Source organism: Ascidiella aspersa, chromosome 2 (genome assembly GCF_963924565.1).
Source record: "Ascidiella aspersa chromosome 2, kaAscAspe10.2, whole genome shotgun sequence".
NCBI classification, from domain to species: domain Eukaryota; kingdom Metazoa; phylum Chordata; class Ascidiacea; order Phlebobranchia; family Ascidiidae; genus Ascidiella; species Ascidiella aspersa.
The window spans coordinates 33340935-33577506 of record NC_139448.1 but is presented as its reverse complement, the minus strand read 5'-3'; the positions used below and the strand labels follow the sequence as shown (position 1 = coordinate 33577506).

At 36.0% G+C, this 236572-nt stretch overlaps 14 protein-coding genes and 1 long non-coding RNA gene across 17 annotated transcripts; 11 read left to right on the top strand and 4 right to left on the bottom strand.

Annotated features, from left to right (window-relative positions):
- The first annotated feature begins 21381 nt into the window (after window positions 1-21381).
- Window positions 21382-23359, top strand: LOC146165051 (TLC domain-containing protein 4-A-like). Its single transcript, XM_083380919.1, has 4 exons — window positions 21382-21465; window positions 21721-21794; window positions 22443-22595; window positions 23212-23359. Exons 2-4 carry the CDS (start codon window positions 21790-21792, stop codon window positions 23357-23359), a joined length of 306 nt encoding a protein of 101 aa, XP_083237045.1. The 5' UTR covers window positions 21382-21465; window positions 21721-21789.
- Window positions 23360-26315: 2956 nt separating this feature from the next.
- Window positions 26316-29905, top strand: LOC146165050 (dnaJ homolog subfamily C member 25-like). Its single transcript, XM_083382113.1, has 4 exons — window positions 26316-26936; window positions 27624-27797; window positions 27867-28053; window positions 28721-29905. Exons 1-4 carry the CDS (start codon window positions 26395-26397, stop codon window positions 28841-28843), a joined length of 1026 nt encoding a protein of 341 aa, XP_083238239.1. The 5' UTR covers window positions 26316-26394; the 3' UTR covers window positions 28844-29905.
- A 3120-nt stretch (window positions 29906-33025) lies between these two features.
- On the top strand, window positions 33026-46487 carry LOC146165049 (FAS-associated factor 1-like). Its single transcript, XM_083381891.1, is given in 14 exon segments — window positions 33026-33279; window positions 33802-33914; window positions 33990-34087; window positions 34286-34526; window positions 34903-35131; window positions 36031-36292; window positions 36644-36799; window positions 38767-38908; window positions 40152-40288; window positions 40943-41031; window positions 41700-41780; window positions 42732-42872; window positions 44835-44987; window positions 45561-46487. Coding segments are annotated over 14 exon segments (1971 nt in total). The 5' UTR covers window positions 33026-33246; the 3' UTR covers window positions 45657-46487.
- A 1614-nt stretch (window positions 46488-48101) lies between these two features.
- On the top strand, window positions 48102-69019 carry LOC146165047 (uncharacterized). The gene is made up of 30 exons (XM_083381844.1): window positions 48102-48278; window positions 48447-48615; window positions 48776-48963; window positions 49265-49417; window positions 49756-49902; window positions 50255-50432; window positions 51188-51311; window positions 51681-51870; window positions 52343-52594; window positions 53108-53282; window positions 53612-53750; window positions 54152-54263; window positions 54866-55074; window positions 55319-55479; window positions 55843-55984; window positions 56389-56507; window positions 56676-56839; window positions 57212-57338; window positions 57533-57667; window positions 61027-61147; window positions 62414-62527; window positions 62632-62702; window positions 63254-63414; window positions 63541-63612; window positions 63901-63957; window positions 64590-64698; window positions 65380-65502; window positions 66205-66503; window positions 67373-67594; window positions 68499-69019. The coding sequence occupies exons 1-30, from the start codon at window positions 48172-48174 to the stop codon at window positions 68911-68913; spliced, it is 4755 nt and encodes a 1584-aa protein (XP_083237970.1). The 5' UTR covers window positions 48102-48171; the 3' UTR covers window positions 68914-69019.
- On the bottom strand, window positions 58336-60133 carry LOC146165048 (free fatty acid receptor 4-like). The gene is made up of 6 exons (XM_083382716.1): window positions 59902-60133; window positions 59520-59691; window positions 59359-59443; window positions 58934-59114; window positions 58752-58870; window positions 58336-58578 (listed from the first exon to the last, which is right to left on the bottom strand). Exons 1-6 carry the CDS (start codon window positions 60131-60133, stop codon window positions 58336-58338), a joined length of 1032 nt encoding a protein of 343 aa, XP_083238842.1.
- A 2203-nt stretch (window positions 69020-71222) lies between the features above and the next one.
- Window positions 71223-84611, top strand: LOC146165046 (coatomer subunit gamma-2-like). 2 transcript variants are annotated; one of them, XM_083382582.1, is made up of 19 exons: window positions 71223-71342; window positions 72009-72211; window positions 72508-72587; window positions 72662-72791; window positions 73825-73950; window positions 74360-74517; window positions 75103-75236; window positions 75951-76018; window positions 76408-76518; window positions 77331-77504; window positions 78111-78218; window positions 78715-78850; window positions 79725-79904; window positions 80499-80630; window positions 80927-80983; window positions 81381-81644; window positions 82351-82496; window positions 83315-83453; window positions 84110-84611. In XM_083382582.1, exons 1-19 carry the CDS (start codon window positions 71312-71314, stop codon window positions 84337-84339), a joined length of 2607 nt encoding a protein of 868 aa, XP_083238708.1. In that variant the 5' UTR covers window positions 71223-71311; the 3' UTR covers window positions 84340-84611. The 2 variants fall into 2 exon arrangements, with proteins under 2 accessions (XP_083238708.1, XP_083238709.1); XM_083382583.1 differs by lacking the exon at window positions 75951-76018 and adding an exon at window positions 75630-75697.
- A 328-nt stretch (window positions 84612-84939) lies between these two features.
- LOC146165045 (proline-, glutamic acid- and leucine-rich protein 1-like) lies at window positions 84940-93881 on the top strand (the record flags this gene model as incomplete). Its single annotated transcript, XM_083380918.1, has 15 exons — window positions 84940-85020; window positions 85427-85585; window positions 85997-86146; window positions 86213-86355; window positions 87342-87481; window positions 88048-88138; window positions 88217-88343; window positions 88418-88503; window positions 88588-88744; window positions 89070-89174; window positions 89331-89469; window positions 89888-90014; window positions 90936-91145; window positions 92389-92537; window positions 93754-93881. Coding segments are annotated over exons 1-15 (1983 nt in total), but the record flags the coding sequence as incomplete, so codon positions are not given.
- Window positions 93859-99550, top strand: LOC146165044 (uncharacterized). Its single transcript, XR_014494560.1, has 3 exons — window positions 93859-93969; window positions 96932-97038; window positions 98418-99550. It is a non-coding gene; the product is annotated as an uncharacterized LOC146165044 (long non-coding RNA).
- Window positions 99551-103752: 4202 nt separating this feature from the next.
- Window positions 103753-124596, top strand: LOC146165043 (uncharacterized). The gene is made up of 14 exons (XM_083381939.1): window positions 103753-103836; window positions 104348-104378; window positions 106104-106190; window positions 106271-106306; window positions 106646-106722; window positions 107376-107485; window positions 107566-107579; window positions 108757-108945; window positions 109412-109529; window positions 112077-112150; window positions 113015-113317; window positions 114777-114904; window positions 120795-120929; window positions 122300-124596. Exons 3-14 carry the CDS (start codon window positions 106127-106129, stop codon window positions 122408-122410), a joined length of 1359 nt encoding a protein of 452 aa, XP_083238065.1. The 5' UTR covers window positions 103753-103836; window positions 104348-104378; window positions 106104-106126; the 3' UTR covers window positions 122411-124596.
- Window positions 124597-125857: 1261 nt separating this feature from the next.
- LOC146165042 (serine/threonine-protein phosphatase 2A 55 kDa regulatory subunit B delta isoform-like) lies at window positions 125858-138467 on the top strand. 2 transcript variants are annotated; one of them, XM_083382709.1, is made up of 10 exons: window positions 125858-126008; window positions 127959-128045; window positions 129480-129577; window positions 130469-130634; window positions 132269-132556; window positions 133905-134069; window positions 134967-135136; window positions 135686-135777; window positions 135870-135993; window positions 137079-138467. In XM_083382709.1, the coding sequence occupies exons 1-10, from the start codon at window positions 126002-126004 to the stop codon at window positions 137247-137249; spliced, it is 1368 nt and encodes a 455-aa protein (XP_083238835.1). In that variant the 5' UTR covers window positions 125858-126001; the 3' UTR covers window positions 137250-138467. The 2 variants fall into 2 exon arrangements, with proteins under 2 accessions (XP_083238835.1, XP_083238834.1); XM_083382708.1 differs by having other exon boundaries at window positions 126002-126116.
- Window positions 138468-139181: 714 nt separating this feature from the next.
- LOC146165041 (wolframin-like) lies at window positions 139182-145198 on the bottom strand. The gene is made up of 7 exons (XM_083381714.1): window positions 144523-145198; window positions 144367-144436; window positions 143459-143666; window positions 142711-142951; window positions 141311-142344; window positions 140379-140627; window positions 139182-139915 (listed from the first exon to the last, which is right to left on the bottom strand). The coding sequence occupies exons 1-7, from the start codon at window positions 144611-144613 to the stop codon at window positions 139709-139711; spliced, it is 2100 nt and encodes a 699-aa protein (XP_083237840.1). The 5' UTR covers window positions 144614-145198; the 3' UTR covers window positions 139182-139708.
- A 1842-nt stretch (window positions 145199-147040) lies between these two features.
- On the top strand, window positions 147041-153651 carry LOC146165040 (uncharacterized). The gene is made up of 6 exons (XM_083381989.1): window positions 147041-147257; window positions 147537-147656; window positions 147752-147944; window positions 148297-148479; window positions 149128-149238; window positions 151453-153651. The coding sequence occupies exons 1-6, from the start codon at window positions 147109-147111 to the stop codon at window positions 151678-151680; spliced, it is 984 nt and encodes a 327-aa protein (XP_083238115.1). The 5' UTR covers window positions 147041-147108; the 3' UTR covers window positions 151681-153651.
- A 3787-nt stretch (window positions 153652-157438) lies between these two features.
- On the bottom strand, window positions 157439-166311 carry LOC146165039 (uncharacterized). Its single transcript, XM_083380917.1, has 6 exons — window positions 166163-166311; window positions 164105-164227; window positions 162433-162622; window positions 159479-159661; window positions 158985-159095; window positions 157439-157684 (listed from the first exon to the last, which is right to left on the bottom strand). The coding sequence occupies exons 1-6, from the start codon at window positions 166309-166311 to the stop codon at window positions 157439-157441; spliced, it is 1002 nt and encodes a 333-aa protein (XP_083237043.1).
- A 5983-nt stretch (window positions 166312-172294) lies between these two features.
- Window positions 172295-217737, top strand: LOC146165038 (mediator of RNA polymerase II transcription subunit 12-like protein). Its single transcript, XM_083382982.1, has 46 exons — window positions 172295-172462; window positions 173230-173349; window positions 173938-174042; window positions 174482-174595; window positions 175011-175134; window positions 175546-175554; window positions 176364-176581; window positions 177799-177915; window positions 179186-179307; window positions 179827-179959; window positions 181017-181180; window positions 181990-182218; window positions 182722-182838; window positions 183622-183720; window positions 183835-183943; window positions 184684-184818; window positions 185745-185852; window positions 186691-186811; window positions 187685-187844; window positions 188374-188524; window positions 189926-190136; window positions 191345-191587; window positions 192347-192454; window positions 193317-193457; window positions 194085-194249; window positions 195380-195518; window positions 196188-196347; window positions 197303-197479; window positions 197740-197858; window positions 198330-198426; window positions 198886-198989; window positions 199912-200069; window positions 201136-201280; window positions 201993-202169; window positions 203048-203215; window positions 204648-204749; window positions 205449-205580; window positions 206204-206368; window positions 207372-207535; window positions 208461-208650; window positions 210287-210578; window positions 211119-211279; window positions 211909-212095; window positions 212453-212723; window positions 213649-213793; window positions 216425-217737. Exons 1-46 carry the CDS (start codon window positions 172388-172390, stop codon window positions 216515-216517), a joined length of 6744 nt encoding a protein of 2247 aa, XP_083239108.1. The 5' UTR covers window positions 172295-172387; the 3' UTR covers window positions 216518-217737.
- On the bottom strand, window positions 217226-234041 carry LOC146165037 (uncharacterized). Its single transcript, XM_083382984.1, has 18 exons — window positions 233903-234041; window positions 232986-233156; window positions 232476-232570; window positions 231972-232174; window positions 231287-231512; window positions 230740-230937; window positions 229876-230116; window positions 229093-229227; window positions 227610-227790; window positions 227112-227179; window positions 224638-224860; window positions 223314-223422; window positions 221926-222078; window positions 221099-221221; window positions 219465-219645; window positions 218600-218695; window positions 218443-218510; window positions 217226-217713 (listed from the first exon to the last, which is right to left on the bottom strand). The coding sequence occupies exons 1-18, from the start codon at window positions 233955-233957 to the stop codon at window positions 217591-217593; spliced, it is 2649 nt and encodes an 882-aa protein (XP_083239110.1). The 5' UTR covers window positions 233958-234041; the 3' UTR covers window positions 217226-217590.
- Between the last annotated feature and the right edge of the window lie 2531 nt (window positions 234042-236572).

Here is a 236572-nt window from a genome sequence, read left to right as displayed (position 1 = left end):
TATCGTCTAGTGTCGGTAACGTTATGCTTCGCTAATTGATACTTTTTATCTATTAGTTACTTCATTGTTACGTCATGTATGAGCACCATTTTGTTTATTGGGTGTAAATATGATGTTCATCGTTGCTAAAATGGTAAAACATACAAAAAAGGAACCCCCGCGTTAGAACAAGAAAATACAAAGCTATGATGGTCAAATCTATGTGACTGTAAGGACTATGTTACTAACTTTCAGCGCTGCGTTAAAAGCCAACCTCATTTCTAGCCCTGCAAAGCGAACGAATTATACTAAAAAAGGAGTTGCAGCACGAGTAGCGTGTTTACACTGTTCGGCAAGCGCCAGTGAGTCAGCCGCATGCCACTTAAAGTTTTAACACAGAACTTTACAGGATGTTTGACTTAGGCAGGCTGTTGGCAACGGTTGCTGCATGTGTAGTTTGGTTTCAGTTAACCGTGCATCTGGGAGATCGCATTTGTAACCAGCTGACGCCACGGTTTCGCACGTACTCAACAAATTATCAGTTTGTCGTAAAATGCCGGTAAGCTTTGCTTGTTCTCGTAATAAACGTAAACACGTGGGTCATGAGAAAACGTGGACAACTAGACATATATGGGCGCTAAGTGAGTAAACGCTAATCAGTTTTATAAAGGAGCTTTATATTATTGATTAAAACTTATTATATCTAGCCGTGCACTTAATTATTACCGATCATTAAAAGTGAATTTCACAATGCGGTATAGGACAGGTATGTATAGATTTGTACGGCTTATCTATTGTGTTGCTAGTAACAAGACATGCTGCAGTGAACGACCTAACAAAGCGCATCGGTTTTTTCCCGCAATTCCAACTTGAAAACTCGGGTACACGCTAGCCCCTTATTAGTTAGGTTTACGATCGGGGTGCATTAGATGATGTATTACTTAAACATTTACAAAATACATAAAATCAATTTTCGGGTGCACATTATATAATATTTCCGTAAATAACGTGAACGAATTGGTCACACTATATGTGTGCCTTATGATACTACGCCGACTCTTACTAATATTCCTATATGACAGTTTAAACACGTTTATCTACGCTATTTACGGAAGCCTATTGGCTATCAGCACCTTCTTATGGGACGAATCAATCCATAAAGACCACATAAGGTAAATATAAAGGCTTAATGGTAAACAATCTACTAGCCTTCTATTTGGGAGCCTCTAAATTTGTATTCATTTCTGTACAACTTACAGTAAATTAAACAACGATCAGCATCTCACGGTAAGTCAAATATGCGCTTGCTGTTGTTTTGTGTGGATCAATGCTTTCGTATAGGCTGAACACAGCACGCTAAATTCAGTCTATTCAATAAAAAAGCTGCTGTCCCGGTGTGCAATTATTGTACCCAGAATGCTGTTTATTAACACAGACGGAGGTACACACTTTTTAAAACATGGGGTTTATTCGACTTTTTCACGAACCCCCTAATTAAGCTGTAACTGATTTAAACGAGATATTTTTCCAGGGGTTACTCCACGATGTGTGAGCTAAATATGCTTGGTGTGCTGGTACAAACGGCCACAGGTAAGAAATTGGTCAAACATCACAAAAGGTCGAACTCCTTACGTACGTATATGGCTGCCAAGGTTTCAATAAATTACTGATGAAAAACTATTTTCGTCGTTCTAAAAAATCAACGAAAGCGAGAAATATTTTGCGCAACTATCAACTAGTTTTTTATTTTACGTTCCGAAAATCTATTAAAAATTTGTCATCTTGTAATTAAAGGTGGTAAATAAAAATATTAACGATAAAACAATAAAAAAGATATATATTATAACCTCGTGTTTTTATAGATTCGTATTGCATGCCTTACTTTGCTGTCAAGCCACGTTTGATGAAACAACATCACTTTTTAGTGATGGCAACTGTGTTAGCAAGCATAGTAAGCAACAAACCTTTGCGAGGCACATTAGCTTAAACTATTTAATTTTAACGAGCTAAACTGCTAAAATTTAGAGTCACGGACAGGACCATGTTACAACCACTGTAACAAAGCCGATGTGATAAGTATATTATGTGGGGAATAATGAGTATACTCTTATTATGCGCAGAGATACGAGGTTTGCGCGTATTTTGTGATTTTCCGGGTTCTTGCTGAAATTTCAACACCATTCTTGACATTGCTGTAAGCATATTAGTACCAAGTATGCTAATGGACATGCTATATTATATCAATTGCATATATCTTATTGTATTTACGTATGATATATTTACTTGCTTTTTTTCACTTTAAAAAAATATCTACGTTATGTTAATAGAAAGTAATGTTGGGCCAAATAACATAAAAAAAAAACAAGTTTGAATTTTATTAGTTTTACCTATTTGGCCATATAGTAATGATCCGTTTAATATCACATCGGACAGGTGTAATTTTGGCCGAAAATATCGTTTATCTGTATTCTAATAAACATAAAGTGTATCAGATCTTCAATTAAATCCCGTAACTGTTTTATCTGTGTTACGTAGCCTCTATAAAATACCATTAAACCAATGGCATTTCCACGCCAATCACACAAAAATTGTTTTTGAGGCGACATTTAAGTTTGCAAATTTTTATGAGTTGCATCTGTCCATCAACAGTCACCGTTGCTCTGATAAAAAAATACATAAAAACACACAACACAATATTAAAGGAAAATACAAGAATAATCCTCTTTCTTTTAATTTGAAAACTAAAATTTAAACTTGCACTTTCCCTTACATTGGTAGGGCTACGTAACACAGATAAAAATTTGGTTCACTTGCAATCCCAACGTTTTTTTAACAAATGCACAGACTTCAGAAAAATTTTCGACAGCGATTGACGAGCCAAATGTTAACTTCTAAATGGTATTCAGGCCCTTAATTAAAGATTTGGATTTGGGCGGCGCGAGAGTTCGACTGGCTAACGGTTTGATCTCTGTGGTGACCTTCTTTTTGTGCCGTGTCGCAACAATTCCGTTTTATTACTCGGAAATGTTTAAAGAATTCAGAAAAGGTGAAATGCAAAGGTACGTATGATTTAGAACAATTCTAATTGTTATCCGTGAAAACATTATTTAAGGGATACCCTTATACACATTTTATTAAGATACCAATACTAAAAATTTGGTACAAATTATTGCGATCCAACCTGATGCGATGACATTATTATTAAGTTCAAACAAGTTAAACAGATGAAATTTAAACGTTCAGCGGATTTTTTTTTTCGGATGATTAGGCCCAAATTTCCCTCAGGGTTAATAAGTCAGTTGTGATTGCTCAGCAATTGTATTTCATTTTTTGATAACACATATAAATACAAAAATAAAAAAAAGTGAAATTCCTATCGCTTGGTGCTTCGCAAGTTCAACAGACTTTTGCCAAATGTAAAACGTTTGCGAACATTGCTATAAATATTTTATTTCGACCTTTTGTGATAGGTTTAAGGGTCCTTAGCACTTCAACATTTTCACCTAATTAAAAATGTAAAAATGAAATGTTTTTTATAAGGCTAATAAAATCAGTAAAAATGTGGTATTTAGTCTGGACACTTGTATCTTCAGGAGGTTCTGTAGCAATAAAAGAACTAGATGTAATTCCCTTAACACTCATTAACAGGTTATTTTTAAAGTTTAACTTAAGCAACCACTGAGAATAAAAAAACACCAATAATTTTTAAACCAACAGCCTAGCCACGCCTATATAGTAGGGCGTATAAGTATAGATTACAGTCTACAGGACTCCCTTAAACAAACGCTTAACTCTCTTTGTATGCTGTAAACACAAATATGCGCTTCATTTGTCAAAGTCAGTTGGAGAAATTGAAGAGACAGTTTCGTTCCCTAATAACTTTCAAAATCACTTTTAATTTAAAATATGTACTTGTTCTTTTAAACTAAATTTATATCTTTGAACATAACATATGGGTTTGTACATTAATTTACAGTTTAAACTCCGGTTTGATCGCAACTTGGCTTTTGGGGGGAGCGTTACTTGACCTTATCAACCTGGTGTGGTTTTACGAAATCATTCGAGGAGCTGTGAAAGTGCTAACAAAGAAGGACACGTTGACTGACATTCAGTTGTAAACACTGTTGTTACACGACAAAAGACAGCTATGATAGTCAACTCTATGGTTAGCGCCTTTTAAGCTTCAAAGCAGTTATTTTCGAACGTTTTTGGTCGCCTAGTGTTATCTTCTGTCGCTGGGTACCACCATGTTTTAATCAAAACATTGTCTAAAATTTACAAGTCGATTAAAACATAACATGAATCAAAGTAATTTCCTCTAAAGGTCGTTTTGAGCCTATGGGCCGGGAACCGAAATCTGGTGGCCGTTTAATTCGGTTGCATCGCCGACTACAGTATGTAGTTTATATGGCTAAATAAATAATTAAATATGTTGAGATTGGTTCTGAGCAAAAATTTGAGTAAAATACGAAGACATGACTCACAATAATTAAAATCTCTTATGAGAATGATGTCTTAAGATTTGTTCACTTACAAAAATTTCAATGGGCTTTGTTGTTATACTTGTACGGTTGGGATTCCGATCGCCGCGAAAAAAAGATTGAGGAACACTGCTCTAAGCGCTAACGATAGATTGTAGATAGGCAAATAGAGACTACACCTTAACAATAAAACTCAAAGTTTAAAAAAACGAGTTAAACCAGGATCACACATTTTTAAGGGATATATATTTCGCCTATACTGGAATCGTTTGTTATACACGTCAGCGGAAAAGTGACCGACAAGCAGAAACCCTGCTGCCAATGGTTTTAACTTCCATAAAGATACGCCCTTTTATAGAAAACAACTTACACTGTTTATCGTTTTAACTTATACATAAGACCTGTTCCACTATTGGTGCTATCAGAGCCTCAGATTCAAAGACTCCGTAGTATTTTTATGTCACAAACACCTAGATTTATAAAACGACCCAGGGAAAATGTTATGCAACTTACCGAAATAGTCCAAGTATTTTTTTCGCTAAAAAATAATGTAAAGAAATACTTCAATGCATTTGCAGTCGATATCATGCTTTCCAAACGCGTCAAAATGTGTTTATTTGAGTGATTCGTAAAAAAATGTTGATCGTAATTCGGAAACCAAATTTGGTGTTTCAGCCCATCGCAAAAATTGCTAAATTCCTCACGACTTTCTTGAGCATCTTCAACACAGGTTTATAAACCAAAAACGAAAACAACTTAATCGCCTACAATTTCAAATATACATTTTTAATATATACGCATTTTCTATTATCAAGTCCCATGCGCCCAATTTCAATTAAATCTCAGACTTGTGTAAATGAACTAAAACCGTTAAAAGCTTAACTTTTCGATGGTGAATTTTATCAGTGAAAGTACAAACGTTTGTTTTAAATCATGAACAAAACTAAAGCATGAAAAATGCATATAAGGTTAACTTTTGTTCATGTTGCAGCAGATGTTATTTTCTTTTTATTAACGTTTGTAACACCTACATCAAAAGCATGGTTTGGTATAGTAAAAAGATGCCTTATTTTTAATTTTGCCCTGAAACAATTCCAACAGATCACCCAATTTAAAAAATAACCTAATCCATACAAAACAAATCACCAAACTAAAAATTATAATTTTGGCAAAATATTTAAAATCTTAGTCACACAAAAACTTTTTCAAGAGTTTACGATTAATGACGAATTCCATTTTTACAAAAATAGTTCATTTTTGGCTTTTCTCTGACTCCCATCACATACTTTTCTAATTTGTGTATTCTTGTTTGTGTACTTGTTTATTTTTTCGTGGAAACTCGTAGCAAATAAATAAATGAAATCTAATGCTCAATTATAAATTTAAAAAGGAGGATATATTATACGATAGAGTCGATTTCAAATATGTTTTTCCTGTGTTTACGAAGCCAAATCAAGTGACAGCAAGTTATTTAAAACGCAAACAAGCCGAAAAAGCGCTTACCAATCGCTGATTAACTTTCATAAGCGTTTAATATTTTTCGAGTTAAACTAGCCCGCGTTTCGCATGACTCACGTCAAAAATGCGTTTTTCTTAAACCATAGAATCAGAATTTTCTTTCGAATTACGGAAATCTGTCCGAATTCAGTTCACGGCGCGTTTTTATCTTTGTTATCAGTTGTTACGTCATTTTAATTGACTCGTCCTTTAATGGCGGCTTGTGTAGTGCACCACTTGCCAAGAACAGCTGGTTTGCTTTTTATTAGCGTACATCTTGATTTATATTGTGTTTTTAGATACTGATGATGTTTTTAGTGGAGAAATATATTTGTCATATAACATCCAAACAAACTATTTTTCGGTTTACTAAGTTCTGTACTTAGTTTAATCTTACTTATACCAAATAGCAAGAGCTTAATGGGGTCACTAGTTAACAAAACACTTAGAATTTGTTTGCGCGGCTTATGAAGCCTCAAATAAACAACAACAATACACTTAAGTCGGAATACGTCAATTACGAAGGACAGTCAACAGAGCGTGCTGGTTTAGTTGCATGTGGCAAATCTGATGTTATCATGTGAAGGTCGCAGCACAAACAATGCTGACAAAACAGGCTGCACGTATTTGATGACTCGGGGAATCGAAAAAATTGCACTGCAGTTTTCACTCGGTCATTCAAGGCGGCCAACTGGTAACGAATACACAGCTGAAAACTTTTACAATCTTTGCGATATCACAGGTAAACGGTGGGTAATCCCACAACCAACCCAGCCCCTTTGTTCTGTGAACAATAAACTGTCTGTATTACCAGGTGCATTTTAACCGTACTTTTACGCGTGAGCTTATGTTATGTTCGCGAATATGTTTTTTTTGGTACACTATGCACGGATCTGTAATGTAGCTTGATAATAAATTGCAAAGCCAAAAAGGTCGAGTAGATCGACATCATCTTGATTATTAAGACGTTTCGATACGAGCTTGTATCATCTTCAGTTTTTTTGTTCGTTTTTGAAACGATAAGAAATCTACACGACCTTTCACCTAAATTGAACAAATAAAAATGTCCTTATCTAATTGAGGGGTCACGTTGCGATAATTGTCTTCGCGTCCACTCTAGGCCTTTTTTAGTGCCCCAGGCTATGAGTGGTATAAAGCAGGGAAAAGCTTTCAAGTTGTCTAAAACAAGGCTGCGTTTTCGCTCTTAGTATTACTGTGGCAATACGGCTGATTAGACTATAGGACAATGTTGAACTACGCCATTGTGTTGCGCATGTTTTGCATGGCAATCGGATTTCTCGTGTTTAATTTTAAGCTGGCCCCTCTCATATGCAATTTCTTTGCACCTGTTTACGCCAAGATGGAAAAGAAAAAGCAAGATCGACAGAACACAAGGTAAATTCGGGAATTTTACTTAACGATTGCACTTTACATTATTGTGTACACCGAAATCCATCGCAAACTCACCGAATCTGTTAATCAATGATGCAACATGGCAGCATTAATCGACAGATTCGGTGAGTCTGCGATGGCTTTCGGTGCACTAATGATACGTAAGCCGGAATCGTTCAAAAAGCAGCTCCAGAAGGGCTAGATCACAGTGGTTAACACACATATGTGTGTGCATGTTTCATTACATTGATGTGATCCCAATTTTAAGAGCCTCAAATGCAGACATGTAGCTGTATATGTCAAATGTTTTGGTTTTATAGTGGGGTTAGTACACAATACCTTATTTAGCTAAACCTTACTGTATATTGAATAGATTGAAACAAAAAAATCTCGAACAATCTTTCGCGCCCTTTGCAAACCCCTGTCGCCCCCTCAGTTTAAGAATCCCTGTTTTAGTAGAACGCTTTATAATTTGTTATGCAGCTTTAAATTGCCAATTTTCTGCAACTAATAACCATCGCCTTACATCTACAGAATAACCGCAATCGTTTTTTCCGCTTCGTGTTCTTTGACTGCTATTTACCTGATCTGTACGGACGTCAATTTACAAAACGACTTTGTAAGGTAAGAAAATGCGCAAACGTTAAGATCACATTTCTTGTAGTTGTGGGTGGTTGATTAGAATAAAAGCAATTGATGTTCCCTAACGCGAAACGCTTAAGGTTGCTTTTTCATTATCGGTACTTTTATAAAAATAGGTGTGCTATCATGCCTGTGGTATCAGAAGTCGTTTTTAAGTAAAAATATATTACCTTTTTGCAGGGGCTATTCTTGGCAAGCGGAGGCATTCATTTCCGTGTGTTTAGCCTTTTTTATAGCAGGTCAGCCAATGTGTGGTTTGTTATAGTAGACTAAAACATATTCAATAGTAAATGGATATAGTCGTAACCGAGCAGTGTAACTTTAGTTAAGCTTCCTGGTTGTAACTTTTTCAATTTGTATTTTATTTTAGATCTCTACCTGCTACGGTTTTCCGTATTTGATCCATTTCTTACCTATGTTCATCATATTTTGGGATTATTTATTTATTCCCTTGTTATGGTAAGTTTTAATTGCTAATATAAGACTTTGACATAAAAGTCAATAAGTCCGTACGAGTTTTAGTTAGTTATAAGGGAGCGATTAGTACCGTACATATAATTACGTAGTTTAATTTTAAGGCTGTGTAGTCGGCTTAAAACAACCCGAGTGGGACTCCGATCGAATAAATCAAAAATAAAGTCACCCCGTACTTTTGAGCCGCGAGATTTTTTAGTCTAGAGCCGAATTAACCGATTCCGTCGAGTCCTGTGACTTGCGTGGACTTCATAGCCCTGTATTCCACCCATTTCGGTAGCAAAAATAGCGTGGTATAAAGCAATGCAGATATACGGCTGTCATACAGCTCACCCATCTACAATAGGTGTGTGCGATTAACAATGTGTATACGATTTACAGCATGAATGCGGCTTACCGGTTCCAAATTTGCACTTGCATGCGCTTATCAGACGCGGGACGTGGGTAGTCTCAACTTCTCAAGTATAGTCTTTTTTGAGTCCGAAGCTATCCAAATAAACGTACTCCTTCGACTCCCGTGTTCGGCTACGACCCCACAGCCCTGGTTAATTTCCAGTACATTGCCCCTATTTAGATTTACGTTAAAAAAATAATCCCGATGACATATTGGATTTTCTACTGATATTTTAGTAATGCTTATTTTACGCAGTATTTTTATGAATAGATGAACGAGGCGTGCGCTTTTTTTGGAATCTTTCGCTTCATGTCAGAGATTTCAACACCTTTTTTGCTTATCAGGTAAGATGTTGGCTATATTGGGTTGTTCTTAAGGAATTTCCTATAATATCGATCGGAGTGGATACATGAAGTCAGGTCCTTATATGGGTATCAGAGTTGGATCAATCGTAATTTGTAATTGTAAGTCATGCAATTAATTACAGGTTTCAATGTAATTGTAATGCAATTTGCTAAAATTTTGGCTCAATACATTGATATTGAGAAAATCGAAGTTTCAATGCCGAAAATTGTAATTGATGTAATTAATTACAGTTATTAATGTAATGAAACATTTAATAAAGTAGTTGTAATTGAACCGAATTCGTGTAAAATATAAATGATCCAACTCTCGTCCGATTATAAAGGTTTTCCCAAAATGACAGATATCGGCGTCGGAATGAAACAGAGCCACACGAAATGATTGGCAAATCGCATTTTGCCAACCACTCGCCTAACATACATAACGTTACAAAAAAACAAACAAAGAACATTGGTTTTACTCAGGGGTGTATGGAAAGACTTCGACTTATGCAGCAAACGGACTCGTCAGATAAGCGATATCATTGGGGTGGTGTTATTTACCATAACGAGGATTCTGGCTATCCCTTATTACAACTACCACGTATATCAAATGGTTTACACGGAATCATTCCAAAGGTATATTCGTGATTTAACGAAAATTTAATAATATTTAAGGTTACAACCAGCAGAAAACAAACTAATCAAATTTCGTACATGCGTGTAGCAATATAATAAAAACGGCGCTGGTCTAGAATCCTAACACTTATACGAAACCAAACGAGTTGTCAAAATTGAAATTGCAATAAATAAATAAATATGGGAAAATAAATACCTGACACATCAAACCCAAACATTTACTCGCACCCTAACCTAAACCCAAATCATGTTAGCAATATAAACCTCCGGACGAAAATCTGGTAGCATTCTAGACCAGCGCCCAAAAATATTATCAAAAATAGTGTTGGATTGTATTTTGTTAACAATTTCCTATAACGAACAGATTAAACTTTCTCATGAAAAGTGGATTTCTTGGCTGTGGATTTGTAGTCGATGCCATGAACTTGTTTTGGTTTTACAAGATACTTCAAGTTATACTAGGTTCGTCAAAACCAAAGAACACAAAAAGCTAATAGCGGCATTTGAAGCGGAACACTTTAAATCGTTTTACTACGATCTCTATTTTTATGTAATGATGTAATTTATTTATGTACCTCATCGTTAACATTTCATTGTAGAAAATAATTTTAGTTATACCATTCGAATACTGTGTAGCGAAGTTACATACCAGTAGATTACCTAAGTTTATTTTCCATATCGTTTTGTTTTTCCCGATTTCGTTGACCTAGCACCTCTTATACACAACAACAATGCACCTAGTTTGAACCTAATAGCAACACAACCTAATGTCAGAAAGTGTTATAAAGCAGTTCTTCCAAACATGTGGGTCGCGAAGCATTTCTAAATGTTGTAGTTTCCCATCAGACCAGGCAATTATTGCACTATCACGTAACATTCACACAACAATGTAACAAATACGTAACAACCCAATATGCAAGCTCAAGTTTAGCATGAATAGTAAATTGCATTGTTTCGTTTCTCATTGACTTGTTTTTTATTCGTTTGATCATGTGGGTCGCACAATAAAACCTGCATTGAAAGTGCGTCGCAAACTGAAAAAGGTTGGGAAGCACTGTTATAAAGTAACATCCCTGTGCCGTCAATTATGAAGGGCGCACATCAGTCAACAATGCGTGTTATCACTATTACCTGTATGTGTTATAATGTGACCACCGTACAAACAAAGCTGGGAAAATATGTGCTTTGCTTTATCAGTGCTGTTTAAAAACCAAATTATTCTCAGCAAAGCTAAAAAAATGGCGTTTTTTTTTGTTGTCAGTTGTTACGTTATTTTACTGACTATATGCTAGTATACATCGTAATTTAGTTTCATTTAGTTGTTTGGGTTTTTATTAGCGTCATGGGCGCCAGCACGGGGGGCAAGGGGGGGGGGCACTTTAGTCTTCTTTATGCCATAGCTATAGGCTATAGCACCATCAGTTTACAAAACACTTAGAATTTGTTTGCACGGCTTAAGCCTCAAATAAACAACAATACACTTAAGTCGAAAGACGTCAATTGCGAAGGACAGTCAACAGAGCGTGCTGGTTTAGTTGCATGTGGCAAATCTGCTGTATCATGTGAAGGTCGTAGCACAAACAAATCTGACAAAACAGGCTGCACGTATTTGATGAATGCAGTTTTCACTCGGTCATTCAAGGCGGTCAAATGGTAACAAATACACAGTTATCAAACCTTGAAAATCGATGCGACATTACAGGTAAAAGGTGGTTTATTCAAAACCAACCGATCCTCTTTATTCTGTGAACAATGAACCCTTTTTTGTGTGAGCTTTCGTTATATACGTGAATATGTTTTTGTTTTGAAACGACAAGAAACCAACACAACCTTTCACCTAAATTAAACAAAAAAATGTCCTCAGCTAGTCCCTGTGTTGTCTCATCACGAGAATTGTCTTTCGCGACCAATCTAGCGCCTTAGGGCCCGAGGCTATAGGCTATTAGTTATATAACCCATAGGAGAGCTTTCAGTTGTCAGAAACCAAGATTGCGTTTCCGCCTTTAAGTACGTATTACTGTGACAATACGGCTGGCCAGACTATAAGATTAAATAATGTTGCACTACGCCATAGTGTTGCGCATGTGTTGCATGGCAATCGGATTTCTCGTGTTTAATTTTAAGCTGGCCCCTCTCATATGCACTTTCTTCGCACCTGTTTACGCCAAGATGGAAAAGAAAAAGCAAGATCTACAGAACACAAGGTAGATTCGGGAATTTCATTTGGCTAGACTCATAAGAACCCCAAATGCGGACATGCAGCTGTTTTTTTTGGTTCATAGTGTGATAAGCATAAGATAAAGTTAACTTTTTCACTGTGTTGCGGCGAAATTTACAACAAAGCAAATGGTAATTGGCTCTTCCTAACAATATTTTTAAAAGACTAAACTATTGATATACTATAAATGTCCTATACGTTTAGCATATTGGTGACAAATTGGAAATTTTACAAAGGTCTGGGAAAGTTTTTATTTAACCATTTAAGTCAGTGGTTTCCCAAATTTTTGGCCCGGGGCAAACTTTTAACAGAACAACAATATGAGTCAGTTCATTTGCCCTTAACGCACGACAAACTATATGTAAATGTTCTCAATTTGATTAATTTGTAATGGGTGGTGCTTATCTATGTCTAAAATGCTTGCGTGTATGCCTATTTCTGATACAAATAACTTATTTTTCAAAATTACAAAAAGTTATGCGGCACACAATCACTCGAGGCCCAAAGTTACCCTATAGAATGTCAAGACCCTGTATAATATAACGCTTTTTAATATGCACCACTTTTAAATTGCCAATTTTCTGCAACTAATAACCATCGCCTTACATCTACAGAATAACCGCAATCGTTTTTTCCGCTTCGTGTTCTTTGACTGCTATTTACCTGATCTGTACGGACGTCAATTTACAAAACGACTTTGTAAGGTAAGAAAATGCGCAAACGTTAAGATTACATTTCTTGTAGTTGTGGGTGGTTGATAAGAAAAAAAAATTGATGTACTTTACTGTCAAACGCCCTTAAGTTTAAATTTTTCTTAATCTGTGTTTTTTTTTTATAAAAATAGGTGTGCTATCATGCCTGTGGTCTAAGGTGAAGTTGTTTAAAAGTTAAAATATATTACCTTTTTGCAGAGGCTTTTCTTGGCAAGGTGAAGCACTAGTTTCCATGTGTATAGCATTTTTTATAGCAGGTCAGCTAATTTGTGCTTTGTTATCCAGATATGCAATTATGACTTTCTTATTGTAATGTCTGAATGTTAATAGAATAAAGCAAATACACGGTAATTTGTAGACTAAAACATTGATAGATTTAATGATAAATGTAAATAGTCTTAACTGAGCAGTGTAACTTTAGTTAAGCATCTGTGTTGTACCTTTTTTAATTTTAATTTTAGATCTCTACCTGTTACGATTTTCCGTATTTGATCCATTTCTAACCTACGTTCATCACATTTTGGGAATATATATTTATTCCCTTGTTTTGGTAAGTTTGAGCTGCTAATAACTATAAGCCTTTGACATAAAAGTTAATGTGGCCGTACGAGTTTTAGGTCCTTATTTAAGGGAGCGACGAGGGTATGTAATTCCGTTGGTTAATTTCAAGGCTGAGGAGTCGGCCTAAAACAGGGGTCGGCAACCTACGGCCCCGGCCCGCCGAACGTAATTGCGAAAAATTTTCGCGCTTCGCGCGAACATCCGGTTTGTTTACGTTTTGATGCTGCCTTTTCAACTAAATCAGCGTTTCTTTACTGTTGCGCTGTAGAAGGTTGCCAAGTGCGTCGCGCAAAAACGGAAAACATAATAATAAATATTGGACATATATTTTTTAACATTGTTTTATTTTTTATTTTTGGCAATGTAATAAATGCTTGCAAGAAATTAAAAGAAATACCGGTATAGCCCCAAAAAAATCGCACTCGCTTCGCTCGCCAGGTGCGCTTTCACTTATAACGATTAACAAACACTGAGCTAGATTAACTTTAAGTGTTATCGCGTTCCTTCGATGTAGTTTTATTACACTATTCATCAGTAGTATGGATGACGAACGTGCCAACTCGAATTTTTAACCAAGCAAACGTTTTTTTTGCGCTTTGCGTCAACACTTTACTGTCTCGGTAAATGTAATTAAATACGTATCTAAGCAGGGAGTCGAACCGGAACCGAACCGGAACTTTATAACCGGTTTTTGGTCAGTTTTTTCCGAACCGTAACCGAACCTGAACCGGATTTTATAAGATTTTAAGGAGCCGAACCGGAACTGAACCGAATATTTTGAAAGTACCTGAACCTTAACCGAACCCGAACCTGTAAACAAAAGCGGTTCGCTCCAGCGTGACGTCGCAACTTCTATTTTACAGAGTCAAATTACGTCATGTTCGAAATTTAATGAAAAAAATGTGAATATTGAATGAAAAAATCGTTGATTTTTTATTTTTTAGATATTTTAATAATGAGTTGCTGTTTTAAGTCACGTAACTTAGATTAAATGACTTACAATTCAAAGATTATTCTCTACATTTATCGACCCACATTTTGAGATTTAACGCAAATTATATTGTATCTAAACAAGAACTTTATGAACCGGTTTTGAAATAACGATAGTTGAACCGGAGCTGAACCGGAACTTTTAAATTCCTCCGAACCGAAACCGGAACTGAACCGGATTTCGAAAACATCCTTGAACCCGAACCGAACCTGAACCGGAAAAGTCAAACGGTTCGACTCCCTGTATCTAAGTCCAAAAAATATCCGATGCCCGCCTGATTCATAGTTGTTCTAACATTTCAATAACACATTTCTTAGTTATAATTTTGTGCGGCCCGCAGATACCTTTCTCAGTTTGGTTTTGGCCCGCGACTAGAAAAGGTTGCCGACCCCTGGCCTAAAACAACCCGAATCCGACTCCGCTTAACGAAATAGAACATAAAATAACCCCAACCTTTTGGGTCGCGAGATTTTTGAGTGTACAGTCAACTTAATCATTTCCGTCGAGTCATGCTTGTACTCCATAACCCTGTATTCCACCCATTCTCGTAACCAAAATAGCGTGGTATAAAGCAATGCAGATATACGGCTGTCAAACAACTTCACAATTTGACAGCTTGTACACGATTTACAGCATTCGGCTTTCCGAACTTGCAAGTGCGCATGCGCCTGTGGGACGCGGTACCTGGGTAGTTTTGAGTAGAGTAGGGTCCAACGCCCGGGGTCCAAATGCCCCTATTTTAAGTTACGTTAAAAATAAATCCCGTTAAAATGGTACAAATTTTTGTTACTGATATTTTGTAATGCTGATATATTACCCACTATTTTTTGTTACGTAGATGAACGAGGAGTGCGCTTTTTTCGGAATCTTTCGCTTCATGTCAGAGATTTCAACACCTTTTTTGCTGATCAAGTAAGATCTATCATATAGGTTTTATAGGGTATGCTTGAGGGATTTACTAAAAAATGCATAAATCCAGGTCCTGGTATCGGAACTCGTCAGCAATTTTAATAATGTTTGAGATCCAACTCAGCCATTTTACTCCCAAAAATATATTTTATTAGAAATTTGACATCACCTTTGGAAGATAAATGAGTTTCACAGCACGAAAGTCATTTGGCAGAGGAACCCTGAATGTAATGGCCTTAAAAAATTGACATTGGTCGATAGGACCGTTTATTTGGCATAGTAATGACATCATTTGGTACCGGATCGTGTCTACTATGTTTGCCATAATGTCAAATATTGGTGTCGTAATGAAATAGAGCCACATAAAAGCGAGCTGCATTTTGCTACACCACTTGCCTAACACAAAGCTCAAAACACCTAAGAAATATTGTTTTTACCCAGAGGTGTATGGAAAGACTTCGACCTATGCAGCAAACGGACTCGTCAGATAAGCGATATCATTGGGATGGTGTTATTTACCATAACGAGGATTCTGGCTATCCCTTATTACAACTACCACGTATATCACGTAATGTACACGGAATCATTCAACAGGTATATTCGTGATTTAAAGAAAATTGATTAACGTTAAAGGTTACAAACTGCATAAAACAAACTAAACAAATTTTGTACAAGCCCTTATCTAAATAATAAAAAAGACGCTGGTCTAGAATCCTACCACTTTGTTGTCACAGTAACGAAACCAGTTGTCAAAATGGAAATGGCAAGGAATAAATGAATTTTGAGGAAAACATTTAACAATATTACTTGACCCACCCAAACCCTAACTTGTAGTAGTGTTGGATTGTAATAATATATAACAACTGTGCTTATTGTTTTTGGCATAATCTAAAAATTCCGTATGCCGAACAGATTAAACTTTCTCATGAAAAGTGGATTTCTTGGCTGTGGATTTGTAGTCGATGCCATGAACTTGTTTTGGTTTAACAAGATACTTCAAGTTATCCTAGGTTCCTCGAAACCAAAGAACAAAAAAAGTTAATAGCGGCTTTATTGCCATCTCTATTTTTCATGCTCAATTGATTCATGTACCTCGTCGTTATAATTCTATTGCAGACAATATTTTCCTTATACCATTCGAATACTATGTAACCACGTTACTAACTAGCCAATTACGTAAGTTTATTTTCTATATCGTTTTGTTTGTTTTGATTCCGTTCACCTAACACAGGGATGTCCAACCCGTGGCCCGCGGGCCGCATTGCGGCCCATCTGATGTTTACGTGCGTCCCACTACTTATCCTCAGTTACAGTAGCCTTTTTTTAAAACAATTGTTTCGACTATCACCAAAACGTGTAGAACGCGCAGTATTTGATGTCGGCCTCTTATATTTTTTCTGAAACTAGAATCGAGTCTCTTATTTTCAACATCCATCAAACGCTTGTGCACACATCATTGTTAAGCAAGATGTGTGTTTTTCTCATTGTGCGATTTTGCGGACCGTTTTAAGGAAATTTATCCGCCCAAAGGTGCGTACCATGGCATGATACGGCACGTAAACTTAATTTTTCGCGCTTCGCCAAAACAAATGGGGCCGAGATTTAGGCTACTCGCATATAAGGCCGAGATTAACTTGCATATTTGCGCGCGAGTGAAGTCTCGAAGAGCGGGTGTTCGTAAGTTAAGTTGTTTTATGGCGTAAATTATGGCGTCACCCCTTTAATTCGACAGGTTTTGCGCCCATCGACATTTTTAAAGTGGCAATGCGGCCCATTCTGCTGAAAGGTTGGACATCCCTGACTTAACACATCTTATACACAACAACAATGCACTTAGTTTGAACCCAATACCAACACAACATAATGTTAGAAGTGTTAAAAAGTAACATCATTGTGACGTCAATTATGAAGGACGCACATCGGTCAACAAAGCTTGCTATCACTATTACCTGAATATGATATCGCGTGGTCGCCAAACAAACAAAGCTGTGAAAATACGCACTTTCTTTATCAGTGCTGTTCAAAAAACAGATTATCCTCAGGAAAGCTTATGTAACTTGTTTAACAGCCTGTTTAAGCAAAATTGTACTATGCTTTTCGCTAGTAAATACAACCTTATCTTCCAGTGCTACACCTTTCTATTTTGCGGTTATTTTGCGTCCTATAACTTGCGTGATTTTCTTAGGAATTTTATTGGAAAAGAATACTAAGACGGTTTTACACTTTCAGGATGGCAAATCACAAAATGTTCTACCGCAGCCTATCTAAGTTAAAAATGCAATAAGCTGCTCTACTTTTAGTTGTTTTAATTTATATTTAATGTGAGTGTGATGTTACTATGACATATCAACATGGCGGACAAACTAAACAGAAAAGACAAACTAAACAGAAAATATACTGTTCTAAGAATTAAACTGGTTACAATCAGGATATTCCGATTTTATAGCGCGTATAAACTAAGTTTTTTTGCTGCACATATACTGACTCTTTGCTAAATAATGCTGCAACACATACTGCCCCTTGATAAATTTACAACATAAATACTAACCTTCTATATAACTGGACAGCATTTTTGTTTCTGTAGCGTATTGTTTAAAGTTTAAACCTTATATCGATCGAGATAGCAATTGAAAGTATTGGCTTCGCGTTTTTAACATACACAAATCCCTTAATAACTCGCACGTCTAAAAACTGGTTTTCACATGACAGTTACAAGCTTTTACATTTCTCTCAGTCTGAGACGTTTTTCAGTAACTAAACATTTGAATGACTTCCAATTTGAAAGATAGCAAGATAATACACAGTAGCATTGTTACGTCATAAACAATGATCGGTACAAAAAATAAAAACATAGAAAACGAAATATATTTGGTCGAATAAACGCTCTTCTGCAGTTCTTTGGGAAATGCTATTTCTTGCCTTGTTTAAAATACAATTTTTGCGATTTGAAAATAAATAAAAAAGAATTGTGTTTGTCGCAAGATCCTTCAATTTTACGTGTCGGCTGTTTTTTTTTAACTTGTACTAAGATTTCTAGATTATTACTTTGAAGTAAACATCAATTCCCTTTAACCACAGCAGACTAAGTTTCTTGAAAAACTTTAAAAGGTAGGATTTTTTAGTGCAAAATAAAGGTAATGTGTCGATAAACTTTTTTTGCAAAACACGAGCAATCTTGGGTGCACTATGCACGGATCTGTAATGTAGCTTGATAATAAATTTCAAACCCAAAAAGGTCGAGTCACACTAGCTGAAGATGATATAAGTTCGTATCGAAACGTCTTAATCAAGATGCTCTCGATCTACTTGACCTTTTTGGCTTTGAAATTGATTATCAACCGAGGAATCTTATTACACTAAAACAGTTATCTAAAATCCCGCTTATGATATGCTGGTGGTCTGACCAACAGGTTGTGAAAATTAAGTCAAGTTTCTAAAAGGGGTGGGAAATACCTAAAAATTTCATCTGCAAAATCCCAAACGCGAATAACAAATACAGGAATTTGTTGAAGCTTATTGCACTGTGGTTTTTATTTAACTAGCAACGCCGTTTTTATTCTAGGCCTTTATTCTGACAACAAACAATATGGCAAATGACATCCCAACGTGAACTATATGTATTATAATATTGTGCAAACTAGATTTGTAGTGTGATTACAGTTGTTATGGAAGCAGATTAATAAACAATAAACGTACCATGCAAGAAGTGCCAAAGGTCGCAAACAAAAAACATTATGCTTTGCGACAGGTAGTGCAAAAACATTTGCTGATCCAATTCTACTAATACTTAAGCAACTTTTTCTGGGCCGAAATTTACTCATTCCGTAAAAGAAGACATTTAACCATGACAATCGTTGGGTTAAAAAGCAGAATGTAACGACTTATCTTATTAAAAAAAAAACGTTTATTAACCCGTTTATTATAGCACTATAGTAAAGAGTCGAAATTACATTCAAGAAAGTTTTTATTTTTTAAAAGGGTATTGCCTTCCAAACAAAGGAGATACAGCCCTAAGCCACTTGAACAAGGCGGTTTATTTATTCCGCGTTAATCGAGGTAAATTGAGTTTGAGGACACAACATTTCAATCAGAGTGCTTAACCTATCACTGCATACGGTTGACAGGCAAAAATTTAAGACCAACCGCCAGTACTGCAGTAGTTCCGTTAGCTATTGCTGAAAGTAGTAATTCAGTCAAGCGTTCTTATAATGATTGACATTGTGACATCACTGTGCATGTGCCTTTTGTCTTTTGGGGTACTGGTGTTCACATACACAGTGTCGCCAACAATTAGCTGCTTTTTGGCACCTTCTAATTATGCTGCTTCGGATAAGAAAAAGAAAGTTGTACAGAACACCAGGTAAAGAGCTGCTGATTTTGTATTGTTTTGTGAGTGGACAGTTGGTGTAGATAAATGTTATGCATCAGTCTTTTAATGTTAGCCTTTGCTGACCACTATATTTTAATACACCGAACCGATTTTGTTAAAGTATTTAAAAATAAATCTAGCTCTATAGTTACTTATGTAGGCAAAATGTTAATAGGCTGTTAAAGAAATATAGCAAACCAATTTGGTTCCGCAAACAACATTAAAAACACTGGACACAAGCAATAAGCATGTACAGTTAAGTCTCTGCTGTTTTTTGTTTGTTTTTACTTGAAAATAATGTTATTTGAAGAATTTAATAATGTCGCTCCCTCAAAATACTTTTCACTTCAGTCAAAGTGTTATTTTTGTGTTTTACATGTTGTGGTTTGGTAACTCTAAAAACACTTCGCAACAATGCTCTGCTGAATACACCGCCCCGGGCCACAGACACAACAACGTTTAACTGCGGTCCTCGATGTTATGGATTTTTGCGTTTATTTCTTTTTCAACATTTTTGCGGACCTGTTTACGTATTGCCTGATGTGAACAATAACACGTTCCTTTAGAGGTGCAGTTTAAAACTTTAAGGGCTTCAGGCAAGTTGTTTTTTTTTATCATATTTCGGCAAAATATGTCCTATTAGACCAGTGATTCCTAAACATTTTCCTTACTGCACCTCGTTCAAATCACGAACCAATTTTCCCACCCCTTTCAGAATTGCTTAAATAGGAAAACCATTCTAATTTTATTTTCATGCAAGTACTGTAACTGATAACACCGTATTACAATACCAAAATTCGAGTTTTGCATTTAACTAAGCAAATAAATAAATTACAGTAATACATTTTCTGTGTCTGATTTAGCATCCCAACACATGTACACCTTCACATCAGCGTTATAATACGGCCTGCAAATAATATTTTTTCTTTGGTTGCAGCGCTTTTGGGTAGTGGGAGTGCCTAGTATACTTTCTGGTTATGCTGTATGTGCTTCGTCACACAAGCAAACTTAAGCGGGAATAAACAAGACCTATATAACCCTATGGATGGAGCATTAGACGGTTTAACGCGGCCATTTTGGCGCCTTTCATTTTGGCCTCGTGCCGTGTTTTAGCCACTTGACTAATATTTTTACGGGCTTAATTTTTGCCTTGTTTTGACTTAGTTCTTACTTGTTGGTCTGATTTTGATATTGGATCGATTCAAGTTTTATTCCACTTACATTTTATTTCCATTTTGGTCTTACTGCTGAACACCAATTAAAACCATAGATGGTGGAAACAATCACTAGGTTTCGTAGCAAATTAAAAAAATATATATCAACCAAACCATTAAAAAAAATCCTAAAAAAATGATGATTTTAGCGATCGTTCTAGCTTTATATTTTTATTGCAATACAGACTATTATACGAAATACTTTTTTAAGTGTACTTAATAAAACATAAATAGCGATATGAATTGCTTTCGACCGTCGTTTACAGAGTCACTGGAATCATTTTTTCGGCATGCTGCTCATTGGCTGCGCTGTATCAAATTTCCACGGACGCCAAATTACAAAGCGACCATTTATGGTAAGGAAGTGAAATCTTCACGAGAAATTCCTTAAATACTAACCGATGTATCAATTTTATCGACAGGGGCTACTCCTGGCAATCTGGTGCACTCATTTCCGCATGCGTAGCGTTCTTTGTAGCTGGTAAGCTGTAATAAAATAGGCTGCAGATCTCCTGTCGTTGCTGAAATACTTGCAAGTGTAGCTTTTTGTTTGTTTTTTTAGACCTGTTTCTGCTGCAGTATGCTGATTTCCCACCATTATTAACTTACGTCCACCATAGCGTGGCTACTTACGTCTACCTACTGCAAGTGGTAAGACTAATAACTGTAAAATTTAGTATTTCTGGAACATGAAACACAACGTATTTAATATCAATAAAATGCTTTGGATGACATTTTCAAACCAGAATACTGTTTCCAGCTTTTTGTGAGTTGTGTATTGTTAAATATTAATGATCTGTTTCACGAAACTTTTTTGGTTGCTTCATAAGCGTGAAATGAAGGTTAAACGTAAAAAGCCTGTTTTATGAAACGTAGAGGTTTTTAATTGACTCTTTTTGCACACAGGTGTACCAGGCTTGTACCTTCTTTGCAGTCCTAAGGCTGGTGACGGAACTTTCAACGCCCTTCGTACTGATGAGGTGAGCAAATATTGCGTTAAATCTTATTTACAATGAATGCTTTTACTTGCACGACTCGCAAATTTGCAAAAACACAACAAAGAACAAATAGCGACAAAAGTTGAGGTCAATTTCCAGTGTTGTAATGACTTAAGTCGACGACTTTTTTTATACAATTAGGGAAATTATCTTATTTTTTGCGTTTAAATAGCTTGGTATGGTGTTTTTCGTTATTTTTTGGTTGAGTTTTTCCTCATAATCGGTAAAGTTTACCGATTGTAATAGTTAAGCCTTTTATTTTTACATCGATGATTTCACTTGGAGTTAACTTGTCTTTACTTGAGCAACTAATGACTTTGACTGGAACTCATTGTTTAAAAGACTTTACTATGCCTTTAGTTATTTTACAAATGACTTGACTGGGACCTAAGTCAATTCATAAGGATTTATTTACAACACTGACAATTTATGATATTATATAATGATGCATTCAGTTTACCGTATTGGATAATGTGTTTTCTTATATCGGCCAATACGGCTACAGATGTCGTTCGTTTTAAACCATTTCCGGTTTTATTGTATTCCATAAGGGAGTTAAGTTGTTAAGGGCGATCGCCAAAGATAATTTGCTTTAACTTGTCATTTTACACTGGTCTTCTCTTTTCGCAGAGGCGTTTACAAGGAAATGGATATATTTAGCCAAAGAATGCGGCTCATAAACGATGTCGTCGGTACATTGCTCTTCACCATCACACGAGTCCTTTTCCTTCCTTTCTATTACTACTTCGTTTACCAAGATTTGGGCACCGAAGGATTTCACAGGTAATTTGTATTAGGGTTGTCCGGTACGTTGCAGTAAGTTCTGCTGTGTTTTGTTCTAAACCTATTTTACAGTTATTTCTTCCATAAATATTTATTGGGCCACAGACTTTTTTTGCAACGTAAATGGGCCACGAAAGCAAAAAGGTTGAGAAGCACTGTACTAACAGATACGACACTAACACTTTCATTGTTTTTAACAGTTTTTGTTTTGTTTTTGATATGGCCATCACAAAGCATAACTTCTAGTTTTACAAAGCACAACTACAAACTTAATTGATATTAGTAAAACTCTAAAAAATGTTTTTGTTTCCTAAAAAAACGCGAAACTTTAACATAACCTTGGAGCATAATGGTTGGAGGTTGTAGTAAGACGTAATAAGAATATCAAAGCCCATACAGAAGTAGGTTTCACCATCGTGTTGAACATAAATAAAGAGATATTCGAAACGTTCAAAATGACACCTACTTCTGTATGGGCTTTGATATTCTTATTACGTTTTAACATAACCGTGGCGAACTTTTGGCAATAGTCGAGATAATAAGAAAAGTATACAGAAAGTGTATCTTAGTTAAACTAAAACTAAAACAAAACGATTACTTTTTTCATTTTCGAAAGGCTCAACTTCGCTGTGGTTAGTGGATTCCTCGGTGGTGGAGTTATTATCGACGCAATTAACGTCTACTGGTTCTGGAGGATTCTGCAAGCAATGATGATCGTGTCTAGCGCCAAAACCGAAAAGCATTGTCAAGTGGACGAGGCGTAAATACTGTTATTTTTTATTTCCAATCATGCATATTGCGTCTTATGTCATAAATGGTATCGCTCTAGTAAATACAAAAAGTTTGCATCGTAACGTTTTATTATTTTTTAGATTATTGTTGTTGTTTGCATATGGGTTAAGATCTGTTGTTTAGAGCAGTGGTTCTCAACCGCCGGTGCCGGTCCGCGACAACTTTTCTGTCGACCGCCAAATACATTACAATTTTATATCTGAATTGCAAAATGCAAGATGTTAAAGGCTTGTCCATCAAATTTAGAACTTCGCCAGTTCCCTAATTTGTGGTGACGTAACATAGAATGGTCTACTTTGGACTTTATTTACGTCACAATGCTGCAAGTGTTGTGCCCAACTGTTTACAAGTAGGCTACAACTCGTAGTCTTTAACTTTAAGACCAGTTGTATGTAAAAAAAACTTTACTAGAAGCACGTATAGCACGTATGATATCAAAACGACAGCAGCAAATTGCTCATTAAATTAAGGTTTTAATTATTTGATTTAAGCAAGCACACTTTTATTAGTAAATTAGCGCTAATTCCTGTACAAAGGTTGCGTCGTTGCCGCCTGTGAAAGATTCATCCATTCACAAACACAGCAAACAGTGATTCCTAAACCTGTTTGGTCGTCATATATTTGTCAAAGTGGCGCCGGACTGTTGCAGAACGTAAAAAAATATCGCCAATTTGCGAGTCAAAGTCCAATTACCTATTTAGCGGCCTTAAGTCACGCGGGTTCGGGACAAGGGTCATTTGTAAGTGTTTTGACGCAATTTCTCGCTTGCGTCATTTGCCGTACTGCGTAGTGAAATCCCTTGCTGATGTTTTTATCCTCTTTCTATGTCAAGCACAGGGGTTCTTAAACTGGATCTATGACCCTTGGGAGTACATATACAAGTTGTAGGCGATCCATTAAGGCCTAATTCAAATATTAGTGTTTATTTGAAAACTAATCATTTTTTCAAAGAAAAGAGTTAATTGAAAATGAAATGTTTTTACGTTGAATGTATGCAAGTAAACGGCCATTCTTATTGTTAATTCTCTTCTTTAAAAATGTTAAAGTGTGGTAGGAAAATTTTTCTTCGTTCCGGTGAGAAAATTATATCTCTTACAACCCAGAATGATAGGCATTGTATAACAGGATGGCGTCGGTGCCGATACGATTCAGAACATTTTTATTTTTCGGCTGTACTTCACTATTTTGCTGAAAATCCCTATTTCAAGGTAAAATACGATGCGTTACATCGCACAACATGGCTAAAATGCACAGTTAATGTAGTATCGGATAAGCACCGATACTAGCCTAGTATCGGACGAGTACCACTGCAAACAATATGTCAGGCTGTCAGCGTAAGCGGGAGGTTTTGCGGCTATTATTAATTTACGTGCGAAATACATAAAGTTGTACGGTAAAGCGACAAGCAAACAAAAGTGGTCCGATTTCAACGGGGTCGCATATTTACCGAGGTTCCAGTAGGTCAATGAGCCTAGACCCGCTGTTGTTTGTGCCCAACTAAAATCCAGTCCAAAGGAATTGAAATAAGTAAAATGCTCTCTTTTCATGGATATGTGAACTTGGGTAACAAGTCAATTGGCATAAATCGCCCATCTGGTGTAAACAAGGATAAGGAGTGTTTATAAGGATTAAAAAATCAGTTAATTAAGTCCCTTTTTTGGTACTGAAAATTGTGTGTCAAACAAAAGCTCAATGCTGCTTAAAGTGCAGGCTACTCAAGAAGCTGTTAATCTGATATTTTGCCTAAATTAATTTCCGTGAAACATTTATAAAAAGTTTATTTTGAGTTCAGAAAATAAAGTGAAAATCTGCGAACTCTTTTTTTCGTAGGCTCATTAGCCGTACGTTAAGGTGCTCAACACACTTTTAACACTTGTCGCCTAGTAACCCAAGCATATTGTAAATAAATAATTTACCACTTAGCGGATAACAATTTTGTTCTTTACGGCCGCTAGATGCCAATCGAGCACAAACACAGTTACTTTTGCTAAGTTCGAGAAAATTTGTCATTAATTTTGCATTTTAATCGGTTTTATTGTTTTGTTAACATGGTTTCAACTAGTCGTATTAAGTTTTCACGTTTTTTAGGCTAACCTGTTAAAGAAATTAACATGAAATACGTCCAGTCGTCCAGTTATTTAGTTAAAATAATTTGCCATGTCGAATCATACTTGAATAAATAAGGTAAATCAATTAATTTAAGCCCTTCTACCAAGTGAGCTAATTACATCACTCGTTTATATCACAACAGCACGAGTTAATTATCTATTTATTAAGCAGTTACAAGAAATCAAATTTCAAATGTTTATCCAAAACAAGTTGCAGCCAATAAAGTGGGAAACTACAAACAATGAAATAACGTGGTTGGGTGAAGCTTTTAACGTCTAAGAAATACCTAGAAAATATATGAAAATTAATCAGAAGGTTGTGCGTCAGATTGCGATTTATCCAGCAATGCCATAAATTGTCATACCGTTATTCTTATTCATGTGGTTAGAAATAGCGTTTTTACTTAAAATGTGGTAAACTCTTTCGTGTGTGATCAATATCTTAACTTAAAAATAACAAAAAAGCAATGTATAGAAGCAAATTGTTTTACGCGCAAAAATTGGTGAAAATATTTGTCAAAAAGAAATTAATCAATTCAAGTTATTTTGCTCAAAAGACTTGAGTCTAGTAATGTGAAAACAGTCATTAAGTGAACTTAAGTAAAGTTCTTGACCTATGTCATTACAAAAATGATAGTCTTTAAAAATATATTTTACTGGAAAACTATTAAGCATTGGAGCAATTTTAATTCGCTCTGGACTGTGTCATACCTTTTAATACAGAAATGGTAAACGGTATTAAAAAATCCAAAAAAATCCCCAAAACACATTTTTGCCGACAATGATGTCTGTGACGTTTTACCAGCTGGTCATTATTACCATGCCTGCGTGTTCGCTGTACTTCAAGTTATAGCGCTTTTCCCGTATTAAAGGTTCTAGGCCTAGCGCGGGCGATAAAAATGGCTCCGATTTATTTATGGCTGCTCAGCTTTGGACTTTGCCTGGGAATTAGCAACGGCCAATTGGTACCGGGCATGTATTGCGGTGAAGAAAACTGCTACAACGTTCTCGGCGTGCAATGGGATGCTAGTCGTTCTGATATCGCCAAAGCGTACAGAAAACTGGCAAGAGAATCTCACCCCGACTATATGACCAAGAAAGGCGCCAGTGAGCAAGAAGTCGAAGAAGGTGTCAACAAATTCCATTCAATCGCGACAGCGTACGAAACCCTAAAGGACCAGTCGCTTAGAGATGAATACGATTACTACCTAGCGCATCCAGAAGAATACTACTACAATTACTATCGTTATTACAAGAGGCAGTTGCCAAATGTCGATGTACGCGTTGTGATATGCGGAACTATCACCGCAATTTCGATATTCCAGTACATCAGCTGGATGACTTCTTACAACACTGCCATAACCTACATGGCTCAGAACTCAAAATACAGGAACGCAGCCAAAGAAGAGGCGAAGTCCAGAGGGCTGTGGCTGGAAAAAAGGTATTAAAATTGCTCACTGTATTCTTACCCGGATGCAAGTTAAATTTTGTGGCCTTTTATTTTCTATGGTGTGCATTTATGGTTTCATGCAAACTAAAGGCTTGTTTACACTATAGCTGCACTGAGCTGAGCAAAGCGTAATTTGCATTTAAATTCTATTGTGGCGAGCGTTTCAAGCTCAAGCCCCGTGCAGCAGCTGCAGCTAGCTTAAAAATACGCTTTGGAGCGATTTTCATGCTTTGCTAAACTCAAGCCCAGGGCAGCTATAGAAACACGTTACGTTTGGAGCGATTTTTACGCCCAGCGCAACTCAGAGCAGCTGTAGTGTAAACGGGCCTTAAAGGTTCAGCATTCTACCGAAACTTTAGTTTTTTTCAAAATTTTAGTAAAATTTAGTGATTCAGGTGCGCACATAAGTGCTTTAAGAAATTCCAGAGTGTAAATCTGTCTCAAAATGTAGACTGACCTCAACAGAAGTCAAAATTACATTCTATAAATTGTGACCGCCAGAATGTTTGCCAAAGTTTTTTTGCCTGAAAGTTCTACCCAAACTTAAGAGCCTCTTTTTTTGGTAAATAAATTTGTGCTAAATAAAATCAAACTCAAAAAGAAGTTTATAATGAAAAAGAAGCTTCAAACATGTGTCAAATTTTTTTGCATGTTTGTATTTCCATGTTTATTTTACAGTGAACAACGCAGACAAATGAAGTCCAAGTCAAGGGAAGAAATTAAACAGGATGAAGAAGACCTAATTCGAAAAATAATTGAAGAAAAAATGGACATCAGGGGTGGTTATCAAAAACCTGCAATAACTGATGTTTTATGGGCACAAATGTTTCTAATGCCATACTATCTTTTCCGGTAAAGTTGGTCTGCATGGTTGATATTTGTAAGACAGTATTTGTGATGTAAAAACTATATTTTTTGTAGGTTTTTCTATTTCCATGCCCAGTGGTTCTACAACTATTCTATTCAAAAGAAGGAATATACCGATGAAGATAAAATATATCTTATTTGCAAAAACTTAAAGATTAAAAGTGTGCAATGGGACTTGTATACTGACAAAAATAAACATGAGTTTATGACGAATGAACTATGGAATAAAGACAAAGCAAAGGTAGTATATATGTTATAATTCTAACAGACATTTTGTTTATATCTTCTTTAAATAGTTAGAGACCTAAAAAAAACTCTTTTTTTAAAGAAACTGTAAAATTATTTGGCCTGTCCTAGACTGCTGCTGGGGTGGCGACTTATCAAATGAGTCCACAGGGTTTTGTTATCCAATGTTTTTGTTTGCAAAGCAATGTAAAGTTCAAGTAAAATGTATAAACAGTTCCTATCCACGTTTTTGCTTGTCAATTAGAGCATTGGGCAGTTAGTAAACATTCCTTTTTTTGAAGTCCAAATAGTTCTAAAAATGTTTTTTTTTTGTTAGTTATCTGCTGTTGGTTCACATGTTACCTATAAAGTTATTCTATAAAGGAAAACAAGTTTTAAAGCCCTTAAGACAAACATAAGTTGCAGCAGTGTTAAGTGTTCAAATAACATATGTTGAACTTAAATGACATTTTTTCTCAGGTATATGAGTGTTAAAACAACACAATAATGGCAGGTGTTTAACTTTGACCATGTTTGCTCAGGTATATAATAATTGACTTCTGTCATTGCAAACAAAAGCATTGGTTCAAATGTCAAACTAAAAACTCATTTTTTCTCAGGTGTTTAAGTGTTAAAACAACACTCTAATGGCAAAAGTTTAACTTTAAAACAATTTTGCTTAGGTCTATATGGCAGAAAAGGCTGAAGAGGCCAAGATAAAGATGGCCGAAGACCCCAAAATGAAAAGATACCGAAGATGGATGAACAAGGGTGGTCCGGGAAGAATGACTTTCGACGACAGCTGAAAAGTCACAGTTGCCATTTGGTGGTGCAATATCCAAGTCACAGTAGCTTTTCACATCTAACATGTAGCGTGGGGTGTTTCTCGTAGGAGGAAAACTTTGTGGTGAAATATGACGTTTTTTGTCATTTTTTCTTGATGTTTTAAAAATTTTTGCTTAGCAGTCTCGAGTAGAACGGGTTTAGGCAATAAGTCATACTACCATATCACCCTCCTATAGACGCATTCTGGCAGTGTTATTTTTGCCCGAATGTGTTGTCCGATTTTAAATAGGAAATTTCGTTGACACTATATTTATGCATGCAAATAGTGGTATTGTTTATATGTTTTTCATCGTCTAGATACGTATGGGTGAATCGAACAAATATTGTGAGCTAAATGTTGTTTTGCTCTTCAAACTTTTTGCCAAGATTTTTATGTTACATACACTAGATAATCCATGTACATTTGCCGTGTAAATAAGCCCGCAACGAAGGGTTAATTTTACGTAATGGCCCCATGTTTATTGTTTAGACACGTAGGTGACGTTTGTTGTAAAGTAACCCAGAAATAGAATCCCAATTACACCCGAATAAAAGACGATTGGTGAACATTGGCAAACCGTCGTCCAGGATTTACGCATAACTTACCTCAATGTATAAATGTTCAACAAAAACGATTTGCTATTCGAAGCATATTTGTCGTTAAAATCCGCTCTCGTTATTTATGTGTAAAAGTAAAACAAACCTAACAGCCTTTAGTATGTGGTATTTTTCTACATGTACAAAACGTTGATTAAAGTCCAACCAAATATCATGGTTTGTGAATGTTGCGTCAACCGGTGGCAACGGATTTGAACGTTTTGCCTGGGGGCATTTACTAGTGGTCGATCGTGAGTTATTTTGCTTGATTCTGACGTGTCCATTGCCATTAAACATGTTAATGCCCGTAATTTAGTTTCAATGAAACAAACGTGGCAGGATGAACATTTTTGATTGTATGAATTTTTGTACCAGCTAAACTTTGTGTATACTGAATATCAGGATAAAAGTACCGAAATGTGAACAGAAAAGTTTTCCAAACACGTATCTCGTCGGAGTTACTTGTTGATAATAAATTTTCAACATTACGCAAAAGTCGTGACTGAGTTTCGTTATTGCAACACGCATCCGCATTGATTGAAGATAAAAAAATCTTACAAAAAAATATCGTTTTGCACTAATAAAATATATCCAATTTTCAGCGTTAAAAAAAGGAAATTATTTTTTAAAAGTGAGAGGCTACATTCTTGTGGGCTTCTATTGTTTAATTTAAATACAAAATTGTAAGGTTAAAAATGTGATAAAATTAAAAAAAGAATCAGTTCAGTATGGTACCACATCTACGTGGTTGTAAATGTAACATAAGGAATGTCATTTCTAGCAGCTAATAAAGGTTTTAACCAGATAATTTACACATGGTGCCCGACACAAACCAAGGACATTTTCCTTGTTGCTTTTAAAGGAAGCACATTCAACTATCAGGAGTGTTCAAATACTTTACGCAGGCCTATATATATTTTAACTGCTTGTCTTTTTTCGAGACTACAACTTAACGACGACAATATTGTTAACTTAAAAATTGCTATAATCCCAAAATATGCGCTTTTTGGTTTTACAGCAGGAAAATTTACACCCGGCGGCCAGCATAAATGAACTTAACCAAATAATTGAGTAAGCTACGTTACCCTTTGCTTTCACTTGCCTTATAGGTAAATTGCCAACTTGACTTTACTTCTACAATTTATACAGCCTATACGTCAGTGAAAAGTTTTTTAGTTTTGCCGAACACACACACTGAAAGTTGTCTTGATGTAAGTTGACATGACTTAGCTAAAGTGCCGTTATATATTACGGTGCTTTTGTGTTCAAAACAGGAAGTCGAACCGGAACCGAACCGAAACTTTATAAACCGGTTTTGGTCCAAATTTTCCCGAACCTGAACCGTTTTATGTAAGATTGTAAGGAGCCGAACCGGAACTGAACCGAATATTTTGAAAGAACCGGAAGCATATTCGAACCCGAACCTGTCAACAAAAGCGGTTCACTCCAGAATGACGTCACAACCTTTATTTCACAGAGTTACGCCATGTTCGAAATTTTGTGAAAAAAATGAATAGGCCTACTGATTAAATAAAACATTGATTTTTTATTTTTGAGATATTTTAACAACGAGCTGCTTGTTTACTTCACGTAATTCAACATTTATTGACCCACATTTTTATCTCATATTGCATCCGAACCGGAACTTTATAAACCGATTTTGAAAATAAATTTAGTCGAACCGGAGCTGAACCAGGAACTTTTGAAATGCTTGAAACCGGAACTGAACCGAATTCCGAAAAAATTCTTGAACACGAACCGAACCTGAACCGGAAAAGTCAAACGGTTCGACTCCCTGGTTTAAAAGACTCTTTTAAAGTGGCTTAACTTACAAAAAACAAATGAAAGCTGGTCTAAAACCTTAAAATATAGTCACACTTTCCACGTAATTCAGTAAATTTATGTTTCTTTAATATCAAGAATAGCAGTAGTAACAAAATATTTCGTGAACTTTGTTTTGATTAATATATTCACATTCAAAGGCTGCTAAAAACATTCGAATCGTGACAAACATGGGGCCTTTGTCTTCACCTAGCGGATAAATAAACCGCTATGTGTAAATCTACAAAGATTGCTGCTATACGTATAACTGGAGCACATTAGACACTTTCCTTAACGTTTACTTGGCAAAAACACATGTAAATAAATTACGTTTAACGCGAATTTTTCGGCTGCTTTTTCCAATCCTTGAAAAAAAATAAATTTAGAACATTATACAAAATTATATGTTGGTTCGACTCTATTGCAAAGAATGCAACAAAAACGATCAAGGATACTGTTATTCAGCAGGAACATTAGGAATTCTAAAGAAGTTAAAACACACAAGCCATATAAAGCCTATGGTTGTGTAAACATAGTACCGTTTTAAGGGTTAAGGATTTTTAGTATGTTAAGTTGCGATAAATGCAATACAATGATTTTCACGTAGCAAGAGAGTTAATGTATAACATTTTTAAACGAAAATTGAAAAATTACCTCGACCTTACATTGCGCGATGAGTTTTTTGTTCAGGCATTTGACCTTTTTCGTCTGTTTCATGCATTTGACGTTTTTCGTCAGCATTATTGAAGCGGTCTGAATATTTTTTTATCCTGTTTATCAAGGTTTAAAAAAAAAATTGGGCATATTTCCAGATTACTATAGCAACATTAGCCTGTGTTTGCGGGTATTAGGCCTAGTTCATGCGAATATATACTTTCGTACTTTCGGAAAATAACAAGTTTTACAGGAAACGCGAACAATATAACAACGAGAAATTACGTCATAAAATAAACGAAAAAATGCATATTTACAAAATTGCATATAAAATGGCATAATTCACATCTTTTACGCATGAAGAGTATAAACTCTACCATGAAATTGATACGAGCGTCGCTAATTAATAAAAGTTAAGTTCAAATTCGGATAAATAATGTTTGGTTTTAAATAGATTTTCAGCCATAATTTTATCGTTGTTGCCAATGAATTATTCTGGGTCGTTATTCTTTAGGAGTTTAGGGGTTTTGTTCTTGCCATTGTTGTTTGTCTATAGCTAGTTTCGGTGATTAACCTCGGTTGTTTTTTATTGGGATTATATTTCTGGGGGCTGCGGGTGGGGAATTTTCGGGGGAAAGTCTTTTCTCGTGCACTCTTTCGGTGTTTAGTTCCTCATTTTGCAGTTTTTCAGTTTGAACGAACAAAAGTAAGGTAATACTAGTAATAATATACGCGCGGCCGCAGTATATCGAAGGACTAGTTGAACACAAGATGTGCACTGTTGCATAAATATTAGGATTTTTTGTTTTGTTGAACAAAGGGGAAGAACGCGATGCGAAACTTCCCCTTTTTCGCGACAGCGATTGTTCCGTTATTACGTCATAAATGTGTTATAAAAGAAAAGTGATTAATTTACTTTCACGTAGCAACAAAGGATTTATCGTCAAGCTTTCATTTGTTGAATGTTAACGTGATTTTGTCCAACTGAGATAGGGTTTCAGTTCTTCTTTACGATATTCTTTATTTTGTTTCTTGTCTCATCCAGTGCGTTCAATTCCCCCTTATCATCTGCGGTTGTTTTGTTCGTTCATTGGAGACAGACAAAGCGTTATATTGCCTGCGTTATAAACCACAGCAAATACGTAAACAGCTGTTCAGTTCGTTACACAAAACTCAGGTGTGAATTTCTTCAGTTATCCGAGTTCCTATTTTCAGAAGAAAAACTTGCAGAATAATACGAAGCGGTTTAAAACAGACAAGCATAGGCCTATAGTGTCAAAGCACTAGCTGAAGTCCTCCTCTAAACTAGGAGATGGATAGAAACGAGATTTTGGCCAATTTTCAGGTACCGTATTAATTTAGTTTTTGTTCTTTGGCAGTTGTTGATACATTTGTTTTTTTCATGTAGTTACATACCTGTATGTCTGTATTTTTACTGGTAATTATTATATAACACTATTTTTTGGATTAATGTTATCCTTCCTTTAAATTATAGTGTCAACTAATTTAACTGTATACATAAAAAAACATGGGGTAAATACATAAAAAGAGTTAGTATAGCTGCCCTCAGAAAGGCTTTAACCAACTTAACTTGGCATAAGCAGGATTGCAGGCGAAACATTATTTGGGTTAGGGTGCCGGTTAGCGTTTGGGTTTGGGTGAGTCCAGTAATAGTGTTAAACAATATTACTTGACCTACCCACACCCAAACACTAACCGACACCCTAACCCACATATTATGCATTGCTTAATAATCATTTCAACGTTGTGGTAGGATTCTAGACCAGCGCCGGATTGTAGTGCAAGCAAATATGAGTTAGCAAATTTACCCAAAAGTTTTAATTGTTTTTTATGCTTATGCATGCAGGCTTGTTCTGGAAATGATGACATTGGAGAATGTATGGCAATATTGGAACAATGTGAGTGGGATTTACAAAGAGCTGTTTCAGCAGCTTTAGAAGACCACCCAACCGCAAACAGGTTTTTTAATGTTTTATTTGGTATTTAAAAATTTGAAATTTGTTGATTAATTTAAAAAAAATATGTTCTGTGTAGCTTTCAAAATGCAATGAGTGAGAGAAAGATGATAACGTTTTCCTGTAGACTTGGTGAAACCACAAAAGATGTTATGATTGATGACAGTAGTACTGTTGGTACGATCAACTTTTATTTCTTTTGTATTGATGCTTTTATATAAATAAATGTATTTTGATTTGCTAAATTTTTTGAAATTTCTTGCCTAATGAACTTTGTTGTTTTCTTCTTGTAAATATATAAAAACTTTTTCTTTGGGAGTGTTTAGCTTTGTTTGGTAATTTGAGTTAACATTCTTTTAACTTTTTCTTGTTCAGGTGATTTAAAACAAATAGCTTCTATTGAACTTGGAATTTCAACCGGCGAAACTAACTTTGAAAGCTGGCCAAAAGAGTCAGCGGTTCGCCACCCAAACGATAACACAGTTCTGTCAACGATGGCATTACCACACTTTAATCAACTGACTGTCAAAATGCAAAGCCCCATTTCTGGTGTTTCTATTGGCCTCGATACCAACGATGATGCACCTTTGTATGTACCCTGTGCTGCTTATTCTGGGTAAGTTGTTTATTACAAATATATTATTAGGTTGTTTTTTTCTTTTGTACTTAAATTTAGTAGGACATAAAATGTAAAAGAAAGGTTCTTGCTTTAAGCCAAATTACACTTCAGTATGTTTTATAAAACAGGTTGAAAACATCAAATATTGCTGACGATTTTTTTTAATACAGAAATTATATGTATTTGTTTGGAAAATGTTTAGAAATGTTTTTTACCTGTTTTATAGTAGTTTAGTAATTAATAGTGTTTTATTTTAGGAATTGCTTTAAAAGTGTGTAAGTGTAACCTATTATAGTTATGCCTACTGTTTCAAATATTTTTTATTAACATTTCTTATTAATATTAGGACTGAATGCCTTGAGTTATTCATAAGCTAAACATCTCCTTTTAATTTCAGGCACAACTCCAGTGGCATAATTGACTTCACAAAAACCTACAGAATCCAAGTCAGGGACGAAGAGCCAGGAAGGCAGCATTTTCTGTCGTGCGAGGGCTCGAAAACCGTCCTGGAATTAAAAATGGACATTTTCCAGTTGACGAAAATCCACACCAAAGAACAGATTTGGGAAGGCTTTCCAGGCGGCACAACCCCCTCAGATGATGTGAGTAAATTTTGTGAATCACCAAGCAGTGGCGTCACAATGGCCTTTGTGTTCATTGTTACATCACTTATAAACTGGCATAACATTTACAATATTTATAAATGCATGTGTTTGGTTTGTTTGTCTACACAACCGATAAAAAATAAAAATGAAGCCTAAAATGAAAAAGGAAAGTGCACCGAAAAGTGGCAGTTCTGGTCAACTAGTTGGGGACTTCCATAGATTAGATCAAATGGGAAAAAGAGGCAACCAGAAAAGAAATAATAATGACTTAATTGAGCCAAAGACAGATAAGAGGAGAAGAAAAAGCTTCAGATTAGAACTTAAAGAGAGGAATGGTTTTAGTAAGTTTAGTTTAATTTTTCATAAATATATTATTGATTTGGAATACACAGGGTTGCCATTGTCTCTTTAAATTTTTTGAATTGTCTTTGAATTGATTTGCCCATTGAAAAGTCTTTAAAAAACCCTATGTTTTTTCAAAGGTCTTTAAAATAGGCATGGAGTTTATTTTATATGCAGCTAAGTTATGTGTTTCAAAAGTAGTAAAACAAAATATTAAACCATTTGTTATGGTTTGCCCGTGGCAATTATACTTTTTTTTTTCAAAATATTCAAATTAGGTCAAGTGATCCAAATATAGGTTTTGAAAAACCTATAAATTTTTAATAAAAAGTCTTTGAATTGTCGAATTTATTTCATCAAAATGTGTGGCAAACCTGAATACACATGTTAAAAGTTAAGAAAGGTGAACTTTCCTTTTTTAGAATTTGCATTGGCTGTGCACACAATATGTGTATTTTACTATATTTGTTAAATTTCTTGAAAGGTTTATTGTCACTGTATTGCATAACTTAACCAATTTTTATTGTTTTTTTGTCTCACCCTATCAAACCCAGTCCACCATAGCCAGTCTCAGGCTTACAGAACCCCTTCACAACCTTTCGGTAAGGCGTGCGAGGCCTATTCCCGCCCACCTAAACCCCTTTTCAATCCTACCCCATCCCAACTCAAACACAACCAGTAATGGCTCTCATTCTGTTGAGAGAGGCGTCACTACGGTTTTATCGAGTAGCGACGAAGAAGACATTGCTGATAGTTTTGACGACGATTCATTTTTTGCCGATCAAACTACTAGTGCTTCAAAAACCATAAGCCTGAGTAAGTTTTGGGTAGCTTTTTGACATTTTTTTGACTTAAAAAAGACACATGTTGATCTTTGCTGCTAAAATCATTTTATTAGTCCTTCCAATTTGGGTAAGGTTGTTTGTTAAATCTGATTACTTTGTAATATATGGATTTAGCTCATATTATCTAATCTAACATGAAGGAAACACTTTGATAATTTTTCCCTGTTTTTGTATTTACTTGGGGTGTCAGAAGATTAATGTAATTCATGTCATGTAACCTTTTAAGTTAAAAGTTTTTCCACTGATCTATTTGGATGTTTTGTTGGAACAAACTTCTTCTAGCTTCCCATTTTCCTTTAATCTATTTTTTTCTCTGAATTAGTGCCAGAAAAGGTTGAAGACGACGTCCTGGCACAGCAACAGTTTAAATCTGAGTTCTTATCGCGGTACGTTGAAGGACCAGAATTTCACCTGGACACCCTTGTATCGGCTGTTCAAAAGGCATTCGGCTGTGAAGCTAGAAGACGCAAGCTTTTAGGTCAGTGATGTTTTTGCCTATTTGAAATAGAAAAAAAAATCTTATTTTTATGTTAAACATGTTTTAATATCTTTGAATAGCTGTTTAGTAGAACCAGTAGACTTTTCAGTTATTTACTTCTGCTGTTATATGGTATTGTCTTTTACAGCAGTTATTTGAGCTAATTTTTATATTTACCTTGAAACAAAACTTGCCAAAACTTGTCCGACCTTTTTTTTGCTTATAACAAAGCAATATTGCAATTGTTAATGTGCAGCTAAATCCAGTGTCTCTCCTTATGTTTGAGTGCTTCATCCATGGCATATAATTTGAAGACAATAACTAAATAAATGTGATAAATTGTATTTTCAAATCCCTTGTAAAGCGTGGAGCTGCTTTATTTGTGTCACTCTTTGTTTACTGAAAAGGTCGCCCAGTTTCCTGTAGTATATAAATGGCAAGCGGCAACATAGTGTTGTGTGTTTTGTTGAGTTGGTTTACTTCTCATAAAGACAATGTATTATTAATGAACAACATGGTTCTTATGTTTCATTTAGTTGGACCAGTTGTTCTCACTCTGGTCCTAGGGTCCTGTGTAGGGATGCTCAAAGTAGAATATCGAATCCTTGGATTCGAATCCAGATGAGATTTGAATCCAATTCTGCCGTTTATTTAGGGTAATTGGAACCGATATAATTTAATGTTTTACCGCCGATTGTCGCGCCTAATTGTACAAACTCGTGCGGTAAGTTGGCATGTCGCTGCGGCGACCATTTTATGGTGCTTGTTTTAAATGTAACCTGGTAGTGCAGTGTCAGCGTTTTTTCAGGCGACCAATTACTTCGCGTCAGACGATAACGTTCGTCTAATAATTAAGTGTCAATCAAGCGTTATTGGGCGAGCGACTAACGTGTAATGTCAGGAGCGGAGTTCGCAATTTCCCTAAATGCGTTAAGTTGCAAAAGTAACACGTGCTGGCCATCGAGAAAATGCGCTATAGGGTTACTTAAGGTCAACTTTAGGCCAATATTCAGCGAGGTTATGCAGTTATGCACAGCGTAAATTGTCATGTATTTGTTATGTCAATAGTAACTTTGTATTATTTGCAGTACATTATTTGACTGCATAACAGATCAATTAGTCAAAAAAAAAATCACTAAGACCCAACAATGCTTTTAAAAACTGTACCGAATTGCTAAAGAGTTCTGTGTGCAGTGTTGCATTGTACTCACTATTGGCAAAAATATAAGTTTTGGCAACAACCTGGAAAGTGGACATGTATTACAGTTTACACAACTGCTTCAAATGACAGTTGTTAAGAATGTAAAACATTTTTTTATTATAATGTACACATGTTAGCAAATTGTTTGGGCGATTTATTGCTGTGAATGTGGGCCCTGTAGGGTAGAAAAAGATTAATCCATTCCCTAAACAACAAAATCGAGGTTAAATAATTTAATAAAAATATACTAGGATTCGCTATTCTGGATTCGTTATTCTAGATTCGAAACCTATTATTCTAGAATACCTTGGGATTCTACTTTGAACATCCCTGGTCCTGTGAGATAGGTTAAGGCGTCCAGAGAACATTTTGTAAATAATTTGATTTTAAAATTATTTTAGCGAAAGCACATCATTTGGATTGATTTTTATTGTTACATAGGCATTTGATAGCTTACATGCATGAGTAGTGCGTATGAGTACTGAATTTTAAAGTAATGATTGTCAGTTGGTTTAAAAATATTGCTCGTTTTAAACAATTAGTTGGGTTCTCTATTATTTTTAAAAAAGCAAAAAAAGCAGCAAAGTAAATAAGTTTGGAAAATATACTTTTGATTCTAGACCAGCGCCTAGATTTTGAACCGCATAATTTTTCCTAGCTTGAATATATTTTGCTATTTTGTCTAGACTCTAGACATATTTAAACTCGGGTAATATCAGAAAAAAATTGTTTTATTGAATAAAAAAATCTGTTTTGTGCTCTACAGCTGTCTACTTGCACCACGATGGTAGCATTCAAAGCAACGTGTTTTGTAGTCAGCTGCTGGCAAACCACTCCATCATTAATTACCTTAATGCACACTTTGTCACATGGGGGTGGGACGTTACGACTCCATACAACAAGGAAAGGTAAATGTTCTATCAAGTTTGTAGCTAAATATTGCACCGTATCAATTGTAAAATGATTGCACAAATATTTTTTTTTTTTTTTTTTTATTACCTGCTAATTTAACTTAGGGTACAATGAACATACTGTTGCTATCAGGCATTGTATCAATTGTAAAACTGTTCTTTCAGCAAGTATTTTTATATTGAATGTATCAACGTTTCGATAACCTACACAGAAAATCAGGCAAAAGATACTCCATCTGGCTGGGAAAATATATATATAGCAATCAAACAATAAAGTTTTTTTTTTTTTTTCGCCCAGTTGCAAAATGATTTACCTGATATTTTGTATATGGGGCTGAAATGTCGGTACATTTAATATAAAAAAATATTTTCTGAAATAATAATTTTACAATTGTTACAAAGCCTGACAGCAGTAGTATGTTCATTGTACCCTATGTTACAAAACTGCAATTTAAATTACCAGGTAATCTACTCCTAACTAAAACCTTTTTTTATAAATCAGTGCTTGTAACTTAGATAGTTTTGGCTGTCACCTCCATAGCAGTATGTTTAGGGGTAAACTAATTGTTTTAATTATTATAAAACCGATATTTACAAACAGAAAAGTACCCGGATATAGGAATGCCTAATTTTCAGCATCATAAAAAGCTATATGTGTATGCCTAGATTTACTGATCCATGTAGTTGATTACACTTTTGTATTAAAAGACAGAATGAAGACTGTCTCACACCCACATATGCCACTAATTTCACCTAATGGTTTTAAAATTCATATTCTGCCGCAACTGCTGCTGCCTTTCTGAGGGTAACAAACCATATTTTTGACTTAAACTAATAATATCTTTCCAACACTTTATGTCAGCCTTTGTTAACCTATTGCAACTAAAAATTGGTGAGAAACAAAGACAGGCTCATATTAATTCAATTGGCACAAGAATCTCTTAAGTTTTGTTCACTTGACAAAAGTTTGATGAATTGAACATTATTGGGTCGTCAAAGCTTCACCGTTATAATTAAACAATACAACTCGAAAGTTTAAAAATCCGTTGATCACTGTTGTCAGCGAAACAGTGATTGTCAAGCAGAAACCTGCTTCCAATGGTTTTGTATTCAATGAAGGCACTACGTTCTTTTATACCTATGTTTTGTATTTCGGTCACCATCAAAATGGTTGAGAAACGCTGCTTTAAGACCTAAACCTCAGCTCTATAACCCTGCAACTTTGTCTCATTTCATGCAGGTTCCTACAAATGAGCACACAACAAATGGGCTCCGGTGTGGCCGACAATGTGCGAAGGATGAGGAAAGACCACTTTCCCATGCTCATACTCGCCCAAGGCAAGGGTCGATCATGTGATGTCACCGCAATTATTCAAGGTATTTTTAATTAAAACCCAAGTTTGTATTGTAGGCAGTTAAATGATATTGTTTACTTTGTTAAAAGTACTGGCTTATGCTAAACTGAACGTTCCTGTACAAACTATGATTTCAGATATCACCAAGTAAAAAAGATTTTACTTGTTGATCTCTGAAATCCGAAGTAATGTTGTTCTTGATAAATAGTCAAAGTTTATTATTTTAAATATTTTAACACACAAAAATCTTGTCATATTATGAATCATAGTTGCCACAAAGTCATTGAATCTTTAAAGTCTTTAATTTGATTTATATATTGAAAAGTTGTTGAAAATCCCTGTGTTTTTCCAAAACTCTTTTAATTTATTTTATATGTAGCCGTAAGTTATGTGTTAACAAAGACCAGTGTGTTTTTTTAACTATTTGTTATTGTGTTGACCATGTCATTTATGCTGTTTTGTTTTTGAATTATTTAAAACCATGTGAAGCAATCTCATTTTAGGCTTTAAAATGTTCTTCAAAAAGTCTTTAAATGTCTTCGATTTTTTTCTTAAAACTGTCCTCAAAAAACTAAACTCCAAAAGTTGTCCGATTTATATTTGAAATCCCTAACCCGCTGGGCGTGGATAAGGTTTTTCTTTAATAACCTTTATTTTGCAAAATTTATTCAAACAGGAAACTCTGACTTGAACGAGCTGATGGCAAGGTTAATTAAAGCTTATGAAGACTCTGAGGCACAAAAGCTTGTGGATATTCAGGAAGAGGTGCGTTGTTAAAAATAATTATTTGCATTCACCTTTCAGTTTCATGCAGCACCATGCTGATTTGCATACAAGTAATATGGCCCTTTCCTTTTGACTAGGATTAAGGTTCATAATTTTTACCACATTAACTATATCACAGTACTCTGCTTATCATTGTTTGTCAAAACTTTATCCTTTTTATAATATTACATATTTTTGAACGATTTGCCGACTTCAATAGTTCATTTCTTTACAATTAATATAATTTAATGATAAACCTGCAAAGCCCAAAATGCCCTTCATTGTTTTTTTGTAGCATGAAATGCCGTTTTTTTAAACATGCCATTTTTAGTTTTTCTGGTATATATTGGTTTATCCAAAATTTCAAATTTTATCTCCTTTTTTTCTTTGTGTCATTTTACTTTGCGTCCTGTTGGCCATGTGTGTCATTCCCTGATGAAGACTTTCAGGATAAACAAATATAGACAAGAAGAACTTATTTTTAGTATTCTATGCCTGGTAGAAACAGCATAATATTTATGCTCTTTTTAGGGCTAAAAGTGCTTGCCTGTTTCAAGGAGTCTAAGAAAAATAATTTTTGTTAATGTTACTAACCAGGCTAAAAAGTTTTGTGCTAGAATATTTTTTTGTCCCAAAAACCTTACTTCTGATATATTCTACATTCCCAGGATGCGCGCAAGGCCCGGGAAAACATAAAACGTGAACAGGAGGAAGCGTACAGGCAATCTCTGGAAGCTGACAGGGCCAAGGTTTGAGCGATTGTTTACTCTCGTGTCCTGCTTTTAAGCGATATGACGTCAGTTTTATTGGTATTTTTCTCTTTTTCGCACACATAATAGCAAATTTTCGGCGCTTAATCCTTTTTGATTGTCGAGACTGTTATCCCGTTCGAAGAAATCTCTGATTATCCAAAAGGCCCTATTCTTTCAACGTATCTCCGTAGTCAAAGTTGGCAAACTTAGCTAATTCATTTTTGGTGCATAGAATGTTCTGGCCTAAAAAAAATGAGAACAAAATAAACGGCCCTGCTCAATTTACTATTTTTGGCCAACCTATACCTAGATGTAAAAAATATTATATGGCTCGTGGAAATACAACCAAGAATATTTGGCTTAGATATATGAGTCCTTAGGCTAAAAAGGTTCCCGTCCCCTGCGCTAAATTAACTGCTCCTAACCTTGATCGGGGATCGAAACCCAGACCCGAGAAAACTGTTCGGCGACCCAAACTTTTAGCCGTGCGCATTTTGCTGCTGTAGTTCCTTTATGGCTTATTTAATTGATGTAAGCGTTGTTTTAGTTGCGGTCTAACGGTCGAATGCCACTAAGCACTTGGCGCCTTGACATTGTAGTTGTTATAAATCTTGTCGTGGTAGGCGCTCGCCTTGTTCGTTATTGTGTTTGGCATGATTTTTTAATCCTACTGATGCTGTTTCTACTTTGATAACATTGTTTTGCATTCATTCCAATTTTTTCATTTCCAGTTTTTGTGATATAAGTTTATTTAACTATAACAGATAATGACTTCTGTTTGCTTATAGATTAAACTGGATTAACATTACCTTTTTAATAAAATTGTTGTGTATTCATTTGCATTAAGTTGCACCAGTTGCTGTGGTATAACTTTATATAATTATAACAGATAACGACTTCCCTTTGTTCATGATGGATCAACATTAACTCGTCTTTCTTCCGTCGCAGCTTTTAGCCGAGGAAGAGCAGGTTCGTCTCCTGGAATATGAAGAGAAGAAGAGGCAAGATGAGGAGCAACAGAGGCAGGAGAAGGTCGACCGACTCAAATCAATCGTTCCTCCCGAACCGGAGACCGGTTGCGGCGAAAAGGTATGGATTAAGTTGCAAATTGCCCTGAAGAAGATTGCCCGAATAGGTAGTCGAAACATTGGCACTTTAATAGAATTTTGACGGAAGAACAGTTGTAAATGGAAACAATGCCTTGCAACAACAGCATATTTATTAGTAAAGCAGTAGTTCTTTAGAGTTTAGAGCAACATACAAACAATAAAACTCAAAGTTTAAAAACACGAGTAAAACCGGGTTCATACATTTTTTAAAGAACATATATTTCGCCTAATACTGGCGTCGTCAGTTCCTCATTCAAGTAAAACGTTCAAAAAATGTCTGATTTTGGTTGTACTCGGGTTTTTAAACTTTGAGTTTTATTGTTTATGTACGTGTCAGCGGAACAGTGACCGACAAGCAGAAACCTGCTCCCAATGATTTTCAATTCCATCAAGATTTCAAAATGCTACCTACTTCTGTATGGGCTTTTATATATATATTTCTACTCTTAGTAGTTCGTCAGTTTTTCGTGCGAATATTTTTTGAGTGGTGATGTTTTTTCATTGATCTGGCTTCCAGGCCAGGGGTCACCAAACTACGGCCTGCAAAACTAATTCTATTGGCCCGCGGCATATTCGCCTACTGAAAATAAAGTACAGTTGAAAATAACGTCGCACGTAATTGGAAACTTCATTTTGATAAAATTAAACGACAATTTATTGCTCTATTTTTTATTACAGAATTATTTATATTTTCTTTGTTTAACGATCAAGTTAATAAAGTTCGACACAAAACTTTATATTTTTGCCGTAATGACAAGGCTCTACACCAGGAGTCGGCAATCGCTGGTCCGCGGACCGGTACCGCACGTTACCTTTCGTTTAAATATAGGCTACTCCATGGTTGATTGGTATGATAAAAAGTCACAGTTAGTATCAAGCTCTCGTGAGGTTCAAAACAACTAGTGTCGTCATATGAGTTACATTACACGTTCACACCATCCAAAAATGCTCATTTTTATTACAAAATCTAACTTCTAGTACACAATATATCGAAAAATGGGATTAAATGTCATGTTTTTATTATGTCTAAGCGTGCTCACACATAAAGTGCAATAAAAATATATTCATGCAAACACAGTTTATAAACAATGACCCATATTGAAATGATTTATTATTTTAATATTTAAGCAAAAAAGGTTTCGAAAAAACGTATGCATAACAGTTTTGGCAAGTTTTAGCATTAAAAGCCTAATGATTTTCCTGACATCAACCACTTTGAAAAAAGGCCAGCTTTGTGAAATTGGTTGTCAAAAAAGCCAATCTGGCAAACCTTGTACGTATGTTTATTATGTACTTTTCAAGTATCGGTATGTGGCTCGTACTTTTTCATACTGCCATTATTTCATTTTTTCCGTTTTTATATTACGTTACTATAAAAAGTGTCGTGTAGGGCCTGCTGGTCAAAAATGGGATCTGAAATACATTATTATTTGTTATATAATGTGTGACTTCTTTTGAAAAGAATGCTTTAAATATCTTTATTTTGACAAGCTGATAAGAGTAGGAATTGGTAATAATGGTATACAGGTGTAATTCAATGGACAATATAATTTAAGAAAAAACCTGAAGGCATTAAAGTTTTATTAAAATAAGCCGCGGGCTGGGCTAAATTAAGTTGCTAGTTATTGTTTTTAATTAGTACTCACATTCGAATGATATTTTTTTTCTTGAATGATCACGCGTCTACTGTGTCGCAATGTTTACGGTTTAACACATTTTTATGATAGCGTTCATACGACATATGTCGTAGCACCCACGCTGCGTTGATTTGCCAATCATGGCTGAAATTTTTTGGTAAATTGGTATAAATTGGTAGATCAGTACCGATGCCACCCTAGTATCGGACGAGTAATGATACTACAATTTGGCATCGGGTATCGTCACCAGCCGGCGTTTTATACCTTTTTTGTTTTTTTAAACGTTGTTTACCCTATTTAACCAGGTGAGCCGCGTCCGGTTCCGCTGCCCAGACGGTAAGACCCTGATGCGGTCCTTCCTGGCCACAAATACCCTCCAGGACTTGGTCAACTACGTTGGATCCATGGGATTCCCCGAGGGACAGTACCGCATCCTCAAATCGTGGCCTAAAGTGAACGTGAGTTGTGGGAATGACGTTAGACTGTTGGCTATTCGTAATCGCTTAGTGTAGGACTGTAGGTATAGTCGGGCAGGTAGAAACCTGTCTTGTAAACAAGTAAATTTTAAATGACCGAAGTCCCAGTCATGTCATTTGTAAAACAGGTCAATTCAGTCAAGACATTGGCATTAAAATAAATCGTTGAGCCAATTGGTAAATTTAGAACAACATCAACACAATATTATGCAGTTATCAATTTGTTTTAGCGCAAATTGAAATAAATACTCAAATTTTGTAAAAAAATGTTTTATGAAAAACATTTTCATTCATCACATACATTTTTTTAACCAAGTGCGGGGCAAAAGAATAGACAGAAACAACAAAAATCGAACTCAATCCTTACAACCAGTCGGCACAGTATCTCTAATTAATAAAAAGGTGACTTATTTCAAGACCAAAACACAACTTTAACCATATGTTAATCCATGTTGTAGCTTCTATTTTTCCTAAGCAAACTTTAAATTAGGTAAATGTGCATATAACCTACTTTTAAAAGCAGATAGCTAAACCCTAGAAAAAAATTCAACGCAGGTATCGTCGCTGGACCTCAGCACGAGCCTCGAAGCAAACAAAATCTACCCACAGGACTCGCTCATTATCGAGGAGCACCCAGACTACGACGCATAAAGCTCCCCTTAAACCACCTCTTCTCGCGTCAAGTGCAAATCCCTGTGCGTCTAGTTTTACTTTTTCTCGTCGTTTTTGCGTATTCTTTCTTCCTCGCTCCTTTTTCCTTCAGTAAACCACCGCTTCTCCTTGTTTTTCGGCTCGCGTCATTGTCACCTTTTTCTCCCCCGGCGCCCTTTTGCGCGCTCATTGTTATCACGACTGTATAGGGATGTCCGGTACTACCTATTTGCTTCGATAGCTTGTTGGCAAAAGTCCGTCTCCCTACCCGATGTTAACGTCCGATGCTGAGTATTTTTTGTTTCGATACTGTATTGGTCAGAAATACGGTCTTCCTACCCTATTTTAAATGCCTCATTTGCACAGTTAATATTAACAAACTTTTGTTTATCCATCATACACCAATGATTTTATAAAAATTATCTAGTTGTTTTTTAAAACAACATACTATGAAAAGTTTTACCAATGGTTTTATTACAAAATGTGACATATTTATAATTGTAAAAATAGGCAAAATTGCAATACGCCAATGCGATGTTATCAATTCTAATTAGCAATCTTCAAAACCTTTAAGTGTAATTTTTTTCTAAAAATAAATATTTTACAATTTAAAAAATGTTGGTTTTAATTGCGAAACGACTTCAAAATTGGCGGCAATACTACCTAAGGATAAGGCGAGCACCAATACTTTAACAAAATATAATGTCTCGGCTATCGAAATACTATCGGATAATAGAAGTAGTATCAGACATTCCTATTTACAGCGTCGCGTGTTCACAACTTGTCCCGTTTGGGGTGTTGGTGGGTATCGATTGGTGTTTCCCCGCAGGGCCCAAAGTGTCTGTTGTTAAAGTAAGACTGACGCAAATAAAAAAGTTTCCTGTCACTTGCGATTTTACATGTTTTTATCTAAGAAATTTCTCGCAATGTAGTCCCATTTTGGATTTTCGCCGACGTGTAGATTTGTAAAGCGTCGCTTGGTAAACAAGAAAAAAAATCTTTAAACTGCAACACAGAGAAATTTTCCATATTTTTTTAAGGTAATTTTTTTGCTAAAGTAACAAACGCGTCGCTAATCTTCCGGTATATCTAATTAAAAATTACATCCAAAATTTTTCGTACTTAAGCTTGTGCTAAGATCTCTATATGTGTGTATCATTCATCAACCTTTTACCAGTTATTTAAAAAAAAATACGTCTTGTACAATTAACTTATAGGTCAAGCATTCGGGCCCTGTTCGCGCATGTGTCGCTATGTGTTCGTGATTTTAGGCAATTTACCTCCGTGTAAGGCGGCTGTTTATATTATCACCCCGCCGCCTTGGCCTTTCTTGGCAACACCTTGCTCGTCTGTGTCGTAATTCTGTTCAAGCCCTTCTTGTAGAAACAAAACGCTGTGAATGCGTGAAATATAAAAGCAAAGAAACCGACCTTTCTCGTTTTGCCTGATTTCCGTTGCCTCTTCTTCAAAGCGCTTTCGCTGGCATCGATTTATAACAAGCGTGTACTCTAGACTGGATCCAGGGGCGTAACTAGGGCGTGGCAGTTAGGATGTGTAAGGGTTTATTCTGTCTCCTAAATGTGCTTTATGTATTGAAATGCTAATTAAACCTCCAGTTGATGCACATATTTATGACATCATTCTTGGCAGTTTTGTATTTTACTATATTCCATTTGTCAAAAAGGTTAGGAGTAGTCCAAATATTTCTCTATAATCATTTTTTTAAACACACCCGTCCAAGAAGAAAAAAAGTCAAAGTTGTTTTATCAAATGGTGTGGTGATAATTAATTACAATTATATCGATTTTTTATCATTTAAAAGATTTTATCTGTCGTTCATAAACATGTCAGATACATTCACAGCAGTTTCGATATCCACATATAGCGGCGCTAATGATGTACTAAGGGAGCATATTTAACAGTTCTTTATTTCATTGTAACCAAACAACCTTTTCTTATTTCGCCACAAAGCTGGATTTGTCAAAAAAAGTGTATATTAACTCACGGATGCAAAGTGTAACGCGGAAATTCCTGTCATGTCCTGGCAAATTCTTAACTAAATCAACTATGGCAAACATTTTATTAATAATTATATTTGTGACTTAACTGTAAATGAGAGCCTTTTAGCAACAACATTTCCAATTTTTTTAGGTTACTCCGTAAAATGTTTGTGGTTGAAAGGTTGAAAACGTAATGTTGATATTTCAAAAGTGTTGCTTTAATTAAATATTCCTTATTATCTGTCAGCATAAAATCAAGGCATATGTGTGTTATATCGGTATTGATAGAATCATTGCATTGATTTTGAAAATAAACATTCAAAATTACATAACAGTTGCGTTAACCATGAAAAATTTACGGATGATCAGTCAAGCGTAGCTTAGTGAATGCGCGTTTATAGAAACGAACAACATGCCGTTTGTGATAAAACAACAGATTGTAAAAATAGATTTCCAAGTCGTTTGTTTGTTTATTTGACTAACAAAACAAGTAAACACCGTGACACAGCTATAAAATGAGGAATGAAATTACAGCATTTGGTTTTCAAACCTTAGGTCAACATACTCAAAGCTCTAGGCAAACAGATATTATCTGTGTAACATTTAATTCACTCCTAAAAAAGTAAGTTAATTATAATATACTTTAATTTTATATATTGTAACCTTACCAATTTTTGTCCATTGCATGGAACAAAGAAATCTTTCCATTTAGTAAAAACAGATTTTATTGCAATACATATAATTTCATTTACCATTCATGTCTAAATTATAGTATTTTTTTCTTTTGTAGATTTATAATTGTTGATGGCCGTGGTATTTCATCATGGTCTCCGGAAAAGTCTCTCAATTTTACACAAGAGCTTACATTTCCAAAATACCAGAACCGGCTTTTGCGCAATATAGTGTTTTGTGAAAAACATAATGTGTATTTTGCAATTTGCAGTGATTTTACACTGCAGGTGAGTGTTACTTGAACATAAATTATTGCTAAATTATCACTTAAAACTTGGTGTAGTTTTTTGTCTGTAATTTAGCATATTTAAAAAGTCAGTCCATATTCATTTTTGTAGGTTATACTAAATGAGTGTTACAACGCGTTTTAGAAAATAAAATTTTTAGGTTTACAACAAAAACTTTGAGGTGATTTGCAAAGCAGAAAGTCCGAATATTCGATCCATTTTGCACATGGTGTTCAATTCTAAGAGAAATGAGCTTATAACAACCGGCCTTCGCGGAACAAATGTTTGGGAATATAAACAAGTGGTTACATCTAAATTCAATAAAATAAAACCAATGGCTAATTACAGGTATAAATTTAGCATTATAGCAAATTATGTATAAAATGAACGATAATATAGTTAAATTGTCTTGCTATTAACACCACTCATATTTTATGCAATCTTAATTTTTTTTTATAAATTTTGCCTTTCTTGTGTTGTTAGCCACATCACTTATTGTTTTTGCTATCTTAAATTTTTTTAACTCTTTTCTGATTTGTTACCTACACCACTTAACGCTTTTGTTATTTTACTTAATAAACTATTTTATTTACATCACTTATAGTTTTCGTAATACTTCATTTTTAAAAACAAATATTTTATTGTTTAGCCTTATTCTAAGCGGTCATCACACTACAGTTGGTGGATCTTGGTGCACTAACATTTACTTAATGGAGGAAATTCAGCAGGTGTTTTTTTGTTCCGAAGTTGGATTTCATGTACATGACTGTGAAAACATGAAACTGCTTTGGCAACTTAATAGGTATATATATTAAATTTAAACTGGGTCTTATTACACCTTTAATATGAAAAGTAAGGCCTAAGTAAATAACTAAAATGCAAGTTTTATTATGTGACCCTTGTTATGATTATTTATGTTTTAAACTGGACAGTTTAAATAGAGGAGCCACAGGTAAAGCATCCAACATAACTTGAACATAGTTAGAAAGATATCTCACATTTATGAATCTTTTGAAAAGAATGACTTTTGGCACAGCTTTGCAAGAAATACTCCTTTTAATAAATTCACTGAAAACTTTTGAACAATGAGTTTTGAACTCATAGTTTTATCCTAACACCTAATCACCTCAATGATGGTAGGGCTCATGATGGACCTGTGTCTTGCATTGCTTACTGGCTTAAGGGACGTCTGATAATAACTGGTAGTATGGATTCAGAGATTAAAGTTTGGAGCAGCACTGGCGGTCACATTTGCACATTTAGAGGACATTCAAGGCCAGTGACTAGGTAATATTTACCTTGTAAAAATAAAATATTTAAAAAAATATATTTTTTTTATAATCCTTGCTAGACTTTGTTGCTGTTAATAATAAACATATGATTTTAAGAATCGGTCTGGTCTACAAATTTCTATAAATGTAGAGATTTAGATGAAATCAGTTTTCTTTAGAGTTTTTCTTGAATAAATAATGACTAACTGCTAATTCTCTGCTGTAATTAAAGAAGTAGCCTAATTATGACAAACAGCTAAAAATCTTTGAGCAACTGTTTCAGTTCCTAAAAACGAGGATAAAAACAGTGCATCAATCTCCCAAATTAATTCACAATAAATACTAATTTCTTGCTTATCTGTTCTCAGTGTTGTGGTCCACCCACATTCCAGCGGTTTTGTTATGTCATCTTCACTGGACGGAACAGTAAAAGTTTGGTCTCTGACAGTGCTGGAGCAATTGTACAACTATAATGTGTTCAGTGATGGCATTGACTGGATGGGAATCACACCAAGCGGTAATCTGTGGTGTGCAACTGTTCGAGAGGTGAAATACGCTAACACTAGTTTTACGGTTAAAGCATTTTATACCATCTTTAATAATGGGATCCACTGTGGGGCACGAGATTAGTAGTTGAAGTTTCTGACTCTCGTTTTAAGGTTGCTTGAAGGTTGCGTGCGTATAACTCGTAAGCCAACCACAATACCTCTGGTGATTATTAATTGTATTATCTGATAAGCGAAACACCCAGTTGAAACTATAGAAGGCGGACAATCAACACTGTTAACAACACAGCGCTGTGAACAGCACAGCGCTGTCAACCGCACAACACGTTAACTGAGAAGTGGTTCCTTCATACAAGCGGAAAGCGGTCGTAAGAAGTACACAAATCCCTGAGTTGACAGCACAGAGATAATGCAAGCCAGTAACTACTAGTACTTAGCACTTTGGAGCGAGTAGGCAATAAATCTGTGGCATAAGCAAATACATCACAAAAGTTACTAGAACACAATCTCTTAGTCGGTAAATTATAGCCGTGCGCTACACCACCATATTTAATAATGGAAATGGGATACAAAATCTTAAAAATTCCAAGATGTCTTTTTTGTTTTTTTCCCTTAAACTTAATGTTCTTCCATACCACTATGAAACACGTCTCATTTCCATACTATACAAAGGCATAGTCTTTTGGACTCTATGTTATACCAAAGGCACAAATTGATTACATAAATGGAAACTTAAATTTTTTTCATGGAAAAGTTAAATTTGCTTTCTCATTTAACTCCAGATCTTTGATTTAGATTGCTATTTATAAGTTCAACCCGATTGCTGACTTCTGGGGACAGATGAGATGTAGCGTGGCAAATCTGCAATCTGTTTCAGATTACAACAAATCAAGCAGGATATTGTCCACTGGATATGATGGTAATTATTAAACTTTTTATTGAGTTTGGTTAGAGCTTAAAACTAAATCAGCACAACATGTTATTGAATTCTTGATAAACAAAGGATTTTAATATTTTGTTATTTGACTTTCTCACATCAAATTGTGTCCTATTATTATGTTACATATTCCTTTAAAGATGAACTTCACATTATAGTTTTTAGTTGTTAAATCCAGTGCATTCGCAGTAAAACGCCGAAAACCGATAAGGCTGCCAACTGTAAATTGTAAGCAATGAATAGCATAGCGTGTATCTTTTAAATTGTTTTTTTTTAATTATTTTACCCACCTACAACCACAATCCCAAGTAGTGTTTTGTATTATATTTTGTTTTTTACCTTGAAAAACAGGAAGCATACGACTATTCAGACAGACGACATCGGAATCCAACGTGCTCTGCACCGTTTTGCCTCCACCGGTTGTATCTTTAGAAGATGTTGTGTTTTCGGTCACATACAGCAGACACAATAACTTGTTTTTTGTACTGATAAATCCCTGCAAGATATGGGTTTACACAGCCAAAACCGATCCAGCATGCAGGTACAAAGTGTAATTTTACCTATAAAGAAAGAACACCAACTGAAATAAAGTAAAACTATGAATAGTTAAAAACAACTTCCCTTTTGAAGTCATTTTATTTTTATAATTAGGTTAAGTCTAACAAATGAGTAAACATATGTTGTTCATATGTTGACCTGCTAGTCCAGTGGTTCTTAACCTTTTTGTTTTCGCGACCCCTTTTAAAGTTTTTGAAAACCTATGTGATCCCCCATTTTTTGTATGTTACACATTACCATATCACAATCATATGCAATTCGGAAAAATGTTTACATTTCTTGACAGATTGTTTTTGTTTATATTGATCATTTTTGTCAATTACGCACTTAGCAAATAGCACAAGGCGACCCTCCAAACAACCTCTCGTGATCCCCTGGATTAGAACCATTGTGCTAGTCAATTATGTAACCCTACCTTTAAGATTTCCTAATAGTTAATTTTTCATTTCTTTTAGAATTGCTGAGTGGGACGTTGAAAAGATACAAAGCCTCAATGACAGCAGCCAAATCAATCAGGAAAATACAAATACTGTAACAAAATCCAAATCTCCAATTAGAATGAAGCTAGGTAAGCAGGTTATGAACAGGCCACAGCACGCAGAATACTCGGATGGACAAGCCAGTGAATGCAGATCATTGCTTTGTGTTTCTTCATCCAAGGGTTTTGCATTTCATGGAGAGTCTGGAAAATGTACGGCAAGGTCTAGGTTGGTAAATTTTTATTGCTACCTCAGTTATCAACTCTTCTGTTTGGCAACAGAGTGCCTGCCATTTTAGAAATTTCCTTAGAAATTTTCCTTAGAAATTTTAGAAAAAGTTTTAAACCTCTTTATTATGTCATTTATTTTGAATGTAGTTTATTAAATTTAGTGTATAACAAGAAAAGTTTGAGCCAAACATGTATATTTTTTTAATTGAATAATCTATTTATTGTATAAATGTACATTATAATTTGTAAAATATGCAATAAATTAGGAAAATATTTATAAAAATTTGTTTTATCTTACTTTAATTTTTGTAAAAATAGTTCTATGGAATCTTTATGTAAAAATAGTTCTAAAATCTATAGGATCTTCTGAAAGTACATATTGAAAATTTCTATATCACCAAATTAGTTGACAGCTGTGACCCTAAAAATATTTCTGACCATGTATAACTTTTCTGCCAGTTATTTAACCTACCTTTTTATATTTGTTTTTAATATTTTGATTTGCCAACAGGAACTTGTTAGCACTTGGTCTTGCCAATGGCAAGTTGTTATTTATGGATGAGAAAACAAGAGGTTTCAAATACTTCGAGATGAACATAAGTGTCGGAGAGGTGGAGGACATAAAGCAACAACATGGCTCCGACAAAATCCTCACACTATGCTCACATCTTGAAAAGATTATTCAGGTTAAATTCCGTAAAAAATTAAGCCGTGTTACAGAACACTGACTCTTTCATTGTCCTTTTTTAAAACACATATAATTGCAAAATACCGAAGTATATTATATTCAACAAATTCTATTATAATAAATAAATATTCGATATGTGTTTCATAAATTGTATAATAACAGTAAATGTTTTTCAACAAAACAAAAATTGTTGATAAATAATTATTAATCGCTTCTAAAATATATGTTAATACAAACAGCTTTGTTAAAAACAAAATTAAAAAATTGTATGTTTTTTTGCAGTTTATTTTATATATATTATTTTGATGCAGTAAATGTTTTTTGCAGATATGGGGTCTACCCGATTGGTGTCAGCTTTTCAAATTCACCCTTGAAGCCGACTTTACGTGCTACTCATTCTTTATGGACTTGTTTGTCTTGGGACATCATAGTGGCAAGTTAACAGTGAAGAAACTAAATTCCAGGAGTAAGTAAGGCCTTCTAACCAGATCGTTAAATCTTTACTATATAGATATGTAATGGGATGCTTTTAGCTTTTGTTATTGAATTTTATGAAGAGAGGCTTATGTTTTCGATTACAATTGTTTTTATAGTCAGATGACAACCAGACAACCCTAATCAATGAACAAGTTTACTTTATGTTATGGCATTTATTTTTATTTTTGCCAATAGTTTTTACAGGATTTTTTGCCAATAGCTTTTTTACAGGAGCAAAATACATCATGTCAATGTTTAATAGTGACACACAGTACCATTGAGAGCTATGTTTGTTACCTTATGTTTTTTCATATTTTCCAGATAGCCAGATGGAAAGCCAAAGTGAAATAGGAAACAGCCCTGGCCAAGTTATAAATATACAGCCTTCAGGCATGACACTCGAAAACGGATCTTTTAATAAGGACATATCTGCGCTTGATCATAAGGCACCAGTTATTGACATAAAAGAGTGCACCGGAAGAAAAATCTTTTGCTCCTGCAGGTCTGTTTTTTGTGTGCAAGCAATGGTAAACAAAATTGTGTAAAAATGTCTCAATTTTCAGGAATGCATGAATTTTTTACAATGTCATTCTTTCATTCAATAAATAATGAAGTTATTTTTTTCCGTCATCCTTTAATTGATAAGCATGGATCATCATTTTGCATTTCATCTATATAATTATCATTAAAGATGATCTTTGCCTTAGTTGCTTTCCTTAGTTAACTTGATTTGCATGCTGCATGTAACTGATAAGTAGAGATGTCCAATACTTTAAATTCACTATGACCAAGCAAACAAAATAAGTAAATTTAAAATGTGAAAGAATTTTCCGTTAGGCCAAAATTTCCTTAGCATTAAGACGTTTAGTTACATCCAGTTTTTAACCTACTATTTTTTAATAAATTTACCTTTCAATGACGAAATCATTGCATTGGATCACCATTCATGGCTTAAATTCCAATATAAATTTGGTATTTGGATAAGGGTAGAGATTATAGCACTTGGTATTCAGAATCATCTCCCTTATGTTGGACATCTCTACTGATAAGCAATACTAATCTGCACGCAAATAATATTTCATTTTCACCAAACTCTTCATAAAGCTTGGATGGCACTTTAAAAATTTGGGATTTTGAAAAAACCCTGCTCAATGAGTTGGTTCTTGATGAATCGCTTTCCGCCTGTGTGTTTCTTAATTCACTCGGTGACTTGCTAGTGGGCTGGAAAAGGCATGTTTTTATCATACACCACGAAACTGTTTCCTCGCACCTTGGATGCATGACAGAAGACAGCATGGAAACTATTGATTGTGGTATGGTCCCCAGTACCTTTAAATATTCGAAAACATTGTTTAACTGCATGTCATATCATATATTAGTAGCTTCAATTAAGCATGTTGTCATTTGCACACTCATAATTTTTCAATTTAGAACTCATATGCTTGCCTTTAATTCACAAAGCAGTATATCTGCTTCCATGGTCAGTGCATTTTAGAAGCATTTTTTTTGCCCATTTTAAATTTATTTTACTGTGCTCTTCATATTCAACCCTTGTAGAATCTGAAATATATGAAGATCCAGCTTTCAAGCGTGATTCAAAGTATAATGATTTTGATGATGAGCCATTAGACATGCAAAAATACCTGGTTCCATATAAGTTTGTTACTGTTGAGGACTTGGGAAAGTATGCAACCGATGCTAAAAATGCAAAAGAAGAGGTATTACTTCATGTGCTGCATTACATTGGCATCATTACAGTTTCTTTCTGTGTATATGATAACCACATGGGGTTCTATTTTCATGAATCTATAATAAAAATTAAGCTAAAATTTAAAACGAGAATAAAAAGAACAAGATTGTTTAAGGTTGTTTTTTACTTCTATACCTAACAATTTGTTAACCAGACGAATTATTATGTATTTAATTCCAGGAAAAACTGTGTACATTTATTATACTTGTGGTACAATCTGTTTAATATGTTTTTATCATAAAAAAGCTTAAAAAAGAATATTCTGTGCAGTAACACAGAAAAATTTTCTTCTCAAGAACACAAACCGAAATTGGCAAACTCTTCTATGCAGGACAAATCCTCATGCAGCTCATTGTCCGAACATGCTCCGACCGATGTTTACCTATCCCCAGCCTCTTCATACAATTGCCTGGCATTTTTCAGTGCAAACCCAGCACTAAAAACCTCAAAGATGGATAATGACTACAGAAAAGGTCACAGCCACAGTATTGTTATAAAAAAATCACAAAATATGTGTGTTTTGATAACAGTTGTGCTCAGGTTGTTCGAAACTAATTTTGCAGCACTGTTTAAAGTTATAAAATAAAAAAAGATTCTCTTTGTTATTTTCTTCTGATCGTGAAATCTTCGTACAATTGCCTGACATTTTCTATGCAAACCCAGCACTAAAAACCTCTAAGACAAATAATGACTACAGAAATGGTTACTGCCACAGCATTGTTAAAAAATAGAAAAATCACAAAATATGTGTGATTTTAATATCAGTTGTGTACAACTTAATTTCACAGTCTGATTTAAAGCAAAGTGATGAAATGAAAAGATGCTCTGTTATGTTAAATTTCCTTGTTATTCAATCATTTCAATTTACCTTTTAAAGATTTTAAACTACCAACATTTGGAACTTCTCCTGTTGTAACGCCATCAATATCAAGTGAAAGCGAGGTTGAAATTATAGAGGAACCAGAAATTGAAGATACTTATGATCCAGTTATATGGGTAAATTTACTATAACAGGATATGTTGTTTAGAAAAAAAAGCATATGTAGTTTTGTTGTTTTTCAAGCCACGAGGAATTTAGAACTTTTAAAACCTATAGTTTAAAACAATTTTTTTATAATAGAAAATTACCTAATTTTGTCGGTTATAAAATTTAATTGTTTCCAGAAATCTGAGGTTATTTTACATGTTGCCCAACAAGTTACTCTGGCAAAGAATGTTACCAAGGCTGTAAGTCTGATGAAAAATGAAGTTCTTGATTTACCGGAGGAACCTGAACCGGAGGAACCTGAACCAGAGGAACCTGAACATGAGGAACAACCTTCTTCAAGGTGAAAATATTTTTATTGAAAACTTGTGCGCTGATATTACTGATTGACATCTGCCTACCAAAAATCCCAATTTACATATTTAACAATAGGGTGTATCTTTATAGAATCGAAAACCATCGGCGGCAGGTTTTAGCCAGTCGATCACTGCTCCGCTGACGCGTATATTAACAAGTAAAACTCATAGTTAAAAACATGAGTAAAAACAGGATCAGACGTTTTGTTTAAAGGAAAATATATTTCGCCAAAGTGGCATCATCAGTTCCTGTAAGAGTACAAATAAATAAAATCAGAGCGCAGCCATCAACAAACCAATGTTGGAAAAAAAATACTGACATACAATGTGGAGTATTATATGTCCTCTAATTTATGTAGGTTGTCAGGAAGACGAATTAATGCAAAAGCACTGATGAAGGCTGCCGTTACAGCTGTCATTGCTACACAAAAGCTCGCCAAAGAAGCAGAACCGAAACCATCAAAATCTAGACGTTCTTCTACAAGGGTAAAACATGACTTTTTCTTTCATAATTGTTAATTAATTATTTTGTCATATGAATGTATCCCAACTCACAATTTACTCTTCTCACAATAAATGCCAAATTATTTTCTAGTTTCATAAACAATACTTAGGTATTTTTTGTATCTTATGATGATAGATATCAAGCAACTATGTGTATTTCATTTATTTCTATGCAGTTCATTAAAAAGAAAACAAGAAGGGATTCATCTGTGAATTTAAAGCCACGAAGAAAGAGTAGCCCAGCTATCGTGAACAAACCCCCTGAAGTTGCAAAAGTCTCAACCCCACCTATTCAGACAATAGGTTTTCCTGTAAGACATTTATTATCTAATTTTAGAGACTTGTATTGAAGTTTGTTTATTACCTGGAAAACAGTTACTTTGTCAATGGGTAACAGAGTAGTTTACATAGAACAATCTATGGCCTTAATAAGACCCATCAAAATTGTTTTTTGGAAGACATTATTTCTACAAAAAAACAAGATATCATTTCTAGAAAAAAATAGTCTGTTATAAGATTCCTGTACTATTCTGAGTCACTACTGACCGTAAAATAGCTACCAACTCCTTGCCTGTGTAGGCTGTATACATTATTGTCCTCTGCTGATTTAGTTTCAACAAACAACACTATGTTCCAATTTATTGTGTAAAACTGTGAACAAATTATGGAATGCAAATTCGCATCTGCACTTGTTGAACATGAAAAATGCCTTACCTTATTTGAAACACTATTGTATTCTGTTGAACATAAGATAAATTAAGTAAAATCCCAACTATACTGTATTAACTGAATTATTTTGTAAGTCAACATGCCTTTTGTCAAGTATTCTAACCCGAACGTTATCCTAAACCTTTTAGGTAAAACAACTTTTACCAAGTTTTATGAATTAGACCACACCAAACACTTTTAAGAACATTTGTGTATTCTATTTATAGCCAAGAACAAAGACATTAGAATATTTCACAAACGTAAAACTCATTTATGGCGGAGTTACAATAACTTGAATATTGCTTGGCTGGGCAAACTCTTTTTTGTTATTTTCTTCTATCGGTGAAATCTTTCTTGAATTCCGACAGGAACATTTATTTTTGACCTTTAAAAAAATGTTGCGCAATGCCGCATTGAAACGGCGGTTCATCACAGCATAAATCAATGGACTGACCAAAGCATTGCTAAGAGTCATGACAAATATCCAATAAAATGCTGATGATGTCATGATGTGCTGCAAAAAAATAATGTTTATTTTTAAATCAAGGATAAATTACAACTCAAAATTTTTTTAATTTTTAAAAAATTCGCATTTAAAAAAATTTATTTCGCATATACAAAAACAATAACAAAGCTATTCTAAGAAATTTAATTAAGAAGCAAAATGTTACTTATGTGTAAACTTACATCTGCTACCACAATGATACTTATCGTAATAAAAATTGGTGTCCACATCAATACATAAAATACAACAAGAACAAGGAGTGTATTGACCACCCTCATTTCCACAGTTTCAAATTTCCTTTCTATAAACCAAAAGTAATATTGATTTTTTCGTTTTTAAAACTTTAATATGACAATTTTCGGACTTATGTGTTCTGATTGTTGCCAACGTCTTGTGTTGCTTTTCATCAGCCTTAAAATGACATAAATCTTTTGGTATTTGTAGCATAACAGGCACAAAGGTAATATGTAAATTAATAACACAATGACGCTAAACCAAGCATACAATATTTCTCCACTTTTCCAAAATATTGTGCAAACATAACTCTGCAAATAACAAGAATGTTTATTATTGAATAATAAAATAATTAAACTAAAAAAAAAGTCTATTTCAATTTTTAAATAAAATGTATATATATAGAGACTGGTAGCTGAATAGTTGCTTTTTGTGCACACTTACATCAGTACTGTTTGACATTCTAGGTTCCACATCGCATTGATTATAAGAGATCTTATACACATCAAATAGGTTTACAAGTGGTAGAAATGCAACACATGAAAGCAATATAACCAACACCACTGTAAAAATAATTCTCAAAATTGACATTTTTTGCCTAGTTGTACGTTTGTGGATAAATGTGGAAACATGTCTGTACCTGAAATGCGAACAACAGTCATTTTAATCATATTGAATTACATAAGGAAAATGTCATAATTTAAGACATTTTTTACCTTTCTATACTAATGAAAGCCAGAATCCAAATTGAAGTTGATCCCACAATAGCGAGTAAATACAAAGAAATTTTGCACCAAATTTTTCCCCTTGTCCAAGTTGTATTTTGTCTGCTTGATGCTGCTGTTGGTGACATGCCAACAAACAGCATGTTAACCAGGGACATAATAACTGCAAAAAACAAAACAGTTTAAATGTTACGTCATTATTTTTTTTAGCAACTGTTTCATAAAAAAATTTAAACAGACATAAAATACTATAGAAAAATTTATAAATATATTTCCTTTATAATTACATATATATAATGGGCAATAGACAAAGATGAAAACGGCAAAGTATTAAAGTATTTAAAAGTTGTGCTTTCTGCAAAATTGTTCTTACCAATATAGTAATGTGTCCTGTAATTTCTTAGGGTCTTGTCTGCTGCTGTAATAAGTAGTATAGCAATATTGATCATCAATGCTGAGCCAGATACACAGCATAACACAGCAAGTTCAACAGTAGCAACCATGTCTCTGTAGACTGGTGGATTCATGTCCAAGTACATAAACCAAGTGAATACTGTCATATTTTTCACGCCATTTGTAACGGAAACATATGAACAGTCAGCCATGCTTGTAGTGCTACTACCATCTCAAGACAAAATATTGCTCAGAATGTTTTATTGTTGGGTTGTTGTTGAATTTCTTGAGATAGTGTTGAGTGAATCATTGACTAAACCATGTATCGTGTTTCTAGATATATTTTACGCTGGCTCCAAAATATTGATTAAAACTGGGTGAATAATTATAATATCACGAGTATTTCCTAAAATGTATTGAGATTGACAAGGAAATATTGATTAAAGTATTATTGTGTTTGCGTTTTGTTAACCAATTTCTTTCAAGTTGTTTGTATTGTTTTAAAGCAATTTTACTCTAAATCCAATGGAAGATTTTAATTACCAAAATCTCTTTTCAAAAGTATTTCATTGTGCCTATTGTCCCCAAATAATATTTGTTTTGACAACTTGTGCTCTTGAATAGATAGGCACGAAGTAAGCTATTTGAAAGCTGTGCCCAGTTTGACTGCCACCAACCAGCAGTAGGTTTTGACTAGCTGAATGATGTATTGCCTTTGTCTTTCCTGTGTGAAGTGTGGCCACAAGCAATACAGCTGTGAAGGGGGCTCTCAAAACAATTCGGAGTGTTGCCGGAAAAAAATTGCCTCGCTTGTGTTGCCTTGTTTTTATAGAGGCTTTCTGAAAAGTCAATTTGCCTCCTTCGCTACATTCACTGGTGGTTGCCAGTACCAGACTTGTTTGAATGAAATGTGAAGATGGGGACAAGACCAGCACAGAAGAAGCCATATCCTTCAAATTGCTACCTTAATATCACTTGGCCTCTTTTTAGCAAGAAGCTAACTTATGTTCCAGTGCCAGGAAAAATTACAGGAATTAGGGTACGCTGGTAGACAGTTTAAAAGCTTTGTTTTAATTTTTTAATTGAGCATATGTGTATTGTGTAGGGTAAAGAAATACCATTTGGAAAGGGTCCATCAATTCCAACCAGACATGATCAACGAAAGATTGAAAGTGAAGTGCTTACTGCTGAAAACATTTCAAAACAACCTAAATTAAAATTTCCAGGTAAGTCAGTAGCTTTTTTTTATTATTTTAAAATTCCACTTAAACTAAAATAAACTAAAAAAAAAAAAAAAAGTGTATTGTTTGCCTTGAAATTGCTAACCCTTAGTTTTCAAAAAAACTTTAAAAAACAGAGCTAGACCCTTAATCTCAAGGAGCACTTACAACAAATAAAGATACTCGACATTCGGTGAAAGGGTGATTTTTCTTGTGTGGCCAAACAAAGGGTTTATGTTGTTTACATTGTAATGTGGTGTCATTATGTGCTACGACACTACCTCAGATGAAACTTGAGAGTTATTCTAGTATCGACATATTCTATTGTTGAATGCCGCTTTGCTGGAACATACTGCTATAAGAAAGGTCTGTTTAAGGCAACAAATATAATGCCTGAATGACATGCGGGTTTGTGAACTGAATGGAGGTTTAGTGGAATAGAGTTTTGTCACTACCCAGCAAACAGGAGACCCCATACATTCCTCATTAAACAACCAGACTAATCTCTGTTTATATATAAACAGGACCCTAGCCATGTTAAAGCCAGTCTGTGTTGAATGAAATTGTATGGGCTGTATTTGTTTAAGGAAAGGAGGTTAATGTGTACGAATCTATAAAATACACTTTAGTTTAGTTTATTGTCATAGTCTGGAACAGGGTTACAAAGTACATACTGTTATTTTTATTATATTTATATTGTGGTATGTTTAGTGCATAACAATGTCTATTCATGTTGATATGTTTTCTTTAAAACGTTTTTAAAGAATGTTTTTTATCCGGTTTTAGAATTATGAGAAAATATTAGGAGTTTTGTTAGTTAACCTTTTTTTAAAGAAATTAATATTGGTTTAATAAATCAAATTTTTGACGTTTTCAAAGAATATCTATTGATTAAATATTTTCGCACCATAGTTACAACGTTTGTAACAACAATTAAATAAACTTAAAGTCAATAAGTGAGATTTAAAAAGGTCAGTTTCACCTACATTGATTTTATACAGTTTTATTATTATGTTAAGTCATATTACTATTGATCACAGTTTTGGACAAATTAGTTCAAGGATTACACAAAATTACCAAGATAGAAGTTGTAGATCATAGAAAATTATATATATATATATATATGTTTATTTGTTTTGCTACTCCAGTAGGAATAAAAAAACCCTGACTTAAAATTTGACCTTACTTGGGTGTAATAAAAAATATTTATCATTGTAAATTTAAATTATTCTTTATTGTAACAAGAAGCTTAACCCAAAGAGCCTAATTCAGGTTCACAAAGAAACAAATCGGCAAAAGTTCAAAGCAGAAAATCGGGTTCTTCACTTCACAGAAAGTCTAAATCAGCAACAGAAAGGAAAATTCCTTCAGCGACTAAACTAAAAGGTAATGTTGTTCTATTATTGGGCTGTAAACTTACTTGTTAAACAGTACATGTGATCAGTGTGTTTAACAAAACATAATAAATTTGGCCTTTTGTATTTTTTTAGAACCAGAAGGCCCAATGCTTGTCGAAAGTGATACTAAAACAACTACAACAACTGGGAAGCAAGGAACAATGGTAATAGCAAAGAATATGAATTTGTGATGTTCTTTTAACTTTTAATACTGGTGTAAACAAAATTGAAACTTTGCCCAATCACAGAGTTCTGCATTTGGTATTTTGTATTACATTCTGCACTAGTTTAATTATTTATAACATTAAATGATTAGAAATTAAATTGAAATTTCAAAGTTTGTTAAATAGTTACCTATTTATTCATTTAATGTTGCTTGGTGGCACTTTTGTGTTAGCATGACTTACTACTAGGGCGATTATTTTTGACTTGTTTAAAAAAGTCAAATTTTTGTCAAAATTTAAATGTTAGGTCAAAATTTATCAAAATTATTTACAAAACTGTAGTGAGCTATTTGAAATTTTCGTTTAGTTTATTATTTTATCAAATTTAGTTTTGAATTACATTAAACAACATTTTAACTGTTTTACAGCTCCATAAGAGGAATATACAGCATAGGCGAGCCGACAGAATAAGTCGTTGTGAACCACCGGTCATCTAAGAAACATCCTTGCGGCGAATTTTTTTAGTCAAAATTAATTAATTATTTTTTCAGACTGGTCGTGGTTTGGGTGAGGCGGGCGGCCCAGTAACCCAGGTCCAGATGACCTACAACAAAAGGCCCGAGACATTCGCCCAAAAAGACCACAGGTCCGAGGGAGGTGAAGGAAAGGGACTGGAAGATTCAAAAGGTCCTGGCGGATTCAAACAAACAGAGTACGTGTATTGCGTCACAATGCCACGTAGTCAAACGTATACAAATGTTGTTTAAGTTGAGAGTTACAGTTTGGATCGTGTTTCCAAGTCGAATTTGTATAAAATCCAAACTGTTTTACTTCACAGGCAGAAGAATGAAGCTGCAAATGCCGATTTCGCAAAAATGCTGGTGGAAAAATTTCTTCAAAGCGGGAAAGAGTAAGAACTAAGTACCCTTTCTATTTTGCAATACCGTACATGTTTCTTTGCTTTTGTCGTGAAAGTTAGCTGTCATTCTTGTACAACCAGCTAGGGGTCAACATAAGAATGACCTAGTAATTTGTTTTAAATCTGCTTGTTTTCTCAAAAGCACTGGGTTAAGGTAAATTAACTGACTTTGGCAACAAACTTTGTCTAGGGCTGCCCATATTGAAAATAAGTTGTCGATTCAACAAATTCATTGTTATTCACACGTCAAAATGTCAATGTTGTTTTATTGCTTTACAGTGAAATTGGTGGAACTTCTTTGTTTGGTTACGATCGATTTTCACGGCGGCGAGGCAGGTAAGAATATTAACAATTTCTCAAAGACGTGCGGTTATATAGACACAGTATAACTTTGATTTGCCATGACAACACTTAATATTAGGGCACTTCGAAACAGCAGCTTTTTAAAATCTAATGGGAACATTTTGAAAAACATTCAGCAAAATAGTTAATCACAATGCACGAGTTGTTGAAGTAAAATCAGAATAATAGGTAAAACAGATATATTGTTTTGGTAAACCACTGACATTTGGGCATTAACACCGGGCAGTTTAAACCATAGTGTGTTTTCAAACCATAGTTTTTCGCTTTGCGTAAACAGAACCAACTTTTTTTAAGCAATATTAGGCGTAGCCAACACCAAACAAAGGTAAATATTTAACAAGCAAACTGACAAGCAACAAACATGGAAGAAGCACAAAGCGCGTATCGAAACGTCTTTATTAAGATGATGTCGACCTTTTTGGCTTTGGCAATAATTAATAATTATCAAGCTACATTACAGATCCGTGCATAGGGTACCCAGCAAGAAAACTTTTCCTAAAACCAATTTCAAGCCAAGTCATTGACTAAGGTCATTACACCGCGTTATTAGGAAAGGGACAGCCGCGGTGTTTTTCGAATTGAAATAAAACTTATTTTTTGTACAGTCAAACCTCAACGGAGGACTTAGACCTGGAAAAGGAATCCAATGTGGTCAATTGCGACCTCCAGGCAATTTACAAGAAGGATGGTCTGCGTTTCGACGAGTGCTGGCAGGTAGGAAAACGTGCTTTGTCACGTTGGCTCGTTTGCTTTCGAGAAAAACGAATTTACCGTTATCTCACCTTGGATACCTGAATTAAAATAATTGTCCGCGCGCAAACGTGTTTTATCGACGCCTTTTACGTCAAACGAACACTTATGTAGAAAACAAAATTGTTTACAATCTACACTGGGTTGTTTCTAATTTGAATGGAGTAAAAATAGCGTTTAGATAACTATACAGAACTGGGATTTAGATTTAGTTTGTTTTTATTTTGTTTCTCAGTTAAGTAGAGTTTGGATGACTATAAAGAATTGAAATTGAAATTTAGTTTTTTAATTACCTTGTATCCTGTCAGATAAACACTGGCCTGAAACACTAAATGCAACTGTTATAGTCAAACAAATATACAAACTTCCACGTAAAACTAAGTATCCGCCAAAAACATACCCTTATAAAACAGAACTTAACTTGGCAATGTTTACTTTAGTTTGGCATTCGTCCTATGTAAGCACACCTTCAAATTGACTTGCACAAAAACAAAAAAATAAATAGTGTTTTTTTTTAAGTTCGAAGAGTTAAATTTGGCCCTACTGTTTATACGTCAATGATTTCAGGCCGTTTGGGTGATGTAACTGTTTCCGAATAATCATCAGATTTAACAAGCAAACAAACTTTTTCTTCGCGTGTTTAAGGAGAGAATGCTGAAGCGATATCAATTGATGAAGCTACAGAGGGAACAGCGACACCTCGCGGCCGCAAATAAACGCACAGTGCTTGAACACGAGCGCAAGTACAAGATTCTCTCGCATAGACCGGTAAGTGTTCTCTGCGATTGCTTTGAAACACTCGAAAGCATTTTTAAAGTACATAAGAAATCTTTAGACTTGTATACTATTCGATTGGTGCATTTGAACCTTGTGACTGTTAAAATGCGAATCTCAGCACATGACAAATACAATAAAAAATTGTTAGACAGATTATGATTGTCTTTAAGTACCAAAATACTTAAATTTGTTATTGCAAAAACTCTCTCCATACAAAGTGCGAAAGCTTGGTTGTCGATAGAAAAAAAAGGTTGTACAGATATCCTAAAAAAATGTAAACAAAATTACAACCGGAACAGTTTTCTTGAATTGAAGCTAATGAACCAAGACACGCTCGCCTGGTACGACTAGTATTTCCTTTCAAAAACAATGCCAAATACCTGGAACACTGTTCTCGGACACTTGGGAAAAGGTTCAGAAATCTAATAGGGTTAAACATAAAATCTAAAACAATGTAGGAGACACGATCGTCTGGTACGAAAGACACCTTCGCATGGTAAAAAGTACTATAAAAACCAATGTTTAAACAAAATAAAAATAGCATCGTTTGTATATATATATACAGGAGCTAACGTACCAAGAGTCAAGACACATTAGAAAAAATACGAAATGCCTCAAACACTGTTCTGGTACATTACCTTGGTAATCCAATATTGTCTAACATAAAATTTAACCTAATGTTCCTACAAATAGGAGCTGATGTACCAAGACACGTTCGCCTGGTACGAAGAACACGCACGTCAAGCAGATCACGTGATGCGCTCGCCTCTACTAACCGGCCAATCAGAAGCCTTGCCTTCGTCGGACGCCCTGGCGCCCAAACCGGCCCGCAGCGGCATCATTTCGCCGGTTCCAGGGACCAGGGCCGAATCGGCGCCGCCGGCCGCGCGACCCCCAAGCGCCGCCGATACCCTCGGTCGGACGGGGTCGCGACAAAGCACCCATGTTGGGGGTGAGCGAAAATCCCACAGTGATCTGCTAAAAAAATACAGGTAAGACTTATTTCCCTTTATTACAACTGTTAGATTTCTTTGGCCGCACAGGAAAACACACGACAGTGACGCTTTTACTTGATAAAACTTGTAAAGATGTGCCCAAACACAAAATCGGCCTTTATACTTTTATTGTGTTTAGCCTTTGCAAATCATCACGGCATTTTTTTGAATATAGGACCCTATTAATTCCTAAAAAAGTTGACTATTTCTATATAGCAGTTGAAATCACGAACGAAAGCTAAACAGACCAAATAAATAAGACGCAATACCATGTAACATTTGAATTGCGAGCATCTGACAACAGTCGTGGAACTTGGCAAAAAAGTTGCCCAATGATAAAAAACTATCGTACAAAATGCAAATTAAAAAGGGCGACGACGCACAACTCAGTTGTTGTATTTTACGTTTTTGTCTCTATTTTCTGTGCGTTTTATGTTTTTTTTTTGCATTCCCAGATGAAGGTATCCTGTATGGGTAGCCGAAACTTCGATTAAAACAAATAAGTTAGAACTTCTTTTCAATATAAACTCTGCTTGGGAACAACAGCATATCTAGGTTACAGACCGGCCCTCTTTATAGTTGCTTTATAGTTTCACAAATAACAACAGCAAAACGAAAAAAATCAAAACATTTGAAACAAAAATTTAAAACAGGGTTGCCACAAAGTCTTTACTTTTTTAAAAATCTTTGAAATGATTTGCGGATTAAAAAGTCTTTAAAAAACCTATATTTTTTTAATGTATAGCTTAAGTTATATAGGTGTTTTACAAAAGTGGAGTTAAAAAAACATTTTTCAAACGATTTTTTTATTGTGCTGACCATGGCATTTATACTATTTTTACTTTTATACATTTTACAAACGCCAGATTTTCCTTTCGACCGAGCCCGGACACAGACGGGGACAGCAGCATCAGCGGGTCCCAGGGACGCCCCTGCACGGCCGAATCCAACGCCCTGATGGCCCCAGCCGGCACCCCTGCACCCCCTAACCCCACTTCGGTCACCACGATCCGACCGGCTGTGTCGGTGTCGAAGAAACTGCTGGTCGACCGGCCGCGTTCCAGTACTTCGATACCAGGGAAAACCAGGTTCCTGTTAACAAATATAGTTGGATTATTGTTGTAAACGTTTTCGAAATTATTAAATTCCCAGTCTGGTAATTTGTAACATAACCTAAGTCAAAGTCAAGTCTGTTTGAATAAATGATAAGCCAAGTCCAAGTCCAAGTCATCAGTTGCCCATATCAAATCCCAGTCAAGTCGTATTTAGAGCAAGTCAACTTCAAGTGGCGTCCTTGTCATAAAATAAATGGGCCTCGATTAACTATTTGAATTGTTAAATAGTACGATTATGAGCAATAACTGAACTAGAAATACCTAGAACGCGACATATAGCAAGCTAATTGTTTCATGTGCAAACATAAGGACATAAACGATTTATTTCAACCCAAGTCATTTATCCAAAAGACATTTGTCAAGCCAAGTCATTGTCAGAAAGAATTCCGCCAAGTCAAGTCATTTTGAAACAAGGTGCATTTAAGTAAGGTCATTGACTTTTGTCATTACAAGTTTGTTACATTTACAACACTGAATTTGATTACACCACTGGGTTTGATTTACTCTAAGTGATTCTCTCTATACATTTTAGACGTTGAAGAAAGATTCTGTCGTAACATTTCAAAACGACAATTGTAAAACCTAATTGTTGTAATGTGATCAAATTTAAGCTCGATTACACTTATATTTCCTCAAATATTAGGCTTTAACTTTGAATCGGTTTTTCCATTGGTGCCCTTGTACGGAAGTGCGCGAAATTATGATTCCGTTTTATGAATAACATTAAAGTAGAACTTTGGTTTTGAGCGAGGTGTCAAAAATGTTGTCAAACCCCACTAAAACAAAGTTTAAAAACAGTACCGTACAGTCGTACACCAGTTCTTAAGCTTCCGCGCTACACCACCAACCTAATCCCCGCACTTCCATACTCGTTCAGGTACGTGCTAATGAAGGCTGACCTACCCACCACGAGCAAAGCGCGTGCCCCTAGCCCTTCCAAGCTAGAAGAGGGCTTGCTGAAAAGCCGCTTTCCGAGCCAGCACCAGCAGCTTATGCGCACTCTGGCCAAATACGACGACGAGGACTGTAGAGCCGCACTTTCAGCTCGCTCCGTGGACGCCACAGCTCTGCACGACAGCGCCTCCTACAGGCGACGGCTGGATTCAAATGATGCAAACCAGCTCCGCTCAAGCATGCCGAACATGCGCTCGGCGCGTGATCACCAGCGAAGGCCCTTGGCAGCCCGGGAAAGCTCGCCCGCCTTTTTGCCAGCCGCGGCTCGTGATCCTTCCCTTGTGTCCGTTCTGCATCGAAAGAGCTTCGACTACGTTCCGACCGCGTTTCAAGTTTAAACAAGCGTATTTTTTTGTTACTTGTTCGCCTAACACCACAAGCTAGCTATTTCTTCCATCTAACGCGTTTTTCGCTGTTTTTTTAAGCAAGTAGAAACTGACCTGTATAGCCTTTTAGTTATTGCTCTTATTTACACAGTTTTTGCGCTATTGCTATACACATACAAAGCTTTTGATTGCTTGATTTTGCTGCGTGTATTTTGCATAATAAATATATTTTTTGTTACCTTTTTATTGGCACTGTCTATAGGTCAATCCCTTGGGATGTCAGACCCACGTGTTAAAACAACTAAAACAACGGCAAAGTGGCTATTAAAAGTACTTGTTTCACATTTGTTTTGATAGCTTTGTATTGATTCTCTTTCGTAGCCTAAACGAGGTAAAGATTTTAACCATAGGCAGGGCCGGATTAAAACCATAAGGCTAATAAGGCTACAGCCTTAGGCCCTGGAAAAATTCGGCCCTCAGTTAGTTTTTTTTGTTCAATAGATGGAATTCAATACAGCTGCTGCGTGACTGGCGTATATTGTCACCATTAATAAGCAATTTCTGCGAATTAGGTTTGGCTAAGCGACACATTGTTGCATCAACAATGTACATTGAACTATTGTCATTCTTTTTTTCAGATAGCAGATTTGATTGCAAGTCTTTGCTAGCCTGTTCGAACTATTCACACTGTTTAGATGATTTTCACATGTTTAGATAATTTTTTCAATTGCTGAACTGTTTAGATAATTTTAATTGCGGAAGCTGTGTAATTATTTGACGGAGCGGTTATGTCAGGATCTACTTGGCTACCAGGGAGCAATTTGGAAACTGTCGGTGGGTATTGGACGGCAAAGAAGGCCAAGCAAGAAGACATCCCTCCGAGTCCATTTTCGTCGTTTTTCCAGGCATCTCAAGCTTCACAGGAAACGTCGTCGTCGGCATCCCGTTTTTCTTCTGCAAAAAGCAAGGGGATTTACATTCTCGATGATCCTGGTATGGAAAACATAAAAGTAAAGCTATGTAATTTGACTAAATGCACAAATCGTATAAAACGAGGAAAAATTCCGAGTTAGACCATAAAAGTACGATTTGCAATTGTAATCATATGAAGCGAGACAACTTATTTTCCTGATTTTAAATATACTTTTTAAACAGTAGAAACTATGTCGATCAGGCAGGTTTCCACGACCAGGACAACATCTTTGCTCCATATTGTTACCGGGTTGAAACCCCGGTCTTTCATTTGAAACAGTCTGGTAAATTGTGACGTCAACGTATGCCTGCCTGTGTTCATTATTTTAAACTGTCATCATATTGGCTGATCGTGTTTTGTGAATTGTCCAGAATTTCCTGTTTTTCGTTGCGTCCCCGAACCGCATTGTTAAGAAATTTAATTACCGCCAGCTGGAATCCGTTAGGTGAGGGCATTTAAAGCTAAAATGAGCAGTCTTTTAAGCTGTTCACTTGTGGAGTCCAGATCGCGTACGTTACGGTATATTTATTAAATGTATCGTAAGAACCTCCTGTACCGTTTCTCGTTTACAATAAATATTCTTTTATTGTGGCTCGCACCCACACCAGTTAAACGTTTCAAATCATAACTTTTATAGGCTGTAATATATCTAACAGATCGTGAATTCTGCTTTTGTACATATTTAATTCGGTATGAGTAGGCTATGACGTAATTATTTGACAAAATGGCATTTTGGGGCGCTGGTCTATAATCCTACCATATTTTCATCCGGGGGTTTATATTTACATTATTTTGGGCAGGGTGCTAGTTAGCGTTTGGGCTTGGTTTGGTCAAATATTAATATTATATTTATTCTCCCATTCATATTTCTTTCTTGCAACTTCAATTTTGACAACTTGTTTCGTAACTGTAAAAACAAAAGAGATAGGATTCTAGACCAGCGCCCATTTTTCTTCTTGGCATTTAAATCGGCCATGGCAATTCAGGTTAACTACAGCTTGTACAAAACTTATATTATTGATAGTATTACCATTTAGAAAAACTGCTTGTCATAGAAAACTATTATGCTTACATCAGTAAATTGGAAACGGACAAACCTGACGTGGCTATCCACTAATCCGTATCGCTTGAGTACCTAAAATGGCTTAATATTTGTTTGATATCCTAAATAATTTTAAATATAAGGCAAATAAAGGTATTTTAAATTGATTTCTAGTTTATGATTGATTTAATAGTGTTTAATTGCCAAACTAAATAATTTCTATTTTATAATGCATTTGCCAAACAATTCTGCCGTCTGAGAAACATGATATAATACACATTTGAAATCTCTCGCGTAAAGCTTTCCTCATCTCAATTTTGGGGCTTTATAAATTGACTGTAAAAGTGTTTGTTATTGTTGATATTCTTTATCGTGAGCACAAACTAGCCGGAAAAATGCCAATGCGAAAGGACAAAGACGAGGAAGGTATTGAATAAAGTTTTATATTTTAGCCTAATAAATAAACCGGTCATATTATATTGCAAATAGTAGGCATTTTGGCGCTGGTCTAGAATCCTACCACATCTATTTTAACACTAACGAAACTAGTTGTCAAAGTTCAAATTGCCAGAAAGACAAAAATATGCAAGAATAAGTATAATAATAATACTTGACACACCCAAACGCTAACTCTCACCCTAACCCAAATATTGTTAGCAATATAAACCCCGGACGAAAATCTGGTAGGACTCTAGACCAGTTCCGGCATTTTAAACAATTCAAAGCAAAACTTTGTTTTACAATACGAACATACGTGTCCCCGTTTAAATTAAGTTGTCAACGTTATATTGCTAGTGTCCAGCCAGTTTGCATTTTGTATTTATGTGCATATCCAAAGTTAGAACAAAATATTAGCTTGTAGTACGATTCTTAACATCAGTTGTAAAAACCATAACTGTGCACACCTGAAAATTCATACTCAAAGTTTAGCTAAAAGTGCCATGTAATGCAGTATAAGATAACCTTATCACTGTGTGTAATATACAAATAGTAAATCCCGCTTTGCTTAATTATGATTTCTTGAAACATTTAAACATGGTTACCAGTGAAAAAGTATAATTATTTACATTGACCCTTTCACTGCATTTTTAGCAAGTGGAAATCCATTTGCAACCATCGAGAGGACTGCTGTGTTGCAAGAAGCCAGAATTTTCCAGCAAACGCCAATCAACCCACGAAAATGCTGCGAAATATTGACAAAGATTATCTACCTGATCAATCAAGGCGAGATTATCAGTACGATGGAGGCAACAGAAACTTTCTTCGCCATGACAAAATTGTTCCAATCCAGTGACGTGAGTCAACATTCAATTTATCCTTAATACAAATTTATGTATAAATAAACAGATGAAAGTTTGGCCTATGAGGAATCTGCGATAGCCAATAAAATTTAAAAGTAACTTTATATTTAGACTGTTTATGAAAAAATAAGTATAAATTCAAAAATCATTTTTATAAAGCATAAAATCATTTTCCTAAATACATTTTGTATACCTGTTTTCACTAACGCCCTAAATTTTAATTTCAGTAAACTGATATTTAAAGTTCTTAGGCCAGATTGTATATGAATTGCTAATAATGTGTTTTGCAGGTTATAATGCGAAGAATGTGCTATTTGACAATTAAAGAGATGGCAAAAATGACTGAAAATGCATTTATTGTGACCCAAAGGTATATTTTTGAAAGCAGTTAAAAGAACATACAGTGTGAAATGTTGTTTCATGAAAGATTGTTTTTTTATACAGTTTGACAAAGGACATGAATGGAAGAGAGGACATCTTTAGAGCTGCCGCCGTCAGAGCTTTGTGTGCAATCACTGATTCAAGCACCTTGCAAGGAATCGAAAGATACATGAAACAGGCCATTGTGGATAAGGTATGTTATTTCTTCGTTGTACAATGTAATTCCTTAAAGTAGTGTAATTACAAACTTGTGATATTCAAAAAAAAAAAATTTAGTCAAGTTAAAATTTTCGAAGTCAAACTACTAAAAGACTGTGACGCTTCGGTGTAAGTAGATAATATTTATTTTGCTTGTTGGATCCTTTGTTCACACTTTTATTAGTTTGACAGGATGTAAAAAAAAATACCAACATGCGATTACTTTTTACTATCTTTCCTATTTACCACCCTGCACAAAACATCAAATGCTGAATCATATTTAACACAAACCTAAAGTTTGAATTTCACTAAACATGCATTCTTTGAACATATGTATGTAGGTATTCTTTGAACATATCAATGTATGTAGGCATTTGTCGCAAATTTAATTTATTATAAACCTTTTGTGCCAAACTAATGGGGATGACTGTGGGAACCGCTATTCATATCGACGACCTGCCTACTCAGTTTTCCTGGGGGAATAGAACTTTGGTAAATTTCTAAGCCTTCGTTTTCTCAGCGCTGCATGATATCTTTGTGTGCGACTTCAATTTGTATTTCGTTGTATTGCACCACCATTTCGTTGAGTGGATACCGAGGAGAATTAGACACATTTTGAGCACGGTTTGTAATCTCATGTTAGAGACAAGCTGTAGCCTAATGTGAGCACATGATGTGCATGTGTGTTTGCCGTATACTGATTGTCTTACTGTCCAATAAACGTCTCTCGAGAAAGTGAAGTCAATCCTTATCCTTAGCAGCTACTTTAGGGATTGGGTCCCGAACTAGTCTATGACAGTATCTTTTTTTAGCAAAAGTCATGCTAAAAATGCTGGACAGGAACTAAATCGTCCAAAATAAAACTGAAGGAATGAAATTTTATAGTACCTTCCCCCTCTTGAACTAAACTTTTACTCTAGCCTTCTACAGAACCTAAATTTTGAAATCATATAAATTAAATATAAATTCTTTAAACATGCATGTTGTAGATTCCATTACACTGTTTGCCAAGCTGTTGCCTTATTTAGGTCCACTCAGTTGCAAGTGCTGCACTGGTTTCCGCCCTCCATTTGACCAAGCACACAAATGACTTTGTGAAGAGATGGGTCAATGAGGTTCAGGAATCTTGCTCCAGTGATAATATAATGGTTCAGGTAATTTCTAAATTAAGAAAATCATAACAATGCTAACAGTTTTTGTTTACTGTTGCCCACATACTGATACAGAAATTTTATGCGAACCATTGAATATTGAAAAGCGGAGTTAATAAGCTTAATGCTTTTAAGTACACCAATAGTTACAGTTTATGTGGTATATTGTATGGTTTGTTATTTTTTATGAGCAGATAAAGAAAGACCCTGTGTTTTTTATTCATTATTTCTAATTTTTTGTTTTATTTTAAACATAATTTACTATTTTTGATACTTTTGCGAAACAAACCTTTTTATTCTGCAATTAAAATGCGCTGCACGAATTGCAATAAAAAACTATGAAGCAGTTTACTAAACAATTAAAAAAATGAAGAAATTAGGAATCAGACACAAAAGTTTCTTCTCATTTTAGTACCATGCTCTTGGTCTGTTGTACCATCTACGCAAAAAAGATCGCCTCGGAACATCGAAGATGGTCAGCAAGTTCACCAAGTCCGGTTTGAAGTCACCATTCGCATATTGCATGTTGATCCGCATCGCTAGCAAACTATTGGAAGAAGAGGATGCAGGGTATGTAAATATTTTTAAAGTTAGATATTGATCTAGTAAAAAAATAGCCTTCTGCTTTCTTTCTATATTTGGTATAGAGTTTCCCACATCACACAACAAAAAAAAATGAAAAAATAGTGATGTTTAAAAAAATTGTTCAAAACAGGGTTGCCACGTCTTTTGCATTTTTAAAAGTCTTTGAATTGATTTTCATATTAAAAAGTTTTTGAAAAAAATTAGTTCAAAAGTATTTGAAACATCTTTGAATTTATTTTATGTACAGCTCTAGTGGTATACATGTATGTTTTAGAAAAGTGAAGTTGGAAAAACGTTTTGTCCAATCCAACCATTTGTTATTGTGCTGACCATGGCATTGATACCAGACTTTTACATTCAATATATTTAAAAAAATGTCCAGTACTCTGTGTTTGTCTCTTATTTAATTTTATAGAATTGTGCAGCAATCCTGTAAAAAGTTCTTACATTTTTAGTATTTGTTAACGTCCTATTGCTTTTTATTGTAAAATCAATTAACCAACTAATGGTTTGCCATTTGTCTTAGAATTCGAATTTATATAATTCCTCGATTTTACTCTTGTTTTTCAGACATGACAGTCCTCTGTTCGACTTTATTGAGAACTGCCTGCGCAACAAACACGAGATAGTGATATATGAGGCTGCTTCAGCAATTGTCAATATGCCGAACTGCACAGCACGAGAGCTTGCCCCAGCAGTATCAGGTATATATGAAGAATTCGTCCACTCATCTAACTTATTTGAACCCAAATTTTGTTTGAAAATGGTTGTTAATTGGAACATATATAGTGTTGACCAATTAAATCTCACTTTGACTCAGTTTTATTACGTCAATTTGGCCTCAAATGGTGTGTCAAATCAAATGGCCTTTTATTTTGTTTAAAATATTGGAAATAATTTTTGAAAAAGTATTGCACCACTATGGGCTTATGTTTAAGCTTCTTAAGACTTGTTTATTATGTCCTGTAGTACGCTTAAAATAACATTTCTCCTGATTTTAACATTTATTTTGGGGTTACAAAACAAAAACAATTCTTTTGGATATTATGCTTTTTAGCAAATTATGTTCCAATTCAGTTATTTATTTGCCTATTCAGTCTTACAGCAATTTATCTCCTCGCCTAAACCATCGATGCGCTACGCCGGAGTAAAGACTTTAAGCAAGGTAGAAAACGCTCTGCTCTGCTCGTAGCCAGCAGTTGCGCAATCACCACTGTAGTAAACCGGCCTAATTAAGCATGACTTATTTGGGTTTCAGTGTCGCACAACACTTGACAGCATACTAACCAACAGTATGTCTTATATCAGTTGTTATCTTCAGCCTTCAAGTTTTCTCTAACTGCCCTGTGGATGGTTGAAATTCCGTCCCAACTCTGTTGCTTTGTGTCGCATTAATTTTTTCGCCTGTTTTCTCGCAGTCCTGCAACTCTTTCTCAGTTCACCAAAGCCTTCTTTTAGATATGCCGGTGTACGAACCCTTAACAAGGTATTGTTTTTGTCTCATTTGGTGGCAAAACCGATCACTGAAATGCGAATAGGCTAGCAGTTTCATTACCTATAAAGCATTTTTAACTTTCAACCTGTATTGCATGCTAATATACATTGCTTTGTTTTATCTTTGTAAAATTAACTTTTGTGTTATTTGTGTGCAAAGCATATTTCGACTGCTTTTTATTTAGTTTCATGTTTCTAGAATATGTAAAATTACTAATCGATCGTCATTCTTAAGTTGCATGTGCTTTAGTATCATATCAAACTGTTTAGTATGTTAAAAAACAAAAACTTGTTTAATATGCTGGCTATTAAACAGGTCGCTTCTAATTAAAACCTTGGAAATGTGCTTTGGCTGTTTTTACCAGTTAATCATGTTTAAAGGTTGCAATGAAACATCCATCAGCAGTTACAGCTTGTAACCTGGATCTGGAGAATCTTATCACTGATGTGAACAGGAGTATTGCCACCCTGGCCATCACTACACTGTTGAAAGTATGCACTGTTTTACACCATTTTTTAGTTTGTTACAAATAAGGATGTCTGATGCGTATACTTTCTTCCGATCCCCATACCCGATATTTGGGCCGAAAAGTATCACAATCCAACTTGGTAAATGTGCTAGCAAAATAGAAGAAAATAATATTTTTTTCTTAAATTTACTTTGTAGGACAGAAATTACTGCGTTTTTACTCCACATCAATTTTAGCGACTGTCATTGATTCCACCCTAGTATCGTACGCGTACCAATACTACCACCGGGCATAGGGTATTCGCTCCTATCTTATATTATAGAATATTCCTAGTTACAAACATTTAAATCTGTCAGCAACATCTTGCAGAGGCCCTATATGTATTTGGCCTACAAATTTACAAGACTAAGGTGTGGTAAATTCCTTCATTCTGAAAGATAAGTTCTGCCAAACTCGTTAAAAGTGGCGACTTTTCATTGCTATCTGTGTTACCGTTAGAACTATGGCTTGTTTTGTTAACACAATAATTTTGTAAAGATCCAAAAATGGATGACCCCTTTATTGGTTAAAACAGCAAAAACTGGAAATTTACAGTAAAATAATTTTTGTAACATTCAGTTTGGTACTCATTATAACTAAACTTACTGAGATTTAATAATTATATAATTATGAATAAATATTTAACAAGAAAAATATTCTCCTCAATAGTATAATTTATCAGCCTATAAAATAAGATATGTTACGCGGACCCCTTCAAATATCCTCAAGAACCCCAGTTTAAGAACCGCTGATCTAAATAAAAACTGCAATAACAAAAATGTTGAAACTTTACAGACTGGCAGTGAAAGCAGCGTCGATCGTCTGATGAAGCAGATCACATCGTTCATGTCGGAAATATCGGACGAGTTTAAGGTGGTCGTGGTACGAGCCATATCCGCTCTCTGCCAAAAGTATCCCCGTAAGCACGCAGTCATGATGAACTACCTCTCGTCAATGCTGAGAGATGAGGTAAGTTATAACAACTGCTTGCACTAATGCTTTGAAGAAAGGGTCACAAAAAGTGGTTTTAAAACAGTGTTTCTTAATCAGGTGAATGGTTCACCCCAGGGTGAATAGAATTTTTGCAGGGGTAAACCAACCAAAAGGGGTGAATAAGGGTGAACCGTCAGAAATGGATGATAGCTTGCGAAACAATCAGTCATTTTGTGCTGTTATATATAGACGAGATAGTTTTATCATATCATGAGACAAGGGGCGAAGGAAATCTGGAAATAGATGCTAGGGGTGAACAAAACTAAAAAAGTTTAAGAAGCACTGGTTTAAAAGACCTTAAAGTCACAGAAAAAAGTTGGGATGCGATTTTCCACTTGAATCATTAGCCTATTCTATTTATCTTTTCATTAGTTTGTATGGGCTATTTAGGCATTTATGTAAAATCCACTACCTGTTTTAAAATAGTTAGTACATATTACACTAACAACAAACTTAATTAAAGAAAGTCTATCTGTTTAGTTTGATTGGTTTATGCCAGCCCTTTTAAAGTAAATTTCACATAGGATAGATTTTAAAACATGTTTAAATGACATCAAACTTAATTCTATATTTACTGTTTAGGGTGGTTTTGAATACAAGAAGGCCATTGTGGAATGTATCATTGCAATTCTTGAGGAATCCCCTGAATCCAAGGAAAGCGGTTTGGCACATCTCTGCGAATTCATTGAGGTATGATAATCAGTCACAAAAACAAAAATTCTAAATATAACGAGTGGGATCCTAAAAGCGATTCTCAAAATATGGACATCAATTCAACAGTTTTTTCTTCTCGTCTTAGTTTTTTTGTTGTATACATCGAAAAAATAATTTGTGGTAATTTTTATCGACAAATATACTTCTCTATTTTAATTCCCTCGATAAAAAAGTGATATTAAAATATATATGAATTATTATGAAATTACTAAAAATGTTATTACTTGTAATCTAATTTTCTGCAGAAAATTTACGATCGTTTCTCTGTAGGATTATGAACATACAGTTCTAATGATTAAAATTATCAATGTACCTAGTTTATTAGTTTTCATTTTCAACTATTGTTGAAATTCCTTTAATTTTTACTACGTTTTTAAGCACACGGTTCTAAGTGTAATGATTAAAATTTATCAATGTACTCATTTGATTGTTTTCATTTTGTCTATTTTTTTAATTCCTCTACTTTTACTAGGATTGTGAGCACACTGTCCTTGCCACCAAGATCATTCATCTGCTCGGCAAAGAAGGTCCAAGAACACAAAACCCGTCCAAGTATATCCGCTTCATTTACAACAGAGTGATCCTGGAAAATGAAGTGGTTAGAGCAGGTACACGGATGGTTTGAAAGCCGTTTATTCAATTGCAGCACTGTTTGAAAACATTAATATCACAATGATGTTGGTTCTTTTAACTTTCCTTCAGGAAATACCGAATCACGACCTTATACAAACCATTTTTTTTAGCCAGCCCGTAAGTTATTAAAAGGCCAACAGATTTCAAATAATTGGCACTAAATGTATGGTAAACCTTTTCAAAAGGCTTTAGTTCTGTTATGGTTACCATTTTACACAACTCTACTCAAGCTAAATTGCTGCACCTCGTAACAATAATTTCGGGATAATAATATCTCAATGTATTTTTTTATTTTTTTTAAATACAATAGTTTTTTCAAACGCAAATCCTTTAAATGAGATCACTTAAAACGACCAAAATAACCTTTTTTTAACTCTTGTATTAGCTAAAGCAAACAAATTGACATTTGTTAGGCCTAACCCAGCTTATCTAAATAATTCTAACCAAACTCTATGTACATTAAAATGACCAAAATGCTCACAAACGATGCAAATAACAAGTCGTTCCGACCTAATTGTTTTAATTCAAATTATTTTTTCGACTGATTGACTAAAAATGCCATTGAACAAACTACTATTTTTGGTAAAATCCGAATTAGATTTGAACTGGAATTAAGAGCACACAAGCAATTTACAAATTATCTAGTTGTCCACGCCTGATTACAAACATTAAATAATTCATCGCACAATCCATCTCCATTTTGGGTCGCAAATTAAAACTTGCATTAAAAATGCGTCGCGAACTGACAAAGGTTGGGAAGCACTGTATTAAAACGATCAAAATGCTCACAAACGATGCAAAATGAAGCCAATTCAAAATCATCAAATACAATGCATTTCCATTCTCCAGCTGCTGTATCTGCTCTTGCTCGCTTCGGAGCGCAGTGCGAGGATCTTCTCCCGAGCATCCTTTCTCTTCTCTCCCGTTCCATGATGGATGAGGATGACGAGGTTCGGGATCGAGCCACCTTCTACTATCACACGCTCAACCAACGTCAGAAGACGCTCAACTCTGCCTACATTCAGAACGGTATTGACCGCATTTATATTTCTGGTATTTAGCGTATGTCGTTTTTAAAGCTAAGACGGCAATTGTCTTAGTAAACAACGGAAACGTGGGTTTTGAATATTAAATTAGTGGAGTTTTTGTAGAGTGCTTAACAAATTCCCGTTAACTCAGCCTTTACTCAGAAGAGTTAAGACCGATATGATCGCATGTTACTTAAAAACAATTCAGAGTGGCAAATATTTTTTTTTTTAGTGCCTCGTGTTTTTTCCGTATTCTTGTGGCCAATAGTATATTTTCAGCCTTGAGTTCAAACCTAATACCAAAGTTTTTGCTTTACTACCTTTCATCAGTTCTGCTAATTTAGTGTATTACGGCCCTGGTGTACTGGTTAATAAATCTAATTGGTTTAATTTGGCTCTCGGACTAATTTCGTTTGAGACCATTGCTGTCAATCGAAACAATAAAGTCTTTCGTTTGTTCTAGTTTGATTTCAGCAGTGATATGTTGTAAAACTTTTAATGTACAGCGATTACAGCGCGAGTTGGTATCTTAAACAGCCAATACCCCCTTGTTGTGAAGAATATCTCCTAATTTTAAGCTTTCTTCTCATTCTAGGCCTGATGGTTTCCGTGCCCGCCTTGGAACGTTGTCTCCAGCAATATTTGAAGGAGCCCACAGATGAACCTTTTAACCTTAAGTCTGTCCCACTTGTCTCAATCCCAGCAAACGAACCCAAACAAGACCTGTGTAAGTTGTGTAACCAATATAAACGTAACATTAAAAGCTGTAAATCCGCGTGATATCTGCACTTAACGTGTAACTACAATCGTACAACGCTTTAAAACAATTTTATTACACACGTATCACTGTACACTTATAGTAAATAAGGCGTTATTGACATATGACAACGGTAAAACTTGTTTGCAGCAAAACCTTCATTGTTACGTCTAAAACTAATGTGTCTTCGATTTTGACTATCTGCCCATTTGTTGCTATAAGTGCGAACACAGTAGCGGATGTTAAAATTATAACCTTGTTTTCAGCACTCTCGGGCAAATCACCAGACAAGCCGGTCGCATCCCGCCAAGAAATCTACGCAGGTGAGTGTTCTTTGTTTGGCACTGGTAGAATAAAAACGCGAGGTTATAAACACAAGAGGTACTAAGTTAAGCGAGACGCCTATATTTTGTCATTATCCACCCTATGACAAAAAGCGTTAATTTACCAGAGAATATATTCTTTAATGAAATTTGAATTAGTTTGAAATAAAATAAATCCCTTTTCTAGTTCGTTCGGGAAAAGTTTAACACAAACTTTTTAGATTTTTCGGGTCAAAACTTTTTGTGTTGTAAAATCATCCACCCAATAACGAAGTTACAAAAAATATATATTTTGCACTCCCCCTCTCTACAGTAAAGTAGCCGCGTTCCAAATTGACCTTACCTTTTACCCGCATAGCCCTGCTTAAACTTTCACAACCATTTCTTCTACCCACAGAGCAACTTTCGCGCATTCCCGAGTTCGCGGTGCTCGGTCCTCTCTTCAAATCATCAGAACCGGTCGAACTAACGGAGTCAGAGACAGAATACGTGGTGCAGTGCATCAAGCATACCTTTCCCAACCATGTTGTACTGCAGTTTGACTGCACTAACACCTTGAACGACCAAATACTGGAGGATGTAACCGTCCAAGTTGAACAAAGCGATGCATTCGAAGTGGTAGCCTATGTGCCTTGTCCGTCGCTTATCTACAATCAGCCCGGTAGTTTGCTATTCTTTTTTTTTCAATTTCCGCTTTTCAGCGGTCTGTAATATAATGGATCGTTGCTTTGTAACACGGCTAGGTAAGAGTACGGCCCACTTTAGTTTATGTTTTTTAAAACGCCGTCCTTGTTTAGTTCACCTTAGGCAATGCAGTCTGGATGACTTGTTTGCGTTCTCTGGATGATTATTTTTGCGTTCCATTTTTTCATTGCTTACTACCGTTTGTTGAAATGACAGTTTGAAACAGCTGAAGGCCCGCAAATATAAAACATCGTATTGTCTGGTATATTGCAATAAAAACAACTATTTGTGTTTTAAGCCAGTAATTTTTTGTTTGTGTGGACCAGGGTCGACATGATTTGTTTAGAGCGAACGTCATAGAATGACGTTATAAATTAACAAGACCGGTTAAACCTACTGTTTTCGGTCTTAAAAAGAAACAAAAATGGAGTAAAAAAACACTCGGTGCTTAAACGTTATTGCTTTTCCTTTGAAAATTTATCACTTCTAAAATAATTCAGTTCTATCTAAATTAGACCTTCACGGACCATTAAAACTAGCTAACATACCCCCAAGTGGTCCTTGAATCCAACTTTAAGAACCCCTAAGCTTGCCCGAGCTCGATCACCCAAACATAATTTGCCTTAAACTAGAATGCTTTACAAAAGCCAGATTTCCATCTGTATTTATGTGTGTGCGATCAGGTGTTTCGTACGCTTGTGTTGTCATCCCTGACGAAGACCCAACCGAAGTTACGACGACCCTTACTTGCGCCATGAAGTTTACAGTGAAGGATTGCGATCCTAACACCGGAGAAACAGATGACGACGGGTACCAGGACGAATACGTGGTAAGTTGAGGTGGTGACAGAAAGAAACTGCCCTTGCACCATTATCGTACTTGTTGCCGTTTAGTTGATAGACAAACAAACGATTATCCATAGAAATTATATACACTTGTCCTTAATATTTTTTTAGCGAGAATAGGGACATAACATCGCAGATAGCCAACTTTGCTGTTGTACATTTTTTTAGGAAACATATTATCGTTGCATTAAAAGCAACTAAGAGTCGGACCTATAAAAATATATTTTTGACATGCAATATCAAACGGCAATTTTCGTGTCTTTAAAACCCTGGCTGTTTGATTAAACACATTTGTTTCGACTACTGTCTTAAAAACAGCTTTGTCCCCCAAAAACCTTAAAAATCTAAAATAAACTTCGACTCGTTAAAAATGATCACCTAAATGTGCAGCAATTCTTGACCTTTGTCTTAAAAATATTCCAGCGCTTTGGCCTGCAATAGATGCTTTAAAACCCTGGGTTAACAAGCTGCCTTAACCCACATTTGCTTGTTGTTAGTTGGAGGACGTTGACATCACTGTGGCCGATCACGTGCAAAAGGGTTGGTTTTTAGACCACCATTGTATTTTTATATGCAATATCAGACAAAGATTTTCTTAAATAAGAACCTGGTTCTTAAAAATCAGTTTCATGCGTTCAAAAGAGCCTTAAAAATCGAAAATAAATATGACCCCGTTAAGGATTTCATATGTACATTGTACAGCGATTTATAACCCCTCTCTTACAAATGTCCAGGGCCTGTAATAGAAATTTTAAAACCCTGAGTTAACAAGCTGCCTTAACCGAGCACTGCTTGTTGTTAGTTGGAAGACGTTGACATCACTGTGGCCGACCACGTTCAAAAGGTGATGAAGGGAAACTTCGGGGCTGCTTGGGACGAAGTGGGAGATGAACATCAGGTGGAGGATACTTACGCCCTATCAACAGTAAACACACTACAAGGTGGGTGCTTTGTATTATCTGCAATATGATTCTTTGTGGTTTGACAGTAAAATATCGCCACGGCGTATCTCACTTACTCAAACTACTGATTTTAAACCATTTTAAGTCTTACCTTAGAGAAACTTTTTTTGGACACAGAAAACGATAATACGAAACTTGTTCTCCAGCAAAGAGGTTTAAGATAAGATACGGCGATATTTTTACAAAGAGGTTTAGCCATTGTGTTTTACCCAACACGCATTCTATCCACTATTGGGAAACTGTAACTTTTTAAAAAGCTTAAAGCAATAGGGCTACGTACAAAAATCCGTTCTATTTTTTTTACGCGATGAACCACTTAGTCCCAAATACCGGGGTCTTTAATTATTTACAATCATTGACAGCCGGCTTGTTTGGCAATCAATGCTCCGTCAATGCGTGTATAAACCTGTAAAACTCGATTTGAAAGTTTGTTTAAACTTTAAAGAAATATATATTTTTAAGTCTCAGTAAACCAGCGGTTCCCAACCATTTTGGCTAGGGCCTTGCTAGCATTTTCGCTAGTTAGTCAAAATATATCTGACATTCTCAAGCACAAAAGTCGACTTCTGTTATAAACCACTGCTTTAAACACAACTTCCCCACGTTAAACCTAAAAACAATGTACCGTTTTCCAGACGCGGTGAAGGACATCTCGAAGTACCTTGGCATGCAGGCGTGCGAGCGGTCGGACAAGGTTCCAGAGGGCAAGTCGGCCCACACCCTTCTTCTGGCCGGCGTGTACCGGGGCGGCCACGATGTCCTGGCCAGGGCCAAGCTGGTCCTAAAAGATGGCGTCACAATGCAACTGACCGTACGAAGCTCGGACCTGATTGCTGCTCAAGTTATCACTTCGGCCGTCGGATAGCATAGAAATCATAATTTTTTAAGGCTTTTTTTCTTTACATAAGTGCAAATAACAGATTTTCGCCCTTTTTTGCTTTCGCGTTGGTATAAATTTTAAGATAACTTTTTAGACTCTGTATTTCCTGTATTTCGCTCTGATGGTCAAATTTGGTAGAGCTTGGATAAGTATGTTAAAACAACAGCGTTACAGTTTCTATTCTTCTGGTTTCTTGAACATTTGGATGTGCCATTGCTACAAGTAAATTAATCATAATAAAACAAAAACAACTTCACCATTACCGCATCGAGTTAGAAACCTTTAGATAACCAAAACGCAGCGTAAAAGGATGAATCAAGAAAGCAAGGAAAATATTGGAAAGTGAAAAGATAAAAAATTTAGAAAGAAATAATTTTCCTTTTACTTTAGTTTTTATTTATAACATAAAAGAAATAAAACGCTGAGATTTGAATAAACCAATTTTTACACCTAGAATTTTTAATAAAAATTGATGACAGCGAAATCTTATGTCGTACGGTTACAGTATCACTGAACTTAGATATGGCCTAGATTATGTAGTGGTTTTAGAACTATAAAAGCAAGATGGCGGCGCCCATGCTTAACGTGGAAAAAATGGAGAAACAATCAACAATTGACGATTTTATAAATGTTTTTCAATTGCAACAACAGTTGGAATGGACCAGTGTAAGTTTACAAAGTTAGAATCATTATTTATGTCTATAAACTTCGTATAATATAGCGTTTTTAGGTTTCAAGCAATTGCTAACATCAAACTCGTAAACAAAGTGAAAGTTTAACGGTTTTCAATTTAACCAAAAATAAAAATGGAAAATTATAGGCGCTGGTCTAGAATCCTACCACATTTATTTTAACAGTAACGAAACAAGTTGCCAAATGTGAAATTGAAAGAAAAGCATACATCTGTACATATAAATATAATAATAATACTTGTCCCACCCAAACCCGAATGCTAACTCTCACCCTAACCCTTATATTGTTAGCAATATAAACCCCAGGACGAAAATGTGGTAGGATTGAGCACCAAAAACACAAATATATCCAATAGTGTTTAGACATCTTTTTATTTTAGAAACAGCAAATAACAACTGTTAATGAATGGCTACGAAATGCATCATCAAGGTGGAAGGGTCTCTATGCCATGAAAATGGTTCTATTACAGTGTGACGAGGACATTCTTGGTAAATATGGCTTGTCCTGGATCGAAATGACAGCTAACATTGCTGTGAAGGTAATATAGAAAACAATAATTTAATTTGTAACTTACAAAATAACTTACTTTATGCACAATACAAGTAGAACCAGTAAACTTAGCCACATGAAAATCACACATGGTTGGATTATGAATAATAATTGTGGTGTACTTCAGTGAGAATTGTATCCAAATAGGCAAGCTAACTGTTCCGGAATGGTTAAATATTAACAGTACCACAGTGACAGATGTTTTAGGCATTGTGTCTTGGAAGGATTTTCAATTTTATAAAAAAAAACTATTGTTTTGGATTTTTTCAATTTATATAATGTTCCACAATATGGAGTCTAAATCTAGCCTCTCAGGGTTAGTTTTGTGTACCTCCTATGCATTCGCATTTATACATTTGTAAAAGTAATCTAATCAACTTTTTGGTACCCTTATATACAGAATCATCTCCATACTAATATGAGGAGTTGCTCATCACAAAACTTCAGACTTTTGTTGAAGCTTTCATCACAAATACCTTCAGTTTCAAGAGAGATAAACTCAGCGTTTGTCACAAACCTACTTCAACAGTTGCTGTCATCTGACACTTCTGTAAATAAAAGGCTTTAAAATAATGATGTATAAATGGTTAGGGCCTAATAAAGTTTTTATTTTCAGGATCCAAAACCATGTTTAACTTGTTTGGAAGCACTGATGGATTTTTTTCCTGGTGGTTGCGGCACTTTTAAAGGAAAAATTTGCAAATACTTATCAGTCCATCTTCCGAGTTTAAATTCAACTGTACAAGATGCTGCAATTAGGTATGATTCAACTGTTTACTGCAGCAAAGAGTTTTTTTCTTCTGGATTTTGTTTGGAACTTGCATGACTATCATGTTTTGTTGTTTATGTTTTACCTTTAATAGTTTGCACAAAAATCTTACTTTAGGTAATCTTATTGTTTGTAGGAATAGTTTTGCATCTATATGTGGAAACTTACTGGCTCACGTTACTTTTACAGACTGTTTATAAAGTTATTTTGTGCAAAAACATATGTTTGTAAGTTGTAACTACTAAACATTTTTGAATTATCTACTTTCTTTAAAACTTTGATAATAAAGCCTATTGAGTAATAATGTAAATTGAGCACATCAATATAGTTATATGGTGTTTCTCAATTATTAAGATAACAATGGAATTTACTAGACATTTTTAATGAAAAACATGGCCAGTCTTTGTTGATATATGTATTCAGCCAATTCTAACTTTTGAAATCAGTTAGAAATGTTAAACAACAAATTGTTGTGCGTAAGATTGTCAACATTACAATACAAATTGTTGTTTGAAAAGTTTACCCAATTTCTATATTAAGCAGGAAACTAAAAGTCTGTTATCTACATCTGCTTTGTAAATACACAAATCATAGTAAAAAACAGGGCTGGGAAATCAGAGTAATTGTTATTACGTTTGTGAAGCCATTTATATTATTTTTGTGGAATTGGAGTTGAAAGCATTTTTAAAAAATTATAGAACTGTAACTGAAGCAATGAAAATTTTATCACCACCTCGGAAGAACTTTAAATTGTTCAAATGAATAATGCTAAACAGTTCATTGTGGCAATGTAACCTAATTTAGCCTGAAACTTAAAAAAATACTGCTATGAGCTGAAGCCAGAGCGATTGTATATATTTTAATTGCTTCAGAGCAACAGCCATTAGTTAAGTGTTTGGTGGCTCCCGGGCTGAAGTCAATGCTTTTTTACTGTGTCTACCCAACCCTGGTAAAAAAAGACAATTTTGATCCTCAGATGTTGGAGCAGGCTTCCTATGCTTGGTGGGGGTGGCGTTGGGAGAAAGAATCACGTCAGTCAGTGGGAACAACAAGTTGAAGAAACCTTACACAACTTGGACTATGTTACTTCCTGCCTCCATTGTGGACTGGAAGATGGTAAGTTCCCAATCTGCTTTAAAAGTGGCATGATTAGTATATAGGGTCGCCACAAAGTCTTTGACTTTTTAAAAGTCTTTAAATTGATTTGTGTATTGAAAAGTCTTTGAAGTACCCTACGTTTTTCCAAAAGTCTTTGAATTTATTTCATCCGGAGCTTTAAGTTATGTGTTTAATAAATACGTTTAAAAAAACCTTTTTTATCTGTGTTTTATTCTGTTAACTATGGCATTTATACTGTTTTGTTTTCGAATTCCATAAAGAAAGTTAAGCGATTCAGTTTCAGGTCTTTGAAAAGCTATCAATATTCTTTGAAAAGTGTTAAAAATGTTTTCATAAAACTGTGTGGCAACTATGAATTTGCTTGTAGTTTTCGGGTATGAGTTCATGTGGCTGTGAAATATGTCTGCCTTGATTTTGATTTTTGACAACTTAAACACTATTCATTTAGAAACAATGTCTGACAATGAAAGAAACTTTTGATAGTCTAAAAACTCTAGTAGAAATTGCCTTAATTCTTTGCGTTGAAATGTTGTCTATGAGGAAAAAATTACATGTATTCGCAGATAAAATTGATCCGTCACTGTCTAGCTTGTCACTTTATTTACCACCTTTACCAGTCGAAGAACCTGGATTGACCTGCACTTTACTTCAAAGGTAACCAATCAACGTTACAACTTTAATTAGGTTTGGTGTAAACCTGCTTTACCATGTAGTTTCTTTTTTCTTTCTCAGGTTTATCATATTAAGCAAATGTGTTTGTGGTCTTCTTTCTTTGAATTTCAACCTGTCGGTAACTGTGTCTATTGACAAATTTCTGAAAGTTCTTACTACCAACTTTGACATCACTACAAAAAAATTGGTAAGCAATTTGGACCTTTCTTACTTTTTCGATTTAATTGATAAATTTAAGCAGCCATTTGCTTATTTTTGCAGAGTAGCAGTGATTCTAAAAATGGTTTAGAAGGTCTACATACTCTACACATCTCATGTTTAGATATGTTGAAACGTTTTGTTATAAGGTGAGTTCACATGTAGTGAATTGACGAGAACTTCTACGAAAATTAACCCCACCACTGATATTTTTGTTTTATGCGTTTCAACAGTTACCACAGCCAATTAAGTAGGCACTCGGCATTGGTAAACCAAATGTTTCTCAAACTGTTGTCATTGTGGAGAGACCAGTTTCCCAAACACGGAGTAAACAAAACAAACACTGAAGTACGATTGAAAATTTATGACACCATGTTGCACTGGGTTGAGGTAAGAAGCATTTGGTAAATTTATACTTAGGTACACTATGCACGAAAAAAAAATGTAAAGCTACCTATGTAGAATAAATCGACATCATCTTAAAAAAGACGTTTCGATAAGCAGTTGTATCATTAGCTTGATAATAAATTGCAAAGCCAAAAAGGTCGAGTAGATTGACATTATCTTGATTAAGACGTTTCGATACAGGCCCGTACGGGCAGTTTATTATCAAGCTACATAACAGATCCGTCCATAGTGTACCCACTTGCATCATCACTAGTAATTTTATTGTTTTGTTTTTTTGCAACACTGAATATTTTTTTTCTTATTCCAGTGTTGCGGTCAAAAGGGAAGATTTTTATGCGGCAAAGCACATTTTACAGATGGCTTGCTAAACCATATTATCGAAGATTTCAACGAGATACCTGAAAGCATACAGGTATGTTCATTTTTTGTACCGACAAACAATACATATAGGAAAAGAAGGTGATGTATAAGTCAATTGTTACCACTAGGTGATAAAAATATACAAAATGTCTTTTCAATACAAATATTTTTACGAAAACACTAATTCAAACTGCATATTCTGTTCTAGCTTAAAGAAAATATCCAACAGCAAAAAACACAAGGCAACAGTAAAAAGAAGAACAAAGCAACTTCTCAATCAGATGTGATATTCAGAAAACTGGTCGACAGCACGGCAAACCAGCAGCTCTGCGTCAGTTCACTAAAAGGTTTCTGCAAATGTGTAATGGTTATGAGTTATGTTTTTGGCAGTGAATGTCCGATAATACTGCAGGTGCTAATACCTGATACCAGGTGGCTGTAAATACTGGGAAATTAGGGTTGCCGATTCAATAACCATTTTTTTGTAGACATTTTGCACCAATTTGAATCAAACGCAGCATTTACTAAACTGGAATGATATTTCTCTAAATTACTTAAGAAAATTAAAATCATATTAAAAATTAAAAACGAAATAATTTATAACGTAACAGCAATTATATAGATTACTAACCTTGCCCTTGATACATAGCATTGTAATATTTTTTGTTAAATGACGTTATTTAAGGTATAAGGTAATATCGCACTGCAGGGCCATTTCTATTTGCCGTAAAATATCGCAATAAAATTAACGAATTCGTTTTTCAGTTTTGCGCTTGAAAATTTACAACAGCGGTTCTCGGATGTCGGTCGACGTACACAAGAAAATCCAGGAAGTGGTCATCTTGCTTTTGGCGAAGCTGATGCAAGGAAAGTCCGTGATTCCTTACACAGAGTAAGCGTTTTGGTCATTATTTTGTAAATGTGAATAAACACGATATATGTACGTATACCTTTGTTACGAAAATCTTGCAGCCTCGTTTTCAGATTAGAAAAATACGAATTTAAAAATAACAAAATAAAGTTTGTAAGCTTGTTGCTTTATGTCGGAGGCCCTTGCTAATCCAGGTTTCTAAATGGCGTATATTTTAAATTGTTTTATATTGTTTTGTATCTCCGGCTTTAGTTTTTATTTGTTGTCTTTTCCCGCTTTAATCTTAAACAGCGTCTGCGACAAATTACATACAGTTTGTCGGCTAGCTTTTTTGCTTTTATTGTCGCTTGATTTCTTTATATGAAAGCTTCAATATTAATTTAATTCCGAATATTAGAGCAGGGGTTCTTAAACTGAGGTCCGTTGACCCCTTGTGACTAGTTTTAGGGGTTCATGAACTTAAAATCTTAGTTTTCAATTAGAAACATGGGACGATTTTTTTAAACTGTTTTTTTTTTTAAAGAGTTTAATTAAAAACAATTTTGGTTCCTTTCCCTTGAATGTATTTAGACTCTTTTTGACGAAAAACAGCAGATTTCGTAGATATTTTTATTTAATAACGCACTCTATGACGTCAATTCTAAAAATTTAATGCCGACCTATTTAGGTTCAGCGTAAAAAAAGAGTTTAAAGAGCCCCTACACTATAACAAATAAGTTGATAACAGGCGTTAAGTTAAACAGTTTTACTTAAATCTAGGAAAATAAAAAATATACTTAGTATAGGAATATCAAAACTTATATAGAAGTGGGTTGCATTTTGAACGCTTCGAATATTTCCTTATTCATTTTTCAACATAAAAAAAATACTTTTTTAATTTTAATAAAAATAGAAAATTCGTAGGAACAGTTAAACTTCAAACCCTCCTATTTCCGTTCACAGGTCAAGCGACTGTCGCAAGGAGCTTTACCACCTGCTTCTCGCCCTAGTGATGGTTCCCAGTCCAAACTTCCCAGCTCCACTGCAACTAGCACTGCGCTTTTTCTCGCACGGTGTCGCCAGAGATCGCTCTGCCGAGGTCCGTTCGTTTTGCGTCGAAGCCAACGCCATCGTTTCGAATCTTGTTAGACCGCGGGTGCCCGCAATGAACAGGTACCCTGTAAATTTATAACATTGCAAGCTTAAACATTACCACAAAGTGCAGTCCAAATACAGTAATTGATAACCTCTTGTGCTGTAATTAACAAGTCTATTTTTAATTATAGAATTTATATTTCCTTTGTTAAAAAGTGCTATTCGGTGGTTCATACCCATTGACGCATTGCTGCCTGTTTACATGACAACATTAAGAGAATTTCTTAGTTGCAGGATTACTCTTGTTGTTAAATCGAAATGACTAAAAATGAATGCGACCACAATGTGGTAGATCACCACAGCTTTTTATTTGATGTATTACGTTTCGGTAATTAAAGTTGAAGGATACGTCATAGTTGTTCCGATCCTGATACCCGATATTTTAAGAAAAAAATATTGTTGTCTGTTGCCATACCAATTGACGTCATTACTGCAAAAAACAAAATTGAAAACCAAATTCAAGAAATCTAAACGTACAAACCTAAAGTTTTTAGGTATAAAAAGTCCACATTTAGTTGTCGAAAGCAACTTAGTTGTATTAAATTAAAGACTCTTGGGTGGGGGAGGTTTGAACGCTGGTAAACCAGGCGAAACTGTAGTTTCATGAAGCGTAATTGGCCATTTTGACTTTTATTTGACATCATTTCTGATGGCTGCTTCTAGCGTTGGCGAACGCTCTTTCTGTTGAATCCAGCCACATACCACCAAGTCCTTACAAAATATTAGATAAGATGACCTTTAATTTAATGATAAATCTACTGTAGAAAAGGTCACACTTTTAGTTGAATGTTAGGGCCGAGTTACTTTCTTTTAAACCAGTGCTCGACGCGGGCCATAACTTCGCTATAACAGTGCATCGGAAATGAAATTTGCATATGGCTTGTGTCGTACTTTTGTGCCCTAGATTGGTAACCGCTGATCAACTATTGTAATGTCGGGAGGGGGGTTATGGCAAATATTATGTATCATTAAATTTCAAATATTCCACCTTTATTTTGTGTTTGTTCTGATTTACATCACCTCATTTGCGAAAAAACAGAATATTTATTGTGTGTAAGTTTATTTTTAAATAATTATAACAAGACGCCGGGGGTGTATGTTTTAAGACCGTGGCTTCCACACTTGATCATTTCAAACAACACAGGTTTGGATTATTTTGGTTTTTAAACGAACACGTAACAAATTTATTAATTGAAAGAAAATCCATGTATCGGGAAATGAGTTCAACTTCAGTTTTGTAACGTATTTCAAATCTTTTCAGAATTTGTCCCAAGATTCCTTGCGACTTGCAGCTTTCGGCGCCCAAAAGCGACGCGACGTCGCGAAGCGTGTCGCATGTCGCGACCGAAACGACGGGGATTTCGTTTGTCGACGATGAAGTTTTTTCCTCCCAACCAACTGTACAATACGGTACGCGGTGGTTGTTATTTATTCATTTATTGAACAGATGTTGTAAAATATTGTTTTGAAAGTTTAAACATCGCTGCCAAGTTTTCTGTGAGCCTCGATTTTTTTTTCTACCTCCTACAACACAAGAATTACATAACAAATTATTATATAGGATTCGGAAAACAATTTCAACGCAAAACTATTACCCCGGTTATCCGCATTTTTTTTATAATACATTAATTACGATGTAAACGATTTGTTCTTAAACGGAGCCGAAATAATAGATTGTACAATGAGCTAAACAGTGAAATAGATCATTTTTCTTCATGGTTGAATGTCATGAGATTTGCATGCAACTAAAAGTATCGAAATTTAGGGCTCGGTTAAAACAGTGAGTCGAACCGTTTTGACTTTTTTGGTTCAGGTTCGGTTCGGGTTCAAAGATTTTTTCGGAATCCGTTTCAGTTCCGGTTTCGGTTAGAAGAATTTGAAAAGTTTCGCTTCAGTTCCGGTTCGATTGAATTTGTTTTCAAAACCGGTTTAGAAAGTTTCGGTTTGAATATAATATGAGTTGCGTTAAACCTAAAACTATGAGTCAATAATTGTCGATGAAAGTTAAAGTTCTTTCAAAATATTTGATTCGGTTCAGGTTCGGCTTCTTAAAATCTTACAAAAACACGTTTGGGGTTTGGTTTTGGTTCGAGAAAAAATTGGCCTAAAACCGGTTCATAAAGTTCTGGTTCATGTTCTGTTCGACTACTTGATTAAAAAACAGAAAAAATGTCTCAGCGAACCATTAACACGTTTAATGTGCAATACACGAGCGCTACGAAAGCCACAAGATTAGACTGTAGTGGTTCAAAATTTCGTGCAAACATTTTGAAAACTGGCCTAAAACAATATAAAGTGACCTTGGTTGTCGAAACAAACCATTAACGTAGGGGTTCTTAAACTGGATTCCATGGACGGGGGTCCGTGAACTACTTGAAATATGAGTGTATATTTAATAACAAGTAATCAATTAAAAAAGAAAGCAGTTTAATTAAGATAAAACGGTTTTGTACTGAATATAGTTAGACTCCATTTCACTTTTACATTTTTTCGACCGAAATCAACAGATTTATGAAGTCTATTTGTTTTGTGACGTCAATTTATGACGTCATTTTTGAGAATTACTTGCCAAGGGTCCGCAGTAAAAGAAGTTTAAGAACCCCTGCATTAACGCTTCGGTGTTTAGAAACGGAAGAAATTCCCGACAACGAAGAACCGACCTCTAGCGATGAATCGCCGCCTAGTGGTGAAATAGTTGAGGAGGAAGAAAATTCAGGGGAGCAAGTAGAAACCGAAGAAGACTCTGTGGTCGAAAATATGGATGAAAGCGATGCCATTGTTTCAGATGCTGACGACAAAATACCTAAAGAAGACCAGGCAGAATCGGACGAGTCGGATAATGGTCAGTTAAAATTAAAAGCAACACTATTTTTTGTCATTGACAGATTTTCTGATATTTATCCAGCAAATGTTATAATGATGGCCGCCGAGTTTGGGGTGCTTAGGGTGCTCCAATCACCCCTAGCAAAACTTTGGGTGTCCAACCTAAATTATAATAATATTCGTGTAAAATACTTTAAGTTTCGTGTGATTTGTGCGAAATGGGACTCTGACAGTTATAGTCAAACAACTATTTAGCACTATTTTCCACAATGTAACTTAGGAAAACACCTGCCTAGCATATAAACTATTACTTCCAACAACTATTTTAGAATTATATTCCTTGAAGCTATTTAGTTTGGGTTATAAATGTCAACGTTTAGAGTTAAATAACAAAGACCATTGTTCGTTGAAACAAAACCGACTGAACCATCAAGGGGAATTCCCCAAATGCAAAACGCAATTTATTTCGTGTTTATCTCGCAATAAATCATTAAATACCAAGAGTTAAATATATATTACTCCACAACTAAACTTGTTTTTTTAGCGGGCAGGTAGTGACGTCATATTTAGCGGAAAAATTTGACGTTGTTAAGTTCAAGTTATTTTTGAAATAAATCTAGTCTCACTGTTTGTATTTTAATATTTCACCAGAATGAGTATGTACTCTGAATTTATGTAAGTCAGTTCATTGTTGGTACTTGGTAGCCACATTCAATTTCAAGTATTATTTTCGTTAAGCTAAACAAAATTTAAAAATAGCAGTAGAACAACAAATATGATAAAAAGTCATTTGGCGTGGTCCAACAAAATACGTTTTTGAGTCAAGTCAGGTCATTTCTTTGAAGTCCTCGAACCAATGACCTGAGGTATTCTTAGTCATTTCGACCGAAACGTTTAGTTCGTGACATTTAAAATCGTTGACGTACGTTACTTCGTCACGTCATTTCAGCTCTAGTGTGAAACCAAACAAGCCCGTTCCTAGTATAGTTCAAATCTTATTGTTCTGACCACAAGAGGAAAACTGACCATTTTCTGACCACAAGAAGAAATAACTCATGATAAAGTAGTACTGATTGCTTTATATGACAAATTGTTTTTTGTTTTTTCATAACAACTTCTAATTATTTTTTTTTAAATATCTTCTCTTTTTAACTGACATTAATGAAAATTTCAGAGGTATATAGTATTGAATTGCTAGCACTGAGCTATACCGGGTGCCTTTGGGAAAAGCTATTACCGAAATCAGTTGGCCTAATCAGGGTTGTAGTGCAAGCAAGGCAAGGCAAAAAATCAGCCTAAAATCAGCCCGCCGTGAGGTTCGAAACCGCGACCTCAGTTATACCTCTACGACTTCGATTAGGCGAACTCATTACGGCAATAGCATTTTTGAGGCACACTATGTTATTACAATTATGTCGTAATCGTTGGTCAGCACTACTTCAGTAGAGTTAGATCACAGTATGTTCCTACGTTGGTTTCTAGGCTTATTGGCACTGAGCTAATCATTATTTCTGAACGAATTTATCATGAACTTTTTAAACCGTTTTTTTTTTAAGGGATGGGTTTAGGAAATCCAGACCGAGGTATTTTGATAAAGACCAAACCGGATTGGGCCAACGGTGACAAGAGCCCATGTGTGAATGCGGAAATTTGGCTTCTGTGGTCGCTAAGTTATGAAGTGTAACTTTAAACTATTAATATCCCCGTGTTTTTTTACTAAGAAAAAACAAAGGTAACGGTTTAACAAAATAATTCGTCTAAATGTCTTATAGCATGAATGGGTTTGAAGTTCAGTCTGATGTTAATTTCTACGCCGTGCGCGTTGTATATTCTGAACATAATGATCATGACCCCTTTTCAGCCAATGTTCGAAAAAAAAATATTTGACGTATATTTGTTAACTATTGAAACAGATTCGTTCAGCATTGAGCAATAGACTTTATGTGTAAATGCGAACAACTAGCAATAGCACTTTCGTATTACTACACAAACGCACCAGTCACACAGAAAGCAGCGTCATCCATTGACGAAGGCTGTTTCGAGTCTGTCACTTACCGATATAAGGCCTTCCCTATCATGGTCTTCAAAAGTCCTTGCTAACTGTTGCAAGGACTGGGCGTTGCAAGCCATTTGGTGACATATCTTTCACTGCAAGTATACTCGTGACTAAGCAGTAATAGTGTGGGTTACTCAAGTCTCTACAATATCACCAAGGCACCTTAGTCACGCGTCATTCGGTCACTACACATCAGGTTGACAATGCAACGTAATGCGAAAAGTTTCCTCACCTTAAACAGTGTTCTGTTTCGCGGGACACATTTATTAAGTTTTTGCGTGTATATTTTTCCTAAGCGAAAATGAATTGGGAAAATCTGTCTAAAGACTTTTGGTTCACACGGCTCTCACGCCTTGGTCAACTTTGATATTTGTGATAAAATCGTTGATAGAATTGCGAGGCATACATATGTTACCTTAAACTTCACAATTTAAACGCTTCATTTTGCCTCGATTTAAATGGTTTGTTGATTCGATTCTTACATCGGGCGACTGGTGAAACGCAACCATATTTAACCGTAAGGTAGACCTTCTTAATTCGTACTAACCAACTGTATTGGCACAACTATAACATGAGGTTACAGGAATTAGGAAAAAACTATATATCCACATTCTAACTGCATACTCAAGCTCTCTTAATTCTTACTCAATACCTACTTCGTTATCGTCTTTGTAAATTTTTGTAAATCTTCTGAAATGCCACAAATGTTTTTCAATAACCTAGTGATTTGTCCCCCAACCCACACCCTAACCGGTGGTTAGTTGGCTTCGCCGCAGCAAAAAACAGTGGACTCTATTTGGTCCTATTTTCATGCAGGTGCAAAAAAGTTCACAAAATAAGAGTGGGAAACTGCACCTTGCTGCATCTCGAAACGAAACTAAACCACTTAAAACTGGCAAAATTTAAATCAACTTTGCTTTTTCAGAATCGCGAGAAGACAGGCGCGCCCCAAAACGCAAGCTGCCTCAGCAAGAAACGGAAGGCGATGATTTTATCGAGGGGCCGGGTTTGACCAAGATTCGAGAGCAAGAGGTAAACTGATCGAAAATCATTAGAAATAAAAAAAATAGGTTGGACGACCTAGGCATCACATATGTGATTTTCAGCCGGTGTTTCGCGGACCATTGATGTTCTGTGTAATATCGTCAGGTGTATCGCAACAAATTTATTATTTTAAGTAATGTTCCATGTAATATCGGTGTAAAATCACTGGTCTTTAATGAAAGCCATCACCAGTTTAACTGATCCATAGTGATTTGCTTAATTTATTGCTGTGTAAAAAGGCCCAATAAATTTATAATGGATTGTATAGTTGCGTGGGCCTGTTGCTGCAAGAACAATACACTAGTACAGCCTGAATATCAATTTTTAGACAATTCCAAACGAGCCCATACATCGAGTTGGAAATTAAGTGCTGTTAAATAAAAAAATGTATCGTTAAAATACCGCAAGTTAACGAAAGCAAAGAAAGAAAACTCTAATCTATATGCGGGTTTTTCTCCATATTTATCCAACAGAATGTAGGTTTACCCATTGTCTTCAAGAGCATTTCGTAATAGTGGAAAGGTGTATTGGGCGCAAGAAACGTAAACCACTATGTTTCCCTTAGCTTAGCCTATAGTATTTTTGAATTTGACGTCTGTTTTCTGAGCTTTGGTTATACGCTCGTCATTTGCAAGCCTTATTGTTTAACGTTGCAATTGGGCACTGGAAAATAAAGCGTGGGTTCGATGTCGGCCGCATACACACATGTACCCACCCACGTGCACATACACTCACACACCCAAATGCACACACACTCACACACCCAAATTCGCACACACTCACAATATGATCTGCGTTCTTCGGAAAAAATTAACTGCGTATTTTTGTATCGTATAAGTCGTGAGTTTTTCACGGAGCGTCTTCGTTTGCTTAATACGCCGCGGCTTGTGTTTAATACACAGACGTGCACGCGAGCAAACACATCGATAAAATTTTATCCATAAAACAACTTTGGCGTTTATAACCCTTTTGTGTCGTATCGCTACTCGATTTAAATAGCATGCGAATAAAGGGTTAATTTTCTTAAGTTTACGCCCTAATTACACTTATGGAAGTAAATGCATGGTTAAGTTGAAAGTTATTCAAATCCTATAGCCATTGTTTTAATATTTCGTCCATTGATAAAAATATAGAATTTTCCAACTTAAAGGCATTTACAAGTGGCGTAATGCAAAAATAAAAAATCCCCAGTAGCCTTTCGGAGAAAACACCTAATAAACTAAACCCGAACGGCATTTGTCCCAAAAAAGGTCCGTAAGTTTCGTCATACACAGTTCCCCGGCCTTACACCACAGGCGCGGAAAAAATACCCTCGTAAAAGCCATATAAGCGGGTAAAAATGGATTGAATCACTTTTTCGGTTTCAGTGCTTCGGCGATGAGTTAGCGGCAATGCTGTGCGACTTTGTGGACGCAAGTCCCGACCAAGACGAAATGGACGGCAGCGCAATGACCAACTGACCAATCACACACACACACACACACAATGGAAGCGATGCGTTGACGAAGACCACGCGTCTTAGTCACCCGCTCTTTCTACTCTACATCAGCTATACTACTGCCCACGTTTGGTCGCCAGGACCCGTTATGACGTGCGCTGACGACGATGCGCTCTTTGTGTGCTCCCACTCTGCTCTTTAGAGGAGGAGGCTCTTTATCCGTGACGTCATCGCGCCAGTGAAAAACGCTGGACGGAGTTTCGCTGTCTGTGCGACCGGACGGTGCTTTTTGCGCCTCTAAAGTGTCCCGGCGGGCGAAAATCCCCGCCTTTTAACGCGCCCTTTTAGTTTTTTCTTTCAAAATTAGGGGGATTTATTTATCAAACTTTGCATTTTTCGTTAAGGCCAAAATAATGAAGTCTTTGATGGCGTGTGGCGTTTTGAAAGCGCCATTTTAAAGATAGCCTTGGACGCTAAAAATAATTCAGCTGCAATTACGTCAAAAAGTAAATCAAACTGACGACATTTTTTATCCAATTGTTGTGTTCTTAAAATTTATTCTATTAAGGAATTGATTGGGCGGGCGAACTATTTTCTTGCTTTAACACGACTTCACAGCCGCTCGTTTTCCGTTATTCTTACGTGAGAAAATTTACTCGCAAGCAGGCCTTAAGATGACCCGTTGTTTGGCCTCTCTTTGACTCTGTGTATTGCCGTCACACCTGCTCGTAAAAATCTCCCATTCATCTAGTTTGGTTTTGCGTCAAGCAAATTTTAAATGTCCCTTTGTTACCCACGTGTTACGCCTTTTGTACACGTCCAGTCCACGTCAGAATTTTCCCAATTTTTTTGACTTTTCCCATTTTTTTTAATTTTCTTAGCCAATTGAGGTATAGGCGGGGTCGCGTGTTTTTTCGCTCAGTCCGCAACGTTTTCGCATTTCTTTAATTTCGAGGGGCAACGTTTTTCCCAGTTTTAACGTTCCAATGCCCCCAACGGTACGTTTTAGGTGTGTGGCCAATGCAATTTCTTCTGTTCCGCCATTCAAACGTTATTTTTCACGTTTTAATGTGGGTTTTCTGTTTTATCAGCGAAAAAATCGATTAAAACGCCCTAAAACGTGATTTTTTGTCGTGTTTGTTTGGGTGCTAGGCTTGCTTAGCGCTGAATGAGTAAAGCCAAACTAACGGTCAAAACGCGACGGGGTCTTTCCGTTAAACTTGAGTTAATCAGTGCAGGCATCGAAAACCGCGATAACACAGCAGACATGCTATGGGACTGTACGCTACAACATTCTTCCAACGCCAGTGTTTGCACTGCCACCGTTAGCAGAAGCTTTACCGACTTACAAACTATAACAGGCCACTGTGTACGAGAAGTGTGCAGCCCGCTATGATCCTACATGGATGGCTGGTACGTGGGCCTATGGCACAACTATGACTTGGCGTTTGGCGTCAGTAAATCTGTGTGTGTGTGCAACTGTCAGGTAAGGAAGCGGCCAATTAGACGACAGGTAGTCACATCTTTGCTTGTAAAAGGCAACGCGAGTTGTACGCCTGCACTGCAGTTAGATAAATGAGTTTTAACCGCCCCAGTTGTTACTTGACAGTCGCCCTAAAGTCTAATCACACGGAACCGGGTTTTACTTAGGGAATCGGAAATTACGTATAGTTGTTCAGGAGGCACGATGTTGTGAATTTAATATATCCGACTACAGGCGGCTTTTTTAAAGATAACTACTTTTACTTCAGGCGTTAAATAAAGCCACACCTTTCTAGTATCATGGGTGACTTGGCCTTTATAGATAGATTTCCCCAGCATGTAATTTGCCAATGTATGAATTTCATCTGAACCGTGTCGACTTACTTTGGTATATTTGCATTGAAGAGACAAGTAGCAGTGAAACGATTTCGTGTTTTATTCCGTGTAGATTGTTACAGTGCTTTATCCATCGAGTACATATAGTTAATTGTTAACTCAGCCGGTTGAGAAGCACTTTGTTGACCTAAGTCGTTTTTAATATGTCAGGTACGAGGTACGCGCGAACCAGCCCCGACAGATGTCTTTATGGTGGTAAGGCCAGCCTGCATGCATCGTAAAGGGATTATGGATGTGTCAGATTGGGATAAACAGTTGATAAAACGTGTCATTTTGCTGCAAAACTAAGTTTGTAAACCCAAAGGAGCAAATGTTCTCATGGCACATGAAGTTACGTAGATTTTATCATGTGTTTGACCTCTGTCATTGGCAAGACAAACCTGAATGAAGTGAAACAATTCGGCAATACTGTGGATTATTGAGTGATTTTGTGTGATTGTTTACCCAACAGCGTTTACTTAGCCCACGCTAACTTTCTGTCCACTGTTATTTATACAATAACGCGATAGAATTAGGCAATGGAGTAACTAGTTTGCAAACAAGTTAGATTTGTAGATTCTTACAGTTACTTTCTGTGTCTAATTGGGCATGGAAGTCTTTCTAGTTGCCAAAAACAACGCGAATTTTATGTCATCTAAAGTAGGTAAGGCATACAGTAAAGCGAAACAATTCAGGAGTACAATGACTATAATACAGCAAAAAGGTTAGGGTGTGAACTTTCATGGAGACCCTCGCTCGTAATTCAACACCAGCATTTTCCTAGCGTACGTGATTAGTGGCTGGCCTCTGCTATTGGCTAGACAAGCAATGAATATACCAATACAACTAATGAATATAAGAACCAGTACGCCAGAAATTAGATCGTTGACTATCAAGTATGACTTTGTGTTGTTAATTTGCGCTTTAAAGCTGTCATAGTTAGCGAACGAGTGCAACCTAAGTTTTCTTTCAGTACAGAACTCCGGTAATTGCAAGAAATACAGCAAAAATATACTTTAAAGCATTACAAGGAACAGATGCTAAATCGTTAGATCCTAAGTTTGACTGTATGTGTTAATTTGGCGGCAAAATTTCCTATGGCACATGAGTTTTACACCACACTTATCCTTCCTATAGCCGGGCTCCGCGATTGATAAGGCGCACAATAAAGATATATAATTAGGCAGACAAGTAACAGTATGCAAAGCTGCCAAAAACTTCCTTAAGTCGCGCGCGATGTCACTTCCTTCAGAGACTCTCTGAGTCACCCTTTGTTCACCATGTAATGTACAGTTTCAGTCCAATATAAAGTTTGATTGTGCATTTTCGTTGGCACGGGCCCATCCCTATTCAATCTAACGAATCTAAAGCGAATGAGCTCTCTGAATGGATAGTAATATGAATAGACAGCCAAGGTAAGATATAGGTGATGCAAAGAACATACGCCAAAGGTTTAAATGCTGTTTGTTTTACTGTTAGGCTGTACACGGTAAATGTTAAAACATACAGTTTTCGTAGAAAAGTGAAAAATGGGTAGGCTTATGTAAGAATTTATTATACATGTTCGTGTACCCATGAGGATAAATTTGTAAATTATTAGACTAAGAATGTATAGCGAGGGAGTTAAATAAACATGTAATTGGCCATAGCGCTTTGTTATATAAAAAGACCATTGAAACGTTTTTGCATACCTTCCTAAGAAAGTCAATCATTTTATTCAAGACCTGATCGTTGATAAATAGCCGTGTTTAGTTTTGTAACTACCAAATTGCCACATGTACCCAAGTTACGGAAGGCAAAGACCTTCTCATGGTCAGCCCTCACCTGCAAGCCGACAAGGATATGCTCCTAGACCACCGTACCGTAAGTGAATGTTTACTTTTTATTGTAAACTCGCTACTTGGACAATTTAGGCGTAAGCATCTGTATAAAAACTATAATGGACTATATTTAGACTTGCTAATTAGGCGGTTGAAAATTTGAAAATAACTTTTTTTTTTCTATGAATATTCAATGTACTGATATTTGGACACCATTGTTTATTGTCAAATTGCAATATATTTTTGACAATGTTTAAAATTGTTTTAATCAACAATTATCTTACCAAATTTTAATAGTTTTAGGTTATAAGTATAGGGCGATTATTTTTTAACCAAAAAAATGAGAAATTTTTTACAAGTTTTGACCTTGAAATGTAAATTTTTGACTACATTTTGACCTATTAGAAATACATTGATTTAAACATCAAATTGTTGTATAAAACGATAAATTAGTGTCTTGGCTAATCGTCAACCACATAATTTTGATGTTTGTCGAACACATATCGTTATTTTTTCAGGTGTATGCAAACTCACAAAATTGCTTAATTAATGTTTTTGTCACATCAAAAAGACTAACAGCGATAAAAATGCCAAAGAAAAACAAAACGGTGGTTATTTTAGAAAAAAATTGTGTAAACAGTTAAAAAAACAGGTAAAAATACTTGCAAAAAATTAACAATTAGGACCTAGTATATTATCCAAATAAGAAATAGGATAATTGCAAATCACAATCGAAACAATAGAAACTGTTCAAAACTATCGGCTAAATCAGGAATACGCAACTATAAAGCATAAAGAAGTTCGAACTGAACCTAATGCGATAAACTAGACCTGGGTCGTTAATTCTGCCGGCTCGCGTATACCGTAATATTGCTCTAGTGAAGATTTAATACGATTAAAATGTCTTTAAACGTCATTAAAAACTCAATTGTTACGATAAAATGTTAACTGAACGACAATTTCAAATTGCTGACTATTGAACGACAATTTTCAAATTGCTGACTTTTTTTAATTTGTAAACGATTTATGTGCATTTTAATTGATTTTGACTTCAAAGCGTAGGCCTAAATTTTGACAAACTTTTTTTTATTTATTTATTTATTTATTTATTTATTTATTTATTTATTTATTTATTTATTTATTTATTTATTTATTTATTTATTTATTTATTTATTTATTTATTTATTTATTTATTTATTTATTTATTTATTTATTTATTTATTTATTTATTTATTTATTTATTTATTTATTTATTTATTTATTTATTTATTTATTTATTTATTTATTTATTTATTTATTTATTTATTTATTTATTTATTTATTTATTTATTTATTTATTTATTTATTTATTTATTTATTTATTTATTTATTTATTTATTTATTTATTTATTTATTTATTTATTTATTTATTTATTTATTTATTTATTTATTTATTTATTTATTTATTTATTTATTTATTTATTTATTTATTTATTTATTTATTTATTTATTTATTTATTTATTTATTTATTTATTTATTTATTTATTTATTTATTTATTTATTTATTTATTTATTTATTTATTTATTTTTGATATTTAGAGCAACGACAACACCACCAACAGCCACAACATGCACAGGATCGTTATGTAGATGATTTTGGCGATGAGTGGTCAGATTATTCAGACGATGAGGTTTGTATATCTTGGAATTATATTTAAAAAAATGCACATTTTATAGAATTGGTCTAAGGACACTAATTAAAGTAGGTCTAATAAGGCATTACTTTTTTTTTGTCACAATACATTTTTTTAATGTCATAGAGGAAACCTTTCTAACTTATAGAAAGTTAAACTAAAAAAATACTTTAACATTTTTTATGGCGAATATTTGAAATCGCAAATTATTCTATTTAAACTTAATACAATTTTTACACGTTTTTAAGCACAATATATAATGTTGCTTTGGTCAGTTCTGTTAACTTAACAAATTTATTTCAATAAATTGAAAAAAAAACTATGGTAGCCTAATTCTGGAAATAATTAAAAATTGATGCTTCCATTTTTTACCAAGCATATTTTTACACAAAACCCATGTTATGGTAGCTATTCTGCCGGTTGCCTTATCATGTAAATTTTCCCCAATTAATAAAATATATGTGAATGGTGTAAATATTACTTCGGTAACATAACTTTTTTATTTCAGTTTTCGCAAGGTCCACCTGGAGGCAAAAACGGTATGTTGAAGCTCAACTTGTTTTTCTGTCGATAATTCATGTTTCTATTTCATTAATATCGCTTTATTGTTTGCTAAGGAAGAAAGTCAGTGGCACTGAGCGCAAACACATTGATTTATGGCCATACGAATTTTGCGAGAACCACTTTCATTTTGATTTGCGTCTAGGTTTATGGCTGCACTTTTACAAAACTTATCTATGATATTAAACGTAGAATGTTTCACCAATTATAACCTCGCGCAGCATTTAATTTCAATAGCCCTGCACTGAGTCACGTCATCCGCGTCACACAAAGAGAATAAAGAAAGTATGTAAATCTAAATTGGATTATAGGTTTCACTCAGCAAATTGTTATTTAGATTAGGCGAGGAAAGGCGAGAAGCAATAGCTGGAGTCTCAGTCTTTGCTCTATCCCTGGCACTTCCTGTTGTCAGGACTGTGTCAGTACATGACTGAAAGAATCGTTTACTTCCTTGTAGCTACGGTGCTGAAATGATGGGAACTTGTTTGTTCGAGAGGTTCTGTTTGGCGGCAGACAACGTTGGATGTAGTTTCACTATACCAGTGTCAGAACAGAGACCTGTCTTTATTTCAACAGTTTACTTGCCGTGGGTCATTCAGAGAAGTCAGAAACTGCAACTGCTGTGTTGCTAATTTGCCTGAACGTCCGCATCACAGTTTAACGTTGGTTGTTTCTCCCAGTCAAGTGGGAATAGTGTTCTTAAAATACCACCTATTTCGTTTTAGTGCCTGGCTGTTCGTGTTCGCTTTTAGGGTGCCTTTACCTAATTTTTAACGGAAAACAATCAACCAATACGCCGTAGTATGGAACCCGGCGAGGAATTGTACCTCCCAATGGACCAGTTTAGAGAGCCGAGTCCAAAAGCTAGAAGAAAGAGTACTTTTGAATTTACAGGCAACTGTCCGCCTCAACTTCCAGAGCTAGATTCGCGGAACAGGCGATTTAGCACTTTAGACAGGCCGCAAAAAGTGACCAACTATACGCCGGTCGTTCCCAAAAGTCAAAGAGGTAAACAAACCGCTTGAAAAAGCAGGATGATTTATTTTGGGTGAAAACCTATCTTAAAGCTGTGTTTTTTTTTTGTTTGCTTTACCGACGCAATAAGGCAGTATGAACATCGTGTAATAGCTAGATGCGTAGCCCAGTGTTGTTTTTTGAAATGATTTATGTTCCAGTCAAGTCATTTTTAAAATACCTTAAGTCCAAGTCAAGTCATTTTTGATAAATAACAAGTCAAGTCCCAGTCCAAGTCATGAGTTGAGACGCAAGTCAAGCCCAAATTAAAGCAAGTCAATTTTAAGCCATCTCTTTGTAATAAAAATAAATCGTTAACCTCATAATATGTTATACTTAAATTAACGTTACACTCGTACGATTATGAGCAATACCTGGTCTAAAAAATAGGCAAAACGTAACATTTACCAAGCAAATTGTTTTATGTGCAAATATTTGGATAAATAGCTCAATTTTATTTAAAAAGTTCTTGAAAAAAACACAAATTTTAAGTCATTCGTCCAAGTCAAGTCGAGTCATTTTACCCAAATGACTTAAGTCAAGTCAAGTCGACTGAAAAAACAGTGACTAAGTGCGCTTAAGTCAAGTCGTTACAACACTGGAGTATGGAGTAGCCTTAAATCCAGTGAATTAGTTATTTCGTTGTCTCTGGAACATTGTATCGTAACATTTCTTTGTTTTAAACACAGAACAACATTGGGGCAACCCAGCAATGCCTGTACCCAACGTCCCTTTTGGAGGCCAACCACCTTACCCGAGGAATTATCCAAATGAACGTATGTTTCTATTGCAATTAATTGGCACTTAGATGACAGAGCATTTTAGTTTAATCAATAAAATCATGTTTTTAATGCAGCAGAGGACACGTACTTGGGAATAGACAACACAGTAGGTAAGTCTATAAGTTGGAATTAGCAGTCACTGTACTATTTGGTTCTAATGCCATGTTTTTAACCGTATTGTGTAGTTACCCCTAAGAAGAATTTAACGCACTTTAATTACACCGTTTTATAAAATTTAAAGTTATGACCTGTGTTATCAATTAATGAATAAACAACATAAGAATCACCTAAGAATTTTAATTTAAATTAAACTTAAAAAATAAACGAAGGTAAGTAAGCTATTTTTTGCCTTTTATCATTGTCAAATTACCCCATTCAGGATATTTCTCGAAACAGGCTGAGAACCACTCTACTTGTGTCTAACATAAATAAATATCGTATATTTTTAGTTGTACAAGAAATCGGCAAAGGAATATTGAATGGACCTCCTTATCAAAGAGGACCACCTATTGCTCCGCCTTCGTTGGTACGTTGCAACTTAGAATAGAGTTGTTCGTGATTGTTGCTTATTTTCCTAAAATCCAGCCATTTGAAAGGATTACCCAATTTTGGCCGTTTAGCATTAGCAGAATTGATCTGCTGAACATTGGGCACTTGAAAGCTGGTCAATTGGGTCGTATTTCTGAATACAGCATTTGTTAGTTATATGAAACCAAAGCTACTGCTCTGCAGTATTATCATGAAAGAGTTTTTGCTCTACTTTTGTAAAAGATATTACCTTTTTAATTTTTTCTATGTTTATCGTTTAAGTACCGTTCGACGTTATATATTCCATTGATGTAACTGGTAGATCATAAATGACCTGAAGCGAACACCAATTAAGTTGGAAAGTATAGCTTCTGTTGGGGCTGCAGAATACAGTGTTGTATTGAATCAAGACCATAACATTACTGAAGTGCACTTATTCACTATTTTTAAATGATTTGACTTGACTTAAGTCATTCTGGTAAAATGACTAGGAGTTGTTAGATTTGTAATACTTGACTAGGACTTACGTAATTTCACAAATGACTTGGTTACAACACTGTCAGCCTAATCTGTGGTTACCAACTTTTCCTATACTTTTAAATACACCCAATACGAATCCAGTCGCTTTAACGTTTTATTTTGATAACGCAGCAAAGAGGAATGCAGCCGCCACCCCGTCCAGTCAAAGACCTGCCCTCAGCAATTCTTGATGATGTTTATGAGCCGGTGACCGACCAAATGACCCACGGCATCCCTCAGAGGTGAACTCTTGCTGAGATTGAATTTAAGATGCTGTTAAAGTGTTGTTTTTTTACTAATGGTTGTTTGCTTTGTTTTTCAGGCCTCCACCTGCAGGTATGTTTTGTTTGTGTTTCCACCTACATATTTTATTGTTTTTTGTGGTTTACAAGCCACCATTGCGGTCAACACTTGGTTGATTTATTGTCTTTTAATTTGTTCTCTAATTATTCTACTCTTAACCGTATACCTGTACATTTATTCGGATGATATTGCGATAAACATATAATATCTTTCTACCCACAACTAGCAGAACTACAGTTAATTGTGGTCTACGCCTTTAAAACAATTAATGTTTAATGACTATTGTGGCTACAGGCGTTCTAATGGGTGCATTTTAGCCATTGTAGTCCTTTGGCTATTTTCAAATAAGATTTAAACCCAAACTAACAATTTAAGATGGACGTGGGAAACATTTGTACAAATGGCAATAACTATAGGGATGTCCGATGTTGTTAAACGGGCAACGATTCCCAATGCTAAGTGGTAGTATCGCTACTAGTCCGCTACTAGGTTGGTATCGGTGTTTCCTATTTAGTTCCAGAGTTGGGGCAAAAATTTATTCATAACTTCATTACAGATCCGTGCATATTATATCATATAGATACAAATAAAAATGTTACAAAAATACATTTGGAACTGAGTTAGGGCAAAAATGAGCCCGAATCCCAACGTGAAGAAATAAACAAATTAAGAAGGCCAAAGTGTGTTTCCAATTATTCTACTTTTTCAACATTGACACTTCAGTCTTAAAAACTACTATTTTATCAAGTTTAACACCTTTGAAAAAAAATTTTTTAAGCCCTACTCGAACCTTTAAAACCAGGGCATGAATTACTGAATATCAATTTGTTTTAGGAAATTAGAGGAATTTTTTTAGCCATGATTTCGCAGTTATTCTACTTTGCAAAGTAAAGTTATAAAAAACAAAACAAAAGGTTAACAACTTAAGGAAACTAGACTTTTTAACGCTTAAGGAAATTTGGGCCTAACAACCTTGAATCAATCTTAAATTTTATTTATTTTGATTATTGATCATAATATTGACGTCATTTGGTACCATGTGGCATCGCGATACTTGTCCAAAAATGGGTATCGGTGTCGGACATCCCTCTTTCTCATTACTATTATTAATGATAAGGCACGGGCGTCGATGTAAAACTATATCGCCACAAATTGTAACACCAAAACGCGAGGAATACCCGTATCTTACTCCCAATTTGTTGCTCCAAAGTCCCCTCACCCAACACGAGCTTCAAGATGCCAGGCAGGGACCCACCGACCCCCACATACCCCACCATCAACCACTCACCCAATGCCAGCTTCAAGGATCGTAAGAACAACGACAGTGGATTCGAATCGCGACAAAACAGCTTCGACGCCAAACACGGAAGCCATTATCCGAGCCGCGTTGGCAGTCAAGGTGGAAAAATCCTTCGTTTTTTCGTTATTTTGTTGACTGTTGTGGCTTTGGCTTAGATCGCAGTCTGTTGCTGTTGTGTATATTATATAGTTATAAATATACTTCATTAGCTGTGTCGGAATTGCCAGGCTAAGGAGGCTTTTGTTTAGGTAAATTGTACGGATAGGAATGACCTGTATGTTTTGCGTGTCGATACCGAAATATTATTTTTCAATAACGTATATATTATAAATTTGCTCCTATTTTACCCGAATTTCACTTTATTAAGTCCGTTATCTTAAAAATGATTAGGGTATAGAACAAATATAATGTAAATTCGACAATTATTGTTTTATGGTGCCCCGCTTTTTACCAGGATGTCCAAAGCATGTGCTTATATTGCCTAATGGTTAATCAAGCCTTGTCCACACCCTATGTCCAGACCTGCACACAGAAAATCCTAACAATCTATCCGTATCTTTTACAGGTAGCAGCTCGTCCGGCCCCGACGACCAACCCGAATTCGAGCCCCCAAGCCCCCGTCCATCGATTGGGGTTCCCAAGATGAACATAGGGATGCCACCGTTCAAGCCCAAAATCAGAAAGTAGGTCTTTGTGTATGTTGTGTGTTTGCACTTTGGCGAAAATTCCCGAAATTTATTTGCGTCTTACGTGCGGAATACACCTAAACGCGCCTGATGTAATACCGAGCACATCACAGCGCCGGAACGTGTTGTGACCAAGTGACGAAAGCACAATCATCGCGCTTTGCTTTTGCACGAAGTCGGTCAGAGATAGACCTCACGTCCGCATTTGTATAACTTCTAAATAAGCATTCTTCCGATCGATAGTTCAATTTAAAGCACCTTTTTGCTTGTAGCGAGAAAACATTTATGTACGCACGGATCTGTGAGCTTGAAGATGAATACTTATCAAGGAAACATTTATCCAATGAAGGTTCACAGCGTAACACAAGATATGCGTTAAAATACCGCTGAAATACGCCAAAACCCAAGTAGCCTTGCGTTAAGGTTAAAACCAGTTCGCGTTTCAAAGTAAAGGCTTCTGTATGTTTGCCGTTAAAGTTAATGCTTTTTCAAGTTATTTTTGGACGGCTTTGGCAAGTCAAAACCTGGCGCCATCAGTTTCGTGACGTAAGCGTCTACGTAACGAACCGTGAGTCACGGTTGATCGCGTCAGTAGCAGGCAGCAACCGCTGATGAGTCGTCGTTTGTACCTTGGACTGGCAACTGCGCTATTAGCTTTTTTTGAGGCACTGTTTGTTTTTTGTTTTTCTAGTAAGCACGTATTTATACTAAAAACTAGTTTCGCACATATTTAATTAGATTTTAACTCTATTTTCGGAGGCTTTGGAACTAGAATATTTTTAACTGTCCACAATGCGAAGAGTCCGGCTAAAATAAACTTACACTTTGTTCGCTGATATTTTTTGACTAGAAAATGGACTTTGCTCATTTTCTTTGACAATTGTGGTTTGTAAAATGAACTATTTTAAACCTTACAAAACAAGTCAGCAACTATTTAAGGCCAGGGTAGAGTTCTTTTATTTTGGACTCCAACAATGCCCCTGTTAAAAGAATTCTTTATTTGCTGATTTTTTTTTATTTACCAAATGTACTTTGTCCTATGAAAAAAAAAAGGATTCCGTAATAATTATTAGAAATAAACTCGGGTTTATAAAAATATTCAGCGAAATGTTCTAGATAAAATTGTCATCAAAACGATATAATAAAATCTGTTTTCGTTCAACGTAGCACCTTTTAATTTATAGCATCGCAAATATTTGCTTTAAATTGCCCCGGATGCTATAAGGTTCACGTACAATTGTAAACACGCTATGTATTCTTATAAATCACCCTTATGGGATATCCTTATTTACACTGTCTTTTTCGGGAACGACCACAATAGTTTACCGTCATAGAATACGATTTCTATTTCGATGACGTACAATTCCGGGTAATACGCGCGTGTGTGTGTGTATAAGATCCGCTCAAAAGTCGATTTATGTCCGACAATAGAGCGCGGCCTATTGCCCTATATAGATCCTTCCATTATATTCATAAGAAACAAAAAGACCAAGGCATACTCTTCAGGTCATTTTAAGGTAGCCTAAATTGAAACAATACAATCGAAATCGGATGTTGCCACGTCTTAATTGCTGACTTCACATCATTGGCTGACCTATGGATAGCCACAACCAGTGTTTTTTTTAAGGTGTTTTCAAATTTCTCCAGCGGTTTCCCAAATTTTGGACTTGCAACTTTTTGGTATTTAAATGAAACACTTGCGGTCTCTTAAAACTACTGAGTGGTCACCCAAACCAAACCTTAAAAAAACCCTGGCCACAACAGAGTATTTTTTATATCCTTATATTAGCGTGCTTTTAAATTGAATGGGATTTTACGTGGATCGAAATGCTACTGCACTTGGTCCAGCTCATCTTTCTAGTCGTGTTTGGTCTTGTTACAAACGGCGTTGGCTAGAAATTGTTCTGGTTTTTATTTTGAGTCTGCAACCATGTTTTAGCTGTGCGAATAAAAAAAACTTACACACTCGAATCCTATAAAAAAAAACTTACACGCTCGAATCCTATCCGACCTTCGTTCACAACCGTTTAATTTAAGACTTAAAGATATGCAAATGGATCGTTTTTTATGATTCCCCGCGCTACTATCGATTAACCAACCGACTTGCAAATGTAAATTGTTTTCAAGCTGAAATGTGTAAGTTCTTGTTAAAATGTACAGCATGCCACTTTTGTACGCTAAAGGCGCCAGAATGTATACATAAACTATTTTTTATTCGAAAGAAGATTTCTAAAAATGAAAAAAAAAACTTTGCTGGTTGAAAAAGCATACTTGTAGTTTTAGTGATGCACAGCAATAGAATGTTATAAATAATCTATCTTTGGGTGACAAAAGTACCTAAAAACAGCATTAATATTATGTTCGTGGTCAATCGGTCTAAATACATAATTTTTTCATGTCTTTCTCGAATCGCTATAGAGTTAGATGTTGCAGTCTAAATACATAGTTTTGCTCAAAAAATAGTAGGCCTACAATCTACATACATTTAACACGAACCAGCAAACACGCGGCTAAAACTTGATTATTCTTTTTTCCCTTTTCTAGGGATCCACCAAACATGCCGCGAATGCCCCCCATGGCGGCCCCCTCCTACAACCCACCGACCCCCAGCAGCGAAGGTAAGAACCCACAAGGGTTGCTTGTATAAGTCTGTTCGGCGTTCGAAGCTAACTAATCGTTGTTTTTCTTACTAATTAACTTCTCTCGCGTAAAGGCCGCCGCGGTGTGAAAAACAATCACCGCCAAGGCACTTACGACTCTTATAACTGGAATTCGGGCAGTTTGAAGTTCTGCTCCGAGCATGCCTTTTACTCGTTTTGTTATTAAACCAGCACTGAGTACTTTGCGATTCCATCAGTACCCTGTGCCGAAGTTTAACTGACGTTTTTGTTCGTGTCTGTCTTCGTTACTATCATTTTTTATGAATCTAATACTTGTTTTTTTATTGATTGCTTGAGTTGGCGGTTGATTTTTTCGGTCGAATTCGAAAATGCTTGATACACAAGGGGTGACACCGATTCCGGCCGATTTTACCACAAAATTTTTCGCCTGTCTTTTGCGAAACGTCAGAGTTGGATGTTTCACTCAAAAGTTTACGGTAAAATTAAACCTACAACATAACTTGGGTAGCGTGGTGGTAAATATCAGAAAATACCTTTAAAACCAGAACACCCAAAATTGTTCCTGTGTCATACATTGACCGATAATTATTTCCCACGCCCCCAAAAACTAAAAACAACGCCAAAATTTGAAACAGAAAGATCCGCCGCCAACCATGCAAAATTATTGTAAAAACATCCCCCAGAAAATATGTTTTAAAAAGATCTATAAATAATGAAAAAAAAATATATATATATATATTTGCTTATAATTTATTTAAAAAAAAAACAATTTAAAAACGCCCCTAAAAATATATTTTATTATAATTTATTCTGAAAATAATGGAAAAAACACCCCCAAAACACACACCGTGTCTCCCTTAGTTACCTCGTCCCTGGTTTCCGAGCTGTCCCAGATGCGCCTGGGCAGGGGGCCAATCAGTGGGCGAAACCCCCCCAGCCCAGGATACCCCCCAACCCCCCAGCAGCATCAGCAGCAGGGTGAAAGAAGGCCCAGTCAGGGCCTGAAGCCGGACTTTTTCGGGCCCGGAATGCACCAGCAGAACTTTCCTGTTCCCAAACGAAAAATGCCCTCTTATGAGGACACGGCTATCAAGAATTTGCCCCAGAGCAACTCGAGCAACCTGCGGTCCCCGTCAAAGTGGAGCGTCCCGCCGCCCGCCGCCTGTAATTATGTTTGTTTTCTTGATTTTTGCTATGCGGTCCTCGTGCAAAAGCATCATTACCCTTACCCTGATATAACACTAAGACAGTGGTTCTCAACCTTTTTATGGTTTGCGGCGCCCCTTGGAAATAATAAATAAATTTCAGCGCCATGGATTTTTCCGTAGATAAATTACTAGAATGAGCTGGATCAACGCACATCAACTCTATACAGCGTAGGAAGTTACAATTGGATTTATTCCACTCTACTCTTACACAAAAAACTTGTCTCTTGGCAACCTTGGGGATTAGAAAATGTATCTCTTGGTACACTTGGGCATTGGAAATGGCACCCCAGGGTGTCGCGGCACCCCGGTTGAGAACCACTGCACCAAGGCATGCGCTTACGTTTTTTGCATGCTTTTACTAAGCCTTGGCGTTTAACTTGATGCGGTTTGCGAAATCAAACCGGTTAAGCTAACTCCGATTTTTTGTCTGTTTGTTTTTTCGCCCTTGGGCAAATATTTGCCGACGGGTTAGGTGCCGAGGCTTTGTAAACTAAGATACAAGGTTGCCTTGCACTTTCTAAGTATACGCGTGTGTTGTATCAGTCCGTGTCCACGACTGGGTGGTATAGGTGCCGATCTGCAGTGTTATAAGCGTTTTGAAAATGATTGAAATCCCAAGTCAAGTCGTTTGCCAAGTAACTTTGGTTCAATTCAAGCCTTTTGCCTTCAATGAGAAGTCAAGTCCCAGTCCGTTTCTTATTGTTACCATAGCCAAATCATTATGAAAGTAAGTTAACTTCAAGTCAAGTCAATGACGTTTTGTAGAGTCCATAACTCAACTAAAAATAACAAAAATACAACCAGTTTGAAAATGTTTAATAAAAACACTTGATTTTAAACCAATTCATTTAACACAATGACATAAAAGTCTAAGTAAAGTGTTTGGTCCAAAAGACCTAGGTCAAGTTAAGTTATTTTGGTTGAAAGACTTTTGTCAAGCCAAGTCACTTTTCCCAAAAGTCGTTGGTCAATTGAAGTAATTTTGCCACAAACACTTAAGTCTTTGTCAAGCCAAGTCACTTTTCCCAAAAGTCGTTGGTCAATTGAAGTAATTTTGCCACAAACACTTAAGTCAAATCAAGCCAATGAATGCAGTGATCGAAGTGCACGTTAGTCAAGTCATTTAAAAGTTTTCACAACACTGCCGATCCGACACCGAACAAACACTCCTGTTTGATCTTTAGTTTGAACAATGAATAAATTAATAAAGAATTATTCGAAACAATAATTGAATGCACAAAAACGCGTGCTTGTGAAGGTGTCTCTTAACTATGCTGTTCTATAATAATAATTATCCATGCAAACGGTTTTCTAGTACAGTTTTTGAAAAACTTAAGAAGCCTATTATAGGCTAGCTAAAAGAGGGGGCTTCAAGATGCAAAAACAAATAGTCAAGCTTTGCGTGTTTATTTCAGCACCGGCACCACAAATGCCCCCTACCTCACAAGGCAACACAAGCTCTTCGAATGTGGTAGAAGACCAGCCTTGGTTTGCGAGCGTGACCCGCGAGCAGGCCACCAAACAAATCGAACAATCCTGCATCGTGAGTTTCTTTGTATGTTTTTCTGTGCTACATATAGTTTCAAGAAGACACTGGCGTAGAGTAGCGCATGTTTTTTAATTTACCGACTCCCAAAATACCAGCACAGCAATCAATATCGTAACTAGTCAGCTTAATTTTTTTCATATTATAGTTGAATTCCTGTTACTATTGCCAGGGTTCTAAGCAGGTCGTTTTGAAATGATTTAAGCTCCAGTCAAGTTATTTTGAAATAACTTAATTAAGTCTTTGCAAAAAATTACAAGTCAAGACACTGTTCAAGTCTTCAGTTGCCAAGCAAATTAATTTTAAGTCAAGTCACTGCCATAATTTTATTTAAAAACATATTCAATGAAAGCATGTAATTTTAGCCACAGTTCTTAGACACAATGACTTAACTCCAAGTGAAGTCAATTATCGAAAAGTCAAGTTATTGTAAACAGGTGACTTAAGTACAATTAGGTCAAGTCGTCAACTGAACACTATCTGTTATAATTAGTGGGAGCTGAACGGTCTCTTAAATTAGTCAACTGTGATATGATGCTTGGCGAATATTTTCCATTTGCCGTCACCTAAATGTGTACGAGGAAGTGATTTTATTTAGGAAAACGATTGTACTTAGGTCGTTTTTTGTAAGAAATGATCTGCGATAAAAGCTGTTTAGTGATGATAATGCTATGGATACGCAAACAAGAGAATTAAGTTCAGTTTTGTACGACCCAATCAATTAGTTATCTGACTCATACATCTTGGGTCTTTAATATTGCAAAATATTGGTTTAAAATTGATATAAATAATTAAATGCATTAAACTTTAAACCCCTTTGAGTAAGTTAAACCCTCAAAACTGGAACATTAAGATGGCGCATTGTTATTTACAAAACTTATTGTTGTTTACAAAAAAAACATTCCAAATTTAACACAGTGTATCTTTAATTAGGCAGAATTTTGTTACTTTCCTGATTTTGTTACTGATCAGGTTTTGAGATCGAAATTTATTTTTCAAGGGTCAAGGTGATTGAAATCACATATTTATTGCAAAATTAGTTTCCATGAACTGAACAATTTAAATCACAGAACGGTGACTGTAAATTACATTGAGCCTTACCAGCAGTGCCAGCATGCACATAGATCTCCTGCACAGCGAATATACTTCCTCGTGTGTGTTTTGCACCGACTTAACCGCGCAGTGCATCACGCCAAAGGTGTACGTCAATACCTGCGATGATCAACCGCCCAGAGCTGTGCTACTTCCTACTGTTTGTTTGTTTTAGTGATGATTTTTATGGTATTAGCAACGTACACTGTACGTTGAAGTTGCAAACGGCAGGCCTGCGTATATCATTTTTGATGCATTTCCAGCGATACATTTAGTTGGCCCAGCCGTTTTTTTTTTAATTCGTACAAGGGTTGTCCGACATGATATTAGCAAAGTACACTGTACGTTATAGCTGCAAATGTAAGACCTGCGTAAATCAATTTGTATTTCTGGCGATATATTTAGTCGGGTCTCGCGTTTTTTTTATTTGTACTAAGAATGTACGATACTTCCTATTTTATTATGATATCTATTGCCGATATTTTGGGTAAATGCAGGGTTGATCCGATGCCAAGTGATGTCATTACTATTGATCAAGTTTGAAACGTGCAAATGTTAAGCAAAACGTTGCTTTAACGCTGAGAAGCTTGGTCAACTTTATTGTTTCAAACAAAAATACCTTTCAAAGTGAAATGCGCTCAGCTAGATCGCTAACCGTGACTGAAATGCTGAAATTATTTGTTTATCGGATTGTCAGCGATACCACCCTAGTATCGGACGAATGGCATCTGGCATCGGCTACGATCTGATATTGTCAGACATCCTGAATTTCCGAACAGAGTTAAAGCTGCTTAAATTCACCTTAGCTTTGCCCCTTCGAAAGATCTCATTACTAATAAATTGAAAATGTTTTTTTTTTTTGGGGGGGGGGGGGATTTTTTCTAGAGGTTGATCCAGTATCTTTTGAGAGGTTGATCCAGTCAGGACCGATTTTGTTCTATTTATGGGTTCCATTTACGCGTGATTGAACATTCAGCTTTACCTTATTGAACTATCGCATTACAAATGAATCGCGAAACAAAAGCGTAAAGTAAATTGAGAACCGGCCTTATCTACCTAAACAACGGTGTACAATACATTTTTTAAAATACTTCCGCAATTTCAGTGCTTTGTATTCCGACGAATTAGTTCGAGTTCGGTTACGAAATGAGATGCTTGAATTTAATCAGAGCAGTTTCGCAAACAAGTATATAGTATGTTTATCGTATGTATGCACAGCAGTATCGCTTACTCGTGTGTCGATAACTAAGCCGATTTTCTGACCTCAATGGTTTGGGAAAATCACAGTACCGACGTAACTTGAAACAACACGAAACCAAACACGAGGCATTTGACTTTAATTTCAATTTTCTAACTCGGAGGGAAACATTAGCTACTGAAAGTCCCTTTGCTATGTATAGCTCGTGTATGGTATTCGTTTTCCACCTTCGATTTCAAACGCGTTAAACGCGCAACGCAGCTTTTTAACGGGTACACGTTCGGGATTAAAATATTTGAAGAAACAATGTTGGCTCAATTTCTCAGTTGCTATTATTATCATTTTTTTTATGTAGAGAAACTTATTTTTTTTAAGTAAAAGCGAATTTCCGGATAACTTCTCTCTCTTGAAGCGCAAGTTGGTGACTATTCGGATGTCCGATAATATCGGATCTGAGCCGATACCCGATACCAAGTGCTAAAATCGGTACTAGGCGATATTAGGATGGTATCGGTGCCGATCCGATACCAAATTAAAGAACAATTTCATACATGATTTGCAATCCAATACATAGATTCTACCTTTAAAGGTAAATTTGTCAAAACTTAATAGGTTGCCAACTTGAAGTAACTAAACAACTTAACACTACAGCACATTTTGCAATAATAGACCGAAAAAAATACTTTTGAACGTTTCAATTTCATCGTTTTGCTTGTTTGAGCATAGCAATGACGTCATTTGGAATCGGACCGCGATATTTCTTGTCTAAAATATCGGGTAATGGTGTCAGAATAAAAAGCCAAGTATCGGACATTCCCTAATGGTGACTCTTGCAAGTCTTTTGTACCAGGCTTGATGCGAGCCCTCCCGTCAGAAACGATTTCTTATTAAGCGCCGCCGTTTAAAATCCAGTTCAATGACACAACCGAACTACCAAGCCAACAAAACATGCCCCGACTAACAACAGGGGACGTGGCGTTGTTTTGCACAATGTGCACGCGAAAATGTGCAAAAAATGTGCGCACATCTTAACATGCCTTTAAAAATGCACTTACTTTTTACAAGAATGTGCGCACATCTTAACATCCTTTTAAAATGTACTTACTTTTTACAAGAATGTGCGCACATTTTAAACTGCCCTGAAAAATGTACTTACTTTTTACACGAATGTGCGCACATCTTAACATGCCTTTAAAAATGTACTTACTTTTTACAAGAATGTGCGCACATCTTAACATGCCTTTAAAAATATACTTACTTTTTACAAGAATGTGCGCACATCTTAACATGCCTTTAAAAATATACTTACTTTTTACAAGAATGTGCGCACATCTTAACATGCCTTTAAAAATATACTTACTTTTTACAAGAATGTGCGCACATTTTAAATTGCCCTGAAAAATGTACTTGCTTTTTACAAGAATGTGCGCACATCTTAACATGCCTTTAAAAATGCACTTACTTTTTACAAGAATGTGCGCACATCTTAACATGCCTTTAAAAATATACTTACTTTTTACAAGAATGTGCGCACATTTTAAATTGCGCTGAAAAATGTACTTACTTTTTACAAGAATGTGCGCACATTTTAAATTGCGCTGAAAAATGTACTTACTTTTTACAAGAATGTGCGCACATCTTAACATGCCTTTAAAAATATACTTACTTTTTACAAGAATGTGCGCACATCTTAACATGCCTTTAAAAATATACTTACTTTTTACAAGAATGTGCGCACATCTTAACATGCCTTTAAAAATATACTTACTTTTTACAAGAATGTGCGCACATCTTAACATGCCTTTAAAAATATACTTACTTTTTACAAGAATGTGCGCTCATCTTAACATGCCTTTAAAAATATACTTACTTTTTACAAGAATGTCCGCATATCTTAACATACCTTTAAAAATGTGCGCACATTTTGAGTTATAATAAGATTAAGAGACAATAAGTTAATAAGTAGAGGTTGTTTTACATTCTGAAAAGTGCGCTCATTTCTGAAAGCATTTTAAAATGTGCGCAAACCTTGAAAAAAGTGAGCACATTTTTCAGGGCATTTTAAAATGTGCGCACATTTTTTGCATAGTTTCGCATACACATTGTGCAAAAAATCTCGCATTCCCGTCTCTCAGCGCATCGAGGAGAACAGTTCCTAGCCGTTTATCAACCAAACGGCTTAACAGCTGACCTCAGCGCTCGTCACAAGCCAAAGCGAAACTGTTTGTTGGTCCAGGCGTCGCTCCTAACACTCATGGTGACGTAAAAAAGCGAGGCTATCGATCCGTCAAAGTACGTATATACGTCGCACACGTTTAAACGCGAGACGGCCGACACATATGGAGCAAATAGTGGCACTGTCGACCTTTTTTAGAAATTTTTAGACAATAATTTATGGAACTTTATGTATTAACAGACTTTGCATGGCAATGGGAAATAATTACGAACTTAATTAGGAAACGTTGTGTTCGTTTTGTTGGCCAACTTTCACCTTTGGTCACTTTTTCATTTCAACGTGATTTTAAACCTTCATCGGGAACTAAAACACCTATAATGAACTGTCTAATAGACAGGGTTAAGTACTTAATCTTTGCACAAGCAAAGTGAAAAATAAACGTTTTAAAAAAAAAGAAAAACGCGTTGTGGTCATTAAACGGACGTATCTTTGCTTTGATTATTTTTGTCTGTACGGGAAACGTTGTATAAAGAATAGCCACCCTTCGTGTCAGAGTTTGGCCTATATGACATTTTCCCGATTTTAATAGAAAACATTAATGAGAAAAATACACGTAAATCGGGGCTTGCGTTGACCTGACCAAAATAATCACATGAAAACAAATTATGTGTCGTAAAAAGTGAGCCTATAGGTTGTATAATCTGTGTAAACATACCGTTAAGCAAGGAGAAGGCGAACAGTAAAACGTAATCGTACATTTACTTGTTCAACGGAGGGTAAAATTAAGAGGAAACTGGGTTAACCACGTTATGGCCACGTATTTGTATAAGAATAAAATTTTATTTTGTTATCGAAATTTCCTAGCTCGTTTTGTACTCGCTTGTAAATTTGTGGTTGGGTTTGGTTGGTTTATTCAACTATAAATCTATTTTTGTGGCCCAAACGTAAATCAACCAAGCGTTTTCTCAAGGAGCCATCGTAAAAAAAAATCTTTTTTAATCTCTCGATACACAAGTTACAGGCTCGTCCATTTAAGCTTCTAATTAAAACCAGCAATTACGAGACTTTTCATATTTATGGGTGGGGGCCAAGCAAAGAACATACGCCATGTCACTGTACCTGGCGACTCCAAACCAATTTTTATACGCATTTACTAAAATCTACTGTTATTTTAGTAATATCTCAAACTAAACATTGCTCGACGTTTCCCAGCCTCACGGGCAGTACAAAAAATAAGCACAGCCTATGCCGTTACACGATGTTCGTATTTTTTAGTAGTCCTTCAAAATTGCTATCCGTGCAACCTTAATACAAAGCTGTTATTACAGCGATAGATTCAACCTGCCGCTCTCCATACGCTTTTAAAAATCTTTACAACTTATTGCGTATATAAGCCTCAATCCTGTTTTTACATTTTGCAGGAGGGGACGTTCCTGGTGCGCCCGGGCCGGGGCCAGAACACCCCGTTCTCCCTAACCGCCTACGCCAACTCCAAGTTCTTCAACTTGCAGATCAGAAAGCGATCCGACCAGCAGTATGCCTTGGGCTCCAAAAAGGTGAGTTACGAAGACAAAGCTTATCTTTACCTTGTTTGGGCACGTTTATTGCAGTTAAGAAAGCCATAACTTAACACTGACTGCTACATGTCCATATTTGACAGTGAGTTAACCACAGGCATTTAAAGTAACAATGGTTGGCTGTAAAATGTAATAACTCAATTTAGCTATATTTATAACATGGTAATACTGTGGTCATTATCTTCTTATGTGTTAGTATAAACTAGTATTTAGGCAAACCTTACCGACAAGCTAAGTGAAAACCTGTAATTAACTTTCTAAAACGTGAAATTAAGGCTCAATTCGAAACCGAGATGCTATACCGTACTAAGTTGTCCGAGTTTCAGATCCTCAATTTGGATTATATAGTTATTGAAGCCATGCCTAACGATCCACAGTAGTGTTTTGTGGGTGTGAAGGTAATTCGTAAAGAACCTAAAGCATAACAACTGAAACCTACTTCATTTTTTGAACGTATCCTACTCAATAATACACTTTTTTTCGCACGTTTTATTTGCAACAATTTTACTTATTTGACCTTTGTAATAACGTTGTTAACTGATTTCACAGTCGAAATTTTACTATCAGTGTCGAAATAATATATTGAGGATCGGGCCTGATTGTAGACAAAAAAATTATAGTGGGTTAACACCTGGAGGAAACTAAACTTCTTAACCTTAAAAGCAAAATTTTGCCCTAAAACCTAAAAAATAGGCTTTTGAGCAGTGATTCTCAACCGCGGCTCTCAACTGAACATTTTGCGGCTCTCTAACCGAGTGAAAAATTAGTTAGAAGTAGCAGAATTGCAACAAAGTAAGTAAGAGAAATCAAGAATTAATGAATTGTATCAGCAAGGATCCCGAGTACGAAGTACTAATGTTACCGGGTACTTCCATCCGGCTCTTTAAAATAATTTTGTGATTTGTTACGTCACAATATATTTAGTCCTGATCGACAAGCTATGGCAAACACTGCTAATTAGTTAGCCTAGGCTAGCGTAATGTATATTTGTTGTTTTCTAGTTGCTTTCTCAATGTTTTATAATTATATGCCTACTGTTGTTTTTTTTTATGCGGCTCCTTGCAAACCTTAGGTTTGAAATGCGGCTCTTGCTCTAAAAAAGGTTGAGAATCACTGCTTTTGAGTGTTTCAATTTCACCTATTTTCCTTGTTGGAGCATAGCAATGACGTCATTGCTATCGGATTGGAACGCGATACATTTGGTCTAAAATTTTGTGTATCGGTATCGGAATAGAATATAAAGTATCAGAAACCCCTGTAGTTTCACTATAAGTTTGCTATAAAACGAGATAAATAGATCACTGTCGTTATGAAACGTGCGATAACGCGCTTCCGTTGGCTAATTACAGGTGAACGAGAGAACCTTCTCGTCTGTTTGCAGTATGATGGAGTACTACATGGCGGCCCCCCTCGTACTGGCCGAAGGAGAGGGTAGTGTCACGCTGCGAGGACCCCCCTGAAATGATATACCCCGGCACTTTACAGTTTCATAAAATTCTTCTTACCGTTCGCTTTGTTTTCTATTATCGCCCTTTATTTTTGCTTGTCAAGTGACGCGTGTGTTGTTGACGGTATCTCTTAGCTCAGTGGTTCTCAACCTTTCATGGCTTGCGACAGCCCTCATAATTGATAAATAGATTGCGGCACCCCTACAAGATTTTTCCGTTGGTAAATCACTAGAATGTCACAATAAACGAAACTGGAACAACACACATCAACTCTACACAAAAAGTTGTAAGAGTTGAGCAAAAATCAGATTCTTAAATATTCTTAAATATCTCTCGGCACCCTTGGGCATTAGAAATGGCACCCCAGGGTGCCGCGGCACTCCCGTTGAGGACCAATGCTAAAGCGTGAAATTTGGACTCTTTTTTATTCTTATAGTGAACGCTTTGTGTTTTTTAGTCGCTTGTTTGTTACTCGTCACGTCAGCTGTATTTTAAAACCGCTCTGTTCCTTTATGCTTTCAGATTTGCATTGGGCTGCGATTTTTTCGCCTTCTAAAATAACTTTTACCCAAGTGCAATAACATGCCGTTTCAACATAGTGTTTTAAACGCGGGGAAAATTGATGCAAAATTGAAACGCCTTTGCTTCTTCACTTTCGGTTTTCATTTGGGCAAACTTGTACTTTGGACCGCTCACTTTAACCTTAACATTGGCTTTTATTAACAATGGCGCACGCCACAATTTTGCAGACCCTCTATGTTAACAACACTTTTTTTGGTCCGATAGGTTTTGCTTAACTAAATCTCGGGCAGTCTTGGCATTTCCGCATAATATTCGACAAAATGCTTTTTCATAGAGTTTGTTCAAAATTATTTTTATAAATTTACGGCCAATATTGAATTTACGGCTTTACTTGGTTTTTGTTTATTGTTTTAGAAATGTAATTGAAAAATTGTTTAAAAACATATCTTAGCAGCAATATCCTATAACTATACCTTATTTATACGTTAAAAATGGCAATTATTCATTCTCACAAAGCGTTTGAAACGCGTTACTGCTACTAATCAATTTATGCGCCAAAGACAATTACTGTCAGTCTCATCAAATGATAAATACAGCCCTTGGATTATATCACGGCTCACCAAAACGCCAATGGAGCGCCTTGTATATGTGTCACGTAGCCTACTACACAGGCCTAAGGTTCTGTTTAACGCAATTTGCCATTTGCGTATGATGCACTTAATTGCCAGGATCACTTCTAACGCTTTTCTGAAATAGCCGCACTCTTTAACACTTTTGCTAGACTTTTAATTTAATTAACCCGAATGTATTCTCATCTTATCATTTTATGTTGATTGGTAATTTGCCCGGTGGAGCGATTCTAGTTTTCAGTTCAGCAATAGAAACATCAGTTGCTGGCAAACTATATCCGCGTCTAGCCGTCTACCGACCAACATTGACTCTAATTTTACAGCCTTGTCTTGTACCAGCAGCAGCAGCAGCAGTAGGCGGGCCAGCAAAGAATTATTTGCCTTCGGCGGCTCATTTTCGTCGCGGAAGTGTTTTAGCTTGTGATGCTGCCTTAGCTCTGTGACTCTTGCGTTTTTTAGAGCGAGAGTTCCTTTTTTTCACCGACGATTCGAAACTGACCCTGCTCGACTTTGCGCCGTCGACACAAACTTACTTTGAACCGTAGCGGATTTATGCATCACGACATGCCGTGAAACTATAAAATTTAAGGCAAGGGAACAACTAAAGTTCTTGGCGTTTCGTTTGCTGTCGTTGTTTTCCATTTCGCTATTGTTCCTCACAAGTTTTATTATTCTTCGGGGTTCTTTGAACAATGTTTGTGTTGCGCCCTAAAGTGTGTGTTATTTTCAGCCACTCCCAAGTGATATTTTACCGCATCAGTGGATTGTGTGTTTATCCACACGGCCTCGGCTATAGGCTATAGCATTCTTGTACTTTTACTGTCTGACTAATTCACGGAGAAACACATTAAAAAAACATCATTTTTTGTCAGTTTGCTACATAAAAGCGGCAAAGACACGTTGTGCGTTTCAAACTCAACTTGTCTACGTTTTTTACATTGCTATGGCTTTATATACACGAGTAATTTTTGCCACCCGAACGAGTTTCAATTTTAATGGACTTTTGTCGTTCTCTCGTGGTTTTAGGCGATATATTTGTACTAATAAACACCCACTGTAAAATGGACACTGCGAAAACAGAATTTGTGGTTTGTCAAGTTAGTTTTTTAGCTACCTGATAAGGCTCAGTGTCTGCATCAGTGGTAATAAAATCCTAATATTATTTATAAGTATTTTTTTGGGGGGTTTGTTTTTAACCCCTTTCTTTCGTTGCTCTGTTTATCTGTTACAACGAGTTTTTTTTAGTAAAGAATATAAACAGTCGATTTATGATTAAATCTTTTATTTACTGTTGAGAGTGACAAGCAAGTCAAAATGTAGCCTGTAGTTAGGACAGTTATTTAAAGTAAAACCATATAATTGTGGTACTAATGGTTACTGCTGTACAACATAGTCTATATACAAGTTATGAGTCCAAATCTAACATAACTTCCGGGTTGTATTCTTGTGTTCACCAACAACCTACGCGTTAGTTAGTTAGTTACCGACATTAATATATTTTTAAAAAGGCACTTTTCTGACACCTTGCGGCTCACTTTTTTTACATAGCTAGTGGTGGCGCGGAGATCAAACGACTATTCAAAAAACTATTCAAAAGATTTTAGAGAAAGACTATTCAAAAGATTTTAGTACACAAATCTTTTTTTTTCAAAACAAAAACGACAAAGTGCCGGAGGTCAACGGGACTCTCTAACAATATTATATAGGCGATTTAAAACGATAATTTCTATTCATAATGCATTTGGCAAATATAAAGCAAAAACGCTAAATATTGACAACTTCAGGGGCCATAAATGGGTGTCTCAGTAATTTTTGTTTTTCGTTTCTCAAAGGACTACTGTGGTAATTGTTATTAACCCTATTTTCTTTCCTGCAACATACATTTACAACATGCACATGGGATGCAAATAGTAGACTCTGGTTTTGGTTACAAAACCACATTTTGGGTGAATTTAAGTGGCTGCGGGACAGTTATGAACCACTTGCACAGCCCAACATTGCAGTTAGTTAAAACTTGCATTTACAACATCGATCACTTTGAAACGATGCCGTTCATGATTACTGATGTTCGTAGCACAATTTGGGATCTGGGATTTTTTATGACTAACGTTTGAATGTGACAAGTGGGCATTACCATTGCCACCTGAGCAGTTTTTTGTTATTTATTAACCATAGTTTAACGCGATTACTCTTGCTAAATTTCAACAAACAACAACCGACAGTAAAACGGAAGACGACCTGCGCGATTTAATTTCTACTCGCCGATCGGCGGAAGGGCCGGTTACCAGTAAACACGGCCGATAGGTGTTGCCGCGTCCTGAAGATGTTTTGAGGCAATCATCAAAATGGAAACTGGAAACCTTTCGTGGATTAATCCAACGGAATCGGGAAAAAAGCAATCGTCATAGCTTCTATGTAAAGTCGTTCAAGTCGTCAAACTTTCGAAATCATCATGGCTGGTATGCAATCGATAGTTCAATGTTATTCTTCTAAAATATTAAGCCCGATTTGGAACTGGACCGCCAATAGCCCCGGTGTTCAGATCGTAGACAAACAGATAAAGCCAGGTACGCCGCAAACCTACCTTTGTCTCAAAATGGATTTAAAGCCATTTAGTAAACACTTTATCACCACTTACTTTAACAAATGTGTTTAATTTTTTTAAAAAGGTCCACTTGTTGAGATATTTTGAATAGTTTCCTTGTATATGCGTTGTCATTTTTAAAGTGAAAACACAAAACTCGAGTAAACTTTTGAATGGAAATGGTTCATGGTAAATAACTTTGTTTTTGTCAAAAAAAAATATATACCCGATTTGTTATAATAAAGTTTAACCCTCCAAAGCATTAAAGATTCTATATGTTATTTCAAAATTAAGCCCTATTTAAAGATTGAATCGATTTATAGTATATGAAAGTATGTTTGTACAATGCTTCATTGTTGTCATTTGTATTGTAGTTTTAAGGTTTTACTTTGCATTAGCATTAAATGCATTCAACCCAAGCAATTCAGATATACATTTAGTTTACCAAACTGTTTACAGAAAAATAGGCAAAAAGTCGGAGTTTGTTCAAAAACAAAATTTGCACTTTTATTTAAATATATATCTTCCTCTCCGGATTATAAACTTTGTATATTGCGTGGGGATATGATTATGTAGCTTGAATATTGCGGCTGGAATAAAAATTTTGCTGAAATTTGATTGACTGAAATAACATTGTTTATAAAATTTGCACAGCTAAAATAAAGGGGAATTGGTCTAGAATCCTAGTTTTACAGTGACGGGACTAGTCAAAATTGAAATTGCAAAGAAAGAAAAAACATTGTCAAAACTGAAATTGCAAGAAAGAAAAAAAAAGCATTGGAAAATAAATGTAATAATAACACTTGAACCACCCTATTGCTAACTCGCACCCTAATCCAAATAATGTAAGCAATATATGAATGAAAATGCTGTAGGATTCTAGACCAGCCAAAATTAAGTACAATACTAAAAACTGCGCAACGGAACATTTTGCTGGTTTAACTTTTTGTGGCTCAGTGCAAATTACAGCAATGTTACAAGAAATACGAGGTTCTTGCTGCGACAAAGTGCAATTAGTCTAACTTTCCACCTGACTTCTTCTTTGTTAAATCCTGCTGGAATGCCATATCACCTTAACTGAAATTGTTACAGTTACAATCTGACACAAATGTGCAGTAGACAAGACTATACTTTATTTATATAGGTTTGCATATCTTATATAATCTTTTTTTATCTGAGCCAGATGGTAGACTTTTAAGGATTCGGAACCTTAGTTTGTGCATAAAACTATATTTGCATGCAATTTTGTTCCACAATTAATTTTTTTTTGCGTTTAAATTATTACCGCTTTTTTACGTTGTGTGCAACATTATTTTACTAATGTACAAATTTATTAATAATTTCTTACGAGATTTATATATATTTCAGGGGTGGGAGAACTGCGGCTTGTGAGCCACATGTATGTTTTTTGTGGCTCTTCGTAAAATTTCAAAAAAATTGAAAGAGTACAGTTTATGGATGTTTTTTTCTTTTCTTTATTTAAGCCAGCATTTCGTTTATGACGTAACATAAGTCAATGCAATTTCATTGCTATCATAATAACCTTTAGCTCACAAGTTTGAGGCTCTCTGGTACTTGAATTTTCTGCAAATGGCTCTTCCATTGAATACATTTGCCCACCCCTGATATATATTTATTTATATAACTCTAGTAATATTATGATCAATCTTGTCAAGTGTAGTTCCACTAAAATATATAATATATTTCTTAATAGTGGGTGATTGTATGTGTTTTATTTCTTATTTGTTTGTTTTATTTCAATCTGTCAAACAAGTGTTTTAATCTATTTCAAACTAACAAAAACTTGTAAACCTTTTTGTTTTAGCTGGTAGCGGCTCTTCAGCAGCAAATGATGAACTACAATGGCACTTTTCGCAGGTCAAAGGAACCATGGATGATGAGGTTTCAGAACGTAAGTAGATTGTCATTAAAAACACATGTATGACACTTGTGCATGTATATAATGCAAGTTTGCCTCAAAGTATTTAAATGTCTTAATTTTTAGTGTTAACTTGCGTATTGAAAAGTCGTTAAAAATCTCTAGTTAAAAAAAGTCTTCTAATAGTCTTTGAACTTGTTTGTGGTGCAGCTTGTTATTCGTTAAAAAATGTGCTGTTTAAAATACATTTTTTTTTAATTTTTCTATTTTGAGACTTAACATTGTATTTCTACTATGGGTTTTTTAAACTATATTAAAAAAAAACTCCCATTTTAGTTCTTTTAAAAGCTATAAATTCACTTAAAAGTTTTTAAATGTTGTTGCATTTTTTCCATAATATTGTGTGGCAAGTGGCAACCCTGTATTGTATGTCTCGTAATTTTAAGAGCTGATAGTGTGAAATGACAAATTAAAGTGCACTAGACAATGTGTTGCTTTGGGTAAACAGACAAAATATTTGCAATATTTTACTAAGCAAATAGATATATATTTACCATCTTAGCATTGGTCAAATACTGTGTTTCAGTTTTGCTTAACCAATGTTTATTTACATCAGTTTTTCGTCTAAACTGTCTTTTTTTGGTAATATTTCTATTCTGCAGTAATAATCGTAACTTTTTTTACTGTAACTTTGTTTAATTTGGAGAAATCCACCATTGTGTTTGTAACTGACAATTTGCCAGTGTAAAGGCACCACTTATCTTAAGTTTAAGCACTCTGCACACTTTAGCAGTACAGATGTCATGCATAGTTTATGGGTAAGAGTATATTTGTTTGAGTGCTATAATGTCAAAATAGAATGATTTTGCCAGTTCTAAGGTAGATTGTGTTTTTGATGGTAATTTTCTCTGTTTTATGCAACTTGAATTTTTAACTAAGTCCGTGGTTTTCAACCAGGGTTCAGCTAGTACAGTCCAGGGGATCCGCAATATCTAATGCTGTTTTTTGCATGCATGCATAAGACAAGCAAATTATTGCGCTGGGGTTCCTCGAACCAATGGAATGTTTCCATAGGGTCCCACTCCCGCAAAAAGGTTGAAATGCCCTGAACTAAGTTGTGAATGTGTTCTGTAAATTCTACTTTCTAAACAAGGGATGGTACAAACCCAGGTCTGTGGCCACATGTGGCCCGTGGCATTTTTATCTGTGGCTTGCAGAACATTATTGATTTTAGTCACTTAAGTTTTGGTTATCATTAAAGAAAATAACCGAAATAAGTAATTTGTTATGTTTTGTTGCAGTTAAAACTAATCGTTGTACACAGTCAAAAATTCTGTTAGCCTTTACATAACATTTATTAAGCCTATTGGTTGTGGACCGCAAACAATATGCACATTATAATATGACCCGAGAAGACATCTGACCCACTCGAATCTAAATAATTAACTGTAATTATGCTTTATTCAGCTGATATAATTTCTACTGTTGAATTCAACCACGATGGAGAACTGTTAGCCACTGGTGATAAAGGCGGCAGAGTTGTGATCTTTCAACGAGAGCCTGCTGTAAGTTGCGTCACTCATTACTTTATACAATTTGAGTCTTCCCATAATTACATTGACCACATTACTTTGTTTTAATTTGAGACTTCCCATAATTACATGGAGAGGATTTTTACGTTGCTTATATAGTGTTTCTTTTATTGTTTGCCTAATTTACCTCCGGTGTCTAGGAAGCAATTCTAAGCTCAGTACTAAGTTAACCTGGAGGATTGGCCGCATTAGTCCAAAATATATATAATTGGCATGGAATATTCCCCAAAATAAATTGAGATTGTCTTGTATATTTACCCGGTTTTAAACTTATTAGATAGCAGCATTAAATATTATTAAACATATGATGAATGTGCAAGTGTCATTGCTGTGGGGCAAGTGTTTGATTGCCTCGCAGATTATGACTAGGTGTGGGGAAATAACTTAGCCATTAAATTGTAGTTCATTCATCAAATTGTTCGCCAAACCTTTCTATAATCTACAAGCCAAACTTTAATCTAAAAGTCAATCTGCATTTCTGCACTATAAATAGGTGTACCAATAAAAATTTCTTGAATTTTTATCAAATATATGTTTCACGTTAATGTCTATAAATAACTGGGTTGTAAAATAAAAAAATTGTATGCTGAGCAGATATTATTGAATAAGGAATGCTCTTAATATAAGAGTCAATCGAACCATTATATATGCCTTGTTTGTTGCCGTAAAAAGAATAAAAACGTTTAATTTTTTGGTAAACTGTTTTGTTATACATTTTTTTTTACTTAAGAGTTAATTCTAAAAAATGCAGACAGCATTAACACCTAATCTGATGCCCAATACGCTTAAGTCTCTGCCGATTTTAACTAATTGGAATGATTGAAACTGACAGCCCCAGCAATTTTTATGCGTTCGTTTTTGCAGGGCAAAGCTAACGAGGGAAGGAGTAGTGAATACAACGTCTACAGCACATTTCAGAGCCACGAGCCTGAATTTGATTACCTTAAAAGTCTGGAAATAGAAGAAAAAATCAATAAAATCCGGTGGCTGCCGAGAAGAAATCAAGCCCACTTTCTCCTCTCAACAAATGGTAACACTTGTCATTGACCTGATAGTATGAAATTTTTAAATTCTATTTTTAAAAACAGTGGCAATGGTAATTTAAATTTTACAAAACCAAAAATACTTCCATGTTAGGGTGGCCAGGTAGGATTTTAAAGCCAAATTTGAAAATTTAGGCTTTTTATGAACATTTTTGAAATTTATTTTTTCAAAAAAAAATCCAAATTAAATTTGACTTTTTAAGGCTTTTTTGTTTTATTCAAAAATTTCATGAGTGCTATGTTAAGAAGAGATCAAACTAATGCAAAAAGAGAAAAATTGATAAGAAAAAATTTCAAAAAGACCAAAAAAATTGAGAAAAATTGTAAAAAAAAAGAGAAATTCAATGTATTAGCAAGACCATTTATTGCATTTTTATCTATTTTGGGAAAAACATAGGCTTTTAAAGTTTGTAAGTTGTAACTTAAGTTTGGCTTTTTCGAGTTAAGTTTGAGTTTTTTTATTTTGGCCATCAGGCAACCCTGTTCCATGTTTCATAAGATGTAATACATCTAAGCTTAATTAATGTGTCTAAATCATTTATTTTAAATAAAATCTTTTACAATTGTAAGATTTGGATAATATATTTCCTTAAAAAAAATTACAATTGTTAACTGGATTTGACCTGTTGAAATTGTATATATATTTTTAGTTTGTGATCTTAAATGCAGAACAAAAGCATCAACAGAATGTGATCTTAATAAAATGTAGGCTTTTGAAGTTGACTAAAAAAATGTTGATGCACTTTCTCCCATGCCATTATGTGTGGATTTTAAAGTGTGTTGGGGTTATCTCCAAAGGTGGTGATCTGTGTACATTATTTACACCACCAATGCTGCAATATGGAATGGGCCATAAGCCTAATATGTTTTAAATTATGGCAGTGTTAAAACAAATAATTTAATATTGTTTCCAGGTGAAAAGCTATCATATTTAAATCCTTTTTAGTTTTGCTGAAATCTTTTATTATGGCATTAATCTTCTTATAATCATAGCCTTTTTATTTCTGTGAGTTAACTTAAGAAGGTCATTCTTTTTGGATCTAGCAATTTGTCAATAAAATGAACTTTAACCCGTTTAAACTCATATCAATAGTGTGGGGTATAAATCATGCTAATAAGCATCAAATGGTTTCAAATAGATCTTAAAAATCCTGAACTCACCATTTTGGTTGAAAAATATTTCTTTACACGTTCAATTTACAGTGAAATAAAACCATTAAAAAGGGATGTCAGTTTCAGAGGCGTTTTTATAAATAAAGTTATTTTATCGAAAACAGCTTAATCTTTTATTTGTTCGCCTAACACAGGGGCTACTAAACTACAGGCGGCATGCCAGAAGGATAAATTATTTTGCCCTCTTGATATTAACCTAATAGAGTTGAATCGGTTAATCATACTTTGATGATGAAAACATTTGTCAGCTGCAAGAATAAACTACATTTGAATAAAACTTCAACTATAGAAAATATAAAAAAACTTATAATATGTTAAGTAATAATTAATTGTTCATTTTGTTTAAAATGTTTAAGTTACTAAGTTTTATATCTGGTCCTCAATCGTCAATCCATAAAATTTTTCGGTGCTTTCAAGGCATAACATGAAACTCTTAATTTACCTGCAGACAAAACGATAAAGTTGTGGAAGGTGTCGGAACGCGAGAAGCAAGCGATTGGCTTCAATCTCCGCGACGAGGAGGGCCACCCCGGGATGTTCCGGCCCCGGAACCTAATCGTGCCTCGCTACGAGCCGATGGAGCTCATGATAGAGGCGTCACCCAAGAAGGTGTTTGCCAACGCCCACATGTACCACATCAACTCGATATCGGTGAACAGTGACGACCAAACCTACCTGTCTGCTGATGATCTAAGGATCAATCTCTGGCACTTGGAGATAACCGACCGCAGTTTCAGTAAGTGTCCTTTGTTTTCTTATTTTATAAACATAAGTTCAGTATGCATTTGTTTTGCTAGTTTTTTTTCTTTTATGAACATAAATGTGGGTGCGCGTGCCTGCCCAAATTTTAAATGTGATGTTATTTGGTTGATTTGTGATTTAAAGAATATTTATTTTTTCTTTTCTTTTCATCATTTTTTATCATTCACTGCCTGCTATAAGAATTCAAATAGTAGTGCTGTAATTTTGTTGGCCAGAGTTATGTTAAGTTTGAATGTTAAAACCAGCTGATAACATTTAGGAAGTTAATGTTATGTAAAAAGTTTATGTTACCAAATGTTGTCCGTGCATTTTTTGTCGCCTGCGAAATGTTGTTAAATTCAATTATTCCCAAACTTCCTTTAATATTCTGCAACCGTTAAGATTGCTTGATCAAGGATTAGAAAATTGTTTGGTTTAAAAGCCTGTTTACACTACAGCTGCACTGAGCGGAGCTGAGCTGAGCTGCACTGGGCATGAAACTATTTTCACTACAGCTGCAGTGAGCTGCGCTGGGCGTAAAAATCGCTCCAAAACGTTTTTCTATTGCTGCACTGGGCTTGAGTTTAGCAAAGCGTGGAAATCGCTCCAAAGCGTATTTTTTTCCAGCTGTACGGAGCGTGAGTTTAGCAAAGCGTAACTTAAAGCTAGCTGCTGCACGGGGCTTGAGTTTAGCAAAGCGTGAAACACTCGCCACAATAGAATTTAAATGCAAATTACGCTTTGTTCAGCTCAGTGCAGCTGTAGTTTAAACGGGCCTTAAAAGCTCTTTTAGTTGAATTAATAAATAAGCTTTTTTATGTTGTGTTGCACTCTTGTAGCCTACGATGTGTGGCCCTGGAATAATTCACAAATTATTTGATGGTCCTTACAGTTAGCAACCTTAGACCACCCTGATAAAACATAACTAATATGTAATATATATATAAGTCAGATATTTTGTATATTTTTACCCCTGCATATTTGCAATTATTCGGAATAGTCCCCTTTAATGCTATTGATTTATGTATCATAGATGTTTTACGGGACCAATGTAGATTTATATATATATTATATATAATGTGAATGCAAGATTTTTTGGTTGCTGTATAAATTGATTGAGAGTCGGTAGTAAGAATATCAAAGCCAAATGCAGAATTATTTAGCATTTTGAATAATAGTATCTCTTTATTCATTTTCAACATAGTGAGAAGGTACTCAAAAGGAACCAAGATAGATTCAAAACTTTCACAAAATGCTACCTACTTTTGTATGGGTTTTGCAATTCTTACTGCAACCTCCAACCATTATGCTTCAAAGATTTAAACAGTCTTTTGTTCTCTTAGACATCGTCGACATAAAGCCGGAAAACATGGAAAACCTAACGGAGGTGATAACGGCAGCTGAGTATCACCCGCACGAGTGCCACACGTTCGTCTACAGTAGCAGCAAGGGAACAATTCGACTTTGCGACATGCGAGAATCTGCACTGTGCGACAAGCACGCCAAAAGTATTGATTCTTTTGCGATTTCTTGCCGTCGTTTGTCCAGAGTTTTGACCTTTTCCAAGGCTGTCTGCTGCTGTATCGCACTAATTTAGGAACGGGTTCAACGCTAGTACTAATTTTAGCAGCACGGGTAGGACTAGAATCCTCCCAATTTCTACATTAATGGCCTGCAGCAACAGACGGCTTTTGAGTATTATCATGAACTGATATTTACCATTTAGAAGTATTTTTTTGTTTTTGCTAAGAGATGAAATATGGTTGAGTGGTAATAGATAATATTTATCCAGAAATCAAGCATATCAAAGTTTAAAAAGTTGCAATGTACACTCTTAATAAACAGTCTTAAGAAATAATGTTGTTTTATATAAAATTGGTGGTATTTGACATTTGATTTTGTCACACTTTTTTTAAAGCTAACTAGGTTAAAAGTGATACATACTGATAACAATGTGTTTCATACTGACAACAAGTGTGGTTCTGTTGTGATTTTTCCTATATCTAAACCAGTGGTTCCCAACCAGGGTGCTGCGACATTGTTAAGCACCCCTGTGAAAAATTAGAGTGGGCACAACATAATGAAACGTTTCAATAAATCAAATAATATTTTTTCCATTGTGTTGTTCCAGTTCTGTGTATAGTACTTTTACATCAAACCACTGAACTGTAGTAGGACTGTCACTATCTATTTGTTATTTCAAAGGTGTCATAATCATAAAAAGGTTGTAAACACCAAAATAATCAATTGATTGTTAAATTTTGTTACCTGCAGCAAAAATAGTTGTTTGAAACCAATGCATGGTATCCATACATATTAAAGCACAGAATAAAGCACCAAAGCAGACGCATTTTTGAAACCCAATATTTTTTTCAACTAGAAATTTTGTAATTTGTCTTGTGTAGTCTTCGAGGAGCCAGAAGACCCAAACAGTCGGTCCTTCTTCTCGGAGATCATTTCTTCCATTAGTGATGTCAAGTTCAGCAACAGTGGCCGTTACATGATCACCCGAGATTATCTCTCCGTCAAGGTGTGGGACCTGAACATGGAAAACAAGCCGGTCGAATCGTTCCAGGTAACACCACAGCAAAAGCTTTGCAGTGTGTGCTAGGTATATTTGAAAAAAGAAAGAATTTATGCAAAGCCGCTTTTACCTAAGTTAGGTTTATACAAACTACACAGCCACAGCAAGTTAATGTGTGTTCAATTACTCTTTTATACTTTTTAAACTAGCCTTTATTTTTTTGCATAAAACCTTTAACTAAACATATATTTTACACGTTTTGTTGAAAGTATTGAACTGTTTATAGTGTTTATTATACTGGTAGCAACCAAAACATAACTTTGACAAATAGTAGTGTTGCTCTTGATTTGCTGAACCACTAAACAACCATTTACTGCAATCATCAATTACTCATTTATACAACTAGCCTTTTATATAGCTGTTCTATTCTTTGTATAAAACATTTTAACTTAATATATATTTTACATGTTTCGTTAAAAGTCTTGAACTGTTTATTATACTAGTAGCAACCAAAACATAAATCTGGTAAATAGTAGTTGCTCTTGCTTTGCTAATCCACTAAACGACCATTTAAATTAGAAAATGTTTCAATTTTCCAAGGTCCATGAGTATCTTCGAAGCAAGCTCTGTTCCCTCTATGAAAACGACTGTATCTTTGACAAGTTTGAATGTTGCTGGAATGGCACGGACAGGTACCTTGGCTTGTCACAAACATAGTTAAAATAATAGTTGGTTGGCTAGGTTGGCTAGAGTTCATTTTGTGTAACTTTGATTTTGTGTTTAGTGCAATTATGACCGGATCGTACAACAACTTCTTCCGTATTTTCGACTGCAACTCAAAACGAGATGTAACATTAGAAGCGTCAAGAGAGAACAGTCGGCCCAGGGCCCTGCTAAAGCCCAAAAAGGTAACAACCTCAACCATTTATAATTTCATCTTTCCATTGAGATGATTTCCCACTTTCATTTATATAAGCCCTTGGTTAAAACAACTGAGCCTATTCGTGACTGGCAAATATGATCATTTCCGAAGCTTGCCTAACACTTGACCTTCGAATATCTTACATTTTCTTATGGTATGAAATTGCTGAGCAGTTTACTAATCTCTAAGCAGTGTTGTAAGTAATCGGTCAAGACCCAGTCCCAAGTCATTATAAAAACAGGTCAACTCCAAGTCATTGATATTCAAATAAAACATTAAACTATAAATTTGGTAAACATGGCTTATACAAGCAATAACTAAACTGAAAATAGAAAACTGAACCTAAAGCAAGATAATTGTTTTAGGTGCAAAAATTGGCATAAATACCCAAATTTAGTCGAAAATGTTAAACGAAAACACTTTTCAAAAAGCTTAAATCACGCCAGTCATTTAAAAACTCATGTCATCAACTTTTAAGAGTTTCAAAGCTTCTAATTTAAACTTATAGGGGTTACTCAGTCTTGGCTGACAGTCCCCAAAATTTAATATGCTGCTGGCGCTTTAACATGTGTAGTATTTAATTGTAGGCATTTTTTCATTTTGAAAAACAACACAAAAATGTTATTATACATATTAAGAAAGATTATTTAAGTATCGAAGCAGTCATCACATTTGTTCCTTTCTGTCCACCTCAATGACCAGATATACCTATAGATGGTTTTTAGTGAGCTGTCAGTTTTAATAAATACTTTTTAGTCCGTAGCCCAACCAAAATAAGTAAATAGAATAAAGCGAAGCTATCCAATCCTAATAAACTTTGCTATAATATTAGTCAACATTAATGTGTTTTTTTTTTTTTTTCAATGTAAATCATTCTTATGTAATGCCGTATTTTTTTCATTTTCATTGCAAGGGGCCATAAATCATTAAAAAAAAAAATTGCAAGTGAACAACACATATTAAGGTTTTAACTTGGAAACCACTGCCTTACATTTTTCGTTGTCTGATTTCTTATTCTGCCGAGAATTTTTTTAAATTTTATGTTACAAGAAGTGTTCTCCTTTGCTTCAGGTCAACCAGGGAGGCAAACGTAAAAAAGACGAGGTTAGCGTCGACAGTCTCGACTTTAACCGGAAGATTCTGCACACTGCCTGGCACCCCAAGGACCGTATCATTGCAGTGGCCGCCACAAACAATCTGTACATTTTTGACAGTAACACATCTGCCATGCACACATCCTAAACAACCCTTTTTTGGTAACTGTGCTTAAAAAAAAACGAAGGCTGCTTTTGAAAGAACACTTTCCAGTTACAAAAACCTGCCACAACCAAACAGGGTGCGGCGTGTTCAAAGCCTGTTTAAAATCCCAGAAAGTGATTGCCATTTACTGTTAGTTCTAATTAACTAATTATATTTTTTTTAGTGCTATAACTTTCGCTAGAGAGTTAATCTAGCTGTCACCGTGTCCACGCCTCGGCCTCAAAAACGGTTTGCGTAGTTGGGTCTTGCAATAGTGCAGTTTTTCTTTTTACAAATACGGTTTTCTGTTTTATAAAAACGAGGCAATGTGTACAACAGTTTACTGCCCTTCTAAACTTAAAAGTTCAAGCAACCCCTTCAAGTTTTGTGCAAAATTCCTCTCACTGCAACATATTTACGGCTGTTACTTGTATGTGGTACTTTATGTGTTCACCCGCTCGTTATAATTCTGCACAAAGTAATTAAACATCTCCTGGTCCTGGGAAAAGTAATTACAAGGCTGTGCCATTGGTTATTCAAATTTTCTTCATTCTCATTTGGTGCCTATCTCGGCGAAAAACGAACAAGTTCATCAAATCTGTTTATTTGTGTTTCCATTTTCTGTGCGTGTATCTTTTTCTTGTCAAAAAATATTACTGCATAATTTTTTATGATTCCTTGCGGAGCGATTCTCCCATATTTAGAAAATAAGCGTTATGTGTTTTTCACCCGAGGAGTATTACCATATATGTGGCAGACAGCGAAAAAAAAATATATTTAGCTGTCTTTAGCCGCCCGGCACAGTGGCTCTTGCAGACAGCATTTTTGACAATTCCCATTTTAAAGCCCAAGGATTCTACCTCCCTATCGAGCAATACAGGTCTTTCCTGTTCATGTTTCGGCTTCTTCGCAGCAGCTGATGGGGCTGTTTGCGCCACTGTAGCATTTTTTCCTAAACAAGTGGTGTTTGTTTGTTTACAAACAGCCCTAAGGGCATTCTTTCGATGCAAACTGCATTTTTGCACCAATATTTTGTGTAGTATGAAAAAAAAACACCCGCCAACATATATATATGTTTTGCTGTTGTTCGCTGTCGGCAATTTCTATGTAGTTGAAACACAAAAATATTCCCTTCCCTCCCAATAGGAACTGCCATTATTATGTCTCAATACAACGGCTGAATCAATTCGTGAGTGGTTTTGTTTTATAAAGGTTTAACTCAGTAGCCACATAATATACAATTTTTTTTGTGTGTAGTTCACAGTAAAAATTAATTTAATTTTAGATATTTTATGTTCCCGAACTTTTTTTTGCTGGAACCAATTTAATAAAAAAAATATGTGGATGTGCTTTTGACGAATTACGAATGATAGGGTAACAATTAGGAAATAAGTGGTATTTATATTACAGAACCTGCTTAGGAATGTTTAGTCCTGTAGAAAGCTGAGTGGAGTAATTTCTAGTAGTAAAATAATGGTGGATCTGGTTAATTTTTTTTTATGGTAAAGGGAGTTTTTTAGTGCACCGTTTATGTCAATTCCTTAAATTACTAATAACTCTGGCATACTTTGGATGCCGTAAACAAATGTTTGGTGTGTTTGGTACAACTAGGTTTGACAAGGTGATGCAAAGTTTACAATATCTGTCAAAAGTATAATATCACTTAAAGTGTACATTTTGGATTTTAACTAGATAGAAGTCCTTTAAAAAATGGTAGGTACCTTTTAATAGAAAATATTTTTTTAGACTGGTATATCTATTTCATCAAAATGCACTGTATCAGCTACTGCTAAACTGTTTATTGGCAATATGCAACAGGTAAATATTTGATTGACAGAAAGTACAACAAATTAGTGCTAATAAAAATGTAAGTAAAAAAATTAGGTCATTGATAGTTGTTCATATTCCTGCAGTCTTGTTTAAAAATAAAGCTCGTAATAGCACAGTTTTTAATCAATTCGGAAGATATGCAAATACAATAAGTGTAGAATAAGATATAATACGTATCTGCTATTTTTCGAAAGAAAATGACATTGTGTTTCAAACATATGTGCAATAAAGGCGTGTGTAATGTACTATGCATATACGATTAGTTAAGAAAAGCAAAGCAGTATTTGCATACAGGTGACATTCACCATAATTATTTCACATAAAGGCACACTTGTAAACAAAAATTCATGCAAATTACATAGATACATGACAAATATGTGTTTCTACTGCAAGATAAGTGCTTCAAACTTAGTGATACTGTATTAAACATAAAATATGAACAAAAATAGGTCGTACTATTGATAATCACAAAAATCATGTGGGTAATTTAAAAAACAAATAGGTTCTGCAAATGAATTTCTCATTTTCAAACCAGAAAATTTGTGAAAAAACAGCCATTTGCTAAGCAGAAGTGTGCAAATATACAAGCAAAGAAAAGTGCAACCCTCAACAAAGCATGTAATTTTTTTCCTCTACACAAAGACAAAAACAGGGTAAAAAAGAAACTTGAACAGGGATAGAAGGGCAGTTTGAACAGTTGTGTAAGGGCTTTCTTCCCTGTCAATTGAGTTAAACTTATCGGAGGTCTGTAGATTACTGAGTATAATGGTTTTACTATCAGGCTTTAGCTCACCGCTGAAATATATCACCTCTTCAGGTTTTAGATTCAGCAATGTTTCCTGGAAGAAAATACACAACACTTACTTGTCAGCTTTAAGAACTGATACAACTAGGTACATACAGCATATGTCAAGATTTAATTTTTAGTCTACTTCTTGGTATTTCTTTACAAAATTCAAATTTTAACAAAGTTTGGCTACAATCAGACGACAAAGTAATATGAAATATTTTAGGAAAACGTCTAACACATTGTGTTTATGTGGACAAGTACCATGACAGTAACATTACACAAACATTGGCTGACAAAAAAATTTTTAAAAACATTAAAATGGAATTACAAAAACTAAGGCCAATACTTATAGATTCCAAACCTGTGCAACTAACTCAGTGTAACAAATGTTATCCTTGCAAATTTTTAAAACTAAATTACTTAAAACAAAGTTTTAAAAAGACTTTTCAGTAGTCTATGTATCTTTGACAAGATCCGATGAACGAAATAAAATATAATACTGTAAAACTCACATAGAAACTATGATGACCAGACAGGTTTATGGATTGATCGTCAGCATTTGTCAGCGATGCTGTTACAGAAAACTTGTAGCGATTGTACTTTTTTAGGTGACAAGGCCTCTCACTTATCTTGGCCATCTCGCACAGATATTTGTTCGTTTCTGAATCTTGGCAGTGTTCTGGTTGAGGATATTCCTCCCCATATGTGCACGAAATCCAATTGGCAAAGCTGCTTGGCAGATTATTTGCCACTGACTCCACCTGTAACAAGTTTTATCAATTATAAAATACCACTACTAAAAATATAAAAAGGTGGATTCTGCTTAGAACTGTAGATGTCAGATAACACCGGATTGCATGCGATACCTGATGCCAAGCTGGTAGAATCAGTAGTTGTTGGACACTAGGGTGGTACAAAATTAATATAATCTTTGTATATGGCCGTATTTGTCTAATTCTAAATAGAGGAATCGATGGCACTGTATAAAGAAAAATTGTATTTGATTCTGGATAAGCTTTTGCACAACCGTGCTTCAGGTCAAAGTATCCTTTGACGGTTGTGCGAAAGATGGCGAGAATCAAATACAATTTGTCTTTATGCAGTGCCATTGATTCCTCTAAAATTAATATAGGCAGTTTGGCCACGATTTGACTCCCAATGCAGCAATATCCACCTTGAAAGGTGAATTTATCAAAAAATAGTGGGTTAACAAAAAAATTTTTGGTTTAATTAACTGACAAAACTAACTTTCAAAATATTTAATTTAAACTAACTTGCTTGTTTGAGCATAGGCATTGGTATCGGACCGCTTTGCAGTCCTTTAGTTTAAAATATGAGGTACTGGCATCAGATTAAAATGTCAAGTAACGGACACTTCTACTTGGAGACCAACTTTCGTGTGGATAACATTGTTAGGTTTTCGCTATACTATAATTCGGTTCACCTTGTTTTCAATCGAAGAAATGCTGACGTCAACTACTTTTCCAGTCCAGTTTTCAACGTGATGACCGCTTAGTTCGTGACAGGCCTCTTGCTGTAATAAGTGACTGCTAAATGTTAGCTTTTGTTGGCAAGCGGCAACATACATATCTTCTTTCAACGTAGAGGAGTGGATGTGTAGGCCAGAGGGCTTGAGAACCGCAAAAAGAAACAGTCCAAAAAATCCTAATAAAATGTACATTACAAGGCGGAGAGACGGTCCAACGTTTAGTTTGGCAAACAAATCCGAAAAGCTATACTGCTGTTTTGAAATGCGAATGTAAAAGAGCGAAACTGCTAACAAACCACCGGTCGCACACAAGAAAACCCAGTTAAACGTGAAAATTAGTCGTAGCATGTTGAGCAAGAGAAGAAAACCAGATACAGGAAGTGAAATGAGACCAATTATAACAACTCCAAACGTTTGTACCAACCCAGAGTACGAGCTTTTGCTGTAAAAGAGAACAAACAGTTGCCACCAGAGTGAAATTAAGATCAACGGAACAGAGCTCTTCATAAATCCGACAGCTGTACATCTGTACATTTTTTGGAAAGGCACCCTCAGAAACAGAATCAGGGCATAGACTTTTAAAAGGGCACCAAAAGAAACTCCCAATGCAAGAGTTTCAGTGCCTGGGATTACGATGGAAAATGGAGAACTGTCATGCTGAACCAACAATTCGTACAATGGCTCTGTTAAAGTTGATAAGATTACGCATGCTACAGCCAGCATGTAGAGACGGTCTTCAGATTTGTGTAAAGTCCAACAGCTTATGGCAAAGAAAATCAGAGATATAAGAGCAAGAGGGGCTTCGGGAACGAAATATGTAGGAGCAGCTGAAAGGGACATCACCGCCAGTGAGACGGCCGGTATCAGGGAAAGAACCGGGGAAATGTGGTTTTTAAAGTAGTTGGCTTCGGCTTTCTCAACATGTATCGCTCCATCCACAGAAAGAAGAAGATCAGACCATGCTAAAAACTCCTTAAAGCGTCGCTGACCTGAAATCATATTTAGGACTTTGTAAAGACCAATATCTACACAAAACGCAAATATAAATTGCCAATGAATATACTGCTGCTGCCAAGCATTGTATCAATTGTAAAATTGTTCTTTTAGGAAAAGTGTGTGGGCAGTGCCCTGATGAAAATTTTCTGTAGGTTATCGAAACGCCAGTAGATTTATTAAAATAATAAATTCCTGGAAGAACAATTTTACAAATGATAAATTGCCAAATAAATTGGTCTTTACCAGTTTAAAAACTTCAACTATGATTTCCTTGAACAATTTTATAAAGGTTCAACAATAATAATTTTACAGCACACAACCATACGTATTACGTATGTGTATGAAAAAATTTCACGAACCTCTCAGAATTCGAATTGAAGAAATGATCAGGGCTATGAAAGACAGTATTAAAACAGTCAGGGGCACAAAAACTGACATGAAATTGGAGGTGAGAATGTAGGTGTAGATCAGGAAAAGAGACAGCGTATAAACTTGGTTGGCCGGAAACAGTGAAACCATCCAGCTTTGCCCAGCTTTCGAGACATACTTCAATGCATAACGTTGCAGTTTGTCTGTGATTTGCACAACAAATTCGACCATCTGTAAAGCAAACCAATTGGTAGAAGCAAAATAGTTATTTAATAAATGCTTTACCTAGAATCATCCAACACAATAACTAGACTTGTTCATAACTGAAAATTTATATTCTAGCAAAACATTTTTAAAATCAAAAAAAAAAAAATTACGAGAGTTTGATCCATCTACTATAATATATAGAGCTGTACTTTGTCTGACAGTTGCAAAAACAAACTACAACAACTAAAAAATTGTGGAGAAGAAAATTAATGTATAATGGATTATGGATAGCTGTCTAGAACTAGAGAACAGTTAAAAAAGATTTTTTTGACCTCAAATAGTCAAAAACCCTAAAATGACATGTTTGCAACTAAAAAATAAAAATTATTTGCTTGCAAAATAATTCAAAAATTTTACATGATCTTGTTGAACGTTTTGTTTACTTTTATAAAGTGCAATTTAATTTATACAATATTTGTAATTTACTATGTCAAAAACTTATCGTTTGTTCATCTCAGTATAACAGCTTACCTTCTTCACATATCCGGCGTTCTCGTTCATTTTATCGGTGGCCATTTTGGAAGCAGTGATGTCATCATCTGAGATATCATCATCATCCTCATCCTCACTATCTTCTGATTCAACAAGATGCTTTCTGTATCTCGGCAGGTGTCCTTCCATAAACCGCTTGTTGATTGCCTTGATGTCCTTTTCCTTCAGGTCTGTAATGCCCTTGGTTCTATAAAATTTTGAGAAAATTAGAAAAAATTAAATGATTGAATTTATGGTCGTTTAGAAAACATATGGTTCACACAATCACTCTCTTATACTGAAAGTAAGGTCTGATATTTGACTCCCTATCCAGGAATCCTTCATTGGGGATATAACACACCACACTCAACAGCACGCAAAGTAAACAACACAAAAAAGGAGCATTTTACTGAATATTGTTTAGCAAAAATGAGATAAACAACGTTCAGTAAAAAGTGATAATAGCGACGACACACAAATAAATACCAGAAGAACTTACTTTTAGTATATACCATGCCTGGTAGCTACACCATATTTAACGGCCCTCTCAGAAACACATAAAAAACTAAGGAGACCCTGTGCCAATTTTGTTTTAATTCAACTTCAATGTTCAAAGTCAAGCAGAACATACTAACACAGTTAATTTTTTGGGAAGTGTATAACAGTTTCAGGTTTAAACTTGATGAACTCAGTTATAATTATGTGAATTTGAAGAATAAGAGGATAAAATACAAATGCAATATTGAATTTGAAAATCTGTCTTGGCCACTTTTGTAATTTAGTTATTTGGAAATAGTTAAAAGGGTATAAAACCAGAGAGGACCTACTATAACATTAAGAAAGCCAACTGCTAAACTTATGTTGACACAAGACACATGGTTATGAAGAAAATATAAAAACATATTCACTTTTTAAGTTTCGATAAAGTTTTTTGATGAAGTTGATTGATCACTGAATTTTTACTCGATCCATCTGTGTCTGAAACAAAGCAATGAGATTTTATTGTTTCGTCGAAAAATTAGTTTTAGATAATTAGCTGAAAGTATGTTGAAACATGCAACTACCATCTGGTTGTAGGAGTTTTACAACTTTTCTTGACAAACTTTCACTCATTGTGTCACTTTGATCAGATTTATCAGAAGAATACTCTTCCATTTTTACCCTAGGAAACAATGGATAATAAGAATTGACAGTTTAATCAAATCAAATAATATACATATACTAAAAAGGGGGTCATTAAAGCTGCACATTTTTTAACTTAATAAATTTGGCAGGGGTTGTCAAACTACAAACTGTTGCAAAACTGTGCTTTAAATTAGTTTAAATGACATTATTTAAAACATAGTTGGCGCTGATATACAATCCAGCCAATATTTTTACAGTAATGAAAAGAGTTTTCAAAATTAAAATTACAAGAAAGAAAGCAATAGAAACCCCTGGAAAAAGTGGTAGGATTCTAGACCAGCGCCAAATATTTATTACGCAAACATATTTTATCATAACTGTCAAGTCTATCCTTGGATAATAGATATTTATCCTTTTATTATTTTAAGGGTTACATAATAATCTACGTTTGCAAATATGTCTACGTTTATAACACGTCTCTTTAAAATGCATCAACCAGTTGTTGAACATCTCTTCTCCCTAATTAATCATTTGATGAAAGATTGTTGAAAAGTGACTCGCAAATTCTAATAACCTGCGTAATATCCGCTCTGCCCCGATATCGGGGACTTACGTAAGGCTTAGAAAGGAGTGAGTCATTCAGCAACTAATGAGTTCCCATAGGTTTGTTGTTTGTGTTGTTACTTTAAACAAGAAAAAGTCAAAAGTGCAGTATCTCATTTTTGATTAAGGGGAACTCCCTGTCGGCTATAGAGCTTTCGCTTCTAATGACTCTTTCTTAGATTCTTATATTGCAAATGGTAAGTATTTTTTGTAGCATACATGTGTAAAGTATCCTTTTAACAAACGTTCATGTTTAGGTGTTAGGCTATATTGAATAGTCAGTTTACTCATTTTTTGCTGTGCGATGTGCAGTTTATTTTCGAGAGCAAAAAAGAGATGAGTCATACTTTTTTATGTATTTTCCAGCAGCGCGTAATGGCGTAACGCTTAGCAAACACCACGGCAATAGTAAATAGCTGTTGTGAGAGTTGCGGTGCATTAGCTTAACTTAGCGGCGCCAAAATGTCATGCAAATTTGTTTTTTTAAAATGGTGCTATATTGTACATATAAAAAGTTATATAGTGACGCCATATTTAATGACGTTGGCGCTAAATATTATGGCGTTCAAAATCGCTATATTGGCAGCTTGACAAGTCAGGTGTTGTATAACTGACAGGGTCAAAGGCCTTCAAGCAGAAATGCAGCAAGTGTGTGCAGCGGCAGAGAGAAAGCTCGCCGTTAACAACTTAGTAATAATGTGTTATATTGGACGCAACTTGATAAATTTGTGTTCAATACACTTTTACTTTAGTACCAAGTTGACAGCAACACAGCATGAGTAAGACGCGTTCAGTTTTAAAAAATGTTTATGTTATATTTTGATTAACCTAAAAATAGCTGTTATTTAGGCGGTTTAGAGTTTAAACCTGGTGTTTCACCTTGCCCGAAAGAGTTAGATTTTAAACCTAGTGACCTTGTCTTTTGTTGTATAAAACATGAAACCAGGCTGTCTGGCCAAGTTGAAAGATTTGTTGCAATAGGTTGCATTTTGGGTCAAATGTGCCAAACAATTACCAATGTGATTTTTACCAAATGAAATGCAATTTACCAAATCCTACATAACATCACCAATTATGATCATAAAATAAGTGAAAGCCAGATTCCACATTGCTTTCTATTCTTTTTCAAATCTGATTATTTATGTGACAGTCTTGGCATACTCACACCTAACAAAGTGACGTATTTTAGGAATGTGTGATGCCAGCTGTTGAAGTTTGCTGTAAAAGCTGTGCTTTACTGACATATGCTGCTAAACCATTTTGCTCACAAGTTCTTGTAAACATTTGGTTGATTGGTAAAAAACATGTGGTGCATTATGGTGACTGGAAGTAGCCAAATCGCCACCATGAAACTTGTTGTTTTTTTGGTCCTAAAATGCAGATTTCCTATGAAACAATCAAAAGTTATGTTAAAATGGAGGCAATTTTTGCTCCAATTGTAACTTTTAGATTGCAAAAGTATTTCGTTAAAACCCCTAGTTGGTTGACTAATTTAATTGGTCCTTAACAGGTTGCCTAATTAAGTTGGATGCCTGTTTAAATTTGCATACTTCATATTTTTTTAGTTTAAATTTATTACTTTTCATGTGTTTGTGGTCAATATTGTTCGGTATAAAGTTCAAACAAATGTTTTTATGGTAATGTAATAAGTGATTTATCATTCCACAGGTAGTGTTTATTGTCAATGTTCTGCATAAGTTAGTGTTTATTACATTTCTGTTGTCCATTTTACAAATATCTATATTTATATCTTTCAATTCAACTTATGAGTGAGTATCTCCAATTTATGATTACACTTGCATATAGGTTTATTGAAATAAAACCAAATGTTATACAACACAAGAATTATTTTGTAACAAATAAATCTTGTAACAGGCTAGAGTGGCCACTTAGGTATCCAATTACTACGCTGGTGTTACGTAATGAATGGGATCCCTATTGTCGATTTTGGCAAATGTAGTATTAGCCAAGAAAATGTAGAGAACAAAGACATTGAGGATGCTGGAAGACAAATATCTAATGCTTTCGAAAAGATAGGATTTGTTTATCTGGTGAACACTGGAATTAATAGGTTGGTCATTTAATTGGAATTGTAAAAAGAGTTGTTAACATTTATTAAAATCATAACCAAATAGTTTTCCAATACAACTGTTTTTTTACAGGACATTATACTAATATTTAAAATATTTTTGTGTCAAAAAACAAATAAAATTAAATATTAATAAAAGTTTTTACATTGAACAGTACACTTGTTTTTGTTTATCTTAAGTTATAATAATATGATATCAACTTTGTTTTGTTCCACAGGAAAATATATACAGCTAATTACACTTTAAATATAATCTTCTAGGTCTTCTGTTGATGATATTAACAGAGTCACTGAAGAATTTTTCGACTTGCCTTCAACTGAGAAGGAAAAGTTTGCGAGAAGCGTATATAACTTTGGCTATGATTGCATTGCCAAGGAAAGGTAAGTTTTTCACTCCCACTTCGAATTTTTTTTCAAATTGGATTTTTAGGAGTCCAGGCATTTTGTTAATAAAAAATTAAATGAAATATGTTCAGGCTGGGCCTGGATAAGTGTGGAGATTACAAGGAGTCTTTCAACATGACGGGAAGGGCTGTCGTCAATAGTGAAGTACTTTGGCCAGACAGCCTTGTACCCGGATTTTCAACTACCGCTGTTGGCTTTATGAAGCAATGCAAAAGTTTGTCTCTGCGAATTTTGGAAGCCTTGTCTTCCTCTTTAGGACTAGAGGTAATATTGTAACATTTACAAGAATTAATAGAAATAAAAGTTTCAATATTTGTTTTAAACTTTAAAAAATTATTAAAGCTTAGAAGTTAATGAAGAGTTTTTTTTAAGAATATGTCACTTATTTTGATTTTTAATCAATATTGATTTAAGCTTTAACAATTCAAGGTTGAATTAATATTTAAAAAAGGTTGTTAAATTTTAATTTAATTTAATGATATATGGTGTATTGTTTTCAAAATTGAAAAATTCAGTTAATTTTTTTTTGACAAGTGTACTACAAACTATTATAAACCTCAACAGTCGACCTTCATGTATTTCTGAAAGTTGTGTAATTTAAAAGAAAATTCAACAGGGTTCCAAGCAACTGACAAGGCTTCATTCCAGCATCCTCGAAATCAACAACCACTCCTCTTTGCGCTGCTTGCGATATCCCCCCGTCCCCGACAACTTGCCAGAGGGGCAAGTCAGATTGCTGGAACACACCGACTACGGTTCGCTCACCTTGCTTTTCCAGGATTCGGTTGGAGGCCTCCAGGTCACTTACATTTAAATATTATGATATTCCTGATAGGGTTGAAGAGTCGGTTAAGACAAACCAGAGTCGGACTCCAGCTAAATGTACAGATTTTGTTAAGTCCTGAGTCTGGCTTTGACTCTACTGCCTATATTTCACCCATTTATGTTACTAAAATAAGGAGGATATTCAGCAATCGATTCATAAGGAATCTACATTATCCGGCAAATATCGTACCACATGCTATTCCATCCTTACAATGTACAATTTACGGTCTTTTGAGTTTCGAACGCAGCTCTGATTCTGACTAGCAGTTACAGATTACATATATCTGCATAAAAACCATTACTTATCTGAAGTATGACAATATACGCTTAAAATTATTAATGGAATCTCTTCAGATATCGGATATATGAAGTGATCCCTTGGGCTCAGGCTGCCATATGTCACACCAAAAATAGTTGTTAAATGCTTTAAAATTTCTATAATATCTTGCTCTACAATTTCTTAAAATTAGCAAAAAATTAAAATTTTCTAAAAATTGTTTTTAATCCCTACTTTTATTGAAAAAATCCAATTATTTTTCTGTTTTTTTACAAATCTTATTACTGACAACATTCCGATTAAAGCCTCCGTTTACTTTTGGTAAAGTCAAGCTGTACCGCTTAGATTAAAACCTGTGACGGGGAATACATAGAAGCACTGCCGGTGGAAGGTGCTGTCCTAATCAACGTTGCAGATATTCTTCAGTATTGGACGAACGGAAGACTTAGATCAACGGTAAGGTTTGTCTGTGTACTGAGAATATCTGGCTCTTTTCATTTCAATCTATAGAGATATTTTAGGCAAAAAGTTCAATTGTGCTTAAACGTGAATGAACTTCCTTTTGGATTCACGTTTTCAAAATTCTGGTAACATTAATATTCAAGTCGCAAAATACGCTTGTTGCAAACCGGAAGCTTATATGCGTTTGCGGTTACACAACAACGTACATTTATTAATGCAATATGTGAACGCACAACCACTGTTCAAAATTAATCAAGCTTCCGTTAGGGTTTTGTTTGGTACATTGGTATTAAAGCAGAATAAGTTTTTGCCGAATAAATAAACACGTGGTAAATATTATGACCTGTTTTTGATATTTTTTGACCTTGGAAATGACGGGCAACATAACCGTCTTTCGCCGAGGCTCATCATTTAGCGTCTGTACTTAATGGTGGTCAACAGATTACAAAGTTAATTTTAAATTCAAGTGGGTCATTTCGATAATATTTAACTAAAGAAATAAGCTGAATAAGCAATAATCGGTTGTATTAAACTAATGTTTGCCGTTACTAGTTTTCGCGTGCGGCTTTTACGATAACACAGGCTTAATTTGTGCTGACACAGAACAAACAACATATATGTGCTTTTTATTACCAGGCTTAAACTTCGTTTGGTCAACTAAAAACGACCAATTGCTATGAGTGGCCAATGACCATGGTACCATTTAATTGCTTGGGTTTTGAAAAGGGTCTTGAATGTATAGTACAGCATTTTTGTGTCGATTTATAAGTTATTACCGGTGAATTCTGTTACTTGGCAGTGGTAAAAAAATAAAAAAAATTTCATGGGAATGGAAATAATAAAAAATGTTTTCAGGAATTTTTCTTTTTTTTTTTTTCATCAAGGAATAAGAAAAACACGAAAAAAGTTATGACAAATGCAAAGTTGGACGTATGAGAATTTTTTGTTTGGTCAAGAAGTTTACCAAACAAAACATTGTCAAAATTTCAGTAATAATTTAATTTCGAGTTGAAAAAGCTATTTTATGAAGTTCATCGAATGGCTTCGACAGACTAATCGAATCATTTGATTAATGATGCACGAAACCTAATGAAGCAACGTAGGCTCGAATAACAACTAGCCTGCAGTGTTGTTTTATCTCGGTGTTTCGCAACCTTTTTTGGCTGGCGGCACCCTACAGCAATTATCATAAGTTTGCGGTACACAAAAAGTTGTGTCAATAAGGCTACCAATAGAGCAACAACTGGAATCCTAAATAATTTGAAATATTTTTAGGCACCCTTGGGCCTTATAAATGGCACCATAGAGTGCCATGGCACTCCTATTGAGAACCGCTGTTTTAACTCAAGACCTTCGGCCTTCCCGGGACCGCCGCTCAACTAACTGAGCTAAACAAGCTCTGAGGGGAGCGAATTAAAAAACAACCTTGACGCCATTGCTGCATCCTGTTAGTACAAACATCTGTATAATGCTAGTTTATTGATAGACAGATTAGGTTAGTCTGCCGAAAGCTTCCGGTGTACTATGATAGGTAAGCAGTTGTCGTTGGTAGGCGACAGCAGAAGGGCTAGGTCACAGTTGCTGTACACTTATGTCTAATTGTCTATGCTTTTCTATTGACTTAACGTCGAACTGTCCGCTTTAATATGGAGTTGTTTGTACTGATAGGATATAAATAAATGGTGTCATCGTTGTTTCTCGACTTGCTCCCCTCTGAGCCTATGTAGCTCAGTTGGTAGAGCGACGGTCTTGGTATGGCCGAGGATGTAAGTTCGAAACTAATTTCAAGAGGTTTATTTTTTTTCTAGCCTGGTTTGCATGAATAGCGATATTAGAAAAAACTCTAGTTTTAATTTTCTGTTTGCACACTTCTTGGGGTTTATATCTTATTATGCTTTTAGTTACTGATAATGCTCAAAGGAGTGAAATAGGTTTAGCGAATAACAGCAAAACAAAACGATTTTCGTTTTTTTTTAGTTTTGTCTTTAGTTTTATTCTTATTGGCCCTATTACCTAATCTAAAGAAAAACATCCCGCCAAAATTGTTTTTTTTTTTTTTTTTTTTTTTTTGAAATTAAAAAAGAAATGGCCCTTTTTTAGGAAACATCCCGCCAATTCTTTTCTGACCAAAATTGAAAAAAAATTAGTAAAATTCAAAAAAAAATTTACAAGCATTGAATATAAAACGCCAAATTTTTTTCGACCCAGCCGCACCGGATTCTTGTGCCCTCTGACCCCGTGCAGCGAAGCGCCACCCGACGTTCGATTGCCTTCTTCGTTCACCCGTCCGAGGACCTACCACTGGCCGAGCAGGTCGTCCCCTCCGAACTGGCCGATAATGACAACGTTACTTTGCTGGGAATGAGTAGCGACGACCTTCGGGACATGACGGTCGGCCAGTACGTGCAGCGCATCTTTCACAAGACCTACTCGTAAAAAAACGGCCACTGTTTGTCAATTTTTGAGTGTGTTTTTGTACTCTTAGAAGCTGATGCGCCCACGCTGGGGTTGTTGAAGTTGCTGTTTTTTCCGCCTGTGGGCAAAATTTTAAGAGGTTTTTTTAAGCAGCGGTTATTGAACTTTGTGTCTTTATACCACTGAGTGGTATTTTCGCTTTTTTCAAAAGCAATGTTCTTTCCCCATTTACGTATGTTTATTAAAGATAAAAATAATTCAAACTTTATTTTTCCATAGCTATAGCCACTGGCTTGCGATTTTTGGTCGACTCAATATGACAAAGAGAGAATATTTACTGGCGACAAGTCTCATGGCATACTTTAGAATCTCTTGAGGCATGCTGGTTGAAGCAAACAGTTTGCTATTAAGTATGCAAGATTGTTTGATGGGGTTTTCCACTATCCATCTGATGTTAATTGGTGTATTATACGAGTAGTTTTCCTTGACTACGTTTGTTTAAATTACCGCCCAAGGTTTTTTCTTTTAAGATATATTTACTAATATGTTTGAAGCCTGTTCTCATGAGTTCTTGTTTGCTATTTATTGCCCGATATGCCTTTAGGTTTCGGCAATATGCGTCGGTGTTTAAAATCGAAAGACGTTTTTCGTTTTCGTGTTTGTCGAAGGGCGGGGATCCATGCTAATTTAGTGGCAGCAAATTGAGTTGTCCACAAAGTCAAATGCTATTAGAGCAGTGTTGCTACTTGCTAAACCTATGGCCGCGTCTAAAATTTGGCGGCGAATGGATTTGTCGGGTCCCTAATTACAGTGGTTTTATATGGTTAGGTTTCTTGAAATAGGTTCTGAGCAAGATTTCTCTTAAATTAGTAAAAAGTGTCGTAAAACAAATAACCTTCCTTATATCAAATCAAATTTATGCCATTTGCCTCATGTTTTGTTCACTTACAGCGCATTTAGTGAAGATAATTGCGTCGCCAAAACTGCGCTGTAATACTAACGCTTATAGTATATGGGTCGCCGCAAAAAAAGGTTGAGAAACACTCTTTTAAAGGGTGTTACTTCGATTTATGCCAATTAATACCGATAATAATCGTTTTTCGGATAAACGGAAAGCGTTTTTATTTGGTAAGATGTTTCGAAGAGATATAACCCTTCCATTAATAGGATCCCTGATTCATGCAAAATATTTTTCTATTTTAAAACTAAATTACTAAAAAAATATTTCACTTTAGTCTCAAGTTTCACTGGTTTAAGAAACGGTGTGGATGAACTAATCTTACTTTGGATCTAACTTGCACCTAATCCAGTCTATCTTCTGACCAACACAACTTTCGAAATAAATGCGGCCTCGCGTGTTTTTAAAATGTGACCCTGATCAAAGATACAACTTACCGTATCAATCTAACGTTAAATGCAACAATATAAAATCATGCAGCCAAGTTGCAAAAAATGGTGCTCTGTATGTGATACCCATGCTTTCTGTTTTTTAATTTTTTTAAATGTAATTTAGTTACGAAAAAGCCATGACAAGAATATGTTTTGACTTTCACACCCATAGGACATATTTTTTTTAAGTTACCGAATCTCTGGGTCTATTCGTTTTGTACAAATACTAATTTATTCTCCAACCCTTTACCTAATTTTAAGTTTTGGGTATTATTTTAAACTGCGATCTTCAATATTTACCCGTGCGTTTTATGCAGCAATCTCGCCGAATATTCTTCTATTTGAATGTAAAAGAAGCATTTATGATATATATGCGCAAATTGTTTACGCATGATTTTTCGTGTTGCAATGTTACTCTGTTGAGAAGCTTTAAAACTTTAAGTGATCTTATAAGGTAGTCTTACCTTCTTTTTTCAATTGTAACAAAGCGTTTAATCCAGTGGTTCTCAACCGGGGTGCGGCGGCGCCCTTGAATGCCATTTCTAATGCTCAAGGTTAAGAATCTAATTTTGCTCAACTCTAACAACTTTGTGTGTAAGATTAGAGTGGAATAAATCCAATTATAACTTCCTACGTTGTGTAGAGTGGGTGTGTGTTGTTACAGTTCCAAAATTGTGACATTCTAGTGAATTTCCTACGGTCACAGCTTATAGGGGTGCCGCTATCAATAAAAGGCTGGGAAATATTAATCTGCCCACTTCGCTTTATTTAACAAATCCTCTCTCCGGCTATATCTGCAAATAGGGTTGCCCGATTATATCGGATCGGAACCGATACTCGATGTCATCAAGTGATGGTATCGGTACTCGTTCGATACTAGGTAGATATCGGTGATGTCCCAACACCAAACTAATATCAAAATTTAAGGCTTGATTTGATATTGAACACAGCTATTTAACCTTGAAGAGTTTATTTCTAAAAAAAGTGAGTTAACAACAGAAGGTAACTTTCTTAGCAAAATGAACTTCTTCTTAGCAAAATGTACTGTATAACTAGTAACTCGAAAAAATTACCTTTGGACGTTTAACTTTTATGCATTTTGCTTGTTTGGGCATAGTTATGACGTCATTGGTATCGGATCGAACCGCGATACGTTTCCTCCAAAATATCGGTTATCGGATTAAAATTTCCAGTATCGGACTATCTACAATCATTGTAGATTCCTTAATAGCGCTGTTTCACATGTTATCGATTTTTGGTGGGTAGGGTGCTTAAGTTTTTGCGAAATTATGTTTAAATATTTTAAATATACAGCCATATTTGTTGTATATTTACCATAAGTATATAGTGTTGATTTTGTTCTTCAAAACGTCGTCGAACAATTATCGTGCATTCATCGCAAGCAACAAGAATGTAATTGTTCGCACACTGTTATGAATTGCTATTGGTAAGCATCAGTGTTGTAAACAAGTCATTTTGAAATAACTTAAGTCCAAGTCAAGTCATTTGCGAAAATAACAAGTCGCAGCCCAAGTCATCGGTTGCCCAAGTCAAGTCCCAGTCAAGTCATTATGAGAGCAAGTCAATTTCAAGTCATGTCATTGACATAAGAGTAAATTGTTAAACTATTGATATTGGTAAAATTGTCCGATCATAAGCAACAATTTAACTAAAAAAACACAAACGCAGTACACAGCACTTCAAGTGTTTAATGTGCAAAACTGAAAATAAATTTTAATGAAAAACACTTAATTTAATCCCCTGTTATTTGACATAATGACTTAAGTCCAAGTCAAGTCATTTGTCCAAAAGACTTAAGTCAAGTCATTTTGGTCAAAAGACTTAAGTCAAGTCAAGTCATTTGATAACAGTGACTTAAGTCAAGTCAATGACTTAAGTCATCACAACACTGGTAAGCATTGTCGGTGTTAGATCTACTACTGCTAGCACCACACTGAAGGCAAACTACGTTTCGCTTTTTTGCAACTCGGACGTATACAGGGCAGCAATATTCAGGTATTGTAGTTCTGTGAGAACACCACTCAAACATATTGGAAATATTTTTACTTCGCATTTATAAACAAAACCCCTTATGTTATGATGTCACACGTTGGAGGCAAATAATTTCATTGGAAAAACATTTTAGCAGGTTTGTTAAAGATGTCAATATTCACTTATTTTCATTGCAGCTTAATGATACAATACTGGTATTTGTAATTTTTTGCAAAAGTTACGTGTCTTTAGTCCCTAAACCAAACTACTGTACCGTGTTAATGTCTGTCTATTTAATTAACACGCATAAACCATTCAAATGCCGTGTGACTGTGGGTGCTCTGCTGTGTTGTAATGACTTAAGTCAAAATCACTTAAATTGCTATTATCGAATGACTTGACTTGACTTAATTTATCGAATGTAAAAAAATAAATGTAAACATGCCTTTGTTCCGTTTTTTTGGTTTGTTAGCATTGCGAAATAATGGTTAGCCAGGGATGTCCAACATTTTATTATAGTGTGCCGCATTGACACTTGAAACAGAACCTATTAAGTTTCAAGATTAAGTATTGCTGTTTAGAGTTATAACGGGCCTTTAGAGTTATATATATATATATATTTACCCATACTATACTATTCGTGCGCAGAGTGGAACATTTTAATTAGGCTAATATTGAACGTTTAAAATACTACTTGGGAGTGAAAATGACTAGCGGGCCGCCCAAAAAATTCAGATGGGCCGCAATGTGGCCCGCGGGCCGCAGGTTGGACATCCCTGGGTTAGACTGTAACATGTTTAGCATTATTATATTTCAATTCTGTGACTTAAAATTGACTTGCGTCACTAAATGACTTTGACTTGGACTTGAGTCATTTGGTTTTGCAACACTGCTGTTTTGGCTCTGTCTACTTGTAACGCATTTGAGAGGGGAAAAAATGATTTTTTAAAGTCAACTAAACAGACACGAACAACTTTCATAAATCTTTCAGTTAAGATTTTTTATTGTTTTAAATTTCAACTGTCAAGTGCTAAAATGACTTAGGGCGGAACTTGTAACCTACTTTCGGCATATTTGTAGCCTATTGCCGTTTGAAGTCACATTAGTTCTGGACTGAATTTTACTTTCCTAGAAAAATGTAACCGTTATTTTTTAATATCTTACAAAAAGATTTGTTCACGGCATTCAGGTTTTTGCAGTCACAATCCAAGCCAAAATGCTATTCCAAAAATGGGCAGAACTAACATCATATCTGGAACAGACCTTCAACCGACAATTGCTTAGTTTCCTTTACCAGGGGTTCCAAAACTGGGCGTGGCGACGCCCTGGTGTGTCGTTTTAATTTCCAAATACGTCGCAGTGCGGTTTTTAATTGTTTTGGCAGCCATTTTGGATTTCCCTATTATACTTATAGGCTATCAGATAATTCAACAAGTCTGACAATGGTCTCATCGACTTCACAGGGTATAAACACCTACAAATGGACAACACAGTGTTGTTTCTAAGTTCTTTTGTATTTTCTGTGATTTGTTAAACATGTAGTTTTGGTGTTTATATATAGGTTTTTATACCCTGTGAAGTCAATGTGACCATTTTTAGAATTGTTGAATTATCTGATAGCCTATAAATATAATCACGTCTTCAACGCCGTTTAACAAACACGTGTTAAAAAGAACACCCCCGCTAAATACCAACGAAGCCGGTTATCGTTTGTCTTCGACTTCCTCGTTGGTGAAAAGTTCAAAGAAGTCACTGCGCCTTTGTTTCGAAACTTACAGTTTGCTTGCAAGATGATACACACACAAAAAGTCAAGATTGCTGTTGTTTTATTTCTAGATTACAATGGCTACTGTTTTAAAATGGTTTGCGTTTGGTAGATGACACCCTATTGACATATATGTCAAACGCATGTACTTACGGCTACAGTTGGTTAAACGCGTCTTTTGATTAAAAAAAAATCAAATAGCTAATACAAATGCTTTGAACCCTGATACAGCAATTATAGATAAACATCGAAACTTGTTTTATTGACACGTTTTTGTGACTTTCGGAATAATAGTTTTACAATAAAAAATCACTTTGAAGGGGGGCAAGAATTGGTTGATGGTTTGAAAACGGTGCAAGAATTTTTTTGTGGTTTGAAAGGGGTGCAAGCAAGGAAACAGTAACGAACCACTGTATTAGACACTTTCAAGTGGAGCATTACATACTAATGAGTTGTCAGCTTATAAACGATATTACTCTGGTGATTTTCGATTTTGCAACCGCATTTTATAAGTTTGCTCTTTTTAAAAGGGATTGAATAAACACAATAAGGAGTACTAGGAAACATCAGATATCAAATAAGCTTAAGAAACGTTGTCTTCCGACCACGCCCCTCCCAGTTAACGCCCACTTTTCAAGCGGCCGTATTGGTGGGCGCGTAGGTGTGAAAATAACGCTTGATCGCGAACTCTCCGGCCGTCATTCCCTCCAGCTCCTTGGCGCTGAACTTCAGGTCGGTGCTGCCGGCCGTGTTGATGACGTCACGCTTCATGGCGCCGGACGCGATGGGCACGTGCTTGTCCGGGTGCGCAAAGAAGCAGAGCGATCGCCGGCAAGAGGCGCGCTGCTGTGGGTCGACCGGAGCCAGGATTCGGTGAGGCTGAGAAAGTGGGCGATTGGTTAAGGCGCCAGTAAACTCTCCTGGAAACAGCAGTTTTGAAAACCAGGGCTGCGGAGTCTGTTAAAAATAACCCGAGTCCGACTCCGGCCAAATGTGCAATTTGGTCGTGTCCCGAGTTCGGGCAGAACTGTACGGTTCGTAACTAAATATGGTGGATATTGATCAATCCACTTTATTCACCTTATATTCACCTTATGGTATTCCGCCTTTGGCGGCTAAATCAGTTTTAAAATTTGGTAGGCTACTACACATGCGAACGTCGGACTCGAGACTGTGTTAGTTTTCCGTGGTCTTACTTGAGTCCCGAGCCCGACTCCAGCACAACAAACCGACTCCGTCTAGTCCCGAGTCCGGCTGCGACTCCTTAAGTAGGCCTAGAAATTAGGTGAATTTTGGAGCAACCCACTCAAAGAGTACCAAATAATTCATCCACCCACAATATAATGTTTGTAAATATTCAACCATATGCTATTCCACTTTTATAAGTTACTGTATGCGGCCTTATTAGTTTTACAATTTGGTACTGCGCACGTCGGACTCGCGGGACTCGGGTATAGTCTTAAGTAGTCTTACTCGAGTCTCGACTCCGAAGACACAGCCCTTTTGAAAACCAGTCACTTTGAAAAAACTTTAATTTCAGTCAAGTCAGTTGTATAATAACTAGAGTCCAAGACAATTATTTTTCAATGACCAAAAGTCCAAAAGTGAAACTTTAAGCTATTAAGATTGGTCAATTGTCCGATAATGAGCAATCGTTTTACCGACAAAAATTGAGATCTAAATAACGCAATAGCAAACCATCAAAAACATAGCCAAACTGATTTGGGGAAGTTATGTTTTTCATTAATAGCCGACAAGCGCCGATTGTGTATTTACTCAGTACAATATTCATTGAGAAAAACACATTTTAATATTTTTAGGCATTTTGAACATATTGTAGTGTTGTCTCAGTATAGGCAGACCTTTATCGTTGACGATTAATAAAATGCGTTTTGTTTTCTTTCTAATTCATATTACTGATTTTCGGGCTAGTGTAAATTGATTAAAACATTGAGAGCTTTTCAGTTTAATGGTAGAAGACATTATTACGCGGTTAGTAGACCGGAAAGGTTCGATTTCAATAATTGCTCGAAAGAATGCAGATCAATTTTAGTTTTCCATTACTGCCAATAATAACAAATAGTCGCATATATTTTTAGGCAATATAATAGTCCTGAGTTCTACTATACGAACCGAAGCCTTATTTTAAGTCGCAGTACAGGCCTAGTACAGTACTCACGTTGGATCTAAGTCTTCCATTGCTCCAAAACTGAAGCACGTCGCCAACATTAACCAGGGCAGTGTCAGGAATAGGGACTGCCTCAACGTAGCTCCCATCTTTCACCTTTACCTGTCGAAATAACACCTCGTGATGTCTGGTTTTTAGACGTCAATAATTAGTTAATTAATCTTACTCGGATGAAAATGGATGTTGTTCATTTTTTATCCAGGCTTATAGGGTTTAAAAAGGAAAGAGTATTGGCGTTAGTTGTAGAACTCTTAAGAACGAAAAAGTTATTTCCTTACGCTTTTTGGGCAAAGAAGCTCAAAAACTAAAACACGGATTCATACACTTGACTATTGGACATCAGTTGAGTTTGGTATTAGTTGAGAACAACCAGAATTGGACTGACGTTACTTCGCAAAATACTTGCCCAGCATCTTGGTCGTTTCAATGAGTAGTAGTTACATTTAACTTCACACATTACGACGCCTCATATAGGTATAGCTTACCTGCAAACCGCCTACAGAATCTTGGTAGACGAGTGATACAGTCCCATAGTCTGTGTGTTCGCTCAAACGGACTTGGCCTTTTTTGATTTCGCCTTTGATCGGTGGATATCGTAAGCACCGACATGAGGCCGTACTACCCTCAGTAAGCATTTCTTTGTGCAAGTCCGGAAGGTACATAGGGCCCTGCAGAAAGTTTGTTTGTATGACGGTTGAGCATTTTTGCTTGACGTTCTAGCATAGGTTTAAGTACAATAATTGCCTTACCGAAACGCATGGAAATTTTCAACAATAAAGTTACAAAGTTACGTCATAACGAGATGTCTAAATCTAAAAGAAGTAACCTTAGCCATAGTTGCCATTGTAGATTATTTTAATCTAGATTTAGATGTTTTGGTTTGAATCTAGATGTAGGATTATACAATCTAGATGTTATATGTTTTTTTAGATTATTATAAAAAAATATTGTATAAGCTAAATTAGTGACAGATTCGCTATTGACGATAAATATTTCAGTAATTTCAAAAGTTTTTTTTTTGCAAATTGCAAAAAAAGAAGGATGAGATATAAATTCGAAATTTCAGTAACTCGTCATGTTCAGTAAAATGTTTTATAAAGCAGAAATCTTAAATCTAAAGCATCAAGCAAGTCCCTTTATGCAGCTTTATACGGCATTAAGCTTTTAATGTTGATTTTTTGTCCAAAAGTATTGAATATGTTCAAAAATCATTTTTAGATTATTTTTTAGATTTCTCCATAAAAATCTAGATGTTTTTAGATAATTTTTTTGGTAAATCTAGATGATTACTGTCAGAAAAATATGGCAACTATGACCTTAGCATGATTGTCTTTTGATTGTGTGCACAAATATGTAACTGAAATCTTGTTTAAATAAATTAAAGGAAATGGTGTGATGGCCTAAAAGGGACATGTCTTGGTAAAAAAAAACAAGGGATCATGGCCTATTAAAAACAGCATGCTTTTTACCAGTACGAAGTACCTGCAAAAGTTATTTTAAAGAATACAGATGCGGCAGTAATTCGTCAACCGAAACGGCGTCCTAGTCTTAGTCATTGCAGCAGTAATTTTGTGTGTTTAGTGTACTCACGGTATATTTAGCTCGAGAAACCCTTTACAGAGCAAATTGTATTTTGCTGGTATGCTGCGACCGTAGGCTATTTGCCGGAGCACCGAATCTGCCGTTTGTCACAGTAACCTATATCTGTTTTCAGCAGTTTATTACCTTTTTGTTAAGTCAGGGTGCACCTGTGTAACTCTAAATCCTGCTAGCTCTTAAGGCCCGTTTACACTACAGCTGCACTGAGCGGAGCTGAGCTGCACTGGGCGTGAAATTATTTTCACTACAGCTGCAGCTGCTGCACGGGGCTTGAGTTTAGCAAAGCTTGAAACGCTCGCCACAATAGAATTTAAATGCAAATTACGCTTTGCTCAGCTCAGTGCAGCTGTAGTTTAAACGGGCCGTTATGGTTGGCAAAGCGAGCGCGAAATATTTTTGTGTCGGTGTTATAAATCCCATTAAATTAAAGGGGTGACGTCATAAGTTACGTTACATCGTGACGTCACAAAACAACTTTACTTATAAACACCCGCTCTTCCAGATAGAACCGCAAATACTCAAGAATTAACCCCGGGAAAGCGAAGTTCTAATCGCGCGAAACGCGAAAAATTGAGTTTACATGCTGTATCATGCCATGGTACGAAACCATTTATTTCCTTAAAACCGTCCGCAAAAACACACATTAAAAAAAACCATTAAAATTGATTATAGTTTCAGACAATATATTAAGTTAGGTCTACATTCAATACTGCGCGTTTTACACCTTTTAATAATAGTATAAACCAGGGATGTCCAACATTTTATTATAGTGGGCCGCATTAACACTTGAAATAATTTAATGGGCCACAGAACCTATTACGTATATGCTTTCAAAGTGTGTTCATGTCGCGAAAAAATATTTTTAGCAACTACAAAAAGTACTGCACTCCCAGCTACAAATAAGGCAACAACAAACTTTACAGCAACGACAAATTACGAATCAGAGAGTTCAAAAATTAGGAATTTTGTTGGAATTTAAAGAACCGCTTCATATGAAAAATTTTCTGTGCGCCAAATATTACCGATGCCGATATATCGGGATACCTCTGTATAATATGTGTATTGTTGCGTTGCAGTTACAACAGTGGGAAATGCGTGGATGGAATCAACCACTACACGTGCATATGTCTGCCCGGCTTCGCTGGACCTGACTGCAGGATAAGTAAGTTCATAGATAAAGTTGTACTATGACTAGCGGGCCGCACAAAAATTTCACATGGGCCCCAATGTGGCCCGCGGGCCGCAGGTTGGACATCCCTGGTATAAACAATTGTTTTTAATAAAGGCTAAAGAAATTGAGAATAAGTGGTGGCCCGCACGTAAACATCAGGCGGGCCGCAATGCGGGCAGATCTTACTTTTGTTAGCTTAAAAGTAATACCTATGGTTTCCAATTTAATACGATATACTTTCAGTGTCCATTAACCGCTTAGCCAAGGCATGTTTAATAAAATTGTTGGCGAATTGCAATTAAATGTTGTAGATTTTTTTGTGACTGAGTTGGCTTGCAGAATAACACGTGATGGTTTCCGAAGATTTACAGAGGCAAAGAACCTCTGATCTAACAACAATCCCTATCAATTATGCTACAAAATTTCTGCTTGAGAAAAATTTTCTTGATTTTAAACTGGATATCCACGAGGTGTGAAAATTATAAAGTAGCCTTGCAGCAACAACACTCTACTTTCCCAGCAAAATGTTTTTACCCTGTATTTTGGCGCCAAGTCATGGCATGCAAACGGGTGCTCAGTGGCAGAGTGTACCCCAGTATCTCTATACCCCTTCCTTCCGGGATGGTGCATTTCATATCGAAATTGCGCCTTTTTAGTTAAATTGCCTACCTCAAGTTCAAGGGCCAGCGAGAGAGCCTCTAGCATTCGCAGAGTCGCCACCTTGTTGAGCTCCATAAATTCAATAACGGCCTTGGAAAAGCCGGGTACCACATCGTCGGGCAGCGGTTCAGGATTCGGACCCTTCACCGCCCGGATATCGTAGCTCTGCTTGTAGTCGCCCGGGTTGTCCGCATCGAACCTGGGGATTACAGCAAAAAACGACACTTGATAAGTCCAGTATATACAATACTTCTCAACATATGGGTCGCGACCACAAATTGGGTTGCCGTTTTATTTGGTTGGGTAGCTGATTGAGGGAGTTTTACATGGTTAGATTTATTGGGTTTAGTTCTCAGCAAGAGATTTCCAAATTTTACGAAATTTTTCAGAAAATTTCAATTGTTAACATTTACTTTTAAAAAAATTGCTAATACTGCTATCTTATTTCTTCTTTGTTCACTTTGGGCTTGCAAAAATTTAGTCGAGATAATTGAGTCGTCAAAGCTTAAATGTTATAATTAGGCCTACGTTTAATGTTTAGTTTGCCGCGAATAATAGGTTAAGAAACACTGGTCTATTTGAACAAGGGTCACAAAAAACTAAGGCCCGCAGGCCAGATCCTGTCTGCCGGGTTTATTTATTCGGCCCGTGGCATATTTCCTTGATGCAGAAGAAGTACAGTTTAAATCTTGTCAGTTGCCTTTCAAAATTATAATTCAATGAAATTTTAAACTGTTATACAAAACATTATTTCAGCTTTTCATATCCGGCCGCGATGCTCAGGCCTTACAGTTATCCACTTAAGAAAAAAAATTGGTGACCCCTGGTCTTACTCTGGGCATATTAAGAAGTGATTGAAACTCAAATGTATGTCATGAATAAATGAAGGGTTTAAGTTACATTGCTATGTCGTACTTGGTGTTTGTAGAACTATAGTGTGTTAAGATGTAATTTTTTTAATGATTTAGCACAGAACGTAGTCGAATGTGGCTCTCGTGGTGTTTTAAAAAGCCAGCCATTGGATTGTATTCTATAACAACGCGCGGGGATTAAGGTCAAGTTAAGTTTTTGTAAACCACTCTGACGACCGGCCAACTAAATATTGCCCTTTATTTAATCTACCTCGATTTTCGTGTTTGACGTTAGGGCAGTGCTTTTCAACCTTTTTTTGTTTGGTGAATCCTTAAAGTTGCTGTGACGAACTCATGCACCATGTTTACTTAAAAGGTAAACTGAGGTAAGAAGCGATATGAAAAATCATCATGCATATCAATATCATAATGTCAATTAAACCGAGCGGAGCTGCCGACGTTTTACACACTGTCGGTGAGAGTTTGATTTTGGCTGCAGGTTGCTTGCGGGTACTATTGCATGTCATACAACAGCATTCAACGTCAAATATTAATGATTCATTAAAAGTTGGTGATGCACCCTTGTATACCTTTTAGTAATGGTGCACCCCAAGCATATTTTGGTGCGAAGAGTACTGCGTTAGGGCCCCAGATTGTTGATATATGCTCCATTAGGGTGGAACTTGCTAATAATTTAAAACCTAGCATAGCTGGAAGTTTGCAATTAAAACCTGTAAACTCCTAATCGGCTTTTGATTTGTTGCTAAGTTCCCTAACTCTGGCAGCTTAGTTGCCTTGCAAAAGACACAATTTGAGGCATTTTGTCTTACGCTTCCAATCCAATGGCGGCGTAGCCGTAAAGAGTTTCCGTTGTAAAGACGTATTTCGCCTTGTCCGCTTCTGGTGCGTCGAAGAATTCGCCCGACAGTCGGTTCACCTCGTCGATTAAATCACTGAAAGAAAAAACAATTCAGCATAAAAAGCTGCGGTGAAGTGAGGCGGGACGACCTTTCGGCAGTGTTGTAATGACTTAAGTCAATGATTTTAAATGAGTAGCTTGACTTAAGTATTTTGGGCTAAATGACTTGACTTGACTTATTCTCTTTCCGACTAATGAGTTGACTTAAGTCTTTTGGGCAAATAACTTTGGTTCAAATAAAGTGTATTCCTTAATCGTTTAAAAAAATTGAGCTATTTATCTTAATTTTTGAACATTGCTATATTGCTATATGACGCGTTTTCTTGTTTTTTTAGTTTAGTTATCGTTGATATTCGTACGACTTTGACATTTCCAACTAAAACTGACTTGCTGAAAATTATGACTTGAGTTGGGCAACTGATGATTTGGACTGGGACTTTACGTGTTGTTTATTCAAAAAGACTTAACTTTGACTTAAGTTATTTTACAAATGACTTGACTGGGACTGTTTAAACCTAAAACTTGTGTTTGTGTAGCTCATTTGTTCATAGGTCAAAGTGTGGCGAAAAGGAACCATAGTCGCCATACGCCTACGGAATGTCACCCTATCTGCTGCCTCTTAATTGAACGCGATTGGCGGGCTGAAATATCACTTCTTCGGCCTTTAAGCGGAACAGTAGATAGCTGTAAATCCTCAGTAGATTTATAAGGCTTGGAGCAATCACGTCATTCCCCTCGTGCTTATTAACTGGAAAACAACGGGACTTGCTTGTCCGTGCACGGAAGTGTGATTTTTGATGTTCAATAAATAAAATAAACTGAAAAAAGTAACGCCTACAGTGATATGTTTTATATACTGCTCAATGGCGGAAATGTTCCATGAGGGCAGGCAAGTTACACAGCAACTATATATTATTTGATTTGAAAGCAAGTAGGTTTTCAAACCCAACTTAAAATCATCCAAACTATGGCTGAATTACGCAATGTACATTGTACACCGATATCCAGTGTTGCAAACAAGTCATTTTGAAAAACCTTTAGTCTAAATTAATTAATTTGTCCAAAAGACTTAAGTCAAGTCAAGTCATTTGAAAAACGTGACTTGTGTGTACTTAAGTCCAGTCACTTAAGTCATTACAACACTCTACCGATATCTTATTACATTTTAACTTTTTCTGTTGGAAAACAGTGCTGAAAGTAATCTCAAACGGTCCGAAACGCCGTTACGGTAAAATGTAATAATTGCTGACAGAACGGCGTTTGAGTTAATATGTTTTGCAGATACGAAGTACCAGCGTTGTAAGCAAGTTATTTTGAACTAACTTAAGTCACAGTCAAGTCATTTGAAAAATAACTTAAGTCCAAGTCAAATCTTTTGCGAAAATAACAAGTCATTGACATAAAAGTAAATTGTTAAACTATTGAAATTGTTAAAATTGTCCGATCATAAGCAACAATTTAATTAAAAAACTAACACAAACGCAATATACAGTACTTAAAGTGTTTAATGTGCAAAACTTAAAACACATTTAATGAAAAACACTTAATTTAACCCCAAGTTATTTGACATAATGACTTAAGTCCAAGTCAAGTCATTTGTCCAAAAGACTTAAGTCACGTCAATTCATTTTGGTCAAAAGACTTAAGTCAAGTCAAGTCATTTGAAAACAGTGACTTAAGTGCACTTAAGTCAAGTCAATAACTTAAGTCATTACAACACTGCGAAGTACCGTCCCGCCACCCCCTTTTAATGTATTTAAACTAAGATTTCAGTCGAATATTAGTTGACTGCATTGAACGACAACCACAAGTTTCCTAAGTCTACTTGTTTCAGACGTCTAGCTATGACGTAAATTTGTGACGTCATCACTGAAAGGTTACATGCGTTCCGGTAGGATTTTTTTCATCGATAAGAAAATTATTTTACTTTTAACCCTGTATAAAAGCTGTTGTTGTATTGAATACTAACCTCGACACCCCGATGTTCTTCAAATACACAAATCCAATTTCCTCAAAGCCCTTGCAGATTTGCTCACCGACCGCTTTTAAGTCTTCTTTCGTCACATTCTCACGATGCAAGGACAAGGGAGCGAAATCGACAATCGGAATTACGTTCATTGCCTTATGTGCTATGTTACAAACTAGCAAGATACAAATATACGCTCGCTTTCAAATAAATCAAAGAAGACCAACTTTAAACGTTGTTTTGCAGAGTAAACATAATATTAGCTTTGACAAACCGCAGATGAATTTTTGTGTAAACCGATATCGCGGTGATTTGCGAATTTTTCTAACTGTATTAATGTTCAAAATTAGGTCGATAAAATGATAGTAATTCTGCATTTGTTCAGCAATGCAACTTTTATGGTAGAAATGTCCAACTATAGAGAATTTTGGATAAACGTCTCATAAAAACCTAATCTTGTTCTAAATTTTGAATAAACCTTTCCCTTGAGATTTATCGCTAAACATCATCTGATACAAAAGCAATAATCTTTTATTTGTATTTTATTGTCTGCGGGAGATTCCTTAGATTTGAAAGTGTTTCAGCTTATACATCAGTGCACTGTGGACACTTGTTGTAATATATATAGTTTCCAGACACTATATCAGGGTTTCTTAAACTGGGGTCCATGTACACCTTGGGGGCCCGTGAACTAGTTTTAGGGGTCAATGAAGGCCTAAGTGAAACATTAATGTACGGTATATTTAAAAATCAAATTTTCAAAGAAAAGAGTTTAATTAAAACGGTTTTGCACTGAATGCATTTAGACTTCATTTAACTCTCACATTTGTTTCCCTGAAATTAGAAGATTTCAGAAGTCTATTTGTATTGTGACATCCGTTTGTGACGTCATCTCTGAAATAACTCTTGCATTATATGGATAAAAAATCAAAGTCAAAACTGTTGCAATCGTCAAAATACGATTTAATTAGGGGTTCGCCTGAAAATAATGATAGCCAGTACAATGTCTGTATCAAAATTCGTTGTTAAAATTTATCTCGAGAAATGCGAGAAACACCAGACACTAAGGTGTTATTTGCAGAGAGGTGCAGGCCTACAAGCTACACTGAACTTCCTGCGCTGTTTTTTTGTATATGTAGTTACATTTTGTGCGTTTTTTTACAAAAAAGTGGATAAATATTACTAAGATTCAAATCTCTCGGTAGCCTACGTCGCAAGATTAACCATCTTTTACAAGTGCAGCAGTACATTTTACAAGTGCGTTGCGAAAAAAAAAGGCTTGAGAACCATTGTCCTATAATTTGTCAATGTTGGCGTTCATCAAATTTCAAAAGCAAAGTTTCCCATTGATTGCTTGTTTTACAATGTGGTATCATGAAACCCTCGGCTCGGGTACACTGGCGCTTTTCTTCAATATTCTAAACGCTGTTCCGTCCGAATGCTGTTAAGGTATTTTCATAATGGCGAACTGCGCGTCTTTAGGTGAATCTACTAACATTCATGTCAAACCACGAGTTTGCAAATGCAACTGCTCTCAAACAGTAATGGAAAGTCATTTCATCACATTTATAGTTGAGCTGTTTTGCAATTTTTGAATAGTTGGTTGATTAGGGGTTAAAATCTACCCTAGGACCGCACTGGGACGAAAAAAAAACAAAACTGTCTCGCGAAAAAAATAAAGTAGCATATTATTTCGAGTCTAAAAAACCGTCGCTTATTGCTTTTAAATTAATTACAACGGTTGAGCCCGGCATACCAATGTTATACCGCCGCCCTTTGATCTATTTTGGCAGGTAGTTTGAAATGTCAATAAAGTATAATTTTCACCAGTAAGCTCGTTAAATGACACTTCTGCTGCAGCGAACCTACCAAACTTACATAAACTGTGTAAGCTTATATGAAACTACAATAGCTTTCTTTCATGTAACGTAACGCAGCGCTAGTATCTACACCTGTTTACTCGCCTAAGAATATTATTGTTTACCCCGAAAAAAAAAATTTAGCATTGGTGGAAACGGATATTTGTCACTTCCGGAAATATCATTGGGGCGGCCAATTCACGACAGCTAAATTACCATCAACAACTGATGTGAATGGGTGTAATAGTGTTTTGCACATTTCTCGCATCAAATAGACGTCTCTTGCCGACGCTAACTTGTTTATACTATCTGAGCTGAATATTTTTTCCACGATATAATACAAAATTTCTACGATATAATACAAAGTGTCACTTCTATGCAATTACTTTCATTGGGAAACGGTTGAAAGGCTCACTCTGCTGTGATTGCAGTTAAAATAACTAAGAAATTTCTTAATCGTTTTATAACTCCCATAGAATTTCATTACTTTGAATTTTTTTTTCACATAGCGGTATAACTTCAATATGTGCACTAGGCTTTTTTGTGAATGAAAAATGTAAAACGAATATAATTAAAGTAAGGCACATTTAACATAAAATAACGATGCCTATAAATTCTGTAGTTGAACTGTTAAAATACAAATTGTACAGAGCATAGGAAGTTACTAAAGCGTTGTACAGAGCATAGGAAGTTACTCCAGCTCAGCACTCTATAAACTCATTCGAGGTTATACGTTCGGTGGCCGCGACGTGGGATGGATTGCATGCCAAGCTTCTTTAAAATTAAGTCAAATAATTTTAAATAAGAGGGTTGTGGTATATTTTTACACTTTTTTAAAAGTTGGTATTGAAATAAACCTTTTAGTTTGATATATTTTGCATGCTTTACCGACCAATGGCTTTATTTGGTATCTGGTCGGGACGCTATCATTTTTGTCCCTGTATTGCATACTGAAATAAATAGTCAAAGTGTCGGACATCACTATAACCACTATTATGGAATAACTGCAGTTAATCAATATGCAGCCTATAGGCCTAGGATTTTTATATGATATAAATCGAATATGATTATGGTTTTAAGCAACCCTAATTAACTGCATGTAGAAGCAGGGCTTGATTAAGGGTATAGGCCTAAGGCTCTTTACTTGAGAAGGCCCTCATTTTTTAGAGAAGGGCGTAATTACCGTAACTTCCATAAGCCTAGAGCCCTAGACCTGATTAAAAAAAACACTCTTATTTAGTGGTCCTCAACGGCCGGTTCGCGTCAACTTTCCTGTCGGTCCGTCATTTATTACAAATAAATATATTACATTTTATATCTCAATTGCAAAACACAAGATGTTAAAAGCTTGACTTTATCAGTTTATCGTACGTCACAATGCTGCAAGTGTTCTTCCCAACTGTTTAAAAGTAGGCTACAACTCGTTTCAGTCTTAAACTTTAAAACCAGTTTTATGTGAAAAACTTAGTAGAACCACGTATAACACGAATGATATCAAAAAGAAAGCAGCAAATCGCTCATTAAATTGAAGTTTTAATTATTTGCTTTAAAGTTGCATACTTTTGTCGTAATTACATTTTGGATAAATTTTGATTTTTAAAGGTCCAGCGGTTCGCAAAACTTGTTTTGAAATTTTACCGGACCGTAAGACAAAAAGGCTGAGAAACCCTGCTCTAACTAACCTGGCAATTAATACACAAATACGATTTTCAAATTCAATGTTAATATTAATGCAACAATGTGCCACGTCGCCAAACCTATTGTTCGCACAAATCGCTTAATGATTGCTTAATAAACAATAGATGCCAGTCACGCAGCAACTGTATTGAGTTCCGACTATTGAATAAAATAAAACTATCTGAGGGCCGAATTTTTCCACGGCTCAGGGCTATAGCCTTATTAGCCTAATGGTTAATCCGGCCATGTGTGTAAGGATTAAATAACATTGCATTATACATCAAGTCGAATTCGCCAAATTAAAGTTGCATCTGTGTCGTAAACAAGTCATTTTGAAATGACTTAAGTCCCAGTCCAGTCATTATTAGAGCAAGCCAACTTCAAGTCATGTCCTTGTCATAAAAATAAAACGTTAAGCTTTCGAAATTGTTAAACACGGTACGATTATGAGCAATAACTGAACTAAAATAGGAAAAACTCAATCAAGCTAATTGTTTTCGTGCAAAAATTAGGATAAATAGCTCAATTCTATAAAAAATGCTTACCGGCACCGTAATGAAAACACTTCATTTCAACCTAAGACATTTGTTCGAAAGGCTCAAGTCAAGTCAAGTCATTTTGCTCGAAAGACTTAAGTCAAGTCAAGTCAAGACATTTGAAAGCAGTGATTAAGTCATTACAACCTTGAGTTGTGTCAATATAAAGGCCCGTTCACAATACAGTGCTTGAAGCATTTTGTTGCCAAACCATCAGCCAGAAATCCTCCATAGTGTTTGGCTTGGGACCTTGAGATGCTATGAACTTATTCTTCTCTGAATATCCCTGATTAAAAATAAATAAATTTATTTGCCATTTTTTTCTGTATTTATGTACTGCTACATAACGTTGAAGCTGTGATCTAGTTTAAACTGTTAAATTTATTAAATGTTGATTTATTAAAAATAGCAACCAAAAGATTGAGGTGACAAACTGAAATTTATTTTAATACCGGAACGAAACAAATGTTATGCCACATCTTTGTTTCTGCTGATTAAATTAATATATCAACAAAAATACGTTAAAAACTTTGTTTTACAGTTATTTTTTCATACAAGTGATAGTGTTTTTATTACTATACCGGACTACTGACTTGTTCTAATTATGGTCATGGGGAAAACCCAACATTTCGTCGTCACTGAAAATGGAAGAAAACGTCGAAATGTTAGCGCGCTTCATGCATGAAATATCATGCGTGGTTTTAAGCATCAAATAGCTTTTTTATGGCTTTAGGCGCGAGCTTGTATCAATTATATATAAATTTGCCTTTCGTCATTTTAATTATTATAGAACTGATGGTACTATTTAGTGAGTAATGCGAAAAATAAGGTTGAATGTTTACCTTCCTTACCGCATCCCGGCGCTTCGTTTGTTTTTACTTTTCATGTTTTTGTTGATATTAAAAATGGAGGCCGGCGGAATTATTCGAATTTGGCTTAGTTTTATTTTGTTGCAAACTTTAGGTATTCTGGATACAACGTTTTTTGCTTTTGGAATCTTGTAATGTTTAGGTTTATAACTGGTTAAATAATGCCTTTCTCTTTACAACTTTACGAGCAGGATTCTTGAAATTTTCGCGAGCTATTAAATGGTTGCAGCAGAACTGTAAATGAAATTCACATTTTTCGTTTTATTAGAAACATTTTATCGACTAGTTCCTGATTGAAATACAACTTAATTGCAATTCCACATAGACCAGTGGTTTCCAACCTTTTCTGGCTTGCTTGTGACCCACTGTAAAAAGTTCAAGTCCAACCACTAGTATTTTTCAGCAGATCTAACCTGCATCTCCAAAATTTAACATGCGCCTAATTTTCCCCATAGGCCTACATTAAACAAGAGGAGTAGTACCTTCAAACTTTGGTGCACACTGTCAAGTTGATTTATTCCTTCTGCGATTGCAAGTCCAGTTGCATTCTGTGCGTTACCGCCAATAATCTTTTGGCAAGGAATGCTTTCCCAAAACCATACAAGTGATGTAATTTGGCATAAAATATTCCAGTCTAGTAAAGTTTCAAACAAAAGTAGCTATTTTTGGCGTATAAATCATCCCATTTTAGCATTGGATTTCTGGCAATATAAGTTTTGTGTAGAATGTTTAGCAGTTACAAATATAGAATAACCGTCAGACAGGCTAGATTTTACAGCAAGATCTGCTATACTTTCCGGACAGGCTTACACCACCCCTAGAAATGATTAATCTATTGCAGTACCCCTCCCAGAATTTTTATCATGTGGTTTACTGTAATATTACAATAAACAAAAGTGGAACAACGCAAATCAACTCTAGACAATGTAGGAAAATATTTATCAGACTCTTTTACACAAGTTTGTATCAAGAGGCTCGCCAATTGAGCAAAAATCACATTTTCTCAAGCATTAAAATGACTCCATAAGTGGCTACCACTGTTATTGACACTTGGAATATGTTTACAGATTCATAAAATTATATTTGGTGTACCTGGATCAGTATAGGTGTTAGTTATAAAAAAATGATATAAATGATTTTAAATTCTTATTTATCAATTTTTTCCTATGCAGTAACTAAGTGTTGCCGATTTTTGTTAGCGGTTAATCTTAGTGTGGTGTGTGGATTTAAGATGTAAGATTTGCTGCTTGACATTTTGCTAAGCTGGTAGATTGGAGACAGTGGCTCATGTCTCTTTACAGCTTTCTGGAGAACAGAAATCTCAAAAGGCCACGGCTCGGACCACCAGATTTCTATCCTCAGGTAACTTAAATTTATAACTGAAATCTTCGGTTTCGCTTCAAAGATATTTCAGAATCAGCTTCAGTTGTTTTAGTCCGGAGCAATTTAAAAGTTCCCCTTGAGATCTGGTTTGAAAATAGTTATTTTAGACCGGTTTATAAAGTTATGGTTCCAGTTCAACCACAGTTATTTCAAAACCGGTTCACACTATACAACGCATGCATAATTTAGCAATTTACTAAAAAAAATATGTGCTTACTTTGTCTTAGATTTTTGTGAATTGCAATGTGAAAAAAATGGGTGAAAAATTCAAATAATTTGTTAAGCAGGCAAATAATGCTACGAAAAATTTGTTAAGCAGGCAAATAATGCTACGAAAAATTTGTGAAGCAGGCAAATAATGCATGAATTGATTTAAGGTCCGGTCAAGTCATAAAAAAATAACTCAAGTCCAACTCAAGTTTTTCACAAAAATAACTAGTTAAGTCCCAGTTTCAGTCATCAGTTGTCCAAGTCAAGTGCAAGTAAAGTCATAATGAGATCCATTAAAAAATGAAAATTTGTTAGACTATTAAAATCAATAAATTTGTCAGATTATAAGCAATAACTCAACTAAAGATAAAACAATTCCAATAAACACCAATTAAATAAAATTGTTTTTTAAGTGTAAAACACAATGGCAACTCCAAGTCAAGTCATTTGTCCAAAATATTTAAGCCAAGTCACTTGAAAAAAGACTTAAGTCAAGTCATTACACCACTATATATTTGCACCATCAACTTGAACAGGAACCAAAGCAAAAGGAAGATGAGCTAACATCGGTGAATGTAAAGCAAGGATTTATCGACCATCCTCCGATCAGCGATGAACATGCTTCGGCTCATAAATACACAATCGATAGCAATAAGGTATCATTGACCTTGTAAATGTTGCCCGTCTCCACACAGAAATGTTTTTATTAAATCAAGTTCACATTCTACTGACTCTGTATGATATATATCAGGTGTAGCCAACTTATTTTTGATTGCGATCGACTGAAATGTTTTTGAGAGACTCATGAGTGACTGATTTAATGAAAAAGTCGCAAGAACACTTATTAAACATTTTGAGCGTTAATTGCATTCCAACCCATTGATGGATGTTAATTTGTAATGTTAAATAACGCTTTATTGGGCTCGTCCAGATAACAATTGATCATTTTAATGTTCTGTGTGTGTGTGACAGCTACTGTAATGACGTAACACATATTCTCGACCAGGTAAAAGTTGGTGATAGTCAGGTCGATCGGAGTTCGTAGGTTGGCTACCGCTGATATATATATTTGGTATTAAGAAAAAAAATAGAAATTAGTTTTTTTCATGCAACAGTTTTATCTTAAAAAGCATCTCGGGTCATCAAAATCATCTTATACAGTTACTTTTGAACATGCTGTTTAATCAGTTTTTAAAATATCGTAAATTCAATATTTTATTTTATAGTTTTGTTTTCTTTGGCAGATAACCCAAAGTTTCCACACAATCTTAACCAACAAGCAAATCTTCAACACATTTAAAGATGATGCAAAGAAGCGACCACAAATTTCCAAGGAGCATTTTTGGCCGGTATTTTTCGCCACGATATCACAATTTTGAACCGATACCCGATTTTTTACAATTTTGTCAACGGATACCCAATACCGATTTTTTTATATACCTGGAAAAGCTTCAAAACTTGAATCAATTAAAAATATAATCCAAACAACGTTTTAGTTTATATACTTTTATTAATTTTTTTACTATTATTTTGCATATAAACTTGGCGTGATGCTAAAGCCCAAATTTTTTTTGTTCAAAAAATGGGTGAGTCTTTTGTTGGACTGAAAAAACTATATCATATTTTCGTACTAAAATACCGGCCAATGTATTGGCTTAAATTTACTGATACACCAGTAAAAGTCAAATATTGGCCGATATTATCAGTAAACCGATATACATTAGTCCATCTCTAAACCTAACTGTGTGTGAAATTCAGATTTGCCTAAACTGATTTATTTCTTTTCAGGTTCGCAATCGCTCCCATCTACAAACTTGGTTCAAGGATCTGGCTGGAAACAGAAAACTGTCTTATTTAGCAAAAATGGTTCCAGTGTTGAACAAGAAAGAAGAAATCTTCCAGGTTATTGTATAATCTACATTTAACTTTTATTACCACCTTATCAACAAGAAAGAGCCTACACAAAAAAGAATGGTCGTATTAGTGTACTTTTTTGTAATTTTATGTTAATGTTTTAAAAGTTAATTAATCAAGATATGTTTATCTAATAAAAATTTCTGTAATATTTTTTCCCTACCATTGTCATAAATCTGGTGGTATAAAAATTACACAGAAGTTTTTGAAAGTCTTGCACCATTTTTTAAGATACAAATTAAACAACTGTTCTTTAAGCAGCATAACTTTATTCATAGAAAAAACGAAGAAGGATGATGGCCTATTAGTTTGGCTAAGAATGTAATTTTTCACAAAAATAAACTCATTAAAAAAAATTGCAACTTTGTAGCAGAATTTTGAGAAGTGTTTTGCTTGTTCGCAGATGTTAGCTGAGTATGAGGTTCCCTTGGTGCGAGCGACATGGTTCATCAAGATGACTGCCACCTACCAGATTTTCCAGTCGGAGGCGAAGAGCAAGAAACGTTCCACAATTGATCCAAACCTTGGTATCTTTTTTAACCTAAGATCTGAAAAAAACCTCCAATCAACTTTGGATAAAGTAACCAAAGGCAATTAAACAGTTCTAATAAATCACAGATAAAGCTACGTTTGTTAACAGATGTCTATTGTTTGCTTTCTGAAACAATACTGATAAGTGATTGGTCTGTAAGTTTGTCAAACTAGATAAAAACAGGGTGGTTGGTTTATTTTATTGATTTAAGTTGCTCTTTTTTTAGTTTTTATGCAGTAAACTATTTCGATAATAAAATTGCAAAGCCAAATAGGTCGAGTAGATCGACAGCATCTTGATTAAGACGTTATAACGTCACATAAAGTCTTAATCAAGATGCTGTCGATCTACTCGACCTATTTGGCTTTGCAATTTTATTATCAAGCTACATTACAGATCCGCATAGTGTACCAAAGTGAAATATTTGTTTTAAAAGTTTATTTTAAAAACGATATTCGACTCCCCTTATTTTTCAATGTTCTGTGTACAAAGCAAAATGCTTCCAATCGATAAAGTGTGAATAGTACAATAAACCTTGAAACTAACTAATCAAATAAGCCTTGGGTTGGAACTAGAATATCAAAGCCCATACAGAAGTAGGTAGGATATTGAGTGTTGCAAATATCTATTTATTCTTCAGAGATATTTGACACGTTCAAATTGCTACTACCTCTGTATGGACTTTAATATTTTTTCTAGGGCTGCGGAGTCGGACTCGGGACTCAAGGAGTCGGTTTGTTTTGCTGAAGTCGGACTCCGGACTCGGGAATCGAGTAAGACATTGCAAAACTACCCGAGTCCCGAGTCCGACATGCGCATGGGCATTACCAAATTTTAAAACTGAAACGGCCGCCAAATGGAAATTGTAAAGGCGAAATAGCATATATGGTGGATATTTTCAACCATGTATTTTTAGTGAATAAATTATACGCCCCTATAAGTGCTGAATATCCGCTTTATTTTAGTTACGTAAATTGGTGAAATACAGGCTGTAGAGTCCTGGCCGGACTCGGGACTCGACAAAATCGCACATTTGACCGGAGTCGGACTCGGTTTATTTTTTTGGACGGATTCGGACTCGGGGTATTTTTAAGCGACTCCGTAGCCCTGATTTTTACTACGTCTTACTCCAACCTCTAACCATCATGTTCCAAACTATGCCTTGATATTCAAAATTACTTCCAGTTTCACACACATAAGCATGCCATATATTTCACACATCAGATTGGACCCAAGCCATCTGTAAGTTCCTGAGAGATCAACTTGGAAAGCTAAACGAGGAAAACAGTGCCATATACGCCGGCACCATAAACCCTGCCGCCTTGACCAACTGCAACCCCATCGAAGTGAACCCGATTAACGGCAACAACACTGTGTCGAGGGATGACTTTGAGCAACAGTTACGATTCATGAGCAACTTAGCCCATCATATGTACACTGAGGTGTGTTTGTCATTGAATGTATGTATTATGGTTTAATTGGTATTGGGGCTAAAATGAGATGATTTATTTGATTACCCACAGTTAAAAAGGTCTAGTCTAGCGTCTGTAGGCCAGATGATAAATTTTATCTAATTTCTGAACTTTCCCCTTTGAATATCTTTGGGTTGATTTACGTACTGAAATGTCTTTGAAAAACATACATGTTTTTGAATATTCTCTTTGAATGAATTGTATATCCTGCTCAAGTCATGTGTTGTTAAAATTCTGTTAGAAAAATTAAAAAATGTTCTTTAATTGTGTTGACCGTAGCATTTATACAGTTTTTTCGAGTTATGTCAATAACTAGACAAAATACCTGCCCAGGTTAAATAGAATATTTACCGGTTATTCGTAAGATCTTCGTAAATGACATAAAGAATGCAAACATATTTTTTTAAATGTCATAACAAGTTTGCTTATACCTAAACGTTTGAACTGAGTGTCACTAAATAGAAATTTCAAATCATGTGATGTGAAGTCGGTCTACTATAGCGCACAACACTTGGCTAAGCATGCAATGCATCTTTTGAGTAACGAAAACCTGTGAAGTTTGTCAATTGAGAATAACTCCCAAACGTAAAACTTTAGGTTGCATCAGCAATTGCTTAGACTTGCTTGATAGCGTCATGTTTAAGCAAATACGTAATCCCGGTGCTAAACTGCGTCAAACGTGAGAAAAATCCTCATTGAAAAAACAAATGCTTACTGTTAACTACTGCAATAAACGCAATATTTCGCGAACTCTGCTAAGTATTGCGTGGGTAAACACATTGTAAGAAGTCATTAGGCTTTGGCCTCAATCACTATCGCTAACAAACGGCTTAAAAATAAAAATAAAATTCTTCGTAAATTTGCGAACTCTACCTAAATTTTACGCGTAAACAGGCATCAATAAGTTCCTAAACATAATAGTCATAATAGTATATATTGTAAAATGACTGTGCGAACATGTTGCCACACACACACATCTCACAAACTTTCTCTTTTATTATGTAGATGTCTCCAATTTAAGGTCTATAAAAACCTACGAACTTCTTTGAAAAATCTTTTGAGGATCGTCGAATTTTTTCATAAAATTGTGCGCCAAACCAGCACTCTGGTCTCGGTTTTTAAAAGTCGTGACCTTAAAGCAATTTATAAAGTTTTTCTTTCATTTATTATTGCATTTTTGCATTCAGGGTCTTCTGGATCGCCACGATTTTCTCACTTGGCTGGTGGAAACTTTTGAGTCCATTCCAGTCTATGACGTCATTGCCTTGAATTACTTCAAGACGTTTATTCTCGGCTACATCGAGGTACATAACCAGTAATTGATAGCAAAACGTGCTCGTTTGTCAAAAAGAAATGTATTCAGAATCAGTGTCAAAGCCAAAAATAATCGGTAAATTGACAAAATCTTAATAAAGACGGTTCGATAGGCAAACCGGTGATGATACAAGTGCGTATCGAAATGTCTTTTTAAGATGATGTAGGTTTAATTGACCTTTTTGGCTTTGCCATTCTTTTTCAAGATCCCTGCATAGTGTGCCTACGAATAACTTAGTTTTGATAATTTAGTTTGAACTCCGGAATGCACGCATATAGTTTGTCCATCATTTAAAAGAATTTGTCTCTGCTAGTTTCAGATTTTCTATTTACTGAATAGGAGGCTCAAACTGTGAAACAAATGTCTTAGATTTCCATAATTGGACCAAGAACGTTGCTTGATAAGATCAAATGCCCGTGCGTTTAGGTTACGCGGTTTTAATTCTATTGGCCCGCGGCAGATTTCCTTTATGAAGATAAAGTACAGTTAAGATCTATTCGAAGGCAAGTCACAATTAAATTTTGATGAATTTAAACTGTATAAGGGCTCACTACAGTTTTTCAATCAGAGTTATTAATACCTTCTTCGTTCAACAATGATCAAGTTGATAAAGTTTTACATAAAGGCCTGACCGGTCCTTATTTGTCATTTCCTGCAGTTGTCCGGCTCGCGATCTGCAGGCCTTACAGGTGTTCGGCCATTTATGAAAAAGTTTTGTGGCCCCTGACTTTAAACTGCTTTTCATGGTGTAAATTACATTAAATATTCAAATTGCCATATTGGCGAAACGACTGCTTAGATCAGGGGTGGCCAATCAATCAGAGACCAGAAGCCACATTGGTTATTTTGTTTTACTAAAATACACACCTTACACCAGTGGTTCTTAACTTTTTTGATTGCTTTCGCCCTTTTAGATCACTTAACAATACTCGCACCCCCTGAAAATCACCGTTAATTTTCGCACCCACTTCTAGAATTGCTTAAATAACAAAACCATTGTAATTTTGTTTTTATACAAGTAACTAATAACGCAGTAACACAATACCAAAATGTGAGTTAGTTTTACATCTCACTGAGCAACGAATTTAGTTACAGTAATACATTTTCTGTGTCTGATTCAGCATCCCCGCACCCCCTTTGGAACAGTTCTCGCACCCCTTAGGAGTTTTAAAGAGCCCGTGGTTTGGGCAGCCCTGGCTTAGATTCATGGTCATTTTTGTTTGGCTGTTTGACGATTTTATTCTTTCCATTTATCGCAGGACGTTTCCATGAACCTCTTGCTCTCCAGAAGGTTGTCCTTCTCGGCCGCTCATCACCTTAACTGGATATTTCTTGACGGCAACTCGTCGCGATCTCAAACACCCACCACCTCCACTGCCGGGTAAAGTCTTAAATTGCTGACAGGGCTGCAGAGTCGGTTAAAAATAACTCGAGTCCGATTCCTGAACCCGAGTCCAAGCTCAAATTTTCTGAATCCATTAAGTCCCGAGTCCGACACAGACTCTACAGCCAATATTCCACTCATTTACAGAGCCAAAACAGGGTAAATATTCAGCAATCCATTCATAGGGGCGTACTTTAATTTTTACACCCCGACAATACATTGTTGGAAAATGTTCAACCATATATTTTTATTCCAACCTTGCAATTTACAGGTTGCCACCTTATTAGTTTCGAAATTAGTACACTGCGCATGCGCACTTCGAACTGGGGACTCGGGTAGTTTTGCATAGTCTTACTCCAGCGATATTATCCGACTCCGCCGAGTCCCGAAAGTCTAAAAAAGGAGTTTTTTTCGGATTTATTGACTAAAAACAAAAGCAATTTAACGCCATGAGATAAAATTACCAAAAATGTAAAAGGTCATAATGAATTTAAAAAATATAAATTTATTTTGCAGAAGAACCACACCCGAAGGCGTGAGCGCTGCACAGACCGCCATCAACAATCGCAACCCTACGCAAGCTCAACTGAAGGAGAGATGCCCTGGGCACCTCCTTAACATTGTCCACATTCTTTCCTGCATTATACAGGTTACCATCGTGTTTGTTTATCAATCTTTGTAAATGGCCGTATTTGTCCAGATTCTAAAATGTGTAATAAGGTGGCACTATATTATAAAGACAAATTGTATTAAATTCAAGCTTTTGCACAACCGTGCTTCTTTCGGTCAAAGTAGAAATGCGAAAGCTTGTCGGGAATTCAATACAATTTGTCTTTCTAGAGTGCCACCTGATTAGCCTATGTGTGGTACTGTTTGTGATACTACTACCTGCTCTTTCTAGTTCGGCAAGTTCAACAAGTAAATACGCCCGTCCGCTGCAAAAAAGTTCATTCAGAGTCTCTTTAATTTCTATGCGCACGAGCCGAAAATCAGTGCGCAAAGTGATTTTTTACTATGAGTGTCTAATTGCCTATAATATTAGCACGCTTTTCATCTCGAGAGTTTCAGCAAAAATTTTCCCCACCGCAGCCATCATTAGTAAGTTTAAGTTAACAAAATAAAAAATATATTACAAAAGTCTTGCAATGGCCAAATTTAACATACTATTATATTATAATGGGAATTCATCCAATTGGTAAAAGGGCTCTGTTTAGTCGTTCGTAGCTGGTATAAAACAAATTTGGGCACTTTTTTAAACTTTGGTGCAGTAATGGGGGATTATTAATATAATTGATAAAAAATGGTGATCGTTTTATTTTTAGAAAACAGCTGGGAATTGAAATAAAAAAAGCAATATTTTCTTTTCTTGCGTATATTCGTGAAAAAAAGTGCGCAATGCCCAAGATTTTTCGCTTAGCGGACAGTCAGGTGTGGGGAAGCTGGGAGAACCATTCAAAATCGGCACTAAACGTTCTTCAAGCTCCCTCTTTGTGTCGCTGGCCGCACACTTTTTTCGCTTTTAATATTTCGCATGTGTTCTTAATACAATTATTAGACGCCTCGTGTAGCGTTCAGGCATCCGACAGGCTGTTAAGTAGAGGGCCCAGCATTTTTGGCGCAGCAATACAACCCTTATCGTACATGGACCGATACAGCCACCAGGTATCAAAAGATCCGATCCGATATTATTATCGTACATTCCACAGGTGACCGCGCTCGACTGCACTGGGGCTCTAGTCTGGTATCCCCCTGATGACCCCAAGTCGTGTGGCTCACCCCTAGACCTTCTCCCGTGCGCCCCATCGTCCCTATTGCTACCTGATATCCCTAAGGAAGACGTGGCAGAGGTGGAACGCGATTTGCTGACCAGGTGCGTAGATTTTAGGTGGATTTGAGAAGTTTTTTTTGGTTGAAGACATTTTTGGGGTGTAAAACGTTTTTTGTTTTTTTGTTTGCTTTCAATTGTTTTCCGTTTAATTTGGGATGTTTTAAGTGTTTTTTAAGGGAAACTCGATTTTTTGACCAAGTGCGTTTGTTTTTTCAGACGTTTTTTTATCGTTGAGGAAATTTTTGGGATGTAAAACATTTTTTGTTTGCTTTTATTCCTTTTCTGTTTAATTTGTGTTGTTTTTTGTGGTTTGAAAAGCTTTTTTTATTTTTTAGACCGCAGTTTGTTGGTTTCGATTTGAGGCGTCTTTGTTAGTTTTAAGACGTTGCGTTTTCGGTTTAAAGACTTTTTTTGTTGGAATTTTATGGATTTTGCTGATTTTTTAGTTCTCAAACTGTTTTTTAGCCTAATATGTCCACGGTTTTACAATCGTTTCATAAATGTAAATTTTTGGAGTGTAAATTTTGTCGTGCCGAAAACAAAACTCTTTTTTTTTAACTTTATGTGTAGGAATAGATTTAGAATTGCCAAATTCGTTTTTGTTGTTGGTTGAGGACATTTTTCGGGGTGTGTAAAACGTTTTTGTTTCAGTCCCTTTCTGTTCAACATGGGATGTTTTTAGTGGTTTGAACGATTTTTTTTATTTATAATTATTTTTAAACTGTATGTTGTTGGTCTTGAGCGTGATGTATCAGGCACATAAGAGAGATTCGCACATTGCTCGCATTTATAGTCTAAAATATCAGAAATTTTGTACATTTTAATCAAAAAACATTCAACTTTGTTCATAGGAACACGCTAAAGAAGCGAGAGGCCGAAATAGTTCGCCGCTCGCTGGCTGCCGAGATGCACTGGTCATCCGACAAATGTCAGGAGTCCACCGCCGGTCAGACCATCAACCGTGTCCTGGTCACCCTGGACGCCCTGGACAAGCAGAACTTTGACCGGGGCGACCCGCTCGACTCTCTCTACCATAAGATCTTTGACCAGATCAACGTCAAAGAAAGCGGCGAGTTTCAGGTAATTTGATATTTTTGTTGAGAAAGCTGTTAGTTTTGCGTTTTCTATAAAAAAGGCGAATTTATTTTCTGAAAATCCTAATAATATCGGATCAGATACCCAATGCCAAGTGCTGTTATCGTTTCTCGTCCAATACTAGGGTGGTAAGTGAAAAATCATTTCTACTTTGACCTGATGAAGCTTTATACAGAGCCACCTGATTTCTCTATTTGAAATTAGACAAATATGGCCTTTTACATAGGGTAGCTTATCCGAAACCAACTTTCTATAGGACTTTTGACCATGATTCCAAATAACTTGCTACGTCAAGTTATATGTTAAGTGAGTGTGGTTAAAAATACAATTTTTGGCTATTTTTAATTGTGTTAACCATGGCATTTATACTGATTAGTTTTCCAAATTATTTAAAAAAACGCGCAGCGATCCAATTTTAGGCCTTTGAAAGGCTATGAATTTTGTTTGAAAAGGCTTCAAATGGCATAAAACTGTGTTTTTGTTTGCAGATGAGCAAATCTTGCGAGGAAGCGGTGATAGCTCTCTTGTGCGAATGGGCAATTACCGCTAGGAGGCTTGGTGAGCACAGAGCAGCCGTCGTCGCCAAATTATTGGATCTCAGACAGGTAGACCTATTTCCGTTCTATACCTTGTGATTTTAAAGTTAAAATAACTTTAATAGTTAATCAAACAAGTTTTGATTCAAACTTTTTTCAGTTTTGGTGATTTTTTTTTTATGCAAAGGCTGAATATTACGCATGAACTGGGGTATCTATTCTCGCTCAGAGCGACAAATTTCAGTCATGTCCTGTTATTTTTTGTATTCTCTAAAGCAGGTCTGCGGAGATTTCGTCGAGGCCTGAATCCGGTTTCGACTCTACAGCCTGACCTTTTTTACTTTTTTTATTTTACATAACTAATTTTTTTGCAATGCGTCCTTATAAGTTATAAAATTTTGTAATGTGCATGCGCACATCGGACTCGGGACTCTGGTAGTTTTATGTAGTCCCACGTGATTTCCTAGTCGAACCCCTGCAAAATAAACCGACTCCGCCCCATCCCGGGTCCGACTCCGATTCCGCAGCCTTGGTCTGAACTCAAACATCCATTTCCATAGCATTCCCCTTCAGTACACATAATGCCTCGGAAAAGCTTTATCAAAATCAGTCGATCTAATCGGGGTTCGAAAAGAAAAAACACCAAGCCTGCAGTGAGATTCAAATTCAAGACCTCCTACCAAACCGGGACCGTCTCTCTACCAACTATCCCACACAGGTTCAGAAGGCAGCAAGTTACGAAACAACGACAACCTTATTTATGTTTCGACTCTAGAAGGGCTCAATCACAGATAATACACATTGCATATATTATAGTTTCAACCTTTTATGGTGCACCATTATTTTACGCAGGCGCATTACGAACAGGAGCGGGCCCCGAGCACGCCACCTAACGGCAACACTTCGCAGAGCAGCTTGAACGCAAGTTCGTCCAGTCAACTAGACCAGACAGTCAACGCGGACTCCTCGATAAATCAGCAACAACAACAACAACAACAACAACAACAGCAACAACAACCACAGCAACAGCAAAATGCGCAAATACAACAACAGCAACAACAACAGCAACAACAACAACAGCAACAACAACAGCAGACTCGAAACCCGACCAGTAACTCGCCGTACTTTCAAAGCCTCCTCGTTACTTTTTTGGACACACAAGCGCCTGAGCTGAGTACGTCGTGCTAAAGTTAACATGATGGTGCTTTGTTTTGTTTTTCCCTTAATAGCCCCAAATTTTACTGCTAAATTTCGACTGAGCATTTCAGTGTTGTAAACGAATCATTTTGAAATAACTCCGGTCCTATTCAAGTCCAAAGCCAATTTTTTTTGCAAAAAGAGGTAGTCCCAGTCCAAGTTATCGGTTGCCCAATTCAAGTCTCAGTCAAGTCATTATATTATGGGATCAAGTCAACTCCAAAGTAAAATCAATAATATAAAAATAAAACGTTTAACGATTAACATTGGTAAAAGTCTAATTATGCGCAATTTATAACTAGACTAAAAAAAAAAGCCTAGCATATAGCAAGTTAGTAACTTTACGTGCACAAATTAAGATAAATACCCAGTTTTATTTAAAAAAAATTATTGAAAACACTTAAATTGAACCTAAGGTATTTGACACAATGACTTAAGTCCAAGTCAGGGCAAGTCATTTCGACCAAAAAGAGTCTATTCAATCCATTTGAAAACAGCAACCCTTCACCTAAAGACTTAACTGTGCATTTTTTTAAAATAAGTTAATGGACATTTCAAATAAGTTTTATTTTCGTACAGCAATGTCAACTAAATTTTTCTCAAAATGTTCTCAGTTCGAAACTTAATATTTGACTGTGTGCATTCATAAATAAAATTAGTTGATGGGCGTTTAAAAGAAGTTTCATTTGAACATTTATTTCGCGTTCCCAACTTTAGAAGACCCAGACGACCCGAACCAACTACAAGCCTTCAAGAACCTGATCCTGCTTTTCACCGAACTCATTGAACACGACGTCTTCTCTCATACGCTCTACCTGAACAGCCTCATATCACGCGGCATTATCACGCCAGGTACGTGAAACAAAATACTTTCGCAAAAAAACAAAAAACGAAAACTTTTGCACCACCAAAAAACATTGTGTTACGCCACACTGCAGGGCTGGGAATTTGTACTCGCATTTATCTCCGGGCGAGTGCTGATTGACACTTAATCGTCAAACTGGTTCCTAAGCATAAAGTTAGTGTTTTTTGTCATTGCCAATTATTGCGTAAATTTTTACAGAAATGTGGGAACACCAAAGGCCTTAAAGAAGTTGGAAGCATTTTAAACGTTTCGAATTTCTCCTTGTTCATTTGATGTTAAAAAATGAATAAAGATATGTTGGAAACGTTTAAATTGCTACTGTATGGGCTGGTATTCTTACTACAACCTCAACCATTATGTTCTAACGATATTCGCTTCTACATTAACGCGCAAATACAAAAACGAATTAAACAAGCGCATTGCACAAAAGTTTTACGACTCAAATAGTCCGGTTAACAATCAAGACTGGTCGTATAAGAACTATGTATAAAGTAACAAGCTATGGTGAAAAACATATAGGTATAGGACGGAAAATCTAGACAGCGTGCTAATTTTTTTGACGATTGTAATTTCATACGACGAATGCTGATTGGCAGACACTCGCCCCAATGGCGAGTTTAATTTTTAATTTAATATCAACCCTGGATTGTTGCGCTAACTAATTCCCGTTTTACGTGACCTGCTACTATAGGGTAGTTAGGTGAAAAACCTTTTATCATGCGACAATGTTATGCAAATGAGGCAAACGATTTCATTTTTAGTAGCTTAACTGACACATATACTAATCTGATTCAATTCAGAAAAATATTGAATGCCTATCATTCAAATTAAAAAAACATTGAATGCCTATAACACTTCTGATCACAATTTGAGAAAAAAACACCAGACCATCTTGTGTGTTTATTTTATCCAGGTCAAATCCACACATTGCCAATCTACAACATCAACACACCACAGTCCAGCCATGACGTCAGCACTTCGAACAGCATGAGCAGCTCGGTGCCCAGCAAACACATGGTGAGTATTTTCGGAAAAAGGCAACAGCCTATCTATAGCGTCGTGTAGAGTTTTTTACACTAATTGTCAAGAAAACATGTTTTTGGAATACGAAAAAATCACATAAGTTACTAGACAAATATATGCATGTGCGCTATTTTCGTATTTCTCATTTGTTTGAGTAGAAACATCGGATTACGACTTGAGTTTTAAAAACGCTACCTATTTTCAGATTTTCAGCCGAAACATTGGTTATATTTTATTCTGTTAGGGAGTTAGGCCCAAAGAAACCTTGATAAATGAAGAAGAGCGAACCGTTTGCTTGTTGCCCCAAACGGCGGCAAACGAAACTATAAAAATCAACAAAAAACATAGAATAGTTATCCACATCCAGTCAGCCGACAGGGTCGCAACAAATTACTTATTTTTTGATCTTAAATTGTTCTTGATTGATTTGCGTATTGAAGCTTCTTTAAACCCCCTTTCGTTTTTCCAAACTTGTCATTTAATGTGCTAGGAAGTTATTTGTTTTGGAAGCGGCGTAGTAAAACCAATTTTCATAATATTTGTTATTGTCTTTGCCGTGGCATTTATAGTCTTTTCGTTTCGAATTATATTCAAATCTAAAAATTTTGGTCTTTGAAAACAAAAACAATTCCTGCAAAAGTCTGTGAATAACTTTCAGTTAATTCCATGAAAATGTAAGAGAGAAGATACTAAATTAAAATCACAAAAAATTTTCAAGTCTTAACATTTTTCAAGTCACAAATTACGAGTCACAACACAAAAACTAATTTTTTAAAAGTTCGCCATTGTTTGAAAATTAATTGACAGCTTCGACTTGATTGTTCAGGACTCTGGAGTGAAGATGGAGTTGGATGAGGAGGACCCACGGAGTGTGAGGAGCAGTCACGAGGTAAAGATGGAGATGGACTTTCTCCAGCCTTCAGAGAGCGTATTCGATCCAGATAACAAGAACGACAGGTTTGTGTATCCCAGGCTTTGTTGTAGTGTTTTTCCAGAAAAATCCGCCTCAGTTTTACAGTTTAAAAGTGTATATATTAGGGCTTGTGCAATTACGTTATTGGTGGTTTAACTGTGGTGAATTCTGTCTCTCATTTGTAAAAAAATTAAATATTGACATACCTTGACTGTTTTCTGAAGGTAGAGGTTTTCAAACTGGGGTTCGTGGAGCCCTTTGGGCTACGTAGAATAGTTTAAGGTGGCCATGAAAGCCTAGTATAAATCTTGTATTATTTTAAATATTAAATTACTTTTTTATAGGATATAGTTGATTTAAAATTAAACGCGTTGGCGCCTTCTCCTTAAATGAATTTCGTTTTCACTTTTGTTGAACCGAAAGCCGAAGGTTTCTCAAGTGTACTTATTTTATATTTCTTTTCTAAAAAATTATATACAATTTCTATGCCGACCCTGGCCCCCCTTACTCTAACCCGATGAAGCACGGTTGTGCGAAATATCGTCAACTTAAAAATACAATTTGTCAACAGTTCCACTTGTTTTCAGTTTTTGCCTAAGACAAATACGGCTATCTACCAAGATTCATATCACAGGCGTTACTTGATATAAGCTAATTTTTTGTGAGATTTACATAAAGAGAAAGAATGACAAGGGACACCAAATCCAATGCAATCTACCAGTTACCCACACTTTATCTTGACCTTACTTTAACCTGACGAAGAAATCTTGTCAACCTAAAAATACACTTTGTCAACAGTTCCACTTGTTTTCAGTTTTTGCCTTAGACAAATACGGCTATCAACCAAGATTCATATCACAGGCGTTACATAGTTTAAGCTGATGCAGTAGACCAGTAACCACCATTTTATCATGTAGACACTTTATGGACGCCGTGAGACCGATTGACCCCTCTTCTAAGGCCAAGGGAGGCCAAGGGGGCGCCCCGGGGTACAACTCCAGGGTGTGGGGACCCATATGGGGTTACACTCAACCCCGTCACGTGCAATACGTCACACACTTTCCAATTATTTTCCAGGTAAGTGAGTAGAGGGAGGTTTGGGAGTTTATTTTCAATTCTGTAAAGATATCTAGTTTGTTGAGCGTCTAAGAGTCTCGGGGCGATGGATGAAATGTGTTGTGATGTTTAAGTTTTGCGTTGCCAAACTATGCAAACAAGCACACGCATTTAGCACTAATTTGAAACAGGTAAAAACTTTTAAATACGCCTTTATTCTTTCAACCCAGTGGCTCCCAAACTTTTGTTTTGCCACCCCCTTGCAGTTTTCGAAAACTCACGCGACCCTCAATTTTGATGTATCGGATAAACGTAATCATTACATGTTTTTGAATTAGGCGACGGCTACAAGTCCAAATTATTTCACATTTTTTTGCCAAAAAACATAAAATTGGGTGTGCTTTTCGGAAAAAGCTCTTAACAAATTTTACAATGAAAAATCGTTCAAAATTTACCGATATATCGATATATCGTTATATCGGTCTGTCTCAATTTTTCCTTGTATTCTGGAACGAAAAATTACCAACGACCTAACGCGTTTCTTTTTAAGGACGAGCCTGTCACTGGCGAGTGGAACCAGCGACTGATGGTTTTGTACGGCGCTGGAAAGCAGAAGTCGGAGATAAAGCAGGCTGTGCGCAAAGTAACGAGACACCTCGCCAAGCTCGTGCAAAGCAAGAGGGAACTGGACGACAAACCTGGTAAGTTCTAGACTCTAGAGCAGTGTTTCTTAACCTTTTTGGCGCTCGTACCCCTTTAGCTTTCATGAAAGTTTTTCGTACCCCTGTCTACCGACGGAAAGTAAATTAAATTGTAATGATAGGTATTAAACTCAATGTATTTCTAACTTCCGTGTTGAATGCATGCATTAAATACAGTCTTGTGAGCAACAATATTTACAACACACAAAAAATCAGTCAATTTAATATTGTTTTTTTATGTTGCTTTTCGTAGTTGCCTAAATACCAATATGCCTAAATATCGCATAATTTCACACTGCATGTCGTACCCCCTGCTTTGGTGCTTCGTACCACCAAGGGGTACACGTACCCTTGGTTAAGAACCCCTGCTCTAGAGTCTTCTCTATAAACTTATCGTTGATCTTTAGCCACGGCTCGCTGTTTTTGTTTTGATAGATGCCTGATTGCTTAAATCTGATTAGAAATTTTTTTTATAACAGTATTTTTTTTTTAATTTTTTTATAACAGGGATTTTTAAACTGGGGTCCGTTGACCACTTGGCGACCCGATTGCATTCCAGTGCGTTGCACCCAAAGATATTTTTAAAATTCTTACCCAAAACCTTGCCAGTGACGTTATTCTGGCTTTTAATGTTGCCTAGCCTAGTTAATTAACAATGAAAAGAGCCATATATGTCGTTTTATTTTGGCCTGGGAGTTTCAGGCCCCTCAAAAAATTCTTTTTAGCTGTTACCCCAGGTTTGAAGTCCAATTTAGTTTGATACGTTCGAAATACGTCACAAATTTCTGTTTTATCTTAAAAAACATGAATCTGGCGATTGGCCATTTTTACCAAACCGTTTAAAACACTCGAAACCCATAAATGATAAGTTTTTGTTAATTTGTTATTTAGCTTTCGCAAGTGTAACCACAACATTTCTTTCACGTAAAACTGTACTTTTAAGTAAAAATGCATTAAAATTCTGGAATAATCTCCGATTTGGAGGTGCTACGTCACTCTGTCTAAAAACATAAGTTTAAACAAAATTATTGCGGAAATTTATTACGGCGCGCCGAGACCTTGCCGCGACCAGGCTTGCTGACCTGACCTAAACTGTACTTTTAACTGGCGATTTGCCGTAGTCACCAAACAGTTTATAACACTTTGAACCCAATGCTTAATAAACGCTCCTCTCTGAGCCTGTGTAGCTCAGTTGGTGGAACGACGGTCCCGGCTTGACCGGAGGTCGTGAGTTCTAACCTCACCGCAGGCTTGTTGTTTTTCTAGGCTGCCCTAATTGCATCATAGATTAACAGATTTGGTGAGTCTGCAATGGCTCTCGGTGTACCAATGCTATATATATATTTTTTGCTAAGATATCTTTAGCGAGACTTCCACATCAAATGTCTTTTAACTGCGCAGATTCGACGCCCAACCCTTACGCTTGGGTGAAGCAAGAGAACGTTGGAGCACCAGTAGGGAGTGGGAAAAAGAGTAGGCGCTCTGCTCGCTCCTCCTCCCACGGCGAACTCCTTCAACGCTTCCGTGCGTTGTCCTACTTCGACCAGCATATGGTCACCAGCAACGTTTCGAAGACGCTCCTGGACGCACTTAACCACTACATATCGGGAAGGTCTGTGTTTAGAGGGGGATTTTTGTGACACCGAACCGGGGGGGGGGGGAATTTTTTGCCACTGATTTTTTTCTTGAGGATTCTTAGGGCTAGGGCATTGATTCCCAACCTTTTTCGGCTTACGGAACAATTTTTAAAATGTACCCCCTATACCCCCCTGCTTGCAAAAAAGATTGTAAACAAAGGTGCCGGAAAAATCTTTATAAAAAAAAAACACATTAATTAGTAAAAAAAGAGAAGTGTTTGTGAAAAGTAACAACAACATAAAATAATAAGAAACGCAAAAAATTTCAAAGAAAGAAAATGTTAAAACAATTTATTGGTCTAAAAGTAAGCGATGTCTGACGAGAGTGGCGACCTTTCAACGTTCGAAAGGTTCAAGCCGAAAAAGCGTTATCAAAAAAATATGTTTCCGATTTCTTGTCCGCTCAACTCAAATTCGCTATAATCAAATAACTCTTTCACATGTAAGGCCCGTTTACACTACAGCTGCACTGAGCTGAGCAAAGCGAAATTTGCATTTGAATTCTATTGTGGCGAGCGTTTCACGTTTTGCTAAACTCAAGCCCCGTGCAGCAGCTGCAGCTAGCTTAAAAATACGCTTTGGAGCGATTTCCACGCTTTGCTAAACTCAAGCCCAGTGCAGCAATAGAAAAACGTTACGTTTGGAGCGATTTTTACGCCCAGCGCAGCTCATTGCAGCTGTAGTGAAAATAATTTCACGCCCAGTGCAGCTGTAGTGTAAACGGGCCTTTAGGCCGTGTTGCCTCGTCCCCTTGCTTTTCGACCTAATGGAAGAGGCTCTCAACGTGGGCAAAAAAATTGTTAAACGTAAAAAAAACAATGTTTAAAGATAAAAAGCAAAAACATCTTAGTAGGTCGATTTCCAAAATTATTTCAGGCAAAAATCGGTTACAAAACGAAAAAAACAACTAAGGATTTCAAGATTTTTGCCTCAACCCATAAAATAACCGATTTGTGTTCCACTAGTTAAAAAAAAACATAAAAACAAATGACTGACGACGGCAAGACAATATGCAGTACTTCATAAAACGACATGTTGTTTTAACCAATATATTCCTTAAAAAACATATTAATATGGCGATTTAAAAAAAAAGTCAAATAAAAAAAAAAGAATCGCCCATTGGGTAAAAAAATAAATTTACAAGCTTAAACTTGCTTTAATCAAATAAATCGTTTACATTCAGGCCGGTGTTGCCTCGTCTTGATGTCGTTACCTTACTGTTCGACCTTATGGAAGAGGCGCTTAACGTGGGTGGACTCGTCCAGTTGGCAGTGTCGGTGAGTCAGGTACTCGACCAACTCGCACTCGCCATCCACCGACGCAAGAACGAGTCGGACTCGCGAGGCAGCTTCTCGCACACCGAGTACGTTTGGTACCCGACCGAGTTGTCGCTGATGGTCGTTTCCGTGCTAAGGCACTATCAGAGGTTCGTGAAGTTGGTTTGTTAATTTATTAGTTGCTTGGTTGGTTGGATCGATTGATTAATTCGTGAAATTACGGGTCTTTAGTTAATGGGATATTAAAATATTTGACAAACAATTACTTAAAGAGTTGGTTTGTTCAAAAAAGTCTTTGGTTGGAGTTCATGTATCTGTTTGCGTTACTTACTGCAGTGGTTCTGAGACGTTTTTTTTTTTTTTTTTTATTGACGGGGACCCCCCTAAATGTTGTTTTTTTGGCTTTTGTTGACCGTGGTCGACGTAGAACTTTTAGAGACGTTACGTCATATATCGAAGTCATTAACAAGTAGACTTAGGAAAGTTATTATTTTTGGTTCAACAAATGTGAAACTGTAATAAAGTACAAATGCGTGTAAGAAGAAGGCGGCAAACAGTTATTTTTAAATCTCAAAAAAAAAACTTTTTTATTGTTTAAAATTGTTTATTGAGATTTGACACGGGCCCCCAAATATTAGTCCATCGATCCCTGAGGGGTGCGTATAAGAACCCCTGACTTACTGGTAGATTTTGGTTGTTTTTTGGCTTTAATGGTCAATTGATAGTTTGGTTAATATAGCTTTGAATGGATTTGGATGAAATGAGAGGTTGTATTCTAGATTGATTGGGCAAATTTTAGTTTGATTTTTGGTTTATACAACCAAACAACTTAAGCAACGTTTGGCGTTCTACATCTCACCATAACCTTCTTTTAACTTGCCAACCTAAACCTATCCACGACTTTTCAGCTATCTGACCTTGAACACCGACCTTGCCCTTGACGCTTTCGAAGGTTTGCTTGCTGTGGCGAAGCGAACTTGCATAAGCAACCCTGCGCAATGCACCTCGCCAGACAGGTACTTCTATTATGAATATCCTAAGGTTAAATTATATTAAACTTTAAACTCCGAAAAGGTCACGTATTTTGTTAGCAGCGAGGGAATCAGGCTGTTCAAGATGGAATTCTCTTTTGTTTTACTAATTTTTGTTAGTGTTTTCCTCAGCTAAAAACGGCTCTTGTCCCTATTTTATTTACTGTTTACCGCCAAGGGTGTTTATATTTAGAAATACTATCAAAGAAACTATTTTTGTAAATTAAGATTTTTTTAATAAATCGTTTTCTGTATGTATGGACAATTCCTTCAATTTGTACATTAGGTCTATCTGTGGTGTAGGGACATAGCGGTATTTGTTTTTATTGGTACACATCTAAATTAGCACTGCCTTATTTGGTACCATATGAGTGTTTTAGTCGTTTTGTACGTTTTTTAAATAGTGTTTCCTGTACTTTAGAGACCATACTGTTATTCTGAGTTCGAATAAGAATTGCAAAGGTTTTAAACTCAACGCTTCTTTAATTCAGGAGTATACTGGAATTCCTTTTCGAATTGTTCATCATACAAAATAGTGTTACCTGTACTCGACCATACCGATATTTTTTATCCTAACTTAAATTTTACAACTTTGAAACTCAACGCTTCTTGTACTTCGGGAGTATACTGTTTTTTTTATTCGAATTGTTCATCTTAAAAATAGTGCAATTTAGGCAACATACTGATATTTATGAGATCAAAATATAAAGTTGTACAACTTTCGCTTATACTTCCGGAGCATACTGGTATTCTTACTCTAACATCTTGGAAAATAGGGAAATCCAGGCACCATACCGATATTTTTGAGTTCGAAGTTTGAGTTGTACAACTTGCGCTAATACTTCAGGAGCATACTTGTGTTCCTGTTCGACCTGTACACCTCGTTCCCCTACATACGAGCCCGCTTTGTCGAGAGCTTTCAGGCCTACGCAGTCAACGTCAAGCAAGCTCTCTTCTCCAACAAAAAGCCGTCAACATCCAACTGCAGGTAGGCCACATTCGCGTTTTTTCAGCCTATATTGAAACAGTAGTTCCTAATTTTTTTAATAACTCACACCCCCTAAAAGTAGTTTTTGGTTCTCAAATACCAGGGTCGGCGCGGATTTTTGAAGAGATGACGTCATAAATTGATGTCGTAAAACAAGTAGACTTAGGAAACCGGTTGTTTTCGTTCGAACAAATGTGAAACTAAAACGAAGTCCAAATATATTAAAGAAGAACGCGCCAAAACTTTTTTCGATTAAACTTTTTTCATTTTTTAAAAATTCGTTTCGTTTTTAAATTAGACAGCAAGATTTGCATTACGATTTGAATTTCGTAAACCCCCCAAAACTGGCACACGAACCCCCAAGTAGTACACGGACCCCAGTTTAAAAACCCCGACACCGACTACCGTAACTTTTCATATTTGCGACAAGTTTTAGAGTTTAGTATAGTCAGTTAACATACCCGACTTTTTTTAAATCGTTTGGTCGGAAAGTTGTTTTGCAAGACGTTTTTTTAAAATAAATGATTAAATTTTGAGTCAAGCTTTAAAAATAACTTTCTTAAATGTATTTTGCAACAAAAACCCAAGCGAAACCATTGCAGCGCTAAACCAATTCTTTTCTGATAGTTACGACCCGAACTTTTTGCGTAACTTCATCGAGAACCCGAGTCCGGACCGCGTGCTATCTGTTGCCGAGCAGTACAGCAGCCAGTTGCACGACACAACATGCAGATACAGCTTCGTATGTTCTGCTATCATCACTGTGTGCAGTGGCCAACAGGACTTCGAAAGGTAATGACCAACTTGTTCTTGGCTCAAAATATGCTTTCTCGATTCTCTGTACTAATTTATGCAATCTTTATAATTAGAATTGGATCTTCTTTTAACATGTAAATTAAATATAAATATGTTGTTGCTAACAGGTATAGTAACTGAAAAGGAGCTCTTTTGACAATTTATTTTTATTATTTGTTTATTTGTGAGAGTCAAACTCGCGATCGAGGGCATTCGGTACATTGGTCGCATGTACTAAATGTGAATTCTTCGGTACATTGGTGGCATGTACTAAATGTGAATTCTTCGGTACATTGGTGGCATGTACTAAATGTGAATTCTTCGGTACATTGGTGGCATGTACTAAATTTGAATTCTTCGGTACATTGGTGGCATGTACTAAATTTGAATTCTTCGGTACATTGGTGGCATGTACTAAATTTGAATTCTTCGGTACATTGGTGACATGTACTAAATTTGAACTCTAACTAAAAATATCTATGATCGCTATTAAACTGAAGGATTACTAGGACTGCTGTATAGATTAGTTTTGTACATATGTTGGTAGTGGTTTCCGTTTGTCGTTTTTTAGGAAAACCTTTTCCCCGATTTCTCGTAAACTCTGTAAGATTATAGACCGTTTCTTGCTAAACGTTGAAATTGGAGAGGTGTTAATAAGAAAGTGATAGGGCAGGCCTATTCACGGCTTTTAAACTGATTTTTTTCTCCCAAATGGAGTGAAAATATAAATAGCACCGAAAGAACCGCGCAAAGTGCAAAATAATTTTACGTTGACTTAGTTAAAACAGACAAAAAATGGCCTCGTTAACTACAATATCTTACTATATGTTTTGTGATGCACACTACTGAAAGGGGTAAAACTCACTTGCAGACGAGTTATTATTATCTACCATTTAAAAACGCTAAAAACTAATAAAAAATCTTCTATGAAACATGTGCAGTCACCGTTAATTGCCGCGCCTGTGAGAGTCGTATTAAGTAAACTGGGGAGTTCGCTTTCACTCTCCGGTTTTCGAGTTCAAAACAATCAAAAAATTGGTCCTGGGTCATTATTTTAAAACTGTTGTTATAAAAATGCTTTTTCAAACTTGTAGTTCATTCGCCAATACGCCGTTTTATTTTCGCAGGGTCAACTCTCTAGCGTCGCTGTGCGCCGAGATGAACACTCGCTGTAGCGAGTTGAGCGCCGAGTGGCTTGGAGTTCTCAAGGCTCTCTGTTATTCTTCCAGCGCCGCAAACTTCAACGACGTGCTCATGGTTGTCGAGGTGGGAATCGACAGTCGTGTCAAATTAATTGACTGCAAAAACGCTAAAACACACACAAAAATTTTTTTTTTTTTAATTTGTTGACTGGGACTTAAGTGATTTTGCAAATGGTTGAGTCAACCTCAATTTATTTCAAAATGTCTTGTTTGCAAAACCGCCTGGGCGGCGTTAATTTACGTTTTTACTCGAGCAGTTTTTATGTCCCAAACCACCTTGATTCTTTAGCAGCTCTTTCAAACGATTTAGCGTAGAGCGGTGGATCTATATCAAACTTAAATATTGGGATCTTTTAACTAAAAATGTGTGTTGAACTTATGCCGAATCGCGAGAAAGAGATGTTATGAATCAAGGTGGTCACACAAGTTGTTAAAACCGGGTTTGGGTAGAGCGACTGTCCCGATGTGGCCAGAAGTTGTGAGTTTGAACCACCACTTCAGGTTAGTTGGTTTTTCAGATTCGGTGGGTCTGCGATGGCTTTTGGTGTACTATCATAAGTAAGCCGCAATCGTTAGTCAAAAAGCGACTCCAGGTCAAAAAGCGACAAAAATACTAGTTCATAGTTGTTGAACACGTATAGGTGTGCATCTTTCATCGTTCTCATTGTGCTTAAATTTTTTTAAGCAAAAAAAAAAACACTTGATCATTTTTCTCCTCCTCCTCCTCCTCCAGGCAAGCGACTCCCACATCCGTGATCCTCTTGCGCTCTTCACGGCAGTCCTCATCGCTCGTGGATGCCTCTCACTGGAGGACGTCATCCAACACGTTGCCATACCATCACTGCTCGCCGCTTGCAACAGCAAACCAGGGGGAGGACTGACACCGGACACAGGTACGTTAAACTGTGCTTAAAGGTTGCGTTCGTGCTGTAATTTTCTTCTGTTATATATAATATATGTTAGGAAAACTGGATTTTTTAGCGTTTTTTTGCAAAAAACACTGGGTTTTGTAGCTGTTTTTTTGAAAATACTGTTTTTTTAACAGTTTCCTTTGTAAAAAGTAGTTATTTAACACTTGGTGCAACTTTTGTTGAGAGTTCAGTAAAAAAGTAAGTCTTAACCGAAATATGAAATCAAATGCGCTAAATCTATACAACAAAATCGCGACTGCTGTCTACAGATTAATTTTAAACTGATTTAACCGCATCTTTCTTGCTTACAAACAATTAAACTTCTAGAATTGTATACAGTGTTTTTTTTACGTATAATTTAATGCAATCAGGAAACTGTTGTTTTCTAAATCACAAGACTGTTTCTAAATTGTTTTACCAAAGTTTAGGCCAATAGCTCCCCAACTTTTAAGCTTAGTTCTAAATGACTCAAAAACCCTCGTTTAACAACATTTAGGCAAGCGAAAGTTGTCAATTTTGCTTAACTCGACAAGAACTAGGAAATATCGGTCTTCGGGACGGTGGTTCAAATCCCCCCTTCTTGTAAGTGATATTATCGTTTTTAGTTTGTTTTTTCAAGGTTTTACTCACTGAAGGCAATATTTTTCACGTATCTTAAGCTAATACGAAAGCAAAATTATTTATTGTTGCACAAAGTTTGACCTAGAAACCGGTATTTTTTCGCTCCAGTTATAATACATTTTACTACATGACGCCCCGGCTTTCATAAGATTGGTTATGACTAGTCATGATACATTTATTTGTCTAGCGGTTTTACGAACATTTGCTGTAATTGTGATCTTTCAAAAGTAACCCAAAACTTTGCAATGACGCCGCAGCACAAAATAACGGTCTTCGTTCACCACAACGTCTTTCAAACTTGATACTCTGTCAACAGGCGCCCGACTCACCTGCCACCTGCTGCTGCAACTCTTCAAGGCGCCGAGTTCGTCGAGTGCAACGAGTAACTCGTTCCGTCTCCCCTCCCTGTCCGACCGACACTTACTCGCAGCAGCGCAGCACAACATTGCAGTAGGAGCCGTACTCGCGGTACTCAAGGCAATGCTTAAACTGGGTGAGTTGGTTTGCTTAGCCCCTTACGATTTCGACTAGGCAGCTCGTAAAATAGCACAACCTCGCAGTATGATAAAATATGTTACAAACTAGAAACAGTTTAGTTACTGGCCCATCGTACAGCATTTTTTCCGTTTGTCAGCGAAAATGATTTTAATTCGACAAACTTTTTTTGGTTGAAGTTAGTAGGTCAAATATGATTGCTTTCAGGAGACTTATAAATAATCACGTTCAATATTTAACTTTTTTTTTACTTTACAGGCGACGCAGGCTTTTCCAACAGCAAGTCATCTTTCCAGAACGAAGAAAGTGTTTCCAGCTTTTTCGCTCCGATCCAGGGACTCGACCTTCCAATGCCAAACGCGCTAGAGACTCGGATGGTAAAGTTGTCATTACGTTTGTTTTACACAACCCGATTTTGGGCACCAAGTCCTTACCCTGGATAATTTGTCGTTTTCTGTTTGATTGAACTTCATATGTTTAAAGTTCTGTACATTCAACATTAGTTTGGTTTTAATTGGTTTATAAAAGATTTTCAACCTCAACATTGTTCAAGTGAATGAAACGTTTATATCCACAATGTGTTCTGTTATGGAGTCGTTCTGTAGTCGTACTGGTCAACGAAAATGGCACACATTATAGAATACACCGGGTACCTTCATTGTTTAAGTGTTGCGACTTAGTTGCACTTGGGTGTGGAAAGCCTGAATTTAAATCCAACAAATTTATGCAAAAGTTTTAAAAATATTCTTTGGTTAAGCAGTCGGAAATTTTATTCAGATTAAAAAAAAAACACGTCAAAATGTAAATGTTACATGATTGACACCTTCAAAACGTCGCTGTTTTTTTAGAACAACGGAGCATCTTCGATGGACGGCGCAAGTCTGAGCGAGTTCGCCAAGCATGCTGTCCACGTTATCTGCTCGCAACAGTGGGTCAGGGAAAGATGTGTCCAGCAGTGGGTCCGAGAAAGGTCTGCTTCATTGCGGTGTAATGCTCCATAGTTGAAAATGCATAGTTAAAGTATCAGTCTGTCTGTGAATCTGCAGGGATGTGTAGGCTGCATTTAGATTTTGTTTTTTGCAAATCTGGCTTTTTTTTAAATGTTTTTTTAATACAATTTTTTTAGACAATCCTTTTTTGTTATTCTTGTTAAACGCAAAAAAATAAGTACGGATATTTTCGTACAACATTGCTTCTTACATGTGAACGACTTATGTCTGTTAATCTTAGACCCGCTGCACAAAAATAGAGTCATCTTTCAACTAAACTTTATTCAACTTTTGTCGGCGACCCTTGTTTTGCGCAAAATTATGTCTAAAAACTTTTAGGTATTCAATTTAAAAACAGGTTTACATTTACAGTTTAAATACATGCAAAGCCTAATTGTAAACGTGTTTTGCAGAGCTTTGAAAGACCCGGTTATGGATTTGCTGATGGACCAGGTGCTTACCCCTGAACAACGTCAGAACCTAATCCAGCTGATCTGCTATCCTGAAGAAGACTTGCCTGTAAGTTTAATACACCTGTGTAAACTTGTATATGGTAAATATTATCAGCTATACTTAAAACAACGGCACCGTGTTAGTAGATCGTTGTATTGCTTGTTAAAGTTCACAAAATCTTTACAATACGAACTTTAAGCAAAAGCTTCTAGAAAAAACTATACCACGCGGTTCTCTAATCCTTAAAGAGGATTTTGTAACTATGCTAATGGCGACAAACCCTTTAATTTCATAGATTCATTGTTTCATATATTTTGTTTACGTAAAGTACACGTTACATGCCCACTGTGCAATATTCTCGCGTTTGCTTAGGCGAACATTTTCTCCAAACTGCTAATGTAATTATTGTTTTACGCTAGTGTTTATAACGCAACATGTTATATTTTTAAACAGAACTTGTTGGTAGTACTGAATTTTTTTTACTTTTAACAACGCGAAGCCAAAACCATTTTTAAAGTAGTCTCTAAACTACAAATGTATTTTTTTCTCAACGCCTAAAAAATCATCAAGCTAAATCTTCTTCGCAGTTTTTGTAAGGCTAGAACAGATTTTTTTTTAATTTTTAACAACACGAACCCCCTGCTATATTAATCTTTGTACTTTGACTGGTTTCAAATTACTGGTATATTACCAATTACAGTGGCCATTTATATACTTAGCTATCTAAATACAAAGGATTATTATTTTTGCTACCAGCAGATGTCTTCTTTGTTAAACTTTTACATAGCGATCTGTGAAATCTCCTCAACCTTCTTATCCTGCCTACGGTAGCCGCAGCTTTTCCGTATTATTTCCCTAAATCCCAGTGATTTTAAACCGGTACTCTGTGAAACACTAGTGTTTCGTAAAAGATCGTCAGTTGTTTTGCAAAAAGTTAATTAATTTAACTGATATTTCCATGAAAAACAACATTTCCGTTCCCACGCAGAGGCTGTCTTCTTTGATCGGTGACCCGCGCAAATACGTTGTGGGCATCTTGAGCGGCATGACTCGGTGGACATTACGTCAGTGTTTGTTGGAGTTGCTCGTCATGCTCAAGCAAGAACGACCGCCGCAAGAGAAGTGCCTACCAGAGCATATCGCAAAGTAAGTATTGCGTCCGACGTATTATCGCACGCGATTGGTTCGTTTTTTTCTGTCTAGCACGACATAGTTTAATTTTTACTGTAGAATGATGCCTATTGTATCTGTGTTATAATTAATCAATCTTTTTTTCGATAGTATTCGTATATTACTATCGCTATCATTTACTGTTCAAGTGGTAATGTTTTATCATAATTACAACACATACCACATCTTAAATGTTTGATAAAAATATATTTTGATTTACAAGATCTGTTTTCATCAGATTATGCCAAGGTTCGATTTGATTGACATAAACTCTTTTGTTTTACTATAAATTGACTCTTTTCAATCCTTATTTGATTATTTTCCAATTTAATATTGTTCTCTTTTTAATTGAATTTTTTCCAACAATATTTTTTTGGTCAAAAGATCTTAAGATCTTACCTTTAAACTGGGTTGCAGTGAAAAAAAAACTTAGCTACTTTTTCGCTGTAGTTTAATTGTTAAATTACTAAACTTGTTCTGTTTGGTACCTATTTTTCTATTTGTCATCCAATTAAACTTCGATTTTTTCCGTTTTCATCACGATTTACAAATCCAGTTAAGCTTGTTTAAGTTCCACGGAAATAAGGGCTAGATTGAAGAAATCGTCGGTTGATGATAAACGGCTAGGCCAGGGGTTCTTAAACTGGGGTCCATGGACCCCTTGGGGGGGGTAGTTTTAGGGGGTCCATGAAGGCCCAATTGAAATATTAACTTGTAAATTGAAAAGTAATCATTTGTTTAAAGAAATCAGTTTAATTAAAAACAAAACGGTTTTGCACTGACTGTATTAAGACTCCATTTCAGTTTCACATTTTTTTAGACCGAAATCAACAGATTTATGAAGTTCATTTGTATTGTGACGTCATATATGATGTCATTTTTTTTTTTGAAAATTTTGCCTATCGTGGTCCACGCGACGTCAAAAAAAAGTTTAGCGGTCCGCGCTAAAAAAAGTTTAAGAATCCCTGAGCTAGGCGTTTGAACTGAATTTGAGCCGCGAAAAAATAATTGGCGACCGATAAAGAACTTTATTCATTTCTAGAGCGACGATCGAGGTTTTCCAACAGCAGCAGCAACAACAGCTGATGGAGTCTGCACGTGAACGCAAGTCTTCACTCACAGGTGCCGAACTTGACCGATGCAACGTCTGGCTTGTCGCCCCTCTTATCGGGAAACTCCCTTCACAGGTGAGTACAACCACTGGCCTCTTGAGATTAAAGGCCCGTTTACACTACAGCTGCACTGAGCTGCGCTGGGCGTAAAATTGTTTTCACTACAGCTGCGCTGAGCCGAGCTGGGCGTAAAAATCGCTCCAAACGTAACGTTTTTCTATAGCTGCACTGGGCTTGAGTTTAGCAAAGCGTGAAAATCGCTCCAAAGCGGATTTTTAAGCTAGCTGCAGCTGCTGCATGGGGCTTGAGTTTAGCAAAGCGTGAAACGCTCGCCACAATAGAATTTAAATGCAAATTACGCTTTGCTCAGCTCGGTGCAGCTGTAAGTGTAAACGGGCCTTAAGGCTTAAAAAATTGTTATTCTATTTTCAAATTTTCTCTTATAAACTTCCCTTATAAACCATTGGTCTATTACTTAACCAAACCATTAGAAGAATAGACTTAGGTTCAGAAAAACTCGGAAAACCTGACTTTAATGTTCGTGATCAATATATTTCTCAAAGACACAACTCTTTTAATGTCAATTGGGCTTTGTCCCCATCATTAAATTGGGCCCTTAAAATCTTTCACGCAAACCTTTTGACCTCGAAAGAGTAATCCACTTTTCCTGGAACATTTAAACTCGCAAATTAAGAAAAGGTTTCACAAAATAACATATATTTTACCCCATTTACCCAGTTGTCCACTTCCTCCAAGCCAAACTAACAAAAACTCAACCAATCCCAAGGTCCAAGGGCGAGTCCTTCAAGAAGCTAGCACGATCCTAGAAGCGCCTCAGAACTGGTCGACCTCGTCCACAAGGAGTGGGGCCTGCGTACGGGCTGAACGCCACGAGACGAAGCAATCCTGCTCACTGTTGCTCAACCACCAGCCATTTCTCACCCTCATACTAACCTGCCTTAAGGTAAGCGAACTGCAGGGCTTGTTTTACTGTAGCCTAGTCAAAATTATTTAAGCTGAATTCCTCTATTCTCATGTAGAATGTCATTTAACATTTCAGCTTAACTGAAAAGTTCGAAATTAAAAGCCATTCAGCTTGATAATGAATTTCAAAGCCATAAAGGTCGAGTAAATTACCATCATTCGATAAAGACGTTGCGATACCTACTGTACTTGTATCATTATCAGTTAATCATTACATCTTTTTTTTAGATAATGTCGATTTACCCGAACTTTTTGACTTACCAACTGAATGATTTTTAATTTCGAACTGAATATTTTAGCTTATAAAAAATCCGTAGTGTAACTAAACAAATGTCATTTAGTCAGAACTAAAATACTAAAAGCAAAAATATTTGATTTTATTGATTGCAAAAACAAGAATACTTGAGCAATCTGATCACATTTAAAACTGCTCGTATTTTCGATAAGAATCCTAAACGAAGTTTTTTGGGTCTTAAGTAAAAAAATCCTTTAGCTGAGCTGTGCAAGTTTAAAAAGCAATAGTCGTTCGGTCAAATACTACTTCAAAAAAAATAAATAAACGAAAACTGGACGGTACCATTGGCTGCAAAAATAGTCAACGAAGCCATCTTAACGCATTTAAAATGGCTCTTGTTTTTTTAAAACCTTGTCAGTTAGTGTTTTTTCAGCATGTGATATTAATTGTTTTAAGGTATTTGAAACATAACACAAACACTTATTCAGTTTTTAAATCTTAATCAAATATAGCCTTGTATTACCGTGCTGCTGTTGCGCTATACTCGAAATTATGGCACGGCCTCTTAAGTAGCCGATCGCATCTTGTTTTGATTCAAATCCGCATCGTTTATTACGTCACAGGGCCAGGACGAACAGCGTGACACGTTGCTTGACTCGCTTCAGTCGCAGATCATCATGCTACACACTGAGTGGCAGAGCGCACACACGGACCGAGACACCGGCAACCTCACCCCGTACCTCAGCACGCATCAGGGCGTTCACGAGGCGCTGCAACTGAGACTGTCACTGGTCTGTACTTGTTTTCTTTTATGCTGTTTATTTAAAAAATTGTCCACTGGGGCCTCAAGGTTTCAATTCTCTTAATTGCCAGATCCCTGGTCTGTATCTGTGATTTGAAATTTTCTTAGATGAGCAAGCAAAATGGCTCGAAAATGTGATTTTTAACTTTTTTTCTTGTGTTACTTTATTCTTAAGTAGCCGGTAAAGGATTGTTAATTTAATTCCTTAATGTTTTCCCTATGATTAAGTAAGGTAATGTTTTAATACGTTATGCTTGGATCCTCCCTATATTTAAAACTGTTCCTGGTCTGTGTCTGTTTTTCTTGCTTGATTATTCTTAAAATTTGATTAAACATGCGAGTGTGTTTTTTAAAAAAAAGGGCTTCAAAAAGATGTTTTAACTTGTTGCATTTTGTCGTATTACTTACTTTAAGTAAGAGGTATAGGTTTGTTAATGTATTTCCTTAAAGGTTACCCTAGGATTAAGGCCCCAATATTTTAATATGTCATGTTTAGGATTCGCCCTATTTTTTAAACTCAGTTTAGTTTACATAATTAGCTCTGTGGCCTTCTAGTTCTCCAAACCAACGTTTGTATTGCCCGCTCCTTGATCTTTATGATTTTAATGCTTATAGATCTATATGGATTTAAATGTTATATTTCAGTATTCTAAGAATGAACATTCAAAACATTAAGGGCAATGAACGGATTTAGAGCTTTACAAAGTACCTCGTTAAGTATTCATCGAACACTGCTGCTGACGTAATAGTTTTATTTTCTGACGTCAGCAAACTGCTCATGCGTGGTAAATGCTAAAACCTCGAATAGGTTAGATGTTGGAATTGTGCAACATTCGAAATATTCCAATAGTGTTCTTTAACCGAATATAACCCCAACAATAAGACATAATAAACGTTTTAACAAATAATGTGACGAATTTATTTAAAAAAGTCATTTTTGTTTACAACGGCTGTATTTAGCTACAAAACGACGCAAGCTAAAGAACAATTTGTACTGATTGCTTAGAACAACGTGGTCCAACTGCAGGAGACTTTTTTGGCCCGCGAACTGATAGTCAACTTTGGTTCAATCTGGCAATATCACTTCCATTTTTGTTTTTTTAATTTTTTGGTGTTGAAATTATTTCATAACTACCGTAACAAAGGTATAAATTCCAAAGTTAAAATAAACCTTGTTTTTGGCCCGCGATGAAAAGAAGTTGGACCACCCTGGCTTAGAAAGTGTATACTCATTGCTTTGAAGGCATCGTTTCTATATGCCTATATTATATGCCTTTCAGAGCAGACTCGGAAAATTTAGAAATTAAACTTATCGAAAAAACAAGTTGGTTTTCACAAAACCAAAGGGCCCTGTAATTAAAACGTTTATTGTAGCGAAAAGTGGGTTAAATGTTTTTTTTTTTTCTCTATTTGTTCGCCAGGTGGGAGGAATGTTCGACACGGTTCAGAGCAACTCGCAGTGGACGAGTAACGTGGTGGTTCTACTCACCCAACTCATCAACTCGGGAATGGTCGACGTACAGGTACTCTTGCCTTCTCCATACAATTAGTTTTAGTGATTAGACGATCTGTTTTAGCTTTAGAAAATATTTTTTCCAGCTACAAGGCCAAAGGTTTTGGATTTAAAACGATTAGTTCATTTCTCTAGGGTCATACAAGTATTTAAAGTGTAATATATTATAAAGTTTTCCCTAGAAGGTTTTTTGATGTGTTGTCAAAATGGCAAAACATCATACCTAAGAGTTTGAATACTTTAGTAAATCGTTTTTATATTTTTTAATCTTAGCAATGTGCAATTACCAACATTTCATATCAACAAATTGTTTACTAGTTTGGTAAAATTTGATCAACATAACTTTTAAAATTTGATCAACAAAAAAACATTTTTTTCCAAGCCCTAAATGCATATTTTAACTAAGATGTACTGTAGTATGTTGTGAATAACATAGGTGTACCTTAAACGTTCGGACAAGTTACTTGACTTTTAGGAATGTCTGATACATCTTATGTCTTTGAAAAACTGTTCGACTTCAACGGGAGCTAATGTATCATTTCGACTTGACTTGACTTGACATCAGATATAGTTGACTTCTTCCAATATAATGCTACGTTCTAAGCGTTGTAATTGAAATTCGCTCGACTTTAAGTGAGGCTAGAGTCAAGACTTTTTTTTTTTAACCTGCTATATGTTCTAAGAGATGTGACTGAGTTCTTACCAACAGGTGAACGCGGAATTGTTCGACATCGTATTCGATATGATCGCCATCTTACTCCATTACACACTAGGTGGCGATATGTCCAACAGGGCAGAGGGCAGAAAAGGGGGGTATATGAACATCGTCAAGAAAATGAAGGTGCGCTGTTCATTTGTTCATTTCAATAGTTGGTCTAAGACTGTTTATAAAACAGATAAAACATAAAATCATTTCAAGAAAAATTTTAACAAAGGATTTGATGTTTTATCTGCTTTTATAAACAGTCTTAGATCGTCTGATACGAAAACAAGAATCTTTCTATTGCATTTTGTTGTCTGCGGGAGATTCCTTACTTCCTAAAGTGTTTCAGCTTTCAACAGTTGGTTGAAATAAACCAGGGGTTCAAAAAAAACAACGTTCGTTCTTCAATACACTTTTGTCGGTAGATGAATTTAACAATTGAAACGGCAGCAGCAGTATATTTATTTTTATTGTATTAACAATAGTATCATAGTACTGTTTTGTTGTTGAACTATGTTCAAAACTATGTTCAGCCATCCAATTTCAGTTCTTTTTGAAAACCTATACATTTTCTTTGAAAAGTCTTTTAATGTCTTTTTTTATTTGATTTTAATGAAAACATTTTTTTTATTTTAATAATTTTTTTTTTTTTTTTTTTTTTGTAATTTTTTTTTTTTTAATAAAAAAACAGGCAAAACTCGTTCCAAATCCAATTCCTCAGCTAACCTTAATATATGTTTTACACCCAATCACACCAACAGAAAGAGATGGGCGATCGACAGACCGAAAGCACGCGACGTCTTCGTCAGTTGCTGCCCGTTCCTCGTGTAGAGGTTTACGTTGTCTGCTGTGAACCCTCTGGTCAACTCATCGATGTTAAGGGGAGCAAGGTGCCGGTGCCTGTCGATAGCACGCAGGGACTGCAGGTGATTTATTTGGTTTTCAAGCTGTTTTAGATAGTAAAATAAAGATTTTAGTAAAAAATGAGATTTTTAGTAAAAAAAAATGACATTTTTGACAAAAAGTGTAGCGATTGGATTCCATACTAAATGACGTCATTGCTATGCAAAACGAGCAAAAAATATTTAAACTTTTAAAGGTATTGAAACGCTATGGTTATGTTTTAAAGATATTTTTTTCCAGATTATTAGGACAAGATTTGCTTTAGCTTTATAAATTAAGTTACCTTCAGTTTTACATTTAACTGAAAATTATGTTTAAAATTCCCATAATAATTTGGCATTGGATTGGCACCGATACCACCCTAGTATCGGACAAGTACCGATACCACCCTAGTATCGGACAAGTACCGATACCACCCTAATATCGGACAAGTACCGATACCACCCTAATATCGGACAAGTACCGATACCACCCTAGTATCGGACGAGTACCGATACTACCACTTACCATTGGGCATCGATCCGATATTATCGGACATCCCTGATTGTAAATATGTCAGGAAATAATTTTTATTATTTTGACAAAAAGCGTTGACAATACCCAACCATGAAAGGGTCGTTGAGGGTTAAATTCAACTGAAACGTACTTAAACGCAATACGTATTCTGTGTTTCCTTCTGAGCATGTGTAGCTCTGGAGGTTGTGAGTTCGAACCTCATCGCAGGCTAGTTGTTTTTCTAGCATGGGCTTGCTTGCACTATAATCCTGACCAGGCTAAAAAAAGTCTTTTCTGAGGCATCCTGTGTGCGAGGTTAAATTCATTGTTATTTTTAACAACCTTACACCAGATGCCTTTGGAGAGATTTACCGAAATCAGTCAGCCTTATTAGAATTACAGTGGGCGCCGTTATCGCTGACCAGTACGACTTCAGTCCAGAAGGGCTTGATCACAGAATAAACATTGTGTATAACCTGTATATGCATGTTTCAGTTGCAATATCAACCTTTTTTCAATTTTTTTCGCCAGGTTGCAAGCAAGCAGAAGCTAAATGCATGGGAAATTATCGAAGGACTTAAGCAGCCTTCCCCGCTTTGCTTGGCGTGGTTCGGAGCTCACAAGATCGAGCGCAAGTTGCTTCCCTACCAGGAGCAGCACTCCCTCTTGCGGTTCCACCAGCACGCCAATGAACAGTGAGTTAATATTCTATGACTGTATCGTTATCGTAAGCGCTATGGAGTTACGGCTGGGGTGGTCTAAGTGGGGTACGGTGATTGAAATAAATTGTTGCGAACTTTTGTGTGACCAGGGAAAAAAAAAACTTTAGGCTTACTAAGTGTAGTGTTGTGGTTTCACCAGCACAGCAACGAACAGTGAGTTACTATTCTATGACTGTATCTTGTTCGACCGAGCGCTATGGAGCTAGTGCTGGAGTTCTTAAAGTGGGGTACGGGCACCTAAAGGGGTCCATTTTTACTGGCACTCTTAAAATATTTCGCAATATTGATTGCATGGAATTGTGGCTAACGTTAAAGTGACGAGCGAGAAATAAGCTTTTTTTCCCAAACATTTTGATCCAGGCCCCACTTTTTTGTCCTAAATTACTAGCTTTGCTAGAGTATTCTGCTATGACTTTGAACAAGACAGGAAAGTCTAAACTCTAAAGAATATTTGCTACCATTCGCTTACGTGTAAGGGCGAGGAAATATCTTTATGTTTTACAAAATACCGGAAGGGTCTTAAGAAATATTAATCTCCTCCTGATCCGTTTACCTCCACAATCTTCCCACAGTTTACGATGGAGCTGGAGTTTTCGTTTCTTTGACAACTTTACTCCGACCCCCATGAATAATAAACCTTCTGAGAATACAACATAAACGTTTAAAGTATTTCGGTCTTTAGTAAAAGTTTAACGTAGTTCGGTCTTAGCATTACAAGTTGAACGTATTTCGGTCAAATTGAATAGATTCTAATAGAACTTATAAATGACTGACTTTGACCAAGGCAGGAGAGTCTAAAGAATATTTACTCGTCCTGCATTTAAAAAAATATTTATATTTTTTTAAGTATAACTATTCTTGACCTAATTCGTTTACATCCACAATCTTCCTCCCCCAGTTTACGCCAGGAGTTCCTCCAACCTCCCAAACTCCCTCCAGAGGAAGAAGAAGAGGAAGTTGCTCCTCCTCGTCTCAAGATCCCCGACCGGAAGTTGCCCAACAAGATGACCGGAAGCTCGAGCTCGAACGACCTCATGAAGCGTCCTTCATCCAAGAAACCGAAACGACCAAAGCCAAAAACCCCGAAGGTGATTTTAGCGGGTTCGATCAAACTTAAAATCACTCTAAAACTGGAATTCTCTTAACTGGGGTCCATGGACTGCTGTAGGGGTCCACAATCATCTAATTTAAATTTTTAGTGCATAATTTTTAAAATGGGGTAACATTTTTAACAATAAAATAGTTTAATTAAAGATAAACGTTTCGGCGGCTTCTCGTCGAATGTACTTAGGTGTCATTTCAGTTTCACATTTGTTGAACCGAAATAGCTTTTTGCAATAAAACTTGAATAGATGAATCAGGTGGCACTATATAAAGACAAATTGCATTAAATTTAATACAAGCTTTTTTTGCGAAATCACTCTAAAACAGGGGTCTTTTAATCTGGAATTCCAGTGTTCTAAACAAGTCATTTTGAAATAACTTAAGTCCCAGTCAAGTCATCAAGTTCAAGTCAAGTCTTTTTCAATAAATAACAAGTCAAGTCCCAGTCCAAGTCATCGGTTGCCCAAGTCAAGTCCCAGTCAAGTCATAATTGGAGCAAGTCAACTTCAAGTCCAGCCCTTGTCAAAAAAATAAAACTTTAAATTATGAAAACCTGCAAACTCCTCCGATTATTATGAGCAACTCAAGTCAAAAATAACATAAAAGGAGCATTTACAAGCAAATTCTTTTATGTGCAAAGATTGGGATAAATAATACAATTTTATAAATAATTGCTTAATTAAAAAAGTCAAGTCAAGTCATTTTGCCCAAAAGACTTGAGTCAAGTCAAGTCATTTAAAAACAGTGACTTGAGTGCACTTAAGTCAAGTCATTGACTTAAGTCAAGTCATTGACTTAAGTCAAGTCATTGACTTAAGTCATTACAACACTGTGGAATCCTTTGACTGGCTGTGGGGTGTCCATAAAGGTCTAATTTAAATATTATGGCATAATTATAAAAACGAAAAAATTTTGAAACTAGTTTAATTTAAAAAAAACTTTAGGCGTCTTCTCCTTGACTGTATTTAGGCGTCGTTTTTAGTTTCACATTTGTTGGACCAAAGCAAAAATAGCTGTTTTACTTGTTATATCACCTCATTTCTCAAAGCAAAACGAAGTATGTTTACCACGAGTTACGAACCTACTGTGTTTGATATATACGCCTTTCAAGGCAGAAATCGCTGTGTTGAATCGCAAATCTTGGCTGAAAATCGTTTATTAAATTCGTACCAAATCGGTTTCGGGTTCGGTCCGATTTTATCAGACATACCTGAAACCACCAATACTAAAGTAAGATCAAGTACAATGTATTAGTACTGTGTCCTACTCCTTGGTGACCTTGGGCACGGAATCCTAATAAAATACTTTCATGGTTAATTAGTTGAGACCCCACTAAGTCTAACATATACTTTTCTATCCTTTGTTTCCGATCAGTGATATATCTCAAAAACTAATTGTTTTGATTAAAGTTACTAAACGACAATTTCACAAAGATGACTATAGTTTTTAATTTATGTTCATTTTTAATCAAATTTGACTTGAAATAATTTTGACTATCTTTGACCCAACGTGTAAAGGTCACAAAATTAAAAAAAAAAATATCGCCCTATTATAATAAATAATTACACTTAAAGACATTTTAACTAAGTCTAACACTTACTTTCCTAACCTTTGTTTCAGATCAGCGACTCCGCGTCTGGGTTCCGCAACCCCTCAGGGTTCCAGGTACCTGGGGCCAGCGGGAACGCGACCCAGGCGCTGCCCGGCTCCCTCGGCCACAACCAGCCCCAACAGCACATGGGGAATTTCCCTAATTACCCCATTTCGAACCAACAGTACAGCAGCTATCCGAACAACAACGTAGGCCAGCAACAACAACAACAGCAACAACAACAACAACAACAACAGCAGCTTCTCAATTTTTCAACGTCGTCTGCATTTACGCCTTCTCAGCAACAATTGCTTCCCACAAGTACGAGTTTTTGTGTGTTTTAGTTTGGGTTGATCGGGGTTAGGGCGTGAGACCGTGACGTATGCGTAGGACCCCTGTGGTTAAAATTATGGGTGTAAAATTTCTGTATGTGTAAAAGGACGTTTAATAAAATGACGGCTACGATTGAATAGAAAACTTTATTATGGCAACACGCTATATTTGTAATGAATATTTGTACTATTTGTTAACTTGATAATGTGTACACTCTTCTGCGCTTAGGAATAAAAAATAATAAGTGGTAATGCGACTTTATACAGTTTCAACGTATTTTTTTGTTTCTAAAACAACAACAGTAAAAACTACGCCCCCAAGAAAGTGAACCTCATCTCCAAGCACTTACAAGTAACTCACAATATGAGCTCCTACCGCGGCACGATAGTAACACCAACTGCCGCAAGGACAACTACAATGTCACGACACCATGTGCTCTATAGGTCATAAAGCATTTACCCAAAATGCGCTTTAGCAAACTCACTGTTAATCTTAAAAATACGCTTTTAAACGGTCAACGTTTTGCAGACAAGGGTGGTAGCAACACAACCCGTCAACACCTGGCAAACATGATCCGAGCCCGTCAGCCAACCAACGTGCGTTTCCCGAGTATGCAACCCAACCAGTCGGGCACCGGCAGTTACGGGGTCGGAAACACTGGTATCAGACAGAAACTGGTAGGAATGGTGGTATGTATGACCGATTTGTTTTTGTTGTTGTTGTTGTGTCATGATTTTATGCAGTTAGTTTGCTAAGCGGTAATTGTAGTAGCGGTAAGTGGTTCGTTGAGCAAAATACGGTACTTCGTCAAAATTTGCGGCGATTTTTACTTAACGAAACGGTATGGTATCAGCCAGAAACTAGTAAGACTAGCGGTATGTATGACCAGCTTTTTTGGTTGTTGTGTGTCCCTGGGCAAACTACGGCCCGCCAAGTAATTTAAACTGGCCCGCTGCTCATTTTCCAAACAAAAATGTTAGGCAAAGATAGGCCTTAATGTTTTTTTTATGTAATTATTGAATAAATACTCTTGTAAGGCATTTCATTCTTACTTATTCATACTCAACCAGCTCGTCAAAACAAGGATATATTCTAAAAGCATTATTTTAAAAGGAACCCTACTTTATATTATGTGTATTTTCAGCACCAATTTTTTTTTATTTTTCGTCAAGACATTTTCTGTTTCTCATTTCCCATAAAAAAAAAACAGGGAAATGCGTTTAGGCCATTCCCATAAAAGAACCTTTAGCCCAACAGGACTGTTCAAACCCCAATGACCCGTTTTTCGTGGTTCATCTTCTCCATACACTTTTGACAGAAAACCGGCCACATGACGCCTGACATGTACTCCAACCAACCACAGCAGCGTCAGATGATGGGAATGCAGCAACAACAGCAGCAACAACCACAACAGTCCATTATAAACCAGGGAGGCGGCTTCAGCAATTACAACGCACCTGTTGGGTCCAATATGCCACAAGCTCAGCAGCCTATCGGACGGACAAGTAAGTCCCTGGTTTCGGTCGAGCTGTTTGAAATGTTTAAAAAAAAATTCTAAAAAAAAAAAAAAAATTATCCTTTACTTGAAATAAAACAATTGTCATTTATATGACCGCTACACCATTTGTAAGTTTCGCATAGCACAGTTTAAAAAGATGAAATTATTTATTTTACCCTTTATTTGAAAAAAATTATCTGAAAACAAAATGGCGTCGCATGTAAATGCTGATTTCAGTTCAAATAAATTGGGGTCTGGTAATAAAACGGTTGAAAACCAGTGCTCAATATAACTATAATTAAAACAATAGCACATTGTTAACAAAACCTCGCTACAACATTTCACCCCTTTATTCACCCATCAGGTTACAACCAATCTGTGTACATGGACCCACCCAGCGGAGGGGGCACCCAGATGAGCTACAACGCCCCCGTTCACGGGCCCCAGGTCACCCAACGTTTCGGGGGCCAGCAGCAACAGCAGGGTGGGGCTGGTTACGTGGGTAACATGCCCCTCCAATCGAACCCCTACGTCAGCCAGCAGCAGACGATGGGTATGCAGGGGCAGACCAACCCACAGCAAGGGGGTCAGTATTCGATGAACCAAATGCAGAACCGTGGGGCGCATATGACCAGGTAATGTTTTCTATTTACCTTCATTTTTTTTTATTTCGGTCTATTTCACCTGATTTGATTAATTTGTTTTCTTCTACCACTTAATTTGAATGGAAAACGACTACTGGTCGCTCGTTTTGTTGTACTCATCCAACATTTGTCGAATTTTAGGAGACGTTTTTGCTAAATTTTTTTAAATGGTTAGCGTTTTTTTTCAAATTTGAAAATGGCATGTTTTTTTTATCCGTCGTATTTCGGCTTTTTTGTGCAAATTCGTTTTCAATTGAACTAAACGACAAACGTGTAGAAATCAGCTCAATTTTCTTGTAAGTTTGCGCAGCGCAAAGCTTGACAAAGCTTTTTTTTAATTATGAACTTCCATTTAACTTCTCACTTGTTTATTTTGACCATATCATACATTAAATAAAGAGTGATGCTTGTTCATAGTTGTGCATTGTTCAGCCTACGCCCTACAGCCTATAGCTTTTTTAAACGCCGACCCCGTAAACCCATTCTTGGTTCGCGTGAACTAGGGTCGGCAAAAAATTTTTATAACTGACTTCATAAGTTGACGTCATGAAAAGAGTAGACATTACGAAACTAGCTGCTTTTAGGCCAAATAATGTTACACATTTTTTTAGGAAGTTAAATGCATTCTCAATTTTTTTTTAAATTCATTCTATTTATTTATTAATATACTAAGATTTGTATTAGGCTTTCATGGACCCCCTAAAACTACCCCACGTGCGCCCAAGGGGGGTCCATGCACCCCATTTTATGAACCCATGATCTAACATCTTGTTCTATCCGTTTCCACCGTTTTTATAGTAGCCTGACAGGAGCTTTCATTTTTACCCGGTTCTAATCGCATTTCTTATTTCCGATAAAATGTTCCACTTGGATCCCCCCAAAATCATTTTTAAACGCCTTTGCTTCGTTCTTGTAGAATGGGTCCTCAGCAAGTGCAACTAAGCGGCAACATGGGAAGTGGGATGGTACGTAACATGCCTGGTGGAAGCTCAATGCCACAAGCCGGTGGATCCATGAACCAAACCCAGATCATGGCCCAGCACCAAATGATGAACCAACAGGTGCCCTTTGAATATCTGCTTTATCAAGAAATTGTTAAGAAAAAAAACTGGAACAAGCGGTGCTGTTGACAAATTGTAATTTTAAGCAGGGCTGCGCAGTCGGTAAAAAAATCCCACTCCGGCCAAAAATATAAATCCGAGTCCCGAGTCCGACTCCGCAGAACTGTTTTTAAGTTGACGAACTTGTTATGCGAAAAGCTCGTGAACTTAAAAATCCAATTTGTCAAAAGTGCCACTTGTTTTGTATTTTTTAAATGAGACAAAAATGGCTATCAACTAAGAGTTATAAGAAACAGTTTTTTTGTTTAAAGTATATTTATCTACAGTTGTCAATTTGCCTGTAAACCTTCATTAATATTTAAGTTTAACGCTAGATATATATCCGACAGACATAGTTAAATATGAGTGGTCCGATTTCGTGTTAGATTTAAGTAAAACGATCAGAAAAAGCAGCAATTTTGCTATTTTTATGTTCAACTACTGCGAGATATTTATATGTAAGGAAACTGTAGGGAGTCTAGCAGCATCGGATAGTAAAACGACATACTAAGTTAGTTTTGATATATTAAAATTAGTTGTTTGAATAGGAGAAGAGATTAGGCAAAGAGTAGTCTAGTTTTCAAAAAAATGTTTGTATGTTAAATGGTGCCAGATGAAATTTTAGCATGGCATCGAGCAACAGTGTCCGGTATATAAATTTTCCATTGTCATTTCGATTAGAATAATTGTTCAGGTGTGGCATAGGTTTGCTCAAACCCATATTCATCTACTGCAGTCAGTAAACGAACCACAGAATAGCATCGGCTAACGAATCATCAGGTGTAGTTAGAAGTGATGTATAAAAGTTTGTGTGATATTAGGCATAATAGATATTGTTTAAAGTTGAGGTATTTGTCTTACTCAGTATTACAGCTTTTGTAAAAAAGGAGCTTTGAATATTATTCTGTATTTCTAAATACAAAATACTTAACCACACCGAGCACTTATCAGTGTATAAAGCAGTGCTTCCTAACCTTTATTACGCCAGCGCACCACTAGACGTCTAAAAACGTGGTAGAAATTTTATTTGGCTTAACCGGTATTTCTCTTTAAATATCTTGCTTAATATTTCAAAGTTTTTAGTGAATTGGCATCCGGGCATTTTCTTGTACTTTTTGCCCAATTACCTAGGCCGTAAAAGAAAGTAAAAAATAATAATAAAAAATTGATGTTTATATTTTTGAATAATTATGTCTATGTCTGTAGTATATGCTTGCAAAATGTTTATTTTGCACAATATGTATTCATTTTACTCATTGCCATAAAAAACTCAAACAATTATACAAATACTAACCAATAACAATAAATCAATAAATATAAGAAGAATTCATATCGCTGGGTGCTTTGAAAATCAAACAAACGTTTTCAAAGACATATTAAAATATTTTTGAGAACCACTGATAAAGGCAAACAGCTAAGCCAAAGTTGTTTTTCTATCGTGCATAGGTTAATTATCTACTGTAGTTGTTTATCTTGGTAGTGGAAAGCCGAAATCAAAGTCAAGTTGGTTCGGCTTTCCTTTGGATCATATTACTTACGGGAAGCCGGCAGAAAGGAAGAATGAATGCTTTGCCGCTTCCGTTCGCGGAAGGTGTTAGAAATCAGCCCAAAGATTTCGCGAAACGTACCAGCGTTGCAATGTAATAAAAGCTCTTTGTACTTTATTTCTCGGAAGAAAAACAGATAGAATCGCATTTTTAGAAAACTGAATTATGAGCTTTACGCCGTTTATAGCCTATATGTAAATTGTCAAAAATAAAACAGGACATCCATATAGCGTTTTTCTGTCAGTTTTACGCTGTACTGCCGGTGTCTACAGTAAGAAGATTTCCAGTGCATTTTAAAAATTGTAAAGCTTCTTTAAGCCTAATCTGAAAGTTGCGTTACGTTTAGGATTAGTACAGATGGCCGAAATAGTTTACCGATTTTGTAAAGAGAAGTTATACCCGATGTCAGATCAGTATATTACGTGCATTTTAAGCATAGTGAAAGGTGAGTTACAGCAGTTAATATCTTGTAGTGGTCATAACTTACTTTTATTGTCGTTTAATGTGGTCGCTTGCTTTAAAATCACCCGGTCCGACCTTTGGATGGCTTCAAGTTGGGTTAAAATTTCGGTTTGACCTTCAAGCCGGTCAGTAGATAGCTGCTTATCTTCTGGTAGATGATATTAACTGTCTTAATGCGGTCACGTCATTCTACTCGCGTTTATTAATTGACAATGAGGTCATTTTTGCTCAGCCTTGGACAGAAGGGCAATTTAAATGTTTTAAAAAATCGAATTTACTTCATTGGTATTAAGTTGTTTTCGCCCAGCGTTCATATAATTTTAAAAAATGCGTAATTTTTTGGCTTTCAATTAATTTATGTAGTTTTGCATTCTTTTTATGGTTTATGCCCTTATCCATAAATGCTTGGCGTAAGTATTCTATGCGCAGGGCCAGTTGATCAACAGATATCTACTGCTCGGCTTAAAACGGCGAAAAGTCAAGATTTTAACCCAAGTTGAAGTCATACGAAACCTTTAAAATTACCGTTATAAACTGCTTTCTGCTTTGACCGCTTAAATCAACGACTTGCCTTCAATTTCAGCCGCAATATAGCCAGCAGATGCAACAGGGCGGCACGCCTATGATGGAAATCAGGCGTACTGTGCACCCACAAGGCGCCCCACCCCAGTATTGACACACAACTCTGGATGCTTCGCGCTGAAACGTGTGTTGTATTGGAAAAACACGTTATGAAGATGTACAATGGTGGACGCACTTCCGAAAAGGCCAAAGAGCGTTGTTGGTCTTTTAATCGTTAAATTGCGATTCCTTGCTCACCAAAGTCTGCTGTGCTTCTGTACGCTCTAGCCGTGTATTTAAGCCGTCGCTTTTTTGTATTTATACCTTTTCTATTTGTTGTATCGCTTTGCCGCTGCGTAGTCGAGGTGATAGTAACGCAAAATAGTCCTGCTCCCATTCGAACGCTAAATATTGCGGCGTGTTGAAAAAACGCATTTTTCCTTAGTGGGCCTGAAACTCAAGTGTCTTGCGGTTATATAAGCCGGTTGAAGCCTTGCGACTCATAACGATTAACGTGCAAACGCAGATTCAAAATTATAAAATTGTACCCAGATTTAGGCGCTTTGGTGTTTAAGGCATTTTCCGCAAAGAAAAATGCGACGTAGATAAACACGCTTCAATACAGTGGTCCTATACCTTTTTAGTATACGTGGCTTTATCATTGGCTATCGCTAGAAGCAAGGTATTTCGCGTTATCTCGCATATATCAGGCAACATAAGTAAATTGACAAGGTGAAACGACCAGAAAGTTTAGGAACGTTATGTGGGGTAAAACAGGTGAACACGGGACTCGTCTATAAAGCGTAAAATACCTTTTGCCATATTGAAACAGTCGTTATCGGTTCATTTACGGTTTACCTGTATGAAACGATCAGATATAATTTTCCTTTGTTCGAAATTATGATTTCCGCTATTTTTCTATTGGTATTGAACGGTTTACACGTTACGCTACAGCAAATTTAAAATACACAAGATTGCCCTTTATTTCATAATATCACGATTTAAAACCGAATGAAAAAACTCAATCTGCCGATCTGCCGCCGTTAAACACGGGCGTATAGGTAACATCATGTTTCAAAATCGCAAAAACCGAGCTCAAAAAACTCGGCGGGAAAAAATCGAGAAAGTTCTTTCGGTGACGTCACGTCTGATCGCGCGCGAGAGAACCGATGCTGTGGCGACCCGGATCTAGAAAAGACTGTCTCTCGTGTTTGGCCTTGAGTGCCAGTAAAGGTCATCGTCGAACGACTGCTGCGATGCCCTGTTTCCAGCCTGCCTCTGTCGCGCTATGTTCGCTCCCAGCAGTTTGATCTTGAATAAAAAGCAAGAGATTGCCTTTACTTGATGCTGTTGTGTTTTATGCTGTTGTGTTTTTCGTTTAGCTTGACAGTCATTCGAATGAGTTATACTGACGATGCCTTAGCTGGCAAACCGTATATCTTTTTAAGATATTTTAAGTGCCGACGTGAATTGCTAGCTTTGCTAGAGCATTCTGCTGTTACTGATTAGAAATAAAGTTCGACATTTATCTTGCAAGGGTCAAGGTGATTTCCTTTTTGGCGGAATAGGCAAGGTGCTGCCATAAATGACGTATAGCCTCTTTAAAAGCGGCCTGGTGTCCTATATTTTTGTTTTGTGGTTTAAATTTTAAGGCAAATCGGTAAAATTTAGTCAGCCGACTTTTTGCAGCGACATTGTAAACATGCCAAGGTTTGTAGAAAGGCATAATGGAGTGGTTAAAAATGAGAAAAAAAAACGTATAGAGTTTCACGAAAAAGGCAATTTTTTGTATGTTGTTTACTTTAGGGACGGAATTGGCCCGAATTTGAAAGCCGCAAAGTAGAGCGGGCTCAGTCCAGGTTTCGCAGAAGTAAAGGAGTTGCTAAAAATCAAATTTAGGAGATCTTCAAAGCGTCCATAGCCCTTTTGTTTTTGAATTAACAAATTTATCGCGCTGTCCTGTATTGTTCATGTCCTCATTTATCACTCTAAAATAACACTCGAAAATCACTTTACCCTTGCTATTGCTAGCAGTGTTACCTGTGTCATTGTCATCAGAGAACCTTGGTCAGGTACCAGACTTGGCGCTGTCTTTAGTTTTGTAGTTTCTACGAAAAAAACATAGGAGATTAATACCATTTGCGCGACATCTGTGGGCATTTAACAAGTTGTACTTGTACTTGTGTGAAAAGTTTACCTTTACTTAACTGTTTCCTTCCTTCGATCACCTTTTGAGCCAACTGGTCGTTAAGCAAAGTAGAAACCTGTAGTAGAGTTACGTAAGCGGTGACACCTGGAAAGCAAAATATCTTGTGTTATTTAGCTAATCTACTGGACTTATTACAAGTGACTTCTTCCCGAGATAAACTTGTGTAAGTATAGTCTTAAACGCAATTTATGGAGCACACGTTAGCTAACTTCCACAAACTTAACTTCGTGTTTACCCGTATGAAGGCAGAACAACCATTAACCCACAATACTATGTTAATCGTCTGCATAGTTTGGTCGATCGAATAACCTTTCTCTCATTATTTTTTATGAAAAAAGCTGGGGTTGATACAAGGGGTGGATCTAAGCCATGGCCCTTCTCCCAAACTGTACTTTGCACATTTGAACTACGTGAATGCGAAAATAAATCTTGGTTTTACTCAAATGTGCCGTGCGTGTTGTCGCACCCTCGAACATGACGATTTAGGCATCTTAAAAAACACCAAGGAATTTTTTTACGCTGCACGCGACTGATTTCTGTATTTTAAGAAAAAACACATTTTGACGCAACTTGATGACGTAAATTGTGACGTCACGTTTTGAGGTAGCTATTTGACGTCATTCAAGAATTTTTTTATGCGACCCTACACACAAAAATCCTTGACCCTGCTTAGAACAGAATCAAACACGCCTACATATTTTCGCTACTTTACTGAATTCAAATAAGCACCTGCTAGTCTTTACCGGCACCTTTTCGTGTTTTTTTTTATCCCACCAAACAAATATTCTTGATCCGCCCTTGTTAAAACAAATTCAAGCTACAACCTTCTCTACATTACTCTTCAAATTCACACCTGCTAGTCTCTTTATGGGCGCCATGTTGTATCCCAGTGTGAGCATACACTCCAATGTGAGCCGTTGTAACAGCGATTCACTTGCCAGTGGTGTGATCGTTTCCATCGCAGTGGCGAACTCCTCCATCGACATGTGGCCCTTTTCTTTCATTGGTAAGTTGGCCAGACGGGCTTCGGAGTCCTACGGAGGTTATATAGCTTTCTTTGAGGAGAGTGAAATACTAAGATATGGCTCATATTAATGAAATTCGCACCTATAAGAATGATGTCTATAGGTTTCATTCTTTGTCACCACTAGTTTCATACATACATTTATTGGCGCTGATCTAGAATCCTAGCAGAACGAACAATATTTATTTGGTTCCTCTTACGTAAAAAAAAATTTTTTTCGATTTCGTCAAAGTTGTGCACGGACTGACTGGTCATTAGTTTGAAAAATCTCATAAATGTTACTGGCTTAAAACTAAAATGGCTCGCAACCTTGTGTTGTTGCTACGACTTGGTCGTGTTAAGATATTCATTTGCATCAAAACGCTTACGTGTTATTTTTTAACATAGACGGGACTGGGAAAAATTATAACTGAAAATACTCGACAAACGAAATCGTAATTGAACGCTAGTTAATCCACACTGTAAAAACGGAAACACGACATAGTATTAACCTGCTTTACAGTCGACTTATTACATTGGCATCATTTTTTTGACTTAAGAGTTTTAAGGAAAATTTTATAAAAACAGTTGGCCATCAACTTTGGAACATTTTTACACTGATGATGAAATGAGGTATTTCCGAAATGTTTGTAAACAGCGAAATGCCGATTTTAACATACATAATGGCTTGATTATTTTTATTGAAATTGGTCATCAATCTGGGTTTATGTATATATATATATATATATGTATATATATGCGAGTTCCGATTTTTTGGCCCGCGAACTGATAGTCAGCTTTGCTGCAATCTAGCAATGCCTTTTTTGTTGTTGTAATTGACAAAAAAAACTTCGTAAATGATCCTTTGTGATTTCATAACTACCGTAGCTGAACAAAGGTGTACATTTCATAAAATTAGTATCTATGCCATAGGCTTGCGGTTCTTAACCTGGTGGGCCTAGGGGGGCGCGAGCTCCAAGTTAATATTTAAATTTGTTTGCATAGATTCTAATTGTTTCGGTTAGGTTTTACACAACTCCTACAGTAGTCTACAAAGGCTGTTTTGGCCAACTATTGAAACAGAAAAATTTCTTTCGCGCTTCGCGTGACCGACAACAAACTTTTCTATTTTCAAGTTGTCTTAGTGATATTTAATTGAAAATGCCGAATTTCTTTTTGTAGGGTGGCGAAAGGCATAGGAAAATTACCAAAGCGGGGAGCGGCTGAAAAAACGTTAAGAACCACTGCCATAGGCTATGTATAAATTGCCAGCAATAAGCCCAAGAATCTTCATTTAAAAACATTGGCCCGCAGAATAAAAAAAAAAAAATTGTTTTGGCCCGCGATGAAAAGAAGTTGGACCACGCTGTTCTAAACTAAAGGCTCCGAACAATTTAAAAGACAAATTGCATTACAATTTGCGCAAATAAAGTTGCGACAAACCACGATGAATCTTACGCTAAAACAGTTTTTTGCCAACGCACCAAGATCCTTGGCTCCTTGTTCTTGATTGTAATATGAGTGAGGTAGTTCATGACGAGCGTCTTGGAAATCTTGTTCTCGCTAAACGCCACGTACTCCATCGACAGCATTTCGGCATCGTCCTCCTGTAAATAGACAACATCTGTGTTGTGAAAATGTCTTTAACCCAGTTTAAACTTAATATTTGCGTTTCCTAACCCAGTATCGCAACCTTTTTGAAAGGGCATCCACCTAAAGCAGAGTTTCTTAAACTTTTTTTGGAGGGGGGTGTTTTTTTAACTTTTTCTATGAGATTCCAATGAGCCTTCATAGGACCCCAAAACTAGCTACGCCCCTAGGGATTCATGGACCCCAGTTTAGAAACCCCCGGCCCAAAGCCTACATTTTTGCTCCTCTTTTTATTCTCTTTGTTAAGCCAGGAAACTTGTATATTACGTAGAAAGTATTTCACTTTTACTTCTGTGTTTCTCTTTACTGAAGAAGAAAAAAGGGACGGATGTAAGGCCTAATGATTGCGTCCCGGATTTGTATTAGGCTATGTGTTGGCCTTCATTAACTTTATTATGGTTAAACGAAGGAAATTGAACAAAAACTGTATGAAGCTTTAATAAACCATCAAAATTCTAATTGCATTTGGAATTTCAAGTGTACTTTATCATTTTTAACACAATAGGTCGTGAGCCGGTATAAATAACTTTGCGGAAGGATTCGGCCTGCGGGCTTTAGTTTGCTGATCCCGGTTTAGAACCATTGAAATAGTTTGATACGAAAACTATTTGAGTGCAATGCCCACAGCATTGAAAGGCTGTTCACCATATCAGAGACTCACATGTAAGAATGGGTATATGACTTCGGCAAACGTCCTGAAGTCCGACACCTGTTTCCACTCGACCGCGTCCACCAGATCCGCCACTAGAAGGAGGTAGCGGGCTACGCTTCCGTCGATAATAGAGGCCAAGGCGAAACCCAACACAAGTACGCTCTGCTCAAAAAGGGAGACACTTTTAGTTGTTTGAATGTTGCTTTGCAAAAATCATGGGCGCGGTCTAACTACACTACTAAATGATGGTTAACGACAAGGTATCAATAGGTATAAAAAGTTTTACTGTTTTTTTCTAAACATATTTTAGTAGAATTTAAATCTATTTCATGCAGCTTAAGTTGTGTTTGGAAAGTGCCGTAGTAAAACATTTTTTTTTAACTATTCGTATTGTATAACATAATATTGATATAATGTTTTGTTTTCGAATAATATTCAAAGACATCGAGTGATTCATTTTTCGAGCTTTGAAAACCTTTAAATTTCTTTGAAAAGCTTTTGAATCATCTTATAAAAGTGTGTAGTAACCCTGCTAATGAAACTTATCAATCTTGCGAGCGAAAAAAATCCAATAGGGCAAGTACATATGGGTAACAGCATTTCCACTGGCGGTGTAAGGTATTATGTAAAAGAAACAGTTCAAAGGGGTTCTTGTAGTTTCCCTGGCCGCCCTAAAATCGACCGGTTCTAATTGCATTTTCGAATTAACTTCTCAAAATGCCAAATCGATATACCTCGTTTAAGTTGCCAAGACCTTAGGGAACCCGCGCAATCACTTTACGATACTCGCCATGCTCACGCATAGAAGCGAAACTCAATTAAAAAAGTGCAGAACATTCTTTACACGACTTCATGTTGAAAATCATATTGCTGTTCACTATTGGTGCCTACTGGACGACCCAGCTGTTCAAAAGTTGACATCAAACAATAACTTTTGAGGTTTTATTTGTTTTGATAGCTAAAAGCTATATTCCGAATTTTTGGTTCCTTCTTCGTATACATTTCTTATGAAGGTCCATTCATCAAGGCATTTATTTTATAGGTCCTTTTGTGAATACATTTATTTTATAGGTACATTTATTGGGACATTTATTTTGTACGTCCATTCATTATGACATTTATTTTATAGGTTCAATCATCAATACATTTACTTTGCAGGTCTATTTATTAGGATATTTATTTTCCAGGTCCCATTATCAAAATAATTATTTTGTAGGTCCATTCATCAAGACATTTATTTTTGAGGTCAATTTATTAAGACATTAAACATGTTCCAAGTAGTTAGGAATTTAATGAACTCAACAACGTATATATGTCTATTTAAGGAGCACATGTATTTAATTGACAACCAGATCTTTTACAAAACAACCTTCTTATTGCCCAACGTTTCTTCCTACCTTTTCCTTGGTTGCATACTTGACTAATGCTGTGACGAGGTCGTACGTGGCCATCGGTGCTATTTCCTCTTCCTGGTATCGTTCCGACATGAAGTTGTACATGTAGCCCCTGTACAATGCACTTTAATATTATACAGCAACAGGCGACGTCGGTGGCTTTAATTACAATTAGGCATGACAGATACTAGACCAGGGGTGTCCAACTCAAACATGCTGGCGTGCCAATTTTTATCCTATAACTTCTTCCCGTGCCAAAGTTTAGTAATATAATTCTTTCTAATAATAAAAGCGATTTTAAACAAATAATAAAACGTGTAGTTAGCAGTGCGCATTACTGCATCTCAATGTCGTCGGTGAGCTGACATTTGCTTTTTGTTTCTTCACACCAAACTTTATAGTTATATGAATGCTATCCTCCACTACAATATAATGTTATAGTATTAGAAGTAATTGCTAGTTGTGATTGCAGAGATTGTTTTATATTGTGAATAAACAATGGCGATTTACTGAATAAAAATTAGGTATTTTTTTACAATTGGCTGAATAGCAAATTAAGTAATTTTAGGGGGGGCTTGCGTGCCATGTTTTATTTGGCACGCGTGCCGCTTGTTGGACACCCCTGTACTAGACATTTTACTGCGATACCCGATACCCGATATTTTGGACAAAACGTATCGCGCCCAATCCGATACCAAATGACGTCATTATTTTGCTTAAACAAGCAAAACTATTAAAACGTTCAAAGTCATATTTTCCGAGTTATTAGAGGCTAAAATATCTTTCCAAGTTATTAGGCTAAGTTACCTTGGGTTGTTAACTTATAATATTTTAATATTTTTTTCTTTGAAGGTAAAAACCACTGCGTTGGGGGCGCAAAGGCTAAATTTCCTATAATAAATTGGTATCGGCCGAGCACCGATACTACCAATTGAGTATCGGCTCCAAACCGATGTTATAGGATATCCCTGGTTGTAATAGAACAGAACATGCGTGCGTAGTAAAAGATAAAACTGTTAAAACTAAACTTTTTTACACTGCTTTTTAATAGCGCTAATTTAAAGAAATTTTCGTTTTTAAAGCGTTACCTTTTGGTCAGAAGCCTTCATTTAATAGACACGAGGGGTTAACAAAACAGCAAAACCATACGCAACTAAAATAGGATGAATATACAGCAATCTACTTATAGGGGGAACCCAGGACTCGAACAGTACCAACTACAGCTCTTGATTGCGTTACCGCTTTAAACTGCGGATTTACGGCTTTGAGATATGTAAACGGACACCTACCAATCAGGTGCCTAACGCCAGCACCAAAAGACACTCACTTGAATGTGTTGGTTTCGTCTGTTGGCGCCGAATGCTCGTCCCTCCAAACCACGCTGGCGTAGAATTGCTCCAGGAGCGAGAGGACTCGCTGTAGACTGAGATCCCTGGAGGCGCACACGCTCAAGGAGGAGCTGGACATTGAGTCGATCCCGGCTCTTCTCTTTGCGTCCTGCCAGAGAGGAGAGAGCTGCCGTCGGACCGAGTGGGCCTCGCCCGAATCGTCTGCCACGAAAACATAATGGTGGAGTGACGTCAGGGATGGCCGACCTTATGTTTCCCATACGTCGTTTTTTCACTCTCAATTGACGCGCTATAAATTTCGATTGAATTCTTTCATTTTTTCGGAATTTGCGTATAAGACATTGCCCAGGTATGTTTTACGGGGGTATTTCAAATAGACTAAACTTTTTATGTTCTCTGTATTTTTTTTATTTTTTTCCTGTTTTTTCTGAGCCTTAAAAAACGTTGTTGGGGGTTTAAAACTCCCACCAAACTGTTTTTTATTGTAAATGTTATTTTATCGTCCACTTACAAAACCATAACTTTGTTTTAGACGGGTAAGGTTTGTATGATAAGCCAAGATAATACTATAGTTACTCAAATAGACGGAGACAAGAACAATAAAGCTATTTCGAATTCTAAATAAATAGCGAGGACTTAATGTGGTTTAATTTTATTTCTAATCTATTGTTGGGCTCGATTTAATTTACGACCCTTTCAGGCAAAGATCTTTGGCGGGCAATGCTTCACAAAAAAAATCTGGCTTTTCCTCTAGCCAACAGAGTAATATTGCAACAGCTTCTGGCCTAAATATAGCAGAACATAGGCGTTAAATATGCAGTAAAACATTTCGCGTAAATTTCTCAGAGAAAAGGTACGGAATTCAGACGGGTTGTCAAGTTTAACCGAAATCATATTTGAACTGTGACACAAGAACGCACTCAAGAAATTGAAAGTGCAGCGAAACTAAAATATTTACCTTTCTTTCCTTCTGATAAATAACTTCGATCCGATTCTAATTAATCGTGAATAAAACCTAATTGGATTAAATGTGTAGCAAAATTTAATCCTAATTTAATTTTGGGAAACTTGCGCTTCTAATTTTAACTCTAATCCAATTTAGAGAAGCCGAATATATTTTAATCGCTGGACTATATGCGACCAAGGCGCCAGGTCGATATTAATTTTATATAGACAGCAAACTTATACTTTGTAAAGCACATTGGTCTGTGAAGCATAATGGCTGTAGGTTGAAGTTAGACATAAAAAGTATATATATATAATCAAAAACAGCTTCTCTGATATGGAAGTACGTTGCCAATAGACACTGGATTACGAGGCACATGGTGCACCTGCATTTTAACCACAGGTGCATCAAATATATCTTTCCTCGCTCTTTGCAATTTAAATCACCTGACAACTCGTCAGGTGGAACGAAGATTATGAGAAGCCAAAGGAGCTGTTCTTGATTATTATTATTTTTTTGCCTAATAGCATCAGTTTATACATAAATAATATCACAGCTTATACAGAAGTAGGTAGCATTTTTAACATGATGTTGAAAATGAATAAAGAGATATTTGAAACGTTCAAAATGCTACCTATACTTCTGTTTGAGCTTTGATATTCCAACAACATTGATCTGCAAAATGCAATTTAGCAAGTTTATTAAGTTACGAGTGGCGTTTAATCTAAGCAGGCGATTACTAATGCAAATTAAAAGCTTAGTGGCGCATTGCCCATATGATATTTAAAAGAAAAATAAGTAATTTAGATCATGAGCGCTTTTGACGCAGTTTTAGCATTGCTTCAAGGAACATAACCATATATGCGCGTAATATTGTGTTTTGTAAAGTGAATACAATTGCCTATTTGTTGATTTAAAATACCACTGTCGCTTCACACAAACCGTGTTTAAAGTTTAGCCGGTCGTAAAACGCACTTTAACATAACAGCCGCAAAACGCGTTTTAGATTATTCATTCAAGGCGCCACTTCCAAATATGCGTCACACAAAAGGAAGTTCTTGGGAGTTCGCAGCACAGCTTGTGAAAACAAAACAACCTCCGCGTGGGATTGACGTGTTCAGACTTAGTTTTGCTGCAATGCTTCGACGGCTTCTGTTCTTATCTTGGGACCGAAGCATTATTTTATCATTGTAGAATCCACCACGCAAACCACTCTGGTGCAACAATTTTATGTTCACTCATATAGCTTGTAAATAAACGTATAAACTAATGTGCTAAGTTCAACGAAACGTTTAAAACAACAATTAATTTGGGTGAGTGTTCACTAATAGACCAAGTGAAAACGAACACGAATTTCTAATTAAATACATTTTTTTGAACAGAAATTCTTTCGACACTGCACCAACCAGCCATGAGCTCGCATTCCCACGGCCGTAAGTTCGACTTAACCTCAAGTATATTTTTGTTCATGGTTCGTAGAAAACGAAGGGCGTATAACTAACTTACCTGAGGTTTCCCAGCTTCTGTTTTCTGGTATGGCGTCGTACCATTTCCCTTGTTCGTGCTCCTGTAATCTAAACACAACAATAACTTCTATTTTATACTTTAACCTGAGCCAATTAAACCACATAAATGGCGTTACCAACAACAGGTAACCGATGAAATATTAGTGGTGTTTGATTAATTTCAAGGACTGCAAAAGTTTCTCGTAAATCGAACTGAAAATTAATTTTTTCAGCAATTTGCCAGACAACTGTTCGCCTCATTTATAGCAAAAAAGGAGAAAACATATTGGAGTCTCCTTGAACATCCGTGGTTGCATTTTTTTACACCTTTAACATAGATCAGGTACGCCACATTTGAGTAACACTGGGATAAACACAAGACAGCGCAGCAATGTTGAACTGAACTGCGAAAGTATTTCTTACGATGAGTTTTATCTTACGTTGTCCACAAAGTAACCACAGCTATACAGCACACAAACTTCGTCAAAAGCGAACTTACCCCTGGGGGTGTAGGTTGGGCAGGATAACGCGGACCATGGGCCTGGACAGTTTGATGTGCGAGCAGCCCTTGGGCAAGGTCACCACAAGGTCGTTTTTGGTGATCTTGTGCGGACAGATGGCTGTTTTCTCGCCGCAGCTCACGCAGAAGTTTGCAAAAGTGATTTCGTCAAAGGTTTTGCCTGTAGGATTAGCAGGGAATTACTAATTTTCGAATCATGTAATGATTGATTGCTAGTGTTTGCAGCAGAACTTAATAAAGTTTTCGTTGTTCAAAATGTCCGATAATGTCGGACCGGGGCCGATACCCGATGCCAACTGGAATATAGGTGTCCGCCCAATACTGGGGTGGTATCGGTGACGATCCGATGGCAAATTTATATAAGTATTTTGGCCACGATTTGCGATACAACGCCGCTATACCTACCTTGAAAGGTAAATTTATTGATTTAGAAGTGAACAACATAAGGTGTTTAAACCTCCAAGAGCTAAAGCAAATTTTAACTTAATAACCTGGAAATAATTACCTGAGTTTTACTATTTTTTTGTTTTTATAGCATGACAAATGGTCATTGATATCGGATGGCGATACTTTATATTTAAAATATCGGTTATTGGCATAGGATAAAATGTCAAGTATCAGACATCCTTAGTTGAGATTACCAGTGCTCAAGTCGTTGTTTGGATTTAAAAAAATGTGCAGGGTCTCTATATTTGTTAAGCGCTTTGTCTTAAAAAACAATAAGGCTGGAAAATATTGTTCGGGTGTTTAAATGCTAGTGTTTTCTCAAATAATGTTCGTTCGTTAACAAGGGTTTTTTGGCAAACGTGTTTCCTGAAAGATCACCCTGACGCTTTTTACTTTATCAGCGACGGGGGAGTTCTTATCATTGTTTTTCACCCTGGCAACACATGTAAATTTGTCACCAAACTGTGCAACCTACAAAGCGTTGTTTTCAAATCTTGTCCCAAGTTTGCCTATGCTTCGGTTGTAAGTTCTTGATAGATTGATTGATTTCGAGAAACATACCAGAAGAAACCGGTGTACGAATGATTCGTGTGCCCTAATGCTTGACCAGTACTACTTTTAAAAGGGCAAGAGCGTACATACACATGTATACACAAAGTTGAACACGGGATGGCAGCTTTTACATGGATAGTAAAGACGAAAGTCAATAGTAATACAGCGGGAAAAAGGCTGCGGTCGTGAGTTAAATCTAATGCCATACCAGTTTTGTGCTTGCCGATGGTGGCGCACAAATCCTTGAAAGCTGGAATGTTCCCGGTATAATAAGGATGGTCATTAGTATAGTTGGTTACTAACATTAACTTTTACAAGTGCGCTACACACATTTCTACTTGGTCACCTGTTTGGACCATTTTCGAAATAAAACGATTACAGATTTAAAAGATAACAGATTATTTTGGGAATTACTCGGATTTGGTGATGCACACTAAAAACAAGCATTTCAATCGTTAACTACCGGAGTTTATCGACGTGTAGATCATTGCCGAGTACTTGCTGAGAAGTTTTTCTTGGGGGTTAAAGGGGTCACTTGTGGGGTCAACCAGGGGGGTCGTGTCCTCTTCCAAGCCACTCTCAAGTGATAATTGTGATTCTGGATATTTCATGCATTCATTTTTTCTCAAAGAATAAACGTCTACTACAACTTTTAGGTGTTACGTTTACATTAATGTTATTATAGGTCGTAGAAATGCCATAAAGGTTAAAGTTACTTGTGGCAATATTTATTTAACACTACTTTATTGTGCTTTTAAAGATTTTGATATAACAAAAATCTTATCGAAACGTCTTAATAGTTTGCAATGCAAAATATTGCCTAAAACGCATTTAGATTTAAACAAAATATATAATTTACTTGGTATGTCAATGTTTTTTTGTCAGTGTTATAACGATTTTAACGTTGGACTACGAATATTTTGCATACTTCAACTTAAATCGTCCCATAAAAACTTGCCATAATGCTGATTCCAATTAGATATAAAAGAATTAACAAGTAGGATCATTTAGGAAACAAATAACCCAAACAGAAAACTAAACAAGATGCTGTCGATCTACTCAACCTTTTTGACTTTGCAATTTATTATCAAGCTACATTACAGATTCGTGCATAGTGTACCCAACAAAATGATGCTGTAGGAAACCTCCCAGTAGTAGACTATAAAAAACCGTTTAGGCACTAAATTAAAAATAGTATCGTGGGTCACAGATAATGATATCGTGAACACAAAACAACTCTTCAAACCGGTGCTGGTCTTTTTCCCCGTGTCATCATGAGTCATCATCCGGCTACTGCCGGGACCCCCGGCCATGGAGGAGGGGGGCAGGGTCTCGGGGTTGCTGGCGCCATCGCCACCGGTCAGGTTCTCGGCCTGTTCCATCTGGGACAGCTGGCCCTGGAGTGTGTCCCTGTGCTGCCGTACCAGTTCCAGTTCCTCAACTGCTGAACTGATTAGGCGTTGGAAGTTGTTCAGTTTGGAGGACATCTATTTTTTTGGAAAGTTTTACATCTTTTGAAGGGTGATATTTGACATAATTATTTATTCCCATAGCGATACGCAATATTGCGGGCAAAAAGCATCGCGATCCAGGGTGGCCTTGTATTAAAATTTAGTCTACAAATGAGCGGTCGCTCGAATAAAATTCCTATACTTGCTACTTCCTTCTTTGGTCGACTTTTGAAAAAGGTTGTCACACGAAAACAATTTCTCTGCTATTAAAACGTTTTTACGCAGGAAAATTAACAGTTTCTGGCAAATGAATTCAGTTAAATGGAATCGGTTTATATGCTGTGGGTTTAGTGGCCAATTAGATCTCTTAGCTAACTCAATAATATTGAAAAGATTACCTCTTAGCTCTTAGGCATAACTTTTTCTATTCAATAAAGATGACATCACTTCGCTAAAATTAAAAAATCCTTGAATAGATGAAGCAGCCTTCATAACAGTTTTAATTGTTTTAATATGGCAACAAAGCCAACTAACCTTGGATCGCTTACCCTTTAGGTAAACGAAACAATCTTGAAATTAGTTTTTAAACAGTAACTTGGGGTATATTGCATACCAGATAATAGACCAGGTAGAATTCTTAATATCCAAGATATTATTACCTCATCACCAAGGCTTTCCAGTTGTAGTTCTTCGGTGTAAAAATTGGAATCGGCCTCATTTTCTGAATACTTCTTGTTCGCCAGTTGACCCTTGACCTCTTCAAGGTACTGGTCGTACTCTTCAAGACTTTTGGTTTGAACTTCGATAATTTGCTGTTCTAGTTTGGAAGCGGCTTCTATGCTTGAAAGCAGTTGAGTCTAAACAAGCATTTTTCATTAAAAAAAACAAAAAAAACGCAGTAGTATGTCTTATTGGTTTACTTCAGAAAAAATCCTTATAATCTAACCATTTTTTTCTGATACCTAAATAATAAAGCTATAGAACATATAATGTGTTAAATGTTTAAAAAAGGATTATTCTTTAACAAACCTGTACAAAATAATGTTTTTAAGGTTTTAAATTAAAAAATTGTTGTTGTTACAGCACAGCGAAAAAAAAAGGAAGAGGATGGATAATTATAGAAAAAAATTTTAACTTGTTAAATAAACATAACAATTTTTTCGAAAAAAAAAATAGCAAAGTTGATCATACGTCAAAATTTTTCACCTTTTTTGTTGAAATAACCGGTCGCCTGAACCCACGTCGTGGCCTCTTTTCTGGCGGAAGGTCAAAGGTGTCTTTCAAAGTGTCGTAGCCCAACTTGTATCTCCTTAACATATCTCTTTCAGCTGCCAGGTCACTGTTTTTAGCCTTCATTATATAGGCCTCGTTTTCCAAGCCACTTGCAATGTCTTCTCCTTTAACCTGTTCATCAGTGATTTGTTGCATTAATCTGTAAAGTAGCAATAGTATTATTATCAGAAAACCTGCAACTTAGTTTTCTCATGGTTATAACATGACTTTTTCACAGCATTATGTTGTCCCATCTAAAAAAATATATTCAAGGTAAAGTTTACCTATTGTCACCAATAAAATATTACCTATACTTCTGATTAATTTTAAACAAAAGTTGTGTAAGCACAAATATCACTTTAAATATAATAACAATACATGCTCTGTTGTTTTTTTATTATTATATTTATTTTAAAAAAAAATTATAAATTTAAACAACTTTTAGAATATTTTTATTTTTTTAAGAGTATGATTTTTGTAGACTGCCTGCATGATTTGAAATACATTTTCTAGTAAAGTTTGTAGTATAGCCTTATTATTGGTAAAATATGTACTTCAAGACACTAATTTTTAATCATTACGCTTCTTTCCTGTTATGAAAATAAATAGTTCCACATACATGTCAATGTGATCTTCTTTCTTGTCAATAATATCTTCAAGAGTCAGGGTTGCTTTTTTCTGACTTTCAATTTCCTTTTTCAACGTTTCAATTTGTTCCTTCATTGCGTCTGCCTTCTTTGCAGATGCATCCAGTTGCTCTTTAAGATCATCAATTTCCCCTTGCAGCTTTTCAGTGGAGTCATTTCGCTGGTCTTGCAATCTCTTAAAAAAAGTTACACACACAGGAAACTTTTGAATTATTTATTTTAAAAGTGTATGAGGAGTTTAATATTATTTATTAGAAACCTTTTTGTGTGGATCCTGTTTTCTTTTCTTATAGGGATTACAGTTTTAGCAATTGTATTAGGAAACTAGTGAATTAAAAAATGTCACTAGTTTTTTATTTCTGTTAGTCACATATTAAATATTGTTTATTCATTAATACATACAAAAATCTATAAACATATTTTAATAGAAATTCCACTTCTAAATTAGGCGTCCAGTAACTATATACAAACAATACCTGCAGTAATACAAAGAAAGGTATTCTTTCTAATTTGGGGCCATCTTTGCCATTCGTCACTTTTGAAGTGGTGTACGATTCACTGTAAACAGCATCTTAAAACAAAAACAAAATTTGTGAGTTTTTAATTTAACTAGTCAAATTTGAAAAAAAACTTGGAAAGTTATTTCTCTAAGGAAGAGGCTATTTACAAGAACATTTAAGTAGTTCAAAACGACATATATTTACTTACGGGTGCAAGCATAAAAGAGCGATCCGGGGAAAATAACCTATAGGCATTTTCTGAGGCTACTTACTAACAACCTAATTTAAATCGGTTATAGGAATAATGCATGAAAATTATGCAAATCTAAGGAATTTAAATTTAATACATCCAAACCCCAACCCTAACCTTAATCAATGCATAATCATGTATGGGTGCAAGCATGTATGGGTGTAAATAAGCGATGCGGGCAAATAGCCACTTCATTTCTCTAATGTTATAATTTTGAAATTGAATTAGTGATATACCTATTAACTCTTCTCTAATTAATTTTAAAACTGGTGAATAGATTCCACAGTGAGGGATGATTTCCTTGAGTGATTGAAATGCGCTGTCCACACGAGAAATAACAGAATCGGTCGACTGAAGCGTTTCTTCTCTCGCTTTTCTCTCCAGAACAGTCAAGAGGTAGGAGGTCGCTAGTCAACAAATTTCATATTAGACAAATATTGACACTTATACATTGCCTTTCAAATTAATCATTTTTCAAGGCAGTTTAAATAATAAAATTGCCACAGTAATTTCTTTCAAATTAAATGTTTAGATCAGATATATAATGAATATACCACCTTTTTCTGACAAATATATAAAAAGGTAGTAATTTTGTAAATTGGTTACTTGGTAAAGGGTTTAAAAATACTCAAAAACAATTATATAAAAAAAATCCATTGGTAAAGATAATTTAAATCGCAACAGTTATTTATTATGATCCCATAAACTTGTTTTTGGGCGCTTAAGGCCAAAAGTTGACCCTGCTTGTGTAAATATAGGAAAATTGCAGGGCATAATCTTTGTTTTGGGGGTGCAGGTCGGGTCTATTACAAAAACTCAAGGGTGCACTTGCCTTACTTTACACAAAACAATTACTAACTGCAGCCTCCATTACCCAACATTTCAATTTATTACAAATTGATTTTTTTATGATTATATTCTTTGCATTTGGGGTTAGCATTTAACAACACTTTTTTTCAAAAATTGTGAACCGACCTGGTTTAAAAAAACAACATGTGCAGTGTTGGTATTGTATTGTTAAAAAAAATTACAGCCCGTAGTCCTCAATAGTTCATCATTATGGAAAGGTTTATGACTAAAGCCTTAGTTTAATATTGTTAATAGTTGTGATTGACCTTGAATACAAACAAATCCATATTTTATCATTGATTACCTGGAGAGTTGGCGTTTGTTATTGCTTGCTTCACCCTTCGCTGTCTGCCAGACATTTTGAAAAAAACACAAGTACTATATTATTAAGTAAATTGGTCGTACAACTCTAAAGAACCGTAAAAACAAAAAATAACAACATCTTGTGGCTATAAGGGTGCAAATTACAATGCTGAACATAGAATATATTGCACTACGCCCAAAACAATACGATTTGCTGCAGAAATGTATCTTAAGTATCTCTTTGCTCAATGTAAGAGTCGCGCGTTTCTACGACAACTAGGGGAATACCCAAAGCTGAGATTCCTTTATTGCCATCTGCTGTATATAATTGTTTGTAATAAAAATATACCATCGGAGGGAGGTTTGAAATGTCAGGCCTCGTCGAATAAAAGTGTGTTGTAAGCAAATTTGAAATCCAGTATAATGAGAAAATCGTAATAACCTATTTCTTACAATTAAACCAAACTCTCATTTTATAGTAAATATGTTTTCTAGTCTAAAGTCATATATGTCCTAGAAGGCCTACATCCATATGGTGATTTGGTTTTAATTTGATCAGATAAATCCGCAATATCTTGCCCGTGAACACGTTTATTTGAATAAGGTTGTGCGTTAGAATGACATTTCCCTTTAACTAGGCACATGTCAAACAAAGTGAAAGCCAACTCATAATGTTGCGACTCACGGTGCCTACGCTTAATCATTAAAAAGACCATTAAAAAATGTCACTTCCCCTGCTAGAAAAATCCCCCAGTTAACAGATGGACAAGGACTAGCGGCTTACAAACGCTAAACTGGAATATATAATTTACGTAGATATAATTTACACCCGGTATGATTTGACATAGATCAGAACAGTTGCTATGACAGCAGGCAGTCTCAGTCAAGTTTCAGTTTACCATTGCCTCTGTATGTAGCCTCAGAGACAAACACTGCAGAACTAGAAGCCATTGTAGACGTGCGAGTTGAATACGCAGTAAGCAAATGGCATTTCCGAGTTTAGCCAATCGCAATCTGGAAGCAGTCTTCATACGGTCCTTTGTACAGCGGGGGTGTGGTGTGGTACATTCTGCAACACCAGCACATCTTTGCACAATGGTCAAGGAACTTTTTTTTTAAGGTCTGAAGAAAATGGTTTGCCTTAAGACCGACAGTGATTTGGGTTAGGCGAGGTATTTATAATGTCGAATTCTAATTCAGCTTAAAGTCCAGCCTATCAATGTGTGTATTTAATATACAAGATTCAGTATTTTTTAGATATAATATGGCGTAAACTGTATGCTATACTGAAGTCGAACAGTTACCATACAACCTATTTTTAACACATTTTTTATGCTTGGCAATTCCAGCAAGCAAAAGCTTGCGGTTTAAAATTGAATCTCGGAAATACTGTTTTGGCTAGACGTGTGTATTGTGTGGTTTATCGTCAGGGTCAATTTAGGTTGTTTGACTAAAACGCATTTGAAGTGTGTTAGCTGATTAGGTACACCTGGTTAAGGTAACTATAGTGGATTGTGTCAAGCGTCCGTCCTAGTTAGAAGTAGCCAGTTCGCTAGAGTGGCACATAACGTAGTTCTGTGAAGGTGATGAAATCGCTTTAGAATGAAACGGAAAGCATATAGAGCAACATGAGAACCGACGCGCAACAACCTCTATGCAAATCTACATTCTCCAACCCTCTTGCTTTGTTTGCTTTAAAGGCAATACTGGGCTGGGCGGATCAAGGATATTTGTTCGGGAGAGGCATACTTTTTCTTTTCGATGTGACGTCACAAGCTACGTCATACCGTGACGCCATAATTAAATTAACTTTAATAATCGTGCTATATTCGAAAAATCTGGTGTGAAAACATGTAACTGAAGTTAAGGGAATGATATTTTGCATTTATTTGGGCAAAATTGAGAAACGTTTTACTTGACGCATTTGCTTCACAACTAAATACATGAAGAATATTGCCCGAATGCCCCCCTGCCCCCCTGAATCCGAGCTATAATTGAACTTAAAGGGTCAACAGCCTGCTGCGTTCTCAGTTGGTGCAAGGCATCACGGTGAGGCGGTTTAGAATCCACTCCCACACCGTGACGTAATATCTTTTTGATTCCCCATCTGACATGTTGTTTTACCACAGATCTCTCCTGGGCCGCTTAAGCAAGGACGATGCGTAGTTGTTTTGCAGATAGCCATATATTGCCTTTTGTTCAGCAGTATAGTATAGGTTATTCCAGATACCCTAAGAAATTGGAGACAGTCGTGATAACATTGTCCAGTTGTAAGTTATCCAAATTCCCCCATGCATACGCCATAAATAGGTATTTGATTTTTATAACCTTGTACTGTATTACGATTCTCCGGATAACCTAAGGATTAGACTACCCTTGGTCAAAGGTTACGTTAAGTGTCGAATTACTCTGTTGCTAAATTCGCACCCAAAATTTATCCTGGTTAACAGCAGTGCTCTCCCCCGTGGTAAAAGCAAGCCGAGACAATTTGGTACGGCGTACCGGTAAAATATTACTTTCGGAACGCCCGGTAAACTATACACACTATATCCTTTTTCACTAAGGACAGCCTACCATCGCCTTCAATGTATTTAAACTAAGTTTTGAGTTGTATATTTGTGCGCTATATCGAACGATAATTTTAGGTTTCTCAAATTTTCTGACGTCATCT

What these genes read in the sequence shown, in the direction of transcription:
- LOC146165037 (XM_083382984.1), bottom strand. Translation starts at nt 233,957, where the DNA reads ATGTCTGGCAGACAGCGAAGGGTGAAGCAAGCAATAACAAACGCCAAC. An exon ending in AACAAACGCCAACTCTCCAG is followed by an intron (nt 233,157 to 233,902) that starts GTAATCAATGAT and finishes TTTGTTGACTAG; the next exon opens with CGACCTCCTACCTCTTGACT. An exon ending in GACGAAACCAACACATTCAA is followed by an intron (nt 223,423 to 224,637) that starts GTGAGTGTCTTT and finishes TGCATTGTACAG; the next exon opens with GGGCTACATGTACAACTTCA.
- LOC146165046 (XM_083382582.1), top strand. Translation starts at nt 71,312, where the DNA reads ATGCCAATGCGAAAGGACAAAGACGAGGAAG. An exon ending in ATCTCTGCGAATTCATTGAG is followed by an intron (nt 78,219 to 78,714) that starts GTATGATAATCA and finishes TACTTTTACTAG; the next exon opens with GATTGTGAGCACACTGTCCT. An exon ending in CCGCCAAGAAATCTACGCAG is followed by an intron (nt 80,984 to 81,380) that starts GTGAGTGTTCTT and finishes TTCTACCCACAG; the next exon opens with AGCAACTTTCGCGCATTCCC.
- LOC146165040 (XM_083381989.1), top strand. Translation starts at nt 147,109, where the DNA reads ATGAATGGGATCCCTATTGTCGATTTTGGCAAATGTAGTATTAGCCAA. An exon ending in GTGAACACTGGAATTAATAG is followed by an intron (nt 147,258 to 147,536) that starts GTTGGTCATTTA and finishes ATAATCTTCTAG; the next exon opens with GTCTTCTGTTGATGATATTA. An exon ending in GATTGCATTGCCAAGGAAAG is followed by an intron (nt 147,657 to 147,751) that starts GTAAGTTTTTCA and finishes AAATATGTTCAG; the next exon opens with GCTGGGCCTGGATAAGTGTG.
- LOC146165043 (XM_083381939.1), top strand. Translation starts at nt 106,127, where the DNA reads ATGCCTGTACCCAACGTCCCTTTTGGAGGCCAACCACCTTACCCGAGG. An exon ending in CTATTGCTCCGCCTTCGTTG is followed by an intron (nt 106,723 to 107,375) that starts GTACGTTGCAAC and finishes TTGATAACGCAG; the next exon opens with CAAAGAGGAATGCAGCCGCC. An exon ending in TTCAAGCCCAAAATCAGAAA is followed by an intron (nt 109,530 to 112,076) that starts GTAGGTCTTTGT and finishes TCCCTTTTCTAG; the next exon opens with GGATCCACCAAACATGCCGC.
- LOC146165047 (XM_083381844.1), top strand. Translation starts at nt 48,172, where the DNA reads ATGAGGAATGAAATTACAGCATTTGGTTTTCAAACCTTAGGTCAACAT. An exon ending in GGTGTGCAACTGTTCGAGAG is followed by an intron (nt 50,433 to 51,187) that starts GTGAAATACGCT and finishes TCTTTGATTTAG; the next exon opens with ATTGCTATTTATAAGTTCAA. An exon ending in CATGGAAACTATTGATTGTG is followed by an intron (nt 55,075 to 55,318) that starts GTATGGTCCCCA and finishes CAACCCTTGTAG; the next exon opens with AATCTGAAATATATGAAGAT.
- LOC146165050 (XM_083382113.1), top strand. Translation starts at nt 26,395, where the DNA reads ATGGCTCCGATTTATTTATGGCTGCTCAGCTTTGGACTTTGCCTGGGA. An exon ending in GGGCTGTGGCTGGAAAAAAG is followed by an intron (nt 26,937 to 27,623) that starts GTATTAAAATTG and finishes TTTATTTTACAG; the next exon opens with TGAACAACGCAGACAAATGA. An exon ending in GGAATAAAGACAAAGCAAAG is followed by an intron (nt 28,054 to 28,720) that starts GTAGTATATATG and finishes AATTTTGCTTAG; the next exon opens with GTCTATATGGCAGAAAAGGC.
- LOC146165042 (XM_083382708.1), top strand. Translation starts at nt 126,002, where the DNA reads ATGGCTGGTATGCAATCGATAGTTCAATGTTATTCTTCTAAAATATTA. An exon ending in GGATGATGAGGTTTCAGAAC is followed by an intron (nt 128,046 to 129,479) that starts GTAAGTAGATTG and finishes TGCTTTATTCAG; the next exon opens with CTGATATAATTTCTACTGTT. An exon ending in GTGCGACAAGCACGCCAAAA is followed by an intron (nt 134,070 to 134,966) that starts GTATTGATTCTT and finishes TGTCTTGTGTAG; the next exon opens with TCTTCGAGGAGCCAGAAGAC.
- LOC146165051 (XM_083380919.1), top strand. An exon ending in GGCACCGAAGGATTTCACAG is followed by an intron (nt 22,596 to 23,211) that starts GTAATTTGTATT and finishes CATTTTCGAAAG; the next exon opens with GCTCAACTTCGCTGTGGTTA.
- LOC146165048 (XM_083382716.1), bottom strand. Translation starts at nt 60,133, where the DNA reads ATGGCTGACTGTTCATATGTTTCCGTTACAAATGGCGTGAAAAATATG. An exon ending in GCTTTCATTAGTATAGAAAG is followed by an intron (nt 59,444 to 59,519) that starts GTAAAAAATGTC and finishes TTCGCATTTCAG; the next exon opens with GTACAGACATGTTTCCACAT. An exon ending in GCAACAATCAGAACACATAA is followed by an intron (nt 58,871 to 58,933) that starts GTCCGAAAATTG and finishes TTTGGTTTATAG; the next exon opens with AAAGGAAATTTGAAACTGTG.
- LOC146165039 (XM_083380917.1), bottom strand. Translation starts at nt 166,311, where the DNA reads ATGAACGTAATTCCGATTGTCGATTTCGCTCCCTTGTCCTTGCATCGT. An exon ending in AAGAACATCGGGGTGTCGAG is followed by an intron (nt 164,228 to 166,162) that starts GTTAGTATTCAA and finishes TTTTTCTTTCAG; the next exon opens with TGATTTAATCGACGAGGTGA. An exon ending in ATGGAAGACTTAGATCCAAC is followed by an intron (nt 157,685 to 158,984) that starts GTGAGTACTGTA and finishes CCACTTTCTCAG; the next exon opens with CCTCACCGAATCCTGGCTCC.
- LOC146165041 (XM_083381714.1), bottom strand. Translation starts at nt 144,613, where the DNA reads ATGGAAGAGTATTCTTCTGATAAATCTGATCAAAGTGACACAATGAGT. An exon ending in AAAACTCCTACAACCAGATG is followed by an intron (nt 144,437 to 144,522) that starts GTAGTTGCATGT and finishes GCTTTGTTTCAG; the next exon opens with ACACAGATGGATCGAGTAAA. An exon ending in ACGCCGGATATGTGAAGAAG is followed by an intron (nt 142,952 to 143,458) that starts GTAAGCTGTTAT and finishes TTTGCTTTACAG; the next exon opens with ATGGTCGAATTTGTTGTGCA.
- LOC146165038 (XM_083382982.1), top strand. Translation starts at nt 172,388, where the DNA reads ATGTCTCTTTACAGCTTTCTGGAGAACAGAAATCTCAAAAGGCCACGG. An exon ending in CCCATCATATGTACACTGAG is followed by an intron (nt 176,582 to 177,798) that starts GTGTGTTTGTCA and finishes TTTTGCATTCAG; the next exon opens with GGTCTTCTGGATCGCCACGA. An exon ending in ACTTTCCAATTATTTTCCAG is followed by an intron (nt 187,845 to 188,373) that starts GTAAGTGAGTAG and finishes TTTCTTTTTAAG; the next exon opens with GACGAGCCTGTCACTGGCGA.